This window comes from Elephas maximus, chromosome 19, assembly GCF_024166365.1.
Source record: "Elephas maximus indicus isolate mEleMax1 chromosome 19, mEleMax1 primary haplotype, whole genome shotgun sequence".
Classification (NCBI taxonomy): domain Eukaryota; kingdom Metazoa; phylum Chordata; class Mammalia; order Proboscidea; family Elephantidae; genus Elephas; species Elephas maximus.
The window spans coordinates 34,174,604-34,411,734 of NC_064837.1; the positions used below are offsets into that span (position 1 = coordinate 34,174,604).

General features: G+C 37.8%; 5 protein-coding genes and 1 long non-coding RNA gene across 13 annotated transcripts; 4 read left to right on the forward strand and 2 right to left on the reverse strand.

The window, feature by feature from the left end:
• The first annotated feature begins 4,786 nt into the window (after positions 1 to 4,786).
• On the forward strand, positions 4,787 to 18,951 carry RNFT1 (ring finger protein, transmembrane 1). Of its 2 annotated transcripts, none has more exons than XM_049859095.1 (9): positions 4,787 to 4,942; positions 6,109 to 6,569; positions 6,775 to 6,851; positions 8,560 to 8,660; positions 10,101 to 10,254; positions 10,883 to 11,041; positions 11,749 to 11,814; positions 14,619 to 14,720; positions 15,409 to 18,951. In XM_049859095.1, exons 2-9 carry the CDS (start codon positions 6,164 to 6,166, stop codon positions 15,541 to 15,543), a joined length of 1,200 nt encoding a protein of 399 aa, XP_049715052.1. In that variant the 5' UTR covers positions 4,787 to 4,942; positions 6,109 to 6,163; the 3' UTR covers positions 15,544 to 18,951. The 2 variants fall into 2 exon arrangements, with proteins under 2 accessions (XP_049715052.1, XP_049715053.1); XM_049859096.1 differs by having other exon boundaries at positions 4,787 to 4,937.
• Positions 18,952 to 19,057: 106 nt separating this feature from the next.
• On the reverse strand, positions 19,058 to 61,250 carry RPS6KB1 (ribosomal protein S6 kinase B1). 3 transcript variants are annotated; one of them, XM_049859093.1, is made up of 15 exons: positions 60,412 to 60,515; positions 51,239 to 51,288; positions 49,735 to 49,855; positions 48,757 to 48,825; positions 38,935 to 39,082; positions 36,778 to 36,835; positions 35,238 to 35,338; positions 33,563 to 33,653; positions 33,289 to 33,379; positions 32,650 to 32,757; positions 32,299 to 32,361; positions 31,868 to 31,945; positions 28,195 to 28,302; positions 23,853 to 23,965; positions 19,058 to 22,893 (listed from the first exon to the last, which is right to left on the reverse strand). In XM_049859093.1, the coding sequence occupies exons 2-15, from the start codon at positions 51,268 to 51,270 to the stop codon at positions 22,656 to 22,658; spliced, it is 1,419 nt and encodes a 472-aa protein (XP_049715050.1). In that variant the 5' UTR covers positions 51,271 to 51,288; positions 60,412 to 60,515; the 3' UTR covers positions 19,058 to 22,655. The 3 variants fall into 3 exon arrangements, with proteins under 3 accessions (XP_049715050.1, XP_049715049.1, XP_049715051.1); XM_049859092.1 differs by lacking the exon at positions 60,412 to 60,515 and adding an exon at positions 61,000 to 61,245 and having other exon boundaries at positions 19,059 to 22,893; XM_049859094.1 differs by lacking the exons at positions 19,058 to 22,893; positions 23,853 to 23,965; positions 28,195 to 28,302; ... (4 more) ...; positions 33,563 to 33,653; positions 60,412 to 60,515 and adding an exon at positions 61,000 to 61,250 and having other exon boundaries at positions 35,314 to 36,147.
• Positions 61,251 to 61,391: 141 nt separating this feature from the next.
• TUBD1 (tubulin delta 1) lies at positions 61,392 to 87,909 on the forward strand. 4 transcript variants are annotated; one of them, XM_049861572.1, is made up of 9 exons: positions 61,392 to 61,656; positions 62,558 to 62,765; positions 63,263 to 63,410; positions 64,237 to 64,453; positions 65,276 to 65,507; positions 70,799 to 70,963; positions 82,690 to 82,830; positions 84,519 to 84,702; positions 86,128 to 87,909. In XM_049861572.1, the coding sequence occupies exons 2-9, from the start codon at positions 62,594 to 62,596 to the stop codon at positions 86,228 to 86,230; spliced, it is 1,362 nt and encodes a 453-aa protein (XP_049717529.1). In that variant the 5' UTR covers positions 61,392 to 61,656; positions 62,558 to 62,593; the 3' UTR covers positions 86,231 to 87,909. The 4 variants fall into 4 exon arrangements, with proteins under 4 accessions (XP_049717529.1, XP_049717532.1, XP_049717530.1 ...); XM_049861575.1 differs by having other exon boundaries at positions 62,687 to 62,765; XM_049861573.1 differs by having other exon boundaries at positions 61,392 to 61,652.
• A 14,600-nt stretch (positions 87,910 to 102,509) lies between these two features.
• Positions 102,510 to 224,144, reverse strand: VMP1 (vacuole membrane protein 1). Of its 2 annotated transcripts, XM_049861577.1 has the most exons (12): positions 223,986 to 224,144; positions 209,282 to 209,383; positions 205,309 to 205,444; positions 204,150 to 204,240; positions 203,205 to 203,315; positions 173,898 to 174,065; positions 166,988 to 167,119; positions 134,640 to 134,720; positions 131,145 to 131,261; positions 124,214 to 124,275; positions 104,409 to 104,511; positions 102,510 to 103,312 (listed from the first exon to the last, which is right to left on the reverse strand). In XM_049861577.1, the coding sequence occupies exons 2-12, from the start codon at positions 209,355 to 209,357 to the stop codon at positions 103,169 to 103,171; spliced, it is 1,221 nt and encodes a 406-aa protein (XP_049717534.1). In that variant the 5' UTR covers positions 209,358 to 209,383; positions 223,986 to 224,144; the 3' UTR covers positions 102,510 to 103,168. The 2 variants fall into 2 exon arrangements, with proteins under 2 accessions (XP_049717534.1, XP_049717535.1); XM_049861578.1 differs by lacking the exons at positions 203,205 to 203,315; positions 204,150 to 204,240; positions 205,309 to 205,444; positions 209,282 to 209,383; positions 223,986 to 224,144 and adding an exon at positions 198,930 to 199,142.
• LOC126063292 (uncharacterized) lies at positions 104,996 to 116,981 on the forward strand. The gene is made up of 3 exons (XR_007514258.1): positions 104,996 to 105,246; positions 106,679 to 106,788; positions 116,693 to 116,981. It is a non-coding gene; the product is annotated as an uncharacterized LOC126063292 (long non-coding RNA).
• A 137-nt stretch (positions 224,145 to 224,281) lies between the features above and the next one.
• On the forward strand, positions 224,282 to 233,266 carry PTRH2 (peptidyl-tRNA hydrolase 2). The gene is made up of 2 exons (XM_049858846.1): positions 224,282 to 224,370; positions 231,641 to 233,266. The coding sequence occupies exon 2, from the start codon at positions 231,641 to 231,643 to the stop codon at positions 232,178 to 232,180; it is 540 nt and encodes a 179-aa protein (XP_049714803.1). The 5' UTR covers positions 224,282 to 224,370; the 3' UTR covers positions 232,181 to 233,266.
• The last annotated feature ends 3,865 nt before the right edge of the window (positions 233,267 to 237,131 follow it).

Here is a 237,131-nt window from a genome sequence, read left to right on the forward strand (position 1 = left end):
GAAATGACCAAAAAACCCATAGATGGGTTAAGAGTAAAAGGATAAAAAAAAGACATACTATGAAACTGCTAATCAAAAGAACTGGAGTAGACAAAAAGAACATTACACAATGAAAAAGAGGTCAAATCACCAAGAAGATATAACAATCCTAAATGTGTATGGATCTAATAACAGATCTTTAAAATACATGAAGCAAAAACTGATAGAATTGCAAGGATAAGTAGACAAATTTGTAATTGTAATTGGAGACTTCAGCACCTCTCTCAGCAATGGATAGAATGAGTAGACAGAAAATCAGCAAAGATTGGGAAGACTTGAACAATATTATCAACCAACCTGATCTAACAGATATTTGTAGAACACTGTACTCAACAACATCAAAATATGCATTATTTTCAAGTACACCTAGAACATTCACTAAGACACACAATATTCTGGGCCATAATACAAACTTTAAGCAATTGAAATAATAAAAAGTAGGTTCTCTAACCATATCAAAATTAAATTAGAAATCAATAGCACAAAGATATCTGGAAAACCTGCAACTATTTGGAAATTAAACAACACACTTCTAAATGACTGAAGAGTCAAAGAAGTCTTAAGGGAAGTTAGAAAATATTTTTAACTGAATGAAAATGAAAATACAACATATCAAAATTTATGAGATTGGCTGCATAGAGGGAAATGTATAAACTTAAATGTTTATATTAGAAAAAAAATAAAGATCTCAAATCAATGATCTAACCTTTTTTTGTACAGCTTTTTAACATACTTAATGGTGAAAGACTGAGTATTTTCTCCCTAAAATCAGGGAGAAGGCAAGAATGCCCACATTCAACATGGCATTGGCAGTTCTAACCAGCATAATAAAGAAAAATAAAAGGCATACAGATTGAAAACACAGCTGTCTCTATTCATAGACAACACCATTGTCTAAGTATAAAATCCCAAGAAATCTACCAAAAAAAAAAAAAAAGCTCTGAGGACATATAAATGAGAAATGGACAATTTCATTCAAAGCTACAGCTTTTACTCCAAAATTTTGCTTCAAAATTTCTGTCTCCAGATCCTTATGTCAAACGGCCAACTGGATATATTCACCTATTACGTCCCACGAATTCCTAAGACTCAGTATTTCCAAAGCTGAATTTATTGTTCTCCCTCCAAATTTGATCTTAAAAAAAAAAAATTCCCTAGTCTATTTGGTAATACCACCAATTTACTTATTCTAATATTTATAGCTTTTCAATATTAATTTATCCATCCACCCAAGCTAAAAGATGGGGATTCACCTTAGACACTTCCTCTTACCCACTCCACATCAAATTGGTCAGCTGGCTATTAGTTAACTTTTGTTATGAAAGAAATTCCTCCAAATTTAGTAGCTTAAAACAAAACTATTATTTCCTGTGATTCTGTGGGTTGACAGGCCAGTTATTCTAGTCTGAGGCAGCTTCGCTGGGGCTGGATCTTCCAGGATAGCCTCACACATATGTTTGAGGCCTCGACTAGGAAAACTGAGACCTCCCTCCAAGTGGTCCCTCATCTTCTAGAAGGCTAATCCTGATTTGGCCACATGGTGGCTGAAGGCCTGGCAGCAATGAGGGCAAGTCCCAAGGTGTGCAAGCATTTGTCAAGCTTCTACTAACATTATAACTATTATCTCAATGGCCAAAGTAAGTCACATGAGTTAGTCTGGAAGGATACTAAGGGTATGGAAACAGAGTTATGAAAAATTGGGCAGGAGGGGGCATAACTCAACAATCTACCGTACTTAAGCTTGCTTGATCTATCTCCTTAAAACCTCTCCGATCTCATTCTTCCTCTTGGATCCCACTGACTTAAATTCAAGACCTTCTCATCTCATACCTGAATTACTTGCAATAGTCTCCTGAGTTTGAATTGTTGTAATAAAAATAAAAAAAATTTTTTTTTTTTTTTAATTTAGCACATGAGTTTTCTGAAAAACACAAATCTGGTCATATAACTCTGGGGCTTAAAACTCAATAGCTTCCAAAAGGTCACAGAATAAACCCCTAGATGAGGTCTACAAAATCTTTCATTATCTAGCCCTTGCTTACTTGTTGCCTTAGTTACCTGAACCCAACCCAGAACTTCAATACATATTTCAAGGGGACACAATACAGTCCATAACATCTTCTTACCTCTCACTATTCCCTCATATATACCTACTCTTTCAAAACAAAGAATTAAGTCTTCAAAGGGCCATGATGTTTCAATATCTACAACTTTCCACATAATGTTGTTTCCCTATGGAATGCCCTATCCTTGCTTGTGCCTGGAAAATTTCAATTTTCTCTTCAGGATTTATCTCAAATGCTGCAAATTTAATGAAGTCTTTCTAGCCTGATGAAATTAAATGCTCTCATCTCTGTGCTTCTATTACATTTCATGTAACCATCAATTATAGTATTTATTATAATATACTATAATTATTCATTTGTAGGCCTAACCCACTTACCTCACTGTGTGATGGGGACTATGTTATTTTTATGTCTCTCTCCAACAACCAGTATAGTTCTTGTCATTTATTAAGTACTCAACAAATGCTCTTTGAATTAATCAATTCAAATTAAAATGTCCATTCCCAAAATTCCAAGTGCCAGTGGAAAAAAGATTTATCAGAAAACAGTCTTTCACTGAGTCAAATCTTCTCCTCATCTCTGAACTCTTCTTCAAATGTTACTTTTTAGTCAAGTTATTTGGCTGATATGCAGCTCCAAGTGCACTAATAAACCCTCAACATGCACTAATATGCCTTCAATACATTATGAATATATTAAAGTGAGAATTTAAAAATTACATTAAAATGCAAAAATGTACTAAATTGCATAAAAAGTTACAGACTAAAATTATCAGAGTACTAAACATACTGAGGGGGCAGAGTGGATAAGCACTACCACTGATAACCAGAATGTCAGCAGTTTGAAGCCACCAGGCACTCCTTGGAAACCCTATGGGGCAGTTGTACTCTGTCCTATAGGGTCACTATGATCCAGAATTCACTCAACGGCAGTGGTTTTGATTTTTTTTTTTTTTTGGACAAACATACGATGCTTCATTATGTCTGTACCCAAATTGTGTGAGGGTGGGTGGTTTTTTTTTTGTTTGTCTCCTAAACTGTCTTACATTTTAAAGTTTAAAAATGTCTATGTTATAATAGGAATTGTAGAATATGCAAATAAGTTTCCTTAGAAAATTCACTGAAGTCAGGGTCTGGTCCTCAGCTTCACTGACCTAGAAGCCTAATTTGTCAGGAAGATTTACATTAATCAAGCTCATAAAGACTTATGTACACAAGGAAAAAAAAAAAAAAAAACCCAGCATCTTAATTGACAATGAGAAGCAGATCTAATACTGGTTTGTCAGGGGAGGGAGGAATTTGCATTTCTACCCAAGGGAATGATCTGCTAATAGAACTAATCTGATTTAAGTACAGCCTTGAAGGGGATAATTGAGGTTCAACAGTGGATTCAGTTGTACTCTGATACGGGAGAAAACAAACTGCGAACAATTTCATGGTTAAGGAGTCTCAAAAATTGCAAACTAATTTGGGCAAGTGATTAGTTTAAAATCAGGTAGTTACCAATTAAAGACAAAGTATCACTTTTTCCACTACAATTCAACTCATGTGTGTATGCTATACTGATTAATCTTCTAGGGAGGAAAGAAATGAAGCTCACCCATGTTAGTTCAGCATGTTAATTAGCATGGAATCCTGAATTCCAAGCGCTCTGGAAACTAGACTGAGGGTTATTTACTTGACGCCAATCTCTGCAAATAAGAGGTGGAAACAAAAGATAAGAAGCTTGCGGTTCAGAAAGGAAAGGCTATGGGGTGGTTGTGGGAGGAGACACAAGGAATATATTAGTATCACTTAAACTGTATTTAGTCCGGGGCTCGAAAAAAGGCAGAGTTTTGTTTTTGCTTTTTTTTTTCCCCTTAATAAACTTTTTTTTTTTTTGGAACGGTTTTCGATTGACAGAATTATTGCGAATATAGTACCCAGAGTTCCCTTGTACCCCACACATGACAGCTTTTTAAATTTAACTTCTACCTCTAGCCGCACCCGAAATGCTACCTGATCTCCACTCCTGGTTCTCTTTACTTCTGATCTCTTCAGCTTTTGGCAGGACCTAGATCACAAAGCGCAACCTCAAAAGTGTAACGAAAACACAGTTCGGTCAAAACTTCACTGTCAGCCACAACTGGGTCAGGTCAGGCGTTAATAAATTCGCAAAACTGAGCCCAGAAACCCTAGCGCTCTCGTTCTGCTCGACCCCCCTTCAGAGACGCGCCGAAACCCTCGTCAACGCGGCTCCTCCAGCTCCCGGGCGCGGCGGCGAGAGCGACGCGGGACCAAGGGCAGGGGCAGCCTCGAGAGGGTGGTGCCCGGGGACTAAGTGGGACGGGCCCGGGGCGCCGAGACCCTCACCGCAGCTGGGACAGCGGTCGTAGCTTCATGCCCTTCCTCCCAGGGCAGGTTTCCGCAACCAAAACGTCCAGATCCCTGAGGTGTGTGGCGGATTACATACATACACGCACATACGTGAGGGCAATTTATTGTTCGGTGCACACACGTACAGGCTGTTCTCAGGCGCAACCCACTCTCCGCAGCCAACGCTCTGAAGCAACCGCAGCTTCCAGCCTCCCACCGGTCCGGTACTTCAGGAGCACCTTGTTCCGCGACGCGACGCGCGTGGGCGGGTACGCGGCGCGCGTGGGCGGGGCGTGCGGGCGTGAGGACGTCCGGGAAGCGCGCGCGCGCGCGCGCCGCCGCCGCCGCCGTCGTCTCCGGCCAGATTGGCCTGTGGTGGGGTTTGAGAGTAATGGCCCTGACTGAGGGGGCTGAGGCAGCGTCACGCCTTGTTCGTGCCGTCACTGCCAAGGTCTCCGTCCACTTTTCGTCATGAGAGGTCAGGTCTGTGAGAAGCGGGAGGAGGAGGCGGGGGGCCGCGGCGAAGCGATTCTGGGGAGAACTGGGGGAACCCTGTCCTTGGGAATTCCAGAAGAGTTGTTTGCATTTAGTTTTCTTTCTCCCTTTTTCTTCCCTTTCTTGTCTGTGCATGGAGAGTATCAAAAAGAGGGAAACGGCCCCATGCAACGTCGGTCTTCATCTGAGGAAATAAATTATACCTTCTGAAAGGAACTAAAAACCAAACCGCCATGTGGTAACCGCAAAAATATTCATATGTAGGAATAAAACAATGACGCAGAACCTGCTCTGACGTTAACCCCAGTTTCCTCCTAGAGAAACGGGGAAGTAGGCTGTCTGGGATGGCCTCTACGGTTTGTCTGCTGGGACCCTGGCATTAGGGATCCTTCCCTGGCAGCGTCCCCTTTGACACTGCCACCCCGCGGTGTTGACATTTTTAATAGGCTGACTGTTTAACTTCCTTATTCAGAAAGAGTCATCTAGCAATTACATGCTAGCTTCCAAGTATTCCTATTTTAAAGGTATTTAAGTAACATTCTTTTTTTTGGTGGGGGGACGGAAGGTTATACTCTTGGTGGCACCATTAATTACTGGAAACTTTATTTAACTTTAGGAAAGCTGTTTCAGCATAAAACTAAAATTATAGGTCAACTAAGTGAAATGTTTGCCTATTGTTAGTTACCCATGATGATATGTAATTTAAGGCATTAAGGTGATGTTTTTTTCTTCCTAGCTTTTCCAAGCACTAAAAAAAAACTCATTCTTCCTTATGAAATCAGAGATGCAACTGCTCTAATTGAACAGAGTAAATGTTCTGAACTATTTAAGTATGCGTACTGGTACATCATTAACATTTGCTGGGCACTTATGTTTTATGACCATTTCCCTGTTTCCATCAGTAATTAGAAAACGAGGCACCTGAAGCTCAATTTTTTTTTTTTAAGCAGATGTTCCCTAAAAGTTTGTGTAGGACAGCAGAGCCTTGATATTAAGGGAGGAGGGAGGAATCTAGTAAACAAGTGATAATTTGAAAATAATTCATCTACTGTGATTAACAGCTGTTCCTTTAGTCAGTAAAGCATATCTAGTGAGCATTATATTGTCTGTATTGAACTATTCACTTAGAATATTTTCTGCTCTTTGATTTTTAGGAGACAGAGCCCTAAAAGAAAGAAATTTGGATCAGAGAAAAAGTATTCAAGAACCATGCAAGCCAACTGTAGCCAACTGCATAGTCCTCCAGGAACTACAGGCAGTGAGGATGTCTCAGCCTCCCAGTGTGTCCGTACAACAAGACTGACAGGAGAAGGATCTTGTCTTCACTCTGGAGATGTTCATATCCAAATAAACTCCATACCTAAAGAATGTGCTGAAAATCCAAGCTCCAGAAATGTAAGGTCAGGTGTCCACAGCTGTACCCACGGATGTGTACATAGTCGCTTACGGAGTCACTCACACAATGAAGCAAGGCAGCCAGATGATACTGCCACGGAGTCTGGAGAACACGGTAGCAACTCCTTCTCAGAATTCCGCTATCTCTTCAAGTGGTTACAAAAAAGTCTTCCGTATATTTTGATTCTCGGTGTCAAACTTGTTATGCAGCATATAACAGGTAGGGCATAGTAAAACATTGACTTAATTCTTAAATTCAGTTAATTTTATTTCTTTTTTGGTAATCCAACCTACGCATTTTACTTATTTTCTGTTAGATTTTAAAATTGTATATGTCTCCTTCTAAATCATGTTATTATTAGATTATATAGTCCTCTTTGATTTTTTTTTTCCCTCTGAATTAACTGAAACTTATTTTCTAACAGGAATTTCTCTTGGAATTGGGCTGCTAACAACTTTTATGTATGCAAACAAAAGCATTGTAAATCAGGTTTTTCTAAGAGTAAGTATAACAAGCAACCAAAAAATTATTAAATGTTTCTCATGGTAGAATTACATATTCCCTCTTGAAAGAAACAGAAAATAAAATAGTTTATTTGACAAATTTAAATAGATAAATTTGTAGCATCCACGATTTACTAAATTTCATATAAAAAATTATCTGGAATAAATTATCTGTCCTTAATGTCAAATTGCTTCGCCTTATTTGTATGTTTGGTTCCTGATAGAGAAAGAAAAACTGAAGAGAAGGATTCAGAGTTTAGAACACACTATTTGATCTGATTTGGCAAGTGTTTCATGTTTTATGAGTCTATTTGACCATACTAAGTAATATAAAAAACCCTGGTGGCGTAGTGGTTAAGAGCTACAGCTACTAACTAAAAGGTCGGCAGTTCGAATCCACCAGACGCTCCTTGGAAGCCCAATGAGACAGTTCTACTCTGTCCTATAGGGTTGCTATGAGTTGGCATTAACTTGATGGCAATGGGTAAGTAATACAAAAAGGAGCCCTGGCGGCACAGTGGTTAAGTGCTTGGCTGCTAACTGAAAGGTCAACAGTTCAAACCCACTAGCACCCTGGGGGAGAAAGATGTGGCAGTCAGCCTCCCTAAACATTCACAGCCTTGGAAATCCCGTGGGGCAGTTCTCCTCTTTCCTGTAGGATCGCTATGAGTTAGAACTGACCCAACAGCACACAAGTAATATAAAGCCCAGCTGCTGTTGAGTCAGTTTAGACTCATGGTGACCATATGTGTTACAGAAGTAGAACTTCATAGGGTTTTCTTGGCTGTAGTCTTTACAGAAGCAGATTCCAAGCACATCTTCCACAGAGCCAAACCACCAGCCTCTAGGTTAGTCGAGCACAAATGGTTTGCACCACTCGGGATTGCACCACTCGGGACCTACTAAGTAATATAATCATCAGTAAAAATTTTATCTGTTGCACTATAGAATTTGAAATAATTAAGTAAAATGTATCACTGAATAAACAAGTGTTGAACTGTTTAGGTTTCTTTTATTTAAAGAAAATTAAAGCCAAGAAGTTTTCCCATGACATAAATTCTAATTCTGTTCATATAAATCACTGGGAAAAATAGGATTAGTTTAAAAATTTTCCCTTTAAGGTAACTTTTAAAGGGCTACATCTGTGTAAAGGATCTTGGATTCTGCCTGGACGTCTGTAGTCTAAACCTGTCAAACTACAGATATTTAATTAAGGGTTTAAACCTAGTAAAACTTTAAATTAAACTAGAAATTAAAAAATTACTTTAAAAGTGAGGTCAAACAAATTGCCTTATTAAATACTTCTTAAATACTTACTGAATTATCTGAATTAAAAATTGTACTTATAAACCCTGATCAACTTAGTGCACATCTGTCTTGCGGGTAGACATATAAAAGAGAGCTGCACTGGTAAAGTTTGCATCTGAGTGGGTCTGTTACATCAACTTATAAAAGATTTGGCTTCTTTGAAAACATAGGTGATGCTTTTCCATAAAGTGAAGAAACCTGTGTCTTTAAAATTTGTTTAAATGTAAGAGTTTTGTTCACTAAAAATATAATTTAGCAGCTATCCTATATTTTAAGATTAATTCTAATCTAGAAAAATGCTCTAAGTTGATAAATTAGTCATTAAAGTAAAAGTTTAATGATATTTAAAATTCTAGCATAATTCAAAGTAACAAATTATAAAATTGTTTATTTTTCAGGAAAGGTGCTCAAAGATTCAGTGTGCTTGGTTACTGGTATTCTTAGCAGGATCTTCTGTTCTTTTATATTACACCTTTCATTCTCAGTCACTTTATTACAGGTAATTAGAGTCCAAGTACACAATCGCATTTTTTGTGTAATTACATATCCCATAGCACTCTGTATGGAAACCCTGGTGGCATAGTGGTTAAGTGCTATGGCTGCTAACAAAAAGGCTGGCAGTTCAAATCCCCCAGGCGCTCCTTGGAAACTCTATGGGGCAGTTCTACCCTGTCCTGTAGGGTCGCTGTGAGTTGGAATTGACTTGATGGCAACAGGTTTTAGCACTCTGTATATATCCTACCTGCACATAATACTTATTGCACATAATAGTTGGTTTTTACCTGTCTGTCTCCCTGCAAGACTGACAGCTCTAAGTGTCATATTCAGATTTGTATCCCCAATGCCTTGGCCGATAATTTTTTTTTTTCAGTTTTTGTTTAGATAAGCTATGTTTATTAAGTACCATTAGGTTTGTTGTTGGTCTTTTTTTTTTTTTTAATGTTTCTAGAAGTAAGGAGAAGACCCACTAGCAGGCAGTTGATAATTTCTGTCTGATGGGAATGTGGTGAATTTTCAGCTTTCATCAGATAACTATATGTTCTGGTTGCAGTGGAGTTAGAGAGATGTGGACAAATCTGGGATATAGTTTGGAGGTGGAGCCGATAGCACTCATGATGAATTGGATTAGGTAGAATGGGGAGGAAGAATCAAGGATGACCTAGGGGTGTTTGGTCTGAGCAATTTTACTGGGATGAAAAGACTGGAGAAAGAATTGGTTTTGAAGGGAAAATGAGTGATTTTGTTATATCAGTTTGAGAGGCCAGGTAAAACTGTTAAGAAAGTGATTAGATACATGTCAGGAGCTCAGGGTAGAGGCTAGGGCTATGAATTACGGTGTTAGCATATGGTTGACTGGATGAGACTGACCAGGGAAAGTGTAGATAAAGAAGACCAGGATTGGACATACCCAAAATTAATGATAAGCCAGGAGGAACAGCAAAAGACATATGACATACAAGAACTGTGAGAGTGTGGTATCAGAAGTCTAGAAGAAACTTTGAGGGAAGATGGAAAAAGAAATGACCTTTGAATTTAGTAATACAGTGGGTGTTGATGATCTTGACAGAATAATTCAGTGGAGAGGAGGAGATGGAGTCCTTACTGGAGTTGGATGAGGAGAAAATAGCAAAGTCTAGTATTAATTTTTTTTCATTTACAGGCTAGAAAGGTGGCAACCATGACAAGCTAAGAACACTACATATTCTTTTTCTTTATTCTGTGCAGGAAAGATTTGAAATTCAGACATTTAAAATGTCACTATAAAATAAGAAAAAATGATCTCCCATTCCATTTACGTGAACTCTGACATTAACTTGCCCGTGCCATGTTTTTTACATACCAAACTGCAGTAAAATATGTACTAGCAAATTTAAAACCCCTGTTGATCCTTCACCTTTGTATGTTGCTCTGGTAAATTTTGATGTTTTTCTCTTGGTAGCTTAATTTTTTTAAATCCTACTTTGGAACATTTGAGCTTCTGGGAAATACTTTGGATTGTTGGGATTACAGACTTCATTCTGAAATTCATTTTCATGGGCTTAAAATGCCTTATTTTATTGGTGCCTTCTTTTATCATGCCTTTTAAATCCAAGGTAAGAAACTAACTTGTTTTATTGGAACAATGTTAACAAAATACATCAGTGCTATTTAGTATTGCTTTAAATGACTCCTTTTGTAATTTTTCACTTTGCCAAATGACCTGATATTAATTATCAGATTAGTAATCATTTGCTTAAGAACTTGGGACTAAATATTAACCTCAGATTACCTCAATGATTACCTCAGATTAGTAATCATTTGCTTAAGAACTTGGGACTAAATATTAACCTATTCGATAAAATTACATTTGATTCAGAATAATCTGAAAATCAGTCCTTACATCATATATGAGAAAATATTAGATTTATTCTTCTCCAGGGTATTATCAGTTCATAATTGATAACTAGTTGTATGCATTTATTCATTGTCTTCTCATAATAAAAATTTTAATACAAAATTTTGTTATCATATACATAAGTTTTAATTGTAACACATATAAAACATTTTCACTATGTTTTTCTCTAGAAATTCTTCGACTGCAAACCACTCAGTGATTGTATTTATGTAAGAACCAGGCTGAGGTTAATGATTATGATGTTTTCAGGCCGATAGGAAATATTTGTGCTATGTCTACAAGTAACTTGGGTAGCTCTTTTGGTTTTTTTCTCTTTCCGTTTTTAGGGTTTCTGGTATATGCTCTTAGAAGAATTATGTCAGTATTACCGAACTTTTGTTCCCATACCAGTTTGGTTTCGTTACCTTATAAGCTACGGGGAGTTTGGTAATGTAACTAGATGGAGTCTTGGGATATTGCTGGCTTTACTCTACCTCATACTGAAAGTAGGTATCATTATAAATCTCATTGTCATTGCATAATGACTCATACAATGATTAGACTTTACGTTCTACTACTTTTCCCTTTCTTAACTGTTTTATAGTTGTTTTTTTTTTTATATTCATATTAGTAGTTAGAAGTAATGACAAGTTATCTACTTAAAATTGGAGAAATGGAAATATATTCCAGTGGTTCTTGGTTTTTATTGGCATGGTGGGAGGGTGGAGTAGACTTCCACATAAGTGGAACAGAAAATACCCATCACCAACATTAACACTCATCACACATAATTCTCAAATTCATGGAATATCCTATTCTGCTCCCTCTGTACCTGTTCCCTTCAACTTAATAATCACCGTATGAAACTTTAACATCTAAATAAGTTAAGAACATGTGAACCAGGTAAAATAGCTTTAATCTACTCTTGATCTTTGACATAATTATTTATATTTTTCTTGATCACATTATAACTCAAGGTATTCACATGTACTTCAGCATGGTTAGGCTCTGACTTAAGCCTATAATTTGAGTAAAATATTCAGTAAATGGACTTTAAATATATTTAGAAAGAAATGCTTAGTTGTGATATGCACTGAGCATTAGGTTAAATATCAGGATTTTATATTATGGGGTTTCAGCTTTGATCTTTGGGCTTAGCTGATAGGGGTCTTTGAATTAATAAATAATCTCTCTTATTTATTCCCTCTTCTAGCTTTTGGACTTCTTCAGACACTTGAGAACTTTCAGACAGGTTTTGCGAATATTTTTTACACGACCAGTAAGTATTTTTTTATCAGTTCAGAAAAAACACTTTTACTTTACTTCATTATAAAAATTTTTTAGTTTGGCAGTTTTAGAAGTATGGATTTCATAATTAGATGATCTTTTACTTTGAGATTACTTTTCTAGTACTTTGACACTTGGGGCTATGATAATGATTTAGCAGTTTTATTTCTATGATCAGTTTCTTAAATTGCACATTGACAGCCGCCCTAATTGTTCTAATGCTTATGTGTTTGAATATGCCTCTTGCCCTTTTAATCACTTGACATTCTTAAGGGTTTATAAACATTCCCTTAAAAACCCTGCTATGAACTTTTGTTCCTCTTCCTTTTCTAATCCACAAATGTTGGCCTTAGGTATTTCCTTTAACTCCTTATTCAGCTTTTATGAAAGTGATTTCAGTACAATTACTGTGTATATGTAAAATGCTCATTACCAAAAATCATGTCTCTTGGAGTCTTACTGGAGGAAATTTCCCTGCTAATATTTAATTCTGCTTGCACAAATTAGTTTGAGGCATGGAATTTAACAATAAATTGAGACTCCAGTAGCAATTAGAAACTTGATTATGATGTGATTCTATCAATGTTACAAATTGCAGAGAAAGTGTCATAAAGCAGGATGATTTGCTAATCAGACCAGGCCCCAAAGCTTCTCAGTACCTAGGTGGTCACCACATCTCAGGATTTGATCCTGAATTTAGCACTCCGTTAGGTCCATAAACAATTATTGGCCAGGGCTCAGGGGTACTGACTGACAAGAATGCCACCTTAATAATGTATTGTTAAAAAATATAATGAAGGATTATGTCTATAAAGTGGACCAGACTAACTGGCCAGGGCAGTGTTAGCAACGTAGAAACAAATTTTGTTCACATACTATGTAGACTTCTTTCTTTAGACAAAATAAAAGAGTTCAGCTTTGGCCAATTTAATTAAAAGCTGATGTTTATGTGAGCATCAGACATTTCACTATAATCGATCTAGTAAGACTTGTGCAGAAATAACCCCAAGTATACCCCCTGATATTCTCTCTATACTTTGCCTCATAGAGAAAGGATATCAGTCATCTTCCGATAAGACAGTAAGTTAGTAAGCTTATCACATCATAACCACTCTTTCGATATATTCCTGATTCTCTGTGAGATATCCTGGACATGTATATATGTGTTCCTTAACTTTACCAAAGAAATGGCAATCACTGTCAGGATAAGTCTTCTCCTGAAGGCAGTCTCCAACATGCCAGACAAGAATGCTGTTTTAAAAGCTTGTCAGTGTTAAGTGTCCACAGTGTACTCTGCTAAATGACACTTCATTGAAGGGAGAAGGTACCAAGATCCTCTGTTGGTATTGTGACTTATTCCTAGAATCTTTAATATCAAAAGATTCTTAGTATTTTTATCCTTTTGTTAGTCCAGACATTTAGTACAAGAAGTTTAGATTATAGCATCAGATGTATTGAGACAAGTCATGCTTTCCTCGTTTCCATGACTGAGCTTGAGTGTTCTTATGTTTCTTTAGTCACCTCTTCACCATCATTTCTATAGAAAGCTGATCTAATTTCTAACATTTTGATTCTTCCCAATTTTACTGAGGGTTCTTAACTGTCACATTCAGTTAATGATTTAGGTTGTACGGAATTTGCTGAGAAAGTTGTTAAGATCTTAGGGAAGAGATCAGAAACATCTTTTAGGACTTTAGAAGAAAATTCAGTGAACTGCATTATTGTTCATTTAGTTTTGGCAGTCCTGTGACATTTTGCAGTTACAGTTCTTTATAAAATTCTGTTTATCATTCCTTTCCCAGTACTAAGTACTCTGACTTCTGTGATAATTAGGGATGATAAGTAAAATTTTTAGATTTAGTGGCAAAACACTGTTTAGTAGTCCCAAACTTTCTTCACATTGAACTCAGCCCTGGTGGCACAGTGGTTAAAGTCATCGACTGCTAACCAAAAGGTCAGCAGTTCGAAACCACCAGCAGCTCTGCGGGAGAAAGATGTGGTAGTCTACTTCCACAGAGATTATCTGCCTTGGAAATCCTGTGGGGTCGCTGTGAGTTGGAATCAGCTCAACGGCAGTGGATTTGAGGGAGCTTATAAAAAGATTCCTGGGTCCTATCTTAGTATGCCTGGATCTACTGAATCAATCTCCAGTGTAGAGCATAGAAATCTGTATTTTTAAAATAAGTTCTTCAGATGAATTACATTTAGCCGTCCAAGCTATGGATTGACTTTTATGTGACCCACTGCCAAATGCAATAGTGGGCTCAATTTAGCAGTACTGGCTCATGTAATGGAAACCCTGGTGGCGTAGTGGTTAAGCGCTACGGCTGCTAACCAAAAGGTCAGCAGTTCAAATCCACCAGATGCTCCTTGGAAACCCTGTGGGGTAGTTCTGCTCTGTCCTATAGGGTCGCTATGAGTCAGAATCGACTCAGTGGCAGTGGGTATGGTATCGTATGGGTCATATAATACATGAATATAGATTTTGTAATTAGTTTCACTTCAGATTGCTTAGTTTTTTAAGTCAGTTGTGTTGAATTTAAAGCACTGTCATCATGTGGGAATCCACTAGATCTGACAGATTTCCAAGATCATATTATGTATTTATGGTTTCACCTCTTGCAATCAATCCATTAAGATGTGATTCTGCCTATGTAGTTAAGCTTTGAAATGTTTATATCCTTTGGGAACATTTTCAAATCCTTGGTTCAGGGAGATTTGAGAAATAGAGCATCACCTATGTATTTGCAGAACAGGAAAGAATTTGTAGATGAGTAGAACTTATTATTTTCATAGAGTTATGGAGTGGCTGCCAGCAAGAGACAGTGTTCAGATGTGGATGATATTTGTTCAATATGTCAAGCTGAATTTCAGAAGCCAATTCTTCTCATCTGTCAGGTAATGATATCTTCAAGCAACCTAAATATCTATAGCATTTCTTCTCTGTGATTTGGGAAAGTCACATTCATGTTATTAAAAAAAAAGACAATATTTAGTGGAAGGTAGCATTCAGGATACACATTAGTAATTTCTTACTAATGTTTAGGGGTTTGATAAGAGTGGCTAAACCTTATGCCTTACATTGTGATAGTTTTTATGCAGAGGAATGTATAAAAGGAAAAAATAATTCAACTGGCAGATTGGATACCAAAATGATTGAAAAACAGACTGTGTTTTATAATTGGATGTTAGTCTTTTAGAATAATATCAACATTTGTTTTTCGACTGTGTAAGGCCCTTTCCTATACTTTATGACAATTATTCTTAATGACTATTAAGCTGTTACATCGTCATAACTTTATCTTAAAGTTACCACATAGGGATACCCTGTATTTTATTAAAAATGGTTAAATGTATATAGTATAGTCAAAAGAACACTTAGTGGTGGTATTGGTTCTACCCTCACCCTTTCTAACCTGCTCTTTGTGTTCTAGAATGTGTCAGTATATTGTTTTCTCATTTCTAAAATCAGGGGATTAGTGCTCTCCAAAATTCCTTTCAGTTCTAAAGAGTATGATTCTCTGCAATGTGATGAATTTAAAATGTTTTTGTCAAGTATAAAATCTAATTATTAATTCCCTTGCAGCATATATTTTGTGAAGAATGCATTACCTTATGGTTTAACAGAGAGAAAACATGTCCACTGTGCAGAACTGTAATTTCAGACCATATAAACAAATGGAAAGATGGAGCTACTTCTTCACACCTTCAAATATATTAAGTCTTAGAAGCTATTAAGGCCACCAAACATTAATTTCATTTGGCTACAGTGACTGTTGATAAAGGCATTAGAATGGGTTTTCACAGCTAGAAAAAAAATGTTTACAAACATTTTTAGATTATAAGATATAAGTGCATAGTCCAGTTTATCAAAAGATTAGCTGGAAGAACCCTGTGCTTTTAAAAATATGCAAGTAATGTTCAACCTAATGTGTATCTAGCATTTCTTCTACAGGTGACTGCAGTGTTAAAATGTAAATGTGTTTTCTTGTTAATGTTACCAAAACACCAATTGCGTAAATAGACCTAGTGATTTTTGAGGAACTCAGGTATTCTTTCCTGACATTGTTTTGAGAATAAAGAATATTTTTTCATAATATTTTAAGATACACCTTACCTGAAACCAGAATTTTCTTTAACATTGACTTTTTAAATTCTCATTATCAAAAATTCTTAAAATTTTCATAAATTTGTATTTTTAAATGAAAGTTCTAAATGCTGTATTTTACCTGTTTAACAATCAGATTTTCTAAGTGAAGATTAATTTACTGAGGATGATATATTTTAATATTGTATTCTCTATAGTATGACTAGCAGTCAGTGAGAATAAATGATTTAAACTCATACACACATTATGTTTTTGGCTTTAATATTCATGATCTTTTTTATATAGTGCCATGGACTATCTTGAAGTAATAATAATAATTCACATGGATTACAAACAGTTGGATTCATTGTGTAACAAACTCCCTGAACTCTTAGAATTCTCATTTTAACTAGTCTTGTCCAAGAGAGTTTTGGAATCACCTTTGGTGCTTGAATCACCATTAATTGGAGATTAAAGCTTGCATTCAAAGTCAGCCATAAGCTGTGGATACTGTGGTGGGTTTGCTTTTGGGCATTTGTCCAGGGTTGTGGAAAAGGGAAACCCTGGTGGACGTAGTGGTTAAGAGCTACAGCTGCTAACCAAAAGGTGAGCAGTTTGAATCCACCAGGTGCTCCTTGGAAACCATATGGGACAGTGGAAAAGGGAATGAAGCACTCTCCCTTTGATACTTCTGAGGAATCTGAGATGTATAACAAGCCTGGAGAGCTGCCACTGGTTATATCTAAGTTTAGAGTACAAGGCCTCTGACCGTTTTATTACCATCTATCAATTTGTACACAGGAAGATAGTGGGAGAAGTTAGGAGGTAGAGGTAGAAAATAAATTTGCCATATTAATAAGGCAAAGGCTAAACCAGTACCTGGATTAATAGGAATAACATCCAACTGGCTACAGGCTAAATCATCTTCATGTCTGTATGGCCACCAAAATTGACAAGAGAACATTAGGAAGCCTGTAACTTTTTTCTCCAGTAACCGTTGCCAGATTATAAATAAAACTGTTTCTATTCTTTGGGTGGTATTGTATTTAACTCTGCTATCCATATTGAGGGAAACCCTGATGGTATAGTGGTTAAGTGCTACGGCTGTTAACCAAAGGGTCGGTAGTTCGAATCTGCCAGGTGCTCCTTGGAGACTCTACGGGGCAGTTCTGCCCTGTCCTATAGGGTCACTATGAGTCGGAATCGACTCAACAGCACTGGGTTTGGTTTTTTTTGTTTGTTTTGGTATCCACATTGAGAGGAGCCCTGGTCGTGCAGTGGTTAAAGCACTTGGCTGCTAACTGAAAGGTTGGTGGTTGGAACCCACCAGCTGCTCCACGGAAGAAAGATGTGGCAGTCTGCTTCCGTAAAGATTTATAGCTTTGGAAATGCTACGGGGCAGTTCTACTGCCCTACAGGGTCGCTATGAGTTGCAGTGACTCAACGGCAGTGGATTTTGGGTTTATCCGCATTGAGAACCATTGCAAATATTAAAACAAGCTTCCAAACTCAAAAACCTTACCCACAGCCATCAAGTTGATTCCAATTCATAGTGACCCTGTAAGGACAGAGCAGAACTGCCCCATAGGGTGTCCAAGGCAGACTGCCACATCTTTCTCCCACAGAAAACAAGCTTGTTGTTAGGTGCCGTCCAGTCGGTTCCAAAACAAGCTTACTCGGTCTTAAATCACCTTCCTGACTTTGTGATGAAGGGGCATCCAGCAGGGGATGGGTGAGAAAAACAATTTGGGATTAGAATTTGCCTGTGAAAAATAGAAGTGCTGACTGACTTTTGGTTCAAAACACAAGAATAACATCTTACCACTTGGTTACTTCAGCCCTATTATATAGTACCTGTTTACCATATTTATTCGGGTATCTTTGTTCCTTAATACAGTTAAACAAAGGAGGCCCACTGTGGACAGTGGGTTTTGTTTTTAAACAGATAAGAAAGCAGCTCACATATGGATTGCAAACGATGAAAATTTAATAAAGCTATGCCATCCACTAACAACGCTTTCTCTACTTCTGTTTTTTCATTCCTTCCTCTCAAAGGGAAACATGGATTCAAAAATAATTTTGTGAATTCAGGTCATGCTCTCTGACAGATAAAATTGTTTTACTAGGAGTAAGAGAATGCTACTATATTTTATAAAAAGACAAAGTCAGTTTGAGAACTTCTGTAGAGAAATCATCTTAGCAAGTATGATATAATTACCAAAGATTAGAGGTGGTTTATACAGATTATGCAAAATGCCTGTCTTAAACCAGATATACTGAGATATTAGTTAAAACCAGGGCTTCAAACTGGTTCGTTCCAGTTCGAACCCCTGCTGAGAATTTGCATGTCTAACAAGTTGGCAGAAATTTATACATAAGAATTACCTGGGGATCTTGTTAAAATGTAGATTCTAATGTAGTATATCTGGGGTGGAAATGCAAGTTCTCAGCAGAGGGTCAAACCAGAACCAACCAGTTCAAAGCCCTTGTTAAAACGGATTTGTGCACCACACTATTTTGTGCATATATGTATATATATGTATCAGATAACCAAATGTAGTTGACAAATACGGTGAACATGTTGATTATTACCACAAGAAAGTCTTCTTAGTGTTTCTATATGAAACTAAATTTATACTACTTTTCATGTGAACATTTTTTAAGCAACCAATTCAAGTCTACTGTGTGACCCAAACCAAACCCAAACCCAGTGCCGTTGAGTCGATCCCTATAGGACAGAGTAGAACTGCCCCATAGAGTTTCCAAGGAGCGCCTGACGGATTCGAACTGCCACCTTTTGGTTAGCAGCCGTAGCACTTAACCACTATGCCACCAGGGTTTCCACTTATTGGACATAACTTGGAAATTACTGATTAACATGGAGTATATAAAATCAATACTAAGACTTGTAATATCTTCAATTTCTCAGCAGGATTGTTTTAAACTGTCATTCCTCACATTTTTGAGTAACTTATTAAATACGAGAACTTGGATGCATCCAGCATATTAATGAAAAAGTTACATAAATCATTTGTGCACCTGATGTATATACTGTTATTTCTTCCTATTTTAGGATTAAAAAAAAAATCACTATTTTATGTTCATTCAAATTTGTATTTAATTTCTATTTACATTCATTCAATCCAAAATAAAATATTTTAATACATTAAACTAAATACAAGATGAAAAGCAAAAAAAGTGTTACCCTCATAGCACTCCTAATAAGGCAGCTGAAGAATTTATTTACTCTGATAGATGCAAAACCACCTTGGGATAGGAGAAAAATAATAGTTTTAAAGAGCAAACACAAACATAGATGAACCCATCCTTCAGATGTTACTCCAGATAACCCACTGAGATAATACTTGTGCTGTAGTGGTAAATTAGGAATCACACAAGAGAAGTACTGTATTAATCAGCAACAACCTCAGGTCATATGTGACAGTCAAACACGTTTATGATTGTTTTGTCCAGCTTGTTAGTGTCTACTCCTATGGAAAAAGGTAGATGTTTGGACACTAATGTTTTTGAGAAATTAACCATTTTCAAAGCCTCAAAATCTATTCTTCATAAATTCAACATTTCTCATGGGAATAATCTTAGATCTAGCCCTTGTAAGCTAGGTACAATATGACTAACTGAATATCCAAAATAGTTAGATCCTATATTAAATATAAAGTCCAAGGCTCAGTATATTAATACTATCTAAGATGCATCTTGTTTATAATCATTTATCACCTATAATAAAGAATGTTGAATTTATGGAATATTTTTCATACATGCATCCTTGCCTCCCCCCCCCCCCCATTATCTTCTGTCTCAAAAAATAGTATGGGGAAATCCTTCCTGAATGATTCAAATTAGTTAAGACCACAAAGGGGGAAAAAAAAGAATTTTTCTAAAAATTTGATTCAAGTTCAATAATTAATACTTTACATTGTTAATCACAGCTGGTTTGTAAATCCCAGTTTATTCTGTAATGCTTACAAATCTTATAAAATAAAGTTAGTAAACTTCATTCTCAGTGATAATATTTTAATTAAAAAACAGCATGTATAAGATAAAAAAATATCCTGTAATAGCTGATTTTAAAGAAAATAATTAAGTGATGAAAGAAAAGCACTTAAGCTCTTTTATACACTTACCTGGAATAAACATAAAGAATCCTCCTAGGTACTTAAGACTAGTAACACATTGATACCATGTATTTTAAACTATGCTTGAATTTTTACAAATAAATATAGGGTAAGCCATATTGCATAGGTGTGTGCTTTCTGTCTGTGACACCAATGTGGCACTCGACATGTTTTCACAGTCATAGTAGGGATATCTATTTATGAAACACAATTTCTCTTTAACTTGCCACAGCATGGGAAATTGATTTCACTTAATGAACATTAAGTTAGAAAAACTATGTCTTTTTGTGGATGGTAGATGTACAATTGATGCTTTTTATGCAGAAAAGTTGCAGTGTTGACCAATATTGCTGGCAGTACAAATTACAAAAACAGTTTTATCTATGGGGTAGTTATAGCCAGCCAATCACAGTGCAAATGTTTCTGGCAAATAGGACTGAGGAGGAATATTTTGGTGTAAAAGTATCACTAGAATTTGCTCAGGCAGTCAACACTACAGTTAGTAAACACATTTGAAAACAAGTATTAGAATACCACAAGCCATTTACAGCCTGAAATAAAGCCTGTACAAATCACCACAGCGTTTTGGGTTTTGTTTTCTTCGGACATCACAAACTGTCAGAGAACAAAGATTTGTACTTTGGGTACAATTTCTGCCCTTAATCATCGTAGCTTCTAACTTACTAGCTAAAGTTATTAAGTTCTTAGTAGGCTGCTGCAATAAGGGAAAGAGAAAGCTTGAGAAGGTGGTTTAAAAAAAAAAAAAGGCTTTCTGTCCAAAGCTGAACTGTTACTCTTCCATTTATTGCCACAACTGAAATGGTATATTTCCAATCATTTTTCTTGGGTCTGTTTTTGCTAACTGTGATAGGATTTCATCCCATCTCACTTGAATTGCAATTTAAGCAAAGCCTTACTCCTTTCTGACTGAATTTAACATGCATAAAGAATTTTATGGCTTGGATCCTATGGCTCAAAAAAGTTTGGAGAACATAGTAAGCAGCATCTATTTAAAAAAATCTCAGGGTTGCAAAATATTACAAATTGGCTTTGCACACTTGGACTGAAGACATTATAAAAGACAAAAAAAACAGGTGATAAGACTCAACTGCATGATCATCTATTATACCTGTATGCACTGAAATTTATTTTTATAAAGCTCTGCAGATATTAAACCCTTTCACCAGCTAAAATCATGGAAAAGCTCTCTTTAAGGCAGGAAGTATTTAAGAAAGGTAAAGTTACCTTTATTTTTATTCTTTGTACCTGTAAATCACTTATGTAGATTTTGTTACAATTTCAAAAACATAGTGTCCTGTTAACATGTTTCTTAAATTAAGCCACTAAGTTTTCTTATTCACTGTGGAAGACATTCATCAAAAGGCCATCAAATATTTTTACAATCAAAGAATGTAGCCCCAGTATAGGAAACAAAAAATTAGACCTTTTTTCCTTTTTAAGACTGCTGAGGAAAAAAATATACAGAAGGTAAACAGTAAAAAGAAGTAAAACTTAAAACCTTATCAATTTGCTGTAAAGAGATCAGACACAGAGAGTGGACCATGGCAACACCTTCTTCCCCTGGATCCCTATCCCTTGCTTTGCCGCCCTCGGTATGCATTCTTTCCTGACTCTCTTCAGTCCGTCTTCAGCCATGGGCTGAACACATTTGGCATCTTGAACCAAATACTGGTATAAGAACAGGTGGCGATTTTTTTCCAGTGCAATGCAGGCCCAGGACAAGGATGAAATGTAGGACATACAACTTATGCCCATTCCAAGGCTTCCAGTTAAGCTTAGCACATAGCAGTACTGCAAGTAGAAATGATTAAATAGATTCTTTTTTTTTTCCTAGTATTACAGACAGGTATTGCAGCTGGGTTACTGAAAATAAACCCCAGTTCCACCCCAATCCCTCAAACGAGTCACAGCTGTGGTTAACAATGATTCATTTGCATTTTATTATTTCACCAAGAGAAGAAACAGAAGTTGTCTGGTTTTCTTCACACCAACCAATAATTTCGCATTTTAAAGTTTGGGATGTATTCCATAATGAGCTGAATCAAAAATCTATTTGAAAAATATATATTTATATAAAAAAAAGATTCAGGTTGTTTGCACGTAAAACATCAATTGATAGGTTTCTTCTGTCTTTTGATTCCATGTTGCTGGAAAAAGTTTAACCAAGCTTGCATGCTAATTTGTCCTTAGTTGCAAGTATAGGCAATTTCATACTTTGCCTAATGAAAGGATAACCCTTCTTCGACACAATTAGAACTCAACAGTGATTCAGAAGCAACATCCTACCCTTAATACTGTCAGTTTTGAGCCATCAACATGAAAATCCTTGATAAGGTTGAGAAGATGTCGCTAGGAATCAATTAACTGATGTGCCTAAGAGTTCCACAATACTATTTTAAGTTTTTCCTTTTTTTTGCACCATTGATTGATTTTTAAAAATCCATGTGTATTTTTCCTTCTGTTCAAAGTGTTCTATATAATGACACTGACTCCTTGAGACTGTCATTTTGAGTCTTCTTGCTTTACCTTGCAGGATGTTCACACATCCTCCCCTTTTTCTGCCTTAAATTCATTAAAAACATTGCTCCGTCATAGATTCATACGCAGGTGCTCTGGCCGTTTGGAGATCATGGGAAAAGCTTGTTTTTTGTATGGCCCGGAGTTTGGCTGTCGTATTGGAAGTGGTGCTGATGCTTCCCCACTCATCGTCACATCCATCTGCTCTATTCCACTTGTTTCCATTGGGTATTCCACAGGTGTCTGAGGATTTGCTGTGCTGGCTGAAGCACCTCTTCCCCAGAAATCCCCAGGAGAAAATTTGACTGGGCTTTAAGACAAGGAAGAGCTATCATTCATTAATCTCCAAGATCATCTCAACAAGAAATAATCTCCTTACATTTAAACAGTGTGGGGTAATATGACATTTATGCTCATTTAATTTTATTTTTGTGTGGGTTAGCACAAAGGCAAAATTGAGCCGTCTCTCCCCTAGATTAACTGCTGGCGTTTCCTAACTGGTCTCTTCACCTCTACATTTGCTTTCCTATAACTGTCAATGATATTAAAAAAAACAAAAACAAATCATTTTACGCTCCACTTAAAACACTGCCCCACCGCACTTAAAATAAATTGCTTTTCCAAATCTGTGCCATCCTCCTCCTCACTTACCACCAGGAACGCTGACCTCTCTTTTATTTCCAAGAAAAGGCCATTTTTTTTCCTCCCAGGGCTTTTGCACTTGCTGTTCTCCCACCTGTACCACTCCTGTATCTTCTGTTTTTTGTTTCTCTCCATTTCTAAGTGTTACTTCATCAAGGAGGCCTTTCTCTGACCACCATGAGTTGTTATTCTCTGTTCTCTACCACTGCACTCTTTTCTTTTATGTAGTACTTGGCACTAGTTGTAATTACATGTTGTTTTGTGTGTACTTGCTTCTCTGTTTATTGTGAATTTTTTCACTAAACTATGCTTCATCATGACAGGGACAATTCCCGTGTTAATCATATGTCTCCCCAGCATCCAGCACAACTACTGGTGAAAGAAAGGGCCATTTGCCAGTGTAGTACCTTGCTTTAAGGAGGGAAGGTAAACTGTGTAACATTGTCACCATTAGTCACAGAGTAGTCGCTTGCAATATAAGAAGGTGTAGATGCTGTGTTTATGTCAAACAAGGAGAATATGACAGATCTTTCATTTATATGACCTGCCATAAATTTCTTAAGTAATGCTCTTACAGGTTAAAAACACACAACAAACAAACAACAGTGAAATTAAAGTCTGAAATACCTCACAGGTGTTCGCGGGCTGCCAATAAATCTTCGAGGTGATCGGATTTTTGGTTCAAAGGAAAACTTTTCTTTCACACTTTCAAGTACAGATGGAGCCACATATGTAAAACCCTGAAAGAAAGCAACAGTGGACTACAGAATGGTACTTTCTCACATACATTAAAGAAATGGTGGTGTTCGGTCTCTGCAACACCAACACAATGGTGCAGCACATGTAAAATCACCAATCTGTATATTCTCGATCTCATTTCCACCATCTATTTTCCCTATCTCATTTCCATACCTGTTAACTTCCTTCCAACCATTTCTTGAGGCACAGACCTCAAGAAAGCAGAACTCTATCTACTAAGCCCCATATGCCAGCAAACAAAATTCCACTCCACTGATAGGAGTAGGAAAATGTAGATTTCACATTAAGATGTTAAATACCTAGTTATATGTAAAGAAAATTCTAGGGTATTCAGCCACATGCATATCAGCAACTAAGATGATCACACCCAGAACAGTTTCTCACAATTAGGCCAAAGTAAACTTAGAATTCTCTAACTTGGTGTCACAGATTGAACTGTATTCCCCCAAAATGTATGTCCGTTTGGCTAGGCCCGTGATTCCCAGTATTGTGTGACTGTCCACCATTTTGTCATCTGATGTGACTTTCCTGTGTGTTGTAAATCCTACCTCTATCATGTTAATGAGGCAGGATTAGAGGCAGTTATGTTAATGAGGCAGGACTCAATCTAAAAGAATAGGTTGTGTCTTAAGTCAATCTCTTTTAAGATATAAAAAAGAGAAGTAAGCAGAGAGACAGGGAGCCCTCATACCACCAAGAAAGTAGTGCCAGGAGCAGAGCATGTCCTTTGGACCCAGGGTCCCTGTGCTAAGAAGCTCCTAGTTCAGGGGAAGATTGATGATAAGAAGGACCTTCCTCCAGAGTCGATAGAGAAAGGTTTCCCCTGGAACTGACACCCTGAATTTGGAATTGTAGCCTACTAGACTGTGAGACAAACTTCTGTTCATTGAAGCCATCTACTTGTATTTCTGTTACAGCAGCAGTAGATAACTAAGACAGAATTTGATACTGGAAGAGTGGGGTGCTGCCCTAACAGATACCTAAAATGTGGAAGCGGTTTTGAAATCGTGAATATGTAGAGGCTGGAAGAGTTTCAAAGTGCCTAACAGTAAAAGCCTAGATTGCCTTAAAGAGACTGCTGGTGCAATTAGGGATGTCAGACAATTCTGGTGAGGACTCAGAAGGAAATGAGGAGAGCTGTTTACACTGGTGAGAAGCAACATCAGAGAAACAGCAGCAGCAGAACAGGAAACCAGCAGGAGATGGCGCTGGAGCCAACCCATGGAACGAGAGAGCTAAGTGCCTTTGCACAGGAGGCTTCCTGATGGAGTGGGGGTGCCTATGGACACTTATCAGTGGAGCTAGGCTTGCCAATTCATGGAAGAAAAGAGCTGAGTGCCTTCCAGCCAATGTTTACTGGCGGAGTGGGGTGCCTCCAGGCACTTATCACTTATCGGTGGAGCTCAAGAGCACTGGAACGCTTGACCCAGCAGGGCACACACAGGCAGTGAGGTCTGAGGGGCCAAGAGGCCAAGGAAACAGGAAGCAAAAACTGAAAAGACAAGGAACACAAGAAGCAGAGCTGCCCCAGTCTCAAAGGTATCACCACAACCTCTAGGGTCTCAAATGGTGTAGTCACTGCTCAGATGAACTAGGAGAATGGGGCCACCCAAAGCCGAGGGAGCGTAGTTGCCATTCCAGTGGACCTGGAAGGTGGAGCTAAAGCCCAGGGCCGAGGGGCCTCCACTCAGAATCCAGACAGTGTGGCCAATACCTAGAGTTTGGAGGGCAGGGCCATTGTCTAAATGGTCTCAGAGAACAGAGGATTATTTTCAAGCGTTGAGACTAATGTAATGTATTCTGCTGGCTTGCTTGGTGCCTGTTATCCTTTCTTTCCCTCCAATTTCTCCCATTTGTAATGGAAATGTCTAGCTTATGCGTGTTCCACCACTGTAATTTGGAAGCAGACAACTTGGATTCTAGATTTCACAGATAAAGAAGAATTTTTGAATTTTGGACGTGGAACTGATTTAAGACTTCTGCTATGATATGATGGAGTGAATGTGTTTTACATGTGACAATGACATGAATTTTGAGGGGCCAAAGGGAAGAATGTCATGGATTGAATTATATCCCCCCAAAATGTGTTTCAACTTGGCTAGGCTGTGATTCCCAGTATTGTGTGATTGTCTACCATTCTGTCATCTGAGGTGATTTTCCTGTGTGTGGTAAATCCTACCTCTATGATGTTACTGAGGTAGGATTAGAAGCAGCTATGTTAGTGAGGCAGGACTCAATCTAGAAGAATAGGTTGCGTCTTAAGTCAATCTCTTTTGAGATATAAAAGAGAGAAGTAAGCACAGAGACAAGGGGACCTCATACCACCAAGAAAGTAGTGCCAGGACTAGAGGATGTTCTTTGGACCCAGGATCCCTGCACTAAGAAACTCCTAGTCCAAGGGAAGATTGATGACAAGGACCTTCCTCCAGAGTCCACACAGGGAGAAAGCCTTCCTCCAGGGCTGATGCCCTGAATTTGGAATTGTAGCCTACCAGACTGTGAGACAATAAACTTATGTTTGTTGAAGCCATCCACTTGTGGTATTTCTGTTATAGCAACACTAGATAATGTTTGATTTGGTATTTTCTTGATGAATAAGGGTCAGCATTACAAAAACCATCAATTGTAATAGGCAAAAGTACAGTTTTGTTAGTTTTAGTTCTCACATTTTTGTTTCTTGCTGTTAAGCTATCACCTGTCATTTCTCTTACTGTCATTGTCACTATTCATCCCTTTAATAGTCAGCCCCATCTTTCGCTTCTAATTTATTATTCTAGTCATCTATGAGCTCGGCATTACAATTACCATGGTTACCATGAGTTACAGTAAATAATACTGAATATGGCTCTGCGTGAAGTCCTGAAGAGTGAGGTGCAATTCTGTAGTACATATGCTTTGTGACAGTTTTATGTGGACCTCAGAGGGTATTTCCTCACGTCTTGTAGTGGGTAACTACCAAGAGGACAAGGCTGTTCCTTAATCGTGTTTGAGTTTCTTTTAATTCTGTATATGGGGCATTACAATAGGAATTTAAATTTCCTTGAACTAAAGTTGCTAGAACCACAATCTCCAGATAAGTGGGATGTTACTATTTCTGTTAATCTTTAAAGAGATCCACTTCATACATAGAATTCTACCTAAGTCCTATCAAGTGAGTTCTTGGGCTCACTAGTTAGCCATTTTAAGTAATTATGAAAAGCTCAATAATAAGTTAATGTTATTTACTTAAAACCTTACTGTACTATGATGATTTATGGGTAATTTTGAGTATACACAATTTTTGCATTCATGCGAACTTTAGAACTTACCTCCCTCCATTAGATACAACATTATTGTGTGTTATACTGTAAGCAGTAGGAACTAAAAGTTTGAGAATTAAGTTAATAATACTTCTGTGGCAAATCCAGTGAAGTCAGAAACAAAATAAATAGGGAAAAAACACCCAAAGGATTACTTTCCTCAGAAGATTATTCCATTCTCCCTAGAGGCAGTCCAAAAGAAACGACTAAACAAATGACACATTATGAGGTGGACGTTCATGTGACACATAAGCCGAACAATACAAATAAATGTAAGAAATGATACTTGGGCAAAATAATATGCCTATCTGATATAAATCCACCATTTCTGTTGATCAATATCTTGAAAACTCTGCTTTTCCATATGTGAAGATAAGCTATAAATCCATACAGATACTTCTACAGTGAGCATTTATTTACTATCACGTGTGAATGAATATATTTTAATGTCAAATACTAACCATTAAACAGGCTAAAACTCCCCTAACAGACTTATGTTAACAATACCATAAATCTGTAGCTGTTTCATGAATTAAACAGTTCTTCAGCAAGGCTAAATAAATAAAAGAATTAAACAGTTACAGTGAGCTCCTCTTCCCCCGCTGCTATGGCTAGGTGGTTTTCAGTTGAGGTCCTAAGCCAAACATCATGTTAAGTCAGTAGCCCAACTAAAAAGGAATCATACACTCCAAAGAATCTAAACACCTACTCTGATAAAATGTAGTCTTGGCTTATGAAAATCAATTTTATAGGTACCACTGGTTAAGGGGATGGTTTAAAAAAAACAAAACACCTCAGGTTACTTATAAAAATATGAACTGCAAAACAAGCAAGCTGACTTCTCTTATAAAAAGGCCCAACTTCACACTTGATTTTCCCATAGCTACATGGAAATCCTTTCGTTCACTTACCAGAAAAACCTGGTTGGCACTTTCACTGAGAGTTGAGTCATCTGGGCTGTCAACAGGTGTCTGACGTGTAAACTTTGAATCAAACTGACTCACATCCTCTTCAGATTGCTTTATAAAAACAAAATGATTAGAAAATAATTAATGGCCTACATTAAGCATATCAATCCAATGCACTGCATGCATTAGAGAAGGCTCCAGATAGAGCTCTTTCATAGGGTTTGGCTGTGATATCAAAATAGTCTTAGGCACATACTGAAAAATGAATGCAGGTGGACAGTGTTAAGGGTCAATTTACATCTTCAAATGTTAAACATGCATTAAAATAGATTTTAGTACATAGTTATCATTCCTATTAAAAATATGAATATCAAATTTCCCCTCTCTTAAAGCTTCAGTTTCCCTAGTCCACTGGCTAAATCTCTTCTTGGAGAAAATTTGCTCAGATGGTCACTGCAGGTTTTTAATAAACCTGAGAAACCACTAAAGCAGAATTAGAACACAAATCACATTTGTAAGATGCTCCAGTTAAAGTTTCTTCCCTTATTTCATTCATTTAGATTTCACTCGCTTAGCTTTTTCCAGGTACAAACAAAATATCCTAATCTAAATGAGTATATTTTCTAGTGGGAGAGTATTATCACCTAAATTCTATCTACCAGATTGGTTTAATTTGTTCTCTCTTTCCCAATATATATAGTTAGATTCTTAGGTCAGATATAGGAAGTAAATATCAATTTGGAAGAACTAATTTAATACTAAAAAACTACCACATTAACCTTATTCACAAAATAATCTTCTGAATAAAACATTCAAGACACAACAATGATCAACCTAGTAGTGCTGGGCACTCCTACAGCCCAGGTTGTGATCTCTAAATTCCATTTCTCACTAGAAGGAACCAGGACTCCTTGGAGAAACGGCGGATTCCAGCTGTGGTAGGAAATACACAAGATGAGCACAAAATATCAGTTTCCTTGTTTTGCTCTCTGGTATAACATCAGACTATTGTGGTCATGTCAAAAGGACTCAGGAACCAACATGAAGCAGTAGCCACTATCCAAAGGTGGGAAAAACTGAAGCATCAATAAAAACAACTGCGTGCAATATATTAAGATACATATATATGTATATATACATATATATATAAATGTAATCCTGGTGGTGTAGTGGTTAAGTGCTACGGCTGCTAACCAAAGGGTCGGCAGGTCAGATCCACCAGTTGCTCCTTGGAAACGCTATGGGGCAGTTCTACTCTGTCCTGTAGGGTCGCTATGAGTCGGAATCGACTCAATGGCCCTGGGTTTGGTTTTTTGATATATAACACATATATGTTAAAATGCATGAGTTGATAATGATACTAAAAAAAATTACAATTCATTGGTTAATTTTAGAAAATGCTAGGAAATTCATTATTTTGAAAACTAGAAAAAATCAAACATTTATCTTGCCTTTCCTGTATGAACTGTACGTAGCAATTGATGAAATAAGTTTCCTAATGGAAGAATTCCAGTGAATAAATAATGAGTAATGGTATTACAGTAAGACTATTTTTAAACCCCTAATAAAATCGTGGAACTTTTTAAATACATTTTTTTTAATAAAATCATGGAACTAGGCCAGAGTTCCTCAACCTTGGCACCACTGACATTTTGGACCTGATAATTCTTTGTTATGGGGGGCTGCCCTGGCATTGTAGGATATTTAGCAGTATCTGTAGCCTCCACCCCATAGATACCAACAGCACCTCTTCCCCAAGTTGTGACAACCAAAAATGTCTCTAGATATTGCCAGATGTCTTTTGGAGGGCAAAATCACCCCTGGTTGAAAAACCACTGATAGAGACAAGGTTCAATGATCATTAACATCACTGGATGAAATATAATTACACGTTATGCCTCTAGATCAAATTACACAATACTTAAAGTTTAATTTGAACTGGATCATGCCCCTAGACCTAACTACAGGGTGCTTAAAAATACAGCGAACAGACGAATGTAGTTGATGGCACCACAGGGATAACAATCAGCAAAATCAAAATATGAGGAACTCCACAGCATCGTTTCTTCAACAAATCCCTGGGGGGTAGGCGGGAATTTGGGGGAGGAAATCTCTAGATGAAAAGAGACTTAAAAGACATAATAACCAAACTATGTACAAACCTTGATTAAATCCTTATTGAAACAAACCAACAGGAAAGAAGGAAGAAGGAGGGAAGGAAGGAAGAAAAACAATTGGGGAAACTGTCAACATTTTAAGTGTGATGATGGCATGGTAGTTACGTTTGTGTTTAAACAAGATGAGTTGTAGGTACATGAAGGCTAATTATTCTCCTTACAATTGTGTATTTTGAAATTTTAAAGCAAATTACCTTGTGCTCTAAAACCAAATTGTTGTAATAATCCTCCTCATCCTCCTCTTCCTCTGCTTACATCCCAAGAGATGAAAAAAGAAACTATATTTTCTCCAATTCTGAGGTAGGAGAAAGACAAGAACTAACACACTAACTCATTTACTCATAAACATATATTCTATATTTTGAAGAAAAAGTTTCCAGAAAATCATCACCCCATCTGGAGCAAGGGAGAATGAACAAAACCAAAGGCACAAGAGGAAGATTAGTCCAAAGCACTAATGGACCACAACTACTACAGCCTCCACCAGGCCGAGTCCAGTACAGCTAGATGGTGCCTGGCTACCACCACCGGCTGCTCTGACAGGGATCATAACAGAAGGTCTCCGACAGAACTGAAGAAAAATGCAGAACATAATTCTAACTCACAAAAAAAGACCAGACTTACTGGTCTGACAGAGACTGGAGAAATCCCAAGAATATGGCCCCCGGACACCCTTTTAGCTCAGTAATGAAATCACTCCTGAGGTTTGCCCTTCAGCCAAAAATAAGAGAGGCCCAAAAAACAAAAGGAGACTAAAGGGGCACACCAGCCCAGGGGCAAGGACTAGAAGGCAGGAGGGGACAGGGAAGCTAATAACAGGGAACCCAAGGTCGAGAAGGGGAAAGTATTATTGGTATGTCATGGGGTTGGTAACCAAAGTCACAAAACAACGTGTGTACTGTTGAATGAGAAGTTAGTTTGTTCTGTAAACCTTCATCTGAAGTACAATAATAAAAAATTTAAAAATTAAAATCAAAATTTAAAAGGTGGTTGAGTTAATGTTAAGCAAACCAAAACAAAACACTAAACTATCTGAAGTATTTAAGTGTCATAGGCAACCAACATTATATTAAAAAATAGTTAATATAGTCAGTAACTGCCGCTGGCACTAGTTCTTAAAAAGACTGCACAGAATTAAGATTCTGACAAGAAGAGAGTAGGCCAAAGTTTTAACTGTTAATAAATATAATGCTTCAGACTGCTCTGAGCTTTTCTCACTCTAAAAGAGTACCAAACCAAACATCAAACCCACTGCCATCAAGTTGATTCCAACTCATAGTGACCCTATAGGACACAGAAGAACTGCCCCATAAGATTTCCAAGGCTGTAATCTTTATGGACGTAGACTGCCACATCCTTCTCCTATAGAGCTGCTGGTGGGTTTGAAGTGCCAGCCTTTCAGTTAGCAGCCAAGTGCTTTAACCACTGTGCCACCAGGGCTCAAAAAAAAAAAAAAAAGTGCCAGGTCCCTCAAATTATATGCTTTCACGTATACTTACCAACAGAGGTTTAAAAGGAGGCTCCACTTTCCGAGCCAGCAGTTCTTCCCAGTTAATGTGTCTGAAGAATGGATGAGCCTAGAAAAAAAGAGCAGGATGAAAAATCAAGGAAATAGACTTAACAGGATTCAGAAATCAACTGCTAAGTTACAAATAGCAAAATAAGTTAAATTTATAAGCAACTGCATACTAAAACCCATCCACTAAACCCAGTGCCACTGAGTCAATTCTGACTCATAGCGACCCTACAGGACAGAGTAGAACTGCCCCATAGAGTTTCCAAGGAGCACCTGGCAGATTCGAACTGCCGACCCTTTGGTTAACAGCCGTGGCACTTAGCCACTATGCCACCAGGGTTTCCACAACATTCCTCACAAATAATAAAATTAGCATTATCTTCCTCCTAAAACATTGAATGTGCAAATCCCTACCTGAACTTCTCCAGCATCCCCAGGACCAGCTCCAAGACGAGAAGCAGCGTTTCTTTTTAGCAGCTTTAGAGAGGAAAAAAAATAAACCGATAAACCTTAATCAAATTGATTTTTCTTTTTTTTGTTAGACTTTGCTTGTGTACTTTGCCTTGAGAAAATACAATTTACTAATTTGTACTAAATATTGTTTGCAAATAAAAAGAAAAGAAAATTTTTAAACAGATTTGTATTTTGCCTTCAAAAACTGCAGGCTTTTTTCCTCCAAAAGGTATGTATGAGTCTTTATTCAAAATGTATGTTAAATTCTATCTAGCAAACTCCTAGCAGTTGAGGCCCATATAAGAACCCTACCTTTTTAAGCAGATCTCTGGCTTCTTGTGTGAGGTAGGGAGGCAAATTGAGTTTACACTTGAGGATTTTGTCAATGGTTTTCTTTCTATTCTCCCCAGTGAATGGAGGCTAAGAGTAGAAGAGAATCAAAAAGGATTAGCATATAAAAAAACCAATTAAAAAAAATACAACATTTTATGATTCCCGAATTAGCCATTTATGTATGGAAATAAACGTACACCATGAAATTGACTAACTACTAAAGACCTATAGCTTTTAAGCAACAAGACAGAGCAAATAGCAAAGTCTTGGAAGGAAGCCTGGGTTTCCATCATTAACTTGGTATATAATAATGGGTTAGTCATATGATTTTATGCATCAATTTCTTCATTTATTAAATTTGGGCAATATCTATTCTACATCTCTTTCACAGGGCTGCTGTAACACAGATCATCTAAGTAAAAATGTTTATGAAAGTATGGGATGCCATATAATCGTAAGGCATTAATTAGCATTAATGGTTTATAACCAATCTTTGGGCTTTGAAATTAACTCGCTTGGTAACATTCTAAATAAACACAGGGAAGGTCTCTTGCTATAGTGATTTAATAACCACTCAGCACAGACCATAATACATGCAGCTTTTAACTGTGCACCTACTGCTCCAGTCAGCATGTCATACATTAATGCTCCCAAACTCCACCAATCCACAGCACGATTATGGCCACTTCTCATCAAGATTTCAGGGGCCCTACAATGAGAAAAATAATATGCCTAAAAAATTCACCCACTTGCATATCACCTGAATTAGAATTTTAAAAACAATATATGGAGCCAAACGGTGCTACACATAACTTAGCAATCTATTACTTAAAGCAGGTAAAAGTTAGCTATTACCCCCAAACAGATAAATTTATTTGAACATGCAGCTCACATGTATTCTATTGTTCCACAAAATGTGTGTGTGACTGTTCCATCATGAATAGATTCTTTGCATAGTCCAAAGTCTGTTAGTTTCACATGACCTACAACAAAAGATTACAACACAGTTATCCTGAGATTCTAAGTATGTGCAGTTTTTGAACATATCACGCAAGATAATAATTTATCCTTCCATTTATCTTTTCCTGCCTTTAATTTTTTTTGAAGATATCAAGAACTAACAAAGAACCATCCATAAAATGAGGTGTTAAATCTTCAAGGCTAGGGCAGGGTCATCTTTTGCTAATGACATGAACTAGTAAGGGGAAAATAAAGACAGAGAAATAGGTAAAATGGCTTGTTTAAGGCTTCACCCATAGCTTTAAAAAAAAAAAAAAAAGGCACAATTTGGAACATTTTACTAGCCTCAGTTATCCATATACCATTTTCTAAGAGTTCAAAACAGTTACTACGTCACACATCATTTTGTAGACATCTAAGAATCTACAGCTGCTACCAGTCCCCCAGATACCCTGGATGGATAGCTGCTCCTTTGGGGTGTGAGTGAACTGCCTAGTCTACATAGCCCGGATGATTCAAGCATAAATTGAACTGTGTGGAGCAGCATGCAGTTGTAGTCAAGGCTGAGACAGAGAAGTCCTGGGGGAAATTTTATAGTTTTTGATGAAATCTGGTTTAAGTACACAGACCCTAATAAACATACTTTTAAACAAAGATATAACACTGTACTTCAGATATATAGCTTTTAGCACCATGAACTGTGACTAAGAGTTCTTAAAACAGTCTTAGAAAGTCCCCACGGTGGTGGGGAGTAGGCAACAGAACTAGGAGCGAGACACATAGATTCCCATAACACAGAACTTAAGGTTAAGTATATAATTTCTCCTTAAGAACACACACACAATTTAGAACATTAAAACAGCTACTACCTCATACATCATTTTATAGACATTTAACAATCTATAGCTGCTACCAGCACCCTAGATACCCTGGATGGATGACTGCTTCTCTGGGGTGTGAATGAACTGTGAAGTCTACTCAGCCCAGATGATTCTAGCATAAACTGAACTGTCCGGAGCAGAATGAAGTTGTAGAGAAGGCTCACATTGCTGTATCTATTGTTGCACAGGATATTAGTCTCCCTGGTGGGAGCAAGAATACACTGATGCCTGCTAAGCATTTTATTTCCAAGGTTGAATCAAATACTTTGGTTCAATTCCAATCCTGTCTTTTTTTTTCCAGCATTAATAAAACAAATAAAAATACCACTTCTAATATTTACAACATATTTATCATTAAAGAAAACTCAATTCACATAGGTAAGATTCGATTTCCAACTTAAGGTACAAACCAAGACTAGTGTTTGGGCTGGCTTTTGGATCATCACGTTTTATGTAAGGGTTTGGAAAGAATGACCAGCAATAAAAAGAAAGGATTAAATCAAAAAAGGCAGTTTAGTAGACAATTATAGTCAACACTGTTTAACCTCATCAATCATTCAAGGACCTAAAGAATTAAATATCAGCAAGTATTACGATGCCATAAATTCTAAGAGAAAATGTATAATAACAGACAGATGAATATGGGGCTTTGAAAATGGCCATGACCTGTGTGGAAGGATTTTAAGATGATTATTTACTATAGAATTGTTTACGGTATATCTCCACCTTGGTGATTAAGCATGATATTCTCCGGCTTCAGGTCTCTGTAGATGATCCCCTTTTGATGTAAATGCCCCAAAGCCATGGAGATTTCTGCCAAGTAAAAGCTGGAAACAAAAGTGATTTAATAAAATTAAAAGGAGTCATCTACTCAAAGCAGCTTATGTACGGAGCAAAATTCCTTGAAAGAAACAGACATGCACCAAAGACCAAATTAGTGGGAGTGGGGTTTGGGGATGGGGGAAAGAGTTGGCATAGGTTGCTGCCAAAAGGCTTGGAAACATTTGTTTCACTCATTTTAGTGAAACTATAAAATGTTTTATTTCATCATTAGAACATACTGCTAAAATTGCAAAGAAGTTCAGAATATGCCAATATGTCATTGGTCATGTTTTGTTCTGTCTATGCAGGAATCAGGCCAATAGTCATTCAGGCCAAAGCAAATTCCTCCCACCCACCCCCAATTTTAAAATCCCAAGGAAACAGGAATTGTTATTCATAGAGATCAAGTCTTGGTTTCAAAAGATATTTCATAACCTGACCCTTAGAAGCCCACTCATCCCTTACTTAATCCAGCTGCGTATTTATATACAGCTTACGCCCAGAGTATCTACCCCCCCTCTTGCCAGCCAGCCCACAACTATAAACTGTGTGACACTCAAATTTATCTACCTCAAAAGAATAAAGGGCTGAGTCAACCCTGTCTGGATTCGAAAAGCACAAGCAATACTGGCTGCATAACAATGTCGCAATCCTGCAGATTACTCCAGGATGGAGAGGGAGTGTCCTGGAGGACTGAGGCAGTTTCACAGCCAGCACACCACAAACAGCCTCCAACAGGGCTCAGAGAGCCTCCTCCAAAAAAGGGCACTTCATCCCTAAGGCTCTTAAATGCAGCTTCTGTGTTAGAAAAGGCCTGAAATTAAACAATGGAATGCAGTTTGGTAATTAAGGTAGAAGAAACATTAAAGTGTTGTTTTCTATTTAATTAATGTGTAGGATAAACTGATTTATTGTTACCCAATCCTGTCATCTCGCAAAAAGATGTGTCTATTTTTAATTTGAAGCAAATGTCAATTTAAGAAATAGGAGAGTAAATCCCATCCTGGCCATATAATCACTCCTCAGAGGATGTATGCAGGCTTATCACTTCCCTAAGACTGTGTGCCTTGGGGACTGGAAAGTCTGAAAAAAGATGATTTCTGATACCTTCCACTCTTTCACCCAAAGTTGTACTGGAAAGTCCACTCACCCACAGCCAAGGCTTACCAATTCAAGGAAATCTGAAAGCCTCATTGAGAATGGTTCTGCTAGCAACAACTGGCGTGAAGAATGCTCCACCCAAGGTCTGCAGGCAGAGGGATGACGTGGCCTCCAAAAGCTGCCCAGTCCCAAAGCTGCTTCTCCCCCGTGAAGTCCTGAGTGACTGACTGGCCTCAGAACAATTTATTGAATCATATGGCTGCCCGCAGTGTTCAGAATGAAGCTTGGCTTTTAATTATATGAATCATACCTGAATCCACGCAACCACAAAAATTTCACTTACCAAGCTGTGTCTTCCATAAATATTCCCTCTCTTTCTAACTGCATAAATAGTTCTCCTCCTTTAAAGGAAAAGAAAACACATTAGAAATAAAACAATCTTTATTCCAGCCCACTTCTAATGAGAAGGTTTGTTCTTTCCTTCTAACCACAATTAAAAAACCAACAGCCCCTTAAAAATAAAACACAGGTCTCAAGATTATAGGTTTTAAAATTAAGTCCTCAGGGTTCTATTTTTAGCATGTTCTTATTCACATGTGAAATATATATGCTTAAAAACTGTTAAGTGGCTTGAAATTCTAGGTTTTAATTTACAAACATCACAATATCTGTAGATTCTAGAATGGAAGTTAGAAAAAATCAAATCCTGAATAAAGCTTCCCTAATAATATTTTACCTATAAGTGGACAAACATTAGTGTACAATTAAACCAGCCTGGCAAATTAGTGAATCCCCGTATTCCATATTTTCAGGACCTATAAATAAACTGCATGAGACTACAAGAAATCTGGCCTTGTGAAATACGATGACACAATTTGAGTATCAAAATAAATAATGACAATAAAGAATTATATCCCACAGAATAATCTTAGATTTCATGAATCCACAATGATGTAAATAAATGAATAAATGAAATTTATAAATATGGGGAAAGGGAAAGCTCTTCCTCACAGTAGGATGCCAAGTAATAAATTAAGGAGGCATGATGGAATAAGAAAAATCACTTGGCAACTAACATAGCTAATTGTTTCAGGCAATAATCAATGGATGCTAAAACAGGCTGTTAAGTTTCAATGAGAAAGGAATATTTACACAGTCTCAAAGTATCTCCTCAAAAGATACTAATTACAAAGGGAAAAACAGAAACTTGACTATAGAGAAAACCGGCAAACACACTTTATCCATGTGATCAAAGTTAACATCACTAGTAAAGGGTCAAAGATGTAAATATAATGTACCTCCTGATCTGATGCACTGAGAAGGACACATTATCACTTGGTCCTACTAAAAACGCATGATGTTTCAAGAGGAAACATCAGACAAATCCAAATTGATGCACGTTCTACAAAACAACTGGCCTGTACTCTTCAAAATGTTAAGGTCACGAAAGACAAAGAAAGAGTAAGGAACTTTTCCAGATTAGGAGACTAAAGAGAGACCTTACTATTTATCAATGCTAATTCCCTCATTTTTATAATTGTAGCCACACAGTTTCATTTAAGATAATGTCCTTGATTTTAGAAAATACATACTGAAGTATTTAGGTGTACAGGGAAATCATGTCTGCAACTCTCTAAAACCGTTCAGAAAAAATTATGTGTGTGTGTTGTATGTATACATACACACATATATACATACTTATACAGAGAGAGAGGACGAAAAAGAAGAATAAAGAAAAACAAATGTGGTAAAATGATGACATTTGGAGAATGTAGGGAATTCTTTGTACTACACTTGCAACTTTTTGTGTAAGTCTGAAATTATATCAAAATAAAAAGCTAAAAGAAAAAAATGGCAACAGTCTCAAAAAAGTTACTAAATTCTGCAGTTTTCTGTTCCATGTCACAGCTATTGTGAAATCCTCATTTCTCAGAAATCTCCAGTGTGTTTGTTTGTTGGAAACAGATACCCGTGATCTATAATTTAGAGAGCAATAGGTACCTAGGAGGTAGTAAGCACTAGAAAATGTGTACAATTCCCAACGTAAATGACGATTCCCAACGTAAATGACGATTCCCAACGTAAAAGAAGCTACATTAAACCAACAGTTGTTCAGTTTAAAGACACAACTGCAGTTGTTTAACACTCTCAATAAGGTTCTCCATTTCAGTGCAGGGAGGAATACTTTGATAGTTTGTTTGAATTGTATCTTCTCATACAGTCCATCTGATGGCTCTGCGTCAATTAAGTGTTTTTACTTTGTTACATGATTATAATGGGATTAATATAAAACTTTACAGTTAAAGTCTTTAAAGTTTCCTTCATATTTGCCTGCAAATAGAAACCTGGGGTCACATTTAATTTCTTACTTCAATGTATTTGTCAGTTTTAAGAAGAATTTGATCACATTGGGAAAAGAAAATTTTTCCATTGGAAAATAATACTTTGACCCAGTTTCTGGAGCAAATGCAAATAATTATACCAAACTGTGTGTACTGACCGCTGAGATACTCAAGGATGAGGTAGAGTTTTCCACCGGTCTGAAAGGCATAAATTAAATCCACAATGAAGGGATGTTTTACTTCCTCCAGAATATTCCGTTCTGCTTTTGTATGAGCTGTGTCTTTAGCATTTCTTACTATCATGGCCTAAAAGAAAAGAGATGATCTATAAGAACAAAATAGTCGACATTTTTTTTCTATAGTAACCGGAAAATCTATTTTGTGCTTTTCTTGCCAATACTGAACTATTAATCATACTTTCCACAAGAGACTGAGACAGGAGTAATGGAAGATATTCACTTCTTATATGCATCTGGGCTGTTTGGATTTTTTTGCAAAGAACATTTAAATGAAAACCTAAAGATTCATAATTTTAAAAAATCTGTAAGTAGATCAAGTTTATTCACATATCCACTAACTGTTGAGTGTTTACTATGCTCCAGACTCTGTGCCAAGAAAGCAGAACTAACAGAAGTCCCCAGCCCACAGGAGCCCACAGTCCCAGGGACAAGTCAATGGAGGTAAGCACATGGTGCTATGGGTGAACAGGGGAACTGCATCTAACCTGGCGAGAAGGCTTCCTTGAGATACTTATACCTAACCTGCATCTTGAAAAGTTACTAAGATGAAAGTTGGGGAGTAAAAAAGGCACTGTAGTGCAAAAGAGGCATGATAGGACACCATCTGGGGAATCTATGAGCAGTTCAGTAACGTCAGAAATAGAGATAAGGCTAGAGAAGTAGCCAGGGGCCAGGAAATGGAAAGCCTGAACATCTAGGCAAAGGAGTTTCAACCTTAGTTTAGGGGCAAAAGAGAAATGTTGAGGTGAGTAATCTGAATAACCTTTAGTTTTAAGAAAGTTCTAATAGCAGTGTGGAGTTTTAGGGAGGCAATGAGACCAGTGAGGAGGCTAGTACAGTAAACTAAGCAAGAAATAAGAGAATGAAGGTAGGGAAAAGATGAAAGAGTATATGCACACCATTAGCATTTGCTGACTAGATATAAGATGAAATGATGATATCCTGGTTTCTGCTTAAGTTATAGGATAGACAATGGTACCAATGAATAACAGGAACTAGAAGAGAAGAAAAAAGTTTTAGGAAAATAATGCTTTGAACATGTTAAATTCAAGTTTTAGGAAGTCACCCTGATGGTAAACCTTCAGTAATATGAAAAAGCATATATACAAGATTATTAGTTGCACCATTATTTGTAGAAGCAAACACTGGATACAATCTAAATGCCTATACACAGGGTATTGGCCGAAAACGTATGGAATACCTACATTTATGTATAAAGAAGCTATAAAAAGAATGCAGAAGATCTCTATGAAAACAAGGTTAAAAAGGGCATATATAATGTAGCACAATATACAGTATGCTGCCTTTTATGTAAGAAAGAAGTGAGGATATATACATGTATCTGCTTATATCTGCAAAGATGAGCACAAGATAAACCAAAGCTAATGACACGGAAGGGCAGGAAAGGGAATGGAATGTCTCAGTATACTTTCTGGATAAAATCTCAATGGTTTTATCATCCATTTTCTTGGTTAAGTCAAATTGTGTTTGTAAAATGGAGATTTCTGACTTTTGAGCCATGTTAATGTTTTATACGTTCTAAAAATAAGATGAAATCAGTAAAAACTAGAGACAGAAATAAAACTCAATACGACAAAAATACATAAACTTAATATTACATTGATAATTTTACCACCAAACCAAACCCATTACCACTGAGTTGATTCCAACTCATAGCTATCTTATAAGACAGCGTAGAACTGCCCCAGAGGGTTTCCAAGGAGCGGCTGGTGGATTCAAACTGCCAACCTTTTGGTTAGCTGCTGAAGCTCTTAACCACTGCACCACGAGGGCTCCAACTTTACCACAGAAAGATAATAAAAGATAATTAACCTCATACTGCACAACCTTAGTAGTCTATATGTAAGCATAAAAAGAATTGTCCAGAAATCCTGAACCATATTTATTAAGTTTGTAGCTGGCAATAGTATTGGTATTATAATTCACAAACTATTATGCATGTATTGCAAAACTGAACAAATGAATAAATATATTGCTGATGTTTCCAAGGTTTTCACTGTGGGAAAATGTAGATGCAAGTATGGAACAAGGGGAGAGGAAGAACCCTGTGGATTTGGAATGGAACTCAGGTATCAACATGAACTTATGATTAAAAAACAAAAACTTCCTGCCTACATCTCCTGAAAGAGTCAGAAATAATGATACCTTAGTAGCAAGAAGCATAGCTATCACCCAGGTCTTGGTTTTTATCACTCTCTACAAAATAGACGCCAGGGTTCCTTGGAGAAACAGATGATGCTAAGCCAGGGTCAGGGAAAGTATAAGGTAAACCTGGAACACTCTGTTGTACCACAAAGTAAGGAAATACTCAAAAAAGAATCTACAAGTCTTTAAAAAAAATTAAATTAAAAACCTACAATAATTCTATGCTAAAAGAGAAATAAATCTGTTTTGCTGGGAAAAAAATTTAAAAAGTGGGTATGAAAAGTTCTTCTTGTACAGAAGAATGCCACTAATATAGAAAAAATGATAAAAACCAAAAAATTCTCCATTTTATAATCACCACAGTAATATTTGATTTAGGCAAGAAACAACAGATAAAACCATTAGGTAAAACAGTCTCAAAATATCATTCCATAGGTAACTTATTAACTACCATGGGATAAAGGTAGCTGTACAATGGAGAAATCTGGTGGACACCATCATAGTCAAGTGATTAAACTTAACCTTACCAAATAATGGGATATGTGGACATAAAATGCCTCCTGAGCCCATACACTGAGAATACAGTGGCACCTATGTAAGATTCCTACAAAAAGTGTTTAACCTAAATTTAAATTTTAAAAGTTTTCATAAGAAAACAATGAAATAAAACCTAATTAAGAAACATTCTGTCAAATAGCTGGCCTGAACTCTTCAAAAAATGTCAACATCATGAAGACAAAAGATGGCTGAAATCGTTCTAGAGTAATGGAAACTAAAGAGACACGACAATTAAATGCAATGTATGACCTGAGATTGAATAATGGATATTAAAAACAGCACAAAATAGCTACAGAGGATATTACAGTGATGACTGGGGAAGTTAAAATATGGACTACATATTAGAAAACAGTATTTCATGTCACTGTTAAATTTTCCAAGTGTGATAATTATACTATGGTTATGTATGAAATTGCGCTTATTCTCAGGAGATAAACACTGAAGAATTTAGGGGCAAAGTGCCATGATGTTTGCAACTCACTCTCAAATTGTACAGCAAGAAAAAATACGCAAATATATCTAGAGAGACAAAATATTAATAACTGGTGATCACTGTATTATTCCTGCAACTTTTTGGAAAGTTTGAAAAATTTCAAAGATACATTATTTTGCAACTTCTTGGAAGGTATGATTTTTTTTTTTTTTTTTTTAATTTTCACTGTGCTTTAAGTGAAAGTTACGAATCAAGCCAGTCTTGAATACAAAAATTTATATACACCTTGCTATATACTCCTAGTTGCTCTCCCCTTAATGAGACAGCACACTCCTCTCCACCCTCTATTTTTGTGTCCATCTGGCCAGCTTCTGACTCCCTCTACCTTCTCACCTCCCCTCTGGACAGGAGCTGCCCACATAGTCTCATGTGTCCACTTCATCCAAGAAGCTCACTCTTCACCAGTATCGTTTTCTATTCCATTGTCCAGGCCAATCCCTGTCTGAAGAGTTGGCTTTGGGAATGGTTCCTGTCCTGGGCTAACAGAAGGTCTGGGGGCCATGACCTCTGGGATCCTTCTAGCCTCAGTCAGACCATTAAGTCTGGTCTTTTTACGAGAATTTGAGGTCTGCATCCCACTGCTCTCCTGCTCCCTCAGGGGTTCTCTGTTGTGTCCCCTGTCGGGGCAGTCATCGGTTTTAGCTAGGTACCATCTAGTTCTTCTGGTCTCAGGCTGATGTAGTCTCTGGTTTATGTGGCCCTTTCTGTCTCTTGGGCTTATAATTACCTTGTGTCTTTGGTGTTCTTCATTCTCCTTTGCTCCAGGTGGGTTGAGACCAATTGATGCATTTTAGATGGCTGCTTGCTAGCATTTAAGACCCCAGACGCCATTCTCCAAAGTTGGATGCAGAATGTGGTTTTATTATGCCAGTTGAATTAGATGTCCCCTGAAACCATGGTCCCCAAACCCCGCCCCTGCTATGCTGGGGAAAGTTTGAATTTTTAAAAAAAATAAACAATTAGGAAGAAGTCTGAGAAGCCAGGGCCTACGAGTAAGATAAAAAATTAGTAAAGAGTAATCACAGAAGTCAAGGAAGCAGAGTTTCAAGATGCTGTGGTCAATAGCTTCAAGGCAAGTTAAGAATGGACTAAGTAAAGGCCACTGGATTAAGCAATTAGGAGTTCAGTGTTGACTTAGGAGACAAGAGTCTCAATGAAATAGTAGAGTCATAAGTCAAAATACAGTGAGTGCAGAAAAGACTAAAACATGAGAAAGAAGAGATGGTGATATAGACTACATTTCTCTTAAGAAGTTCAGCTATGAACAGGCCAAGAGAGTGGTAGGTATAGGAGACCTCAAGTGAAGAACTGGTTTTGCTAAATATGGCAGAGACTTGAACATATTTAAAGAAAGAATTTAGGGCACAGGATAGAAAACGAGAAGATAAGTGACAGAGTACAGTACTGAATAGGAAGAAAGGATGGGATTCAAAGCATAAAGAGAGGGATTAGCTGCGAAAAGGAGGAGGAACCATCTTCCACTAAGACTGGGCAGAATGAAGTAAAGACAGGTGAAAATGTAGATTAATATGGTACTGGGGGTAGGGACTAGAACAGGAAGTTGAGGGCAATCAGCTCTGACAGTCTGAAAATTCTATGTCAGGTAGGAAGAGAGGCAGTCTGCTAAAAGTAGAGGGACTGATAGTGAAGGCTCTAAACAGCTATAGAGAATGGAAGAAGTTGTTTAGAGACATGTAGAAAAAAACTGTGAGTACTGAGGGCCTAAACGGGGACCAAGAATTTGTACTGACAGCAACCTACAGATTTGTGTGATTTCTGCCAGTAATGCTCAGTAGCTCAGATAAAAAATAAAGGAGCACTGACGACTGAATTGATTCAGATTAGGACCGTCCTGAACATAAGGTCAATGGGCTAGCAAGTAACTGAAGTGCCAGGTTGTATTGATTAGGCTGGATTCCAAATATAGGCATGCCCTGGGTTATTAACAAGACCTGTTCCTAACTGTGCCCTTTAAGTTGAATTTGTAGGTAAGTTGGAACAGGAGCATACGGTTCTTATTTAGCCTTACTTTTTAGTGCAAGTAAAGGCTCGAAGCCTTTCCAATGATGTGACAGCTGCACATGCAGCAAGTGAAGGTGATTTTGATGAAGAATTTGTTTTGAGTAGGGGTTGGTTCAATCTTTTCAAAGTGAGCACAAATTTACATAACATTAAAGGACAAGTATGGCCTTAAGTTGGAAGCTGGTAACACAGGGACTTACTGTAAAGTGAAACAAGAAGAGGGCTAAGAACTTGAGGGAAAAAAGAATGGATAGGTCAAAGGACTAAAGGGCTTAGGGCAAAAGATCAGGCACTGTAGGAACAGAAAAGTGAGAAAGTTACTGTTCTATTAAAGCCCATTATTTCATAGCTATAGGATACCGCCACGAGAGCTGGTGAAGTAAGCACATTGGCGAAAGCTGATGGAGTGGAGATCATCAAGGAATTAGACGGCTAGGCTATGGATTACCCATTCAATGTAAGAGCAGTGTAAGACATTCAGGATGACGAGGGTTGGGGAGAGGGAAGGAAAGACTGAGCTAGGTATTCTAGTCTCCATAAATGTAAAGGGGAAACCAGGAGATGGTACCTAACAGGTGACAGGCTGATATAGGCTAAAAGCTCAATGGGAAAAGGGCTTTGACTAAAGGGTAGAAGAGTAATTGTTAAGAATACTTCCCTTGAAATACACAGTAATCAAAGTGAGGGGCAGAAACTACACTTGTCTCAGACGCTAAATCCTAGTATTTAACATAATGCCTGGCACATAGCATGCTCTCACTTGGATCAGTAAAAGAAGGGACGTAATAAGTATGTCCAAACTATGACCTAAAAGCCTCTGGCCAAGGGTTCTAAAATTCATAGTGTGGGAGAACTAATGCCATGGGCAGTGGTATTTTGCTTCCAGTGTACATTTTTTTTTTGTTGTTGTTGCAACTGATATGATAGGGGGATGGTTGTTGGGAATAGTCTTTTTCTCAACATTCTACCACGAGTGAATACCCAAATGAGACCACTCCTATAAGGAGTTAAATAGTTCCAGGAAAACTGATATAACTCAGACTGAATGTCCATGTGCAAACCATGACCTGTGCAAATAGTTCCAGGAGAACTGATATAACTCAGGGTGAATGTCCATGTGCAAAAAAACACCTGGCTCTTCTCTGATTTCATCTTCAAGGCTGAGAAGGGATATACTCTTACTCTATACTATGGACAGGGGTTGGGGGGAGGGGAAGGAGGGATGCTGGGGTTAGTAATCTGCTTCCAGGATAATAAAATCACAAGGAAGAAACTCTTAAAGATTAAGGAATTAAAACCCAGAACTGAAACTTAGCTCTGCATCCTCTCCACTTTCAATATTTTTGCTATCAGCTTGTTTTCAGGGACAGCAAAGAGGAAATGAGAATCTGATCTCTTGCCAGGCTTAAGGAAAGAAGAACTCTGAGAGTGGAAAGGCAGGTAACCAAGCAAAAGGAGAGGCAAGCAGATTAGGTCTTGGAAGCTTGGCTCAAAAAGGAGGCCTGAAATCTGGAAGGCATTATGCTGAGTGAAATTGGTCAGTTGCAAAAGGGCAAATATTGTATAAGACCACTATTATAAGAACTTGAGAAATAGGTTAAACAAAGAAGAAAATATTCTTTGATGATTAAGAGACGGGGAAGGGAGGGAAGAAGGTGTTTACCAATTAGATAGTAGATAAGAACTAGTTTAGGTGAAGGGAAAAACACACAATACAGGCGAGGTCAGCACAACTGGACTAAAACTAAGAAGTTTCCTGAATAAACTGAATGCTTCAAAGGCCAGCGTAGCAGGGGTGGGGGTTTGGGGACCATGGTTTCAGGGGACATCTAATTCAACTGGCATAATAAAACCTATTAAGAAAACATTCTGCATCCAACTTTGGAGAATGGCGTCTGGGGTCTTAAATGCTAGCAAGCAGCCATCTAAAATGCATCAATTGGTCTCAACCCACCTGGAGCAAAGGAGAATGAAGAACACCAAAGACACAAGGTAATTATAAGCCCAAGAGACAGAAAGGGCCACATAAACCAGAGACTACATCAGCCTGAGACCAGAAGAACTAGATGGTACCTAGCTAAAACCAATGACTGCCCTGACAGGGGACACAACAGAGAACCCCTGAGGGAGCAGGAGAGCAGTGGGATGCAGACCTCAAATTCTCGTAAAAAGACCAGACTTAATGGTCTGAGACTAGAAGGACCCCAGTGGTCACGGCCCCCAGGCATTCTGTTAGCCCAGGACAGGGGCCATTCCCAAAGCCAACTCTTCAGTCAGGGACTGGTCTGGACAACGGGATAGAAAAAGATGCTGGTGAAGAATGAGCTTCACGGATCAAGTAGACATTTGAGACTATGTCGGCATCTCCTATCTGGAGGGGAGATAAGAGGGCAGAGGGGGTCCGAAGCTGGCGGAATGGACACGAAAAGAGAGGTAGGAAGGAGCGGGCTGTCTCATTAGGGGGAGAGCAATTAGGAGTATACAGCAAGGTGTATACAAATTTTTGTATGAGAGACTGACTTGATTTGTACACTTTCACGTAAAGCACAGTAAAAATTAAAAAAAAAAAAGGAGGCCCAACTTTTAACAATAATTAAGTCTACAACTCTCCCAATACCTTACCACCACCCACCATCCGTGGGTGAGAAAAAAACCCAACATCTTCTTTATTAAAGATCCTACGGCAGAAACACATTTCACTCATGGTATAATTATGACTAACATGGTCTGCCCTGATTATCAGGCATGAGTAAGCAACATATCAAAAGGAATGGATTACTTAAGAATCTTGCCCAGTACTTCTTCTAACATTTCTAGGATAAGCATTATTACACTGCCTCCAAATCTATATTTAACATGTTTTACAGATTAAAAAAAACATGAATTGTAAAAGATTCCAATGGGAAAGCCAAACAACATATATTAATCCTGATTTATTGGCACAGTTCAGAATTCAGAACTGAAGTTCAAAATACCAAAATGGTTTTTTTAAGTCCATCATCAATAAAATTGCGGTCATGGTATTTGCAACTTGGCTTTTACATTGGGGAGTCCTTTGTATTGCCTGAGTGAAAACCAGGAAGAAGATAATTACCACAGCATTACAAAATCTACAATTCAACAACAACAAAAAAGTCATTTAGCTGATTTTTTAATGTAGTTCTCTACTGGAACATTTATTTTAAGACAGTAGAATCTTTCCAGAAATCAGTCCCAAACAAAGAACAAGAAACCGAACATACACAATTCACCTTCAATAAAACTAGGAGACAAGTATAATCCCACACCTCAAAAGATGAAGACTGAGCAGAGGGATAAAGCAAGAAAATTTCCCAGAAGTGAAAGATAAACTTTAAAACTGTAAGAGTAAAACTAAATGAGTAAAAAAAAAAAAATTGAAACATCAGGAATAAATAGAAAATTTTAAATATTTTCAGAGAAAAACAGGTCATGGGTAAAGGACTAAGAATCAGAATGGCAAGGGACTTCTGAACAGAAACACTCAAAGGTAGAAGAAAACGTAGCAAAATTAAGTGAAAGTGATTTTCAACTTCAAAACCTATACCCAAACAATAAAACAAGTATGTTGTTGTTATTTGCTGTCAAGTCGGTTCCAACTCATGGAGACCTCATGGAGAACTGCTCCAAAAAGTATACAAGGCTGTGACCTTTCAGGTGCAGATAAGCCTGCCAACCTCTTGGGGCTAGTAGTCTAGCACTTGTGCCACATAGAGACTCCAAAACAAGTGTAAAGGTATAATAATTTCCAAATATGCAATACTTAAAAAAAAGTTTACCTTCACATACTCTTTCTTAGGAAACCAATAGTAGATGATCACCAGAACAAAGGCATAAACTAAGAAAAAGGAAGATATGAGATCCAGGAAACAGCAGATCCAACACTGAAGGAGCCAAAAAGAATAGAAGGATTGTGGCAAAGGGAGATTTCAGTAATGACAGCTATGCAGCATGCCTAGAGTTACCAGTCCACATGGGAAAAGGGGCATAGAAGATTCCTGTAGGCATGTCTCTAAGAAAATAATGGAACTAATAAATTATCTAATAAGTCTGACCATAGAATATTGGACTGAAAGGTGTTTTACAGAGCTGCTGGAAGATACGGAAAGACAATGTACATTCAAAGATAACTGCAAAATGAGGGGATAGGGAGAAAGGAGGGAGGAGTGAAGAGATTAAAATTCCTCACTACCATAGTAGGAAGTCAATACATAATTCTAGAATTCCTGAATTAAAAGATAGCAGTAATGCTTAATACTTAACTATGGAGACAAAACAAAGAGCTAAAAGAGTTACTTCAAAGGAGAATTAAAAGTGCTCCCCCCTCTACCCTCGCCAAGCAGAAATTTAAAAACAGTAACAATAATAAAACTTAACTATAATTGTGCTTCAAGTGCATTTTTTGACAAAAGAGGTTTAGGCCAAAATATGATTTTATAGCAATTAAGGTCATAACGTAGAAAAAAACGAGGTTGGAAAATCACCTTTTTAAGCACCTTCATTGCAAATATTTTTCCAGTATTTGCTCCTGTTACTTTTCGTACTTGAAAAACCTGGATAAAAAATAAAAGTGTTATTAAAAGCCAAACTATGCCAGTCACATTCTCTGAATTCCTATTTATAAGAAACAAACAGTACAGTAGTTTATATTCTTGTGAAAACTAGCTCCATGAAGGTCCATGTGCAAAAATGATCACCTAAGAGAGCAGACCACACCAAGGCTTTAGCAGTGAATTCTACACAGCATGGGACTTTCCTGTTTGGTCTGCTGCCATCTGGTGGCAAAGTTAGGCAATGACTGTCTAGCGATGAGCTATAATTGGGGTTCCCAGAAGCGTATCACCAAACTGAAAAAACTGTATTTCAGAAATTTCTCCCAGGGATGCTACATAAAACAACTTAATAATAGTTGACTGGAATTACTGTTTACCTATCCCTTAAAATGACTGGTTATAAAACATTTTCTTGCCACAGCTAAAATACGTGACTCAAAGTGCATGTGTTACACATCCAGGATCATTAGAACACATTTGAATGTGTCCTTAAGCCTCAGAATAAACTACAAATGTCATGCTCTGCAAGAATTAACACTACACAATACTACACAATAGCATAAGTAGTCCTTAACTTATTCCTAACCAATTTGTTGTCCAAATTCTGCCTTTGATAGAGAATGACTAGGTACAAATTTCTCGGGCAAAACATGCAAGTAAGGTCTTAAATTAGAAAACCTTGGGTAGATCTATAAAACTAGGAAGATTTCTTCAGTTTTCTTCTCCCCTCTCATATTCTCTCAGAGAAGGGAAAACAAAACTTCTGCACATTTTTCAAATCACACTAGGTAAGTGGTCATATCCTTTGCTGATGGCTAACAAAGACTAAAGAGGATTGCTGGAATCAGATTATAAAACTTAATCTACCCCATACAGACAACAGTTCTCATTTCAAAGATCACTTCCTACCTTTCCATAGCCCCCTTTACCAAGTACCCGAAGTAGTTCAAAACATTCTGGTCTGATTTTTTCTGGCCCTCTGTTCACACTAGTTTCTGAGATTTCAAATTTTTCACAATGTTCCATGCCACTGGGGAGAAAAGCAAAACCAAAAGTAAACTTCCACAATGTTAAGTTACCTTCAGCATACTGTTAGAAAGAGGAGAGGAAAAAAGTAATCCAGTTATAGAAAAGAAAAAAATACATAACAGCAAATTTAGTATCTGTGCTATAAGTAAACTCATGATTCAATGATGTGGCAGGTTAAGACTAGGGTGGCCTGATCATTGTTTGCTTATCTGCTTGTTCACAGAATGTGCTATCAATCATTTATTCTCATAACCATCAAATGCCCCCAACAAATGCAAATTAGAGTAAGTTTATTAAGTTGATGAAGGAAAAAAAAGTTTAATAAGTTGCTAGTTATTCAAATTCAGTTCATTCAAAATGTCTATGAGATTATGTATTATCCAACTGTATTTGGTAATTTCAGCAGAAAATCTAGATGCTTTCTAAACAAACCCATTTATTTCAAGTCTTTATGCTACAAAAATTCTTGCTAATAAAACTTGCCTGTGTTTGCCATTAGCTTTATTTAAAGATTCCATAGGGGTGACAATTTTATCTGTCATTTAAATGCTTTTTATATGAGTGATCTTCTCAATCTCTCCTTAACCCGAGGCTTTTTTTTTTTTTTTTAACTTGGGTGTGGGGTAGAGAGAGTAATCACCATACTTACCTAATGGAGTTTGCCCAAAATGGACTTAACATTAACCGAATCTCTGTTTGAATGATATATTAAAAGCAAAACAAGAAGGATTTGACTTTTGGGGACATTCAAATATTTTTATTTTTGTAAAAAAGGTTAGAAATGTAGTTCTCTCCATTGTTGTTGCTGATAGCTGCCATCGAGTAGGCCCCTGACTCATGGTGACCCCATGCATAAGGGGATTGGACCGTAGCGATCCACAGGGCTTTCACTGGTGATTTTCCGTAAGTAGATCACCAAGCCTTTCTTCCTAATCTTAGTTTGGGAGCTCTGCTGAAACCTGTTCAACCTCATAGCAACATGCAAGCCTCCACTGAAAGATGGGTGGTGGCTTCACTTGAGGGGCACTGGCCGAGAACTGAACCCAGATCTTCCTCATGGAAGGTAAGAATTTCACCACTGAACCACCACTGCCCCCAGTTCTCTATATTAAACTAATGAAAATTCCTAACCTACTCAGACTTACATTCGGTATACTGTGAAGCTGAATGAATATCTTTTTCTCAAAATCCATACGTGATTTCAAACTCTGGCTATGTTATTATACCGATCAGATGTTGGTACCAAACTCAACAAACCAAGTCTATAAATATTACTAGGTAGTTAAGAAAAGGTTTTGGAATCACAGGCTGATTATGAACTGGAGCTGATGTAGCCTACTTGTAAAAAAGACAGCACAATGAAAATCTTTTCATATAAACTTACAGTTCATATGGTCCAACTCCCCCGTGGTCCATGCTTTCATTTAACTGACCCTGAAAAATATGTTAAAGTTTTTAAAAATCAATGGTCTCATAAAACATAAAGTTTAATGTTTTGCCCCATAACTAAAGGGGAATGAGTGAAATAAACCAGCTTAAAATTCTCTATACTTCAGTAACAGGCAAATATGGTAATGAACAAAACAAGGTACACAATACTACCACAACTGAGCTACAGATACTACTCATCAGTGATCTACATACAAAGTGCCAGGTGATTTTTCCTTCAAAAGTTACATTTATCTCTTCAAAAAATGTATTTTTGTGCATTACAAAACTAAAGGCACTACACTAAGCCAAATGCAGTTACACAAAGTGCCACTCTGATATGCTTCTGACACAGAGACTAACAAAATGCTATGAACAAAGCCTAAGGTAACAGGAATCAGTCCAAGGTATTATAGCATATGATGTGACAGACTGAAGCAAAATAATTCAGGAACATTCTCAAAGACTTAGGTGTCTTGCTGGCCAGACATTTTTTCTGACCATAGAATAAATGGGTACAAAAATTAATTAACCTTCTATGCACTGGAAATGAACAATCAGAAAATAAAATTAAGATAACAACTCCATTCACAATAGCATCAAAAAGAATAAAAGACTTAGGAATAAATTTCACAAAAGTACGAGACTCATATACTGAAAACTGTAAGACACTGCTCAAAGAAATAAAAGAAAACGTAAATAAATGGAAAGATATTCCATGTTAATGGAACAGAAGACTTGATATTGTTAAGATGGCAATACAACCCAAACTGGTATTCAGATTCAATGCAATATACCAAAACCCAAGGTTCCTTTCTTGCACAAAGTGGCAAACTGATCCTGAAACTCATATACAAATACAAAGAATCCAAAACAAGCTTGAAAAAGAACAAGGTTGAAGGAGTCACACTTCCCAATTTCAAAACTTAAGACAAAGCTACAGCAACCAAGACAGTGTGGTACTGGCGTAAGGACAGACATACAAATCAATGAAAAGAACTGAAAGACCAGAAATAAACACTTATATTTCAGTCAACTGATTTTGGACAAAGATGCCAAAATGATTAAACTGTAAAGAGACAGTCTTTCAAAAAATGGTGCTGGGATAATTAGATACCACACACGAAAAAATTAATTTGGACTCTTACCTTATACCACATACAAAAATTAACTCAAAGTGGACCAGGGACCTAAATGTAAGAGCTAAAACTATAAAACTCAATGAAGAAAATAGGAGTAAATCTTCATGATCTTTGGGTAGGCAATGATTTGTTACACACAACACCAAAAGAAGGATAAAATAAAATAATTAATAAATTGGACTTAATCAAAATTTAAAACTTTCACACTTCAAAAGATACCATAAAGGAAGTAAAAAGACAACCAACAGAAGAAGAATATATAAAAAAAACTACTAGAACTCAACAATAAAAAGATAAATAGTTCAACTTAAAAAAAAGTAGGTAAAAGATTTGAATAGACATGGGTCAGTAATAAGTTTGGTAAAGATGTGGAGAAACTGGAATCCTCATACACCACCGGTGGGAATGTAAAATGGTGCAACCACTGTTTAGTTTAGCGCTTTCTTAAAATGTTAAACAGATTCACCATTTGACCCAGCAAATCTACTCCTTGGTATATACCCAAGATAAATGAAAATAAATTTTCCACAAAGATTTGGACACAAATGTTTATAGCAGCATTATTCACAATAGCCAAAAAGTAGAAACAAACCAAATGAACATCAACTGGTGAATGGCTAAACAAAATGTGGCGTATCTATCAATGGAATGCCATTCGGCCATAAAAAGGAATGAAGTGCTGATACATGCTATCATAAGGATGATTCCCAAAAACATTACACTAAGTGAAAGAAGCCAGGCACAAAAGGCCACATATCATGATCCCATTTATATGGCAAGTCCAGAAAAGCCAAATCTACAAAGGTAAGAAGTAGATTAGTGGTTACTGAGGACTAGGGGTGAGAATGTGGAGTGGCTGTAAATGGGCTCAAGGTTTCTTTTTAGGGTGACAGAAATGTTCCAAAATGAAATTGTGGTGATGGTTGCACAACTCTGTAAATATACTAAAAGTCACTGAATTGTTAAAAGAAAAATAACTTGGCAGTAGAAATTCAGAGTTATTAATATTACAATATATAACTTTAAAATGAATATTCTTGCCTATAGTCTGATAATGTTTTTGGCTTGTTGTTAATGTGTGCCCTCAAGTCGATTCCAACTCATAGTGACCCCATGTCACAGAGTAGAACTGCTCTGCACAGGGTTTTCTTGGCTGTAATCTTTATGGAAGCAGATTGCCAGGTCTTTCTCCCACAGAACTGCTGGGATGGTTCAAACCACCAACCTTTCCATTAGCAGCCAAGCACTTAACCATTGGGCCACTAGGGCTCCTTCTTTCAGTTTACACAAAAAGGATATCACAGTTGTGAGAGACTGGAACACTTATACACTGCTGGTGGGAATATAAAATGGTATAATCACTTTGGAAATCAATTTGGTGCTTCCTTAAAAAACTAGAAATAGAACTACCATACAATCCAGCAATCCCACTCCTTGGAATATATCCTAGAGAAACAGGAGCCATCACATGAACAGATATATGCACACCCATGTTCATTCCAGCACTCTTCACAACAGCAAAAAGATCAAAACAACCTAGATGCCCATCAACAGACAAATGGATAAACAAATTATGGTATGTACACACAATGGAATGCTACATAACAATAAAGAACGATGAGGAATTAGTGAAACATCTCACAACATGGATGTATCTGGAAGGCATTATGCTGAGTGAAATAAGTCAGTCACAAAAGGGCAAATATTACATGAGACCACTATTATAAGAACTTAAGAAAAGGTTTAAACACAGAAGAAAACATTCTTTGATGGTTGCGAGGGTGGAGAGGGAGGGAGAAGGGAATTCATTAACTAGAGAGTAGTCAAGAATTACCTTAGGTGAAGGGAAGGACAACAGACAATACAGGGGAAGTCAGCACAACTGGACTAAACCAAAAGCTAAGAAGTTTCCTAAACACAACCAAACATTTTGAGGGACACAGTAGCAGGGGCAGGGGTCTGGAGACCATGGTTTCGCAGGACATCTAGGTCAACTGGCATAACAAAGTTTATCAAGAAAATGTTCTGCATCCCACTTTGGTAAGTGGTGTCTGGGTTCTTAAAAGCTTACAAGCAGTCATCTAAGATGCATCAATTGGTCCCAACCCACCTGGAGCAAAGGAGAATGAAGAACACCAAAGATACAAGGAAAATATTAGCTCAAGAGACAAAAGGGCCACATATCAGCCTGAGACCAGAAGAACTAAACGGTGCCCAGCTATCAACAATGACTGACTAGAGGGAAAACAACAGAGTCTCTAACAGAGCAGGAGAAAAGTGTGGTGCAGAACTCAAATTCAAGTAAAAAGACCAGACTTAATGGTCTGACTAAGACTAGAGGAACCCCAGAAGACATAGCCCCTAAACTCTGTTAACCCAGAACTAAAACCATTCCCGAAGCCAACTCTTCAGACAAAGATTAGATTGGACTATAAAACATAAAATAATACTCGTGAAGAGTGTGCTTCTCAGTTCAAGTGGATACACGAGACTAAATGGGTGGCTCCTGCCCAGAGGCAGGATGAGAAGGCAGAAAGGGACAGAAGCTGGTTGAATAGACATGGGAAACTCAGGGTAGAAAGGGGGAGTGTGCTGTCACATTACAGGGATTGCAGCTAGAATCACGTAACAATATGTGTATAAATTTTTGTATGCAAAATTAACTTGAGCTGTAAACTTGCACTTAAAGCACAATTTTAAAAAAAAGGATATCACTTAATTGAAAAATACGATCTAACAAATTAGATGGAAGTTTTAAAGCAATTGGTATCAAAAATTTTAGATGAGTAATTCAAGACCTTTCAGCGAACACAACTTTCTTCAAAGGTATCTGTACACAGCGAAGATATATGATGAAAACTGATAGTATTCTTACAGAATAGATGCTCAAATGCAAAAAAAAAAAAGTTAATTTCTCACTGGACAGTTTAGTCACAAAATGTTCATGGTGTGAACAGGTCCAAATGACGTCTAACACCAGGGATATATATGTTTCATGACTAGACTGTGGCATACAGATGGGGAAAAAACTACAATTAATTCTTACAGTTTCAACTTGACACAGTTCCTTGTGTGTGTGTGTGTGTGTGTGTGTGTGTGTGTGTACACGTAGGGTGGGGGTAGGGGTCAAAGATTTTTTTGTCTCTGTTGTTCCACATAATCTCTTATAATGGCTTCATTTTAAATACAAAAGGCTAACTTCTTTTAGATGTGATAAAGGTGGCATTACATAATTGTTTCTTCTTTAATTTAGTTTTACTTCTAAATTAAAGACCACAGAGCAGTTAACACTGAACCACGGCTTTGAAGCCACCTCACAAGATATACCCTGTGGCTATGTTTCATTTCCGGAGCTGGCCAGGCCTGTATTACCACCTGCATCTGTGCTTTTAACTTCCTACCGTTACCTTGTTGAGCAGAAGCATTTGTAGTACAGTTCTTTCTGCTACTCAGTGTTACCTTTAGGAAAATCTCATACCAGAATCATCAGGTTAATATTACAATATACACTGATCACTCTCTCGCATGGAACTCTTCAGATTTTTTTCTGCTGCGCCTTAAGCATCATCATCTATCCATTTTTTTTTTGGTGTACCACTATGATTGACAGAGTCATATCTTGCTCACGTCGGGTACTATACAAGATACATTGCTTCAACCTAGCCCACCAGAATGACTATTGGCAAAGTTTTAAATTAAAAATGTATATAAATGCAAGTTAATATGCCTAAAGTCCCAATGAAAGAGATCAATTTCATAAAAATTTAAGTAACTTATTCCAGAATGGGTGAAGTTTTCCTTAATCCAGATATTCATTAAATCATTTATGCACTTGCCTGGCTGTTCAGAAATGATTAATATTAAATAAAATTCAGTAATTCAGAAGAACTGGGAGGAAAGGGTAAAACTTTTCCAAAATCTTGGATTAGTTAAGAACGGTTGCTGCTCAACCTGAAAGATAAGAAACTTAGGGAGCAGTAAGATTATGTTAATGGGGGAGGAACAACTCGGAAAAGGAGGGCAAGGATGGATGTACAACTTGAAGAATATACTCCATGTTGCTGAATTGTACATGTAGGAATTAAAAACAGCTCCTGGTTTATGGTAAGTATACGTTACAAGGTAAGATAAGCGTTGATAACAGTGTGTTTTTCTATAATTTTTGATAATCATGAATATTTGAATATACCACTATTGCTTTGCCAAAGCACTAAAAAATGTTAAAGTTTTTACACAGTAAAAGCATGCTGTCCCAATTTGAATTTGTGCAGCAAACCTCTATCACTATTTCAAATTTTGAACTAGTAGAGTAAAACTTAGGGATTTTTTTTTTTTTAACTAAATAAGTTTTCTATTACTCTTTAAACTTTGTGCTTCCACAGAAGCAGAGAAGTTTCTGACATTTTCACAATCTAATGAAATTCTCTGGAGGAAAACTTTCCCTTAGTTTCAACTCACTGCCCCCAAATAATGATGGCATCACCATTGAAACTACAAAAAAAAAAAACTAATCAAAGATACTTTTAACCCATCAGTTTTAATATATTCATCTTATGTATTTAAGCATGGAAACCCTGGTGGTGTAGTGGCTAAGAGCTATGGCTGCTAACCAAAAGATCTATAGTTTGAATCCACCAGGCGCTCCTTGGAAATCCTATGCGGCAGTTCTACTCTGTACTACAGGGTTGCTATGAGTTGGAATAGACTCAAGAGCAATGAGTTTTGGAGGATTTTATGTATTTAAGCAGGCTCTTTTATTAGTTGATGGGAGCCCTGGTGGCACAGTGGTTAAGAAATCAGCTGCTAACCAAAAGGTTGGCAGTTCAAATCCACCAGCCGCTCCTTGGAAACCCTATGTGGCAGTTCTACTCTATCTTTTAGGGTCGCTATGAGTTGGAATCAACTCAGTGGCAATGGATTTGGTTTGAGTTTTCTTTTATTAGTAGCAGGCATTCAGTTTCATCCATAAGAGTATCAGTTTAGACTTCTCGTCTTTTACTCTAAAGAGTGAACTTGACTATGCTATGTAAATACATCATATTTACCAATAAGGATTCACTTAGTGTAACACACCTAGAAAAACACCCCTCTCTAAATAGGACTACAATGCTTTTTGTTAAAAAAAAAAAAAAAAACCTGATGCAACAGTTGTAAAACTGAACCACCTCTAGTATGTATAACTCCACTTAAGTCTCCTTAAAAACTCTATGGAGCAGTTCTACTCTGCATACACAGGTCACCATGAGTAGGAATCGACTTGATGGCAAGTAACAACAGGCAAGGATGAAGGTAAATCTGAATGATGGTTCCTTGTCAACGAGTAATACTGACAGTTATTTCTGTGAACTAGCTAACTGCTTAACATGCCAGGATATTTTGAGAGTACTTTCTATACTTTGGAGCCCTAGTGGTGCAGTGGTTAAGAGCTCAGCTGCTAACCAAAAGGTTGGCAGTTTGAATCCATCAGCCGCTCCCTGGAAACGCTACAGGGGGCAGTTCTACTCTGTCCTATAGGGTTGCTATGAGTCAGAATTGACTCAACTGTAATGGGTGTATATATATACTTTACCTCATGCCATCGTTATTTCATAGAGAAGAAGAAAGTGACAGTGAGGTTAAAAATCAAACCAAACCTGTTGCTGTCAATTCTGACTCACAGTAACCCTACAGAACAGAGTAGAACTGCCCCATAGGGTTTCCAAGGAGTGACTGGTGGGTTCAAACTGCCAACCTTTTGGTTAGCAGGCAAGTTCTTAACCACTGTGCCACTAGGGCTCCATCAGTGAGGTTAAGCAACTTATTTTAAGTCACATAGGGAGGGTAGTAGAAGTGATTTTTAACTCACTTCTGCCACACCACAAAGATGCACATTATGATCAAGACTGGTAAATAAAGTGAAGTTGTGCAATGAAGCTTGCTGAACTGAGTCAGAAGACACTACCACTAGCTATGTGATCTTGGGGAATCATCTCTCTGACCTATGCCTCAGTTTCCTTACTATAAAATCAAGAGATTAGGTTACTCTGATACACATTGTTAAAAAAGTCTGTGTAATAAACTAATAGCTATTACATAAATGGCTGGAAAATATTACATTTTCCTAGAAACTAAACTTTTATTATTCTTCAGAATTTTTTTTTTTATTTCGAGTAACCTGGACGTAAGCAATTCTCCTTGGGTTGCCACCCCAATCCCACCCCAACTTTGTCTACCTTGAGGCACCTCTTAGAATAACACACCCAAAAGAAACAATTTCAACTCCCAAAGCATTGATAAGTAAGACGTATTTTACTTAAGGTTATTCCTCAAAGCCCCGGGGTGGTGCAAATGGTTAACAAGCTCTGCTGCTAACCAAAAGGCTGGAGTTTTCAGACTATCCAAAGATGCCTCAGAAGAAATGGCTGGTGACCTGCCATACTCTTATGCAAATAACATGCACCTTGTAGTTTGTTTCCCAACCACTTCCCCCCTGACCCAGGTTATTTTCATAAGTGTGCTATGCTAATTTTTTACAGAAACATGTTTAAAAAATCAGCATAGAGGCTCTTATGAAAATATCTTGTGGGGGGAGGGAGTGCTTGGCAAACAAACATAGAAGGCACATGTTATCTGCATAAAAACATGGTACTTCCAAAGAGTCAGCCACTGAAAACCCTATGGAGCACAGTTCTACTCCGACACGCATAGAGTCACCACAAGTCTGAGTTTACTCAAAGTGGACTCCATGGCAACTGGTTTGGTTGGCTCTATCCTCTTCCCAGGTAGTTACCACACTTCTTGCTCTTTCCTGTATCTACCAATTTCTCAGGCCATCTCCACCACATCCTCTCAAAATCCTACTTTGCTTGTAGGAAGCAAAACAAAAGCCCAGGAGAAGGTCAAAACTGGACTACACACTGTTTCTGAAGCACATACCAAGGGGGTCCCAGTTCATAACAAGTGTCTTAATATAGTGGTGTATTTTCAAAGGAGGATAAACTCATAGTTTGGAAATTATATCATTTTAACTCACAAAAATATAAAGCACCCTTCCTATCTCGTTTTCTCCCTACCCTGGCCCAAAATCATTGCCATATGGAAATACTATAACTGATGACAGTATGGTGCATGTAATGGAAGTTGGAGCAGAAAAAAACATAAAAAGATGCAGAATTACCTGTATTAAGAAAGTAATCCCCTATTTGTTTCAAATTGTTATTTAGTGTACCATGGTGTTCATTTAAGAGAGTAACGGAATCCCATACTCAGACATAGCAGTTTAAAAAGCACATACCTCTTATCCACATTCTAAACTGTGTGATTTTGATTTAGACTCATTTGATCATGAAAAGAATAGTTATTATTATTTTAGCCCACTTAGTTGCTTAAGTTCTTTATATATGTAGCATTGAAATCTTTTAACAAGCAGGGTGCAATTTATTGCCATAGCAGGAAAATTGTACGTGGGGAAAGAAAAGGGGAGCCCCTTATGTAGTTAGAGCAAACGTATGACACGAGTCATTAACCCATGTACTCATTAGACAGTGGAATTTAGAACCTAAATTACACTGAGGTTATGCTGATGCCATTAGCCCAGGATAAGTGATTTAGTATGACAACATCATTTTTGAACATCAGGTGCAATTTGTGATTTTTCAACAAATTCATCTTGAAGAAAGAATGATCTTTCATAAATAACAAACTGTTAAAGGTAAAACCAAGCTATGCATTAGAAAAAAAATTCTAAATTCAGCATCCTAAATTACAGCAAGGAAAGCCCTCACACCACCATTCACAAGTCTCAATTCAAGCAATTTATTTTTGGCAAGCCAAATCACAGCTGTCAACAGTGGGTTTTTTCCACCCCAAAATTACATAAATATATTTCGAAAAAGAGAGACATCTTCATCTAGAAGAAAAGTTAATTACAAATGCCGTGTGTCGTTACAAATGCTTTTATAAAAAATCACACGGAAGGGGGTTAAAAAAAAAAAGCAAACAAACAAACCCTGGAAGATGCAGCTGAGCCCCCTTGCTCCAGAAATAAAACTCCTGGTGGCTGTAACAGCAGCGGCAGCGCTACTCCCGACAGAAGTTTTCAGCTGTCACTTCTAACAGCTGAGCGCTTCCTAGGAGAGAAGCGACAGGCCGAGAAGAGAGGTAGTTGTGGGAGATCTGAGGATTTAATACCTGAAATTTTACACTTGAAGGGAAACCCTTCCGCACTTCGCCTGCACTTTACGGGACACCTAACAAGCCAGCCTCCCTCCCCCCAACACACGCTCACACCACCCGCGTCCCACCACACACAAGTGCCACAGCTCGAGGAACTGATCACGCATCCTTCCTCGTTCCCTCCACAAACAGACTGCTCGGGACAGCGCTGATCTGGAGCTGGGGGAGTGACCTGCACCTGCGAGCCCCGCAGCGGCCTCACACCTAGGGCCACCTCCGCCGCGCGGGGCGCCTCCCAGCCCTTCCCGAAGACTACTCGCGCCCCCCTGGGTCTCCGCGCTCTCAGACACGCCTGGCTTCCCGGGCCCTAGCCGCCGCCCCAGCCCTGTCACCTCGGGCCCCCCGGGACCCCGGGCCTCACCCCCTCCTCCAGCTCATCCTCAGAGCCCGCGTCCTCTGGCTGGTCCAGGTCTATGTCAAACACTCCTGCCATGTCCTCAGCTTCCCTGTCTCGGACGTCCGGCGCTGGGTAAAAGCCGTCCCGCCTCCGTCGTCGCCTCATGGGCCCGGACCCGCCGCAACCACTGCCGCCGCTGCCGCCATCACCGGCCGCTTAGGCTTAGTGCGACTGCGCCTAGGCCGTAGACTGGCTCCTCAAGTTCAGCGCTAGAGCATGCGTACTGGGTCCCATGAAGCCGAACTGTGGGCAGTGGACATGCGTAGAATTATTGCCAGGATCAAGGTCCTGGGAGAGACATGCGCAGAATGCCAGCCGAAGCCTCGGTTGGAGGCTAGATCATGCGCATTGTCAGCTCAAGCTTTTGATGGACAGCGAGCATGCGTACCATATCTGATGTTGATAAATTGAAATTAAACATGCGTAATTAACCTTTCTGAATAAGAAGAAACACACACACGCACCCACCACCCCACTTACCCCCAAAACGCTCAGTCTGTGGAACATGCGCATTCGTTCTTGGCAGTGTTTAGTGTTGAAGGCGAGCATGCGCATAACGAGAGGATTGGCCCTCTGAAGTTTGAAGAAGACAGAAGCGACTAGTACCGGGGCTGTCAGTGAGTGAGTTTATTTTAATGAGGGGTTCCTGGGGCCGGTGGGGAAAGGGAGAGTCTTGGTTTTGCTCTTTACTAGTCTGGTGGTCTTGGGAAATCACAAAACTTTCCAGACCCTCAGTTTCCTTATCCGTAAAAAGCGGATAATAATGCCTGCTTTGTAGGATTTTGGTGTGTTTTGTTTGGTTTGGTTTGTAGGATTGTTTGAAAATCTGAAGCACAGAACCTGGCTCACAAACCGTGGCTCATTTCCACTGCTGCATAGACCTGGTGTGAGGTCTTTATCAAAAATTGTCTGTTTTGTTTATTAAACATAATGAAAACCAGTTCTAATATTTCATCTGGTCTGCTTTCTCCGAGCTCCGGCTTTCTTCCTGTACTGGAGCTAAGGAGCCCAGGGAACGTTGTGGTTAAGAGTTGGGCTGCTAACCAAGAGGTCACAAAGTGTAATTGTAGTTATCAAGCCAGAAAGGAGGTTGGTGAAGGGAGAGAAAGTCATTATTTAGAAGAGGGAAAATTACTGTTAATTAAATGCGTGATTGCAGAGAGAAATTCTGTGTTCTATGTGTCCACGTGGTGTGAACTGTGTATTACTACGTAATCCCGTCAATCAGCATTCTTTTTGCTTTGTCTTAAATGCATGCTGAAGAAAATAGTATGAATCAGATTGTGGAAGCTGTGTATGAATGTATTTGAGTATAGTAAATCACAAATCGCAAAACCATAAAGAAAAGGAGAACTTCCTGAATGACTGGCACCTTAGACAACATAACAATTTCATCTGCAACCCTGTACATATATGGCATTTTTAAATTATATTTTTTAATCAAGATGTAATTAATATGTGGCATTTTATTTGTTCTTTTAGTAATATAATAGTTCTCAAAGTCTATATTTTTCTATTACAGGTTGCTCACTTTTTTGGTGGGACTTTGTGGCTCAGCATGTCAATAGTAACAGTGCAACTTGGTCAGTGTGGCAATCAGATTGGTTTTGAAGTGTTTGATACTTTATTTAGTGACTCATACTGTTCCCAGGGACTCTGCTCCAAGAAGGAGAATGAGGCGTATCAAGCGTCTTGCAAAGAAAGGTTCTTCAGTGAGGAGGAAAATGGAGGTATGTGTGGCCCATGGTTCTTTCCTTTAGTCTGAGGTAGCCAGCCTTTTCAAGGCCAAGCCCTCCACTTGGTGTCTGAACCCCATCCCTCCCCCATCTCTCTAGGGACCTATGTTTGCTCTCTCCCATCTGTTTCTATTATTGACAATTTTTGCCTCCCAGTGGCATCTTTCCTTCAGCACATGAGCGCGCTCAGATCTCACCAGTCTAAAACAAAGCAAGACAAAAAAAATCCCTTGACTAAAGTTTTCTTCTTTCTTAATTTCTTGCCTTCTTATCCAAGATTCTCAATGGAGAGCCCTCCTTAACCCAGTGCAATCTTGCTCTGCCCTCACCACTTCTGAAGCTACTCTAAGAAAAAGTTTCCTAATTACCAGATTCAATGGCTGTTTTTCTTTTCTTAATTCACTTAACTTCTCTGCTGGATTTGACAACACTAACTACTATAAAATTTCCTCCTTGAAATATTTTTTCTTTCGATTTTTTTCCCTTGCTAGTTCTAGTTGCCCGGGCTGTACTTGTTGACATGGAACCTAAAGTTATCAATCAAACACTATCAAAGGCTGCCCGGTCTGGCCGATGGAAATATGGTCAGCATGCATGCTTCTGTCAAAGACAAGGTTCTGGAAACAACTGGGCATATGGGTAAGAATAATTCCACATATTTTGCAGTTTAGTTACAGATACATTGTTGATTAATAGACAATGTAGTTACAATTGTAGAGTTGATATACTCTAGATTGTACTAGCAAACAATCTTGTAATTGCTACTTTAAAGTTTGAATTCACCCAGAAGAAACTCTCATTCAGTCTCTGTGTCTGTGCTTCAGGTACAGGTAATGATGAAGGATCTCTTGCCCCAAGGTTTTCCACCTTCTTCATTGTCGTGCTGCCAGCTGACTTACTGTCAGTATATTATCTGTATCTGGCGAGTATTCTGGTTTATTGGGCAAGAATATTACAAAGCAGTAGTTCCAGCACTTTGCTGCACATTAGAATTTCCTGGGGATCTTTGGAAAGTCTCAATGCCTAGGACTCGCTCCAAGAGATTTTGATTTAATTGGCTTGGGATAAAGTCCAGGTATTGGGATTTTTCAAAGGTCCCCAGGTGATTTTAATGTGCAGCAAAGTTTGAAACCACTGCTTTAGGACTATTGTTATGAGTATCAGATATTATGTTGTACCAGAAACTTACACAGAACTACTTGGTCATTGAAGGCTCCTGGTAAATGAATGTCCCATAAAAGAGAATTTCCTGTACCTAGTCAGTGCCCTCTCCTAGCAGTCATATTCACCTGTTAAATATATTTTTGTATTTTAAATTCTGCCAGTCAGAGTACTTGTATCTTTCGTGAGAATTAGTTCACTTGCGCAGCTTTGAAAAGCTCGCTCTGTCCTGTGTCTATCTCTGCATTGCATCTCTGTGGTCAATTTTAAAAGGGTTTATGTTTGTCTCTTTTGCATTGCATAGTTACTCTGTTCATGGACCCAGGCATGAAGAATCTATAATGAACCTAATTCAGAAGGAAGTGGAGAAATGTGACTCTTTGAGTGGTTTTTTCATCATAATGAGTATGGCCGGGGGCACGGGATCAGGGCTAGGAGCCTTTGTTACCCGGGATTTACAAGATCAGTACCCAAACTCTTTTAAAATGAATCAGGTTATATGGCCTTATGGAACCGGTGAGGTATGAACGTATTAATTGAAATTTTTATATTTTGCATTCTTTCCAGTTGAAATAAATGTGGGTAGGAAATTGATTCTCACTCTTTCTTTGGACATGTTAAGTTACAGCTTCAGGAGTGATTATGCAACATGATACTTTCTTGAGTACAATTCACTTAACTTAAACTTTTCCAAACAAACTAGGTGTCCACGTTTTTTAAAATTTCAAAAAAAGATGATTGTGTATGCCCTCTCAGGAACCCAACTCTGAGTTAGTCCCTCTGGCTACAGTATGTAAAGCAGGACAGACCTTGACCTCATATTGGGGTTCATGGTGCCATTGCCAACCTTCAAATAGTTTTTTTTTTTTTCCATGGGGAAGAAGTTTGTATATAGGCCAATTTCGTGTTGGTCAGCCTAGTAGGAGAATCAGTAAACTGGAGGTGAGATAACTCACTATAGGAAATGATGTAGGAAGGAAGTGTGATAATAGCCAACATTTACTAAGCCCTTATTATGTACAAGGCACTATTCCTAAGTTCTTTACTTCCATTATATCATTAATCTTTCTAACTCTCGGAGACCAGTGTAATTATTGTCCCTGTCTTACCTGTAACTCAGGGTCATCATGAGTTGGAATCAACTTAATGGCAATGGGTTTGTTTGTTTTTAAACAAATGAGGAAACTGAGGCATTCAGAGGTTAAATATCTTGTCCAAAATCATACCAACAGCTAGAAAGTGACAGAGCCAGGAATGTGAACGCAGGCAGGATGGCTTCAGAATCTACGCTCTTAACCACTCTTCACTCCTGCCTTTCTTATTTCTGATGTTTTTCTTTCTAGGTTATTGTTCAGAACTACAACTCCATTTTGACTCTCTCTCACTTGTACCAATCTTCGGATGCCCTCCTTGTTCATGAGAATGATGCTGTCCATAAGATCTGTGCAAAACTGATGGGTCTCAGACAGGTCTCCTTTAGCAATCTAAATCACGTCCTCGCACATCAGCTGGGAAGCGTGTTCCAGCCCACTTACTCTGCAGGAGGCTCGTTTCACTATAGAAGAAATCCATTAGGTAGGTGTCCCCGTGCCCTCCTCTGTTATTTGTGAGAAAGTCTTATGCTCTGAAAGCCTGCGAGCTTATTCTATTCAGATCCTTTACCCATTTTTTAAATTAGGTTATTTATCTTTTTTTATTTTTGAGTTAACAAGAGTTCTTTATATATTCTGAATTTTTTACCATTTGCGGTTCAGTCAGTTCCAACTCATGGTGATCCCATCTGTGTCAGAGTAGAACTGTGTTCCATAGGGTTTTCCATGGCTAACTTTTTGAGAATAGATTGCCAGGCCTCTCTTCTGAGGCACTTCTGGGTAGACTCGAACCTCCAACCTTTCAGTTAGCGGCTGAGTGCACCACCCAGGGACTCCATATTCTGCATACAAGTCCCTTATCAGGTTTATGATCTTCAAAAAAAAAAAAAAAGCTTTCATTCTGCAGGTTGTCTTTTCACTTTCTTGGTGATGTCTTTTCTCTTCTTATGCCTTGCTACCTGGCTTTCTTTCCTTCCTGTCTTCCAACTTGGCACTCTTTATTCAGTGTGGTTTAGAGTCTCCAAATCTAGCGGGCTTCTCAGCCTCAGTATCTGGCAGAGCTTCGAACCAGTTCATTCTGGTTTATACACCTGATAGAAATTTACATTTCCATTGCAGATACACAAAGTCAGAATCTATAGTTTAACAAGATTCCCAGGTGATTCTTATGTATAATAAATTTCAAGAGCCACTGCTCTCTTAGTAAGGAGCCCTGGTGGTGCAGTGGTTAAAGCAGTCGGACTGCAAACCCGAAAGGCCGGTGGTTCAAAACCAGCAGTGGCTCTGTGGGAGAAAGATGTGGCAGTCTGTTTCCTTAGAGATTTACAGCCTTGGAAACCCTATGGGGTCGCTATGTTTTGGCCCTACTATTTGGTCCCTAGTAGTTGGAATCCACTAGAAGGCAACTGGTTTTTTTTTTTTAGCGATTCTCAGAATTGGTCCCTAACCAGTGCCATTAGCATCCCCTGGGAACCTGTTAGAAATGCAAATTCTCAGCAGGGTTTCGAACTGGAACAAATTGGTTCAAAGCCCTGATATCTGTCAGCATTTTATAATTAACAGCCTCCCCCTTCCTCAGCTTCTCAACTTGAGGACTTTTTTGTCCTTATTCTTCATCTCCTTTTTTAATTGTTCTCACTTATGTTTTCTGACCATTTTTCACTTCCATCTGCTCCTCAGACACACATTTCCTACCATTTTTTCTTCAGCCCTTGTTCTTCAGGTGGTGCCTTATTAATTCGGACCATCTAGGTGCAAATCCTTACCTCCAGTTCTAATCTCTTTCCCAAATAGCTATCTCTTAGTGGTCTGCCGCTGCTTCAAATTTACCACGTTTTGAATAGATTCATCTTTTCATTTTTCCTATCTTTTCTCCCCTTCATCCGTCACTAAAACCAGCTCCTCTTCTTCAATTTCCTGTTCCTATCACCCAAATTTCTCACGTTGTTCTCCTCGCTCATCAGTATCATCAGACTTGTTGGTGTCATCTCTGCTATCTGTCTGGCATTCTACTTTCCTGTCTCATCAATATTAATTAAGGGTCGCAATATTTTTCAGCTAATATGGCTGTTGTTTTTATTTGCCGTTGAGTCAATTCCGACTGACTCATCATGACCCCACGTTTACAGAGCAGAACTGCTCCATAGGGTTTCCAAGGCTGTGACCTTTCAAAAGTAGATCGCCAGTCTTGTCTCCCAAGGCTCTCTGCTGGGTGAATTTGAACTGCCAACCTTTCAGCTAGTAGTCCAGTGCTTGCGCTACCCAGGGCCTCCTAATATAGCTTTACTGTTTCTGAGTACACAGCAAACTAGCCTCTTTCTAGCCGGCCTCCCCGCACAAGAACAGAGGTTTAGTAAGGTTGTCTTAATCCTGCTTTTCTTCCTGTTGCCTGCTTCTTCCCCCTTCCACACTGGGTCCAAATGAACTTCCCCAAAGCACCTTTTCTGATCCTCATGCTGTCTTATGTACATTCCAGGGCTCCTGTGTTGCCTACCACATTTGTCAGGATTCCTTAGCCTGGCATTCCCTGTCCTCCCCATAATAACCCTGACATTGTAGCCTCATCTCCTTTGCATGGATCCCCACCGACCTTTCGTCTCATCTCAGTTGTCTTTCTGCAGTCTGGTAGAACTTTCCTACCCAGATTCTTTTGCTCAGTGTTCCCTCTCCTTGGGAGCTCGCCCTCCGTCCCTTTGTACCTCCACTGAAATCTTACTCATCCTTCAGGGTCCAATTCAAATGATAATTTTCCCACGAAGTTTTCTTACTGAGACCTTTAGCCAGAACAAGAGCCCTGGTGGCAGAGTGGTTAAGAGGTCAGTTGCTAACCAAAGGGTCAGCAGTTTGAATCCACCAGCCACTCTTAGGAAACCTTATGAGGCAGTTCTACTCTGTCCTATAGGGTCACTATGAGTTGGAATTGACTTGACGGCAGCGAGTTAGCAAGAAGAAGCCCTTCTTTCCCCTGAACTCTTCTGGAATTCTATACCTCTTTTATGTTACTTAATGTTTTTGCCTTTATTTTTTTTTTCAAAGTGTGCTTGTTTAACTTTAAAAGTAACACACACACGTACGTATTTATTCAAGAAGTACAAAAGGATATGCAATCAAAAGTAAGTCTTCCCCTTACCCCTTCCTAGACGCTTCCATGTGTTTCCTTAGAGAGGCATTCTGTCATGTTCATGTTTTATCATTCCCTTTCATTTGCAGCTTCCTTGGAGACAGGTGTCTTGTTAATTTCTGTGCATCCCACAGGACTTAGCATATTACTCGCACAACTGCTTATTCAACTAACTTTTGACTTTCTACTGTATACCAGATACTATGCTAGATGTTGGGGATACTGTAGGGAGCCAACAAAGACCTTGTGTTCAGTGTGAAAGAGAGATGTTAATCAAATAATTAACACCAAGAATGTATAATTACAAACTAAGTTAAATGCCCTGAAGGAAAGGAGTACAATTCCAACAGAATGTATCACAAGGGAACCAGACCTAGAATTAAGGTCCAGAGAAGGCTGCCCTGAGGAATCGACACTGGTGCTGAGAGCTGTATCATGACTAGGAATTGACTAGGGACACGGAGGGAGAAGAGGGTTCCAAGCAGAATCACATGTTCAAAGGCCCTGTGGCAGAAGGGAGCATGGCACAACAAGAACCAAGAGAAATCCAATGTGTTTGGAGCACAGAAGATGGTTTGGGGTATGGTTGGAGTCTGAGGCTAGAGTGGTGAGTAGGAGCTGATTGCACAAGTCATTGAGGCCATTTTAACCTCTCGCTATGAGTCGAATTGACTCCATGGCAATGGGTTTGGTTTTTTTGCTTTTAACCTAAAAAAAAACCATTGCTGTTGAGTCAATTCCGACTCATAGCAACCCTAGAGAACAGAGTAGAACTGCCCCATAGGGTTTTCAAGGAGCATCTGGTACATTCCAGCTGCTGACCTTTTGGTTAGCAGTCATAGCTCTTAACCACTATGCCAGCAGCATTAACCTAAGACCAGGGGAAAGCCACATAAGGATTTCAGTTAGGTTGGTAACTGTCTTAGTTATCTAGTGCTGCTATAACAGAAATACCACAAGTGGATGGCTTTAACAAACAAATTTATTCTCTCACAGTCTAGGAGGCTATAAGTCCGAATTCAGGGTGCCAGCTTCAAAGGAACGCTTTCTCTCTGTCAGCTCTGGGGGAAGGTCCCTGTCATGAATCTTCCCCTGGTCTGGGAGCTTGTTAGCAAAGGACCCCAGGTCCAAAGAATGCTCTCTCCTCCTGGTTCTTCATTCTTGGCGGTAGGGGGTCCACATGTCTCTCTGCTCACTTCTCTCTTTTGTATCTCAAAAGAGATTGACTCAAGATACAACTTCTAATCCTGTCTCATTAACATCATAGAGGTTAGAATTTACAACACATATGATAATCACATTAGGTCACAAAATGGTGGACAACCCCACAGTCCTGGGAATGATGGCCTAGCCAAGTTGACACACGTTTTTGGGGGACACAACTCAATTCATAAAGGTAGCAATTACATTTGCTTTTGGAAAGATCTATTGAACTGCCTGTAGAGAGCTGATTGAAGGGGAGTCTGTGGGCTGGACTGGTCACTCACTGTAGAGAGATTGTGGTGACTTGAACTCACTGCACTGAGATAATAGAAGACAGGAGCTCCTTCCTGCTCCCTCTACCTGGAATATTCTTCTCCTGACAATTTTCCTACATCTTTCAAGTCTCAGCTCCTTGTTACCTCCTTAAAGTGTCCTTTCATGATCATCCTGTTTAAGGAGTGAGTGCCTGCTGTGATTCTCTACTGTAACAGAGACGAAAATGAAGAAAGTGATAGACTGATGGATTGAGAAGGCAGGAGGTCCATGGATTAGGGCTCCAGTGAGCTCAAAGAATGGTTGTAGCAGGAGAAGTTGAATAAGAAAGCTAGAGGGGAGCGCAGGAGGCAGCAATTAATAACTCATGGGTTAGTGTTCAGGAATTATTTGCTGAACGTTGTTTGTTTCTTCACGCTGTGTGGTAGAACTCAGCTCTAGGTATTTTACAGAGGATTATTATGTTCAAAAGAAACTCCACCAGCATAAGGTCATTTGTGCAGCATTTTGTAGATGTTTGTGTCAAAACTTAATCTTTTCATGAGGATATAGGATACAAACTTGCACTCAATGTTATCGTAAAATGTACGTTTCATGGTATGTTAATATGTTTCTCTCTCTCCCTTAGGTATTTTTATAAATATGTAAGACAGCTTTGAATGCAAAGCATATGAGCCTTTCTACTTAATTCTTTTTTCATTACAAGTTTCTAAAGATAGACACATCCCTTTCTTCAGGGATCACTAATCCTGCCACCTTTTCCTGGTAGGATTTCATTTTAACAGGTTTTGATGATCATTTAACCAGATAAAATAAATAAAAGATCTAGAAAAATTCCTAAAGGAACATTTAGTGAACACAGGGTGACAAGGAAAGCATTAAAGTCTTTGTACTTACTTTGTTTTCCTGGGGTTTAAGTATTTTGTTCACATTTCCAGGTACTCAGCTTCTAAACTCATTTCTTTTTTGGCAAATGTGTGTCTTGTCACCCATACTAATGAAGCAAATATATGGTATGTAATAGATACTGCCTCTGAAATGTTATTTATATTTTGAAATATAAGCATTTCTGGCTTTAGAAAAACACATTTGGCCCAGAAATCATGTTGTATATTAGCCATTGGCAACAACCTGGAATAAAAAAATTTAGTTCAGACTTTTTTTTTTTGTTTAAACAGGAGACTTAATGGAGAATTTAGTTCCCCATCCTGAATTCAAGATGCTCGGCGTGCGTAACATTCCTCAGATGTCTGAGAACTCACTGGCATATAGCACATTTACTTGGGCTGGCCTCCTCAAGCATTTGAGACAGATGCTCATTTCTAATGCAAAAATGGAAGAAGGTAATGGGTATTTTAAAAATAAACAACCCACAAACTGGAAAAAATGCCTGTCTTGGAGCACTCAGTATAAACTGGCTTGGGCTGGTTAGAATAGTGGTCCCTTGTTCTGGCCAGGGAGGCTCCTGCAGAAACTGACCAGGGCATCCAAGAAAGGCTTCTTAATCATTTCATTTTCAAAAACCATTTCAGATGAGTGTCACTTTTTTTTTTTCATTTTACTTTAATGAAAGTAATTTATGAACGAACAATGTACAAAATCAAGTACACCTTCTCCTCAGTTATCAACTGTCTCATTATCTGACATTTTGTATTTATGACAATAGTAGAAATCTACTCCCGGCCTATTTCATGCATTAATGACGTATATCTGGCAGTAATGAATGCCTAGGTGCAAGGTGAGAGTAATACTGGCTATAACGGTTAAGGCTATGTGTCATCTTGGCTGGGCCGTGGTTCTCAGTGGTTTGGCAGTTGTGTAATGTGTAATATGTTGTGTAACATGCAGTGATGTAATTTGGTAGTTGTGTAATGATGTCGTCATCATCCATTTTGTGATCAGATGTGGTAATCCTCCATTTTTGCATAATACTGATTTCTGTTGAATAGCACAAGGAGACAAACTACATTCAGCAAATACCTGTCTTTGGAACCTAACCATGTCAATAAGTAGTTAAAACTCATACATTGGACTGTATGTAAACTGTATCTTAAAATTTTCAAAATAAAGTCAAGTAATTGTGCAGTATGAACTTTAATAGGGAAGACAACAGTCCCGTTCTATACTTCTCTACTCTCCAGCTGAAACTACTTTTAACATTTTTAACTGTTTTTCTGGACTTTTGCCTTCATATTTCTAAATATTATGCTTATGCTGTTATTTGTTTTATGTTTCAGTTTTAGGTATTATCCATTGCCTTTCTAATGTGAAAAATGAGGATCGAATCTTTTTATATCCCTTCTACACAAAAACAGACACGCATGTGCAGATGCACACGTACACACACGCACACATGCACACTCATCTCCCTCCATTCTCCCAATATAGTTATAACATATTATTTGGTTAGATCGGTTTTCAATGTTATGTTACTTTGACTATGTAAATATTATTCACAGTTGAGCCATGTACTGTGTACACAGATTATATTTTATTTCATGTTTAATTAATCTTTTCTTCCTAGAGTTAATTATTATATTTATTTGATTGATATGTAGCTATTACTAATCTATCCTTAAACTTTGCTGTAAAAATGAATCCCTTCTCAAAATATTCAAACCCATCAGGTAATCTATGGCTTCTGTCACCTGCTTGGAGAAATCTCTCCAAGCCTGATGAATAGCAGACACTGGCATCTCTCTTTGCCTTATCCTGTATTATATCACGTTTCCTGGATTTCAGATTTTCCTGTTTTTAGCCTTATTTCCTCATTTTGATGGGCTATACCTTTGAGTAGCTTCCTCAGGAAGGAAAAACTTAAGAATGTCTTTTAATAAATTTTCATTGTGGTGAAATATATATAATGAAACATTTGTGATTTTTAACCATTTTGAAGTGTACAGTTTAGTGACATTAATTATACTCATGTTGTGTAACTGTCACCACTGTCCATTTCCAAATGGTTTTCATCACCCTAAACAGAAATTCAATACCCTTTAAGCAATAACTCTCCCGCCCCACCACTAATAAACTTTAGTCTCTGCATTTGCCTGTTCTAGGTATTTCATAAGTGGGATCATACAGTATTTGTCCTCTTGTGTCAGACTTATTTCACTTAGTATAATGTTTTCAAGGTTCATCCTTGTAGCATGTATTAGAACTTCATTTCTCTTTATAGCTGAATAATATTTCACTGTATGGATGTACCACATTTTATTTGTCCGTTTATCTGTTAGCCGACAGATGGGTTGTTAACACTTTTTGGCTATTATGTATAATGCTGCAGTGAATACTGGTGTACAGGTATCTGTTTGAGTTTCTGTTTTCAAGTCTTCAAGGAATGGAATACCTAGGAGTGGAATTACTGGGTCATATGGTAAATCTGCATTTAACTCTTTGAGGGACTACCAAACTGTTCTCCACAGCAGCAGTGGATGAGGTTTCCAATTTCTCCACATCTTCAATAATACTTGTTATTTTCTGATAACGGCCATCCTAGTTAGTGTGAGTGGTATGTCATTGTGGTTTTGATGTACATTTCTCTAATGATTAGTGGGAGCCCTGGTGGCATAGTGGTTAAGAACTTGGTTGCTTACCAAAAGGTCAGCAGTTCGAATCCACCAGCTGCTCCTGGAGAACCATATGGGGTAGTTCTTCTCTGTCCTATAGGGTTGCTATGAGTCAGAATCAGACTTGAGGGCAAGGGGTTAATGACTAGTGAGGCTGAACATCTTTTCATATGTTTATTGGTCATTTGTATATCTTCTTTGGAAAAATGTATTTTCAAGTCATTTACTCATTTTTAAATCGCTTTGTCTTTTTGTTGTTGAGGGGAGGTAAAATTTTTAAGGCTACAAATGGCATTATTCTACCCTCACATTTGATTGATAATGTGGCTAAGTATAGGATTCTAGACTGGGAATCATTTCTCTGTTAACTTCCAGCTTCCATGTTGCTGTCCCACTGTCATTTTTTCCTAATCCTATTTTTTCTCTCTTGAAGCTTTTAAGATTTTCTCTTTGTCCCTACAATTTTGAAATTCCTTTGTGTAGATCTTTTGTTTATCTCTGCAGAGATACTGTTATCTCAGTAGAATGTAAGCTTTATCAGAGCAGAGATTTTTATCTGTTTTGTTCACTCTTGTATCACGGATTTAGCTTTTCCAGAGAGGAGACCCCCCTCTAGGATGGAGAAGGGGCAAGGGGCAGTCCACCTCTGCTGCAGGAAGTTGGGGGAAGAGAGCTGGGGCTCTCTCTGCTTCTCATAGATTTTTAACCAATATCACTGTTTTTCCCCTCTTTTAGAAGTACCTGGACTGCTTCTAGGACCTCCATTGTGGGGAAAAATTTCAGCTTTCCCTGCTCTCCTAAGTCAGTAACCTCTGGTTCATTTGCTTTCCAGCTTCTGAAATTTTGTTGCCATTACCTATCTTCTCTCCTGTTCTTTTGTATTCTTGTTTATGCCTTAAAAAAAATCCATTTATTGTCTTCCTAGTGAGATTTTGGGAGAGATTGGCAGTAAACTAGAATGTTCAGTCTGTCCTATTTAACTGGAAATCACTATTATTTATTATTTTAGTAGAATATATTTTACTCCAAAATAAAATAACTTAGGTTTTTCTACTGTGAAAGTCGGTTTCCTCTACAGTTACTTGAAATATGTTATGGATTTTAAATTATAGTGCCACAGGTTTGAAGATGAGTAGAAAGTTCACATCTTAAAGTAGTACTTACAAATATTTTGGCCGCAGTACTTGATTTTCTAGCAATACCTGTTAACATCTCAAGGAACACAGTGTTTCTCAGGGTAGCCTGAGACATGCTGCTCTTGACTCCCGTAGGTCAATAAACCACAGTTTGCTTAGTCATTTTCCCATGCTGGACTTCTGGGGTATTACCATTTCATCACAGTTATAGGTAGATCTTTGAACATATAAATGTTTTCATATATATATATATGTGTGTGTGTGTCTTATGATTATATTGTTAGGTGACGTCCAGCTGATTCTGACTCAGCAACCACATGTAACAGAGTAGAGCTGACCCATAGGGTTTTCTTGGCTGCAGTCTTTATGGGAGCAGAATGCCAGGTCTTTCTCTTGGGGAGCTGCTGGGTGGATTCCAGCTGTATGCAAAGATTGAACCCATTTTTATCACCATTGGCAATATCTCTATTTCCACATGTCCTAGCAAGGGGCGAATGAGTGAGTGATCCAGGAGGGGGCAAGACAGAAGTTGCAATGTCTTTTATAACCTAGCTTTGGAAGTCACACAGCATCATTTCCACGCCATCATTTTGGTTACTGAGGTCAGCCATATCCAGGGACTGTGTAAGGGTATGAACTCCAGGAGGCAAGCATCACTGGGGTTCGTCGTGGAGGCTGGCTACCTGCCCTTTGTCCCCTAATGAATGACATCCCTCCCACATGCAGAATATACTCACCCCTCTGACAGCCCTGCAAAAGTCACATCCCATTAGCACATCACCACAAAGTCCAGAATCTTGTTATCTAAAATCAGGTCCAGGTGTAGATTTATATTCCTCAGGTGAGACTCCTTGAGTATAGTTCTTTGCTCCCCTGACACCCAGCTCCTATGGTGGAACAGGCATAGTGTAACTGTGGTAGATACTCCCTTCCATAAAGGGGGAAAATGGAAGACACACAGCAGTCAGTGGTCCGTGCAGACTTTTTAAAAAACAAAGCTGGGATTACATTACCAGTTGTCGAGTTGATTCCAACTCATGGTGACCTTATGTGTTGCAGAATAGAACTGTGCTTCATAGCGTTTTCATGGCTGTGACCATTTGAAAGAAGATCACCAGGCCTTTCTTCCACGGTGCCTCTGGGTGGGTTGAGACTACCAACCTTCCAGTTAGTAACCGAGCGCTTAACCTTTTGTGCCACCCAGGAACTCTGGGATCACATTATACATATTTTATTATTCTCCAACTTTTGTTCAACATAACAATAATTTGTGGCCTTCTTTCTAATTCAGTATGTTTAGACATGCTTCATTTTTAATAGCCATGTAGTTTTCTACAATATATGCGCCATAATGTATTACATGCTCATAGATTAAAGGGTCAAGTAATTCTACAAGGCTGTTTGTGAAAAGGATCAGTCTCCTGCATTCCCCTATTTTCTCCTTCCCAGAGGCAACCATTCTAAAAAAACTCTTGCCAGGTTTTTTTTGTTATTATTATTATTACTATTTTCATCCATTTGTTGCCATTTCTTGATTTTTCAGTTATTTATGTATTATTTACTTCTCACTATGGAAGGTCATGACTGAGATTTTCTTCACACTGGTCCCCAAGCCTTACAAACATATATACCCTCTGCCCCCATCTTTCCACTATAGTACTGTCATAGTTTGGTTAAAGCAATATTCAGTAGTATATTATCATGATGAAGTAATACTGTTCACAGCTGAGTCACATAGTATACTGTGATTATTTTTCTTTCTTGAACAGTTTGTTTTCTTTAAAGCTAACAATTGCCTTGTTTTGTTTGCTTAGTTTTTCTATGTATGTATCACTTATTCAATCCCAAATTTTTCTTTAGTTGTCTAAATTTTCTCTTGATATGTTCAGACTGATCAGGTATTCTATCAATTTCACTTCTTAAAGAAGTCTCTCCTAGAGCCTTCTGACGTGCTCCAGTCTAGCCTTTCTGCTGTCTACAGTCAGTACACATTTATCGTCCTGGAGATTCCCTTTGCCTGTCTCCTGTGTTGGATATTCTGCTTGGAGGATTTAGACATAGCCCCAGTGAGCTGGGGGAAGAAGTGTGTGGGGTCATCATTGTCATGGTTTTCACTTGATCTCTCTGATTTTTCAGTACAGCATAGTAGTTGCCATCAAATTAACTTTGACTCATGGCAACCCCATGTACATCAGAGTAGAACTGTGTTCACTGGGTTTTCAGTGGCTGATTTTTCAGAAGCAGGTCACTAGGCCTGTCTTCTGAGGCATCTCTAGGCAGACTCAAACCTCTAAACTTTCAGTCAGCAACCAAGCTCGTTAACCATTTGTACCACCCAGGGACTTCCTCTGTCTCTATGTATTGCCTATTCTGGACCTTTCATATAAATGGAATCATACAATATATAGTTTTTTGTCTGGCTTCTTTCACTTAGCCTAATGTTTTTTTGAGGTTTATCCATGTTGTGGTATGTATCAGTAATTGTTTCTTTTTATTGCCAAATAGTATTCCACTGAATGGGCATACCATATTTTGTTTGCATGTCTAATAGTTAATGGACATTTAGATTATGTCTACCTTTTGGTGATTGTGGACATTCATGTACAAGTCTTTGGGTGGACATATGTTTTCATTTCTCTTGGGTAGATTCCTAGGAGTGGAATTTCTGGGGCGAATGATAGTCTGTGTTTAGTCTTTTATGAAACTGCTAAAGTGTTTTTCAAGATGGCTGTACCATTCCCACCAGCAATGGATGATGGTTCTAGTGTCTCCACATCCTGGTCAATGTCCGGTATTGTTGGTCTCTTTGATTATAGCCATTCTAATAAAAAAAAAATTTTTTTTTTTTTTAATTGGTGTGTAGTGATACCCTATTGTGGTTTTAATTTGCATTTTCCTAATGACTAATGATGTTGAGCATCTTTTCATATGCTTATTAGCCATCTTTTTTGGTGAAATTTCTATTCAGATCTTTTCCCAGTTTTTTATTGGCTTGTTGGTCTTATTATTACTGAGTTCAGCATACCAAATTTTTTATTTGCTGTATTTCTGTTTTTGCTGAAAATCGATCTGTTATTGCACACTGAATGTTATCCCTATCCTATGCATCATTTGAGAGAGTACTTTCTTTTTTTAATATGTTATTGTGTTTAAGATGAAAGTAATAGCAGATTAGGTTCCCACTTAACAGGTTTTTTTTACAAATTATTTGGTAATATTGGTTACATTTTCCACAATGTATCCTTATTCTCATTCATTTTGTTCTGGTGGTACCATCTCCAGTACTCTAGTTTCCCTGCCCCTTACCTTCTCACCTTTGCTTTTGAGTAATTTTTGACCATTTGATCTATTGTAGATGATTAGATGATTTTTTTAAAGAAGCTCATTACTCATGGGTGATATTCTTTATTTTATGAGCCAATCTGTTATTCAGTTAAAAGGTGACCTCAAGGGGAAAATTTTAGTTTAAGGTTTAAAGCACGTTATGGCGATAGACTTGGGGAGTCCTCTAGTTTCAACCAGTCTGGACTTTTTAAAAATTTGAGTTCTGTTCCATGTTTTTCTCTCATTCTGTTAGGATCCATCTAATGTGGCCCTGATCAGAATGGTCCATAGTGGTAGCCAGGTACCATTTAGTACTGGTCTCAAGGTAGAGGAGGCTGTGGTTCTTACGGACTATTAGTCCTTGTCATGGATTGAGTTGTGTTCCCCAAAAATATCTGTCGGCATGGCTAGGTCATGATTCCCAGTGTTGTATGATTGTCTACCATTTTGTCATCTGATGTGATTTCCCTGTGTGCTGTAAATCTTATCACTATGATGTAATGAGATGGATTAGTGGCAGTTATATTGATGAGATCTACAAGATTAGGTAGTGTTTTAAGCCAGTCTCTTTTGAGATATAAAAGAGAGAAGCAAACAGAGAGATGTGGGGACCTCATACCACCAAGAAAGCAGTGCTGGGAGCAGAGTGCATCCTTTGGACCTGAGGTTCCTGCACTGAGTTGCTTCAGACCAAGGGAAGACTGATGCATTACGAGGACCTTCCTTCAGAGCCAACAGAGAGAGAAAGCCTTCCCCTGGAGCCAGTGCCCTGAATTCAGACTTCTAGCCTACTGAACTGGGAAAGAATAAACTTCTCTTTGTTAGAGCCATCCACTTGTGGTATTTCTGTTATAGCAGCACTAGATGACTAAGACAGAATTTGGTACCAGGAGTGGGGTGCTGCTCTAACAGATACCTAAAATGTGGGAGTGGTTTTGAAACTATGAACAGATAGAGGACTCAGAAAGAAGTGAGGAGAACTGTTAACACCGGAGATGGTGCAGATGGTGGGAAGCAGCAGCAGAACCAGGAGACCAGCACCAGACAGAGCTGGAGCCAACCCGTGGAGCGAAAGAGCTGAATGCCTTGGCACAGGAGGCCTCCTGGTAGAGTGGGGTGCCTCTGGGCACTTATTGGTAGAGCTAGGCTTGCGACCTAGAGTGCGTTCTTTGGACCTGGGGTTCCTGCACTGCATAATTCCAGACCAAGGGAAGACTGATGCATAATGAGGACCTTCTTTCAGAGCCAACAGAGGGAGAAAGCTTTCCCCTGGAGCCGACACCCTGAATTTGGACTTCTAGCCTACTGGACTGTGAGAGAATAAACTTCTTTTTGTTAAAGGCATCCACTTGTGGTATTTCTGTTAAAGCAGCACTAAGTGACTAAGACAGTTCTGTAGGCTACTTTCTGCCCTAAGCCTTTGGTTTCCTTCTTTCTCTTTTGTTCCAGATGAGTAGAGTCCAATAATTGTATCTTAGATGGTCACTTACAAGCTTTTAAGGCCCCAGACATTAGTCACCACATTGGGACAAAGAACATGACCTTTCTGAAGTATATTATGCCAGTTAACTGAAGCCGCCGCTTGAGAGTATGGTCCTAAGTCTTGAAGCACTGAAAACCAATCTCGTGAGGTGCTTGGTTATGTCTAAGAAGTATTCGTACCTGTGTCCCCTATGTGGTTTATTACGTATGTGGATATACATGCATGCACACACATACCTGTATGTACATATGCCTATAGATACTTCTATCTGTGCACACATATGTACCCACATACTCATACTTACATACTTACATGTCTATATACATATTTGTGTAACCACACACGTTATTTTGATCATTGGTGGTGTCGCCAAATTATATTTTTGTCATATTCTTTACCAAAGACATCCTTTTCTATTGTGCACTCTTAGTGACATCACTTATGTAGGTCAAGCTGTGTGCACTTCACCTATATTCAGTGGTACCTTTCCAATCACCAGAGCTAACAAGTGTCCACTATCTTGAGAGTACTTCCATCCCCGCATCTGAAGTAACTTGCAATGAGCATTAGTCTGTGTGTATATACAGTAAAACCTGTAAAAGCCGGAATCTGTATAAGGCAGAAACCTGTCACAGAAGGAAAACTAAAATATTTCCCACTAAAAGACGTGATGGAAAAGTGGTAAGACTGCACCCTATCAAAGGTGGAAAACTTGTAAGACACAGAAAAACAAGGTAGTCCCGTCAAGTTCCAGCTCTCACAGGCTTCACTGTATCTATTCTTGTCTTATAAAAGTGAGATCATACAATATTTGTCCTTTTGTGATTGACTTGTTTCACTCAGCATAATGTCCTCCAGATTCATCCACATTATATGATGTTTTGAGGTCTCATCATGATTCTTTATGGCTGCATAGTATTCCATTGTATGTATGTACCACATTTTATCTGTTCATCTGTTGATAGGCACTTAGGTTGTTTCCATCTTTTTCTATTGTGAATAATACTGCAATGAATATAGGCGTGCGTATGTCTATTTGTGTCACTGCAGTTACATCTTTAGGGTGTATACCCTAACGTGGGATTGCTGGATCATAAAGTGTTTCTATTTCTAGCTTTTTGACGAACTGCCATACTGTTTTTCAAAGTGGTTGTAACATTTTACAATCTCACCAGCAGTGGATAGGGGTTACAGTCTCCCAACCACCTTGCTGGCATTTGTTGTTTTCTGTTTTCGTTTTTTTTAATCTGTGCCATTTTAGCAGGGATGAGATGGTATCTCATTATAGTTTTGATTTGCATCTCTCTAATGGCTAATGATCACAAGCATCTTTTCATGTGTTTGTTGGCCACTTGAATGTCGTCTTTGATGAAGTGTCTGTTCATGTCCTTTGCCCATTTTTTAATTGGATTTTTTTGTTGTTGAAGTTTTCTATATAGAGATGAGACCCTTATCAGATATGTCGTTCCTAAAGTTTTTTTCCTAGTCTGGAGGCAAGGGAGCATTTTCTTAAAATATCCATATGACTAGTGAATTTTCAGTCCTATTTTTGTTTTGTGTTTCTACAACCCTTAATATTTTTTTGTGTTTTGTTTATTAAGGTACATAAAGTAAAATTCATCCTTTTTAGGAGTATAGTTTCATGCATTTTGACACACTTATACAGCATGTAATCATCACCACAATTAAGATAGAATATTTCCATCTTCCCAAAAAGGTTCCTTGTAACCCTTTGTAGCTAATCCCTTCCCTCTACTTCCAGTCCCTGGCAGCCATTTTCTGATTTTATCCCTATAGTTTTCCCTTTTCCAGAATGTTATCATCTTAGTTGTCTGTCGCTGCTATAACAAAAATACGACAAGTTGGTGGCCTAAAAGGAGCCCTAATGGTACAGTGGTTAAGTGCTCACCTTCTAACTGAAAGGTGTGTGGTTCAAACCTACCAGCTGCTCTGCAGGAGAAAGATGTGGCAGTCTGCTTCCATAAAGATTTACAGCCTTGGAAACCCCATGGGGCAGTTCTACTCTGTCCTATAGAGTCGCTATGAGCTGAAATTGACTCAACAGCAATGGGTTTGGTTTTGGTTTGGGTGACTTTAACAAATAGAAATTTATTTTCTCACAATTTAGGAGGCTAGCAGTCCAAATTCAGGATGCTGGCTCAAGAGGAAGGCTTTTTCTCACTGTTGGCTGTGCAAAAAAGTCCGTGTTTCTTCTGAGCTTCTGCTCCTGCTTCATGTGGCTTGGCATCTGTCTTCCATCATCTCTGCTCTGCTTGCTTTAATCTCTTTCATATCTCACAAGAGACTGACTTAAGATTTACCCTGCACTACATAACCAAACACCACACAGAACTGAGTTACCAAGCTTGAAGGCTAAGGACCATAGTCTCAAGGGACATGTAGGTGAATTGGCATAATATAGTTCATAAAGGGAATGTTCTTCTTCCTAGTTTGTATAGCATCTAGGGTCTGAAAAGCTTTCAAGCGGCCACCTAAGATACAACTATTGTTCTCTTGTCTGGAGCAAATGAAAGTGAAGAAAACCAAAGACTCAAGGAAGCAATTAGTCCAAAGGACTAATGGCCCACATGAATCACAGCCTCCTCTAGCGTCTGATCTTTCTAACCAGGAATACAATAGAAGGTCCTGGTCAGAAAGGGAAAAAAATGTAGAACAAAAGTCAAATTCATAAAAATAGACCAGATACACTGGTCTGATAGAGACTGGAGGAATCCCTGAGACTGTTGCCCTAAGATACCCTTCTGACTTGGAACTGAAGCCGCTCCCAAAGGTCACCTTTCAGCCAAATAATAGACTGGCCTACAAAATAAACAATAACACCCATGAGGAATGTGTTCCTGAGAACTATCAACTATACAAGATCAAAAGGGCAATATTTGTCCAAGAGCAAAAACGAGAAGGCAGGGAGTGGCAGGGAAACTGGAGGAATGGAAACAGGGAACCCAGGGTAGAAATGGGGAGAGTGCTGAAATATTCCGGGAATTGCAACCAATGTCATGGAACAATCTGTGTATGAATTATTTGAACTGCTGACCTTTTGTTTAGCAGCCGAATGCTTAACCACTGTACCACCAGGGCTTCAGTAGTTAGTTGCTTTCTATTGCGGAGTAGAATTCCATTGTATGCATGTACACACCCATTAATATTTGATGATGAGTATTTTATGTCTTTCTCAGAATTGAGTAGTTTGAATAACTTTATGTTGACAAGATAAGAATTTTCAAACTTCTAGAGGAAAAAACAGCCCTGGTGGCACAGTGGTTAAGTGCTATGGCTGCTAATTCAAAGGTTACCAGTTTGAATCCACCAGATGTTTCTTGGAAACCCTATGGGGCAGCTCTACTCTGTCCTGTAGGGTCAATATGAGTCAGAATCGACTGGATGGCAACAGGTTTGGTTTTTTTGGTTTTAGAGGAAAAACAACTTTTACCTATCAAATAAAAAATTTTGTAAAATGCATATACCACAAGATATTTTTATCCTCTTGTTCAAACCCATATATAAAGTCTTTTCCTTTTTTTCCCTTTTTTTGTTAGGTATCAATTGGCAGGTACGGCCCCCTTTATCAGGACTCCCTGCTCTTGGCAAAACGTCTTTCAACAAAGAGCCTCATTTTAACACTTCCATTGCTAACTTGGTCATCCTTCGTGGGAAAGATGTGCAAAGCGCAGATCTGGGTAAGCAGAAATTGAAATAGAAATTAAGATGCACGTTTTCATAGATGATGATAATAAACAATCCCTGAATTTATTCTTAAGAAAAATAATAACTATGAGTTTTAGTGGCAAAATGGAGTAAAGCCATTGTTTCAGGTGGCGTGTGACTGAAAACCAGAATAGAAGTGGTTTAAACAAGATCAACATTTAATTCTTTCTTCTGAACATCTGTTTGCTCTGTGGCTCACCTTGTGGCTTCGTCCTTATAGTCCAAGACACCTGCTTGCATTCCAGTCATCAAGTTCACGTAGAAACAAGCAAAGAAGGGTCGAGCTTCCTCCTCCTAAAGTCACACACCATGCTTATATTTATATCCCACTGACAAGGACTGAGTCATGTGCTGTGCCTGGCTGCAAGGGAGTCCATGAGCTCAATTAATTTGGGGGCTCTGTTACTAAGGAAGAAAGGGAGAACAGGTATTGCAGAACTAGTGGTCTCTGTGACAAGTATTCTTATAAAATTGTCAGGAAGTTGAGAAAGCGTTACCCTGTATGTCAAAGGACTTTATCAGCAAAGTGAAGAGACAACCTTCAGATCTGGAGAACATTTTTGGGACCTATATATCAGATAAGGGTTTAATATCCAGAATATATAAAGAACATCTACAACTTAAGAAAAAGACAACCCAATCAAAAAATGGGCAAAGATTTGAATAGATAGTTCACCAAAGAAGATACACAAATAGCCATGAAAAGATGCTCAGCCTCATTAGCCATTAACCAAAAAAAAAAACCTGTTGCCATAAAGTGGATTCCAACTCATAACAACCCTATAGGACAGAATAGAACTTCCCCATAGGGTTTCCAAGGAACGGCTGGTGGATTCATATTGCCGACCATTTGGTTAGCAGCCACAGCTCTTAATCACTGCTGCATTAGGGAGATGCAAATCAAAACCACAATGAGATACCACTTCACCCCCACTAGGATGGCAAAGATAAAAAACAAAAACCGAAAACAACAAATGTTGGGGAGGATGTGGAGAAACTGGAGCCTTTGTCCTTTGCTAGTGGGAATGCAAAATGGTACAGACGCTGTGGAAAACAATTTGGTAGTTCCTCAAAAAATTAAACATAGAACTGCCATATGACCCAGGAATTCCAGTGCTAGGTATAGACTAGAGAGACTTGAAAGAGTGACGCAGACACATGCGCACCAGTGTTCACTGCAGCACTATTCACAATAGCCAAAAGGTGGAAACAGCCTAAATATCTCACAGTAGGAAACTTGTTGCGTAAGTTATGGTATGTTCCTATAAGGGACCTTAAAGATGAGTGATATTTGTGGACAAGTAAAGAAGTTCACAACCTGTCAGTGAATGGAAAATTCAGATTACAGAAGGGCAGCAGGTATGTAAGATTATATACACAAAGGTCAACAGAAATGTTCTTAGTGGTCATCTCTGGGTTTTGGCATTTCAGCAGTTTAGGTGACTTTTAAAATTTCTTCTTAATACTTTCCTGAATGGTGTAAATTACTACAGTTTTTTCTCCTAATGAACATAGATCATTAATCCAAAAGCAATATAAAGCTAGTTTTAAAAGGCAAAACAAAAGGAGATTTTTGATGAAGTGGATAAGAAAATATCTGTTTATTTTCAAAATTAATAATTTATGATGTAAAGAATAACTTACATTGTTTTTACTGTAGGGGGATTTAAAGATCCAGCTCTCTATACTTCCTGGTTACAGCCTGAAAATGCTTTCAACGTATGGAAAACTCAGCGAGCCTTCAACAAATACGAGAAGTCTGCAGCATTGGTCAGCAATAGCCAGTCCTTAGTAAAACCACTTGATACGATTGTGGGCAAAGCATGGAACATGTTTGCTTCAAAGTAAGTAAAATGTCAATCTCCAAACTTCTCTAAGCTTAGGCAGACAATAGAGTATAGAGGTAAACACGAGGCAGGAACTGGAGTAAGCATGGCTCCCCACTTTGTAGGTACGAATCCTTGGGCATGTTACTGAGGCCACGTTTCTTCCTTTGTACAATGGGACCTAACTGAGAGACTGTGTGGTAGGGATTAAATGAGATAAAAATGTAAAAACAGCTAGTATAGTGGCTGACCAGTAAATGCTTGATACTTGCATTGCATTATTGTTAGTGATTATTATATTGATATTTTAGTGTAGTAGTAATGGTAAAAAAAAAATAAAAATTATTTTATTTATTTATTTTTTTATTGACTAAATGGGCAGTTTCTAAGAGAGATGAAATTTAAAGCAGGAATTTCATTATAAGGGAGGAGACAGTAAGATAGTTTTCCAAAATAAGATCCTTGGGAGACTGGAAAAGCTCCTCATCTTTCTCAGTAAGAAATCTGGCAAGTTCAATTCTACTTGATACTAAGGAATGTTTTATCAGATTTCTTGACCTGTCACACAATTACTTGATGTCGGAACAAAATTCCTAAAATGACTGGATGGGGCCTCTCCTTTGCTTAGCTGGGATTCCTGAGGGCCCAGCCATCCTGCATGCTTACATCCCCCCACTTTCTGGCATAATGCTCCCCCCACTCTCATAAAAAAAAACAAAAAAAAACACTGCCGTTGAGTCGATTCCGACTCATGGCGACCCTACAGGACAGAGTAGAACTGCCCCCCATAAAGTTTCCAAGGAGCGCCTGGTGGATTCGAACTGCCAACCTCTTGGTTAGCAGCCGTAGCACTTAACCACTACACCACCAGGGTTTCCAAATGGTAGCAGCAGCCATTATTATATCAATTTAATTTATGCCTACCTTGATATTCTTTTTAACATGATTTCTCCTGTCTCATTTAATCAATACTGCTAATACTAATAATAAATTTTGAGGGGGGACTCAAAAGAATCATCCTGACTTAGCTACCAAGTAAGTACCGTCTGAGAAGCACTTGGAAGGCTTCACTGCGTTCCTAGCATTGGGTTGATGTGTTTCCACAGCACAGTTCCAAGCCTTAGATAAACTTTTCAGGCATCTTTTAGGGTTTGCACTGAACCCAGTCGTATCCTGTACAGTGTGGAGTATGTTCTGGAGCATGGTTCATTTTCCCTGTGTGCCTCTATTGTGACCCTCTTGGACGCTAAAGGGGCAGGAAGCTTGAAAAACTTTGAAAGTTTGCTAATCTTTCAAGTAAACAATGAAGCAAATATAAGACCCTTAAGAGATTCTGCGATCTTCAAATATTCACGAGCTGGAAAAAGTCTATTTATTGTTTGATTTTAAGAGTTATTAATTCACTTGATGTTTTTTTGTTTTTATACTTTGTTTTTTCACCAGAGCCTACATTCATCAGTACACAAAATTTGGAATTGAAGAAGAGGATTTTTTGGACAGTTTCACATTATTAGAGCAGGTTATTGCCAGTTACCGTAACCTCTGATCTTGAACAAAAGGGAAAATTTACCTTTTTGGACTAAAAATATTTTTAATACTACTATTTCTGTAAGGTTTTCAAAGTCTCGTCTATTAAAGTAACAAAGCGGAATGCTGATTTCAATTTGCATATAATACCAAAAGAAAAAGAGGAAAACCTTTTAAGTGGAGGATAGCATGTTTTCAGTGAAAACATCTTCTACTTATATTTCATTTTTAAGAAAAAAAAACTGGTGCTTTTATAAAGAATGTTAGAAACACTTTGCTGAGATCTTGGGACCCTGGAACTATCCAAGAAAATGGCATATTCTATTTTGTCCTCTTGTTCCTAAATCTTTCCTCTTTACTCCAAAAAAGAGTCACTAAATATGAGCTAAACTTTCACAGTACAATTTTAGGCTAAGAAATTTCTATTCTGTACTTATATTCATCTTTGAAGTGAATGCCTTGAACCACAAGAGGGAGCTGTTGTCAAGTGCTAAAGGGTGAACAACTATTTTGAATATTTAATTCTAAGCATAACAGAGTAAGATTTTTCCATTTAAGCAGCTATTTAAAAATGAATGTCAGGATTTTGGTAATAGATGCATATCATGCTTAAATACAGAAGGGACTAAAGTTCTCCTTTGCTTTTCTTAAATTTTTTGGGCATCAGAAAATTGGGAGAAGTTTTCTTTTAGATCTTGGAATGCCAGAGCGGAAATTGATTTTATTCAGCTATTGCTTTAAAATGACTTGTAGGTGTTTAGCTGATTTGGAAGATGGTTATGTTCTGCAGTAAAGCTGTCAGCCAAATTTCACTAAGTTAAGAAAATCATCACCAAGGAAATGTAGTGCTTGAAACTGATACACACAGATGTGGGTTTGACTCAAAAAGACAAAACACGCTTGGAAATTGGCAACTGAGTTTGAGGGGGAATGATGTACTTCAATGAAACACATCACATGCAATGTATTAACAAATGTAAAATGGGAAACACATAGGAACATCTGCCCTTTCTGCCAAATCTACCAGTAGTGACTTTTATTTTTATATGGAAAAATGACAGTTCACAGCTTCACTGGTTTCTTCCTTTTCATTCCATATGGAAATGATTACCTTTTTGCTGTTTTTGTTATCAACTGTTGCTATGATTTAAAATACTGAACCATATCTTATTTCTAAGGAATGCAAAAAGTGGTCTGTTCAGCTGCTAAAAGGCACACCCCTCTGCATTATGTTAACCCAAGTATACTTGAAAAATAATTCGATCATGATTTTTACAAAACAAAGTATAAAGTAGTTGTTTAGCACTGAAGAGATCCAAAGACGGAAACAATTTGCCAGACTAAACCAGTGCACATGAAGACCTGTAATGAAATTCTCTTCATAGGAGTTAAGCTGATTCTGAGGAACTTTGCTAGAAGGCTAGTTTCAACAAAGTCGTAAGTTGAAATCATCTGAGGAGGGGATTCATGAAGTACCAATGAGGACAAGTATATTTGTAGTTTGGCAATTAAAGAAATCAACTGCAAGTTAACGTTAGAAATAAACCCCAGTTTAGACAGAGCTCTGAGTCTGTTCATTTATGGAAGTTTGACCCCTTTTTATGATTCACAGCTGCATTATTTGACTTGTGTGATGCTTAAATATTTGTAACATTGTTTTAAACATTTACATGGACAATAAAAATTTTTTCTTGTCGATTTTGAATAATAAAAAGTTTTAGCTATATGAGTAGTAATTTCAAGTTAAAATTTTACACAAGGTGGCCAGTACCAAAGCTTCAAGATACGGGGTGGCATTGGGAATCTGCTTTGTGTGAAGAAAACGGCCAGTTGGTCAAGACAACATAGAATCATAAGCTTCTTGGTAGACAGATCCAGAAAACTTTGAAAATGTAATTTCTTAAATTGCTGGGTAACTAGCATATATACTGTCCCTCAAACACAATAACCCAGATACAAGCTACAGCTCTGTAGGCAGTGAGTACAGCACAAACTCAAGCTTGAAGCTTTTTTAATCGCCCTTCCCCTCTCCCCTTTTTTTCAGATGGCTACCATTGTGCTTTCTTAAGAGTTCTTTATTCTGAGCCGTAGACCCTGTTTCTTACTCATTTCCTTTTCTAGTTTTGGACTTTTCTTCCCTATTATCTAGACAGTCTGCAACATCTTTCTCTTTTAACCCTTCACTTAGGATGCACTAAGCATACCAACAGTTACCAACCAATTCATTTATTCAACCAGTATCTATTCAATACCTAATACACACCAGGTACTGAGTGAGGTGATGTGGGTATAGGGATGAATACCATATAGTATAAATGAAGAAGCTTACAGTGTAGTTTATAAGTTTCTTTGAACATTTGATGCTACAATTCTGGCTTCCTAATTATTGCTTAACATGCCCATATCCATATTCAACTTTTTTACAGCAAAGAATATAGCCCAAGAGAAATAATTTAATTGAAAGCACTAGTCTTGGCTTCAAATTTGTCTGAAACATCTCCTTATTTCCTCTGTAGACTTTATTTTGCAGTGTACATACCAGTGATTTTTCTTCTGACCACCATGTTTATCACACTTGAATTCCTGTCCAAAATTTTGTTTTAAAATATGCTCCATATGTTCCTATCCTGCTCTTATCTTCCCATGAGCCCGAGGTTTGGCAGTCAGTTCCTTTCTTATTCTGCCACCTACCTTCCAAATATGGCTTTACCCACTAACTTGTCATTTTGGGTAAACAGTCATTTATTTTAAGAGACATTTGCTCATCTGTATCAATCACATTGTTTCCTATGGGTTTTAGGAATGTGAGCTGGAAACTCTGGCTTTACATTTTTAACTAAATAACTTCCCGCTCCTAAACCCTGAAATGTCTCAGAGGATGCCCTGTCAGCCATGTTAATAGATGGAATCCTATTCTGCAAGCAGGAATGCTTGCACAAGAAGTTAAGATAAACAATGTAAATATTTCAGATTTCTGGGAAACACAGTGTTGGGTCAGTCAGTGTAGGAGACAATATGGCATCCATGCTATGGGAAAGAAGGAAAAAAGAAAGTCCCAATCATTTAGAGTCTAGAGAGTCAGTAAAGCAGGAGGAGAAGAAAAGGAAAGTGGGGGAACTGATGATTTCCCCAAAGAACTGCCATTAATTTACAAGAATATCAGAAAAAGACTTGGTTTTTAAATTATGGATTTTACCTAATGATGAAAAATCTTAACATTAGCTTACAAGAGTAGCTTAAAAAGAAACAGTAAGTTAAATTATGTGCTGCCTGAATTTATCTTCTTCACCAATGTCAGTATGATGAATACTTTTATGGCTCTCTTGTCCTATTTGAATTTTATTATTTACACAGTGAATACACAAAGATTCTGTACCCGTACTCTCCAGTTAGGCAGCCATTGGCCACATGTGGCTATTGAGCACTTGATATGTGGCTAATCCAAATTTAGAAGTGCTATTTTATAACACACATTGGATTTTAAAGATTTAGTATGAATAAAAGAATTTAAATCTCTCAATATTTTTTTGTATTGATTACAGGTTGAAATTATAATATTTTAGGCATATTAGGTTAATGATTCAAATTAATTTTCCTTTTATTTATTCAACTTAATTTTACTTTTAAAAGGTGACTCCTGAAATTTTTAGATTTGTGGCTTTCTCTTGAACAGGACTGTTCTAGACATTTCAGGGGCAAAGTCCTCCTGGGAAATGTAGAAACTGAACAGAGCTTGTCCTTACTAGGTGAGAGGTCATGGGAACATGATAGTAAGAAACATGACATAAGGTAAAAGATGTGAGTTTCCTTTTTAAAGAAAAGGGGGCTGTTGTTGATTGAATCGTGTCTCCCGTCACCAGTGTGTGTCGACTTGGCTAGGCCATGATTCCCAGTATTGTGTGGTTGTCCACCATTTTGTGATCTGATGTGATTATCCTATGTGTTTTTGTCAGTGGTAGGATAATGTCCATACACCTACAAGGAAGACCAGTTAATATAACTATTATTCAAATTTACACACCAACCACTAAGGCCAAAGATGAAGAAATTGAAGGTGTTTATCAACTTTTGCAGTCTGAAATTGATGCAACATGCAATCAGGGTGCACTGATTATTACTGGTGATTAGAATATGAAAGTTGGAAACAAGAAGGATCAGTAGTTGGAAAATATGGTCTCGGTGATAGAAACAATGCTGGAGATTACATGGTAGAATTTTGCAAAACCAGTGACGTCTTCATTGCAAATACCTTTTTTCACCAACATAAATGGTGACTGTACACATGGACCTTGCCAGATGGAATACAAAGGAATCAAATCGACTACGTCTCTGGAAAGAGAAAAGCTGAATATCATCAGTCAGAACAAGGCCAGGGGTGGACTGCGGATCAGTCCATCAATTACTCATACTCAAGTTCAAGTTGAAACTGAAGAAAATTAGAACAAGTCCACAAGAGCCAAAGTACGACCTTAAGTATATCCCACCTGAATTTGGAGACCATCTCAAGAATAGATTTAATGGGTTGAACACTTATGACTGAAGAAGACCAGACAAGTTGTGGAAGGACATCGTACATGAAGAAAGCAAGAGGTCATTAAAAAGTCAGGAAAGAAAAGACCTAAATGGATGTGAGAAGAGACTCTGAAACTTGCTCTTGAACGTCGAGTTGCTAAAGCAAAAGGACAAAATGATTAAGTAAAAGAGATGAACAGAAGATTTCAAAGGGCAGCTCGAGAAGACAAAGTGTTGTGATGAGATGTGCAAAGACCTGGAGACGGAAAACCAAAAGGAAAGGACACGCTCAGCATTTCTGAAGTTGAAAGAACTGAAGAAAAAATTCAAGCCTCGAGTTGGAATAATGAAGGATTCTACGAGGAAAATATTAAACGACGCAGGAAGCATCAAAAGAAGATGGAAGGAATATACAGAGTCAGTATACCAAAAAGAATTGGTTGATGTTCAGCCATTTTAGGAGGTAGCATATGATCAGGAACCGATGGTACTGAAGGAAGAAGTCCAAGCTGCACTGAAGGCATTGACGAAAAACAAGGTTCAGGGAATTGATGGAATGCCAATTGAGATGTTTCAACAAACGGATGCAGTGCTGGAAGTGCTCACTCATCTATGCCAAGAAATTTCGAAGACAGCTACCTGGCAAACTGACTGGAAGAGATCCATAGTTATGCCTATTCCCAAGAAAGGTAATCCAACCGAATACGGAAATTATCAAACCATATCACTAAAATCACATGCAAGCAAAATTTTGCTGAAGATTATTCAAAAGCGTCTGCAGCAATATATCAGCAGGGAACTGCCAGAAATTCAAGCTGGATTTAGAAGAGGACGCAGAACCAGGGATATCATCGCTGAAGTCAGATGGATACTGGCTGAAAGCAGAGAATACCAGAAAGATATTTACCTGTGTTTTATTGACATTCAAATGTGTGGATCATAATAATTATGGATAACATTGGAAAGAATGGGAATTTCAGAACACTTAAACTGTGCTCATGAGGAATCTGAGCACATGGATTAGGAGGCAGTTGTTGGAACAGAACCAAGGGGATACCCCAAGGTTTAAAGCCAGGAAAGGTGTGCGTCAGGGTTGTATCCTTTCACCATACCTATTCAATCTGTATGCTGAGCAAATAATCCGAGTAGCTGGACTATATTAACAAGAATGGGGCATCAGGATTGGAGGAAGGCTCATTAACGACCTGCGTAATGCCGATTACACAACTCTGCTTGCTGAACATGAAGAGGACTTGAAGCACTTACTGATGAAGATCAAAGACCACAGCCTTCAGTGTGGATTATACCTCAACATAAAAAAAAAAAAAGAACAAAAATCCTCAGAACTGGACCAATAAGCAACATCATGATAAAAAAACAGGGAAAATATTGAAGTTGTCAAGGATTTCATTTTACTTGTTTCTGCAATCAGCACCTATGGAAGCAGCAGTCAAGAAATCAGAAGATGCATTGCATTGGGAAAATCGGCTGCAAAAGACCTCTTTAAAGTGTGGAAAACCAAAGATGTCACCTTGAGGACTAAGGTGCGCCTGACCCAAGCCACAGTGTTTTCAATAGCCTCACATGCATGCGAAAGCTGAACAATGAATAAGGAAGAGCTAAGAAGAATTGATGCCTTTGAATTGTGGGGTTGGCGAAGAATATGGAATATACCATGGATTGCCAAAAGAACGAATTTATCTGTCTTGGAAGTACCACAATGCTCCTTAGAAGGAAGGATGGTGAGATTACGACTCACATACTTTGGATATGTTATCAGGAGGGATCAGCCCCTGGAGAAGGACATCATGCTTGGTACAGTAGAGGGTCAGCAAAAAGGAATACTGTCAACGAGATGGATTGACAGAGTGGCTGCATCAGTGGGCTCAAGCATAGCAACAATTGTGAGGATGGGGCATGATCAGGCAGTGTTTCATTCTGTTGTGCATAGGGTCGCTATGAGTTGGAGGTGACTCGACCGCACCTAACAACAACAAAATGATGTAAATGAGGCAGGATTCGGGGCAGTTATGTTAATGAGACAGTACTTAATCTACAGGATTAGGTTGTATCTTGCGTCAGTCTCTTTTGAGATATAAAACAGAGAAGGGAGCACTGGGAGCAGAGCATGTCCTTTAGACCTGGGTCCCTGGGATGAGAAGCTCCTAGATCAGGGGAAGATTTAGGACAAGGACCTTTCCCCAGAACCGACAGAGAGAGAGAGAAAGCCTTCCTCTGGAGCTGGCACCTTGAATTCAGACTTCTAGCCTCCTAGACTGTGAGAGAATAAACTTGCGTTTGTTAAAGCCATCCACTTGTGTTATTTGTTATAGCAGCACTAGATAACTAAGACAGGGCCCTTTAAGTTCCAACTGACTCAATGGCAATGGGTTTGGTTTTTGGTTTGCTTTATGTTAGACTCAATTCATGATGTCAGTATGAAAGAGGCAGGATGTGAGCTTAATTCAACAAACATTAATTGAACACCTGCAAGGCAAGGCACTGTGCTGGGACAGGGAGATACAAAAATGAGTCCGACCTGAGTTCTGTCCTCAAGGTGTTCACCGTCTGACACAGTCTTTGCTGCAAAGCATATGCCTGGCTCATGGTAGAGAATCCATGTTTATTGAATGGATTAACATGAATGACTAGAAAACTGGAAGCAGTGTAAGGCTGCAAAACTATAGGCACGCAGTGAAGCCCATTAAAGCTGCCATCATTAGCAGTAGGTCACACAGCCATTAGATGAAACTAAGGACCTGTAAATATAAATATGATTAAGAATATTATGAAACCATTTTATATAACTAAAAGCAATTCAAGACAATATAAATTCAAACAATACATCAAGAAAATGAAGAATTGCCATTGCTTGCAAGTCCTTGCCTGAGATTTAAACTCTTTGCTCTGGAATTCAAAGCCTTTTAAAGTATGGCCACAACCCAGTCTCCCACTGTTCTCCTTTATGTGTAGTATAGTCACTGAGGCAGACAGAAACGGCCATTAAATATTATTATGAAAAACACGTGGATTTGTCTACATGATTCCATAAAATTTCTTCAGTAAGGCAGGGATGGAGCAGTCTGTCACTACTTTGAGGATAGAAATGAGGAAACAGGCCCCTGTCCCTGCTTTGCCCGCAATGCCAGGTTGCCAAGACCAAGAAGAATGTGAGGGTCAGATAATTTTTAAAGACATCTGCAAGGATACACAGCAGATTTCATAGTGATGTCTTCTAGGGAGTAGATTTCTCAGGGGAGTGCTTTCTTATATACTTCTTTTGCTTGTATTTTTTTTTAAACAAAGTTTTAAAAACACAAGATAAAGATAAAATAGCTCAAATGATTTTAAAAAGGATGTTGTTAACACTTGGAAATAGTTTGGAGAAATAAGTCAAGTGAATCAGAAGGAGGTAACACGGGGTGAATTATATCTTTGTCCTCTAAACCATCTAAGTTGTTTTGCTAGTTGCTGTGGAGTAATTCCACCTCATGGTGACCCCATTTGTACTGAGTAGGACTGCTCCGTAGGGTTTCCAAGGCTGTGACTTTTCGGAAGCAGATTGCCAGGGCTTATTTTCAAGGTGCCTCTGGGTGGATTTGAACTGCAGACCTGTTGGTTAATATTCTAGTACTTAACCATTTGTACCACCCAGGGGTCCTCATCACCTAAGTGGGGTGTAGGAACTACAAGATGCTCCAGGTTCAGAGGCAGAGGAAGAAGGGAGAAATTAGGACCAATTTTGGGGTCTTATTTTCTCTAAATTGTCTTCTAATGAACATAGCCTACTCCAGGGAAGACTAGTAAATATATCACAAAAAATGTCTAAAAGAAGTGTAAGAAAGCTTTTGTGTATGGAAGAACTTTTTACTTCCTCCCGCAGAGATCAGGGATGTCTTTTGTGGTCAGATGGATTCTTCACGTTTGAACATGAGAAATTTCTTTGATCCCTACATTTTCCTAAAAGCACAATTTCAGGCCTCCCTCCCCCTTCTTTTTCCTTCTGAAATCATGCAAAACACTCTTACACATGTAGTTTTACCAGATAGGCATCTGATGACGTCTGGATTTCATCAGAAAGTCTGGAACAGTGACACCCAAACCTCCTGGGCTTTGAGAACTATGCACTCACCTGAAATTGGAATACTAAGGTTTTGTACCTCTCTTCACCACCATGGGATTATGACATAAATCTCTCCTTCTGAACTCTGGTACTCCTGGTGAGTGGTGTAATTGTGGTCATATGTCATTTATTCTGAGCTCCTACCCAGCCAATGTCAATATGTAATAACTCACTCACTGAAACTTGTAAACAACCCCAGCACTAAAGCAGCCAAATGGAAAGCCGCCTTGACCACATGGTCTAGAAGGTGTAATAAGGCCTTGATTCTGCCTTTTGGCTTGGCAAAAGCAGCTGGGAAGATGCCATGATACTAACTTGGGAGCACTTATGACATCTGGGTTCTAGGTAGCTGCCACTGCTGTCTAGGCTAGCACTACTGGAATCCTGGACTCTAGTAGAAACATACAGGAAATGACATTGCCAAACTTTTCTCCTTATAAAGGCAGATAATTTATCCAGGAATTACCATCTTCCAAGTTTCCCTAGGGAGGAGCCAATGCTTAAGCCAGCAGGATACAACTGGAGAGAGGGATATAAAAACAGTTTCCTCTGACCCCAAAATCCAGTCACAATGCCATCTCTTCAAGAACAATGCTACATAACAAGTTAAGGCTTAGATCATCACTTATGGGAAATTACAGAGGACATATTACTCCAGAGAATTCTCTGAAAAGGTCCAGCTTATTCATCAGTGGGAGGAAGTCACAGAGTGATCCAAGGGACAGCATATTCGCTAGGAGTTAGGAAACCTCCAAGACCCACTGGAGGCCCCACCAGTCTACCGGTATCTTCCTTCCACATGTCCAAAACAGAACAGTCTCTCCCTCAAACTTGCTCCTCCTCCTGTGTTCCTGGCTTAGGGGTTGGTATCACTGTCTTCTCAGGGTTCTTTGGTTCCTCCCTCACCTTTACTCCAACCTGTCCAGTACTGGAGATTCTACTTAGGTAGCCTCTCCTGCCTGCTTCTGCATTCCCATTGCTGCTTCACCTGGGCGACTGCAATACTCATTCAGCAAACACTGGCTGTGGCTCTGGGCATACAATGGAGAGCACAACAGTCCCTGCCCTTATGGAGCATACATCCTACTAGAGCAAACAGATCAAAAACAAAAAAAGACAGACAAACTAGTTCTGAATTATGTAGGTACCTTAAAAGAAACAGAGAAGAAGGCAAAAAATAACAGAGGAGGTGGGTGGAAGGACCGACTTAGACTGCAAGACTCCTTGCCGTTTCTTCCACACATCCTACACAGAGGAGCCCTGGTGGTGCAACTGGTTAAGCAGTGGTTGGTAATTAAAAAGTTGGGGGTTTGATCCTACGCAGTGGCTCTGTGGGAGAAAGACCTGGTGATGTGCTTCCATGAAGATTACAACCAAGCAAGCCCTGTGGGCGGTTCTTCTCTGTCACATGGGTTGCTATAAGTCAGAATTGACTTTGTGGCACCTAACAACATCCTACACAAATCTCCCCTACTAGACTCTCCAGGTAAAGTAACTTTCCTCTCCCTATCTCTGTCAAAAGCCCAAATCAACTTTCACCACTCAGTTCAAATGTAACCCCATCAGGAAACCTTTTCTGATCCTTCTTAGCAATTCTCTTCCTCTTTTCAGTTCCTCTCTTAGGGCATTCATCTGCATATATGCCTGATATTCCTAACTAGACTACAAACTCCTGGAGGGAGGAGATCAGTTATCAACATCTTTGTCTCTACCCTCCAGCACCTTAAACTCAGTAGAGACTTAAAAAGTGAATAGTTTTTTTTGGAATGTGGTTACTGCCACTATTGGCCCTATTTCTCAGGGTTGTTATGAAGATCGAATATAATTTAAGATGTCAAAGTGCTTTGAAAAAGAAAAAAAAAAAGGACTGTACAAATAGAAATTGCTTTGTAACCATAATTATAACAAACAGCACTCTGGGAACATGCCTGTCCAGGACGGCTAAGAATGGATCTGGCTTTCCCAACCCTGTGAAATAGGCAAGCACAAAGGCTGCTCATCTATTTACATGGTAAAACCTTTCAGGCTGTGGCCTTGATTTTCTGTTAAGTCTTATTTTTTCTATCACCTATCTTGTGATGACAAATTGAAACATGTACACTGAAGCTTGTATTTCTGCAAACTGTGTGGCTAAGAGTCAGAATACCTAAGTCTGAATCCTTGCTCTGCCACCTCCTAGCTGTACGACCTCTGACAAATTACTCTCTCTGCCTTGGATTCCTCATGGGGTTGCTGTGAGGATTAAATAATAAGATACATGTGGAACAGTACTGAGAACAGTGCCTGGTACAAAGCAATTATCCAAGTTACAGTAATCCACCATGCTTCCCGGTACAGGGTACATGAGAGAAGTTCCTGGGAATTCATCTTGATTGCTGTCATACAGGAAACGCTGGTGGCATAGTGGTGAAGTGCTACAGCTGCTAACCAAGAGGTCAGCAGTTCAAATCCTCCAGGCGCTCCTTGGAAACTCTATGGGGCAGTTTTACTCTGTCCTACGAGTCGGAATCGACTCGACGGCACTGGGTGGGTTGGCATAGGGTCGCTATGAGTTGGAATCGAATTGACGGCAGTGGGTTTGGTTTGGTTTAGGCTGTCATACAATATGGGGGTGTACAAAGAATACGGAGGGGGCAAGGAAGTGGGGAGGGGCTGCTGCAACGGGCCTTGAGAGTGAGGCCAAAACAATGTGAGGTTAGTCAGAGAAAGTTTGGGTCCTCTGAGAGGTTTAGTACCTGCCACTCAAGTGAAAATGACGGTCAAGAGGTCAAGAGGCTGAGAGGTTACACTAAAAAAAGAAAGGCAGAGAAGGCCGCCTCTAGTCATTCTCAGGCCTTCATCTGCTTAACTAATGAAAGAGGTTGAGAACACCATGGTTCTCCTGTACTGTGTGAGCCACGATTGGGCATTAGTGCAAGACTGAACCTGAGCTGCTTATTTCTAACATGAGGGGCCAAAGAACAGTGAATCTGAAGTTTACCATCAGGGAACGATGGGACCACCCCTTTTCTCAAATCCCTAACTACCTCACTCCCGTGAGATACCTTTTTCTATCAGAAACACACTAGAGCACAAGCAATGCTGTCAGGCTGTGTCAGTCAAAAGTGACCTGCATAGAGGTAACAAAGGGAAATGCCACATTTGGGGTGGGGTGAGGGGAGAGAAAAGCAGCCCACAGAGGGGTCTCGAATGAATAAGACTACTTCTCAAAGAGTTCTGGGTGGAAGGCAACTTGCACAGAAGGATACCCCTCCCTGAGAAACCTCAAAAGGAGAAGGCTATACCTGTTGGCTTAGATGAACTGTTCAGGGTTCTCTCTTAAAGCCAAAGACGCCCAGAATAAGCCAAAGCCTCCTCCCAAGAAGTCAGGAATGTGGTTTCCAATGCAAACAGAGACTAAGTTGTAGAAATAGTGCTGGAGCATGTCCAAGCACTCCCCATGTCCCTTGAGTCATTTGGAAATGGTTAACAAATGCGTTGGACACCTGGCCTGATTACCCATGAAGGGGATTTCCACACAAACCCTACAGTGTAAAAGCATCATCCTCTTCCTTCCCAAACAATGCAGTTCAGTTACACCCTCTCTGAAGTGTGCCCTAAAGATTCCAGATTTCTAAATCTGCTTCTATGTTTCCTAAGTTAGAGGAGCAACTGCTGCTGACATGAAGAAAACAAGGAGCCAAGCAACTTTGTGCTTTTAAAAAGAGTTTATTTTAAATTAAGAAGAGCAGATGTCTAATGTTTGAAAAAGCCACACATTTGTGGATTTGGCTGACAAATCCTCTAAGCTGCATTTCGTATCTGTTCCCATAGAGTCAGCCAGCCACTTGCAACTGACTCACTCTCTGGGCCATGGTTTGGGCCAGCCTCCTGACTACAGGATTAGAATTGCAGATCGCAAATGATTCCAGGGTGTTTGGGTGAAGAGTGGGGGCCATCTAAAACAGTCCTTTCCCCCTTTTAATTTAGTAATATTAACACCCACAGAGCAAACTGCAAGGCTAGTGGGTCAAAGAGAATGAGCAAACGGTTGGCACCTGCCTATTCCAGCACCACGAAATTCTAAAGGCAGTGAGTAAGCAGCTGTCCAGAACAGGTTTTTGTACAATCCCTTTTAAGAGCACTGGTTAAATATGCAAATATGTGTAGGTTATTTGCTGCCATTCAAGGCCTCACCCCCAAGGCAAACCATTACCTCAGGTGAACCTGGCTTTGTTGGGAAGGGAGGGACAGGAATCCAAGCCCCAGTCTACCAGACAGAAATTACTTTTCACTTGCTTCTAGAATTTAAAAGTACATCGTGTGCTTTCTTTTCTCATCTTTGAGAATAAAGGGAACAACAAAAAAAACTTTCAGATGCAACGGTTTCGTGCAGCATCTCATCTACCATGTTTTGTAAATACCAGAGAAGCTTTGATCAATGGGAGTTAGAGATGGAATGTTACTTGGCTTTCAAAAATTACTATTAAACTCCTGCTTTAGAGTGTTTTAATTTTTGTGAGCACATAAAACCCAACAAACTATGAATAAAATGAACCACTGTTTTTGTGTATGTTTTTAATTTTCTAATAGGAATGAGACTTTCAGGTATACTGAGGAAGATCTTGCATGCCATCTAGTGAAACTTTTTTTTGGTTTAAAACCTATTTTACTGAGCAAATCTTCCTGGAGAGCATAGATGGAGCTTTTCTATACAGCATTCTTCATAAAGAAAATAGAAAATGCCAACATTTTGTTTTTATTACGTTTCTTGGATTTTTTTTGTTGTTCAAACTTCTTTAGTAAAATGTTTTCACTTACTCTCCAAGTCTGATGGAGTATCATCTACCCCAAACAAGGACACATGCTGACAGCATTAAAAATTTTAGCTTTAGGGAGTGAATACATTGTGACATTTTTGCATGTGCATCAGATGCTCTTTGATGAATTAAAAAATGGGGACTATTGTAACATTTTGCATTATCTGATTTAATCCTTAATATATGGTAGTCCATATATCTCCATTTTTATAGATTAATCATTTCTCAAGGCCACATGTAATGTAAATGGCAGAAATCTAAACCATCATTTATGTGGACTGCTGTACATAGAAGCAAATGGGTTTCAAAATATGGTGAAAGCTTTTTGATGCTAAAAGGTTGGGAATCTCTATGAGCTCCTTACATGAGTTTGTCTAAACACAGTTCACCTCAGAGGAAAAACCAGTTGTCACTGACTGACCCCTGGACCCCACGTGTGTCAACGTAGAACTGTGTCCCATAGGGATTTCAATGACTGATTTTTTCCAAGGCACCCCTGGGTGGAGTTGGACTCCAACCTTTAACCTTTTGGTTAGCAGGCACCACCCAGGGACTCGTCTTCCCAGAATAAAAAAAAAAAAAAAAAAATACAGGAGGGCAATCAGTATCATTTCGCTACCTGCACTACTTGTACTCAATGAGTCACTGTTGACTAGTGAAAACAGAAAAACCTCATGCTGTCTTAAGCTAGAGCCCAGAGCCCACTGCGAGCATAGGCTGAATTTGTGTAGGCACATTCATTACTACATTTGCTTAATTAACTACTATGTTTAAGAAACTCCCTATCTGCCTTGTCAGTTTCTGGTATCTTACGGAACAGGGATACTGTTGCTGTTGGTTTTGACTTGTAGCGACCCTACAGGACAGAGTAGAACTGCCCCATAGAATTTCCAAGGAGTGGCTGTTGGATTTGAGTTGCTGACCTTTGGGTTAGCAGCCATAGCTCTTAACCACACCATCATGGCTCCAGGGAATGGGGATAGGCGGCCGTTATCCAAATGAAGTTAGTCTCCCTTTCTTCCAAAGCAGCTTCACCCTCCAAATTATTTATGTATACAGAAAACAGCAGGAAAACGGGATACTGCACATTTTCATGTTACATTTAATTGCTTTAAATGAGATGCTTCTCAGTGCTTAAGAATGTATAAACTGTTGATGTACTGCTTGATGGTCACTGAGTTGGACATGACAAAACATGGGCAGACATGTAAGGCACAAAATGAGACTTATACCAAGTAGAGATGAAATCAGAAGAATTCCCAGTCCCTTTTTTTATTTGCAGAAATGTCAAACCATCCATTTGCAAATTTCCTGGTCTCCGATCAGTTGGAATTTACTGGGTATTATCTGTGGGATCATATGAAGGGGGAAAAAAAAACCCCAAAAACACAACACACAAGAATAAAAAAACCAAAACCAGAATAGAAGGATATCACACTGTACCAGTTGGAATTTACCCAAACACTTAATGGAAGAAAGGAGGAGAGCTGCTCTTTGTTTTAAGGCAGATTCATTTGAAAGATAGTGAATAAATGGTCATCATAAGTCAAATGCATCGATCACTTAGACCTTCAGTCTAGGAAACCAAGCTTTTTGTTTTCTAATACTCTACCCTACCCTAAAATAAATTTACCAATAAATCCTAAAGATTTAGTGAAAACAGTACAATTCATATTTGCTTTCCTCTTTCTTCAGACAAACACCAAATAAAATGCAGGGGGAGATGAAACACAACAACTAGAAGCTGACTAAGAAATTTACACTAAATAAAGAACCCTAAGGAATCTAAAAATTATCTTGGTTCATGTGAATCTATTGAAAATAAAGCACCTGAATACTGCTTTTCAAGTTAGGTCAAGTTACAGTCATACTGCTAAAAAGTCCCGGGCGGGGTGTGCGGGGGGAGGGAATAAAAGATTGTTAAAGCAGTAACCTTTTCAAAACCCATAAGGCAGGTAGTTTACTTGTCCTTTCACAAAAGTCAGGTTATTTATCCTTTATTTATTTGTTAGAGTCATGGAGACTATCCCAGTTTTCCATACAGTCCTCTTTCTATACTGCTACAATACTGTGACATAAAGGACTCGAGTGCCACTAAACCTAAGGATCAGAGCTTTTTATCTTAAACCAGGATGCTGGGTAATGTTTGAAAAATGGGAACAACGTTTGATATGGATGGTCAGATGAAAGATACCAAAATGTCAGACAGCCCATCGACTGCTGTTGCCATGAGATTCAACAGTCAACATCAGTCTGATAAGCTACCCGACAAGATGGTACAGCCATGGAGATGTCACGACGGTAGGCAAAACAAGCAGACATCCAGGTAGGATTTGATAAAACCAATTAGGCATTTCTGCACTTTTGAGATTAAAACCAATTCTATTCTCTACGCAATGTTGGCATCAATTTTCCTAAAGGAAAAAAGTGAAATAAAAATGACCAGGTTCAACCAGTAATAACATCCCAAAGGAAAAAAAAAAACATAACACATAATTATAAAACACAGAAAGGCAGGAAAACTGAGTTACATACAAGTTTCTATATCTGTTAAAATCAGAGCACACGAGCTAAAATTAACACAGATATGAGAAAGTGTGGTTAAAAAAAAGAAAAGAAAAATTTTCTCTTTACCACCTCTCTGGTTTTCAGAAACAAAGAAATCCCATCCTAGGCCAATCCCAGAGGCTGCCATTGCAGCAGTGTGTAGCTGCCTGATTCCAGCATAACAAAAGATGCCAGGGTGCTTGGCTCTTACATGCAAATAAAGGATTAAGAAATCCTGGTTGTAGGTGGATTTGGCAAGGCTGCTATTCAGCTAGTATAATATCAAAACGCTCAAGAAAACAGACACAAATTTGGAATGATCAAAGGTGTCTTTATAAAGTTTTTTCTTGACTTCATTCTAAATATACAGAATAAAAAAATGGCGTCAACTCATTTGTGAGACACCAACCAGATTTTCCTTATACTGTCTCAAAATTTAAGGATCAGTTTCCCCAGAGGGAGTGCAATGCATCATAAAATGGCCTTTTTTGAGGGTAGGAGAAGGGTTGAGGAGGATGGCATATGAAATTTTACCATGATAGACATGCAAGACTGTTATCCAATCTAGTATAATTTATATACATTTTGATGAATTAGAAAAAAGAAAGCAATCATTTGGACAAGCTAAAAAGCTTGACACACTTATGAACTTTTTTTGATGGCAGAATTCTCTAATTGCACTATGTGGGCCTTTTGAAAGTAACAAACAGAAGGCCAGTTTCTGTTAAGTTCGCTGCTGAACATCACACTCCACCCTAATAAAATACAACTTGAATTGAGTTTAGGGTGGGTACCTTACCTTAACACACAAAGGAAAAGTATGTCAGTGCAAAGTATGGACTAAACTGCTTTCAGGAAGAAATTTAAAAAAATTGATACAGGTTGGAAAAGGGAATTTTCCTCCCTGGCTTGGAGTCCTCCTAGTTTAAGGCAGGACCCATCCATTCTTATTTCTGCAGTTAAAAGCTTTCTCTGCTTATTTAGTTTTTTCCTCTGAGTTCAACCGCTGCTGGATTCGTTTGGCATAACTTTGTGCCATGGAGTTAATGATGGACAGGATGAAGTAACACACCATGACAATGACCAACTTCTCAAACATCCAGGACAACCAGTTTTCTCCCTGCAGGAATAAATGCAGAACAATCCAACAAGAAAGGCTTCAGTTAGTCCAGCGGTAGAAAGGGGATCATCTACAATGTGTTAAGAAAAATAAACAGAACTTGGAACTTATCCTACCCTGAAATCTACATGAGGTCCCATTCAGGCCTTTTTACCCCCAGTTATAAAGATTTAACTTCGTTGGATGTAAAGTCAATGCTGATTGATATAGTTTGGAATGGGACGACTGTGAGGTTATCTGTTGCCTTTCACTATGACAGAAAAATAAAGTTGTTGATTAAATCCTTGGGTTTCTAAAGACACTGGCTCTACTTTCTGAAGTTGTCAAGCAGATTCTTGCAGAATAGTGTTCAGAGGTTCCACCTCAACGTCCGGTACTGGGGGCAGCTTTTAAAATATAAATGTATCTATTTCTGAAGTCATGTTTGGTCAATTGAGGGCAGCAAAGGGCCAAATGAAGACTGTAAGGCCATTAAAAAAAGAAAAAGAAAAAAAAAAAAAAAACACACACACACAACCGGGCTTCCTTCTGGTTTCCTATTTCAGGTTATTGCTTACTCATCCTCTTCTAGTCATTTCCCCCTGCCATAGAACTGTTTACAGAAAAGGCAGGCTTAGGGTCTTGTTTAAAGTTTTTAAGCTCAGCTATTTTTTTTTTTTATGTTAGGCACCTCGGTTTATTTAAAAAAAAAATTATTATTCTCCCATCTCCCCAAAGAAAAAATAGAGCAAAAATGAAAGGAAATGTTCAAGTGACTTCAGTAAGTTCAATACTTTGTTATGCTGTAAATTTGAACTTTCTAATCTTTTCTGGAAACATACCCTGAAACCTAATTTCACATGTTAATAAATCACTTAAAGTCAAAGGAGTAACTCATTCTACTTTACAGACCCATTATTTTTCATTAACCCAACCTTTGTTTTTAGGAGATGCCCCAAATAGAACCTACATTTTCTGTTTTAAGACTAAACAGAGCCTCAAATTCTGTAAAGACTGGTGAACAAGCTCACTCTTACTAGCCTAAAAATGCGAATGAAAGTCATTTCAGCCTGAAACTGTTTGGGAGGAAGAAGAAGAAAATGGAACAAGGTCTCACCTGTGGGGCGCCCATTTCACTTTTGTGGTGAAGTTTTTGCCGTTGAGCTTCCAGGTATTCCTGGAATGGCTTCTGTAGAGAAGGACCTATGCCGGGGACAGCACTGGAAACAGGGTGGAGTGGCCCAAGGAAGGAGATGCATTGGGAGAAGAAAAACAGAAAGAACGTTAAAGAAAATCCACTTACCGCCTGGACTCAAAAAGCAGAGTTTGGATAGAAGGAATAAAATACAAAAATCAGCACAGCCGGCAAGATTCTGTGAACTTTTTTTAGCACATAAAAATTCTTCCTTCAAACACCCTTTAAATGAGAAAAATCTCTCCCACCATGTGTGGGGGAAGCTAGGAGCTGAAAGTCAGGAGCCCCTTCTAACAGAAGAGTTCCTCCCAGAGACAGACCAGCTGAGCTGATGCTGCACACTGGGGTGGTACAAAGGATAAAATGAATGACTTCTGAGAAGTCCCACATTTATCACCCCCAGTTCCTGTAAGAACTGGTTTGAACCGATTAATAAGGAAATGACTTATGCTTGTGTCATCCCTAGTTAAAAAAGAAACTGCCCGCCCTCTCTCTGACTTGTCCCATCTTCTCAGAGGGGGCGGTCCTTTCTCAATCTAAGTCCTTATTAGGACAATCTATGCGTCATCCTTATCCAAAAAGAATGCATTAGCAAATTCGGGAGGCACCTCCCACTAGTCAGAAGTCAGTGATTAACAAAGGAACAAAGAAGGAACTATGAACCTTGAATCACTTCATGGTTTATGGTAGATGATTTGCACAGAAACTACAGTACATTACTAAACAACTTGTTCTGAGATGACTGGGATGGTGATCTCCGGTAAGTTTATGTACTCGGAGCTCTCTCTCACCCAGAATACTGGAGGCAGTGCTGTGAAACCGGTTTGGCAACTGTAGCTACCCAATTTCCATTTTAGACAGGCTTGCAGGCATTTTTTAAAATGGTAACTTGGGGGCAACTTGGAAAATCAAACATCTCTATTTTCTCTACCCTTTATTTTCTCATCTGTCACATTAGGGCTAAAAGGCAAACGAGTCCAATCTCTTTCCTGGGGTCAGCAAAAGGTATTCCAATATATATTTGCAACACTGTCCAATGCTCTGCACTCCCTTTTAGAACAATTAGGTACCTGCTTTCTGTCACAAAAAATAGAGGAGTACAGGAAGAGAAACTTTTTGCTAGTATATTTGTCAGAAGCTAACAAACTCGTTAACTCCTGGGTGCTATTTTTTCTTTCATCCTACTATTAACCACCACTTAATGGAGTCCCTATTTTGAGTCCAACACAGTACTAGATGCTACAGTAAAATACAAAATGGCAAGAAATAGTCCATGCCCACAAGGAACTTAAAATCAATATGGGGATTAAACACATACGGGCACAACCACACACAAAATGATTTGTGAGCAAAGTAATCTATAATTCAATATTAAATTTCTTGGTACAGATGATATAATGTGGGGTGAGACTGTCAAAAAGGTCTTTCAAGGTGAGAGATAGGTAAAAAGGCCTGAAAAGACACAAGCAGTGAAGGCAGCTGCTACATTGATTAGACCAGAAAACCCATTTGACAGACAGAAGACCAAGGATGTAGGAAAAAGTCTCTTGACCTACAGTCTCTTTCTCTGTTTGACTTTTAAGTGACCTTACATGAGTGAGATAGACTAGAAGAGGGGTAACTCTAGTCTGAGCTGTGCTGCTGTTTATCAGCAATAACTCTGACTACAAAGGGGCAATAACTATACAAACTTTCTTTTTAGAATAGAGAGATGCCCTGTGTCACTCAAGTAATGGGAAATAATCTTTCCTTAAATAATGTACATGGGAATGCAAACAGCTCATCTATTTATATAAGGAATAAACCACATGAGTATATATATAAAAAAAAATTCGAGCAAAATACATGCACTGAAAGATTGGCTTTGAGAATGCAGAATTTTAGGAAATTTCCTTCAGAAATTAATTCATTCACCTTGAAAACAATATATCATCATTTTAAATTTCCAAGCTTAGCCATAGTTAAGCCATTATTTAAGTAGAAAATTTAGGACCAAGACCAAATGTTAGAAGGTTCTAATTTTGTGTTGTTATTGTTGGGAAACAAGAAGGGACTAGCAACAATCATTGTAGGCTCCCTTCAAAATAGTTTGCATGGTAAGAAGTCCATTAAGAGTTACACTTCAGCTGATAAACGTGTTGTTATACTTTCAAAGAATTATCTTAAGGCTAATGCTGCTATTAATTTTCAAGGTGGTAATGTGTTATGGTGTTGGTGAAGAATATTGAATATACCATGGACTGCCAGAAGAACGAACAAATGTCTGGGAAGAAGTATAGCCAGAAAATTCCTTAGAAGCGAGGTTAGTGAGATTTTGTCTCGCTTTCATTGGACATGTTATCAGGAGGGACCAGTACCTGGAGAAGGACACCATGCTTGGTAAAGTAGAGGATCAACAAAAAAGCACACCCTCAATGAGATGGACTGACACTGTGGGTTCAAATATAACAGCGATTGTGGGGACAGCGCAGGACTGGGCAGTGTTTCGTTCTTTTGTGTACAGGGTTGCTAAGTGTCAGAAGCTACTCGATGGCACCTACCAACAACAACAATGTGTTACATGCTTTTGGTGAGTTTTTGGTGGTGGAGTCGGGGGAATGTGTCTATGCAGTTTTCCACAAGAGATTAGGAAAGCAGTTGAAAATAGAGCAGAGGTTAAAGCTTTTATAGCAACATATTAACCAAAACTGTCATGGACAAACACCACATGATCTGAATAAATCTACAAAAGTTAACTTACATTCGAAATCTAGGTATTCAGTGTTATACAGCCAATTATTGGTCAGGTTTCCTTAATCTTTTATTATATATTCATCAAAATTTTAGTTGCTTTTATTTTCATGTCTCTATTTCTACAAACAATGACTTTATGCTACAGATGGCTCAGCTAATGTGAAAAACTCTTGGACTCCAGTTTTCTTAATTATCACTAAAGCTATTTTAGTAATGGACAAGATTGAAATTACAGCTGCTACGCTTAATATGTATTTAAGGCAAACCATAGTATCAGCTCACACCTCATCTCTCAAGTTACTTTCAGGCAGCAGAAGAAGCAAGGGTCCATTCTGACATTTAAGTTTAACTTAAGGTACGTACATGGGTGGGAAATAACTTGCATCACAGTTCAGTGGCCTTTTATAGTTGGCTTAGGAAATAGCCTAAATGCCATTCTCTGAAAGCCATTAAATGCAGAGAAACCCTGTGCACCTGGCTAAGGACTCTCATCTCAGCCCATAGCAGTGGGTGAAGTCCTCCATGTGGCATTAGGTGCTGATTAAAGTTCAAAGAATTACAGTCTGTGATACAGGAGAACATAAACTAGGAGGAGCACAAACACCCAGAACTATTTTTCAGTCAATGGCTGGACTAAAAATATACTTAAGCTAGCCTTGTAAATAGCCATTGGCCCTAGGTGAGAAAACTTAGAAGGAAAAAAAAAAGGAGGAAAAATAAGAAATAAAAAAAATTGATTTTATCTGCTTTCTCTTTCTGTGGACCTTCAACATGGTGGGTACAGAATCTTTGTGGCTGGTAAAATCCTGCCATCTTCTTGGCACAGATGAACATGTTTCAGATAACGTTGTTAGGTGCCGTTGAGTCAGTTCCAACTCATAGTGACCCTACAGGACAGAGCAGAACTGCTCCGTAGAATTTCCAAGGAGTGGCTGGTGGATTTGAACTGCCAACCGTTTGGTTAACAGCCAAGCTATTAACCACTACACCATCAGCGCTCTGTTTCAGATAATACACCTCATCAAAAAACAAATTCCCTACAAATCACTATCTTTTTGTTATTGATTTTGGGAAAACAAATCAACCAACCAACCTCAGAAAATGCAAATGAAAAAAAAAAAAGCAAAGAAAAAGCATAAAACTCCAAATCAGCCCAGAGCTCAAAAATGGTTTCATGGGGAGAGTACTTTCCCATGCTTACATACCTAAGTATCTGTTAAAAGAGACCAAAGACAAACTCTAATATTTTTAATAATCTATTCAAAGTAAACTTTGGGCAAAATTCTGTTAAAAGCCCTGCTCAATTTACAAATAATACACACACACACACACATATATTTTTTAGCAGTTTTAAATACGTATATCATTCTACTTCTGGAAATCAAATATCTGATAAATCTGTATTTTAAACTCTAGCCACATTTACTCATATTAATAAAGGTCTGCATTATTCTCTGTACCCACAAAAGCCAGAAAATCTTCCAGAGGAAGCGTCACAATTGGCAGAGGTTGCACAGAGAGTGGGTGGAGTGGTTACTCCTGTTTTTCATAATGCTTAATTTTTCATTTGTTGGTTAATCCGAAGCACACACCCACTGCAAGCACGCCTAGAATTCATCAGTCATTATTATTCCTGTTTGTCAAGAGACTCTTTTCAAATTGTGTAAGTTTCAAATTTGTGCACTAAATATATATAAAAAGAATACACTATTTGATTTACTTTCAATCTTTTCTCCATCATGGAGATAGCTATCAAACTAAGACTTGTTATCAGAATATCTAAAATATTCCTTGAATTGTTCATGATTTTATTTGGATTTTTCCATCTAGGTGTGTGTGTTTTGTGTCTCCATAAAACTAGGCATAGTGCTTAATGAGACAGAAGTAACATGAATTAAAAAAAAAGAAAATGATTTGCCTTGTTGGCTGGCCCTATTTTCAGAGAGTGTATATAAAGGTTAAGGAGTTGATATGACAAAGCCTAAGGATGTTATATGGATATTATAACATAAATTTTTACATTTTTATTTATAATACAGGCTCTGTTCCTTTCTCATCAACTTCTTTGAGGGTCTTAACATTAATGTGAGCATGTAAGTTATATTGGGTTTCCTGAAAAATATACTCTTTCACATGAGTTCCTAGTAAGGAGGCTACAGAGTATTAAATTTTAGGGACAATAGTTTTTTTTTTTTTAACCTTTGTGTAGCACTCCGAAGCTGGGTTTTATTTAACATTCCTCTGATGACTAATCAGAAAGTCTAAATACAATCTCAGAGTTTGATCAGTCAAACCTCTGAAAGCTTGAAAATGGGAAAAATGTTTTTAGGATTGAGATTCAGGCTAGGGGTACTATTAAAACAAAGGGAAAAGATGGGTTCAATCATAATTCAGAAAGTATACTAGAGATCTTTTAAATTAAACTACAGAGGACACCATTTTCAGGAACACCTAAAGCAGCTTATAATGGCAGAGCAGACTAAAAAAAACTCAGCACTGTCGAGTCGATTCCGACTCATAGCGACCCTATAGGACAGAGTAGAACTGCCCCACAGAGTTTCCAAGGAGTGCCTGGCAGATTCGAACTGCTGACCCTTTGATTAGCAGCCGTAGCTCTTAACCACTACGCCACCAGGGTTTCCCAGAGCAGACTAAACAAACCAAACCGGTTGCTGTCAAGTCAATTCCAACTCACTGTGACCCTGTGGGACAGAGTAGAACTGCCCCATGGGGTTTTCAAGGAGCGGCTGGTGGATTCGAACTCTTGACCTTTTGGTTAGCAGCCAAGCTCTTAACCACTAAGCCACCAGGGCTCCTAGTCTAGACTAAGGGTCTCTAAATTTTTGATGTATGGAATTGCCATGAGTTGGAATCAACTTAATGGCAACTAGTTTTTACTCTATTATAAACATAGTAAAATACACATGTTTAAAAAGATAAAATAATGATGAAATTAACAGTATTCTTAAAATAATTCTTACTTTAAATGTCTTAATAATCATGATGGCTCCATTCTATCATTAGCGAACATCTGAAGGCATATTATACACTTAATATGAGTATTAAATTGACGATTTCCAAACTTCTAGTTGACTTCTTGACAGATCTGATTAGGCTGTCATTGTTTTGGCCTAATGCAGCTGCCAGAGTTTATACTAGGAACGGGTGAGGTATCAATGCTGCAATTTTCTTTCTATTTCTTGTGAGTTGAGTATCATCAGTATTATCTTCATTCTACTGCTACCTTACAGGAATCTTTTTAAGCTATTTGTTTTACGAGGGGTTAGTTTGCTGAAAAGTAAGAATTATAATCTACAAATCTAATTAGGGACACAGAAAAACATACCAAGTTGCAACATGCTGAAAGTGACCAAGTAAGCTGGTTTTGTATTGTGGAAATCCTACTTCTCTCCTAGGCTATCTTTGTAGTGCCTGTCATCTTCTGACACATGGACCGAGGGCATGCCAGTGAGACCCATGGTCAGCTACTCACTCCAATGTGTGTATAGCCATATACATTTTATATATATGTTCTAACATAATAATGTCATATGCATTATAAAAACACACAAAAAAGAAAATATCAAAGATAAGATGAAAATAAATATAATTAGAAGCTCTATTATTTTAGTTCTGATGGTTTAGACTATGAAGCTAAACTACAAGGGCTAATAATAATATACACTGTTCACAAAGGGTAAAAAAAAAATCCTCAGGCTTAGTTAGCAACCAACTCAATGCAGGACTGTTAGCTGCCATTCACCATGTGCTCACAGTTAAAACTTTGTATTATGTTTCAAATGAATACCAGGGCCTTTAGAATTGTCTTGATTGGATGAGGACCACAGTATCACAATAATCAACTGTATAATTTGACTCCAGAGAGTTCTATCAATTGAGATCAAGTCCAGGAGCACAGGAGTAGAACCCTAAGTAGAAAACGGTCCTAACTAACTGAAGCCAATCAACTATTCTGCTGAGGAGACTGAAATATATATTTCAAGTACCTGTAGGACGTATTTTCATGGACAAACTAGAAACCATCTCCTTCTACCACCTGCAATGACTTGTCTGTCTTCTATACTAAAGAGGACTTGACAGTGTGGGAGAAGTTCAGTGACAAGATGGACTAGCAATTCTCTCTCTTAATTGACAACAGTCTCATAAATAATTCTCTACTTTCTGAAATGTGCACATTTTAGTCAAACATCATAGAGTTAAATTTTCCTCCCCAACCCCTAAGCAGTGATCTAAATAGGCTTAACGGTTAGTATTTTAATGAGTTGTCATTTCCTGTCTGATAAAGATTCTCACAGTATTTAACCACCCGTTTCCCTGGGGCCCAACCAATACTGGAGCTTTATTCACAGTGACTCAGAATGGACCTTAGACTCACGGCCAGCTTCAACAATGATTGCCCTCCAAGTGAAACTTTCTTTCCTCCTAAGGTAGACTGCTCTGGAGAAAGAGGGCTGGGTAGGTAGGGATTTATCATGCAATCTTTCTGAGGAAGCCAAAGGCCGTTATGGTCACTTATATTAATACCTACAGCCTTCAGGCCCTTAGAGATTAGAGAAAAAAATGAAAAAAGACAATAATTGTTAACCTTATTAAATCAAGAATAGGAAAAAATAAATAAACTGGTGCTAAATGCAAAGTAATTTATATTTAACCTAAGTAAAATGTGCTCTAGTAATCTGAGTATGACTGCAATAAAAGTGTTAATATCATTCCCATTTAGCTGAATGGAGCATTTCAATCTTTGAAGCTGATAATATATGAAAAAACTGGAAATGGGTGAAATGTAATATCCCACCCAAATCAAGTTCCTTCACATTCCAAGATCTTGGAAGGGCGCCCTAACATAAAATAAATGCAGGATGAAGATTATGCGTCACCCTAAATAATCTAGGGTTTGTGCATATATACACAAATTTGAATTGATAGCCCCAGGCATCTTTTAAAATTCGTTGTGATTTAGCCTCAGGATTTGGGATTAAAACCTCTTGAATTTCATTCACATCTGTGCCCCTTTCAAACAATTAAAACCTCTTTTGTACTCAGGTTAGTTCATCATGTGCAGAGCGGTATTATAAACACATGACACCATCCGTTTTTTGGTGGCTGGGTAGGAGGAGGACCACTGCTTTATTAAGAAACGTCAAGTATATTGTTGCTAATGCCTTTCAGCATATTTCTACCAGAAGAGTCTTTCAAAAAAGTGTTCTCAATTGCTCCTGCTTTTGAACATTTGGAATTGTTTTCTGTAAGAATCAGAATGGAGGTAAGGCTTCCTTATAATTAGCAGCTACTCTTTGAAATATGCTATAATTACAGAGATGCCCTTGAAACAAAACCTTGTTTCAGAATGCAGACTTGGGCAGCAGGAGCCAAGTAGGTATTCATGTTAATAATGAGGCCAGAGTTAAACCAGGGTTCCATGATTGTCTGCCAAAACAAAAGCTCTGTTAAAAATCAGTAGATTTTTAACTATTTCAGTTATAGAATTGACGTCTTTTTATAGTGACAAACCTGTGGCTTGAAACCCACTGAGTTCTGAGAATAAATGAATCAGCACCAGGAACCCACAGACTCAAAAGTTGAGAATAAAGACGAGTCTGCTGAATTTTAAATTTAAGATGAGATGGTGCCAAAGTCCATCGGCCTTGAGATCACTGAAAGTGGCATGATGGTGAAAAGACAAAAAAAGTGACACTACTGATTGCAATTTGATTTCCCCTAAGAATAATCCCGTTATTCCACACAGTATTCAGGCAGAAAATCACTAAATCAAGAAGAAAAAAAAGTTATCGGTCTCTGTCCTTAATGAACTTAATCTTGAAGGGCGATGAGAGGAAAAAAATATGCATTTAAACCTACAGTACAGAAACGAGTAGTAACACGCAGTAACACCAGCTACACTAGATACAGCTTCACACAGGTGAACCACGAGTGGACAGGAAGAACTCATGGCGACTCCCCATCAGATTCACACAGCCCGTTTGGAACGCATTTTTCCCAATCTCCAGTTTCCAACAGATTATCTCACTGACTCCGATGGTGCTTTCTAAAGGTTTCTCTTCTCCACCTCAAACCTTCCAGAACTTTCACTCCAGTTTTCTCTTTCCACCTCTTACCTTCTTTAAGAATTCAACTTCTCGGTGTGCCTGGATTTCCCCATCCACGTAGTGATAGTACCTTACGGGTTTTGTTGTGGAGATTAAGTAAACATTTATGTAAAACATCTAGCCAGTGGGTACTGTTAATTTCCATCCCACATTTTTCCTTTTTTTTCCATTTGTATTTCCATCTTTAGTTTTTTACTAGTCTCTCCTTCCATCTAAAATACGCAGAGGTCTCCCTTATTAGTGAATGAATGGATTCTTTTAGGCAACAAATATTTACAGAACACTTAACATGTGCCAGGTGAAGATCTTGACTCAACAATTCTATGTAATCAAACTTAATAGGGTTTTATTTTCATCACTCTACTGAAATGCTCCAATTGTGGTCAACAAAACTTCCTAATATGATGTCCATTTCTCATTCCTCATCATCTAACAGTCTAAGCACAGAGTTCCTGCTTTATTCTTTAACTATGCTGCCTCCCACTATCTATAACAAAAGATACAAGGGTTAAATGTCAAAAGAAAACATAAACTACTATGGACATGAAGAGGAAGGAGTTTTCTGCCTAAACTGCTGAAGAATGTTATAGTAAGGGTATATAACTGGGTCTCTGCAGTTAGGGTCCTATGCTTTTTCAGATAATACAAATGTTTGTGTTACAAACTTCCATAACTTTTTATGATTTTACAATGATCAAAGTCAAAGAAATCAAGTACATGAACCATTTTATATTTCAAAATAAAAGGATAGGCTTTCTTTCTGTAGAAGAAAAAGTCCAGGCCCACACAGCTCATTTTGACCACTTGCCATAGAGTCAGGAACAAGAAACTACTTTCAGATTCAAGCACTTAATTACTCACTGGTTAAAATGATCTCTCTTGCCACAGGCAAGCCCCAGTCTCTGAGGTCAAACGTCAAGTTAACTCAGAAATAGGAGACAGCAGAGAAGAGCATGGAACATTCTGTATCTGGTAAAAAGTCCCTGCTTCAGCCAACTCCATCCCCCAGCCCTTAAGTTCAATGATTGAGTTATGGAAACTTTCTTGTGTGGTAAAACTGGGGACTTTGTCTTCCAATAAGACCCTGGCAACCTGACAATGAGCCAATGTTCTGCATATGGTTTGTTTCGAGTCATATGCTTAATGTTATTTTCTGGGAATTCTCATCCTTTATTGGTAAGAATATGGGAACATGTTATTTTAATCATGATTTTAAAGTCAGATTTGGTTGTGCTCTTTAAGAAGTATGTCCAGGTTTCTCTCCATTTACATTCTCATTGGAGAAAGTCTAAAAATTAGTTTTAAATCTTCGTTTAAAAAAACCTTGCAAAAAATGCCTTTCTAGCTGTAAAGTACTCTGGTTCTTTGGTTCTATCCCTGGATTATTCCAAACAGGATACCGAAGAGTGAAAAACCTCCACTTCATGTCTACCCTCCTTTCTTTGAAAACTTCTTCTCTGTCCATCTGCTAAACATACAATAAACCAAAAGGTTTTTTTTTTTTTTTCCCCTCAAGGTATTATCTGCATTCTAACCCCTCAGAATATACAACTGATTCCTTAGATCTGTTCAGATTTTCATATATAACTAACAGAGATCCCTTCCCTTAAACCTAGTGACAATGGCAATTACTTTCCAGAACTGTCTAAGAAACAAATTATTTTTATCTCAGTTTGGGAGAAGGGGAGCTATTTACCCTAAAAGCTACAGTAAATTTTGGGGGAGGGCCTGGGTTCTCTCTGGGACCTCAGTACTATCACGCAACGACATACTGTATAAAAATACAATACACCAAAGGCATACTTAGGGTATCATATTTAGCTGGGCCACACTATAGCAATATGGAGGAGAGAAGAAGCCCTTTGGGACAGGGACATTTCCTCCAGTCATCAGCATAGCATTCGACTCTCCATATAATTAATACTAAACCTGGGCCACCAGCAATGCAACTATCAATAGTAACTCTTTTCCTGGCACCTGGGGAAAGTGAGCGGCCTGGCCTGGCCAATTGCAAGTGTATCTATGGTGTTTTTGCCCAAGTTTGGTGCCAGACAGAACTATGAGTTAGGTTATCTTGCTTATATCCAATTTTTCATTTATTCACCTTTTCCCTCTTCTGTGTTGCCCCTTTCACCATTCTCTTTCTTCTGCCTCACCTATCTTGCACTAAGGAATGCTCATAAAAGTCACTGCTCAAAACAGCAAAAAACGTGGCAACAACTCAAATGGATGAATAAATCATGGTATAATTACCCAGTGGAATAATATATAGCAATCAAAATGTATAGTGCGGTGACACACTACAATATTAACAAAATAAGTGAAAAGACCCAAAAGATTACATACAGTATATTTTTAAAAATAAAGTTAGCACAACTAAAATAAAAAATTATATACTTTTTAGAAATACATACAGAAGCAATAAAACCACAGAAGACAATCAAGAGAAAGATGAATATGGGGTTCAGATGATAACCTTGTATGAAGGGAGAAAGGTGGTTGGGATTTGGGGGAATATTATTTGATGTGGGTTACTGTCAAGATCCTGAATTTTTAGTGGATTACGGGTGCTTATAACGAAAAAAAAAAAAAAAAAATTTTTTTTTTTTTTTAAGTCACGCTGGTCTTGTGGAAAGAGCATGGGGTTTAGAGTCATATAGATCTGGGTTTTGAATCCTAGCTTCACTGCATATTGGTTTTCAACTTTATTAAACAAGTTGTTCATAACCTCTAAGCAGAGGTAGGAGCCCTGGTGGCACAGTGGTTAAGAGCTATGGCTGCTAACCGAAAGGTGGGCAGTTCGAATCCATCAGCTGCTCCTTGGAAACCCTATGGGCAGTTCTACTACGTACTATAGGGTCACTATGAGTCAGTATCTACTCGACAGCAATGGGTTTTAAGCAAAGGTAAGCAAGTTATATATAATCTCTCTAAGCCTATTTCCTTATCAGTAAAATCAGGAAAAAATATCCATTATACAGGGCTCCAATTAGAAGAGTAGTAATAAATATATGCAAAGTGCCCACTATATTTGACAAAAATAGTATCCTCAAGAATTATTTGTATAATATTTGATAAAAGGCTTTGTCCTGGTTAAAGACATTTTACTGACCTGAGAGTATAGTAAAATGAGTATTTTGAGGAGAGGTGGCCCTTCTCTTAATCTTATCTGAGAGCACACAGAAGAAATACCTAGCAGTCAGTAGAAACTCTGGAAAATAAAACTTTGAGAAGACAGGCATTATCAAACTTGAGACAAAAGGCATTTAAAAATCCACATGCACTGGAATGTTAACTCTCTGATATGAGTGCCTTTCAACTAAACTGTAAAATATTTGGTTACAGGACAATTTCACATTATGACTGGAAGTTGGAAAGATTGTTAGTGGCCTCCTGAACTAGAGAAGAAATGCTACTTAAAGACAACTGGGAGCAGAAACTTGGAAACAAGCTTCAAGGGACTTCAGCATTCAGTACAATGCTTCCTGACTCAAAGGCGGCTCTCAACACATACTGTTTCAAAGTTTTCTGCCTTTGACAGGGTGAAGTCTTACCACTTTTCTATCGCCCATTTTAGTGGAAAATACTTGAATTTTCTTCTTTGACAGGTTTCCGCCTTACACAGGTTCGGCTTTCACAGGGTTTACTGTAATTTTATTTTTAATTTGAACTGTTGCTGATTTTTTTCTTGCTTGTCTTTTGAATTTTTTCTCTACCATGGCAACTCACCACTCCCTTATGGGTACAAAGTTTCAAATATTCTTCAAAACATTGTATTCCAAACTTCAGTAGTTTAGTTTGATAACTGCTATACCATTTAGGAGTTTTAATAGTGTGAATGGGAGAACTAACAATCAAGGGAGAATGTGTGTACAGCAAGTTACAGGCAGTGCTTTCAGTTCAACTCATCAATGGGTCTAGTGAGTTGATCTGACTGTTCTCCTTCCCTTTTCTGAAATAATTGCTGATCTATTATTATATGAATTCATAAATTTAGGTCTACTAAAAACTCCTTTTTGTTTAACTTAATCTTCAGTCTAGGTTTGGTGAGTCTTACATATTATTTGAACACTTTTATTTAAAAGCATTTTCTACTTCAAACATAGGAAAACAAATCATGTCCAGCTCAAATGGGGAATCTGATTAAAAGAGAATGTTATGACTGAGAAAGATTAAAAAGATACCATTTAGCACTTGATAGTAAAGAATTAATATTATCTGCCAAGTCTGATAATTTATATTGTTTAATATGTTATCTAGAAAAGAAGTTGATGAGGTAATGCCTATAGGTAGTGCTAGGGCTGTGCAATAGGAGTTAATAAGGGGAAGGAACTTGTTAGGTGCCGTCGAGTCAGTTCCGACTCACAGCAACCCTGTGTATGACAGAACAAAACACTGCTTGGTCTTGTGCCATTCTCACAAATGTTGCTATACTTGAGCCCATTGTTGCAGCCACTGTGTCAATTCATCTTCTTGAGGGTCTTCTTTTTTGCTGACCCTCTCCTTTACCAAGCATGATGTCCTTCTCCAGTGACTGATCCCTCCTGATAACATGTTCAAAGTTTGTGAGACATAGTCTCGCCACCCTTGCTTCTAAGAAGCATTCTGGTTGTACTTCTTCCAAGACAGATTTATTTGTTCTTTTGGCAGTCCATGGTATATTCAATGTTCTTCGCCAACACCACAATTCTAAGGCATCAATTCTTCTTTGGTCTTCCTTATTCATTGTCCAGGTTACGCATGCATATTAGGTGATTGAAAACACCATGGCTTCAGTCAGGCACACTTTAGTCCTCAAGGTGACATCTTTGCATTTCAATACTTTAAAGAGGTCTTTTGCAGCAGATTTTCCCAATGCAATGCGTCTTTTGATTTCTTGACTGCTGGCTCCTTGAGTACTGATTTGTAGATCCAAGTAAAATGAAATCCTTGACAACCTCAATCTTTTCTCTGTTTATCAAGATGTTGCTTATCGGTCTAGTTGTGAGGATTTTTGTTTTCTTTATGTTGAGGTATAACCCATACTGAAGGCTGTGGTCTTTGATCTTCATCAGTAAGTGCTTCATTTTCAGCAAGCAAGGTTGTGTTATCTGTATAACGCAGATTGTTAATAAACCTCCCTCCAATCCTGATACCCCATTCTTCTTCATACAGTCCAGCTTCTCAGATTATCTGCTCAGTATACAGACTGAATAGGTACGGTGAGAGGATACAACCCTGACGCACACCTTTCCTGGCTTTAAACCATGCAGTACCCCCTTTGTTCTGTTTCAACGACTGAAATAGGCTGTTCATCCATATCTTGAACAGTACCTGGCCCAATTTTTTTTTCCTTCTTTCTTCTTTCTCTCTTTTCAAGCCCATCCCTGCCTCCAAGGAAGATCTTGATGTCAGCTCCCCCAAATGGTTAAATGTTAACCAATGCTTCCTCTAGGACTGTGGAAAACAAGTGATATTGATCTAAAACTCAACTCAGTGCCGTCGAGTCGATTCTGACTCATAGCGACCCTATAGGACAGAGTAGAACTGCCCCATAGAGTTTCCAAGGAGCGCCTGGAGGATCGAACTGCCGACCCTTTGGTTAGCAGCCATAGCACTTAACCACTACGCCACCATCTAAGCCCATCCAATAAGACGAAGGATGGTGCCAGCCACCCCCTGAGCTGATGGAATAATGGCAGGAAAAGATCAACATGTTTGAGATATGACCACTGAAACCAAACAGAAGAGAGTGCACGTTCCACAGGTCCCTAAAACTTATGGCCCCTTTTGCCTTAAAAACCCGAGTTGACCTACTAGTCCAATAAGACAGACTACTTTAGGAGGAGATCATTCCCCTCTGTCTCCATATACAGGTATGTATAATAAAGCTCTTGCTACCCATCTCACCTGTCTCAAGAATTGGCTGTTTGTGGCAGGCAGCTCTAACTTGTGAAACTGCAGTAACACGACTGCCTCTTGAACCATGTACAGATTCCTCATGAGCACAATTAAATGTTCCGGAATTCCCATTCTTTGCAATGTTATCCATAAATTGTTATGATCCACACAGTCGAATGCCTTCGCATACTCAAAACACAGTTAAACATCCGTCTGGTATTCTCTGCTTTCAGCCAGCACCCATCCAACATCAGCAATGTATCCCTGGGTCCTTGTCTTCTTCATACTGCTGCAGATGCTTTTGAATGATCTTCAGCAAAATTTTGCTTTCATGTTGTATTAATGATATTGTTCGATAATTTCTATACTCGGTTGGATCACCTTTCTTAGGAATAGGCATGAATATGGATTTCTTCCTGTCGGTTGGCCAGGTAGCTCTCTTTCTTCCAAATTTTTTGGCATAGGTGAGTGAGCACTTCCAGTACTACATCTATTTGTTGAAATACCTCAACTGGTATTCTGTCAATTCCTGGAGCCTTGTTTTTCACCAATGCCTTCAGTGAACCTTGAACTTCTTCCTTCAGTACTATCGGTTCCTGATCATGTGTTACCTCCTGAAATGGCCGGATGTTGACCAATTCTTTTTGGTATAGTGACTGTGTATTCCTTCCATCTTCTTTTTATGCTTCCTGTGTTGTTTAATATTTTCCCCCTGGAATTCTTCAGCATTGCAACTCGAGGCTTGAATTTTTTCTTCAGTTCTTTGGCTTGGGAAATGCTGAGCACGCTTTTCCCTTTTGGCTTTCCATCTCCAGGTCTTTGCACGTCTCATCATAATACTTTACTTTGTCTTCTTGAGCCGCCCTTTGAAATCTTCTGTTCAGCTCTTTTACTTCATCATTTTTTCCTTTCCCTTTAGCTACTCGACATTCAAGAGCAAGTTTCAGAGTCTCTTCTCACATCCATTTAGGTCTTTTCTTTCTCTCCTGTCTTTTTAATGACCTCTTGCTTTCTTCATGGATGATGTCCTCGATGTCATTCCACAACTCCTCTGGTCTTTGGTCATTAGTGTTCAATGTGTCAAATCTATTCTTGAGATGGTCTCTAAATTCAGGTGGGATATACTCAAGGTCGTACTTTGGCTCTCGTGGACTTGTTCTAATTTTCTTCAGTTTCAACTTGAACTTGCCTAAGAGTAATTGATGGTCTGATCTGCATTCGGCCCGTGGCCTTGTTCTGACTGATTGATATTGAGCTTTTCCATCATCCCTTTCCACAAATGTAATCAGTGTGATTCCTGTGTATTCCATCTAGTGAGGTCCATGTGTATAGTCACCATTTATTTTGGTGAAAAAAGGTATTTGCAATTAAGAAGTCATTGGTCTTGCAAAATTCAATCATTCGATGTCCAGCATTGTTTCTGTCACCGAGGCCACATTTTCCAACTACTGATCCTTCTTTGTTTCCAACTTTTGTATTCCAATCACCAGTAATTACCAGTGCATCCTGATTGCATGCTGGATCAATTTCAGACTGCAGAAGTTGGTAAAAATCTTCAGTTTCTTCATCTTTGGCCTTAGTGGCTGGTACATAAATTTGAATAATAGTCGTATTAACTGGTCTTCCTTGTAGGCATATGAGTATTATCCTATCACTGATAGCACTGTACTTCAGGATAGATCGTGTTCTTTTTGATGATAACTGCAACGCCATTCCTCTTCAAATTGTTGTTGCTGGGATAGTAGGCCATACGATTTTCCGATTCAAAATGACCACTTTTGATGATTTCCAATTTCCCTAGAGTCATACTTTGTACATTCCAGGTTCCAATTATTAATGGATGTTTGCAGCTGTTTCTTCTCATTTTGAGTTGTGCCACGTCAGCAAATGAAGGTCCTGGAACCTGGACTCCATCTACATCATTAAGGTCAACTTTACTTTGAGGAGGCAGCTCTTCCCCAGTTGTATTTTCAGTGCCTCCCAACCTGACAGGCTCATCTTTGGCACTATATCAGACAACGTTTTGCTGCTATTCGTAAGGTTTTCACTAGGTAATTCTTTTCAGAAGTAGACCACCACGTCCTTCTTCCTAGTCTGTCTTAGTCTGGAAGCTCAACTGAAACCTATCTGCCATGGGTGACCCTGCTGGTATTTGAATACTGGTGGCATGGCTTTCAGCATCACAGGAACACACAAGACCCCACAGTATGACAAACTGACAGGCAGATGTAAGCAGTGCTGGGGCTATGCAATAGGAGTTAATAAAAGGAAGGAACTACCAATTAAAAAAAAAAAAAAGAAATTCTAACTTAACTATGGCCTAAGCATACAGGCACTTTTGTTTCTATTTATTGTAGATAAATAATATAACTTCTTAGAAACTCCAAAGGCTGGGGAAAGAGAAGAAGCTGGGCTATACAAATGATTTCCTAATTTTTATTGGCCAGATCTTTATTTGGACATTTATTCCAAAGGATGTGTTCACTTATTCAGCAGATTATTTATTGAGCACCTGCTATGTGTCAGTCATGATGCCAGATGCTGTGAACATAACAGTGAACAAAAATAGATGTGGTCCCTATTGTTAAGAAGCTTACAGTTAGTGGTGGAAAGACAATAATCATACACCCACAGACATAAACATAAAAACACAACTGTAAATGCATGGAGTATGTGCATTAGGTCCCTGGTACATGCAAAAGGGGCATTGGGCCTTGTTATGAAAGGCTTTCTGAGGATACAATAGCTGAAATCTAAAGGACCTTACATAAACTAGTTGTTCTCAAGGGGGAGAGGGATTCCCCCACTCCAGGAGATATTTGCCAGTGTCTGAATACATAATTGACTCTCACAACTGGGGAGGTACTATTGGCATCTAATGGGTAGAAAACAGGGATGATACTACATATCTTACAATGCACAAGGCAACTCCCCACAAGACAGAATTATTTGGCCTAAAATGTCTGTAGTGCCAAGGTTGAGAAATCCTGTTCCAGGCAAAGGGAAAAGCATGAGCAAAGATCAGTGGTGGGAGATTCAAAACATGGTCAAAGTGTTTAGAGCCAGACCATACAGGGCCTTCTAGATCATGTTAAGGAGTTCTGGTTTTTATCTTAGGAATGATGGGAAACAATAGAAGGTTTTCAAGAAGAGGAAGAGCTGGTTGATGAGGACACTGTGGTGACACGCTTAGATTAAAATTTCAAAAAGGTTACTATGATTGTTCTAAGAGGGATCAGGTTGGAGGGGAGTGAAGCTGGATGTGGGTGGATGAGTTGGGTAGCTAGGTGATATAGCTTTGTAGAAACTCCCAAAGGCTAGAAAAACAGAAGGTAGTAGCAGTAATGACGTAGACATAGCCAAAAAAAACCCCTCTGTTTATAAATGTTCATTACGGAGAAAGGAAAAGGGAAGAATGCAGGGTGCTACATGCACTGCCATTCCACCAACGTTGTGGTTTGTGTAGTAGCTAGCTATGTGTCCTTTATTCAGAGTTCTCTCTCAAGGTGGAACAATAATCTCTAAGAACAGATGCCTTCCTTGTATTAAAAAAGTGGCAAGAATATTCCTTCCTCTTCTTTGAATGTCACACACAGTAGCTTATAAAGCACTTCATTTGTAAGGATTCAGGAAGCAAATTATTTCAGTCTTATTTTGGTACACCCCTGTCTTCCAATGATTTTGAGGCAAATTGTATTCAATAAATAAGCTGGAAAATAGCTTTAAAAAAATAATCCCAAACTGGAGTAATTAAATTTTAATGCACAAGTTATGACCCACATTTACAATCAGCAGCTTAGGAAGCAATGAAGCCAATGGCTGGCTCCACTTAGTACATTCTCAAGAGTATGTTTTTCAGTTGTGAATCTAAAGCCTAAATAGAAAAAATTATTATTATAAACTACTTTATTGCAAGATATCATATATAGAAAAGAATGAGTATAATAGTTAATGTATGGTTTAAAGAAGAAGAATAAAACCAATACCCATGAATTCACCACCAAATGGCAATTTTTTAAATGGCAAAAAATTTTCAGTTTTGTTCTACAAGCTCTTTTAAGAAGATAAAGATCCAGGTGAAAATTAAACAAAGGGCATCTCAACATTTTTCACCACTGGGTAAGTATACTACCTAAATGAAAAGTAAACCTCTCTTCTCGAAACTTAGAATAGGAATATCATATGTGAAAGATTAAAAAAACAAAAGTTAAAAAAATGGTTTATTTCAATTTAATAACTGACACTTTTCACACTCCAGTTGAAAGTTAATTTGATTAACCAAACAAAATGGGTCTTTTCTTTACTGTTTTATCAAAGTAAACTCCACACTTTGTTGACATTACCATTTAAAACATATGCTAAAACTGGTCTTATTCACTTCTTAAAACTAAACAGTGGAAAATAAAAGCTTTGAATAGTTTAGCCTTTTAAAACGGACTAATTTTCTCTCGTAAAACATTGGGTTCATAACTGACATAAAAAAATTTTGGTAATATTATACCACCTTATCATCCCATCCCAAGATATTTGTACATTATGTAATATTTCATTAAATATTAAAATTTAAAGTAAGATTTATATTTAAATCAAATGCAAATATGTACCTGGCATCCAATTTTGGTCAACAGTCACAGCATTGTACTTAAGCAACATTAAACTATAATGATACACATGTCTTTTAAAGAAAGAAAATTTCTTAATTTCTTTGAAGGAGCTACAGATTCAAACCTCAAAGGTTCTTTTAAATCAAGAATTATACGGTTTGATACATGTTCGGCTTAAAATTACACAGGGATAACCCGAGCTTCATCCTTCCCTGCTACAGAGCAAGAAGGAACTTCTTCAACTTAACTAATAACAAGGGAAAAGATTTTTGCTTTTCAAGAAATAAAAAGCTATCGTGAAAATTTATTACGGTTCAGTCTTCACATTTCTTCCTATTCAAACAGTGATATTATATTATTAGTCCTTTAAAGAATTACTCACCCTATGAAAGCCACCATCTGCTCCACTATGTGTTTGCTGAATGTTACTATAACGAAGATTTTCTGTAAGAAGGAAAACCCCAGTTAAAATAAATGTTATACATTAGCAATTCTATAAACAGTCAAAAAAAGTGATGTCTTACCTTGGAAACCCTATGGGGAAGTTCTACTCTGTCCTATAGGGCTGCTATGAGTTGGAATCGACTAGACAGTAATAGATTTGTTTTCGGTTTTTTTTTTGGAACTCTATCACAATTTTAAGACATTATTAAAGCATAAAATAAAACGCATTATTTGAGTCATAAATGCTACCTACTTTTGTATTTTAACCCTTTGGCAACACGTGGGATGTAAAGTATACCAACCACTTTTTATACCTCTGGAGTTCTTTGGGAAGGAGGTAGCCCAATTTTAATGTTTTTAGCCTCAAAGTGGGAACCTTTTGAAATGCGTGCAACTCAAGACCCCTGAGTTGGAGCCTCATTTTGTGTAGATTGAGTGTTGTCTTAGGTAATGCCTCCTGAATGTGTAAATTTTTTAACGTTTTGACGGGTTTGCCTTTATTTCTGTGAGAAAAGCCTCCTTATCAAGTTTCCCAGTTACTATGTTCTCTTGAGAATGTACTTATCATGAGAATAAGCTATTCTTAGTCTTCATTCAGTAACAGTGGCTATTTTCTCCACAACGCCACTCACTGTTTGCAGGTATTACTGGCTCCCTGCTTTTTTAGCTTCTGAACAGTAAATAATGCCTTTGCTATAAGGAATAATGTATTGCAGTGGTAGTTTCCAACTCCTATAAGTTGTTCCTATCTGGCATTTAATCTTAGGACCCAGTCATTGCTTCCATGTGTAGCAGGTGGAATGCACCGCTGCGAGCAGTTCTGCAGTATTCCAGGACAGCTGTTTCTGCTTCTTAGCTGTTACTACTGCTTTCTTTAAAATGAAAAATAAATAAACCTGCTGCCATCCAGTCGATTCCAACTCACGGAGGCCCTACAGGACAGAGTAGAACTGCCGCATAGGGTTTCCAAGGAGTGCCTGGTGGGTTTGAACTGCCAGCCTTGTGGCTTAGCAGCCGTATCTCTTAACCACTGTGCCGCCAGGGTTTCTGAAAAATAAACTGTAGTGGTAATTTTCCTGAGATTCAAATTCCTTTAGTTTTATTTATTTAGCCTGTAAATACTGCTTCTGTAGTAATGAAGAATGCATTGTAGCGGTACTTTTTCTGAGATAAAAAAAATCCCTTGGTTCTCCTTTTTTGAATTGTTTAAGTACTGCTTTTGCAGTAAGAAAGAATGCGTTGTACCATGTCTTAAAAATTTTCATGAAAAAACAATAAAAGGTTAAGAAGAAGGAAACTTGAATAAAATGTATGTGCAGTCATTGTCAAGTGCCTTCATGTTCTGCAAATTTTCAAGAACAAAAAAAACCCCAACTATTTTATCATTGACTCATATTGGCAGGATTTACTATGTCTAGGGTCTGCTGGAACATATGTGATCCCAGATAATGGGGATCAAATCCACAACTCGTAACAAAAATTCTAAATTGGTTCTTTAATCAGCATGCCTTCCATTAGTGAAAACACATGGTATCAACAAAAATTCAAAGCAGAAAACAATTGCGTCACCAAAGGGTTATAGATGTTTTTTCCTAAGCATAGTTCCAGTTTTGGTAGGATACATAACCATGTCTGAGGGAAAATATGACTCATGAAACCCAAAACTGGGAGGGAATGGTGGACATTCCACATGTTCACTGTATCTGGGAATGGTGTATACAACTAACGTCATGGGTCATGGGGTTCCCATATAGCTAGCTCCCCACTGCTGAAATTAAAGCTGATCACCCTGGTGACAGGGATCTGGGCCAAATCTAATCCAGAGGATCTTGAAAAGACTGTAAGTTGTTCATAGATGGCTTTTATAGAAGTAGTCTGAAAGTTCCATTCCCAAACCCAGAGTTAGGACGGATGCTACCTATCAGATGTGGGATATTTTCAGTTTGGTGGTAGCAAAGTAAAAAAATGAAAACCGGTTGCCATGGAGTTGGTTCTGACTCATGGCAACCCCATGTGTGTCACAGAAGAATGGCTGATTTTTTGGAAATAGACTGCCAGGGCTTTCTTCTGAGGCACCTCTGGATGGACTTGAACAGCCAACGTTTCAGTTAGCAGCCAAGCCCCTTAACAGTTCACGCCACATGAACTACATTAGGGAATTCGTTAACAAAGTACTCTCCACTCATTAAAGATGTTGATACCTTCTTTACCCACAAGTAGAGATATCTTTAGAAAAAAAGAAAAATGGCAAATGTTCCCAACTGAATTCAACAAATGTTATATTAAGTACTTACTATGGATTTTATGGATAATAAAAAAAAAAAAAAAATTTTTTTTTTTTAATGGATAATGTAAGGCATTGTTAAGGGTCTTCAGGGAAACCAAAGATGAGAAAGACTTCTTTAATGCCCTGAAGATGTTTACAAACTTTTCTACAAATTGTTGAACGATAGTAAGTACAAAAAATACTTATAAAAATATAAAATTGTAAATGTCATTAGTGGTAAAAACAACATGTTATACAGGCTCAGAGAAAGGTGAGGTCACATTTAATTGTATGATTAAAAAACTCAAGACAGTGATTGAAGTTTAGCTTTAAAGGATGGTAAAAATTTTCTGATTAAATATGAATAATTCTGGGTTTTCTCTCCAAATTCCTGATAACCAACACTTTACTGCTTTATTATTGTTTATTAAACAATTACATTAGCCTATGTAACCAAAGGGGAGAGGAAGGAAATAAACAGGAATAGTCCTCTTTATATACACCCATTAGGAATCTCAGAAAAGTGATTAGGGCAGCTTCTTAAGCACTGTCCTAATCTCAACAGCAATATTGGCATGGTGGATGTACACAAGGAACTAAGGCTGAATAAAAAAGTTCACAGTAATTTTTGGTGTTTTTTATGTACCTTTTAATTTAAAAAGGACAATCAACTATCTCAAGGAAAAAGTAAGCACATGAATATACCAAATAGATATAAAAAGGATGATGATTTTATAAATTATGATAAGTGGTATATGAAGATTATGAAGCTAACAAGATAATTATGAACTAAATACAGATCATTTAGGGAGAAAAGCATTAACACATGGGGTCCTTCCAGTATCCACATTAAAGGCCAGTTACGTGGAGCTATAAGCCTTTAACTAATAAACAGAGCTGATGTTTTTGTCTCTCAGGGATTTCGCCACCATGAGTTTGCCATCATTTCCTACCACTCAAAATAAGCCAATGCCTAGATAATTGCACAATTTCATTGCTCAAAAACAAAACAAGATTCTCTTTTATATGTAACAGCTTGAAAATTCACTGTGCTAGGCAAGGCCAAATATGCCAGACATTGAAGAACATATGTCCCAGAGCCTTTCAGGCTGCAGGTCTGAATGGAGATTGTATCAAATAAACAAAAGGCAAAGCCCACTTGGCCACCTGCATAGAAGAAACAAGGGAGAGGGTTGAGGAGGAAGGAAAAGAAATACGGGTGCTGGGAATTAAGGGTGCCAGGATTAACAAAGAAGAAACTAACTATATGGAAAGACTCTTCACTGGAAAGAAGAATCTTACACTGATTCATTTAATAAATATTTATTAAATATTTAAAAAATATTTATCCATTTAATAAATATTTACTGGGTGGTACAAATGGTTAAGTGCTCAACTACTAGCTTAAAGGTTGGTGAGTCAAACTTACCCAGAGGTGCCTCGGAAGACATGGCTGGTGATCTGCTTCCAAAAGGTCACAGACTTGAAAACCCTACGGAGCATTTCTACTCTGCACACATGGGGTGGTCGTGACTTGGAATCAAACTGATGGCAACGAACAGCAGCAGCTATGTGTCAGACATTATTCCATTCTTAGTTAACTAAAAGACAAAAACCCCTTCCCTCAAGAAGCTTATACTCTCCTGTGTGTGTGTGTGTGTATGTACGCACATGTCTGGTGGCAGATAGAAGGGTAATAATAGTAGGGAGGAAGAAATAAGCATGAGGTGGTATGTAAAGTACTATGAATCTCTTTATATTATTTGGAAAAGAGGTAATGTCTTCAAGGGTCCTTCTACAGGCAGAAGATATGAACCTGTCCAGTGGATCAAGTAGAAGGGAAAATCCCTACGTAACATAACTATGTGGGCTGATTTGAAATTTTTAGGGGAACTTTAACAGATAGCGAGAAAACAAGGACGGTTATCTGTAGACGAAAAAGGGAAGAAAGAGAACCAGAAGAAAATAGGTTCATTAGAGTTCAGAAAAACTTATGTTTGAGGTTTCTCTCCCACTATTATTCCAGAAATAGTTAAATGTTTATATTACTGACTAAAATTGCTTACCCAAGGAATGAGAAATGTTTGTTGCCCTAAGCTACATCTGGATGTACATCAAGTGACATGCCTTTAGAAAGTATGTCACTATGATACAATGGAACAAAGCACACATACCCCATGGTCTCAGTTTTGTGAAGGAACTTAGATTCTTTCCTTTTAGTGACAGAAATGGATTTTAGCTCTTTTTTTTTCCTTCCTTATGGACACAAAGAAAGAACATCGGCTTTATAGAGTTTGGTGTGAATTCCAGGGCCTTAGGCAAGTATTTTATTTTACCTCTGCAACACTCAGTTCCCTCACCTATGAAATGTGAATGATAATCAACCTCACAGGATTATTCTGACAGGAAGATAAAAAAATGCAAATTACCTAGCACCAGTTCTGATAAATAACAGGCATTAAACAAATTAGTATCCTTAAGCACATAAATAATTCATAGTTAAGAAAACAAAACAAAAGAATGGAAAGAACACTGAACTTGAGCCAAAATGACTTGGGTTCCAGTTCCAGCTGTTAACTATTCTCTGTTTTTAACAGCTGCTGTAGAGTCAATTCCAAGTCATAATGATCCCACATGTGTCACAGTAACACTGTGCTCCATAGATTTTTCAATGGCTGATTTTTCGGAAGTAGATCACCGGCATTTTCCTCTCAGGCACCTCTGGGTGGACTTGAACTGCCAACCTTTCAGTTAGCTGTGGAGAACATTAACTGTCTGCACCACCCAGGGACTCCTACCTACTCTTGTAGGCAAATTACATATTAACCTTTAAGTGTGACAGTTACAAAGTGGGTGTAGTAATTCCTTTATCTCAGGATTATAAGAATTAAATCATATGGCATATACTAAGTGATTTAAAACATGAAGCCTTACACACACACACAAAAATTTAGCATTATCATAACTTGAAAAAAATCTAATGACAACATTTAAAAATTTACTAGTTTTGAATCTTCTGAAATGAAAGATCCTACATGTTAAAATACCCTATCACTATAGGATACTTTTAACATAATAAATTTTACTACAATTTATAGAAAGTTACTACATTCAAGCAGTTTATAGCAGGATGTATAAAGTTTATGGATTTCTAGAAAAATCCCCGTTATAAAAGAAAGGAATTAAAATTTGTTATTGTTCCTCAGGCATTAATACTTTCAAAGGACTCCAAAAAAATTATCTTCAAATACACGGCAAAGTAATTTATCATTCACAATATTTTATTATTTGAAGAATACTCTTATGTTATGTGTTTAAAATCTTTACCAAACAGCATTGCAGTATTTAAAAATCTGTGTTCATTGCACACTATATCTAATTTACATCTGCGGAAATCTATTCCTTGAGGAGGAAAAACATATCCTTGAATTTTTGCAGGAGAAAGATGTGGCAGTCTACTTCTATAAGGATTTATAGTCTTGGAAACCCTGGTGAGCAGTTCTACTCCGTCCTATGGGGTCCCTATGAGTCAGAATCCACTTGACGGCAACAGGTTTTTTTTTTTTTTAATTATGGTGGCAGAGTAGAGGACAGACTCAACAAACTGATTTCAAATCCAAAATCTAAGATTAGAAACTAGGCAGGTAGAAGCAGCTGAAGTTTTCCTGTTCTATTCTTTTCTAAGAATTGGAGATACAGAGGTATTAAGAAGATACTTAGGGATAGATGTGCTTTTAATTAAGAAGGGAATCATACCAGGGCAGAGACATTACTTCACTGTTCCTGCCTTTCCTTTGATGAATGTCTCTCTTTGTTGAAAACCTCACTGCTTAATAACAAATTCCTTCCACATTAATTTTATTTTATTCAAGTGAGATTTGCCCCTTAGAAGGAAACAATTCATATCACAGTCCTGGAAACACGTATCTACTTCACCTCATTTAAGTTATTAGTCTCTTTTCTCTCCTTTATTACACAAATACACAGTTATCCTCAAGACTTTGATGCAGTGACCAGCAAATTCTCACTTCTCTAACCACAGCCCACATCTCCTCGCCCCTTCAGAGACCCCTTTCTTCCTCATCCTCCCCCACACGAACATCTGGCTGGTTTTCAGTAAAGGATATTGGTGCCATGAGAGGAAATACTATATACAGTATGTGAAATAAAATAATTATTTGTGAAAGCCAATATTGTCTCAGCTTGTGGTCAGTAAAGCAACTAGACTTTTTTTTTTTTTTTTTTACTATGTATGTTAAAATGGTGTGTTCTTCCTATATAGGAACATTATTTTTGTTTAGTAAAAGTCTTGGGTAAATAGTTTCACAACGCAAAAGGTAAAATAGAATGAAGAGAGAAAGAAAGGAAGGAGAGAAGAAGGGAAGTAAGGAGGAAAAGAAAAAAGAAGGGAAGAAAACTAGGAGAAAAATAATAAAGGAATCCAATTTTCCAACAGGGACAGGGAATTCACAAACCTTCAAATGATGTTCCATGCTTTAATACCTAAGCAAGCTATCAACCAAAGAGCCGGTATTTCGAAATGACTGAGTGAAATATGTTTCAGTCTTTCATCATCAGGCAGGGACGCAGGGGGTATAATTACCTGGATATGCATTTTAATTATTGCTTTTCCAATCAGGGTTGCACCAAAGAAGGTCCAGAAAGGTACAAGAAAGTGTCCACATGTTATTCCAGCCAGATCAAATAGAGGATTTGGAATCTAAAACAGATAAAATAATAATTAAAATGAATTTCTATATATAATTAAAATAATAATTTAAGTTTACTGTCTAATGGTACGTGGCATTTAAACCTTGTCAACATTGCAAAGTGAGCCATGAGTTCCCTGGTCAGTATCAGACTGCTCAGAATGAGGTTAGGGGAGTATCCTAATGTGTCTATAAGGTGGATCTCAATTCATTTCAGGGACTGTTCAATCTGTTCACAGCAACACAGCTGCACTTCCACTTTTTTATGGTTAATGTCCATATTCTTATCATCACACTAGAACTGGATAAATCCATCGGAATTTTAGAAATTTAATCCCATTCAGTAGATATTTGACCATTTGGTGGCTGTTTTCTAAGGTGAGGTATGAAAGAAGAGTCTTAAGAGTATTTTCAGTGGGTACAAAGGTTCTAAAATCTTTAAAAAGAAGTAAGAATATTATATAGAAGGTGCTCACATCTTTTTAGCAAATATTCTCATAAATCAATGAACACATTTATAGGTGGATATGCTTTTATTTTTCAACATAAAAAAATTCATTATTTGCATTTTCTTCTGTCAGAGCCCAAGGCTGTGGGGCCACGTGAGAAAATCAAGTGTGGAAATCGGAGAGCACACAGACTCAGATGTTTTGAATATGCAGTCCCAGACAAAGAAGTGATTCACTACAAATACCTTTTCCAAACATTCCCACATTTCAAGGGTGGTGAAAGACAATTTCACATAAAACGCAAAGAAACCACAAGGTGTTTTGGAGCACTTTGTCTATTTTTTTCCCACAGCAGTTGGCTGAACTATTTAAAAGACAATTAACTTATATAACTTCACTTTCAAACTTTCAAAGAAAACCCTAGTTGTTTAAAAAATATTTGTCACACATGTTCTTTTAAAAACAACACCATACCTAAATTAGAATTCAAGTTTTCTTTTGTTAGTAACACTTGGATTCAATAACTCATTGTTTTTCTCATCCAAATTCATATCCTTCATGCAACTGCATCTGTCTTCTTACAACCATGGGAACAACAATATCATTTACACAGCCTTGTATCTGCAAGGCCATTTTTCATACTTTCTCATGTGACCCTCACAACTCTATGAATTACAACAATTTAAATTTGTTAATCATCAGGCTCAAATTACATTGGAACTGAAATGAATTTAAAAGATACAAGATCTATACATTACAGTAGATCAAAATTGGAATTCTTTAACATGTTGGACGACGCAGACTATGTTGGATACTCTCAGAAGAGCACAAACGGTGAATCTGTTGTTAGGTGTGCATGCTATTCTTCTTCAAATGCTAACTAAATACACAGAAAGGATGACTAGATTTAACAGTTCCATGCAGTTGCTTTGAGATTTTCCCTCAACTAGGTATTTTATTTATCTGAGCTGAAAATGTTAATGATAAAAGTACTTATAAACCAAACTTCTTTTTACCATACGTAGAAATATTATTAAAAATTTCATAGGACAAACTGACCCACCAGTTTATGTTAAACATTATCTCTAGCTGTATATAACGAAGACTAGTTAGTATAAAAATTGGATTTTTAGCAGTTAAGATAGATGAGTGCCAAAGGAAAAAAAAATTGCTTTAATAAATCAAAGGTAAGAGAATTTCCCTAACTACTTGCATTATGCCCAGGAATAATGAAAGCACAGTGAGTGCTTTGACCTGTAGGTACTTTTCTAAGGGCTTTACATGCATTTGCTATGAATAGGATTGATTGGACAGCAACTAACAACAATAACATGCATTAACTCACTTCCTGCAACAATGTTATACGGTATCATTATACCTATTTTACAGATGGTAGGTCAATCAACTTGCCACAGGTAAGTAGTACAGCAGGATTTGAACCCAGTCAATGTGGGTCTAAAGAGCTTTACTCTTAGCCTCTAAGCTAAGGACATTATTACCCATTAGGCCTCTCAGCTCAATTCCATTCTTCTGGGCTCCCACAGCACCATTTACTTATCACTGTATTTTAATTATCTTTCTCACTGGACTCAGGCTCCCTGAGGAGAGGGAATATATCTTCCACATTTCTTGATTCCCAGCACAGTGGTTGATACAAAGCTGATGAATCATAATACAAACGGTTGGCAGTTTTTGAGCACTTACAGTCTAGGCACTATATTAGGCATTTTGCATATATTATCTTATATCCTTACATCGCCTTTGCAAGGAAACTCTTATTACTCTATTTTAAAAATGAGAAAACTGTGGCTGAAAGAGTTACTTAATTGAGTTTACAGAGCTATTAAGAAAGATAACTAGTTTATGAACCCAAGTTGGCCTGACTCCAAAGCCCATTCTCTTTCTACTGTATTACACTATAAAACACCAATAACTTGCTCAAATAGTTGAGATCAATATTATGAAATAGAGCTTCTGCATTAAAAAGTCAGATTATAAAAAGTTCTTAGTATTGCCCAGGTCAGTAAATAGTAATTCAGGCACATGTATGTCTTCAAATCTCTCTGTAATGCTGACATCACATCAAAAACTTTGGGTTCAATTTTTTTCTTTTTTTGGCAATTTGCTTTGCTGGGTGGGGACATTCAAGATATATTCGTATTCTAGTACATAATGGAGAAAGGAGCTACGTGCAACTAGACAACAATTTTGTGAATTTTACTTATAATTATAGCTTAAATAGTATCAGCTAGGTACTCAGCTATTCTGGCAAATTGTGCTCAGGCTGCAAAAGGAAAGCTTTGATTAAAGTGCTCTATCTCAAATACTTATTTTGTTACATTTGAAAAAGACCAGGATGAACACTGACTCTTCAACAAGGAGTGTCATTTTACAAATCTGAAATTTAAAACATTAAGTTTTGGACACAAATGGCGTCTTAGTCCTCTGTAGCCAAAGACGTCCTTAACATAGCCACAGATATTTCCATTGCCCAGCCAGGAGTTAACGTCATTTAAAACAGGTTTCATATGAGTTCTTCCTTGTAACTAATCGTTGAAACTCAGAAAAAAGACTACCCATATATAACTCTGTAGAAAGAACGAAGTCACTATTATTTGGTTAAACGCACTTCATTATAAATTCTTCACAGGAAGGATGGATTTTTTCTCTTTTGTTCTTACTGAATCAAGTTGTTTAGGTCTGAATTCATCATTGTGTGATGAAATACTTAAAAGTCAATATACAAGATATGAACCTATCCAACAGAAAATAGCTCATTTAATGAGTAAGATGAATGGTTAACAAAATTACACACCCAATAAAAATTCCATTTTGCAGTATATCTTTAAAAACAAACAGGATCAAAATATAAACGTACTAAAATAAAAATAACAACATACTATTTATTGAAATTTCTCGCTTTTAATACAATTCACTTACTGAAGCACAGGCCAAAATTCCAAAAAATCCAACCTTGTGTACTAGGTTTTGAACTGCCAGTTTAGCCCGGGAGGCAAAGTCCTGTGTAAAAGGAAGATTTCAAAACATTAATGAGAAGTGCAAGGAAGAAGAGTAGATGGCTCTTTGTAGGGTTTATAATATTAAATGTCTCACAACCTGAAGTTGTGAAGCTACTCATCAAATAATGAGTAAGATGAATGATTAATAGAATCACATCAAGTTGTTCCCGAAAAAGATGCAAGTAAAATCCTGATAGATCATCATATCTTTAAAGTTAAACCCTTACCACATTTCAAGAATAAGCCAAAACTTTGTCACTTTATTTTTAGGGTTCTCTTTGGATTATCTAGGGACGAACAAAGTTATCATAAAGCAACTTGTTATTTTGGAAATACTTGCCTACCACATCTATATCTCTTTCCTTCCACAACTTGCTAGTGCTACTCTTCCACTAATATCGGGGCAGGAAATCATATGATCTTAAGAAAGCCAATGAAGGCACCTCTAAAGATGGAAAAAATGGTTATGTGGCAATAACTATGCATTCATTACCCCAAAAGCAAGACAGCACCCTACCTTTCAACAACCCTGAGGTATAAATAGAGAAGATATTATTATACGCAATTTATATAAATAATCCAAAACTGCACCCCTGATAGATTATGTGCTCAATGTCATAATGTTATTGGGGGACAATACCAGGACATGATACAGTATTGTTGTTGTGTGACAATGAGTCAATTCTGACTCACAGGGACCCTACAGGATAGAGTAGAACTGCCCCATAGGGTTTCCAAAGCTACAATCTTTACAGAGGCAGACTGCCGCATCTTTCTCCCATGGGACGGCTGGTGGGTTTGAATCGCCTTTGAATCGCCGACCTTCGACCTTCGGGTAGTAGCCAAGTGCTTAACCACTGCGCGACCAGGGCTCCTGACAAAAAATTAGGACTCTGAAATCAGTGCTCTTTTTATATCACCATGTCACTTTCCATGCTAAAACATGCATTCTGCTGGCTGGTTTATTTTGACGGTTTTCTTTCTCAGGATGTAAATGCTCTAACTATATATATATTTTTTCTCAGATGTTCCAATCTGAAATTTGACTCTCATTCTTTTCCTGCTTTGAAAGGGGACATACTTTAATTAATTCAAATTCCAATGAAAATAGCTGCTGTGATAAAAAGGTATTAGCTAATATGTGAATATCTTTTTTTCAGTCCTCACATCACAGAATCTCTTCTCTTCTTCTTAGTGTAATGTTCTAATACACAACTATCTTACTGAAAGATCAGAATATGAAAGACAAAAAGGAATAACCATTGAGGAAAAGCTCCTTGAATAAGTGACCTGGGATTTAAGGAACTTCATAGGAGCAGAAAAGCAAGCTGGTTGAAAAGTACACTCCTCTAATCCACAACAGAATTTATATATTCCTACTTAAGAAGCTCTTGGACAAATAATATTATAGTAGAATAGTCCTAGCAAGTTATCATAATAATGAATACTAAAAATGTTGTTTTTATAATACTTTCTCCCTGAAGACTTGCTGAGGATTGTGAGAAAGTTAAAAGGATTTAAACCAACAAGCTATATTTAAAAAAGATATTACATTATAAACACATTCAAATGCAAATACACAAGCTCTCAATGTCAGTTATTAGCTAAATTTTACAAACCAATTTTGCCACTTTACAGTTTACTTCCAATGAAAGGATTCATTTTGGGATCGTTTCAGAAGTATATGCATGCTGTCAAGACAAACAGCAAGTCAATGGCATTTTTAAAAAGGGGTGGGGAAGGCCTGTTTTAGATTAAAAGAGATTTAAGAGACCTAATACCTACATGCAATGTTCTGACACTATTTGTAACCTGGTTTGAATAAACATTTTTGAGGCATGTGGGGAAATGTAGTCGTTAGGACATTATTTGTTAATTTTTATATATAACAATGATATAATGATTATATGAAAATCCTTATTTCTAGAGATACATATTAAAATGTGCAGAAGTGAATGACATCTGGTATTTGCTTTAAAATACTTTCGGGGGGGTGGACATAGTAAAAGGAGAAGATGAAACAAGTATAGCAAACTACTGTTATCTGTTAAACCTGGTGACAGGTATTATGGATGTTCAGCATACTTAACTTGGTTTTGTGCATGTTTGAAATTTTTTACGATAAAAAGTTAAAGAAATTTACTGATTAATACTGCAAACAGTATCGAAAGAACCACAATTACACAATTGTTATATTAATCTCACAGGATAAGGTACAGAGATAAGAAAACATGAATATTGTTATTATTCTGAAAATCAAATCAATTATATAAGATTTAATATTCTTAACAACTAAACTACTACAACAAAGGTGCTTTCCATTTTTCTACTGCATTAAGTGTGAACTACTGGTTTTTATTGAGTTAAAAACTGTTTAAAAATATATTAACACTGAAATCAATTTTCCTACCAGCTTATTTTAAAACAAATTATATTTCCATTTCTTTTTGACAGTTTATACAATCAATCCCCAACTTACTAAATCTGTAATTCACCTGAAGCAGTATAATAAAAATTGATAACTCATAATGAATAGGAATGTTTTAGGTTTATTAAATAGCAATAGATACTATCATAGTATGAGCCAGTTATCATTTTTTAATTACTATACCCAAGAATTAAAAATGTAAAATCAGGACAATGCTTTCCTTTACAGCCCTTGAGCAAATCCCCTTTAATGAGAGGCAAGACTGCACTCAACTGCTAGTAAAAAGTAAAACAAAAAACCTGTACAGGTTTTATCCTAAAGACAACACACTTTTATAAATAAATCCTTCAAGTCAGGCAAAGGTGGGAACATTATTCTACCATAGCATTATGTAGTTTTCAATCTATAAAATTGTTTTAAAAGTTTTTCTGCATAAAATGATATAGATAAGAGCAACAAAGTGTTATATTTAGAAGGTCTGGTATACTTATTTTCCTTTCAGTTTACCTTAAAGATAATCTTCAAGGTTTTACAAACTTATATTTATCTAAACCAAGAGACTAAGACAGTGCCATTATTTCGAACTGATGGCATTTTTCTACTAGATTACACACACACACACTCTCTCTCTCTCTCACTATTTTAAATCAGAAAAGCAGTATGATTACACCAATTGTTTATGTAAATACAATGATTGCGCATTATGCAAATCACCCCATATACAAAATAATAAAGATATTTAAGGCTACAGAAATTCAAGGAATTAATATTTTTAAGACTATCCTGAGAAAGAAATCAACTTAATTCAGTGAACATTATTAATAAAGTAGAATGATAAGGAGATTTTTCCTCTTTGGAACAGAATCTCTTTACTCAACAGGAATTAGCCAAGAACAAAGAAAAATAGACTCCTTGTTCTTTTCAGATGCCTGGGTGCCCATCATCAGTTATTCTTAAAGGTGCTTTAAGAATCTTTATTTGAGCAAAAGGAGTTAATCTTTCTATACAACTGAAGCAAAAATCTTTTAGTCTTTTTTTCTTACAAGGAAACAAGTGCCTTTTTAACGGGAAGTTTTACTTTTTTAAAGACTGAGAAGGATCTGCTGAAAATGGACTTCATAAATCCATTATGTGTTTAACAACGTACAGTGACCATGCTACTTTCAGTTCCTAAAACTTTTCCCCCAGATCTTTCACAACATTCTCGGAATTAAAATTACATTTATATATTAAACAACTCATGAACATTTACTGAAACTAAATAAATATTAAGTCTACATGGTGATTTTCATTAAAGGAAACTGACAGTAGGAGAATATGCAGCTTGAAGAGGGGTATGTTCTTGATTTTTCCCTTGCCAGTGTGATGAAAACATAAATCAGGGAAGCACTGTATTATTATCTGCACCAAATAGAAAGTCTTTTCATGTACTTAAAATAACTTATGTGTATATTGCATAAACACAATTACATTTTGTTATTTTTATTTAAAGCTTATTTCACTTTTAAAGCCATATACACGAAACTTACAGATGTGGTTTTAAAGGTTCCACTTAACAATTTTTTTTGAAAACCTTATTCTTTTATTGTCCAAGATATTCTACACGTTAAATTTAATTTTATTTTCCTTGTTGACCTGTATATTTAAAGGTTCTTTATTCTTCAAAATTTGGCAGCTCTTTCTTATCATGTTGATTTTAGAGTAACATTGTCTATGCACTAAAATATCTATGTTCCTGTTTGCCTTAAACATATACAGAGGGAGAATATTACTATATATAAATTATTTCTCAATAAAGTCGACACACACACACAACAAACACCGCCACACAAAATGAAAAACTTTTACTAAAATTTAAAAGAACTATTTAAAACAAATATTGCTGTTCTTTTGTGAGCCATCAAGTAAAGTAATTAAGACAACAACAAAGGTGCACCAATAATAAACAATATTTTAAAGAAAAACAGAAGGATTAACAAAAAATTAGTACATTAGGTACTGAATGTTCAAGTTAAATAGAAAAGGAAATTAATATTTCATGCAATGGTTTTGGTGTATTTGTGGGAACAATGTAGCAAGTTCAACTTGATTACTTCCTCAATTGTCAGTCTCCATTTTTTCAAAAAATCTGTACAACAAAAAACAAATTCCTTTTAACAGTTTCATTTCTCCGGATTCAGATTTCACAACTTTTACCTATTTCACAACTTCAGTGCTAAAGACAGCTTCACTGACGAAGTTTCTCAAGCTCTACCTAAATAAGTAGCCGCATTTGCAATTAGTAGTCACATATTACTTTCTCTGTGGTTTTCCACAGAAATCAACAAGCTTACAGGTAAATAAAATTACCTCCCTCCTACCATCCATCATACATATGTAACCAATCACGACTCTAAAAGAGTGACCCTAGAAGCATTTTCCCAGTGACTACAAGGAGAAAGATGAAGGAAAGTTACAATGAGCCCTTATCACTCAGATTTCAAGGATTAATAAAGAAAACCTGATAAAGCCTTAAAGTATGACTACTGCTTCACTATTGTTGCTTCAAATTTCTTTTTCCTAAGAAAGATTTATGATTAAGGAGGAAGAGACTCTGCAAGGCTAATTATAATTGGCTTGCAAAATACTAATTGCATCCAAAGATGTCAACTTGGATGTAAATATATTAAATAACATTTATCTTCAAATGGTAATAGTGAACCTTTCCATTTTCACGATGAACAACCATATGAAAAGATCTCTTTAAAAGCACAGAAAATCTCTAAAGATGTTGAATGAATGGAATATTACTGGAGATAAATATACATTTGGTTGATATGAAAGTTAGAGTTGCCTATAGGTCAGCCATTTTTTAAATTACCTGTTTTCTTAACCCATTATAAATTAAAACTTCTGCTGAGCTACTGCTCTTCTTGGGTTTGGTGTTAAAGCTGTTTCACAGCCAACATCAAAAACCACAGGGCAACTGTTTAAATAATTATTCTTTGTGTACAACGGGCATTTATGTTAAAATACCCTATATTCATGAAGCTCTCGTACCATCTAAAAATGTGTTGCATCAAGCAAGTAAAATTCTATTAAGCAGAAATGGAACTAAATAGTAATGATGACAATATTATAAGTCATTTGAGCATAGCAGACAATGACTCTGAAATACTAATTTGTTACCGAGACCCTAATTACTAATAGAGAGTAATACAACTAAACATTACCTTCGCAAAACGTGCAATGTAACATAATTCATAATCTCTTAATTTTTCTCCTTTTGAAAATAGACTAAAAAGTCTCTTAATCATTACTTTCTGCCCATTATTAGGGCTCTACTAATTTACATATAAAATTTAATTTTATATGTTAATTTACATATAAAAACATAATAAACACATTGAATCCAAAGGCAAAAAAAAATATTTTATCTTACTGCTGATTCTCTTAACAATGCCATTAAAGTAACGGATTAGGTGTTAATGTTGCATATACAAGTACCAAAAGTACCCCTTAAACCTGCTGCCATTGAGTCGATTCCAACTCACAGCGACCCTATACCCTTTAAATAACTGAGGTATATTTTTAAAACAGTCACACAGTATTTACTCTGTTTTTCTTTTATAACATAACGGACTCAAACACACGGGATAAAGATTGCGGCTGGGAAATAAATCCTAGAATTACAGGGGAAAGTAGAGATAATTAGCTGGATGAAATAAAGTGATTATGACTGTAAGAAAGGAGTTTAAAATTTTAAATTACTACCTGTGGAAACCCTGGTGGCATAGTGGTAGTGGTTATGAGTTCAGCTGCTAACCAAAAGGTCAGCAGTTTGAATCTACCAGGTGCTCCTTGGAAACCCTGTGGGGCAGTTCTACTCTGTCCTGTAGGGTTGCTACCAGTTGGAATCGACTCGACAGCAAAGGGGTGAGTTTTATTTAGCACAGTTTTATTTGACTGCAAGTTGTGAAAATTTAGCAGGTTGCAATAGCATCTTGTTTTTTAATGAATAGAACAGAAATGCCAGATCAATGCAAGTGATAAGTAAATACTGGTTCATGAAACATTTATGCAGTCACATACACACACTTAGGTTCTGAGTCATGAAATAAAATTTATTTTGTACTGTGGGCTATAGTAAAAAAAAAAAGTTCAAAAGCCATTGATCTAGAAGTAATTGTGCTTGTAGTAAGTTTTATGGCACTTCAACGAAAATATACTTTTTAAAACTTATGTGAGAATTGATCAATAGGATTTTGTTTTACTTAGAACACATACTTCAGAGTGTTGTGCCAAAAACAGGAATCTGTCAACTACTTCTACGTCAAAATCAAGATTAAATGGGTATTTGAATGTACTGATATATTTCTGCTATGAAATTTACTTCTGGTGTGGTGGTAAAGTATTTTCTAAATTGAGGCACAAAATATATATTGGTGTATATAAATCCAAAACGTATACCTTGAAGAAATTTTACAGTGAACATACTCTATAACCACCATCCAGATATCCAGATGCAGATACGGGATATTACCAGAACTCCAGAAACAATCCTGGCAGTACTCCTAGTACTTATTCCTCCCCTCAAGATAACCACTATCACTGACTTCTATTAGCATAGATCGGCTCTGCCTATTTTTGAAATTTATATAAATAAAATGACATAGTATGTCCTCTTCCGTGTCTGTTTTTTCAGCTGAACGTTATGAGCGTGTGACTTACCCACGCTGTTGCATGTGGTAGTAATTAACGTGGTGCTGTTGCTGTACAGTCTTCCATTGCATGAATATATCATGATTTATTCTACTGCTGGGTTATGTTTCTAGGTTGGGACTACTATGAATAACGCAGCTATGGACATTCTCCTACAAGTCTGTTGGTGCATTTTTCCATTTGGTATATTACCTACGAATGGAGCTGCTGGACCACAGTGTATGTTCAACTTTAGTAGATTTTGCCAAATAGTTTTCAAAAGTGGTTATAACATAAATTACTCTTACTATTGCTTCATGTTGCCAATTTATCACAACTCTCAAAGAAAAAAAAAAATTAAGATCTTTCTGTCTTATAGATGGTTCTAAAAAAAGAATATGGTAATGAGCAGCTTTTATAACTCGAACATGTGAAAACTGAATAAATTCAAGTGATAGGAAGAAAAGTTTGAAGTATTTTGGATGCGAAGTTTTGAAAAGACAACTTATATTCCCTTGAAAGCTACTTACTTCCATTTTCCTTAAAAATAAGATAAAGAAAACAGAGAATGGCTTAGAAAAGATTTTTCACTCACAAAAATTTAGAAGACAAAATTAGAATCTTTCTAAGAAACAGAATTCAATTAAATTCAATCAAATAAATCCATCATCTATTACTATGTGCAAGGTACTAAAGAATCCAAAGATGAGAACACTGTGGTTGATTTGTTCACTCACTCACTCACTCACCAAAAGTTTACCATGTGTTTACTACATGCCAAACACTATTGTAGGTGCTGGGGATACAGCACTGAATCAAACTGAAAACAATCCGAACCCTCATGGAACTTAAATTCTAGTGGGAGAAGATAAACTAGTTGGAGAAGACAAACCAAACTACAGAAATAAGTAAATTATATGGTACGCTAGACATGGAAAGTACTACGTAGAAAACACAACTGGAAAGGGTGGTTAAGGCAGATGTAATTTTAAGGAGAAGGCCTCACAGAATTTGATAAAAAACCTAAAGGAAGTGAGGGAAAGAGAATTTTTCCCCCTTCTGAGATATACAATCCAGTCTGTGCATATGAGGGGCAGGCTGCAGTAGGTAGAGAGATGAGAAAAGAGATGATGGATGACTCAGAAAACCTACAATGCAAGAGACAGCAAGAAAAACAAAACAGATGGAAAATGCTATGGAGGAGAGAAATATCATGTAAACTCCAACACTTCTATGGTCTTCCCGCAAATGATTACGCATTTAATGACGCTGTCTTTTAACTTCTCTGAGCCACAGTTTCTTCATCTTTTCTGTAAAAGAGTAATATCTATCACCATGATAGATATGTGACAAAACTGATTATGAGATAAAATTGATTAGGGGACAGAATTCATTAGGATGAAGTTATAGTGCTTAGTAAACACCAAAAGATTTAAAAACTTGACAACCAATGAAATAAAGTATCTTGCCAACGTTCTCAGTCAGACCTTACAATAAGCTCAGTTCTGTGCAATCTTACAACTAAGAGGATAAGACACTTTTGGTTTTAATTTCTTGTGTCCAGAAAATAAGAGGACATTCTTTATTGTTATTTATATCTGTAATGGTGTTGCAACAGTTAGTGTTCCACTGATAACCAAAAGACTGGTAGTTCAAACCTGCCCCGCAGCTCAATTAAAGACCTGGTGATCTGTTCCCATTAAGAGTAAAAAAAAGTCTAGAAAACCTTATGGAGCAGTTCTACTCTGTCACATGGGGTCGCTAGGAGTCAAAATCGACTCGACAGCATCCAACAACAACAATGGTCATCTCGCTATGGTTACTAATCTTAAAACTCACAACCTGTTAAACATAAAACGTTTCTTGAGTTGTTTAAGAGGGAAGAAACAGGACAAGTACAGTTCCAGGAGGCTTTCTCAGAGGTTGACCACCAGCATTCATCAACATTTTCAGATAAAAACTAAACCAAAAAAATCAAACCCATTGCTGTTGAGTTGATTCCAACTCATAAGCAGCCCTACAGGTCAGAGTAGAACTGTCCCATAGAGTTTCCACAGCTGTAATCTTTACAGAAGCACTGTAACACGTCTCACCCATGGAGCTGCTCTGCTGGTGGGTGCCAACAGCCAACCTTTTGGTTTGCAGCTTGAGCACTCAACCACTGCACCACTGGGCCTCCTTAGATAAAAACTAGAGAAGGATTTTTGGAAGTTCAGGCGAGCATAGTGCTTTATCTCTCCTTTTCACATTCCAGCCAAGTTAAAATTAAAGTCCAAGTTACTAGCATTAAAATTGGCCAGTATCTGTTGTTTCCTTTTCCTCTGTCTCTCCCTGCTTAGATTTCTGTTGAAAAGAAACTGTACAGTAAATCTTAGGGAGCCTGGCAGGTACTCACACCAGTACTCATATCAGTGCCTGCCTAGCTCCTAGGTAAATTAAAAACAAGAGACTCTGTAGCCCAAGAAGAACAACGGCTCAGCAAAAATGGCTGATTATGCAGGATTTATTAGAACAAATTCAGGGAGGAAATCACCTTTGATTTTTACCACTTTGTTTTTAGGGTATAAATAACTAATAAACAATGAATATTCTCATTAAACTGGTACTTAAAAAAAAAAACAAAAAACAATGTGCTATGTATGAACAATACCAGTCTATGGGAACGAAATAAAGTTAAAATGATTGAGATGAACTTGACTTAAACATCCAGAGCTATGAAAACTAAGTTATTATGGAATTTACAAACTGTCGGAGACAGGAAATTTAAGGGAGTAAAAGATAAAGAAAAATTGGAACTTCTTTATTAGAAGAGTTATAAATACTAGACTTCTTTCCTGAGATGAAACCAATCTTACTTAACAAATTTATAAATGGGTCTGGAAAAAGGAAAAACCAAGAAAAACCCCAAGCCCGTTGCCACTGAGGTGATTCCAACTCACAGTGACCCTACTGAACAGAAGAGAACTGTTCCATAGTGTTTTCAAGGAGTGGCTGGTAGATTTGAACTGCTGACCTTTTGGTTAGCAGTCGAGCTCTTAACCACTGTGCCACCAGGGCTCCGGAAAGGGGAATAACCCACTCCCACTGCTGTCAAGTCAATTCCGACTCATAGCGACTCTACAGGACAGAGTAGAACTGCCCCATAGAGTTTCTAGGGAGCGCCTTGTGGATTCGAGCTGCTGACCTCTTGGTTAGAAGCCATAGCACTTAACCACTATGCCACCAGGGCTTCCAGAAGGGCTTCCAGAAAGGGGAATAGAGAGCTAAATTCCAGATCTATAGTTGAAATTATTTCTAAAGTGAAAAATGCCAAATTCATGACAATAAACTGAAATAACACTGCAAGCTTGAGTGAGTAGGAAGAAACATGGCAGGTCAATTTCAATGTGGACAACAGAAAGATAATTCATTTAGTGAAAAATTACATAAATTGTAAAATGATGGGTTCTAAGTTTTAAAGAAAGGGAAGTAGGAGTAATCTTAAGCAGTTCACTGAAAACTTCAGTAGAATGCATTGCCAAAGAGGCCCACAGATCTAGAAATATGAAAAATGAGCATAACGATGCAATTACTCTGGAAAATCATATGCAATTCTGAAAATTTCATGTTACCCACTGCCGTCAAGTCGTTTCTGACTCATAGCGACCCTATAAAAAAACAGAGTAAAACTGCCCCATAGGGTTTCCAAGGAGTGCCTTGTGGATTAGAACTGCCGACCTTTTGGTTAGCAGCTGTAGCTCTTAACCACTACGCCACCAGGGTTTCCAATTTCATGTTAGGAAAGATATACAGGATTATATAAAGATCCACTAAAAAGGCAACTGAAGTGATCAAACATTTGTATATAAAAAAAATTACACCCTCTAGAAAGGTTCAAAATGGAGCTGACTGAAATCTATACAGTTATGAACAATATGAAAAGAGGAAAGGGGAAGTGTTTACCAAATCTTACAATACTAGAATGAGGCTGGCACCATTTACAACCTCAAGGACAAAATTTAAAAAACAAATGGAAGCACTGCTTTATTTAGTAGGCTATAAATTTACTGAACTCTTTACTACAAGATACAGTAAAAATACAAATTTTTACAAGTTTGGGTAAATTAACTGATGCAGCCCTATATTAGGGAAAGGGACAAACAAGTCTAGAGTATATGTCCCTATTTTTTAGGGTAGCACTGGGTCACTAGAAACCCTGGTGGCCTAGTGGTTAAGTGCTACAGCTGCTAACCAAAGGGTCGGCAGTTCAAGTCCGCCAGGCGCTCCTTGGAAACTCTATGGGGCAGTTCTGCTCTGTCCTATAGGGTCGCTATGAGTCGGAATTGACTCGATGGCACTGGGTGGGTTTTGGGGTCACTAGAAGTGGTTAAGTGCTACGGCTGCTAACCAAGAGGTTGGCAGTTCAAATACGCCAGGCGCTCCTTGGAAACCCTATGGGGCAGTTCTACTCTGTCCTATAGGGTCACTTAGTTTTACTGGAAGAAGTCACTAGAAGACTGGATGGCAGCGGGTTGGGTTTAGAAGTCGCCCTGGGTTAGTGTGTGCTAACTTCCACCCATTAGCATCTTGGAAGACAGGCTTGAAGATCTACTTCTGAAAAGTTAGCCACTGAAAACCCTATGGAACACAGCTCTACTCTGACACATATGGGGTCGCCACATGATAGCTATACATAATGTTTTAGTTTAAAAAAAGTCATATTTTTGCACTGTAATGCCGAAGACAGGGAAAACGAATATATGAGTCTACCCAGAGAAATTTCCTTAAATATCCAGTATAGAGTTTATTTACCTAAAGTTACAAGAAACAAAAATAATTTAAGAGTTTTCTTTTCAGCAGATGTGAACTGCAAGAAAGAACTAGAGATCTATCAGGATAAACCAAACACCTTGGCTAATTAGAAACAAAAACACCTTTTGCAATAGGAAATGAGCATAATAGTTATTCTGCGGTCTTTGTCTTGCATTAACTCTGGTCCTGGGCCAGGATCCCTGGGAGCACTAAGCAGTTGTAAGAGGGCGGGTTTGTATTTAGTGCATTCTCAATTTGCAAACTCATGAGCAAGAACACAGAAGCACACACAGTCTGTTGGTACAAGTTTCAATGAAAGGGGCCTTTCAAAAACCCCTTACAAAAGGTGTTTGAAACACAAACCTGAAAAAAAAATCTTCAAATTAGTTTAACAAAGGTAACCTAATGCTAACCCATTGCTGATTTTTTTCCCTATCTGTAAACAGGTGTGCAAATGAAAAGAACAAAGCCGGCATAAGACAAAACTATATTCTACTCCAAAGTCCAAAGCAAACTAACAAGAAAAACCTTAAATATTTATTACTTGTCCTGCTTTGTTAATAACTAAGCAGTATTAACGTCTATTTTCATTTTAAAAACATCTAGCTTCACTTAGAATTACTTCTTTATCAAAACAAATATTCTTGTCTATTTCAATTTGATCATTGAGAGTTAGTGGGCATGGCTAGAACATAAGCAATTTAACCCCCCCTCATCCCCACTATCCTGTATTCTTTCCTGTGTTGTAGGGGAAAAAAAGTCACAGAGTTTTGTAAAGCAAAAAGAAACTTTTACTCGGCATACATTCAAAAAGACAAAAGTTGAGAAGCAGACAAGCATGCTGGCAGAGCTAATATCTGCCCAAGTCCAAAGAAATATTAGAGAGTAAGCAAGAATGGGAAAATGGACAAGCATGCTGCCACCTCCATGTCTGTCCGAGTCCAGAGAATCTTACAGAATAGACAGAAGTGGGAAAATGGACAAGCACGCTGCCACAGCCATGCCTGCCCAGGTCCAGAGACTGTTACAGGATAAATAAGAATGGGAAAACGCACAATCATGCTGCCATAGCCATGTCTGTCCGAGTCCAAAGAAAGTTACAGAGTCATGGGCAAAACCACTGAAAGCTTCACCTTTTCACAGATTGGCTAGAAACGGTCATCCTACATTTTGAATTGTCTTTCTTAACTATCATTGGTGCAGGTTTCATTAACAGTCAGGACAGTCTTCATTGGTCCAACAAATTTCTATTCACTAAATGTTAATAGAAAAAGATGACAGTGGGAAGTCTTTTGTGCTCTGTTTGATTGGCTTTATGTTAAGTTTCCTAAAAGATATTTTACAAGATTATCCTATCTATTGTCTTTATCTCAGGACCCAGTTGATGTGTCCTTGTGAGTCCTTGTGAGCCCAACTCCAGCTGGGTCACGTTCTCTACGCTCAAGGACAGGGAATAATGATTTCATATTATTTCCTAAATCATCTGTGAGGAACTAGCTCATATCAAAATTTTCTAGCATGTTCTTTTCCCTAAATTAACTTTGTTACAAAAAAGTAAGTAGAATGCAAAATTTCTGAGGTTGGATTTAAATATTTTTCTAAATTAATTTTTTCAATAAGTCAGCCTGGCACAAGATGACAAGGCTATTGCAGAAATGCACATGTAAAAACAAATGGATTCAGGAATGCACAGTGAGCAGACAAGTTTCCCGGTGGCCAGTCAGCACTTAGATCAAGTCGCAACTATCTTTCCTACTCAGTCAGTTAATACTATGGGAAAGGGTTAAAGAAATAGAAGACCCAGGAAAAGGAGAAAGAATGAAGCCTGGGGGAGGAGGCTTAAGAGGAGAGTTCAAAATAAAGTAAAAGCTTCCTGAGAAAGCAAAGAGGCATTACGAATACCACCATAAATCATGCTAAATGTGCTTAGAAGCTCAAACTACAGCAACTATTTTAAGCACTACCTTTTCTTGTTGAACCAAAAGCAAGAAAGTAACCTTTGGTACCAAAGCCTAATTGTGCTAGTAGTCTGGGACAGACTCCTTCAAAAGCGACCAGTTAAAATTGCTTAATCTTGATGGTACTTTGTGGTAAAATCATGAGCCAGTGCTGAAAGCAGATCTAGCTGGCCTGGCTTTTCAAAAACTAAACGTTTTTGGGTGTGGCTGGTTGATTCTGAAAAGAGAAACTACAGCAAGCCTTGGTAGCTTTGACAATGCCTTTAATGATAAAGAAGCATGTTTAACATGTGTTTCCAATGGTCATTATGGTAAAATCCATCAGTTTAACTCTTTGCCTACAAACAGGAGATCTCGGGACCAGGAAGCTTTCCTGTAGAATTCCTGACCCAACACAAACCGTAATAGTTACTGCAAAGCTTAATGCAAACCCTCTAGAGTCCACGTTGACAAATTCTTTAACAAGCCCTGTGGTTACAGGGAAGCTGGTTTCACTCTGACTCACTCCTGCTCAAACAGTTTACTGGAAATGAAGGGGAGGGGGAATTTTCAGAGAAGTCATGTGATGGCCAGACAAACCACAACCAGTAAAGGTTCAGCAGAGTCAAAAACAGGTCCCAGCAACAACTGACACCAAGAGTGTTCAAACTGCTCTAAATTTTATGAAAATGAGTCTTGTTTGGTTTCAGATCATCGACACCATGAATTCTTTGAGACATCTATGTATGTAAAGGAACAGATACTTCACAGGGGGTGAAACCAGCAGGCATTGACATGTGTGAGCAACCGAAAACACTTCATAGGAAAATGTGCTGAACAGAAAATGGCATAAAATGAATGCTAAAACATTTAGTGGTATATAAATAATTACTACTAAATGTTTTTTCATAGTCTGTAAGGTCATGATGAAACACATGTTCCCTCACTATCAAGGCTTCAAAAGAACCCCTGTACTTTGGAGGAGGGGTTCACTGGGAAAATGTGTATTCTAATTCATAATGGGAAAATGTACTGGCCATAAGGATGCGAACTACCATTACAACTTATTAACTTTGTGTGTGTGTGTGTGTGTTTGCTAATAAATAACTTGAAATTCCTAAACAGGAGGGATTCTATTATGCTAGAAAGGTTTTTTTTTTTTTTTCCTGCCTTAAAATTTTTAATACTGATTTAGGAAATAATATCGGAGTCATTATTCCTATCCTTGAGCACAGAGAATGTGACCCAGCTCCAGCTGGACTCACAAGGACACATCAACTGGGCCCCGAGGTATAAAGACAACAGCTATGATAATCTTGGGAAGTGTCTTTCAGGGAAACTTTCACCTAAGCCGATTAACCAGAACACAAAAGACTTTCCACTTTTATCTTTTTCTATTAGTATTTCTATTAGTATCTGGAAACCCTGGTGGTGTAGTGGTTAAGTGCTATGGCTGCGAACCAACGGGTCGGGAGTTTAAATCTGCCAGGCGCTCCTTGGAAACTCTATGTTCTATAGGGTCGCTATGAGTCGGAGTGAACGCGACGGCACTGGTTTTGGCTTTATTAGTATTTAATGAACAGAAAATTTGTTGGACCAATGAAAACCCTTTTGACTGTCATTACTGAAACCTGTACAAGTGATTGTTAAGAAAGACAATTCAAAATGTAGGATCACAGTCTCTAGTCAATCTGTGAAAAGGTGAAGCTTTCAATGGTTTTGTCTATTTTGTAATGTTAATATTTACTGGTCATTCTGTAATATTCCTTGGACTTTAGCAGACATGGTTGCGGCAGCGTGTGTGTCTGTTTTCCCATTCTTGCTTATTCTGTAATATTTCTTGGACTCAGGTAGGCATGGCTCTAAGAGGATGCTGGTCTGTTTTCCCACCTTTGTCTGTTCCGTAATACTTCCTTGGATTCGAGCAGACATTAGCTCTGACCCAGGCTTGTCTGCTTCCCACTTCTGCCTTTTTGAATATACGTCGAATAAAACTTTCTTCTTGCTTTACTAAACTTCGTGATGTTTTTTCTCTACAACAATACAAACTAGTAAGCTATAAGATATTAGTTAGCTGCCATCGAGCTGGCTTCAACTCTGTGGAGATCTTTGCCATGTACAACAGAATGAAACGTTGTCTGGTCTTGTACTACCCTCATGACCACTGGTATGTTTGAGTTCATTGTTGTGGCTATTTGTAGTGTGACCCTAATACTCCCCAGCATGTTTTCTCCTTTTCAAAACAGGCAACTGAGAGCTTGACATTAATTAACACCATGATGAACCCATAAGTTTTTTTTTCTTTTTTTGCCTGCCTTCTCCTTTCCGTATACCTTTGTTAACGACTTTGTTTTGGTCTGTCAGGCCACCTGTGACTTACGACCCCACCCATAGGAAGATTAGAGCCCAGATGTTTGGCATGTGTATCTTTAGCCTGATAAGGAGATATCTGGCATGTATCTCTTTAGTCTGAAAAAGAGTCTCTTGTAATTATCTTCTAATGAATAACTCATTCAGCCATGCCATCTGCGGGCTACAAACACACTTCTAACCTTTGTAAAAATCATATATAAGTTCAAATGTAAAAATGCCTTTTGGGACTCCACAGAGACAGTATGCATTGCTGTTGGCATTGGTGGACACCTCCTAAATAAACTTTCTCTATCCGACTCGGAATACATTTTATTGGCTTGACTGCTCCAGAGCACAGGCCCTAATTGGGCAACGGTAATGCCTTCCACCCAGGGGGCTCATCTTCCAGCACTACATTGAACAATATTCTGTTGTGATCCTTAAGGTTTTCATTGGCTAATTTTAGGAAGTAGATCGCCATGCTTTTCTTCCTAGTCTATCTTGGTCTGGAAGCTCTGCGATAACCTGTCTACTGTGGGTAACCCTGCTGGCATTTGAAACAACAGCGGAATAGCTTCCAGCATCATAGCAACACACAAGCCACTGCAGCTCAACAAACTGAGAGACAGAACCTGTGCATAGACCAAGATGCAGTTGTTTGAAGAGGACAAGGGGATACTGTGCAGCTTAACATCAGGAAAAGTCTGCATCACTGTTTTATCCTTTTACCATATTTATTAATCTGTATGCCGTGCAAATAACCCAGGAAGCTGGACTATATGAAGAAGAACGCAGCATCAGGATTGAAGGATGACTCATTAACAACTTGTGATGTGCAGACGACACAATCTTGCTTGCTGAAAGCAAAGAAGACTTGAAGCACTTACTGATGAAGATCAAAGACTACACCCTTCAGTATGGATTACACTTCAATATAAAGAAAACAAAAATCCTCACAACCGAACCAATAAGCAATATCATGACAAATAGAAATGACTGACATTGTCAAGGATTTCATTTTAACTGGATCCACAATCAACACCCACGAAAGCAGCAGTCAAGAAATGAAATGACATATTGCATTGGGTGAATATGCTGCAAAAGTGCTCTTCAAAGTGTTGAAAAGCAAAGATGTCACGTTGAGGACTAAGGGGCACCTGACCCAAGCCATGCTATTTTCAATTGCCTCATATGCATGCAAAAGCTGGACAGCGAATAACGAAGACCAAACAAGAATTAATGCCTTTGAATTATGGTGCTGGTGAAGAATAATGAATATATCATGGACTGCCAGAAGAAAAAACAAATATGTCCTGGAAGAACTATAGCCAGAATGCTCCTTAGAAGGCAGGATGGCAAGACTTTGTCTTTTGTACTTTGGTCATGGTATCAAGAGGGGCCAGTCCCTGGAGGACATCATGCTTGGTAAAGTAGGGTGTCAGCAAAAATGAAGAAGACCCTCAAGGAGATGGACTGACACAGTGGCTGCAACAATGGGTTTAAACACAGCAACCATTGTGAGGATGGTGCAGGACCAGACAGTGTTTCCTTCTGTTGAACACAGAATCACTATGACTTGAAATTGACTTGATGGCACCTAACAACAGAGGAGTCATAAAATGTTTCATGAAGGCAGCGGCATATAAGCTTGAAATGCAAGAAGGAATCTGAAAAGTGGACAGGCATATGGCAAGAAATGACAGTGTAAGCAAAATTATGAAGAGGAACAATACTACATGGCTATGGGGGAAAGGTGAATTATTACATTTCACTAGAACAGCAATTTCCAAACCTTAAAAACTGCAGAGTTCTTAATTCAAAAGAAATTACAGCACACTTTGTTGTTGAGTAGATATTCCAGGAGTTCCTTAAACAACTTGAAAAGCACTAATCCCGAGGGTAAAGAATTGTTAAAGGGAGATAAAAATGGATATATAGTTTGGGGGTCAAGTAATAGAGGAAGCTGGATTAAATTGTTTAGATTTCACTCTTCATGCAACTAGGAGCCATTAAAGATTTCTGAGTAGTGAAGTTCCATGACCAGAGATATTTTATTTTTTTAATTTTATTTTGGTTTGTTGTTGAGAATATACACAGCAAAACACACACCAATTCAACAGTTGTTACCTGTACAATTCAGGGACACTGAATAACATTCTTCCAGTTATACAACCATTCTCCTCCTCCTTTGACCAGAGATATTTTAAAGAAAAGTATTCTTTCTTACAAGGTGTGGCAATGGATTGGAAAAAAGGAAACTAGTGAAGATTAGGCCTTTTAGGAAACCATTGGAAAGGTTCAGAAGAGGTGATAAAAGTTTGCACCAGTAGTGGGAAGGCAAAGCAGAGGGCAGATATGAAGAAAAGTGTGGAGGTAGAATTAACAGGTCTTGCAGAATGACGGGATGTATAGAGGGAGTCAGATGGCTCAGATTTTGACAAAAAGTGACTGTGAGGATGAAGAAAAAGATCCTAAAGAGAATAATTTAACCCTGCATGAAATAATCCCCAAAGCACATAAACAGCTATCTAGACCTAACGCTACCCAGTGCTGTCCAGTCGATTCCGACTCATAGCGACCCTATAGGACAGAGTAGAACTGCCCTGTAGAGTTTCCAAGGAGCGCCTAGCTTTTATAAATAATGCTAGGATTGCTCAAGGCCATAGGAAGCTACAAGTACTCATGTCGATTTCCCACAGACTTCTAGTGAAAACATGATAGAAAGCCAAGAGCAAAAGGAAATCAGTTTGGTGGAAAAATACTGCCTAATCTCAATACTGTAGTCATGAAATTAAATCAGATATCATAAGGAATCAGAATACAAATAAATGCTTTAATCATTTTTCTCCAAATATCAGTCAAAACTGGAATTTGAGTAAATATTTAGCTTTAAAACTGCTACTTAGTAACAATTTCCTAGTAAAATCATATATACCCTTTAATCTAGTCGGAGAACACATGGTAAAGCAATGAGAGCCATTTTTTTTTTTTAGTTTTCCTGCTGATGACTTATTCTACTAAAGGGCATTACCTTCAAGAATAAAAAATACATTTTCTAGCTCTTCTCGGGCGGTCCTAATATTTAAATATCTACTCAAAGTCATTAATTTCACTTAATTTGCTGTTTTAGTTACAATTAAGTCAGATTTTTCTGTATTTTATTGCTCCTATCAAATTGGGGGTTTTACAAAACACATGTATCTATAAGCAAATTCCAGCACCAAAGTCAGATAAACTCTTGGCTCCTTGTTAAACTGATTACTGTAAAAACTTTTAAATCACTAAGATATGACCAAAAATATGTCAGTAAAGTAACAGTTTACCAAATAATAACAACATTTTTAATATACCACTAATAACTATTTAAAAAATGTAATAGGAAAAATCATCCAGTTTACAACAAAACATAAAAGTAAATTAAAATCACTGGGAAACTAGTGTTAGAACAATATGCCAATTATTTAACTAGGAACCTCAAAAACAGAAAAGTTAGATTCCTATATCATATTGTATATATAAATTTTTAAAGGATTATATTTAAATGTAAAATAAATAAATAAAACCATAAAAGTACTAAGAGAAAAAACAGCTGAATATTCATTACGTAATCACCACAATCATGATAAATGGAGAAAAAGATTGAAATTGTCAAGGATTCCATTTTACTTGGATTCACAATCAATGGCCATGGAGGCAGCAGTCAAGAAATCAAATGACGCATTGCACTGGGCAAATCTGCTGCAAAAGATCTCTTTAAAGTGTTGAAAAGCAAAGATGCCACCTTGAAGACTAAGGTGGATCTGACCCAAGCCATGGTGTTTTCAATTGCCTCATATGTATGTGAAAGATGGACAATGAATAAAAAAGACCGAAGAAGAATTGACTCCTATGAGTCCTGGTGTTCATGAAGAATATTAAATATACCACCGCCTGCCAAAAGAACGAACAAATCTGTCTTAAAAAACTACAGCCAGAATGCTCCTTAGAAGGGAGGACAGTGAGACTTTGTCTCACATAAATCGGACATGTTATCAGGAGGGATCAGTCACTGGAGAAGGACATCATGCTTAGTAAAGCGGAGGGTCCGTGAAAAACAGGAAGACCCTCAACGAGATGGACTGACACAGAGGCTGAAACAATGCGCTCAAGCATAAAAACGATTGTGAGCATGGCGCAGGACCAGGCAGTGTTTTGTTCGGTCATGAGAATATTTAATGACATAGAAAAGTGTACACAGTAAGTGTTTATTTTCAAACCAAGCCACAAAACAATATGATATGTAATAAATATAAATATCTTATAAATATTTATAAGACTCTTATAAATGGTAGAGGGATGATTTTTACAATAAGCTGTAACATTTTTGTAAATAATTTTACAAATCAGTATTGAGTGTCCATGATATATATGTGAAAAAAGGAAGTTGAGGCTAATGTGTACGGTATGATTCTAGTTTTATATAAAAAGAGTTATATATGTAAAGAAAACAGTTCAGAACATGGTGACTATTACTCTACTTTGGGGAGTATGAGTGTGGGCTATCGCTTTTTACTTTATAGTACTTTTAGAATGCTTAAATCTTATTACTGTAAGATTTATTGTGTAATTAAAAAACAGGCAAATCTGGAAAAAATAATAGAAGCAAAGATCCTAAGACCAATCTGAGATGGAGAAAATTAATAATATTTTTAGAATAGTGGATTTAGAAATAAAATGAAAAAAAAAAAAAACCTCTTAAATTGTTACAAATTTATCTGCAAAGTAAAAAACTGAAAAACAAAAACATGAATGGTTCGCATCAATGTGTCAAAATAGCTGAGGTATAAGATTAGATCTTACTTTGATATATTAATAGCCCAGGGTTAGCAAGAAAAAAAAAACAAAACCCAAAAACTACTCTTTGCCAAGCCACGGCATAAAACTCTTCTTTGAATAATGAATTAAAATATTAGTATTCTCTCAGATAATCTGTAATACGAAAAGGTGGCAACAGCTCCCTCCCTAACTGTCCATCTTCCCTACTGCAAGCAAGCAAACGAAACCCCACACAACCCGTTGCCTAAAACTGGAGGAAAATATGTAGGCATAATTATAGTAGCATGCCTCAAAATCTACAACTGGCCACAAAATTGACAGAAAATGGTAAAGAAAACATGAAAGTGAAGGAAGAAAGAAAAAATATAGGGGGTATTTTTTAATAGTTCTTTATTTCATTAATCTGGATGGAAATGTGGATGAATTGTGGTGCAATAAGCAAAGCACTAATCTTGGAGTCAGAAAACTGGGTTGAGTTTTCACTCTGAGATCAACTGGCTGTGTTTGTGAGTGTGTTTCCTTGTTTACAAATCACAGGATAATATCTTCTACTCACAGTTGTACTAGGTACTTTATTCAAGTACCTAATACACAGATTTTTACTGACTCCTTAGAAAGAAAACTAAGAGGGAACACCACCAAGTTGTCATGGTCCGTTACTATTTTCTCTTTTATCATATTAGTTCACATAATTACTTTCTAGGTTGACTGTATAATAACTTGACAGTACAAAATTGATAATAGCAACTTTGGGTAAAAAACATTACATAAAATCTTCATAATGAGTATATAATTTCTGATTAAAGGACATGAAATAGAACGTGCACATCTTGCTTACTTGATTTTTCAACTTAGGCAAATATGAAATTACTGGATAAGAAATGTATGGTTTATCCTAAAATAGTGATTGTAATTATTGGTTTTATAGGATGAAAACAGCCAAACCTCATAACCATCAGAAGTATTGTATACTGTCTGGTTTCTATGACTGAAAACAGATGAAGTGCAATTAGAGAAGACCCAGCCAAAAAGTAACTAAAATAATCAAGGCCATAAGAGCGAAAAATATTATTATCTTAACAGTGGATAAAGCCTGAAAGAAGCAACAGTCAAAGTCTTTAATTGTTCAAATATATGGGTAAGATAAACCATGATTTACTTCTTCACATTCTAAAAGATGTGAATTTTGGGAAGTTGAGCCTTTAGATGGTAATATGTTTAAAGAACGTATCCCAGGTTCAAAAAGCTGCAAAGAATCAAATGCATCGTCCATTCCAATGTTATAACCAATGTAGGGAGTGCCATGTATGGGATTCCTGAAACACCATATAGAGGAAGGCACTTATTCTGTTTGAAACAGCAATTCCATTTGTAGACAATTAAACCTGACAGCAAGTTCTTTTTTTATGTTGGGCCAAGATGGACCTCAGAAGATTTCTACCCACTGCAGTTCATATAAGGTTTCTCTTATATATGGCTTTTCTGGCCTTCGAATTCTGCCAAAAGTGACTGGCTGGGCCACAATCTTACAAGGGATTGGTTAGTCTACTGTGCAAATAGGGTGTGTAAGACTACACAATAGGATTAAGTAACCTTGCAGGGATTGGCTGATTACTATGCAAATTAAGTTGACTATGGCCTACCAAGGGGATTGGTCAGCTTGTGGTCCAGTAAGAGGGCCGTGACTTGAAATTGACAAGAAGTAGGCTTACATGACAGCTAACTGCACAGAGGTTGAGGGGGACCTCACTACAATCAAGAAGAGCCTGAAGTGGAGTGCGTCCTTTGGACCCAAGGTCCCTGCGCTGAGAACCTCTTCACGTAGGAGGGAGAGCTGTAATACTGGAGATGGTGAGAAATGGCAGCAACAGGAGTGGCAGGAACCAGGAGATTGGCAGGAGGTGGCTGAACCAGGCTTGCCCCATGGTGCCATGCAAGAGAGATCTGAGAGATCTGAGTGCCTCTGGGCAAGCTTGCTGGCAGAGTGAGGTGGTTCCAGGCACTTGTCCCTAGAGCCAAAGAGCTGTTACACTTGCTAGTGCAGAGCACCATCAAGATAAGGACTGCCTGCAGGCACAGCTGACAGAAGGGCTCCCTGCCTGTAAGCATGGCAGAGAAGGACCTGAGAGCCCTCCTGGTTGAAAGCTGTCCTGATTAATGAACTGTATCCTGTCTCCTGAGTTGTATCTTGTTATTTCCACATTGATCCTGACCCTGAGTTGTACCTTATTACTTCCCTAATTAACCACATAACTGTGAGTATGGCCTGTGAGTTTTGTGTGGCTATTGCAACAAATTATTGAACCCAGAAGAGAAGTAGAGAGTGTGATGGGGAGGATGGCTGATGTCAGAAATGGTGAAAAACCTGGAGAGTGGAGGTATGTCTGACCTGTACCTCACAAGAATCTGCTTTGGGCTGATGGTGATTCTCATCTCCACTCCTGAAGTTAGATGAGGTCTGATGCTACTATCATACACCAGTATTTCTACTATAAAACTTGCCTCTGTAGCTTCTCAGCATGAATGTGTCCTCTTGCTTCCGAAGTAAAACTTTTTTGCATATTTGATAAGCTCATCACTTTCTCCTTTGAGGTTAAACGTGTCTTTTCGACATTTACATCACATGATTTCTAGATCATTTACCATCTGATTCCCTCCTCTGAAGACAAACTCTAGTTTGTTAAAGTTCTATCTTGTTAAAAATGATACTACAGGAGGCTTCCCATTTCAAGATGTCCAAACAAAGACCATCACCCCATGACAGATAAAGATGGCTGAGGTTCACTCTTCAGCCTAAGATTAGACAGACCCACAAAACAAAAAGAAACTAAAGGGGTACACCAGCCCAGGGGCTAAGGCTAGAAGGCAGGAAGGGACAGGAAAGCTGTTAATAGGGAACCAAAAAGTCAAGAAGGGGAGAGTATTGACATGCTGTGGGGTTGGTAACCAACGTCACAAAACAGTATGTGTACTCACTGTTTAATGAGAAGTTAGTTTGTTCTGTAAGCCATCTAAAGTAGAATTAAAAAATAAAAAAAGATGGCTGAAAATTCTTTGATATTCCTCCCAATGAGAGGTAAAATCTAATTACCTCCCCGTGTATTTGGGCTAGCTTTAGCAATCTGTTGAATCAACAGACTGTAGCAGAAGTGACTGGGATTTCCAAGGTTATATCACAAGAAAAAGCCTTGAATTTTCTGTGTGGGTCTTTAGGAACCCTTGTTCTTGGAACTCAGGGTCCACGCTAAGAGGAAGTCCAAGCAGCCCCATGAAGAGGAACTGAGCCCCCCAGCCATCAGCTCCAGCTGAACTCCAAGCTAACACTCAGCACCAACTTGCCAGACATGTGAGTACAACATCTTAGAAGTGGATCCTCCAGCCTCAGTAAAGCTACTTTGTCCAAATTGCATATCTGTAAGCAAAATGAATGAATTTTGGGGTAGTTGTTACTCTGCAATTGAGAACTGGAATATCCCTTGTCATCAAAATAACTGCAAACCATAGAAAACAGAAAATGGAAAAATGAACACTGTCTTTGACGAAACCAATATTAATAAGCGAAGACAGGGACAGATAGAAGATTATACCTGAAAGCCTGCTAGGAAGAATACGAAAAAGAAGCAAACAGATTTGCCCTGTAGAACCCCGGAAAGGTTCTTCAGCAGAATTGCAGAAGTGGCTGGGGAAGGACTGAAAACAAGGTGACTGTATAAGTAGTCCCATCCCTACTTAGGACAGTCAGATATGCTGAGTAGGAAACATAGGTATATTCCCTAGAGAAAGTAAACCACAGGTTCCTAGCTCAGGACATATTTGTGCTTAAGTCTGTGCAGGCATTCGGGACTGAACACAGAGGAGGTTAAGTGAAAGTCTACATACTAAATGTAAATCTCTAATCGCCCTTTCCCCAATGTAGCATTACAATGTCAGCAGCCAGGTTTACATTACCCAGGCAAAAAATGGGAGGATCTTTCACTTGAGAAACTAAACTATCCCAAAGGAAAGATCAACAGATAGAGTTGCTCAATAAATACGCCAGCTGCCACTCCATCATCCCACAGAGAAGTCCCACTATCACTAAGTCTTGTCTCCACAGTTTCTGTTCAGCCTTTAAGTGCCTTACTCTTACACATTTCCCAAAAATAATGGACTCTAGATTGATAAAATCTCTTGAGAACCTAGCAGAATAAATTTAAAAAGACCCATACCTCAGACAATGAACTTAAAAACTCCCAGAGATAGAGGGAAAAAAAAAAAAACTCCTAGAGAAAAACAAAACAAAAAAATTGGCTGCCTAAAAAGAAAGAGGAATCAGAGGGGCATTAGCCTTCTCAATACTAACAGCACAAATTTGAAGACAATCAAGCAATGCCTTCCAAATTCTAAGAAAAAAAGGATTTTCAACCTAGACTTCTATATTTGGATAATCAATTAAGTGTGACAGAAGAACACAAACATTTTTCAGAACAAAAGGCTCCATATTTTTCGCCTGCTCATCCTTTCCCAGGAAGCTACTGGCAGGTGTTCAACCAAAGTGAGGGAGTAAATCAAGAAAAAGAAAAACCAAGAATCCAAACCAAGAGAGAAGCAAAAGGGAATTATATCATGATAAGTGTGCAGAAGGCCAAGAGAACAGCAAGTCCAGATTGGTGAAGGAGCAGAGAGGGCTCTACAATGACGACTCCAAGAAAAAAATGGAATTGATACTTTCTAGGTGTCACCAAGTACAAAGTGTTATTGAGAGATGTTTTATAGAGCTGGTGGAGGCGGGGCAGAAGACAAGTCAGAGATTTAAAGAAACAATACAAATGAAAAAATGTTAACTCCAAGAAAAACAACAAGCTTTACAGAAAAGAAAAATAATCTCAGTCTATGAGCTGGCTTAACGGAGAACAATACTTACACAAAGAATTAACGAAAACACTGAGTATAAATTTAATTTTAAGGGATGTGGATCACATATTTAGAGGTGTTGTTTGTTTTATAAGCTATGATTCCGGCCCCAAACCCAGACCTGCTGAATTAGAATCTAAGGATGAAGCTCAGTAACCTGCAATTATAACAAATGATAGTCCAATATATCTGATCCTATCTAATTCTTTTGTACAAACACAATCTTCTCTGTTGTGCCTAGAGTGCGTAAGCACATTTAATGACTCAGAAAAAATGTTTCAAATATACAAAACAAGGTGGATCAAACAAGAATTGTCAATAAATGCTAACACCACTGGATAAAAGGCTGTATGGAAACAAGATGCTCCCTTTTCAAAATATCAGATCACTTATTGATTACAAAAGGAAAATAAATACCTGTACAATCTGGCGGACACCATGTTACCTAAATGATCAAACTGACATAATGTAATTCTAATGTGAGGCACTAAGAATACATATAAACACCTAGAATACACAGCTGTCAATGAGAATTAACGAAAATAAAAATGTTTAACTTAAATCCAGGCACAAGGAGAAATTTAGAGAAAACCAAATCAAGGAGATGTTCTGCAAAACAAAACGTCAACGCCAAAAAAAGGTTGAAAAAAAAAAAGGGCAAGAAGTGCTCTAGATTAAAGAAGACTAAGTAGAGGGACGTGGCAACTAAATGCAACCATAGGTGGAAAAAAAAGCAACTATAAAAAATACTGTTGGGACAATTGGGAATATTTGGATGTGGATAAATATCAACACGCATGAAATTTACACTGTGGTTTTGTAGGAGATTGCTCTTGTTAGAATATAATGCTGAATGGGTTAGGGATGGATTATTGTGTCAGCAACTTTTCTCAAATGATTCATATACAAAAAAGACTGTGTGTGTATATAAATATGTATATACATGTACACATACATCAAGATAAGTCTCAGAAAAAATGCCTGGTGATCTACCTCCAAAAAAAATCAGCCATTGAAAACCCTATCGAGCACAGTTCTACTCTGACACACATGGGATAGCCATGAGTGGGGATGAACTCCACTGCAACTGGTGTTGGTATACATATACCACGTTCACACATAGAGAAAACAAATATTACAAAATGTTAAAAACTGGTGACATGAGAGGTATAGAGGTGTTCACTGTACAAGTCAACCTTTCTGGAGCTTTAAAATAAGTTTTAAGGTAAAAAAGATAAAGTATGGATACTGTGATACTATTTTAGTAAAATAAATATAGTTTATTATACAAATACATATGTAAGTACACAGAAAAGACAAACCAGTTAAAGTAATAACAACAGTAGTTAGCTCTGGTGGTAGGATCAAAGGCAGTTAATTTTCTTTGTGCTTCTTCTAGATAATCTTTAATTACTATTTACCACCTCGTGGCACAGTGGTTAAGTGCTCAGCTGCTAACCGAAAGGTTAGAGGTTCGAACCACCAACTGTTCCACAGGGGAAAGATCTGGCAGTTGGCTACTATAAATATTACAGCCTAGGAAACCCTATGGGGCAGTTCCACTCTGAGTCACAATCAACTTGATGGCAACATTTGTGGTTTGATTTTTTATATATGATAAAAAGAGCCCTGTGGCACAGTGGTTAAGCGCTTGGCTGGTAACTGAAAGGTTGGTGGTCCGAACTCACCGACTGCTCTATGGGATAAAGATGTGGCAGTCTGTTTCCATGAAGCTTTACGGCCTTAGATACTTTATGGGACAGTTCTAATCTGTCCTATGAGGTCTATATGAGTCAGAAGTGACTTGATGGCAACGAAATTTGGTTTTGCTACACATGATAAAAGTTTTGAAAAACTAAAATGTGATCCTGTAATAATTAAAGAAAAAGATTGAAATTATATTATTTTTACCTATCAATTGGACAAAAAACAAAGCAAGAGAGCAGGAGGGAATACAGTATTGGCAAGAGTCTGGGAATGAACAATCTCATATGCTGGTAGTAGGTGTATAAATTGATAGGTCTGTGGAAAGTAATGTAAGTACCGTATTTTTACCCAAATAACACGTGCCTTCTATGTTTGTTTGCCAACCACCTCCCCACCACCACCTGGTGGGGCGGGGGGAGGGTGCAGGTGGCAAACAAACCTAGAAGGCCTGTTATTTGCATAAAAATATGGTAAATAAAATTAAGGTTGTATCACTTGTCCATTATCACATATGAGGGCTGGACAGAGAGATGCACTTCAAAGGTATAGGTAGCCATTGCCCAAAGCAGTGCAAACCAAGGAATGATGAGGGGGAATGTAGATACCAACAGAAGCCAGACAACGGTTTCCAATATGACCACCAAATCCCAAGTCCTAATAGACCACAGGACAATGACTTGAGAATCAGTGCATCTTTCCCGGGTAACCACTATTAGTCCTATAAGGTGAGCAGCAGCAGGGGTTAATTTATTTAACGCGCTTAATAATTCTCCTAAGCAATGTTAAAGAGTTCAGATTAATTGGTTAACACACGTCAAAACCATAAAAATGCCTAAACCTTTTGATGCAATAATTCCACTTCTAGGATCTTAAGGAAATCAGAGACATGCACCACTATTTATATACAATGATTCTCTAGCTCACAACAGTATTTCTAAGTCAAAAATGGAATCTAACTGTTCAAAATGGGAAGTTGTTAAATGAATGATAGCATATTTACATGACAGCACATAATGTCCACTGAAGACCATGTTCTCAAAAATATTTATGAATGTGGGAAATGGCTCCAATTTATTAAATGAAAAGATTAAAGGTGTAAATCAGGATATGATGGGGGTCTGAACTCAATTTTGTTGGAGAAAATACATATATGTGCATATAAAAAAAATGAAAGACAAATCAAATGTTGAGAAACAGTAAAATTATGGATGATATTAATTTTTCTCTTTTGAAGTTCTTTTCCGTATTTTTCATTCTTTTTTTTTTTTTTTTTGCAGTGAATACATTAGTTAGGTAATTAGAAAAAACAATCCACCTGAATGGAATGAAATAGTTTTTTTTTTTTTAATTAAGGAAAAGTAAATTTTAAACTGTAGAATGATATGCAATCATTCCTAGATATTCAATAAGTAGTTTAGAATAATATGAAAATGAAAATTAATATGAAAAGTTCCATATTTTTCTTACTTTTACCCCAAATTTTAAGTGCACTGAGAGCTTAGAAGTGGGAATATGTATTCTGCAATATCTATTCCAATAAGGGAACAGAGTACAAGAAGTCTCGATAGGATTTAGTCTACCTTTTCTTCCATTAATTAGCTTTGCCTAATTACAATTAAAAAGAGCCCTAGTGGTACAGTAGTTAAGCACTAGGCCGCTAAGTAGAACCCATCAGCGGTTCCAAAGGAGAAAGATATGACAGTTTGCTTCTGTAAAGGTTGCAGACTTGGTTCTCATAAAAAGACCAGACTTAATGGTTTGACTGAGAGTAGAAGGACCCCAGTGGTCATGGTCCCCAGGTCTTCTGTTACCCCAAGACAAGAACCATTCCCAAAGTCAACTCTTCAGACAAGGATTGCACTGGACAATGGGATAGAAAATGATACTGGTGAAGAACGAGCTTCTTGGATCAAGTAGACACATAAGACTATGTTGGCATCTCTTGTCTGGAGGGGAGATGAGAGGGCAGAGGGGTTCGAAAGCTGGCCAATGGACACGAAAAGAGAGAGTGCAGGGAAGGAGTGTGCTGTCTCAAAAATATATAAATTTTTGTATGAATGAATGACTTGATTTGTGAACTTTCACTTAAAGTACAATAAAAAAAAAAAAAAAAAAGATTACAGCCTTGGAAATCCCATGGGGCAGTTCTACTCAGTCCTGTAGGGCTGCTATCATTCAGAACAGACTTGACGGCATCCAGTAATAATAATCACAATTAAACTAAAGGAAGAATAAAAAAATTTCAAAAAGATTGGCATGCATCAAAAAGTGTAAAACACTAAAACATTTTACGTGGCTATCAGTGCCCTCTGAAATTTTTGAGTAGCTTGGTAGCCCTACATGTAGACAGGTTTGTTTGTAGAAATTCAGGATCAGGTTGTTTCTGATCTGTTTGGCACCCAAGCCACAGCATAAAAATTTAAAGCTGCAAGCCACCTTAGACTTACTCTATTTCAACTTGCTGATTTTATACAGATGAAGAAAAAAAAGCTTCAGAGATGTTAAATGACATACATTAATCAGTGCCGCAACAGCTGTCAAAAGTGGAAAACTCGCCCTTCTGCTTTTGTGGATGGGTAAGGTTTCAGTAATTGGAACATACCAGTGATGCTGGCATTCTGAGTTGGTTCCAGCTCTAACTTTAAAGGCAGGTAATAATGTCCCGATCTACTCTTTTCTATAAAATTAGAGGAATGGTACTTCCCAATATTATCTCAGAGCTAATACCAAAAACCAAACCAAATCCGTTGCCATCAAGTTGATTCCAAATCATAGGAATCCTACGGGACAGAGTAGAACCACCCATAGAGTTTTCAAGGAGGGCCTGGTGGATTCAAACTGCTGACCTTTTACAGCAGCCATAGCACTTAACCACTACGCCACGAGGGTTTCCTCAGAGCTAATACAAAGGGCAAATTAGATAATAGATTTTAAAAAGCATTAAAAGTAATGAAAAGTTTGTTAGTAGTAAATATTAGCATTAACAAGCATCACGATGTCAAGAACAGAAGGTATACTATTCGGTTGATGGATAAGGCAAAGCAGACACAAGGACAACCTGCCTCTTTCCACGCAGATCAGATGTTTCATAGCCCTTCACTTGTTTTAAATTTGGCTATTCTACATTCGTGTTTGAAAGTTTTGTTTTCAATTAAAAGAACTGTCCTTGGTTGATTTTCACTTCATGTTTTTTAAAAACCCCATATAACATTGAAATATATGTTTTTCTTCTTTTTTTTTTTTCCTTCTAGGGCAATGGTTTTTAACTTTTGTGGCTTCAGATTCCTCCAAGAAGAAAACTATGAACTCATTCCTCAAGAAACTGTATGTGAACATATGTGGACACACACACTCACAAACAAACAATATCCAAAATTTTCAAAAGTTAATGAACAAATTTGGGGAGGTAGATACATTTCATAAATAATCTTTTAAAATGCCTTTTTTATATCCTTTTTGTTTATGTCTATGTTGACTTCTGCTGCCATCCCTAAGATGAAGACTCAATTAGTTAATGCTCTTAGTTTTCCTGCAAAAGCTAAAACATCTATTCACCAACACCGAGATAGAGGTTGACACACAGTTTGTGTGCAGGTCAAAATGCCTCAGCTAAGTATGGTATACAAAAAAAAAAAAAGTATGGTATAGCTTGCCTAAACCTGGAAGTTAGTTTTTTCTAGTTTGGAGGTTTACCTTGGCCCATTTTGAGGATACTTTCTAGAACCCTCAGGGGTAAAGAGCCATTATTATGACTGAGGGTAAGGCTAGTCTAAATTGCTGAAAAGTTTGAATTATTAAATATAAATTAAAAAGGAAGTTTTATTATTATCTAGTATAGCTAATACTACATATTGCTTACTAGTTTAAAGCTTTAATGACTATTTAAGAATGTGATATAATTAGTATATTCACTTAGTAAACATTTCAGCAGCTCTGAGCACCATGGGGGATAGCATTAGGATGAAATCACATTGCTAGCAGTTTTAGGAGTAGAAATGGCCACTACAGAAATAACTACAAATAAAGTTGTATGAAGTTCGGAGAAAGGAGAGGAACTTTAAATGAGGTAAGACAAGTGTGTGTGTTTTTGCTGAAGGCTTCCTTAAGATTAGATTTTTCTTTTTTTTTTGAGCCTCGAAGAATAAGTAGTCTCTATCTGTAAAAACATACTTGACATGTAGAAGTTCCTGGGGGAAAATGACATCTTTCAAACTTACTTATGATACTAATCGGTCTGGAAAAAAAACTTTTTTACCCACTGCTAGTACAAAGGATAAGTTTACTTTGGAGTAAGAGCTGGTTCACCTATTTATTTGTCCCTTTTATTTATGCAGTGTTCTGCTTGGTAATGCTTATAAACATATAACAGAAAGAATGTTTCAGCTCCTTACCCCTTTAACCTCATTGACAACATGAATTTACCTTGATATCTGACAACAGGTATTTTAGCTTAGTATGAGTTCCCTTATCAACTCTGTACTTCTGTATACGAAGACCAAGATTATTATCAACTTTACATTTCAGCTCTTCTGAATATTCTATCCCAGACCATATTTTTACTTTGGCAGTTTTCTTCTTCAGAGTAACTACCAAATATTCAACATTAATCATAACCTCCTTAGGGATAATTAAGGTGTTCTATTTATTGTTACCCACTGTTCTTACTTGTGCAGTCTCTGCATGTTCCAGCATCTCTTCAAATTCCTGATACTCTTCATCGTCTGGTTCAGCACCTGAGAGGCGAGCTGCCCTCGCCATGAAATATGGAGGCAGTTCTCCGATTGCTGTACCAACACCCTAGACGAAAAACCAAAACATTCACATGAAGTTTTGCTCGCAACACAGTGACACTAAATAGATTAAATCTAAACCGACCTATGTTGCCAAAAGCATTCTGAGATGCAATGCACTGGGAGGAAAGCATACGTTACATCATCACAAGGACCTAAGTTTGAACACTAGCCCTGGATCTGTGCAATGCCAGGCAAGATAATACACGTAAAAGTCCTAGACAATCCTTTGGTGTGTTCCAGGCACGATTCTTCCTCTCTACCCTGTTAGTTTAGAAATAGTAATGAATAAATCTAGAAAATGCATTATTTTTATAACAATGTTATACCCATTTTTCTTTTTTTAAGATTAGAGCCAACATATGTACTTATTCTGACATTTTTGGTAGTTTTTTTTTCTCCTGTTCTAATATTCAAATCATCTAGTAATGAAAATTCACCAGCACAGCTGTTAGATAAATATTTTCTAGGAAACCTTCCGGCATTTCGGATGTTGCTTTAATCCCAATACTACTTCTTTGTGTAGAGTTAAAACTTTTAACAAATTGTGGTCAGGAAGCTCCTTGAAAACTCAACATTAGGATGGATAAATTTTCACCACAGGAAGAATGTTTATTTCCTCAGGACACTGAGTGACTCATGTTTTAATCACTTTGTGAACTTTTGTTTTTGAAGAGAATTTTTATTATTTTGTTTTTAAATCAGCTTAGGACATAAGGATAAAAACAAAAGTCGATGAACTAGGAACTTGGTTTGGATTTTTGTGTCTTAAATACAGAATAAGTAATAATGCAATTGGCATATAGTCTCTAGGGAAGTTCTCATCTTTAAGCCATACAGACTTCTTTTTGCACTGAGTGTGATAGTTAATGAAAAAGTCTTTCAATTTGCTCTGTCCTAGGGCGCTGCCTCCAGCCGCCTTGCAAATAAACCCCACCAGACAAGATCAAATTCAAACATTTTGTGATTACATTGTTAAATGTCAATGTGTAAAAATCAACAATTTCTAAGTGCAACTACACTATCTATATGTGGCACTGACTTAAGTGCCAAAAGAGTAAGGTTATATTTGGTCGATGAAGAGATGGGGGGAGAAAGACACATAGAAGGATACAGGGATAAAACACAAACCATATTTTGGTAAACAAGAAAAGTTAAAGTTGGTCAATTTTGGAGAATGCTAAGGAACCAATTCATTATTTTAAAAACTGGCAAAGTCAAATATATAAGAAAGAAATATATACAACTATGAAGTGTTATCTTGTAAAACAAAACGAACGAAAAAACCGTCAAACCCCCAGATCTAACTATATCAGCTTACAGGAAACACAGAGAACAGAGGAACACATTTAAACGACACCAACTGGAAAACAATTAGCAAAATCCTGACTGTGAAAAACTCTATTTGACAAACAGTGCAGCTTCTTCAACAAATAAACTGAAAAAAAAAAAAAGAAAAAAAAATTTATCCAGGAAGATTTGAACACTAAATTAGATAACCGATTTTAAGAAACCATTGTTAATTTCTTTTAGCTGTGATGATGGTACTGTGGTTATTATTACTATTATTATTAAAGTTCTTCCTTATCTTTCAGAGGTAACTTATGGTATTTACAGATGAAATGTGGTATGATACCTGGGATTTCCTTCAAAATAACAAGAGAATAGGGACAGGTATAGACAAAATAATTTTAGCCATGAGTTAATATTAGTTGGAGTTGAGTGAAAACGTATTGAGCTCATTATACAATTCTCTCTGCTTTTAGATATGTTTGAAATAAAAAGAAAAAAAATTAATTGCCACATTTTCTTCAAAACATGAACTTCCCTTAAAACCTGTTAAGTCAGTTTTCAATAGTTCTGAAAGCAACCCAGAAGATTCAAACTCATGACAAGTTTCCTTAGAGTAAAAGGAAGTGTTACATGGACTGAAATGAAATCCAAAGATTATTTATACTTAGATAACCATATTTATTGTATTAACTCCGCTCATGTTTTCCCATATTAACAAGGAACAAGAACCATTTTTAAGATGATCGTGAGTCAGTAGTCTTTTTACGCAAATAAATAAAAAGGAAATACAGTCACATAGGCAGGTCCCAAAAAACATATTATATCAGAGACATAATATATATCCTAGACACAGTTATCTAAAATTAGATACTTGTTTCACAACTCTTACAATTTTACAATTCTTACAAAACCACAAAAAAACTATGGAACACAAAAAACTGTGAGGTTAGGTTTAATTAAGGGGAGGGACTGACTGGCTTTCTCATTGTAAAAGAAATCCAACAGATCAAAATCTGATAGCTTTTAAAAACCATCTACTATATAACAACTAGGGTTTTGGGGTTATATACCAACTTATTATCTTGGATTTTTACGACTGAAGGAGTGTATAATATGCAAAAAATATGCAAATCCAAGGGATAACACAGTATCTTCCTGAAGTGCCAATTTTATTCAAAGATTATTAAGGGAAGAGATCCTAAATTTTTGTGCTTTTAAAAAGTTTTGTCAAGTAGATTCATAAGCAAATCAGCAGCCTCTTGTTTTTTTTATGTTAGAAAATTTATGTTTAATGGTGCAAACCTGGAGAACAGAAAGTTTTATTTGTGCTGACTATTCAGGAAAGATGATAGCTTTAATATGATTTAATACTCTTTAAAAATAAAACCATTTAAATATTCCAACTAGAAACACTGGTGATGCAGCCAAATTATAGAAGTTCAAAAAAGATACCAGCTGAAAGAGGTTCTCTGCTGATGAACCACATCACACAATCCATGTTACTGTGTTCCAAAGACCTATAAGAACAGGTTGAGACACAGAGGTTTGTCTTTACAGCTGGAAGAACCATGTATGTTAATGATTTTACAGACTCACTGATACTGAAGTCTAGAAAAAAGTTTTAATATGCAAAGTACAAACTAGATAAAAATTTTCAACAAGATATTAGCTTTTTTTAATCAAGCAAGACATTATCCTGGGGGGGAACATATGTGGATGTGTACACAAATGGCATCAATTCTATGAGAGACTATAAAGAATCAGGGCCACAGTATGCTCTAAATAACCTTTTCTCATCCTTGGTGATATTGATATTCACCAGCATCCCTGGCTCCTGCCCATCAGATACCAGTAGCACACCCGCAGTTGTGACAACCAAAAATGACTCTAGACATTGCCAAAATGCCCTGGGGGTGGTGGGGGGCGCAAAATTGCCTCCAGCTAAGTACCCCTGCTCTACATGGACAAACCTGTACTGAAACATTCATTAAAATCATATTACCATAAAAGATTTACCTCTTCATTTTGTCAGTGGGTTTAAGAGAGAGGTAAAAATGATAAAGTTCGTAAACCACTGTGTAAAAAAAACTGTTGTCAAGACTTTTCACATTTATTAATTTGGGTTGTCATAATACTGTGATACTAAGAGAGAGAAGAGAAACTGCCTGGATGCTCAGCATGGTACAATGTCTATCTTTTCAAAAATCCAACCAAATTTTCTAAAATGGGCAGACTAAAATGAACAACGCTCTGTCCATTAACAAAGCTGCAAAGAAATTTTTGGTTTGATGATTCTTTAATACATCTGATATATTTCGAAGCAGTTATGACTGAAGTAATGTCTTATGTCGGTGAATTCACTTTTCATAGTAAACCTACATGTGGACTATAGTTTAAGAGTAGAGTCTAAAAGAGACACTGTCACATGAAAAAATGTTTAGTTACTACAAAAGGGTTAATATTTGTTAGTACATTTCATTCTACTAAATTAAATATAATTATATTCTCGAATCTAGCAAGAATTTTGAGACTTACAGAGATTATGAATCTCATGTTAAGTAACACAGTGCAAATGGATTTAACTAGGACTGACTCTAAAACCCAGGTTGTTTCTACAATGTTATGTTGTCTCCCCTTTCAAATAGTCAATAGTCAAATAGTCAATAGTTCATTACATGAACATCTACTATAACATTTACCCATATAGTTGATATTTCTTTCACTTTGCTGTTTTGATAACCTTTTCTTAGTATTTTAGTCTAGCAAGCTAAAACACAGAGAAAGCATACCATTTTTAAAAAGGAAACTCATGGGGAAAAAGCTATAAAGAAAATAGATTTCTTCTTTCTCTTCTACTATCAAAACAATACAATGGAAAACAGCAGCAAAGAACTTCTGAGGGGACCAATTCCTATCTGATTACACCTTCCTGGGTAATGGTATACTTCAAAAAATATGTTCTCTTTAAGTCCACTTCTTGGAAAACAAAGCTCTAAATATATATTCACATGTATTTATGATTTCCTTACATTAAGTAGGAGCCCTGGTGGCACAGTGGTTAAAAGCTACAGCTGCTAACCAAAAGGTCAGCAGTTTGAATCTACCAGCTGCTCCTTGGAAACCCTATGGGGGCAGCTCTACTCTGTCCCCTAGGGTCACAATGAGTCCCAATCAACTTGATGGCAATGGGTTTGGTTTTTTTGGTTTATATTAAATAAGTTACGAAAGAACAAATCAGTGCCATGGCCAAAGAACCAGTAAGGGACTATTTTGTAGGGGCAAACACGAGCTTGACATGCTCATTAACTTCAAGGTGGAGGTGCTGAAGGAGTTCCTGCAGGTGCACAGGAATCTGGTGGTCACGCTCACGTAGGCCTATATGTATACGCTGCTCAAGCCCAGAGTCTTCAGCACTCTTGAGCATGCCTATTATCAATGGCTAGATTGTAATGCCACTAATAGTAGTATCTGAGTAAGAATTTACCAGAAAGTTCAAGAGAGCAAAAAACTTACTCTTTTGGTGATATGGCATAAAGATGCTGACCTCAAATTAATTAAAGAGTGAAAGCATCAAGAGGGGAAAATAGGAAACAAAAAGAACCAGTACCTAACAAGCTGTTTTATAGCTGCATCTCAAATGATGGACAGGAGATTTGATAACTCCTCCCCCACTGAGAAGAATTATAATAGGTCACTGTTACTAATGGTGTCAGATTCCTCAGATGTGTTAAGGCAGTAAATGTTGAGAACAACCTAAACATAACTTGGTTTGTGCTACACTTTTTTTTTTTTACATGAGAAAAGATAGTTCAAAAGAAGAAAGCAAGAAGAGCATACATCTGACCAATCAACTGGTCTTAACTGACATTCATCTACTATGTGCAAAGCCTTATTCTGATTGCCGTGAAAGCAATAAATTTAAGTTATGGTCTGTATTTTTTAGGAGCTTAAAATTTATTTGGGGCAGTAAGCCATTACTCCAGCCAAGTTAATTTAAGGCATGCATGGAGCCAGGCCAAATGAGCAATACAGACAATACACACCATGGGAGTTTGGAGGAGGGCGATATCACTGCCAGCTGGGCTGGAAGTTTTCCTTTGCTGGCATTAGTGTTAATCCAACCACGTAAATAATTTGAAAGAACAGAAGTTTAATATCAAGAGAGATAGAAAACCAAGGTCTATATAGTCCCTTTCTAGTATGTTTCAAGTATCTTCTGCTATTTATAACAATAATTTTTCATCAAAGGACTACTGTGGTCAAATTTATAAAACATACGCAACTAGTACAATGAATTTGTTTCCAGTGTTCATAAAAGAGCAACAGGAAACATGACAATTTTTCCTGTCTTTCATATTCAACAAGTTCAATGTATGGCATTTCCCTTATAATTCTTTCAAAACAAAATTGCTAACACTTTAATGTGTTTCAAATCTCTGTCGCTTTTGTGGGCATAGTATTTATGTTCATTTTAATTAGTTAAGATTTTTATGCAATCTGTCCCATACTCTTTATTCCCTAAGAAGCTGCAAGGGGAAAAAATGCTTCAGGAAACACATAACTTAATGAACACACAAGATGAACTGAAAAAGAATTCAGATGGTAAGAAGAAGTCTTTGACAAGTGAACTATTCCTCAATGATGGATTGTCTGAATTTAGGCATACAGCAATAAATAGAATGCTTTGTGTGGATTAAAGTACATCTGCCACTGAATGTTTTGTCCAGAAAAAATTTCCCAAAATAAACTTAAACAAAACACAAAAAGGACAATTGGTACAACCAAAAATAAGATCACCACATACAACTATATAGCCTGATACTTCCATTACAGTAAAGCTTAGTTTACTAAGAGACATCTGACCTGAATTCAGTATTATGACAAACAACTCAGAAAATGAAATGTTCTCTAAGAACAAACACAGAGTATTTGAATCCAGGAGCGTGACATATATAACCACTGCTCAGTATTCATTAAGGAGCCCTGGTGGTGCAGTGGTGAAGTGCTCAGCTGCTAACAGAAAGGTTGGCAGTTCAAACCCACCAGCCGCTCTGTGGGAGAAAGATGTGGCAGTTTGTTTCTGTAATGATTTATAGCCTTGGAAACCCTATGGGGCAGTTCTACTCTGTCCTAGAGGGCCGCTCTGAGTAGGAACTGACTTGACGGCAATGGGTTTTTAACTGTTTATCAAGTATATAAATACTGGAATAAATTTTACATAGTTGTACAGTTCCACCACCTATACTCCTTTTCCCTACTATTGTGTACTTGGTATCATGCTTCTGTGGTGCCCATAGTTTCATGCCTTTCTTCTAAAATGCCACTCATGAGAAGCATCTTTTGCCTTGGAAATAGGTAGCTAATGACTTCATGAATAATGTACGTAGGCAATATTTACTGACTAGGTATATGTTTGGATTTCACTTCAGAGTATAACAAAGTATCACGATGGTGAGGTAAGTTTTACACAAATATGAAAATACACAACTTACCCACATGCAGGCCTCAATCCTAACTTTTGAGATGATGCTCCACAAAGAAATAGTTCCTTCAATGCTCTCTTCATCTGGACAAATAATCTGATCAGGGTACGGTGGTTCAGGGAAATTAACTGAATTACATTCATAAGCAGCTAACGTAACTGAAGCTATATGTGGACCCTACAAAACAAATTCAAGAAAACTGATTAGAAATATACATGTTATTTTAATGATACCTTGATCACTATATGTTTCAAAGCAACTTCCTGTGCCCCTATTCCTTTAGGCACAATTTAAAAATACCACTCTGTTTTCCTTACTTAAAATCACTAGGTAAAGTAACCACTTCTTTCACTTTTCCAGTGAGATCCTAAAGCAAAAATAAAACTATGGAACCAGGATTAGTGAATAATGGAAACTTCTGTGCTGCACTGTACCTTCATTTTGAAACATTACAAATTAATAATAATCATAAATAAAATGGATTAATACTTAGATGTGTGATAAAGCTTTAAACACAGTGGTTCACAAAAACACATACATACCAAGGGGATGTATGTGCATAAGAATCACTTAGGAAGCTTGTCAAAAACATAAATTAGTCGGTCTCGAAACCATACACTGATCCAAAAGGTAGAGCTGGGAAACTGTATTTTTTAAAACAAGCTCCTTCAAAGATTCTAACAGGCAGCTAGGTTTAGGAACCACTGGGAGAATAATAAATTTAGAGTCAGAAAACTAGGAAAATAAACAACCTTGGACAAGTCACTTAATTTTTCTTGTCCTCAGTTTACTCTGATGCAAGATGAAGGAATTAGACTCGTCTTTAGGTTTTTTCCCAACTCCAAAATGCTACAACTCCAAATGTAATCAAATATGCCTTTAAAATCGAATGCCAATTTCCAAAGTTCTCAGGAGATGCAAGGTCTAAAAGTTGGACATTCTAAACATGTTGCTGTAAGAACAAATACACTAGTATAAGTATTCACTTTAAAGCATGCTTTAGACAAAATATACGGCACGGTGGCTAAAAGGACAGTCTCTAGAGCCAGATGGTCTGATTCAAGTTCTCTGCCACTTACCTTCTGAGTCTCAATTTCTTCGTCTACAAAATGAGAATAATAAAAGACCTACAGCACCTATGTTCTAGGGTAGCTATGAGGATTAAATACATCAATTCACATAAAGTACTGCATTTAGAATACTGCCTGGCATTAGTGAGCCCTCAAAAAGTTACTAGCATATAGTAAGCCCTCAAGAGGCTGTTATGAAGCAAAACTGTGTATTTGTAGAATAAAATTATATATGCATACAAATAAAATTATATGATTATATACATACAAATAAAAAACTTCCAAAATTAGATTGTTATTAACCATATTAAGTGAATGTTTCTGACTTCAGAGGTTTCTACTAAAGATTTTTCCAATGACTTTTCAGAAATGAGCTCATCCTTGAGTACGAGTGGTTTCTGTATCTAAGAAATTCTTTTTAAACTGCATCCTGAAGGAATTTGTGGTTCATAGACAAACTGCATAAGATGCAGTGATGAAAATAAAACACTGCAGAACTTCTACTGCTACCAAGATACGAGGTGATATGAAACCAACTTTTTTCCATGTTAATATGAAAAAGAAAAATGTTCTTCATCTAAACTAGATTTCTCCCTAAATACAACAGACATTTTATGTTAAAATTAAAAATAATAATAATAATAAAGTTCTACACTCAGTACTGAATCAATTAATAATCAGGTTATTTCTAGACCAGAAAATCATTGTGAATATTTAGTCTTTGTCCCTCTTTTTCTTGGGTTTTAATTCTTGAAAATCCACAAATGTTAACATTAAGTTTTAAAAGTTTATACAAAATTTAAAAGAGAATGCTTAAGATTATTCAGGCTTTTAAAAGTTATGAGTAATCATGAAATCTGCAAATATTTCTTTGAATATTATATGTATAAAAGAGATTTCACAATTGGGAAAAAAAGGGTTATTTTGTAATCCTACAAAAAAAAAAATTTGAGTTTAAAGTTTGTGTTAGAATGACTGAGTAATTGGTGAAAAATTTCTCACCATACAATGTCAGCCGTCAGATGCAATGAAAACAAATAACTGTAACTTCTACCCTTATTATTAGAAAACATGAAAGAGAAATGCTGTGCCAACGGTAAGTTAAAAAAAAAAAAATTCAAGAGTTTGCCCAGTAGGCTGTAGGCACAGGCTACAGCTGACCTGTAGTAGAACTTTAGAAATTAACTCTAAGTGGTCAAAAATCAAACTGTCCTGGATGCTAAAAATAATGAGATTTCTGGGATATATAGGAAGGAAAAGGCTACTTTTCCATTCCACAAATATAGATAAAATATATACCCCAAGAGATTAAACACATTATCTAACAAGATAAAAGATTTATGTATAGTTTTACTTTTAAGTGATTCTTAAAAGGGAAGTTTTAAACAACCTCATCTGAGATTTTTTTCCCCTAAAGAAAGGTCTGTTCATTCACACAACTAAACTGATACTTTTCACAACCGCATTAGGTCATGATTACTCAGGCTTAGTGGCAGATGAGTGGTTCCTAGACAAAATGAACATTAATAACTCAGCTTCCTGCCCTTTGTTCATTATCTAGAGCCTGCTTAGCGTGTACCTTGAAATTTAAGCTACAGTAACTCACAGAAAGTACTTCAGGAATTATTTTCAACATTATACCTTAATGGTTCCTAAACATAACCAACTCATGTGAAATAAATATATAAGTTTACATAAAAAATCCAAACACAAAAAACTAAAAAATAATTTTAATTAAAAAAATTTTAAAGTTACACACATTCAAACTACCTAAGTGTATTTTCTGAAAAAATACAAGTCCTACTACGATGAACCAAATATGAGACAGTCACAGTTTAACCATACTAAATGAAAGAACAAGAGAGTAGAGGCAGCTATAGTATAAACACAAAAGGCTAATTGGCTAGTATAATCATAAAGGGTCTTTGATTAAATCAGGAAAAGAAATAATACATATTCTGAGCAGCAGGTTTGAGCTCTTGCTGCACACACAGATACACATGGACTAGGGATCCTTCCTGGCTGAGAGTTTTCTGCCAAGGATCATGATGAAGTAAATACTACCAGATTTTCATTCCTATAGTAACCAACTAGTAAACTGGACAAACTATATGGATAATTCTTTTCAAACAAAGTACCGCAGGCAGTACAGAGCTTTTTGATTGTTGAGAGAAGGGATACAAATGAGGAAACGTTTGATGACCCTGGCTTTTTCCCTGGAGACACTGGAGACATTCCAGTACTTGGTCCAGAGAGGGAGAACACAGTCAAAGGGAGCATGGTGATCTTGATGAGATCTGAGTGCAAGAGAAATGAGGCCGTGTTCAAATTAAAGGACAGAAAGAGAAAAGGCTAGGGGAGAAATGAACCTCTGTGTCCTCTGGGACAATATTAATCAATCTAACATATGTAATTGGGACCCCGGAAGGAAAGGAAAAAGGGGGCAGAAAAAATACTTGTGAGAAATTATGATCAAATGTTTTCCAGATTTGATGAAAAACATCAACCTACAGATTCAAGAAATTCAGTAAACTCCAATCAGGATAAACACAAATAAAATAATCAAACTGCTGAAAATCAGTGGTAGGGAGAAACTCTTAAAAGCAACTAGGGGGATAAAAATGACACATATACAGAGAAACAGGCAACATCAGAAATAATGCAAACCAAAAGGCAATGGAATTACTGAAAGAAAACCTGTAACTTATAATTCTATATGCAAGGAAAATATATTTCAAAAATAAAGGTGAAATAAAAACATTTTCAGACAAACAAAAGCTAACTGATATCTCCAGCAGACCCGCACTACAATAAATATTAAAGGAAGTTGTCAGGTGAAAGAAAAAATGATGCCAGAGAAAACTTGAGTCTACATAAAGAGCAGCACTGGAAATACGGAAGACTTTTCTCCTTATTTTAAAATTTCTTTAAAAGATAACTAGTTGTTTGAAGCAAAAACTGTATCAAAGTATTTGAGTTTACAACATATGTAAAAGAAAAATGTACGAGAACAAAGGATGAGAGAAGGGAAATGGAGTATATTATTGTAAGGTTCTTAAATTGTATATGAAGTGATATATCATTTGACAGCTGACCATGAAAAATTAAAGATGCATATATTCAGAGCAACTGTTAAAAAAAAGTTAAAAAGAGGTATAACCAGTAAGCCAATAAATAAATGTAAAAAAAAAAAAAAAAAAAGCTCAATCCAAAAGAAGGAAAGGAGTAAAATAGATGGAACAAAGGGTTGATGGTAGGCTCAAATCCAACCATACTGATAACTGTTATTAAATATAAGCAGCCCACACATACAAATGAAAAGGCAGAGATTGTCAGACTGGATAAAAAGCAAGACCTTGGGATGTGCTGTCTGTAAGTTACCCACTTTAAATAATCACAAAAAAGATACAGTGGTTATAAGTAATAACAGACAACATAGACATCAGGACAGAGAATATTATCAGAGATGAATAGGGACATTTTATAATGATGAAAGGGCTTATTCTCAGGAAGACAGAATAATTCTAAATGTGTATACATCTAGTAACAGAGCTTCAAAATACATAAAGCAAAAACTGACAGAACTGAAAGGAGAAATAAATCCACAATTATAGTTGGAAATTTCAACAACTCTCTCAGTTGATAGAACAAGAAAAAAAAGACTGAAAAATCAGTTCAGACATATAAGACCTGAACAATACTGAATATTCCACCCAACAAGAGTCAAGTGAACACATTCTTTTCAAGTACATATGAAACATTCACTAAGACAGACCATATGCTATATATAAAATTAATAATTAATTTTAATTACCATTTAATATTTAATAATTAAGTAAATAAAATAAATACATTTAAAAGCATGTCCAATGTTGCTAGGTGAAGATCAATAAAGAGAGGACTTCCTAAGTAAAAGTGGCAAACGAAGGTCTTCAAAGGGTAGTATCCCCAGTTCAGGACAGTGACCTTTGGTTTATGTGAGGGTAACCAAAGAAAGCCAAATAGTTGGATATAGCATGAATTGTTCTTCCCTGGCACAGGAAGCTCTATAAATTCCCTAGTTAGCTACCAGGTCACAGGTACTCACTAACTAAACACAGAGCCCTTGAAGGTTCCTTATTACTGACAATAAAGTTCTCTTAAATGATAAGTTTTATAATACGCTTGTGATGAAATATGCTTCCAACAAAATGACAGGATCTAGGCCCTCCTCCCCCCTTCCTTTTTGTAATTCATTACAGTATTCTAAGTAAAGTCATCTCAATAAGTTACTTCAGCTATTTGTGACATAGCAGGCATCTGGTTTTGCTTCAGTTCAAAGCCCCATATATCTAGTCTCATGAGCTGTATTACATTATATTTTCCAAAGTTTTGAAAATGGAATAATTTTGCCTTGTGCAGGATAAAAGATATAGTATTTGGCCAAGCAAGAATATGTCTGGGTGAGAGCAAAACCATAGTTAGATCATGGGGTAGGATTTCTAATAAGAGCAGATGTAGGTATTTGTGGAAAAGAGGTTGTAAGTTTTTAAACTCTCTTCAGTTAGTTAAAAATTTTACATTTCTACAATTTATATTCTTTCATAAGTGGTGTAGAAAAGGAAAAGTTTTATTGATTGAGAAAAATTAACTAAGACAGTTCTTTGGGATTGATTTTTACTCCAGCTTCAGTATATACTACTAGCTCTAATTAAGAGAAATTAAAAAAAAAAAAAAAAAAATTGTCCTAAAGAGGTAAATCTATCGTTCTTGAAATTATACCAAAGAAAAATATTCTAATCTGGTAGTGAAGTGAAGTGTTCATCAGTGTCCTGATAATAATACAGCAGCTATGTAAGCCCAGAGTCCTGGTGCCATAACACAAATTAGGGCTTTTGTAGTGAGGGGGTGGTATATTCATACTTTAATCACTGAAAAAAGTTATTAGTGAAATGATAAACTAGTATGTGAGTTGCTTCATCTTAAACAACCAAATCATTTCCTGGATTTTGAGCTTCTCAAGTCCTTTGGGTTGACTGTGGAGCAGCTGATGATTTACCACGATTACACCTTCTCCACGTACTCTGCAAGCGACTGAAAAGGTTAAACTCATGTCTGCGTTTCATCACACCAACCAAAACCAGCCCACTGCTGATGAGGCAATTCCAACTCATAGGACAGAGCAGAACCGCCCCACAGGGTTGGTTCCCAAGGAGCGGCTGGTGGATTTGAACTGCTGGACTTTTGGATAGTAGCCTGAGTTCTTAATCACTAATCCATGAGACTGGAGAAAGGATGGGATCCTACTGGATTTATTTTAGGGTCCCCCTTTTTTTTTCTTCCAGGGATATCTTTTAAAAACTAAAAACTCAAAATGGTCATATTAGTTAATTATGAACCCAAGTTAGCCAAGCATCTTTATCAAACAAGATGAAAAGTATGATATCACATTAAGAAGTATGTGGAGTGTGTGTACGTGTGCTTGTAAGGAAGAGGAGCCGACAGAGACAGACATTCTTCCACTTTAGAAGGCTCCCTCGGAACTGATAAAACATTCCTAAAGACTGGAGTTGTTTGCACAACATCTGTAATGTCAATTCATAGCCTAATCCGTCATCTATACACAGAAGTCAAGTGAGATCCCAAAGGCAAAATTTCCAATTAGTTTTGTCTGGAAAGTTTAGGGCAAAGGTAATAAAATCAAGAATCCTGTGCTGATTCACTGGGAAACCATTTGTTTGCCATACTCCTTCACTAAGGAACAAAAGGAGTCAGTGGTTAGTCTGGAATGTGATTCATTAGGAATATCTGCGTGATAAACAAGTGAAAGAAGATGACAAATGGTTGCCTGTATGACTTGCAAAACCTTTGTTGTCTTTTAGTCTAACTTTTAGGGGACTTTAGAAACCCTTTTGCAAACAGAGGAATTCTCTTCATCATTGCTTTTCTCTTCAGAGTGGAGAAACAACTTATGTAAGATTACAATATGCAGCAAATAATTCTAGAAAAATTTTTTAGAGTGTAGAAGTTGTTGATATCATGGGCACTGAAAAGTTTCACTAGTGTTTATATCTTTGTAAATAAGGCCCCAAGTTCACAAATTAAGCCCCTGGTCCATCTCTCTAAGATACAGTATTGTATGTCAAAAAGCAGTAACCTAGGCATAAATGTGGGTTTTAGTTTTCTGAATCTGTCAGTAACTTATTAGGTGTAATCAGATTTAACTTCTATTTCATTTGACAAAAAGCCTAATCATAATGCCTGCCTTACCTAGGTCATAGGGCACGAACATGAGATTATACATTAAAAGTATTTTAAGTATACAATTCTAACAAAAACAAAAGAAACAGGAGCTCTAATTATTAGTTCATGTTCCAAGTTATAAGGTACTGTCTTTGAAATAATTTTTATCATACTGAACTTGCCCATAAGTAAAGGTGTGTTTCACCTTTCTTCTCTGAACGTAAGTAACTTTTGATCATAAGGTTGACTTAAGTTTCTGGGAGAAATGGACCACATATTTATGGAGAGAGAGAGTTATTAAAAAAAAAAAAAGTTAGTGTAAATGTTTAAAAACTATGCCCAACAGAACAGATTGAAGCTAAACTGAATCTCCTAAAAAAAAAGAACTTCCTTAACTTTCATTTAATCACATATTAATAATTAGTGACTTAAGGGCAACAAATTATCCAGTCTATGCATATACCTTGCTTGGCTAAAACCCAGCCATATGTCCTTGGAGAGCTTGGTTTCATCTTTCGATGTGGTGATGCTTGTAAGAGTTAATACATGACTCATTCTTTGGGGAAAGACAGGGAGAAGAGCTGATCATGCTCTCATCAAACAAAAAGCAAACAGATCTTTTCTAAGATGGGCCTGCAGATGTTCCCGCAAGAACCCTGAGTCACTGCATGCTCATAGCCGCAGTCATTATACCTATACAGAACACTATCAAGTAACACCAAAACCTTACTTTTGGCGTTTCTTTCTTTTTTTTTTTTTGTCTTACAGAGGGACAGGGAGGTGAGCAATGAAACAGTAATCAGAAGTCAGGCAGAAATGATAATGAAGTTAACTTTTTTTTTTTTTTAAAGAATTATTGTACCTCATAGTATTAACAATTACACTATTTCTCACTGAAACTACGTCATTTCAATACACATTCATCCAGTTTTACGAATACCATTTACTTTGGGTAATAAATAGCCAAGGGTCAAAAAAGTATCAGAACCAAAGGGAAACACAGCTTTATAACAGCATGTAATGCTGTAAAGTATTTGTTCATTAAAGGAAACAGGGTGATATATAAAGAGCTGTTTTATAATTAGATGGCAATCAAGACATCAGATCTTAAAAAATACAATTTTTACCACATATTTTAATGATGAAATAATTCCAACTTTTAAGCGCACGTAAGCCTCTGGGTCTTACATAGATGCAAGTATCTCACAAACTTTCTTTGCATTTAACTGTTAAAGAGCCAAGTATTTTTTCTATTAACATGGTCTTGTTAAACAAATGACTCGTAAATACACAGATGATAACACCTTGATGTTACCGCTTGTAATAAAATCTATTTTCTTCCACAAGGTAATTCAATAGTTCCAAATCTTTTCTATTTCCTAACTGCTTCTAGGCAGGGCAACTCTAATGCTTAGAACATGAAAATCTTTCATCTTTTGATTCCCCACTGTGAGGAAATCCAGTGGGTAAGATATATGCCAAAGAGGAAGCCTGCTGCCATCGAGCTGATTTCGACTCATAGCAGCCCTATAGAGAGAAAAGTTGTCTATAAAATACATTCAGTCTCCTACTTATAGGTAAATATTTGGGAGCCTTTAAAAAAAATTTTTTTTTTTTTTTAAATTATAAAAGTTGTTAGGAGTTTCTCCTCTCTTTGAAGTTCTTTGTCTAGAAGCTGGGTTTACTTTAAAGAGATACTGGGCTTTGTTATGCCTTTCTCCAGGAAACTACTCCACCTAGTGTCAAAGTTGTACCGTTATCACATAATATGAGCCGATGGACTCATTTTCTTCATCACTGTTAAAGAGAGCAGAGTTAATAAATCATTAATGGCACATAAAGCTTACAAGTGGCTCTTTAATCATCTTTATGTCTTGTAACTTGATGAATCGTAATGTTCATCATGCATATAAACAATGAGATGAATTTCTCATCAAGTACCAAAGTTTCCATTTTTGTTAACCTGGTTGTTCACAGAATTAGGAATCTTATTTTTCTAGTAATGGGGAATAATTATACTGAAATAACTTCATCACTTCTCTCATTTGATTTTAATATCTAAGCTTAATCCATAGTTTATTTCCCAAAATGGTTGCAGTGTTGTAAAAACAGGTATTTAAGCGTAACTGCATATATAAACAGTTAAAATATGAAATTAGAACCAAATCTTGCTGTCATTAGAAGAAATTCTTCTGCCTTTCTCTTCATGAAAAGTTTCTTTTCCATTGATGGTTTCCTATACAACTCAAGCACATGTACAAACAACACTCTCTTTATATTAAGACTAGTATTTCTTGACAGGAAGAGAGACGTGAATCCTTATTTGGTGAATGGATGAATCAAAAGCACAAAGTATCATGTTAAATACTTAGAAGGCAGTTAGTTAATTAAGGCTCCCAGGCTCAAAATGACTTCTCTGACATATTATTATTTGATGAGTTGGACTGGGGTTGGCAAACTTTAACTTGCAGACCAAATTCAGTCTGCTACCTGCTTGTTTCTGGAATGAAGTTTTATTGTAACACAGTCATATCCATTCATTTACATACTGTCTGTGGTTGCTTTCAAGTTACAAAGTTGATTGGTTGCAACAGAGACTGTATGGCCTGCAAACCCTCTAGCCCTTTACAAAAAAAATTTGCTGAACTCTGAGTTCTCCAGCCCTAGCCTAGGTTGTTATTAAGGTAAAAATTGAGATTCAGTGACACACGCTGCACAAAGATGTGAACAGCAGCTATATTCTCTTTGTGAGAACATTAACTTATTGTTTTTACTCTGTACATAATTTCCTCTAGGCTAAAGAGTAAATAAGCATTCCTGAATCATTCACGTAGATATTCTGAAAGAAAGGCTGCTGCATGCCTGCTAAGATTAAATCTCTCAATAGATTACAAGGTATTATCTTAGAAAACACGTCAGCTCACAGAAGTTTTTTTTTTAGCATTTGATTTACCTATAGAAGATAAACCTTATCGTTAAGAATGGACTCTCTATTAACACCTCTTGCTTCATGCTCTGCCTCAGAAAGTTACAGCAGCTTCTTCTTGGTTGAAATTTGTATGACATATCTTTTTCTGTATTTTTAGTCTCAATCTTTCTGTGTCTTTATATTTTGTACATGAGGAGCCCTGGTGACACTTTCAGTCAGTGGTTTAAACCCACTAGCTGCTCCATGGGAGAAATATGTGGCAGCCTACTCCCGTAAAGGTTACAGCCTTGCAAACACTATGGGGCAGTTTCTATTGACCTACAGGTTTGCTATGAGTTGGAACAGAATCGACAGCAACAGATTTTTTATCTTGTATATCGCAGTTGAAAAAAATGTTTACGTCTATTTGGACAACTGGAATATTTATTCCATTTACATTTAATTACCGATGTGTTGTTGCTGGGTGCTGTTGAGTTGGTTCCAACTCATAGCGACATTATGTACAACATTGTTGCTGGGTGCCGTGGAGTTGGTTCCAACTCATAGCGACATTATGTACAACAGAATGAAGCACTGCCTGGTCCTGAACCATGCCCACAATCACTGTTATGCTTGAGCTCATTGTTGGAGCCACTCAGTCAATCCACTTTGTTGAGGGTCTTCCTCTTTTTCATTGACCCTGTACTTTACCAAGCATGACGTCCTTCTCCAGGGACTGATCCCTCCTGACAACATGCCCAAAGTATGTAAGACGTAGTCTCGTTATTCTTGCTTCTAAGGAGCATTCTGGTTGTACTTCTTCCAAGACAGATTTGTTTGCTCTTTTAACAGTCCATGGTATATTCAATACTCTTCGCCATCACCACAATTCAAAGATGTCAATTCTTCTGTCTTCCTTATTTGTTGTCCAGCTTTCACATGCATATGATGCAACTGAAAATACCACGGCTTGGGTCAGGCGCACCTGTCTTCAAGGTGACATCTTCGCTTTTCGACACTTTAAAGAGGTCTTCTGCAGCAGATTTACCCCACACAATGTGTCTTTTGATTTCTTGACTGATGTTTTCCTGGGTGTTGATTATGGATCCAAGTAAAATGAAATCCTTGACAACTTCAATCTTTTCTCCATTTATCATGTTGTTGCTTATTGGAACAGTTGTGAGGATTTTTGTTTTCTTTATGTTGAGGTGTAATCCATACTGAAGGCTGTGGTCTTTGATCTTCATCAGTAAGTGCTTCAAGTCCTCTCTTCACTTTAGCAAGCAAGGCTGTGTCATCTGTATAACGCAGGTTGTTAATGAGTTTTCCACCAATCCTGATGCCCTGTTCTTCTTCATATAGTTCAGCTTCTTGGATTATTTGTTCAGCATACAGATTGAACAGGTATGGTGAAAGAATACAAACCTGACACACACCTTTCCTGACTTTAAACCTCACAGTATCCCCTTGTTCTGTCCAAACAACTGCCTCTTCAACTATGTACAGGTTCCTCATGAGCACAAATAAGTGTTCTAGAATTCCCATTCTTTGCAATGTTATCCACAATTTGTTACGATCCACATAGTAGAATGCCTTTGCATAGTCAATAAAATTACTGATTTATAGGTCAACTCATAGCGACCCTGGAGAGAGACAAGTTGTCTATAAAATACGTTCAGTCTTCTACTTTTAAGTAAATGTTGATAATATAAGTAATTATTGATACATTTGGATATTTACCACCACATGCTTTCTTGTCCTGCCTGTTCTATGTTCACGTCTGTCTCCTTTCTTGCTTTCTTTTGGACTGGTTTTTAAAAATTACTCCATTTTCACCTCCCTTCATTAGCATGGTAATTACGTGTTCTTTTAGTGTTTACGTTAAAGGTTACAATATAAATTCTTGATTATTGAAGTCTTATATGAATTAGTTATTCTACCTAATCATGAACAATGCAAGGACTGTAGACCAGTAAATTCTATTTACTCTGCACCTGATTTGTAGATGATGCATTTTAGTTCTACATATATTTTAAATCTACCAAAACATTATCATTACTGTTTTATAATGTGAATCTTAATTAAGTTAACCCATAAATTTACCCTTTTCTTACTCTTCCTTCCTTCCTGCAATTCTGGGCTTCCATCTAGAACCATGTTTATTCTGTCCAAAAAATGCCTTTAGAGCATTTCTGCTAGTGACAAACTGGTTTTGCTTTTCTGAAAATATATTTTGCACTATATTCTTGAAACATTCTAAACCCTCTGTTATATTTATTTTCCGTTGACAGTTTTCTTTCAGCACTTTAAAGATACCATCCCAATGTTAGCTGACTTCTTAACAAAACCAGTGACAGGAAGCAATCAGTCTTAATGTGGTCCCTTTGAAGAAAATGTCTTTTTTCCCCCGCATCTCTCCTTTTTTTGTTCTGGATGTTATTCTCTGATCTATTTTGTAGTTTGTAAGTTCTCTCTTAGATGTGTCTTATCTACTGAAAACCGATTCATTGAGTTCTTAATTTCAGTTATTATGCTTCTTTAATTTTAGAACTTCCATTTGGCCCTTTTTTAAAAATATAGTTTTATTTTGTTGTTGTTGAGAATATATACAGCAAAACATACACCAGTTCAACAGTTTTTACATGTGTCATTTAATGACACTAATTACATTCTTCAAGTTGTGTAACCATTCTCATCCTCCTTTTCTGAGTTGTTCCTCCTCCACTAATACAAATTCACTGCCCCGCAAGGTTCCTACCTAATCTTTTGAGTTGCTGTTATCAATCCGATTTATATAGCATAATGCTCAAGGCATTATGTTTGGTTTTAAGAAGCTTCAGGGGATATTTCTGCTTTAAGGTTTAAAGGTTATCTCAGGGCAATAGTTTCAGGGGTTCATTCAACCTTCATGGCTTCAGGAAGTCTGGATTCCATGAGAATTTGAAATTCTCTTCTGCATTTTCCTTCTTTTGATCAGGCTTCTATAGAAATTTTGATCAAAATGTTCAGTAATGGTTGCTGGGCACCATCCAGTTCTTCTGGTCTCATGGCAAAGGAGGTAGTTGTGCATGGAGACAATTAGCCACACATTCCATGCGCACCTCCTATTCCTGACTCTCCTCCTGTTTTTCCCGGCAAAGAGAGACCACCTGTTGTGCCTTGGATGGCCTCTCATGCCCACTAGGGGATATTCTTGCCTTCACTTGGTTCTTTTTTTTAAAACAGCTTCTAGTTCTCTGTTAAAATTCTCAAACTTGTTTATCTCCTTGAACACATAAACTTTGGATTAAAGTACATACCTAGTAATTGCATTATGTGGTCTGTCTTTGATTTTAAGCAAATTATCCTCTCTTTATACATATGATTACTTCTGATTGAGTACTGAACTTTGCATATAAAAAAATATAACGATGACTTGAAGCCTATGATGATTTGAGTTTCCTCCAGAGAAGAGTTAAGTTTGTTTCTAGCAGGTGGCTAGGGCACTAGCAATTCTAAGCAGAGAGTAAGATGATTTGAACCTGGGCTTCAGTCCCTGTGAGTGCTGATTTATATCTAGTTCATCCTTACCTTTAAAGTGTGGCCCTTTAGGGTCCCAACCCAAAGCCTGCAAGTTATCAGGGCCCATCCTGGGCCAGTCTCAACTTTCTAAATTTCCTCTTTCTCCTCAATTTTGGCCTTATAACTTCTTGCTCTCTTTTAACTCTGTGATGCCTTTAAACAGACAATGTCAAACATTACCAAGCTTTTAAAAATATTTTCATAGTAGAGATGATCTAAGTTGCTTAGTCTATCATCACTGGAAATGGAACAATGATCAGTGGTGCTATGGCATAGCCTATTTTAAAGTCAATTGTAAAGAATGCTGCTAATAATTTGTTATGAATAATAGCTAAAGTATGTAAATTTAAAAATGATTTGCTTAAAAAAATAAATCATAGTGATAATGATAATAGCAGCTATCATTTACTGGCAGTCCCTAGGTGGTACAGATGCTTAATGTGTTTAGCTGCTAACCAAAAGGTTGGAGGTTTGGGTCCGCCCAGGGGCACTACAGAAGAAAGGCCTGGTGATCTATTTCTGAAAAATCAGCCACTGAAAACTCTATGGAGCACAGTTCTACTCTGCCATATACGAGGTCACCATGAGTCAGGCAGGGTCAACTCGATAGTAATTGGCCCTGTTATCATTTATTGAGCACCTTATATGTACTTTGCACTGTGCTGAAAACTATACATGATTTATTGCATTTAATCCTCAAAACAGCCCCATAAGATAGGTACTGTTATCATCATCTCTGTTCACAGTTAAAGAAACTGAGGTTTAAAAGTTAAAAATTCTCCCAAATATCACAAAGCTAGTACATAGTGGATCAGGAATCCAAACGCTTTGAACATGCTCTAATCCTGCCCATCAAAGTATTAAAGATTTTAATCCCATAGCAAAATCACTTTCAATCACTCGCATATTCTTAAATAGTAAAGAAAAGGATGGAATTAAAGACAGTAAGTTTGGCATCATACCAACACCGGGCACACCATGGGGATTACATCCTGCATGTGAATGTATGTCACAATGGAAAAAAAAAAAAGGTTGACTGATGACTGCTGAACTTATTAATGAATGTAGGAAACTATTAAGAAGTTATCATTTTCACTTACATGCATTAACTTGTCTTAAAAAAAAAAAAAAACTTGTCTTAAATGGGCATAAATACTGATGAAGTTACTACATTATGCCTCCAAGCTAAGAAGGGCCATTTGATAGCTTGGTTTTGCAGAGAAATTACTCTACATACACATATTTATCCAGAATACCAACCAACCGACTCAAAGCTTCCCTATAGGACAGAGTAGAACTGCCCCATAGGGTTTCCAAGGCTGTAATCTTTACAGAAGCAGACTACCACATCGTTCTCTTGCAGAGCAGCTGGTGGATTTGAACTGATGACCTTTAGCTTAGCAGACGAGCGCTTAACCACTACGCCACCACGGCTCCTTCTTATCCAGAGCAGAATCGGCAAATATAGTACTGTATAAGTGGGTTATATTGGGTGTATTAGAAATGCCACCTAGTGGCAGCCACATATAAGCACACTTAGAAAAAATAATGCTAGAAAAGAGGTTCTTAACTTTTAATGGGTCACAGAGTCTTTGGAGAAACCGATGAATACCACAAGCTCTTTTTGTCAGAAAAACACATCTTTTCAAAGACACATAACATGGTTAGTGTTTCAGGGAATTAAAAGTCCTCCTGAAGCCCATTTGTTGACCATTAAAATTAATAGACTAACCAACTAATCTACAGGCCCAATTAATGACCTGAGCCATGGGGAGAAGGAATTCATCTACTTTCCCTTTCATCTCTTCTTCCTTGGTTAGCAGCCACTATTCCTGCATAAACAGTATCTAACTTTTCCTTTTTAGTTAGATACCTGGTTCCTGCAAACTACCAAATTTATTACTGTTCTCAAATCAATTAAACAAATTTGATGGAGGCCCAAATGTAGTCATTTTTTTTCCTGTTGACTTTCATTAAATTTAACGCTGATCAAACAAATACTCTTACTGCTCATGTTTAAAGAAGTGTTAAGGTCTTCCAGTGCCTCTGAATGTGAAGTTACAACCTCTCAATTATATTTAAAAATATAAATATTATTTATTGATAAACTTAGAAACCGAGACAATTTTTCCATTTTGAAATCAAATATGTAAGTATCTTAATATTTTAGGATATAGTAACACTTTTAGATCACTATTTACAGGTAGTCCCTGACTTATGTATTCGAGTTACAACGAACCACACTTACGAACGTCCATTTTTTTTTTGGTATATCTTATCGTCAGTAATATGTATTACATACAATGCTGCAGTGCATAATTTGCTGATGTTATCATTCTCAGATGTTCGATTTTATCGTTCTCAGATGTTCAAAATACTGCCGTATAGATTCACTTTTCTAAGCTAAGCCAGGGACTTCAGTTGCTTGAAAACACTGAACAAGATGGTGACCGCTTTGCTAAAGTTGATAGGCAGATTCACAAAGCAATGAGATGTTATTGCAAAATACACGGAAAAAAAAAAAAAAGAGAGAAAAGGACCACAGAGACAACTCTTACTAATTTTCTGACTAGAAACACCACCCTCATTCACAAGGATAATCCAGATGACCTATAGGTTTCCAAAACGGAGTTATTAACTGCAACTGAGAAATGCCAACATCATCCAATTCTGCCTCATCATCAGAGTAAATTTTTATGATTTGTGTATTTTTTTATGTAGGAATTAAAATATATTTGTAAGTTTATATGTAATGTTTCCAACCCCCTAAGACAAAGTTCTAATTTATAAAGATATTGATAATAAAAGGCAATAATAATGAAAGCTAAAAAGAGAATAATGGAAACTAAAAAACAGAAGAACCAGCTTATGATGGAGTCCTAAGAACGGCACCCTGTAAGCTGGAGACTAGCTGTGCTGTACAGTGGGATACGATTAACTAAATGATGCTTCTGAAACACGGTAACTTCCATACTGGAAGAATTTTCTAAGTAAAATTTCTAACAACCTAACGGGGAAATTCTGGAAAAAAAATCTTTATTTTTAACTTTTTAAGCCATGACTTCCAGTAAAGATTTATGTTGAATAAATTAAATCTTTTCCCTCTGTTAAAATCACCTTTTCTTTCACACATTTTGCTTCAAATTATTGTCACAAGGAGAACTATGTTTCTGACCAGACTACTCTCCTAACACCGTCACTTGCTCTCTTGACTGAGGAGTTATAGAGCATATGGCAGAGGTGTCTGTCTCATCAGCACAAAAAAGTAGGGCACAAGAATGTCAACGGCACATCTCCCTGAGTAAGGTTTTACCTCATAAATGAAAGGGTATAATAAGGACTTCCCAGACACAACCACATTTCTTTGACATAAAGCAAAAATGGTGATAAAACTGTCAACCACATACTGTGCTATCACCCAGAATATGTTGATTAAAAAAAAAAAAATCTAACCAGAGATTATTTGAAATAGCTTAAGCAATTACACAGGTCAGAGTTTCAAACCTTTACTTGACTCTGCTTTGCCTTTATTTTCTGACTATTTTTCTCTTTTCTATAATTGTCAAACTTCACAAATGGACAGTCTATTTTACTGAAGGAATTTTTTACTATATAGGCTCTACTAGTTATTGAATACCTCAAATGGCTCTTGGGAAGAATATGTGTGATAATTCATGTAAAATGCTGATCACAGGGTCTAGCACATAGTAAGCATTTCAGAAAATATTTGTTAGTCTATCAGTTAGAGACTTTGGGTGGCAGGAATGGTTAAGCACTTGACTACTAGCTGAAGGACTGGCAGTTTGGACCCACTCAGAGGATCTGTGGAAGACGATCTGCTTACAAAACGTCACAATCTTGAAAACGTTATGAAGCAGTTCTACTCCGCACACATAGGATCGCAGTGAGTTGGAACTGACTTGACAGAAACAACAACATCAATCAGTCAGGATAAGTTAGACTGTGGTACAAAAATAAACAACCCAAAGGTCTCAATGGCTAAAAAGGACAAAGTCTATTTCTCCCTCATCTTAAACGTTTAATAAATATTAGCTCATTTAACCCATTGCCATTGAGTTGATTTACCAGTCATAAAAACAAAACAAAACAAAACAACAACAACAAAAAAAGCCACGTTGCAGTAATAAACAAAAAAAACCTCAGTAGTTTTAAACAACAAAATTTATTTCTCCCTTACTCTACATATCCATCACAGGCTGGCAATGGAAATCTGCTTATTGTAGTTATGCAGAGATTCAGGCTCCACCTTTACATATCAAAAAGACAGGAGAAAGAGAATACAACAAACCTTGAAGCTTCTGCGGGAAACAACACCTAACACTTATGCTCACATCCCAACGGCTAAAGAAAATCATATGGCCGGAGTTCAATAATGTGGGGATGCAAAACCTTCCCACAGGTGTGAGTACCAAGGAAAACGACATCAAATATGGGCTTTTTTTAAAAAAGAGAACTGACTTTAGCTAGTATTACTATGGAGCCCTGGTGGCACAGTCATTAAGTGCTATGGCTGTTAACCAAAAGGTCAGCAGTCCGAATCCACCAGCCACTCCTTGGAAACACTATGAGGCAGTTCTACTCTGTTCTACAGGGTTGCTAGGAGTCGGAATTGACTTGACGGCAAAGGGTTTGGTTTTTTTTTTTGTTTAGTATTACTATGGGCACTGGGTTTTTTTTATTACTATGATGATAATGACAACGATGATGATAATGGTGATCGTTACTATTACAGTTACTAATTAACCTCGTGATCTGAACTCTATCCCAATTAATCTGTTGAAAATGAAGAACTGTGCCACTTTTGGTTTTCCTTTCGCTTTAGTTGTCTGAAAATTCTTTTGTAAATGTTCTTTCTTCTTCAATCTCGTTATGCAAAGGAAATACTGGAAGGAAAGTCTGTGTCTAAATACAAAGATCTAAGAGCTGAGGACAATCTGGTCAAATGCAAATGACATATGCTGGGAGTCTCATTTACATTTCTTTTCAACTTTAACAGATTGCTCCCCATACCTCTACGTCATGAATGTATTCTCTATACTTCCTTTCATCCATTTCTGATCACTATAGCCTAAAAAGTATTCTTTTGATAAAATCTAACACTCATTCACAACAAAAACTCTCAGCAAACTAGGAACAGAGGGGAGCTTCCTCAGCTTGAAAAAGAACATCTACAAAAAAGTTAATATCATATTTAATGGTGATAAACTATATACTTTCCCCCTAAAACTGAGAACAAAGTAAGGCTGTCCCATTTCACCATTCCTATTCGATATCATATTAGAAGTCCTAGCTAATGTAATAGACAAGAATAGGAAATAAAAGGTATACAGACTGAGAAGGAAGAAATAAAACTGTTTTCAGATGACATGACTGTCTACATAGAAAATCACAAGAATCAACAAAAAAACTCCTGTAACTAATAAATGATTATCCCAAGATGCAGGACACAAGGTTAATATACAAAAGTCAGCTGCCTTCCTATATGCCAGCAATAAACAATTGGAATTTGAAATTGAAAACTACAAAATTTGGATTAAAAAAAAAATCAAAGATAATCTAACGATAGAAAAAAGGTATTCTCTGCTCATAGAAAAAAGGTATTCCCTGCTCATGAATAAGAAGGCTCAGTCAGTATAGTTAAGACGTAAGTTCTTCCCAGATTGATCTATAGATGCAACTGTATCCCAATCAAAATCCCAGCAAGTTTACGGATATCGACAAACTGATTCTAAAATTTATATAGAAAGGCAAAAGACTCAACAAAGCCAACACTAAATATTAAAGAAGAACAAAGTCAAAAGATTGACACTATCCAACTTCAGGACTTATTACAAAGCTACAGCACAGGTAGTCCTTGACTTACAACAGGATTCCATTCCGACGACTCCGCTCTAAGTCAGTTCTGACTTAAGTTGAATACCTCATTTTTTTGTTTTCATTATTATTGCCTTTTCGTTATAAATCTGATCTTTGAACATCTGTAAGTCAATATCTAAGAATAATAACATCGGCAAATTACACACTGCAGAACTATAGGTAGTACATAGTACTAATGATAAGATGTACATACAGATAAAGCCGTAAGTGCGGTTTGTCGTAACTTGAATAAGTCATCAGGATCTACTTGTAATCAAAACAGCGTGGTACTGGGGAAATAACAGACAAAGAAATAAATGGAACAGAGCAGAGAGGCTCAGAAATAGACCCATATGAGTATAGTTGACTGATCTTTGACAAAGGAACAAAGGCAATTCAATAGAGAAAAGACAATTTTCTACAAATGGTGCTGCACCAACTGGACAATCACATGCAAAAAAAATGAATCTATACCCTGACCTTACAACTTTCATAGGTGATATTGGGTTTGGCAATGAGCTTTTAGATAATACACCAAAAGGATGATCCATAAAAAGAAAAAAACTGGTAAATTGGACTTTATTAAAATTAAAAATGTCTGCTCTGCGAAAGCTGCTGTTAAAATAATTCAAAGACAAAACACAGTCAGCGAAGAAATACTTGGAAAACATCTGATAGAGGACTTGCATCAAAAATATACAAAGAACACTTAAAACTTAACAATAAGAAAAACAATGCAATTAAAAAGTGGGCAAGAGATCTCGATCAGTAGGCACTGCTTCAAAGAAGATACACGGACGGCAGGTAAGCACATGAAAAGATGCTCAACATCATATACGATTCCAAACCAAACGCACTGACATGAAGTTGATTCTGACTCATAGTGACCCCAGAGTTTCCATGGCTGTAAATCTCTACAGAAGCAGGCTGCCACATCTTTCTACTGAAGGAGTCGCTGATGGTTTTGAACTGCCAGCCTTTGGTTAGCAGTCGATTGCTTTAACTACTGCACCCCCAGGGCTCCTTCATATACCATTCCCAAAAAAACCCGCTGCCAGCGAGTCGATTCCGACTCATAGTGACCCTATGCACAACACAACGAAACACTGCCCGGTCCTGCACCATCCTTACAATCGTTGCTATGCTTGAGCCCATTGTTGCAGCTACTGTGTCACTCCACCTCACTGAGGGTCTTCCTCTTTTCCACTGACCCTGTACTTTGTCAAGCATGATGTCCTTCCCCAGAGACTGATCACTCCTGACAGCATGTCCAAAGTATGTAAGATGCAGTCTCACCATCCTTGCTTCTAAGGAGCATTCTGGTTGCACTTCTTCCAAGACAGATTTGCTCCCTCTTTTGGCAGTCCATGGTATATTCAATATTCTTTGCCAACACCACAATTCAAAGGCCTCAATTCTTCTTCGGTCTTCCTTATTCATTGTCCAGCTTTCACATGCATATGATGCGATTTGAAAATACCATGGCTTGGGTCAGGCGCATCTTAGTCTTCAGGGTGACATCTTTGCTCTTCAACACTTTGAAGAGGTCCTTTGCAGCAGATTTGCCCAATGCAATGCATCTTTTGATTTCTTGACTGCTGCTTCCATGGCTGTTGATTGTGGATCCAAGTAAAATGAAATCCTTGACAACTTCAATCTTTTCTCCATTTATCATGATGTTGCTCATCGGTCCAGTTGTGAGGATTTTTGTTTTCTTTAAGATGAGGTGCACTCCATACTGAAGGCTGTGGTCTTTGATCTTCATCAGTGCTTCAAGTCCTCTTCACTTTCAGCAAGGAAGGTTGTGTCATCTGCATAACACAGGTTGTTAATGAGTCTCCCTCCAATCCTGATGCCCCGTTCTTCTTCATATAGTCCAGCTTCTCGGATTATTTGCTCAGCATACAGATTGAATAGGTATGGTGAAAGAATACAACCCTGGCGCACACCTTTCCTGACTTTAAACCAATCAGTATCCCCTTGTTCTATCCGAACAACTGCCTCTTGATCTATGTAAAGGTTCTTCATGAGCACAATTAAGTGTTCTGGAATTCCCATTCTTCACAATGCTATCCATAACTTGTTATGATCCACACAGTTGAATGCCTTTGCATAGTCAATAAAACACAGGTAAACATCCTTCTGGTATTCTCTGCTTTCCTCCAGGATCCATCTGACATCAGCAATGATATCCCTGGTTGCACGTCCTCTTCTGAAACCGGCCTGAATTTCTGGCAGTTCCCTGTCTATATACTGCTGCAGCTGTTTTTGAATGATCTTCAGCAAAATTTTACTTGCATGTGATATTAATGATATTGTTCTATGATTTCCACATTTGGTTGGATCACCTTTCTTGGGAATAGGCATAAGTATGGTATCTCTTCCAGACAGTTGGCCAGGAAGCTGTCTTCCATATTTCTTGGCATAGATGAGTGAGCACCTCCAGTGCTGCATCTGTTTGTTGAAACATCTCAATTGATATTCCATCGATTCCTGGAGCCTTGTTTTTCCCTAATGCCTTCAGAGCAGCTTGGAATTCTTCCTTCAGTACCATCAGATCCTGATCACATACTATCTCTTGAAACGGTTGAACATCGACTAATTCTTTTTGGTATAATGACTCTGTGTATTCCTTCTATCTGCTTTTGATGCTTCCTGCGGCGTTTAATATTTTCCCCATAGAATCCTTCACTATTGCAACTTGAGGCTTGAATTTTTTTCTTCAATTCTTTCAGCTTGAGAAACGCCGAGCGTGTTCTTCCCTTTTGGTTTCCCATTTCCAGTTCTTTGCACATGACATTATGATACTTCACTTTGTCTTCTTGAGATGCCCTTTGAAATCTTCTAGTCAGTTCTTTTACTTCATCAATTCTTCCTTTTGGTTTAGCTGCTCAACATTCGAGAGCAAGTTTCAGAGTCTCCTCTGACATCCATCTTGGTCTTTTCTTTCTTTCCTGTCTTTTCAGTGACCTCTTGCTTTCTTCATGTATGATGTCCTTGATGTCATTCTTCCACAACTCGTCTGGTCTTCGGTCACCAGTGTTCAATGTGTCAAATGTATTCTTCAGATGGTCTCTAAATTCAGGTGGGATATACTCAAGGTCATATTTTGGCTCTCGTGGACTTGTTCCAATTTTCTTCAGCTTCAGCTTGAACTTGCATATGAGGAATTGATAGTCTGTTCCACAGCTGGCCCCTGGCCTTGTTCTGACTGATGATATTGAGCTTTTCCATCGTCTCTTTCCACAGATGTAGTCAACTGGACTTCTGTGTGTTCCATCTGACGAGGTCCATGTGTATAGTTGCCGTTTATGTTGGTGAAACTATCATATACGATATTGTAATGGTATGTGACATTATGAATTTGCCAAAGCCCAAAGAACTGTACTAAAAATGAATCCTGTTGTAAACAATGAACTTTAGTTAAAGATCTTTTGTATCAATATTGGTTTTTCAATTGTAACAAATGTATCATACTAACACAAGATATTAATAATAGGGGAAACTGTGTGTGGGGGTGGGAGACCAGTAAGGGAGCATATGGGAATTGTCTGCACTATATACTCAATTTTTCTGTAAACCTAAAACTCTCTAAAATATAGCCGATTGTGTGGGGGTAAAAAAGTGTTCTTAATCCTTTAAGTACTTCCCTCCTCTTTCTACTCAACCATTGGAGTCATCAACCCACCTGGATTAGGGTGAAGATCTCATCTACCTTGCAAATAATTCCCATCCAAAAAAAAAAAAAACCCCACTGCCATCGAATACCTTAAAATTAACCTTTTCAGATACTTACATAATGAATGAACACATGAACACATTGCTATTTTCTACTCAGTTAATGCTATCAACATCTGAATCATTCAAGTCAGAAACCAACAGTTACACTGGCTCCTCCTTCTCTCATATTGCAGGAGCCCTGGTAGCACAGTGGTTAAGCACTTGGCTACTAACTGAACGGCCGGCAGTTTGAACCCACCAGCTGCTCTGAGGAAGAAAGATGTGGCAGTCTGCTTCCATAAAGATTTATGGCCTTAGAAACCCTATCGGGCAGTTCTACTCTATCCTACAGGGTCACTATGAGTTGGAATCAACTTGATGGCAATGAGTTTGGTTTGGTTTTGGGTACTCTTATACTAAATCACCACACCACACCCTTTTGATCGTATCTCTAAAATTTCTCTCAGATTTGTCCTGTTTCATACTAATACCATTGCCATCCCAACTACTCTTCTGAATTATCATATCATTGTTTTCCTTCTGCTTGACTTCACAGCAAAGTTTTTTAAAATAAATATCCTTTTTGCTCTATACTTCCTGCTACCTCCTCAGAAGCCTATGTCTCTCATCAGCTCTTAACCTAACTGACCTTCCTGTCCATCTTCACTCTCACCTTCAATCTATCCCTCAGACTATAGGCAGAATTATATCTTCCTAAAGTGCAGATTTAGTTGCTTTAGTTTTATTTAATTTTAAGGAATTTAAAGAATTCTAAATGCCACTGATACATTTCTTTTTTCCTTCAAATTTACCTACAACTGAAAAGGTGGCCTGATTTACCCTGGACTCTAGTTCTTATCAGCAGTGATAATGCCACAAAAGTTTTATATAGTTTTTATGTATAATGCAACAGAAAATTTCAGGAATTCCTTGATTTTATCTTCATACTTACTCAAATAGTATAATATATACAGCACCTGAAGATACTTCCCTTCAAATAGCTCTTTTAGAATTCCTTCTAAAATGGCAAAATTTGAAATTGTGAAAAGGCTAACCACATTCCATTAATCTTTTACCCTGATCAACTGCAGAAATAACTAATCGATCTATGGAAATGATGACTTTACTTTTACCCAAAAACCAATTTTGTAATAAAATCTTATTTGTATGCTCCTAAATTGTTTATTGGATACATGAATCAATGGAACCAGAATTATAATGCTTTCAATATCAAGACATTTTATAAATATCTACAAATTTAAAGGTTTCTCATGGATGTGAAGAGAAACAGGAAAAAAAGCTTATCAGATTTTAAACAAATTTCTTTAAGTTCTGGTGTAGTTTTTAAGGCTTATCAAAATCCCCTTTAAAGTTCAGCAGAATCTGCTATCTGGGTTGCTTTTCAGATGCTTCTAAATTACTCAAATGCTATAAATGCTACAAATCATTCATTTGTTTTTTTTCCCAGGAAGCACAGAAAGCAGGCCTAGACAAGAACAGAAAGGCATGCTGTAACCTGAAATTTCTTCTCTCCTTTCTGCCTCAGCCTCTACTGGTGGGTACAGTGTATGCTTCTAAGAAGGTGGTTATTAGAGAAACACTGATATGGGTTACCTCCTTAGGATTTATGTCCTTATTTGGGCTAAAATGAGCAAGCAAACATCAGCAAAATTCTTAGCATACCTGCTTTAGAGATGAAATCATTATAGCATAGAGATTGCCAGTGTCTGCAGTGATGAACTTATTAATCCAGCAATCAGCAGAGCTGAGGGACATCCTCTCCTGTTTTTCCCCTAATGAACACCAAACTGTTTTCAAATATGAAATTGCAGGGGAGGCAGAGCCAACATGGTGCTGTAGACAGAAGCACCATGCTGTCCTTCCACAGCAAAGACCTGAAAAACTAAGTAAAACAGAGACAAACGTCAATCCTGGAACCCTAAGCATCAAATGACGAGATAAAGAACTCAACCAAGCACCAAATGGATTAGGAAACTGATAGAGAACAGAGAGTGAGGCAAGATAGAGAATGGAGGTCCCCTATCAGCTAATGCAGCACAGATTTGGCATCATGGACTCCTCGGTCACCAAGATCAGTGGACAGAAAGTATGCGAAGGTAGCTTCACAGAGCTCCCAGCAGGAGACAGAGCACCCAATATCCAACGATACGTGATTTCCCACCCCCCACCATTCTTCTCCCTGCTCGGCCTCCACCGTTCCTGGCATGCCGTGGTTGCTCAGCTGGGGAAGCGCCGGCTCCATGCCACTTGGATTCGCCCTGCCCACACTGGCCGGCTCCCTCAGTGCCTTTTCTTTGTTGATGTTGCTTTTCTCGGCTTCTTTTGGTTGGCTCTCTCTCTTTTACCTCCTTCCCTTCCTTTCTCTTGAACACCTGGCTGTGTGTGCCATCTCTGCTTCTTCTTGACAGGCTGTGAAGCACCGCTCGGCTGGGGAACCACTTCCCCAGTCCGCGCCGCCACACCAGTGGGATCCCTGGGGGCATTTCTTTTCTTTTTACTTTTTGTTTTTCTTCATTTCTTGGTTTCCCACCTCTTTCTACCTTCCTTCATTTCCTGTCTCCCGAATACCTGGTGCTGTGTGCTATTGCCATCCCTTCTAGACGGGCTGTGTAGTGCCTAGAGGCTTGGGAGCCACTTCCCTGGTCTGTGCTGCCAAGACAGTGGGCTCCCCCAGGGGATCTTTTTTTTTCCTTTCTCCTCCTTTTCTCGATTTCTTGTCTCCCTCTACCTTCCCTCCTTCCTCTTCTCCTGAACACCTGGAGCTGTGTGCCATCTCCGCTCCTTCTTGATGGGCTGTGCAGTGCCACTCGGCTGGGGACCTGCTTCCGGTGGGCTTCCTTGGTGCATTTTTTTCTTTACTTTCTTTCTTTTTTTTTTCTCAGTTTCCTCTCTCTACCTTCCTTCCTTACCCTTCTCCTGAACAGCTGGTGCCATATGTCATCTCTACTCCTTCTTGACGGGCTATGCAGCACTGCTCAGGTGGAGACCTGCTTCCGGTGGGCTCCTTTGGGGCATTTTTCTTTTCTTCTTTTTTTCTCAGTTTGTCTCTCTCTACCGCCCTTCCTCACCCTTCTCCTGAACACTTGGTGCTGTGTGCTATCTCTGCAACTTCTGGATAGACTATGCAGTGCCACTCGGCTGGGGACACACTTCTGATGGGGCCCCTTGGGGCATTCTTTTCCTCTTTCTTCTGTCTTCTTTTTTTTCTCGGTTTTTTATCTCTCTCTTTCCCTCTCTACCTCCCTTCCTTTCCTTCCTCCCAACCACCTGGCATCTTTTTTTTTTTCCTTCTGCTTCTTATCTCTCTCTACAGTCCCTCCATTCCTCTCTCCTGACTACCTAGCTGCGTGTGCCTTTCTCTCTTCTTTTTTTCTCTCTTCCTTCCTTCATTTCCTTTGTTCCACCCATCTAGCTGCATATGCCGTATCTGTCCCTTCTTGACGGGCTGTGCCACACCACTGGGCTAGAAAGCCATGGCTTTCCTGGGTCTGTGCCACTCCAATGGCAGGCTCCTCAGCATTTTTTTTTTTTTTTGGCTCCTGTTTCTCTCTTCTCTTTCTCTTCTTTCCCATACCCACTTAGCTCCACACATCACAATGTCCTTCCTCCCTCCTGCCTATCTGCACCGTGCACTGAACATCACATCCCCGAGCAGCACAGGCATGGTCTACTGGAATCTGCCCTGCACTGACCCCTGGCCCGCTCTGTCAGCCCCAGTACACGCCACGAACAACTCATTCCAGCCCCTCCCCTTTTGCTGGACCTGCCCTGCTGTACCATAGCTGAATGACTGGCCCTGCCCATTGGACAAGGTGGTGAGAAGTAATGTGCCCACATGTGGGCAAACAACAAAGAATGCCCAGCCCGCCTGCTCAGATATAACCAAATAAAACAAAAAAGCTGGATGAAATAAACAAATCCACAATCAACAAATGAAGAAAATAACTACTCAATGTCCCGAAGACAGCAGACAATATCAAAACATTAAAAAAAAAAAACACGGCATGATGGTTCCCGAAGGAGTCTAAAATAAAACACCACATGACCTTCCAGCAGAAGAAAAGGCACTGGAACTACCTAACAGGGAATTCAAATCCCTAATATAATACACAGATTTTAGCCAAGAGTTGAAGGAAAAAGCAGACAAAAATGAGGAAAAAATAAACAAAATCACGGAAAAGAGAAGACAATGGAAGAATTCAGGAAAATAATACAGGAACAAAATGTCAAAATAAATTCACAACTATAAATCCTACAAAAACAGCAATTAGAAATCTAAAAGATAAACAATAAGATTTCAGAAATGCGTAGTGTCACAGAAGGCCTGAAAAGGTTTGAAACAATGGAAGACGGGGTCAGCGAAACTGAAGACGAATCCTTAGATACCACTTTACTGGAGAAAAAATCAAAAAAGAACGAAGAAACCCTGAGAATGATGTGGGCTACAACCAAAAGCAAAAATCTGCAAGTGACGGGAGTTCCAGAACAGAGGGAGAAAACGGAAAACACAGAAAGATCACCGAAGAATTGCTGACAGAAAACTTCCCAATATCATGAAAAATGAAAAGCTGACCATCCAAGAAGCTCAATGAAATCCCCTATAGGATAGACCCCAAAAGAAAATCACCAAGGCATATCATAATCACACTCTCTAAAATCAAAGACTGAGAGCAGCTCAAGAAAACAAGAAGTCACATACAGAGGGGAAATAAGAAGACTAAGTTCTGATTACTCGGCAGAAAGCATGCAGGCAAGAAGGCAACGGGATGATATATACAAAATCTTGATGGAAAAAAGTGCCAACCAAGAATAATATATCCTGCAAAACTCTCATTCAAATATGATGGTGAAATTAGGACATTTCCAGATAAACAGAAATTAAGGGAATATGAAAAAACCAAACCAAACTTACAAGAATTATTAAAGGGAGCCCTTCGGTTTGAGAACAAACAACGTCAGATAATAACCTGAATCCAGGATACAAGACCACACCAGCCAGGTACCAACGTAGGTAATGAACTCTCCAGGATTAACCAAAACTAGAAGATTTACAATGGGGGACAAAATGATGTTGAAAATCTGAACAGACTCATGACAAGAGACTGAAAAGGTAATAATAAAAAAAAAAACTATCAAAAATGGAATTGCTCTCAATGTATTATTCAGGGACAGGATTAGAGTGAAACAAGTGAGGCATCTAGGGAGCAAAATTTAAAGTGGCACTCACACCATACTTAGATAATCCTGAGAGCGAGTACCTCTTTAAATTTTGTGCCCTATGTGTCTTGCTTGCCACAACATAGTCCCAGCCCTAATATCATTTCAGTATATTTCTACTAAGTAAAAAAAAAAAATGTTTTCAGAAAGGGTACTTTTTATGCTTTGGTTCAAAAGGGTTTAAGAAAGAATTCAGTTCTACATCCTTAATACTTCAACAATTACCTTCACTAAGAATCCCCAAATAACCACCCAAGTGTGTACATGGTATCTGAGGATGTGAGGGAAGACACTCTAGTTGCTAAAGTACTTTCTCTGTTGCTGATTAACAGAAAAAGTAAACTGTTCAAATTCTCCCGAAGTCTTACATGAAAATTTTTTACATTTAAGTAACTTTATTAAAATGACAATTACATAACCAAGAGAATCATTACTCTAAAATCTGGAAGAAAAAAAAAATTTCCTGACTGAAGTAATTTAAGTAAACAAACTTATTTGCCTAAGGGTTTCTTTTTCCTCCTCTTCTTAAAGCGTCAATCCAAAGGGAAAGGCAAAACAGAATTCTAAATCGAATTAAAGAGAAGATTTAAGGATCAGAATGCTTCCAAAACACAAAGGTAATTAAATACAAATCTTAGAATTTTAGCATTTGAAGAAAGCACCAATTAAAAGATAGAAAATTTCTTCCAATTTTACTTATTAAAAGAAAGCTATTCTTACCAGATAAAGCAGAAAGGTGTGCAGCCCTGTTCCAAGCCCAACAGAAGACAAAATTCCTAAGCCTATCCAGTAGGCATACAAAAGAAATTGTTTTTCTATGCGTTGCACATACTGAAAAACAAAAAGGTGGAAAAAAATCTGAATTCTCTAAACAGAAATATGGTATTTAAAAACAACAAATAAGTTTCAAAAAGGAAGAAAACATTAAGATTAAAAATCCATTGAAGAGGCCTAATTCCTTCATTAACATACAATTGCAGAGATGAGCAAAGAAAGTGTCCAACTGGAATAAAGACTCTGTTTCTAAACTTTTAAAGTCCTACTACTGTGCTGACATTTATAGGACAAAAGTAAATTACTAATAAGAAAACTATGAAAATAAAAATTTTTAAGATATTTAAGTTACAAAAACTTTGTTTAAAAAAGTATGACAATAAACAGTGGTAAGAGTGGGGCACTGATTAACATAATGTTTGTGAAAGAATACACTCTTGATTATCCAAGTCAAAACGGGAATTTATTTCTAGATTCCAGCTTTGGCAAGTAAAGTCAGCAAGCTCTTAATAGGACACACAGGTTTCTTAAAAATACAGAAATGAAATGCATTTAAAACTATAAAATTATCACTAGAGATAAACTGATTTAAAATATGAAATATAATTTTAGTACTGTTTGCTATTAGAATACATTGATGTTTTGCTATTTTAACAAAAGAGGTTGACAAATGTCCTTTTTTCCCCTCAGTAATGTTCTACTTACAGACTACAGGCAAATGAACTTGCCTTTTTGACATTAAGATACTAGTTATAAGGTAGGTTAAAAGACAAAGCGAAGCCTAAATATGATGAATGTAGAAAATCTATGAGACCCACAATAGTCCAATTTTTAAACTATTTGGGACTAGAGAAGGTACAAGAGCAGAAACTGAGTTGCTGAACCTCTTACCTGTTGATGTGCTCCTTCAACATAATACGTAGCTATAAGCACAGCAAGCAGCAGTAAAAAAGACACCACAATGCTTTGACGATGCCATAATCTTAAAAATAAATGAAAAAAACAAATGAAGAAATACCTTGCAGTCTCATTTTCAGGATTCATCACTCTTAAAATACCTTCTTGTTAAAGCAGTTGGCTTTCTAGCTGAGCAGTAGAATCAGTTCTTTCTAGGCTAAGCTCTTAACCCTTTTGTACTTAAATACCATAACACTGCGGCCTCTGAGGGAAGGAGGCGCAGAGCGAGGTCAAGGAAAAGTACATGGGCACCCCATTCCTTATCAAAACTCTCACCAAAGTCATTCCCTTACACAAAGACCCATCTTGGTTACACCGTAATTTCTAATTTGGAGAAGCATTACAGTGTAATGAAAAGGGCACTGGCCTTTATGTCAGAGGACCTGGGTTAAAGCCCCTTAAATACTGGACTTAGAGCAAGCCATTTAACCAATGATTGTGTTTCTTGTCTTTAAAATAGTAATGATCATATACCTACTTTACCTTCTTCGTAGAGTTGCTGAAAGGATCATATGAGCTGAAAAATGTTATAAAATGCCTTATAAACCCAAAAGTACAATATCTTTAAAGTACAGGTAATAACTCAGAAGTGCAAGCCTGAAAATGATAAGCTATGTAAAAGTCCAACTTGCTCTTTCATATTTGAAACAGGGTTTACAAATACTAAATTTAAAGACAGAACACATTTCCATGGCAGAGTCCTCTTCCATTGGCTCAAACTAACAGTAAAAGTGCCACATATCCTGAACCTTGTCCTGCTAAAGAATCAGTGTAACTAATGTACATAGGCTTGATTCCTCCGGAAGGTAAAGACAGGAGGAAAAAAAAATCTCATTTTTAGTGTTCCTCTTTCCACAGAAGATTCAACATAAGACACTGGTCAACTGTAACAATCCAGGGAGCAAACAGCAATACTTTTCCCTAACCTATTGTGCTCCAAACTACAGAAAGGAGAATATATATATTCCCATGGTAATATTTTAAATGTAATCAATCTATTTGGATGGAGGAGGTGGCAGGGGGTGGGAGATTGCTGAGGCATTCTAAAATTAGTAAACAAAGTTAATATAAAAGGTAATGGAAGATTCTTTACTTTGAGGTCCATTCCTTTAAGATTATTAGGACTTCCAGAAAAAAATACTGCAAGGTAATGAGTGGCTGTCTCCACAGGACGATGTTCTGCCTTTCTTCCCGATCCCTCCTCTTCTTTTCATTCATTGAAGAGGAGTCTGAAAAACAGTAACATCGATGTTAAAACAGAATTTTTGACATTTATGCTCATACTTTCAAAATTCATCCACCTTTCCACATCTGAAAGACCACATATAAATCTCAAACATTCAAACAACGTGATTCATATCTGGGTCACGCAAGTTTAAATAGTTCAAGTACTAACTGAAAATACTCCTTCTCTAGGAGAGGCAACCCTTGGAACACAATTGTATTAACAGAAGTGGCCCAATACAAGTGTGCCTGAAATCTGCAACAGAAAGCCAAGAATCGTGGTTTGTCACTGTAACCTAAGCTTCCATAGCAATTAATTTATCTGTATATTTGCCTACCTCTTTCCTATTAGTGGCAATCTTGCAGGTTATTATTATTGTAAGCAGTGCTGGAGAGAGACGGTACAATGTACTAGTGCTTAGATGCATACTGGATGAAAACAGAATTTTACCCATGTCCCAGCTTACCACTCACATGTCCTAGAACCCTCGGAAGTGGCAACTAGTCCAGACTTAGGAACACCTTAGTGGCTTAGAAAGGAGCTGAATTATCACAGTTGCTACTTTTTAATCAGTGTTACCTAGAGAACAATTTAGCAAAAAATGATCTTTGCTACTTCCCTGAACTGAGGGATATGAAACCATTATGCAGAAGGTGTTCTAAAGGAATGGTACTGAAAATCCCAGCAGTTGAATTTGAGGTAGCACTAGAAATTTTGGGAAGATGATGAGTCTGGGCTAGTTGCTTCTGCCCTACTCTTAGCATTGTTTTTGCAATTATTTCATTGTTAGAATACAAGCTTCTACTCTTGTCTTGGTTGGGACTCTTGTACAGTATAAACTGGTCTAACTTCTGTGAAGGGCAAAGTGACCAAGGGCTCAAAATTTGGAGGCAAGCGCTTAGTTCCAAACCCTGGTTCTGCCACCTACCAGCCATGTGACTTTAGGCAAGTTAGTGAACTTTCCTATGCCTCAATTTTGTTTTCCGTAAAATGGGATAACAATAATACTTACTTTTAGAGTCACTGTAACGATTAAGCGAGTTAACATATGTAAAGCTCTCAGAAGAGTTTGACAGTAAGCGCCCAATTAAGGTTACCCACCCACTGCCATCCAGTCAATTCTGACTCATAGCGGCCCTACAGGACAGAATAGAACTGCCCCACAGGGCTTCCAAGGAGCGCCTGGAGAATTCAAACTGCTGCCCTTTGGGTTAGCAGCCATAGCACTCAACCACTACGCCACCAGGGTTTCCCAATTCAGGTTAGTTATTATTTTGTTGTTGTTGTTGTGCTTTAGGTGAAAGTTTACAGTTCAAGTCAGTTTCTCATCCAAAAATTTATACACACATTGTTATGGGACCCTAGTTGCTCTCCCAATAATGTGACAGCACACTCCTCCTTTCTACTCCAGATATCCCGTGTCCATTCAGTCAGCTCCTGTTCCTTTTTGTTTTCTCATCTTGCCTCTGGACAGAAGCTGCCCATGTAGTCTCATGTATCTACTTGAACTAAGAAGCACTCTTCACAAGTATCATTTGATGTCTTATAGTCCCGTCTAAACTTTGTCTGAAGAGCTGGCTTTGGGAATAGTTTTAGTTCTAGGCTAATAGACAGTTCAGGGGCCATGTCTTCTGGGGACCCTCCAGTCTCAGTCAGACCATTAAGTCTGGTCTTTTTACTAGAATTTGACTTCTGCACCCCACTTTTCTCCTGTTCCATCAAGAAACCTCTGTTGTATTCCCTGTCAGGTCCGTCACTAGTGGTAGGTGGGCACCATCTAGTTCTTCTGGTCTCAGGCTGATGGAGTCTCTGGTTTATGTGGCCCTTTCTGTCTCTTGGGCTAATATTTTCCCAGTTAAGGCTAGTTATTATCATCTATCAAAATTATAAACGCACACTGTAACCTAATAATTCCATTTCTTGGAATATATTTTACAGATACACTCTTGCACAAGTAGCATGACTTTTGTAGTTTATTGACTGCAGCGTTATTTTTAATAGCAAAAGATTATAAACAACTTAAATGTGATGAACAGAGGACAGAGGCATGATTAAACAAAGTATGGTACACTCATACAATGCAATACTACGTAGCCGCAGTAAAAAATAAGTTCTTCAAGTAGTTACAGCCCAACCTCTGAGAAATATTCAGTAAAAAAACATGGTACAGAAGAGTAAGTATGCCATGCTAATACAGTGAAGCCTGTGAGAGCCAGAACTTGATCTGGCTTCCTTGGTTTTCAGTTTTCCACCTTTGACAGGGTGCAGTCTTAACACTTTTCTATCACTCACTATTAGTGGAAAATATTTGAGTTTTCCTTCTCTGACAGGTTTTCAGCTTATACAGGTTCCAGCTTTCGAAGGTTTTAGTGTATTAACATAAAACGCAGGGGAGGGGGAAGAGGAAGAATATATAAATGTACGTGCTTGCTGAAAGAAAGAAAAAATAATGTGCAAAAGCTCCCATTGGGAAGAGACTATGATGTATGCAATGTTTATTCCTGAATACTCAAAATGTTTAATAAATGTTGTTTGATGAGAATTTCTTCATGTTGAAAACTTTAAGGGGTTGAGTAGAAGCACATAAAAACGCTGACACTATATGGAATGTAGGCATCTTAATTCCAATGTATTTTCAGCTGAGGGACAAAAAGGCCTTCTTTCATCTTCCAATTGAAGTTTTTCCATCCTATATATCTTAGCCAGTAAATAAAAATAAAAACCACTAATGATGGTTTACACAGGTTTTAAGTTGAACTCAAAATGAAAAAATGTAAAATTTATTGAAGATCAAAGTAACTCAAAAGTCAGATTAGTGAAGCAGAATGTCTCCTGTTAGGCAACGCAGTGATTAAAACGACAGAAACTACTATTTCAGAGAGCTTGCACTTCTTCCAATAGAAGATAATTTCTGTGGTGTAACTATGCTGGAGTATTTTTTGCAATGCTTCTGAAATACAAAGCAATGCAGAAGTTAAAAAGAAAACCATTACAATTCGCAAAAAGAAAAATCTTTAATTTTCCTTTCAACGAAATAAGGAAAGTTCCTATTTAAATCATCCATATCAACAAAAGTCGTTATTTTTGTGGTAAATGTATAAATAAAAGTGAAATATACTAAAAAATTACTGCAAATTCCAAATTTGCTTAAATATAAAAATTTATTCATCTCAAACTAAAATTGTTAAATACATCTACAACAATCACACTGTTGACATTTTGGAGAATTGTGTATTTAAGAATATTGCAATAAGCAAAATTATAATCTACTTTTAAAGTCACAAACTGGCATAATAAAACTGAGCCGCAAACAAAGCCTACTGAATACTTAACATACCATGAGGTTAACAAGTAATAACCCTGCACCTGGAACATTGTTGATATGACTGTGGCCAAGCTGCTTCTGCTATCACTGTGAAAAACCATTCTATAGGCTCTGACCCATAATTTAACTTACCTGAAGATACTATCAAAAGATAACGAATATTAAAAGTATGGGTAGTCCCCGGCTTACAACGGATTCAAGTTATGGTGAACCTCACATATGACCATCCATCCTTTTCTGGTACATCTTATCGTTAGTAATACGTTGCAGCAGGTAGTTTGCTGATGGTATCATTCTCAGGTGGTCAATCAATTTTATCAATTACTGTTCAAAACACCACTGGATTTATAAAGTTACTGAATAAACAAACAAACAAAAATGAGGTATTTGACTTATGTCAAAACTGACTTAGGACGGAACCCACAGTCAGTTGGGTACTACCTGTAATGGATTTCTAATGAAAAGTGTATGTTCTTTAAACCAGTAATCTCCTCCCTCCAAGCCATCAGACTTTACCTGTGAAGTTTCCATTATGTTGCTCCTTGTTCATTGCTACACGTCTCTGGTCACAATTTTTTCCATTCTCTGCCATTTCATAAATCAGCAACTCTTGAGGAGCTAAAAAGAGTGTGTTGGGGGGGAGAGAAAAACTCAGCCATACGTTACATAGTCCTGCTTTGCAGCTGTAACTGAATAAAACTGGATACAGGAATAACATGGCAGTAACACCCCCACATGCTATTTGTATGCGTTTACACTTTTCTTTTATAACCAAGACAACAGTATAGAATTCTTTTCTTTTTTTCTTGTTGTTGAGAATATACACAGCAGAACATACACCAATTAAACAATTTCTACGTGTATAATTCAGTGACACTGATTATGCTCTTCAAGTCGTGCAACCCTTCACACATTCCTTTTCCAAATTGTTCCTCACCCATTAACACATGCTCACTGCCCCCTAAGGTTTCTATCTAATCTTTAGAACTTCTGTTGTCAATCTGATCCCTGATAGTTCTTAAAAGAGCACAGTGCTCAAGATACAAAAAAAAAAAAAAAAATTCTTTACTAGTTAAGCTAAACTACTGTTTGGTTTTAAGAAGACTCCAGGGGATGTTTTTGGTTTAAGGTTTAAAGATTATCTCAGGGCAATACTTTTGGGAGTTCACCCAGCCTCTATAGTTCCAAAAAGCCTGGATTCCATGGGAATTTGAACCTCTGTTCTGCATTTTCTCCCTTTTGATCAAAATTCTTCTATAGAAACTTTGATCCAAACATTCAGTAATAGTAGCCAGGCACCATATAGTTCTTCTGGACTTGTAGCAAAGGAAGCAGTTGTTCATGGAGGCAGGTAGCCACATATATTCCATTTCTTCCTATTCCGGACTCTCCTCCTTCCTCTGTTGCTCCAGGAGAATAGAGACCAATTATTGTGCCTTGGATGGCTGTTTGAAAGCTTTTAAGACCCCAGGCACTATGCAATGAACTGGGAGGTAAAACCGAAGCACTAAACATGTTATTAGGCCAATGGACTGGGATGTCCCATGAAACCATGACTCTAAACTTTCAAACCAAATCCCATGAGGTGTTTGGTTGTACATAAGCAGCCTCAGCAGCTGATCTTTCTTTTGTTGTAAATATACTTATCACATAACTTTTGCAAAGTTAACTTTTTATAGGTGTATAACTTATTGACAACAGCATAGAATTCTTTATACAAGTAGTAAAAACCTAAAAGCCATGTAGTTGTAACCATTTTCCAAACAGTCTAGTGATTTTTCAGCTTAAAATTTGGAGGTAATTTGTCCACAGAAGGATATCAAGTACTAGCACCTTAAATTATTGATAAGTTTAAAGTCTAAAGTCCTTCTAGTTAATGATTTAATATCATACACACTATTATTCAAATTTTCCAGTCTTTCCCAGCCCTTTTAACATTATTAGAAAAAAAGAATTATAATACCGAAGATGTCACCAATGGTAACATATATATACAGGATTACAGCGTAGTTTTATTAAAGAAACAATTCCACTTAAAAAAAAAAAAAATACAGGCATAGAAGATAAAATTTTTTTTGAATGTTTAAGATGTTAAATACACTCTATATCATGCTTCATATTGTAGGTATAAATGTTTCCATTTTAAATCACTGTAATACAATATATAAATTGTGCTCACAGAATTATTCTACACAAAAACACCATATTGCCTGTGACTGTGAATAGCATTGTTCAAGTGTTAGTAAAGCAAATCTTCCCACTCAAAAAGGGCATCACTTCAATAAAGGCTATGATACTGAGTCCTAAATACAAAATTAAAACTTGCCCAGACTTTTATATAAAAACAATTGATGAGAAACAGTCATCATTACCAAAATTAAAACTTTGGTGCTTCAAAGACCACCACCTAGAAAGTGAAAAGACAACGCACATAATGGGGGAAAACATTTGTAGATCAGGTACTTAATAAGGAACTTGCATCTGTAATAGATAAAGAAACCCTACAACTCAATAATAAAAAGACAATACAATTAAAAAATGGACAGAGGATCTGAGTAGACATTTCTCCAAAGAAAATATACAGACAATAAGCACATGGAAGGATGTGCAACATAATCCACCACCAAAGAAACACAAATCAAAACCACAATGATTCAACTTCACATCCATAAGGATAGCTATAACCAAAAAGAGAGATAATAACAAGTGTTGGTAAGGATATCAACAAACTGGAATCCTCGTGCACTGCTGGTGGGAATGTAAAACTGCAGTTACTTTTCAAAAAGTCTGGCAGTTCCTCAAAATGTTAAACTAGTTAATGGATTAACATGACTTCGCAATTCCACTTCTAGGTGTTATACACCTTGAAATTATATGCCTAAGAGAAAAAAAACTTACGTCCACACAAAATCTTGTCTACGACTATTCATAGCAGCATTTTTTTTTTAATAGCCCTAAAGCAGAAACAACCCAAATGCCCATCAACAGATGAATGGATATATAAAATGTGGTATATACATACAACGAGCCCTGGTGGCGCTGAGGTTAAAACAATCGACTGCTAACTGAAAGGCTAACGGTTTGAAACCATCAGCGGTTCCACAAGAGAAAGACGTGGCAGTCTGCTTCCATAAAGATTTACAGCCTTGGAAACCCTACAGGGTCACTATGAGTCCGAATGGACAAGATGGCAGTAGGTTTGAGGTTTTTTTTGGTTTATATCCACACAATGGAATATTATTCAGACATAAAAAAATGAAAAATATGCGCTACAACATGGATGAACCTTGAGAATATTATACGTGAAAGAAGGCAGTCACAAAAAGACTACATGTTACATGATTCCAATTACATAAAATGTTCAGAATAGACAAATTCATAAAGACAGAATGTATATTAGTGGTTTCCTCGGGCTAGGGGGATTCAAGGGAAATTGGAAGTGGCTGCTAATGAGTATTGTGTTTGTTTTTGGAGTGATGAAAATGTTATAAAATTGATTGTGGTGATGGCTGCACAACTGTGAGTATACTAAAAACCACTCAACTGTATAGTTTAAGTAGGTGAATGTATGGTATGTGAATTACTTCTCAATAAAGCTGATAAAAAGAAAAGAAATAGTCATGAGCTGGAAGTATAAAAACCTATAAACATATTTACAGAAAAAGAATGGCATTCTCTGAACTCTACGAATCCTTCATTATCTGTGTATTTAACAGGAGCCCCAAGCTTAATGGTACGCTAACGATCAAATGGCTCAAATTTTTCTATTTTACCAGCTGATTCAGTGACAGCTCATATTTATGAGTTTGAGTTGTACTATTAAGAAATCAAACTCAAGACATCACTGTATTAAAAAAACAAACAAACTTGTTGCCGTTGAGTCAATTACGACTCATAGCAACCACTGATCCAATCATTTAACAAGTATTATCTGAACACCATATGTGCCAGAAATCATGCTAGACTTGTATTCACCAGATTAGAATATAATATGGTCAAGGCCCAATCTTTCTATAATTTATATGGAGCTATTTTATTCCCCGACTAAACTCTTAACTCTAATCCCTATTTCCAAAATTTACGCCTCATTAAGGAAAACAAGTGAAGTGTATAAATAGACTACGAACAAAGAATATACATTCATCACTCCAACAGTCTCTTCTTTTAGACACAGTCCATTTATGGACACCTTTTTGCCATTTTAATTTCTCAGTAAGCAAATAACACATAGGTTTTCATTAGCACAGATAGCCTGGACTAGATGATCAGAAAATTTAAAGTCAGGAATTGTAGATTTGCTGCCAACTAGTTGTGTGACCTTGAACAAGTCTTTTCTCTCAGCCTTGATTTCCTGAGGCCACAAAACAAGGGCACAAACTCCCACTTTCAAAAGATAGCCACGAGGATAAAACAGTGTTTGTATATGTATGCGCATGCATATATAACCATAAAGGGCAATACATCAAAGGAGTAGGACATATATGAAGCAGCAAACTTGGAACTCCTACACTAGAAAAACAACTTCACAGCACATGCCCTACCAGTAATATGTCTGTGTCATTTATTCAACAAACATTTAAAAAATACTGGGATCTGTAATGGACACTATCCTCAAGAAGCTCACAGTCTGATAGGCAAGCCAGATAAGCACAAGAAATCAATATAATAGAATGAAGTAGGTGTAATAAAATTAATAAATTTTATTAGACAGGAAGACTTTGTATTAGTGGGAAGGAAACAGGTTTTAGAATCTACGAGATTTGAGTTCAAATTCAAGCTTCACAAGTAATTATTCTATGAGCTTAGAGAAGTTTCTATATCTCTCTAAACATCAGCTTATTTAATCTGTATGGCAACGCATATAATATACTAATATATCATCTCACCCTTTGTATGAATTCAATATATACTGGTTATAATGATGAAAAAGAAAGTAACTACGGGAACTCCAAGGACGACACATTCAGAACAGTGCAAAGACGCTGAAAGTTTGATTCTGCATTTTAAGTCATAGTTCTGTGAAGATGTAAAGACAATGTAGACCAAGCAATTTCAAAAAAAAGAAACACAAAGTTATTTTGTTAAAGTCCGTAAGACCAGAACATCCTAATAGATTCCCAAAATAATCAGTACTTTTTGGACTTTAGCAATAAACTCAACTGAGGAGGTTTGAAATGGAAAAGGATTAAAGATTTTCACCTTCCAGCCATTTAACTTAAGTTCTATAAATACTTAAAATGTGTGGGTTTCATATTGAGCGAAATCCTGTAGGCAATTCCTTTTAGAGATGAACAGACATTCACCTAAATCACAATAAATAAAATTTAATTAATTTGTGGTAAGAGATGAACAGGGCACAAAAGGACTTGTATTATAAAGAAAATGTCCTAAAACCTTTCCTCCTGTAAAACATTCTTATTTTCCCCTATTTACTCTGTCCCATAGTGTCATCTTCAAGAGATAAAAAGAGTTCTATCCAAAACAATTTGGGTCCATTTGAGTTCTTACTTATAACAATGGTATGGTGCAATTATTTGAAGTTTTTGTTTTTAAGATATTGCAACAGAAATTTTCATTTGAGCACATAATGTGTTCTTACACAATGGGCTTAAAAAGAAAACAGCCTATTGACATTTTCTTCTCAAAAATTCTCTATAGAAAACAATAGTCTGAAATTTTGTTTTATAAGAAATAATCTAGGGAGCTAAGTCACTTTCTTTTAATCACTCTACTTCACAAATTCAGTTTTAAAAACGTTTCAAAAACTTTTACTGTTCCCAAAGAAAGAACTATAAAATAAGGCCAAACAAATTGAGCTTTTCAGAAATACTGGGGTTCTAAATAGGTAAGCTTCTAAAAGCACGAAAACTTTTTTTGCATTTTAGCCATTCCAAATGGGAAGTTTTATTTGTTTTTTGAATTTTAGATGAACGTTTACAGAACTAGTTTCGCATCAAACAGCTGGTACACACACTGTTGTATGAAATTGGTTAACAACCCCACGACATGTCAACACTCTCCCTTTTCAACCCTGGGTTCCCTATTACCAGCTTTCCTGTTCCCTCCTACTTTTTAGTTCCCATCCCAGGGTGGTGTGCCCCTTTAGTCTTCTTTTGTTCCACAGGCCTGTTCAATCATTGACTGAAGGGTGAACCTCAGGAGTGGCCTCATTACTGAGCTGAAAGGGTGTATGGGGTCCATACTCTCAGGGTTTCTCCAGTCTCGGTCAGGCCAGCAAGTCTGGTCTTTCTTTTTGAGTTAGAATTTTGTTCTACATTTTTCTCCAGCTCTGTCTGGGACCCTCTATTGTGATCCCTGTCACAGCATTCAGTGTAGTAGACTAGTTGTACTAGACTCAGTCTGGTGGAGGCTGTGGTAGATGTGGTCCAATAGTCCTTTCCCTTGTGTCTTTAGTTTTCTTCATTATTCCTTGTTCTTGAAGGGGTGAGGCCAGTGGAGTGTCCCAGATGGCCACTGACAGGCGTTTAAGACCCCAGACACAACTCACCACAGTAGAATATAGAACATTTTCTTTATAAACTCTGTTATGCCAGTTGAGCTTGATGTTCCCTGAGACCATGGTTCCCACAGTCCTCAGCCCAGCAATTTGGTCCCTCAGGGAGTTGGGGTGTGTCTATGTAGCTACCATGGCCCTGCCTTGTACAGGCTGTGCTGTCTTCAGGACAGGAAGTTTTTTAAAGTATATTACATTATTCTTTGCCTTTTCAAATTCCCCTGAAAAGATCCTTAGTTCCTTTACCCCTCTCTTCCCTAATCACACACATACTGCAAAACTTACGGTCTGTCTGAGCAACTGAACATACTGGTGAATGAAAAAAAGGAAAAAAATACAACTGCACAGCCACTTTTCAACAAATATTTATTAAGCGCCCTGTATGTGCCAGGCATTATTTGAGATGTCAAATCTCAAACCTCAAATTGATTCTCATTCCTACTAGTAAACTCTTTCTCAATCTCACAACTATTTAATTCCTTGTTCTCTCTCTCCTCAAACTTCGTACCCCATTTCCTCCCTTCTTATTCTCAGCCGCTATTTCATTTTATTATAAAGCAAACAGAAAGCAGAGGGCATTTCCCCAATCCTTCTACCACTAAATCCACTAAAATACATACATCTTCACCCATTAGCCTTCTCTTTTTACCACTAGGACAGTGTCCTTCACCTGCCAAATGCCAATATGTCAAGATACATTCTGTATAGTATATCACTTCCTCTCATCTTCCCAGGAACTTTGCTCTTCAGCCACTTCTGTCATCACTTTTTCCCCCTTTACTGGATCACTCTCATCATCAAAGAAGCATGGTTCAGTACTTCCCATTTTTAAGTCCTTCTTCAAAAACAGATTTCTCAAGAGTTGCCTACATACATAGTCTACATTTCCTCATCTCCAAAACACTGTGTGAGCCATTTCAATGTAACTTGTGTCTCAACGTATCAACAGAAATTGCTTTTTTCAAAGTTACCAATGACCTCCATGACATCATACTGAACCTCTTACCTTCCCTGAACATAACTAACCACTCTCTTTTTCTTAAAATACTCCTGATTCCTATTTCTCTGGTATCAGACAGCTCCTCCTGCTCCAAGAGCTGTAGTTGTTACATGCCATCGAGTCAATTCTGACTTATAGCGACCCTATGGACAGAACAGAATTGCCCCACAGGGTTTTCTAGGCTGTAATCTTTATGGGAGCAGATCGCCAGGTCTTTTCTCCTGAGGAGTTGCTGGTGGGTTCAAAGCACTGACCTTTCAGTTAGCAGCCGAGCACCAGGACTCCTTCTCTACCTTTTAGTGTTCTTCAAAGCCTGGCGCTAGGCTCCTTTCTGTTGTTTACATTCTTTCCATAACGATGCCATCTATTCACTGAGCCTTAAATATTCTCTACATACTCATCTATACTACTGCTTTCAAAACCAGAACCCACTTGCACTTTTGTACAAGTAATTAAAATCAGACAGAATCTTTAACAGCATTTAAGCCAATCATACCCCTACAATTCAGGGATAAAGAAACTGCATCTCAGAGACAAAGGGACTTGTATAATGTCACAGAACAAGACAGTAATAAACTTGGAGGTAGGATCCAGATATGGGATGGTCTAATACTAGAAAGTCCCTGGGTGGCGCAAATGGTTAAGTGCTAACCAAAAGCCTGGCAGTTCAAACCCACTCAGAGGAGCCTGACGATCTGTTTCCAAGAGGCCATGGCCTTCAGAACTCTGGAGCAGTTCTACCTTGCACACACGGGGTCACCATGAGTTGGAAACGACAGCAACTAACAACAATGGCAGATAATGGGAATGATGCTCATAAATGCACATATGATCAGGGACCTACCCTCTCCTAACAGTCCAAAGTGGAACCTTTTGTTTACTGCTTTAGAAGATTCAGTAATTTAGTTTGGCATTGTTTTTGCAGTAAAATGTGGCTAATGTTTAAAATGAATGGATTATTGTAGTCTTAGCACTGGATGTACAGCCTACAAAGAACCTTTGTAAGCCAATTTCAGCAGTATTTTCTGAGCACTTCTGCCCAAGTCAAAAATAAAATGTGTTTTAGTGTTAACCATTTATTTTAAGTGCTTCTTCAGCATTTAAAATCTCCTAGTTACAGCTTTTTTAAAAAAATTTACCCTTTTACAGGTTTTTTGTTTTCCACTGCCATTCTGAGTTGATTTCTGCACTGATAGAGCCTCTTCAACATACAAAGAAAACCCTATTCCCAAAAGGGATTACATCCATAGGTATAGGGGTCAGGATTCCAACACATATTTTGGGGGGGGGCACATTTCAATCCATATTATTCTGCCCTTTGCCTCCCCCCCAACTTCAGTCCTTTACCACATGCAAAACACATTCACCCGATCACGTCCCAGAAGTCTTATCCCATTCCAGCATCAACTCTAAAGCCAAAATCTCATCTTCTGAATCAGCTAATTCAAGTATGATTCTGGGCGCGTTCCATCCTGGGGCAAAATTCCTTTCTATTAGTGGATCTGTGAAACCTAAAATACATGTTATTTGCTTCCAAAGTACTATGGTGGGACAGGCACAAGGTAGACATTCCCATTTCAAATGGGAGAAATTAGAGGGACAGAAGGAGTCACAGGTACCAAGCAAGTCCAAACCCACTAAGCTTTACTTCTCACTACTGCAATGGACTCCTAAGCTCTCTACATTTCTCTTCTTGTCGCCTTCAATTCATCCTTCACACATGAGCAAGACTGAATGGCTTAAAAATCACATTACTTCCTTACTTAAAACTGTAGACTAACTCACTATTGCATTCATATGAAATCCAAGCTTATTTCCATGGCCTGCAAAACCCTACACAACTTGTGTCCTGCCTATTTTCCTACCTCGTCTCATACCACTGTATCCCATGTTCACTGTGCTCTAGCAACATTAGCTTTCTTTCTTTATAACACTTATTACACTGTGCTTATCCTTTCATCTCTATTTATTTATTTTTCTCTCTTAGGAATATATGCCTGTTAAGAACATATGTCTGTCTTGTCTCCTACTGTTTTTTCCAGAACCAAGTGTATGGACTAGGGCACAGATGTTTGTTCACTCACTGGATGAATGAACAGATAAGGCAATCGATTTCACAGCAAAATGATCTTACCATGGAAAGAAAATCAGCGCTAGAAGACATCATTAAACATCAAAAGAATGATTGGTTTCAATGCCCAGATTGTTTCATGGTTTCCATAATGTTAAACTGTTAATAGTAATACAAAAGGGTTGAGAGAATGGTCAACAAGAATGCCCCATTTGGTTAAGAATCTCATATACAATGTAAAACAGTCAAAAAATGAAATATTTATTTATTGAGTCTTCATTAATAGTGAGCAAACAATAATGAAGTACATAGCTACATAAAGACATGCTTTCAAAAGAGGATCAGGAAATAATTGTTAGCAACTGCTCAGCAGGCCACATGACGATTATGATCATAATCACAATGATGGTTAACTACATGCCAGACACTATTCTAATGCTTTACTTTTATCTATTCATTTACTCCTGACTTCACTATCTAGGGGAGCCCTGGTGGTCTAGTGGTCAAGAGCTACAGTTGCTAACCAAAAAGTTGGCAGTCTGAATCCACCAGCTGCTCCTTGGAAACCTTATGGGGCAGTTCTGCTCTGTCCTATAGGGTTGCTGTGAGTTGACGGGAACAGTTTCATTGTCTAGGAGGAAACTGAGATCCGAGGAGGTTACGTAACTAATTCACTTAAGGGTCATACAGTAGCAAAGCTAGAATTTAAAACAAGGCAGTCTAGCTTTGTAGGCCTGCCTCTTAACACTACTGTCCTAGTCCCCTTCCAGATAACCTATAAAAACCAAATTTATTATTAAAGAACCCAAGAACAAGGGGTAAATGTACCATTACAAAGATTAAGCATTTCTGGAATACCGACAAACTCTTTAGCAATTATAGGTTGGCCAACTGTGACAGTACTACTCAAAGGGTTGCCCTTGCTTAATTTAAGGAAGCTGTGTTACCTTTTGCCTGACACAGTAAAGTATCTTCTGTTCAAAATCCCAAAACCTTCTGTGGATCAAGGAGCATAACAGTTTTAAATGATCTACCCAATATAAAAAATAAGTAAACAAATCAGGACAAAGAATTTAGGTTTGCGTAATACTTAAGTTCAGCAAACTCTATACAAATTTTCCAGACAAAATAAGGAGTTTCTTGAGACAATATGCTCTTTAAAAGTTTATCCTCTAAAATATGTGCAAATCTTCATTAAACTAGATAATCAACTAACAACAAGTTACCACTCCAATTCATGCAGTTTGTTTCTTAGGTTTATCAGGATTCTCTAATCTAGAGTTCAATTCCAAGTTTTGTGAAATCAGTGGAATCAAAAAGGGTCCCCAAAATGTCAGACAATTATGTCCCCTACAGTGGCTATTTACCCAGAAAGAAATCACTAGGGATATTACCCCATAGATGATAGGCAATTAACATAACAAAATATAAAAATCACTAACGGCTTGGGTAAAAAAGAATTAAGCTGGAACGAAGAAATTAATGTATCTTCTTCCTATTCATTAGCAACAAAATTCATTGAGTAGAAATGTGTGTTAAAAAGATCCTGTCTTTTCCACTTGCAAGAAAGAAGACACCTTGATACTTGAGAGTTATGAAGCATGAACTCGAAATAACTGTTCGGAAAACTGTAACTAATTTTCTTTCCTTATTCCATTTCACTGCAAATCTTGCCACGTACAGTGTTTGTCTTCTTAGAATTTCCTATATTAAACCAACTAAAAAGAAAAAAATACATGTGTGTCATATAAATCCCTTTAATACATTTTCACGCAAACCAGGAAACATTATCAAACCATACTAAGGTGCCTGGACACAATCTTAGCAGAACAGAAAGAACACTTGGACCTTAGTTCCAGTTCAAGTTCTGGCACTACCTAAGCCATATGATCTTAGGCAAGCCAATTACTGATGGATTCTGGCCCAGATTTTCTCCTCTGTTAAATAAGAAGAATCTGACCATATATTCACAAAGCTTCCTTCAAATACTAAATATTGGTTTCAGCGGGATTCAGTGAAATGATAAGGTTTCTTATTTACTAGTAATAAGTAGGGAGTTCAGGTGGCACAGCGATAAAGAGCTTGGCTGCTAACCAAAAGGTCAGGAGTTTGAATCCACTAGCCGCTCCCTGGAAACCCTATGGGGCAGTTCTACTCTGTCCTATAAGGTCACTATAAATGGTTAACTCACATGGCTGTTAACCAAAAGGTTGGCAGTTTGAGCCCACCTGTAGGTACCTTATAAGAAAGTCCTGTGGATCTCCTTCTGAAAAATCAGCCATTGCAAAACCTACAGTGCACAATTCTACTCTGATATACATGGGGCTACCATGAGTCAAAACTGACCCAATGGCAACTGGTTGGAAGGACTAAAAACTTCAGCTTGCTGTACACTTGGAAATTCTCACCTGGCAATACATGATAACCAAGAAAGATAAGATTTAAACTCCCAAATGCAAAACTGTACTCATCTTCTAGTCATCTACTTATTAACCAAGGTGACTAATTCAATGGATCGCAGATCCTTGGCTAGCTTTTACAGTGTTGTGAAGTAGGACAAAGATCACCTCAGAAAAGCGCGCAATAATATTTTCAGATAAATAAAGGAATACACTTTATATAAAACAAAATTTTGAATATAAAGTAACAGTACTCTGCACTGACATACTACTAGCTCTCAGAGTAAAATGACAGTATCTCTGTATTTTCATTTACATAGTGATTTCACATTTATTATTTTACTTGACTTAACCATTGTGACAATCCCATGATGTAAGGTGAGCAGGTACTTTTATCAACAGAACCCAGACCAGCTCAGAATGTCAGGTAACCTGTCGGCCATCACTCAGTAAGTGTTGGAGACCAAACTTGAATTCGGGTCTTCTGATACAAAGTTTACTAATCTTTGTGATCCTAAGCAGCAGCAATTCAAGCAAAAGGCAGGCAGAAATTGGAAAAGTGCAAGATATTTGATAATTAGTATCTGAACAACTGAGTTGAACAAAAACAATATAAAACCAGGTTTGGCAGTGGGGTGCAGTAAATTACCTAAAATGGCCCTGCTAGCCATAATTTTTGTAACTCCCACCAAATGACTGAGTGGGACTAGGTAAATGAGGTGCTTGTAGTCCACCAAGAGGACTGAGTACCCTGCTAATAACGTAAATAAGGTGCATGGCACCCCTATGATGATGGGATCATGCAAATAAGGTGTATGGAACCCTAACGAGGGACTGGTCAGTTTTGCTATCCCACTAGGCTTAAAATAAGCCATCTCAGAGGTGGGATCTCACCACCACCACAAAAGAAAAGCCAAGAGTGAAGCAAGTCCTTTGGACCTGGAATCCCTGCACTGAGAAGACCCTAGAACCGGAGACTGAGAGAGTGAGCTCTAACACCAAAGAAGGTGGCAGAGAAACAGTGGCAGCAGACCAGCAGGTGGAAGCCCACAGAGTGAGAAAGCTGAGTGCCTTCAGGCAGGAGATTTGTTGTCAGAGTAGGGTACCTCCAGGTGCTTCATGTAGCTAGGTTTGCTGACCCACAGAGCTAGGGCTGAGCACCTTTGGCCCCAGCCTTCCTGGTGGAATGGAGTACCTCTGAGCACTTATCAGCAGAACTGAAAGAGCTTTGAAACACTTGGCCAAGCAGGGCAGAGGCCGAGGGCCAGAGAGAGGCTGAGAAGAGGCTGTTCTGATTGAAGAACTGTATTCTGAGCATTCCTGAACCTTAACTGTAACCTTTTACTTCCTTAATAAACCCTATAACCGAATGGTCTGTGAGTTCTGTGTGGCCACTGCAATGAATTACCGAACTCTGCAGAGAAGCAGGGAATGCTGTGGGAGGGATGGTTGGTGTGAGAAGCAGTGAAGATGGCGGGGAGGGGAGGCAAGTGTGAGCTCCACCTCATAGGAATCAGCCTTGGGCTGCTGATCTTGATTCTCCTTTCCCCCTGTGAAGTTAGAGGAGGTTAGATGCCACCATGCCATTTTTATAGGCAGTTATAAAATCAGTAAGCAAATTTATTAGACAGTAACATCTAACTTTTGTAATTACACATCTCAAAAATCTTGTCAAAGACAAGCGTAAAAAATTTTCTAACTCAGAAATAAGAACACCATGCAAATTAAACAACAAATTGATTAAACTAGCTATAGGCAAGCTGCTAAAAGGCATTAAACCACTTATGGAAGCATTTCAGAAACCTGAATATACATGTATTTTCTTCTGGAATGTGAGTCACAGGAATTAAGTTGTATTAATCAACTGTATTCAAGTAGGATATATCCCTCAAAAGAAAAAAAAAAAAAGCCTTGATGTCTTAAAACAATTTCAACAAAGAAGTAAATATGAAAGACGTCTACTTTAGAGTCATTTCATATATATTTTACATTTGTCTGTGTACCACCATCCTTCTTCCAAGGGTCAATAAAAGCAATCTAGAATGCATAAAATACTTCCTAGTAAATAACAGTTTCTCCCTACCATCTTCTATGCTAAGAATACCAAAACCCACTGCCCTGAAGTCGATTCCGACTCATAGCGATCCTATAGAACAAAGCAGAACTGCCCCATAGAGTTTCCAAGGAGCGCCTGGCGGATTTGAACTGCCAACCTCTTGGTTAGCAGCCGTAGCCTTTTACCACTACGCCACCAGGGTTTCCAAAAAAACACAATTAAAATCAAGTGCTAATGACAATACAAGTAACAGATACTAGCAGCTAGAATATTCAATTCTGTATCCTTATAAAACTAGAAATACAACTTTCTCCAAATGACCAGTGCAGTGTTTACAAAATACGTGACAAGTCCCAAAGAAAAACTGAAAGACAATACTGTTACAATATGGAGCCAAGACAGGTCAACAGTGCCAGAGGCTATATATTAGGAGATTTTTGCATGAAGTTGCAGGAAATGAAAAGATAATTGTGTAAAATCTACTGGAGGTCACAAGTAATTGCGGCCGTGTGACACAGGACCACATATGGCTTCTTGGAATTTTAGAGATTAAGTCGATCTTCATGTTTTACTGCAAATATCTCCACTGCAATGAAATACAGGGATCAGGGGTTTGAAAAAGGCAGAGAACTATTCTTCCCGAAAGCAGTGGGAAATCCGATTCGAGCAGGTCCTCTGCAAAGGCTCTACAGAGCGAAGGCCCCATTCCTCCGCCACTTGGGATGGTACTTGCACGCCTGAGTTTTGCTTAGGAGCGGATGCATTTAGCATCACGCGCTAGTGCGTGGGTGGGGGGGAGAACTCAAACCGACAGATCCTCAGAAAAAGCTCGGTCATCAACGGGGAAGACCTTCTCCATTTACTCCCAGGTCTCGCATACTCCGGGAGGGATGGGAGGTGGGTTCTCTACCGAAGCCTAGAACGGTTTCCCAGTCTAACGAACGGTCGGAAGTCAAATGTCTGGGTTCAATGTCTCGGCGGCCAACCGTGGGGAGGTGTCCCAGATAACCTAGCTACGGCCAGGCTGAGACATAGAGTCAGCAGCTCCCGAAAATACCGCTGAAGTCGAAATCACGGACGCCCCAGACCTGCACCGTTTAAGTTTAAGAGCTCCAGAAGAAGTCCGGCTCTGAGGACAGTCTCAGGCTTCATTCCTTATTCCCAGCGCTCGTTTACCTACCCGCTCAGACTCCGGCTTCTCCGGATCTCAGGATCCTGGAAGCGACTCCTGACCGATTCTCACACCCGCCGCTGGGCTCCGGCCAAGCGGAACTCACTTGCGTCACTTCCGGTCCAGTTCCCCCCCGGGAGACCTCCTCGGTAGGAGAAACGTTCCTCCCTCCTTTCGGCAATCTCCGCCGATCCTCGCGGGATTTCAGTTCCGCGCTCAGGTCGAGCCCTGTGGGCGGGGCGAGAAGAAAAAAATGATTGTTCTCCTCGCGTTTCCTGCTCCGGAAGTGATTATCACGGAAACCCGGAAGAAGTAGCTTGCGCGAAGGACGTGTGTTCGCTCCCAGAAGTAAAGAAAGGAAAGGTGCGAGTGAGAAGGACGAGCAATAATCTAGGTAAATCGACTTCTCAGAGGGCGAAAGGGAGGGATATCCCTCTTCACTCTGTTTCCACTTGGAACCTTTGTTGCCGCCTCATTCCATACTCCCCCTCTTCTCCTTTGGCAAATCTGTTTCCCGCCCAGTGACCGCTGAAGCCCTCTCATTCTGTTTTGTCAGCCGTTTTTTGAAGAGGACCAAACTGTTGGTGGAGAGGAGGTCCCAGAATTTCCAGTTCCCTGGCAGCGTTTCCATTTAGGCAGCGTCTTTGCGCTCCTGCTAATGTGGGAAAATATCGGACAGGCCTCAGTCTGCTGAATATTTATTAACTACGGCGTTTCAATCTCTAGAGCCCTGCGGGGAATGAAAAGGTTTTTAAGAATATGGTTTAAAATTTTAACCTCATGTGTTACACAGACATATTTTCTAGAGAGGTATTTAACACTATGCCCCAACCACTGTACTAGACACTGGGAATAAGTTACAGTGTTTATAAATAAGCGTTAAAACAACTCTAAAGAGGAGATAATTAAGCCTGACGGGGGGGATGGCAAAGACTTCAAAAGACAGGTTTCATTTGAAGTAGGGCTTTACGGGTGAATAGGATTTGTTTAAGTGGAGAACAGAAAATTTCTGGGAGCAATTGCTGCTTGAAAGGACATAAGCCTAGTAATTTGGTGTGGCTGAACGATACAGTATGTAGTGGGAGAGGAGGTTAGAAGAATGAGATAGGTTACAACCAAATTGTGTGGCACTTTGAATTCGTGCAGAGGGATTTGTATTTTATTCTTTAGGCGTTTAGCCGGTGATTTTTGAGCAGGGAAAGTACATGATCAGATCTTTGTTTTAGAAATTGTAATGGGCAGATGAACTAGGGCAAGAGTGACACAAAAGTGGAAAAAATAGAGCTAGGTCAGGTAATTGTGGAGGCTTTTGGCGAGAGATAATTAGGGCACTAGTAGACGTAGGGAGCCCTGGTGGCACAGTGGTTCAGAGCTTGGCCGCTAACCAAAAGGTAGGCAGTTCAAATCCACTAGCCGCTCCTTGGAAACTGTGGGGCAGCTCTACTCTGTCCTGTAGGGTCGCTATGAGTTGCTATGGTTTAGGGAAGTAACAGGTGACAGTTCAGGTTCAGCAATGCTCGGGATACAGTTCTTCCATCAGGACAACCCCTTCTCAGCTGTGCTTGTGAGGCACGCTGCTCTCTGGCCCTCTGCCTCTGCCCTGTGCAGGCAAATGTTAAAAAGCTCTTGTGGGTCTGCCAGTAAGTGCTCACAGGCACTCTTAAGCCTCAGCCCAAAGGCACTCAGCTTTCTCCATGGGCCAGGAAGTCTACTACACTGTCTTCCTGCCTGTGTTTCTCTGTCACCACTTCCTGCCATCTTCAGTGTTGTATGGCTGTGTGTCTCCTGCTTCCAGGAGCTTCTCAGCACAGGGATCCCAGGTCCAAAGGACATGGTCTGCTCTTGGCTCTGTTTTCTTGGTGGTGGTGGGACCCTCTCTTTACTTTGGAATTGGCTCTCTTTTAAGCCCAGTGGGATGGCAAAACTGACCGATCCCTTTGGTGGGCCACAATTACCTTAGTTGCACAGTCCCACGCACCTTGTAACTTGTGGGAGTTACAAGACCACGGCGAGAAAGGCCACACAAAAGCTAGCCATCACACCACAGCATGAGAGAGAGCACAGCAAGTACCTGGGGACAATGGAAATCGTGTGGTGCCAGGACCTCTCCGAGACCTTGCCTGATGGTCTCTACCTTGTATTCTTCCTGGTTAGAATAAATGGGTAACTGTAAGTACAGCTAGTCTCTGTGAGTTATGTTAATCATTCTAGCAAATTATTGAATCCACTGGGGGCAGTGAGAGCTAGCAGAGATGCTGGTGTTTGCCTATTTAGCATGGGCTGGAAGGACAGAAAGGAGCCCTGATAGCACGATGGTTAAAGCACTCAGCTGCTAATCGAAAAGTTGGCAGTTTAAACCCACCAGCTGTTCCATGGGAGAAAGATATGGCAGGTTGCTATGAGTCGGAATCGACTCACCAGCAATGGGTTTGGGGTTTTTTTGGGGGAGGGGGGGTGGTGGGGAAGGGGAGGAGAGTCCTAAATTGTGGAGACCCAGCTGTGGGTGATTAGGGTCAGAGAAAGTGCCACATGGTGGCTGGTGTCAGAATGATGAAGTGGGAAAGTTGGGATATGAATTATCTTTACATTTTTGAAGTTAGCCTTATGTCAGCTATTCACACGGAGACCTTCCCTGGCCTCCTAAACTGGGTTAAAGCCGATTCTAATAGCATCTCTTCATAACATTCACCAATCTTGTAATCATTTGTCTGCTCCACTCATGTGTGAACCCGTCTTGTTTACCACTTTACATTCCCAGCTGAGCAAGGTGTATGCCTGGCACATAAGTAGGTAGCCAGCAAACTTCTGTTTTGTTGATTTTAACTTCTCTTGGCCTCAACTTTTCCACTTTTGATATGGAATAACTCTAACTTCTGACTGTTAAATAGATCAGATCACACAGTACATGTGAAAGTATTGTTGAAGCCTTGAACAATGAACACATAGTTTTATTATAATAAAATGAAGAAAATTCAGAATAAGATTGAGCTACTTCCAAACCGTTACTAGAATGTAAGCTCCATGAGAGAAGGAACTCTGGTTTGTTCACTGCTTTATCCTCTAGAGCCTAACACAGGGCCTGGCTCAGAGTAGATAGTCAGTATTCGTGGAAGGAAGGTGGCAATATATCATAAAAATAAAAGAATTAAGAAAGTAGATGAGCTTAGTGACACACTTCTAACCACACTCCAGATACCTCTTCCTTAGCTACACGCTGGACTTTGTATCACATTGTAATACTCCATCTGCAAAATCAAAGCCTCACGCCTCTCTCTAACCACAGCCATCTGCCTTTCCAGCTTACTCTTCTTTACTAGCATGTGGATGTCTTCTGTCATCTTCCTGTCCTTAAATCACTCTCTAAGAATATAGATGTCGTGGTCTGTCACTTCAGACATTCTTGCCCTCGTCCTAAATTCTTTGCCCCATGTGTCCTGGTTGCTTACTCCTGGTGAAACGCCAGCCTGGATGAGTCCAACTGTCCATTGAAATAGGTGGAGAGGATGAAGGATGAATTTGGATTCAGGTCAGTTTATATGTTTGGAGGCAGAAATTAGGTAGTTTCAGTCTTCTGGCTTCTATTTCTCTGTGAAGTATGAAGCCATCTGTCTTCGTTTCCTAGTGCTGCTGTAACTCAAATATCACAGGAATTTATTTTCTCAGAGATCTGCAGACTAAAAGTCCAAATCAGGGTCACAGCCATGGCAGTTCCTTCCCAGGTGTTCCTTGGTGATCCTTACATGGCTTCTCCCCCAAAATGTGTTTGCTTCGGTGTCTAATCTGTTTTTTTTTTTTTTTTTTTAATAACTCAGAATCAATTAGGTTTAGGGCACAGCTTACACTGGTAAGGCCTCACTAATGTCACCAAGAAAACCCTATTCCCAAACAGTTACATCCACAGATATTAACAAAAAAACCAAAACCCATTGCTGTCAAGTCAATTCCAACTCAATAACCCCTATAGGACAGAGTAGAACTGCTCCACAGGGTTTCCAAGGAGCAGCTGGTAGATTCGACTGCCAGCCTTTTTGGTCATCTCTTAACCACTGCACCACTAGGGCTCCTCCACAGGTATAGGGGTTAGGATTCCAGCTCATATTTTTGGGGGACAGAAGTACGCAATTCAATCCATAATACCATCGCCTTTCTTTGTGCCTGTACTCAGGCTGCTAAGTATTGCTGGAGAAATCAACAACTTCTCAGTATTATACCACTATAAAATCATTATTAATTCTAAACATGTCTTCAACATTCCTCTGCAATCCTGCTGTATTTTGCCACAACTATCAGTCTTCCTTTTCTCTCTTCCAACTTCTGCACAACCTCTCTGTCTGAGGAATAACTTCTTGCCTCCAAATCCACAGACCTATCTGCATCTAAAACTCCTTCTGTCACATTGAGAAAGGTGCCCTGTCTCCTTTTTAAGACCACATTCCCTCTTAAGGGCTTTAGATCCCCTCCCTCTTACTACCTGGCATTGGAATTACCTACCTTTCCTCTGGCGCCCTTCCGTGGACATTTAATTATACTCAGCATTTAAATATACTTATGTTTGCATCTTAAAGAGAAAAAAAAAACTTTCCTAATCTCCATGTCCCCTTAAAATCTTTCGCTTTTTTTTCCCCTGCTCTCTTGAATTATCTATTTCTTGATTCCACTTCAACTAGCTTCTGTCCCACCAAAGACAATAACCCTTTTTTTGCTAAAACTAGTGGACAAAGTGTATTTGACAAATTGCTATTGACCACATCCTTCTGGAAATATGTTCCTCACCATATTCTCCTGGCCTTCTTCCTTTTTTGTCTGTAGAAGTTGGGCATTTAAGAAGGTAGCAATGATAACACTTCCAGCTCCAGAAAGCATTGAAACATGAGAAAGGGAAATGTGAAATACTACAAAATGCAGAGGGTTTTCAGTAGGTGTTTCAGGAAATGTCTGAAAGGTAAAGGATTCTGTTGGATTCCAGGGAAATGAAAAAATTGTGGGCTTTATAACATTAAGTACCAGTTTCAGGGAAATTAGTTTTGTTCTGGCCATCACAGGTTTGAGTTTGAAATTGCAAGGTTGTCTACTGCACCTTTGCCTTACATCCAGCCTCTAAAAGCAAGATATAAGTATAGCATTATAATGTCTTAAATTTATAATTTGGAGACATCATGAGTATTGTATTTATAGACCTTATAGACATTGTTTTATTTTCTTTTTCATCAGAGATTAAACATAGCCCATTGTTCTCTACCAGTTAACCATTTGCTGTTATTGACTCATGGCATTCCGATTCATGGCGACCCCACGTGTGTCAGAATAGAACTGTGCTCCGTAGGGTTTCAGTGGCTGATTTTTCAGAAGTAGATCTCCAGGCTTTTATTCTGAGGCCCCGCTGGGTGGACTCGAGCTGGAAACCTTTCCACTGGGTTAGTGGCAGCACTCTAACCTGCGCAGGGAATCCTTTCTGACAATTACAGAAGGCCTATTGGCCGAGCTTATCTCATTTACTGTCCTTTACTTCCCAATCCTGCTTTGAGATCTGAAGACAGTCATGATTTATATGCATATCTATTTCCAAAGGCATTGTTTTTTCTGCTGTATTAGAGTCATAATACACTAGAGCAGTGGTTCTCAACCCTGTCAGACCCAACATGTACTTTTTATAACAAATCATTTGTAATGAATGTAAAATATTACACCTGCTTTGGTAATCAGCCCGGCAATTCCTCAAACAATTAAACCTAGAGTTACCATATGATCCAGCAAATCCACTCCTAGGTACATACACAAGAGAGATGAAAACATATCCACACAAAATCTTGTGCACAAATATTCTTAGCAGCATTGTTCGTAATAGCCAAAATAGTAGAAACAACCCAAATGTCCATTAGCTAATGGGTAAACAAAATCTACATATCCTTACGATGGAATGTTATTCGGCCATAAAATTAAATACTGATATATGCTGTAACATGGATGAACCTTAAAAACATGTTGAGTGAAAGAAGCCAGACACAAACATATTGTATGATTCCATTTATGTGACATGTCCAGGATAGGCAGACTCATTGAGACAAAATGTAGACGAGTGGTTGTCAGAGGCTAGGAGGAGGTGGTTCTGGTGGTTAACCGGTAAGGGGTACTGGTTTTCTTTTGGGGTGATGAGAATGTTCTAGAATTACATAATGGTAATAGTTACACAGCCTTGTAAATGTACTAAAAACCATTGATTTGTACAGCTTAAAAGGATGGATTTTATGGTGTATGCATTAGATCTGAATTAAAAGTTTGTAACATCCCTTATATTATCCTGAAATGAAAATATCGCTAATACTGTATAATTTACCTACTATATAATTTCAATATAATGTCCTAATTTTGACATAAAGGAGAATAAAATGAAAATATGCTAAAATATACATTTGCTGGGCTGACATGGATGGCTATGCAGGGCGCCAGGTGCATGGACTATAATGTGGTGGCCCTGAGTGTGTCAATATATAAATGCTTGGGCACTATTCCACTAGAAGATGCCTGAAACTGGCAGTTGCTTATACCTATGTATAGAACATTATGAATCCAACTGTCTCAAATGTAGACCAGTAGAGGTATTTTATTGGTGACTCATATTGTGAACAGCTTTGCTAGGGTAATAGGATTTTCTGAAATACAGGTATTTTACCCTGATTTATGATAGGGTTCCATTCCAGTGACTCTCATCAGTTCTGATGTAAGTCGAATACCTCTTTTTTTTTTTTTTTTTTTAAGTTTTCATTATTATTCCCTTTTATTATCAGTATCTTTATAAATCTGACCTTCGTCTTTGGGGTTGGCATGAGAATGGTAACATCAGCAAATTACGCCTTGCAACATGTGTATAGTACATATTACTAACTATAAGATGTGCACACATAAAAAAGGACGGTTGTAAACGTGGTTCGTCATTACTTGAATACGTTCTAAGTTGGGGATTACCTGTAATGAAGGATAAAGGTTGATCTTCCCTTCTTTTATATGTTAGTTACATTTCTGGAAAATTCAGTGTATATTAAAACCATGCAAAAAATTATTTGTGTTCATATGTAAAATGGAGTTGGGGGTCTAGTCTCGGGTAGTAATAGTTTTTCACCTACAGTACCATCTAACGGAACAACGCTTCATCATGCAGGACTTTTAGCATCCCTTGCCCAGTAAATGCCAGTAGCCTACCTCACCCTAGTCTCATTATTGTGACAACCGGCAGCTACTCTGAGGGGTTGGTATAATCCCAGTTGAGAACCACTGTACAATGAAGACACAGTTACATAAGCACTGTATTGCAGACAAGGGGTGAGTTACTCTTGATTCCTTTAGATCCTTTAAGCATCTTGATAAAACACATTTCCTTTCTCCACAAAGACTTAGGGAAGACTCAGGAATCCAAGAACTGTAGAATTTGCTCATATTAAAATACAAAATGACCTAGACTGCTTCACCTGTATGCTTGAATCTTTTATAGTACCCGGGGGGAAAAACAGCGTCCATGCATGCAACATACAAGATCCATTTTGCTTATTTTGTGGGCGACCTCATATAGTTTTAAAGTTTTGCTTGCTGGTTATATACTGTCATAGTTTATCTGACAAGCCTAAAATTTTTCACTGCTAGATAGTTATAACATTTTTCTTTCCTTTAAGATGCTCTCCAAACTCTTGGTTATGGATTACTTGGCTCATCCTGGTGCACTCAGCTTGGCTGTCGGAATTGCTTGTGGCATGTGCCTGGGCTGGGGCCTCCGTGTACGCTTTGGAATGATCCCCAAAAGCTCAGTGAATGAGACAGACAGAGAGACCGGGACTGAAGCCAGCATTTTAGGAGAGAGCGGAGAATACAAAATGATTCTTGTGGTTCGAAATGACTTAAAGATGGGAAAAGGGAAAGTGGCTGCCCAGTGCTCTCATGCTGCTGTTTCTGCCTACAAGCAAATTCAGAGAAGAAACCCTGAGTTGCTCAAAGAGTGGGAATATTGTGGCCAGCCCAAAGTGGTGGTCAAAGCCCCTGATGAAGAAACCCTGGTTGAATTATTGACCCATGCCAAAATGCTGGGATTGACTGTAAGTTTAATCCAAGATGCTGGACGTACTCAGATTGCACCAGGCTCTCGGACTGTCCTAGGAATTGGGCCGGGACCAGCAGACCTAATTGACAAAGTCACTGGTCACCTTAAACTTTACTAAGTGGAATTTTGTATGATGATGCTGGTCCCACCACAAGTCACATTCTAACAATGTATGCTGACTTTTTTCCCCCAAATTCAATATTCTTGAGATGAAAATAAAATCCGTTCCCATGTTTTCTGTTATGTGCTTGTACAGTTATCATCTTGGGCTAAAAAAAAAAATTGTTAAATGGTCCTGATAGTTGGAGTGATAGGTACTGAAGCCACAAATATTTGAGAGACAAACAGGTCAGGATAAATCTAGGTTATGAGTGGGAAAACATTTTCCTATGTCATGGTTGGATACTTGATGCCAGTAACTCTTCTTCCTTAAAACTGGTGCTGTTCCCCTCAGAGGATCAGTGGTTCAAGGCTATTCCCACTGGATTCAAACTGCAAAGTTTGTTTCCTTCCTTCCACTTTGGATGACTGATAGCCTCCTTTATTAATAGATCATGGTATAGCCACCCACGATGGGAGTCTTGAGGATTAGGATTGAGGTTTTATACCCATGGTATAACGTACCTATGCAGTGCTTCATGTTCCTTTGATGCACACTGGCCAAATGTTCTAAGTATAACTTATAAAAATTCCTTTACTTTTTTTCCTCCTAATATTGAAGGCATTTAAACTTGTGAAACGACTTTTAAGCAACTTGCAGGTGTTGATGGACCCATGTAGGAACTTAGGGTAAAGTTAATAGAGTTTGTCATCCCAACACTCCAATTGTTCTTTACCCAGAACGTAAGGAACTAATAATTCAGTTATTTAAGGGTACCTTTTTTTCAGTTTTGATCTTTATAACTTAACACGTAATTCCAGGTACCCAGGATACGAAGCAAAAGGTCCAAGCTCCCAAAAGCCACATAACGTCATGATTTTTTTCTTGGTGGAGGCCATTTTCCCTGAAAACCTTTGAGGCAATCCTGACAATTTCGAAATTCAGTATGTCCCTAAGAACTATACTGGTGCTAGGGAGAATTTTGGTAACAGGCCAATAGTAGCTGGCTTTAACTCCCAATGGCTTAATATTAGCCAGAAGTTAACTTTAATATAAGCAGCAAGACAGCACAAATTTAAGGTCTAAGATCAATAGTGAACTATGTGGGCAGACTTAAAAACAGTTTTTTTTGTTGTTGAGAATACACAGCAGAACATACACCAATTCAACAATTTCTGCATGTACAGTTCAGTGACATTGATTTCATTCAAGTCACCCTCCTTTTCCAAATTTTTCCTCCACCATTAACATAAACTCACCGCCCCCTAAGATTCCTTTCTATCAAGTTGCTGTTGTCAACTTGATCCCATATAGATAGATCTTAGAAGAGCACAATGCTCCAGGCAGACGTTCTTTACTGGTGCAAGCTAAACTATGGTTTGGTTTGAAGACGTCGGGATATTTTTGTTTTAAGGTTTAAAGATTATCTCAGGACAATAGCCTCAGGGGTTCATACACCTTCTGTGGCTCCAGAAAATCTGAATTACATGAGAGTTTGAAATTCTGTATTTTCCCCCATTTGATGAAGATTCTTCTGTAGAATCTTTGATCAAAATACTTGGTAATGATAGCCTGGCACCAACCATCCCAGTTCTTCTGGTCTCATGGCAAAAAAGACAGTTAGCCATGTACTCCATTTCTTCCTCCTATTCCTGACACTCCCTACTCTGTTGATCCAGGTGAATGGTACCTTGGATGGCCACTTGCAAGCTTTTAAGACCCCAGACACTATGCAACAAACTAGGAGACAGAACAGAAGCAGTGCACACATTAGGCCCATTTGTTGGGATGTCCCATGAAACCATTACTCTGAACTTCCAAACCAAGAAACCAAATCTCATGAGGTGTTTGGTTGTATATTAGCAGCCTCAACATCTTTTTTTTTTTTTTTTTGCTGTAAATGTATCATTCCATTTTTGCCAATTTAACTTTTATAGGTATGATTCTGTGACAGGTACAATTTTTACAGGTGTACAACTTATTGACAGCAATTACATTAATTGGCTGTGCAACTCTTACCCTTAATGTAAATTTACCATCACTGTAAACTGAAGTCAGTGCCCCATAAACAATAACCCTCTGTCCCCTCTCCCTCCTACCCCTGGTAACGACTGATAAACTTCGGTCTCTATACACTTTGCCTATTCCTGTCTTTATGTAAGTAAGGCAATGCCATATTTCTGACTTTGTGATTGATTGACTTATTTCACTCAGCATAATGTCTTTAAGCTCCATCCATGTTGTAACATGTATCAAGACTTTAAATTTCTCTGCTGACTGAGTAGTACTCTGTTGTATGTATGTACCACATTTTGTTTATCCATTCATCTGTTCATGGGCACTTAGGTTGTTTCCACCTTTTGGCTGCTTTAACGGTGCAATGAACATTGGTGTACAAAGTCTGCTTGCATCACTACTTTGAAGTCTTGGGTATATTCCTAGCGGTGGAATTGCTGGGTCATATGATAGTTCTATTTTTAGTGTTTTTTAAAGTTTTGTTTTGTTGTTGAGAACATTTTTTGAGCCTCTGCTTTCAAGTCTTTTGGGTATATACCCAGAAGTGGAATTGCTGGGTCATATGGTAGTTCTAGTTTTAGTTTTTTGAGGAACCATTGCACTATTTTCCACAACATTTGTGCCATTTTGCATTCCCACCAGCAGTAGGTAAGGGCTTCGATTTTCCGACATCCTGACCAACACCTTTTTTTTTAACCTTAGTGGGAGTGAAATGGTATCTCTTTATGGCTTGGATTTGCATCTCTCTGATGCCTAATGATGCTGAGGATCTGTTGATGTGTTTGGTGGCCATCTGAATGTCCCCTTTGCTGAAATTCTATTCAAGTCCTCTGCCCATTTCATGATTGGGTTATCTTTTTGTTGCCAAAGTTTTACATGTATTTTGGTTATTATATTCTTGCTGGATATATGGTTTCTGAAGATATTCTCCCAGTTGGTAGCTTTTCATCTTTTTTGTAAAGTCTTTAGTGAAAAAAGTTTTTAATTTTTATGAGGTCCTTTTTAGCTGTTTGTGCTTTTGTTATTGTTAAAAGCTAGGCCTGATAGTGTTGCCCTTGCTTTTTTATGGTTTTAGTTTGCACATTTAGCTCCTTAATCCATTTTTACTTTTTGTGTATGGCGTGAGGCATGGATTCTGCTTCGTTTTTCTGCATGTGGAAATCCAATTTTCCCAGTACCATTTATTGAAGACTCTCCTTTCCCCATTGAATGGGCTTAGGACACTTGTCAAAAATCAGTTGACCACAGATGTGTGTGGGCTTAATTCTGGATTCTCAATTCTATCCCACTGGCCTATGTGTCTATTGTTATACCAGTACCAAGCTATTTTGATTACTGTAGCTTTGTAGTATATTTTAAAATCAGAAGTGTGAGTTCTACTTTTTTCTTTCAACATTGCTTTAGCTATTTGGGGCCTCTGGTCATCCCATGTGAAGTTGAGGATTGGTTTTCCTATTTCTGTAATGAAGGTTGTTGGAATTTTGATCAGGATTGCACTGAATCTGTAGATCGCTTTGGATAGTATTGACATCTTAACAATATTAAGTCTTCCAGTCCTTGAACATGGAAAATCTATTTAAGGCTTCTTTCAACAATTTTATAGTTTCCATTCTATAAGTTCTTCATGTCCCTGGTTCAGGCGCTATTGCAAATGGAATCGTTACCCTAATTTCCTTTCAGATTTCTCATTGCTGGTGTATAGAAACCCACCTGATTTTTGTTCGTTGATCTTGTACCCTACAACTTTGCTAAATTCCTCTATTAGCTATAGAAGTTTTCTTGTGGACTCTTTGGGATTTTCTATATATAGGGTATTATCCACCACGTGGGCAGACTTTGAAAAGGTTCTAATTTTTGTTCTGCATTTGACAGCCTGGAGGAAACGGCAACTGTGAATGATGCCACAAGAGCAACTGTTTCTAAACAGAATGTTTACACTGCATTCCAAAGTGATGCAACAGCATGTAACTGAGTTGAAGAGAACTCGATTTTAAATGTGAAATTTCTGGCTCAAATAAATTTCTGAGGCTTGCCTCACAGAAACTGATTGCTACAAATTCAAAGATAGTCCATTACCAGCAGGATGGCCTGGGGTGGCTGATTGAAGTGACTGTAATAAAATTACCTGTTGTGCAAATCAGCATGGCAATCTACTTGGATGTACGGTATAAAATTCTGAAAAAATAATGTGCTTGTTTTCTAGCTCACCTGTACTTAGTATTTATTTTATAGAATTTGTAATCTTACATAGTAGTTTTCACAGTACAGACTGCAGACCCCAGGGATTCTTCAAGACACTTCCTGGGGAGCATGAGGTCTAAATTAAGATGTTATCTTTTTCATTTTATTGGCGTTTTCACTGATGATGTATAAACAGTGGTGGGTGAAATTCGTGGCACTTCTCACAAATCAAGGCTGTGAAGAATAGCCACTGTATTCTTCACTGCCATGCACTCACAGTTTAACGCCCCCCCACCAAAAAAAGCCAGTTTCACCTAATGTCCTTGATGAAGCAGTAAAAAATTAAATTTCGACTCTTGAATATAAGTCTCAATGTTCTGTGTAACAATAAGCACTTCTGCATACTGAGGTGTAAATGTCTCGAGGAAAAACACTTGTTGTGTTTTAGCTGTGAGCTAAACTATCTGCTTTTGTTGTGAAACGGTATTTTTATTTGCAAGAACAACTGAGAAACAAACTGGTTATTCAGAAACAGACATCTCCTCAAAAATAGACTAAACGAGCCAGTCACTTCAAAGAAAACAATTGACAATATTTTGGAAAATTTGTATCTGCCTTTTTCTGTCAGCTTCCCAAAACTTAAGATTTTTCTGATGAGATCACTGGTCCTTACAAATATGACTTTTTGATATATAATAAGATGTGTCAACATTTGGAAGAAGTACCTAACTCAGTGCGTTAATATCTTCCAGATGACCAACATAAACTCCAA

Bases quoted from the DNA above. Each gene is read 5' to 3' on its own strand.
- TUBD1 (XM_049861572.1), top strand. From the start codon at position 62,594: ATGTCAATAGTAACAGTGCAACTTGGTCAGTGTGGCAATCAGATTGGT. The intron at 62,766-63,262 runs GTATGTGTGGCC...TTCCCTTGCTAG, and splicing joins CAGTGAGGAGGAAAATGGAG to TTCTAGTTGCCCGGGCTGTA. The intron at 70,964-82,689 runs GTAATGGGTATT...TTTTTTTGTTAG, and splicing joins TAATGCAAAAATGGAAGAAG to GTATCAATTGGCAGGTACGG.
- RPS6KB1 (XM_049859092.1), bottom strand. From the start codon at position 61,140: ATGAGGCGACGACGGAGGCGGGACGGCTTTTACCCAGCGCCGGACGTC. The intron at 33,654-35,237 runs GTGGAGATATAC...CTTTTGTTGTAG, and splicing joins TATCATGCTTAATCACCAAG to GTCATGTGAAACTAACAGAC. The intron at 31,946-32,298 runs GTAGGGATTTGC...CTTTTTTTCTAG, and splicing joins GGGATGCTGGAGAAGTTCAG to GCTCATCCATTCTTCAGACA.
- VMP1 (XM_049861577.1), bottom strand. From the start codon at position 209,357: ATGGCAGAGAATGGAAAAAATTGTGACCAGAGACGTGTAGCAATGAAC. The intron at 204,241-205,308 runs GTAAAGAATCTT...TTTATTTTTAAG, and splicing joins TTAAAGGAATGGACCTCAAA to ATTATGGCATCGTCAAAGCA. The intron at 174,066-203,204 runs GTAAGAATAGCT...TTTGTTTTGTAG, and splicing joins ACACCTTTCTGCTTTATCTG to GGTCCACATATAGCTTCAGT.
- PTRH2 (XM_049858846.1), top strand. From the start codon at position 231,641: ATGCTCTCCAAACTCTTGGTTATGGATTACTTGGCTCATCCTGGTGCA.
- RNFT1 (XM_049859095.1), top strand. From the start codon at position 6,164: ATGCAAGCCAACTGTAGCCAACTGCATAGTCCTCCAGGAACTACAGGC. The intron at 10,255-10,882 runs GTAAGAAACTAA...TTCCGTTTTTAG, and splicing joins TCATGCCTTTTAAATCCAAG to GGTTTCTGGTATATGCTCTT. The intron at 11,042-11,748 runs GTAGGTATCATT...TCCCTCTTCTAG, and splicing joins TACTCTACCTCATACTGAAA to CTTTTGGACTTCTTCAGACA.